The sequence below is a fragment of the Anabrus simplex genome, chromosome 1 (genome assembly GCF_040414725.1).
Source record: "Anabrus simplex isolate iqAnaSimp1 chromosome 1, ASM4041472v1, whole genome shotgun sequence".
In the NCBI taxonomy this organism is placed as follows: domain Eukaryota; kingdom Metazoa; phylum Arthropoda; class Insecta; order Orthoptera; family Tettigoniidae; genus Anabrus; species Anabrus simplex.
In genome coordinates this window covers 586098886-586342678 of record NC_090265.1, presented here as the reverse complement: position 1 = coordinate 586342678, position 243793 = coordinate 586098886, and the positions used below count along the sequence as shown (strand labels likewise).

Here is a 243793-nt window from a genome sequence, read left to right as displayed (position 1 = left end):
AATAATAATAATAATAATAATAATAATAATCAGAGCCTCCGTGGCTCAGACGGCAGCGCATCGGCCTCTCACCACTGGATACCGTGGTTCAAATCCCGGTTACTCCATGTGAGATTTGTGCTGGACAAAGCGGAGGCGGGACAGGTTTTTCTCCGGGTACTCCGGTTTTCCCTGTCATCTTTCATTCCAGCAACACTCTCCATTCTCATTTCATAGCATTTATCAGTCATTAATAAATCACTTTGGGAGTGGCGACCCCATCGTACTAATAGCCTATATCTGCTTCATTCATTACATCCCTGACCCGGTCAATGACTGGAAAACAGGTTGTAGGTTTTCATTTTCAATAATAATAATAATAATCCCATCTTTTTATTATTTCATTGATCTGTCTAAAGTCTGACAGTATGAAAGTGGCTGAGGTATGAGCGATGCTAGTAATGCCATTCCTTATGCAGCCAGTCCGTGCTATAAATGGTGTGAAAATGTTGCTTATAGGGTCGGTAGGTGTATGCATTTCAGTGGACTTGGCAGACTGGTATGTAATAGCAACTTCTGGCTCAGTGAGGATAGCAACAGAAAACTACCTTGCTCCTTATTTCTCTAGTATACCTCTTCAGTGATGCCTAGGCCATCTATGACAGCTGATGGTAGAGCTGTTTAGCGTCCAATCAGCCTTTGGGCTGAAAAAAAAAAAAATCCACACACACAGGTACCGGTTGATTCATTAATCTGAAACACTATTTTCATGACGCTTTTCTTTATTACATAAAACATTGAAACATCTTTGTTACAAAATACAATATCATCAATATCATGAATGCCATTTGTAAACATTGCTAGAAACTGTATAACTTTTATTTTAAATATCATGGTATTCATCATCCAAGTATTATTTTAATATATTTAAAATAACTATATTTACATTTATTTACATAAGGATATTTACCAGTACTCCTATGTCTGTATGGCCATTTGGAATCTGTGCTCAAGACAAACCCACATTATGCTATAGAATTCAGAAGTAGAACATTACTATGTTATTGTTTCCATACAAAATATTTACACATGGCCATACATAGCAAAAAAAAAAAAAAGATAATAGTATGAATATAAGAAAGTGTTTTATTACAGGAATTTGTAGATATTATTTAATTTCCAATATCACATTACTTTTCCAAATCTTTTTACTATGCTTTCATTTTATGAGATGCCATTTTTAACTGTAATAAGATGTATGCCATTTAGAAAAGAAAATGTCGTTTAGTAGAAAAAGTATTTAATTTTTACAGTGATAATATTGAAGGAAACACATGATCAGTAGAAAATCATAATACTGATTACTTTCCACCATTGGGACCTATTTTATAAAACTTCATTCCTGGTTGATATAATGCAAAATATACTGTATATAACTGTTCTACAGGTTATCTTGTAAATCAATATCCCTTGTATTCTGAAATTTTCACAAATCAAACAATAAAGAAACATATTTTCTTTACTTAAAATTATGTCACTCTTAGCTATTTGTATAGGTGAAAGACATATGAAGTGGTTTTAAAAGAAAGTAAGATACTGAAACAGTTTTTCAATTTAGATAATGAGAAATAACATACCGGTAATGCAATTTAAATACCAAAGTAATGTACTTGATTGAGTGAGAAAGATGCTCTAAATGAACTATGTTATGAATGACCAAATTAATTTTATAGAGATTAACATTTGCATATTTGTAATTGTAGGACCCTTTTAGAGTATCAAACATGAATGCTTTAAGAACTTCAAATACCACTATGCCCTAAAATCAGCAAGTAAGAGATTGGAAATATTAAAAGTATCTTCAAAGTATGTAAGCAATTTTAATGTTTAATATAGTAAACTAAGAAATTTGTATTTAATGGTTTTATAATGAACAAGTGGAAAATCTCAGAAATAAGTGGGATAAGCTGAAGTATTTTGCACCAAGTAGATTGGTCACATGTGTTAACACACTGTGGCTATGGAGGCAAGCTATGTATTCGGGAAACAAGTGGGTTCAAACTGCACTGTCAGTTGCCTTGAGAATGGTTTTCTTTCGCATTTCATTTCCAGGCAAATGTAGGACAGGTCCTATTCATCCATCATTTAATTATTCATTACTTCCTCAACTGTGTTTGGCATCAGGAAGGGCATCAAACTACAAAAACATGCCGTATGATTTCATCTCACCTCATCCCTGATTCCATATCAGGAAACGGGACTATGGGGATGACGTACATAATGAACAAATTGAAAATTTTCATAACCTTTATTCCTTCCCTTCCTCGTTCGTGTGTTTGTATGTATATATACTGTATATTACAGTGGAGGTATAATAAATTTATAATATCTAACTAAGGTTGGAGAACTACATTGGATGAATAATCTTCAGATTAGTATGGCAACGTGAAATGGCTGTACTTATGAAAAAAGAAAAATGTGTTTGGAATAATTATTCTCTCTCTTTTGTTTAATTCATGTAAGCCACTCCATAAAATCAACTTCAGATACTTGTGGTATAGTTATAACCTGCATATGATCATTCTTCATTTCATTACAATAATTTAATTGACTTTCTTATCATAAAACATACACTATTATAGCAGGAGTACCTGTATCATAGACTTTATAAAATAATACCAGTGTGAAACTCTGGTAGTTACGTTTAATTCAAAAGGTAAGTGACAACAGATAAGATATTAAACAATATTACAAGTATTCTTTTTCTTAAATGTGATTCATAGATTTTAATATGCGATTTCCAGGTAATAAAAACAATGAAAAATATTGACATTTTTACCTTTGTTCAGGGGAATCTCCTTTGTAATTACATTCCCTATTTATAATAATGTGAAATTAGAATTAGTAACTGTAAAATATCATTTTGTCTTTATTGTTGTTATTATTGTTAATTATAAATGACAAGCAAACACAATTTAGAGCAATAAATTTCTTCTAAAACACAAGGGCTGAAAATGTGCCTGACTTTTCAGGAAATCCCTCGATTTCCAGATAAGTGTTTTAGCCAGTACCCCTGGAGTCATTGGAAAACAAGTAAAGTACATTTAGCTCCTTAAAATGTTCTTTTCTTGAAACAACAAAAAGTGTTAAGTGATATATGTATATATAGGCCTACATATTATATGGCAAAGTCAACTTCTTTTAAAACATTTTTTGTGTGTGTGTGTGTGTGTGTGTGTGTGTGTGGAAATATACAGTGCTGTACTGTTATTACCTTTGTAAATAAAAGCTGTTCCATTTTTTTTTGTCAAATTAATCTTTAAAACTGAATTAACTGCAGTATTAATCTCTTACGACATATGAACCAGCCAAATCCCTACAATAGCTTTCAGATACACACTACAGAACAAAGTAAGGTGGATACAAAGTATAATTGTATGAGATACTGCACAAAGTTCTGTGCTTCTACACTTGAAGGAAAAAACTACCAAATTCATAAAGGTTGCATGTAACAAATATTTGTGGATGTAATCTGGACCTGGATTTGAAGAGAATGCTTATGTTAGATTTATGTGAGTCATGTTGTTTAATATTGCTTCATATTTTGAGGGTGAATTCACATCACAATGTCTTTATAATATATTTTTGCATTTTATCTCAGAAACAAAAACAGTTTTCCTTTTAATACAATAGTGCAAAAGAATGTCTGTGGACATTATTGCACATTTCTTTTGCTTTCAAGGGGTAATTAATTTAGCTTCATTTTATGGGTGTTAAAGTACCAAAATAATACATAGTTGAATGGTAGAATAGGTTTAAAAAAATCATTTTACCCTGTATTAGAACAGACCTTAAATATGTTTTTGTGATTATAATGTTATTTTTTACTACAGTATGATTTCCAAGTTAGAGTGAACTTGTTTCTCTTATTCTGAATGTGTTTCTCTTGGAAGACCCCTCGAAGAATGCGATTTACTCCTGAAATCGCTTATTAAAATTTTCTGAAATCTTTTTCAATATTGCTGAAACATTGTTATTCAAATTTAACCTACCGATACTTGAAACTCTGTCTCAGTGACAAGAGAAAGCACAAGTTGTGGTTTATACTGAATAACATCGTTAACATCGATATTTGTCATGAATGCATAAGTTGATATTTAAAAAAAGGAATAATGAAAACATTTTAGCTATACATTTTCTCCCATATGCTTGATAAGGAAAGTATCAGCACTGATGAACTCTTGATTTTATTAGAAATTCTTTCAACTCTGTGTTCCACTTGTATGTCTGCATAGGGCAGAATCTGATGTACTAGGCCAATAAGTTATTAATAAATTAATTCAGATGGACTGTTATACTTAATAAAAGAACATAATGATTTTTGACTACTTACAGTATATGTCCGCCTCTGTGGTGTAGTGGTTAGCGTGATTGGCTGCCACCCCCAGGTTCGATTCCCGGCTCTGCCACAAAATTTGAAAAGTGGTACGAGGAATGGAATGGGGTCCACTCAGTCTCGGGAGGTCAACTGAGTAGAGGTGGATTCGATTCCCACCTCAGCCATCCTGGAAGTTGTTTTCCGTGGTTTCCCACTTCTCCTCCAAGCGAATGCCGGGATGGTACCTAACTTAAGGCCACGGCTGCTTCCTTCCCTCTACCTTGCCTATCCCTTCCAATCTTCCCATCCCCCCCCCCGCAAGGCCCCTGTTCAGCATATTAGGTGAGGCCGCCTGGGCGAGGTACTGGTCATCCTCCCCAGTTGTATCCCGACCCAGAGTCTGAAGCTCCAGGACACTGCCCTTGAGGCAGTAGAGGTGGGATCCCTCGCTGAGTCCGAGGGAAAAACCAACCCTGGAAGGTAAACATATAAAGGAGAAGAAGAAGACTTAGATTATATGAAAGCCTTCTTTGCTAATGATATAATTATTAACAGTGAAAAACAAGTCATCCCAAACTTGAGGTATGGTGGCAGAGGCATCATCATGCAAAACTTCTGTAATTATCAGTAATGAAGTGGCATTCCAAACTATCATCTTATTACTAAAGCCTCACTGTTATCTTTAGGAATTTGCTCTAGTGTTAAAAGGGCACTGAATTTTATGTACTTCTCAATGAAAGAGAAGGTGCAATTCAACAGATTTAAATTCTGAGAATGCAATAATAATTCAACATGTATTCTGAAAATTCTATGTACATCATCAGCCAAGAGAATCAATGTGTATGACAGAGGATGTTTATATCAGATGGGTCCATGTTGACAGCTTTACTGGCATATAAATGAACCCTTTTAGAATAAAATGCAGTCATCTTGGAGTATGAAAACTGTTAGCAGCTCATGCAGAGTCAAAAACCTGTTATCAGCATCATCATCATCATCATCATGATGTCTACTGCCAAAACCTTTGCTCATTTGCTGCTTGAGAAACCCCATCAAGTAACAGCATTAAATATTTTAGTTTCACATGGAGGACATGAAAATGTTCTACGAGTTCAGAAACATAAGGTTTGTTCATAAATTGAAAAATGTTATAAATCACATTCTAATATCTAGAATTCTAATGTAATATTTTGATAACTAACAACAACTTAAGAATGAGAATTTTGGATGAAGAGAAAGTGATGCTTAGTATCTCTTTCCTTAGATATGTCATTAGATGACAAAACTCATTGCACTTTTTAAGTATAATTTATTATGTAGTGTCTTGCTACATACATATTGTCCTAAAACTCAAGTAACAATGTAACATCTAAACAAAATATTTTAGACAATAATATTGATTATTGTCTATGTCTTGGTAAACGTTCCCTCAGTCATAATTTATTTTGAATGACTGAATACTATGCCATAATTATTTCTTGCAGTAATCATACAAATTTGGTCCACTTTTGCTTTCATGACAAATTTACAAAATATACCAGTACATGACATTAAATAAACAATTGTTTACATGTAAAAGTACATGAATGAATTATCTGAATTATTATCTAATAAATTCTGATAGAGATACTAGCAGTAAATAAGTAAGATGCTTAGGCCATTTTCAAGAATATATCAAATGTTTGGATCTTCAAGTCAAAATGTTGATAATTATTAATATTTGATAAGACGTTGCATGTATCCCATGCACATGCTTCTTTTTAATTATGAAGTATGTAATGTTATTTTCATGTCAAATACAAATTATAAAATATATACTAGAATCTGAAGACCTAATGAATACATCATATTTAAATACTTCAGGATATGTCAGAAGTAAGTTTTGAACTGTATAGTATTAGAGAGCTTATCTGAACAACTAAATATCAGTATTTTGTATCATAATAAATAAATATTTATCCATTGGCCAACCAAACCATGTTTTTATCTGTATGATAAGTACAGTAGTAAGTATTGGCTTCTATCATAATGTTTACAAAATGTTGAAGAATTTCTCCTCCATAATGTAATTAAGAGTATTTTTCTGTTTAGTAAATAATTCATTTGATCTTTTGTGGTTTAAAAGTTATTTCTCTCAGTTAACACACGAACAATGTCTTTTACTGTATAGCACATTCCTGCAAATGCTACAGGTCCTGTCTTCATGTTAACTGCACCTCACCTTCCAACTTTCAGGAACACTTACTCATCACATATAAACTTCTTTTTCAGAGTGTTACTCATTTATCAAGTTTTTCAATAACTAATGGACCCATATCACAGTTTCACAATTATCAGCTGAGAACAAATGTATGGAATAAAATCTGCAAGGTGACTAGAGCAATCAAAGGCAGTCATGCACAGAAGAATACAATTTCCAGACTTATATCTGCATCATATGCATTTTGTAATTATATAGATACAAAACATTATCTATATGTAGTTAAAAATCTATTTATACATGTTAACATATACGTATATAGAACAGTTTCTAAATTCATTTTTAACATACGGTACACGAGTTCTTCTGACCATGACTGCAGCAACCCTGTCAGTACAAAGTCACCTTTGCTTGATAGATTCTTGTAGGTTATTCAAAATGAATAATGGAATGGTATATAGTGTTCAAAAGTTTGTATCATAATCTGATCGTCTGCGTCCATAACCACTTGCACTGCTGGCATTTCCGTTGCCATAGTAGGCATTGTAGTAATAGCCGTTCCACTCAGAACGCCAACTGTCGTACAAATTCGACATGCTGTTTTCTTGTAATGATGCAGAAGATCTCTGTTGAAGAAAAGCAGAAGTTAATAAAACGTTACATTCTCATATTTTAAACTTAGTACTCTTAGAGATGATAGTGATAATTCAATAGGAAGATGAAGATTCAGTTAATTATACACTGCTTCTTACAAATAAAAGGAGAACAAAAAAGTAAGTAGTAAGTGGATGTATATAACTCCCTTTTTTTTTTTTTCAAAATTCCTTTCCAATTGTTAGCTATATTTTTTGTTATTTGTTTTACATCACACCGACCCAAACAGGTCTTACAATAATGATGGGACAGAACAGGGCTAAAACTGGGTAGGAAGCAACCGTGACTTTATATTACAGCCCCACCATTTACCTGATGTGAAAATGGGAAATCACGGAAATCCATCTTCAGGGCTACCTTCAGTGTGGTTCAAACCCACCATCTCCCGAATGCAAGCTCACAGCTACGTGACTCAGTTGTTGGCAAATTTATTGTTTTAGATGTAAAGAAATGACCTAAATTAGTGTTTCTCAGTAATCAGACTACAGTCCAGTATCAGATTTAGGCAGCTTGAAAAAAAAAAAAATTAATTCATATTGAGCATATATTTCTCCTTTACAGTCCATTTCACTGACTTTCTTTTGTCAATATAGTCAATATCTGCAACTTCTGTCTCCTAGAGTGGGCTGCTTGAAGTGGAATTTGATGATAGGAGAGGCTTCAAGGAAGTAACTTGTTTACTTTAATCCATGTAGTGAAGAAGGTGGAATTATTATTATTATTATTATTATTATTATTATTATTATTATTATTATTATTATTATTATTATTATTATTATTATTATTATTATTATTATTATGATGAATGGACAACATCATTCAAGATTTATTTTACACAGAAATACAAGAATGAATTGTTTATGAAACTGAAAGCTTTGATCTTTAGGACAGGTTATAACAACTGCAAAGCAGTTTGGGTCATGTAGCTGTGAGCTTGCATTCAGGGGATAGTGGGTTTGAACTCCGCTGTCGGCAAATCTGAAGATGGTTTTCTGTGGTTTCCTATTTTCACGCCAAGCAAATGCTGGGGCTGTACCTTAATCAAGGCCGTGGTCACTTCCTTCCCTCTCCTAGCCCTTTCCTGTGCCATCATTGCCATAAAACCTATCTATGTTGGTGCAACATAAATACAATTGTAAAAAAGAGAAACTATAGAATTTCATACTGTGTCTTAGCAAAACTATTATGTGAAAAGGAAAGATTGCTGGCGATGGCATTTGGTGTAAGTGTCAACAATAACATATTTGTTTGTTTGTTTATTAATTATTTCATTTAATTGAGTATACATAGGCTATACTATGTGGTTGCAGGATTACACTTTTGTGGACCAAAAGTTCTCCACTTGAAGTGCATTTTGTGTTGCCTTGAGCAGGTCTTCCACTGTGCAACTGGCTTGGCATGTACCACATTGTAATAAGTGTGCAGTAGTCTGCTCTTCTCCACATTCACACGAAGTGGAATGCACATTGAAGCCTCCTTTGTTCAGGTTTGTCCTATATCTTCCGACACCTGAACACAAGTCTTGAGTCTGCCATGTGACCAGGAGGGAGATGTTCATCTGCCATCATCCATTCATTAATATGTTCACTTCTTGTCTGTCACTCTTTAATTCTTACTTGCCATGATGTATCTGTAAGTGCCACGCTAGAGCTTAAAAAGATCCTTCTTTGTCTAAGCTAGCTGATCTCCAAATAGAGGATAGGCCTGTGATGTCATTGCCTTATTCTTCTCTTTCCTGACATTATTTCTAGACTGATCTTGGGAGGTCCTATACAGGCAAGACAATGTAGCTTTTCCAGACAACCAGTGATAATTTGGTTATGTCTCTTTGAATGTCACATCTATATTAAAATGGAAACTGACTCTCAATGGGCTTGCCATAAAACACAATGTAGTTAAATTGTATGAGGGCTGTTTTATTTCAACCTTTGATGACTATAAAAAAAGACACATTGACATAACAAAATTATTTTATCACTAAAAGTATAGTAGTTTCATACTTATTTTTCCACATAATCGCAAAAACGATTTAGGCATTTCTTGTATTGTGACACCAGCTTCCTGATGCCCTCTGCAAAAAAGTCTGCCGCCACTGAGGTAATGTGCGTCTTGACAGACTCCTGAAGTTCTTCGTTTGTACGCCACAAGTGGAGGTTTACGATGAGTGAACTTTCTACAGCAATCCCAGATATTTCCAGGTCTTTTCTGTACACAATTGTGACTCAACACTTAGGATACTGGAAACTTTGTTCACACTGTGTCCCAATAATGTTGACTGACAATCACAAAACTCAGCGAATGGCGTCAGCCATAATGTTTCTCACACATTACCATAGTAAGGGAGAAGAGTTTCTAAAGTCTATCATTATTGGCAATGAAACTTGGGTCCTGTATGATACTCCAGAAACCAAAAAACCGTCTAAGCAGTGCATGCATCCTTCTTTTCCAAACAAGCCAAAAAAGCTTAAACTGACACTGAGGAACAGGAAAACAATGGCTATCATTTTTTGGGACCGTAAAAGTGTCTTGTTGATGGAGTTTATGGAGCAGGAGGCTGTCGAGATGCACATTACCTCACTGGCGGTAGACTTCTTTTCAGAGGGCATAAGAAAACTGGTGTCATGATACAACAAATGCTTAAATCATTTTGGTGATTGTATAAAAAAATAAGTAGGAAACTACTAATCATTTGTGATAAAATCATGTCTATTTTTTATAGCCCATCAGAGGATGAAATAAAACCAGCCTTCATATTAGTTAAATTGTATTACTGTGCAGAAAGGTGGTTTATCAGGAGAAGGAGTGACCCCCTTTTTACTGCCTTGACAATTATTGGCAGGAAGCTCTCCTTTAATTGGAACTTCCTCCAGATATAAGAAAGTACCAAAGAAGGGTAAAGTGATCATATACAAAATTTACTATGGACCCATATTGATTTATGCAGCTGAAACCTGGGCAATGACAAGTAGGGAGGAGAGTAAAATTCAAGCCAGCAAAATGAAATACCTAAGAAGTATGATGGGAAAGACAAGAGTGAGAAACAAAAATGTTAGAAAGGAAGTCGGAATAGAAAAGCTAAATGAGAGAATTGATAGGAATAAACTAACATGGTTTGAACATGTAAAGAGGATGGAAGAGGAAATAATACCAAAACAGGTGCTGGAGATGGTTTGAGGGAAAGAAAGCGAGAGGGAGATCTAGAACAATGTGGATTGATTCAATAAAGAGGAGTGCAAGGACAAAACTTGGACTGAGAGAAAATGATGGAAGAGGAATGTTGGAAGGATAAAAGAAGGTCACGGGAGAGAGGAAGGTGAAGCAAATGCCCTGACCCAGCAGGTGCAGGATAAAGAGAAAGGAGGAGAATGATGATAAACCATCAACCTTGATAGAAATCCTTTCACATCTGCTAAATAAATCAAACTGTGATTGATTTTGCCTGATTTTTGCTCCTTGAGGTATAAGGACATTGGCAAGTAAGCCAACTGCTTTCCAAGGCTCACATTTTGCGCTTGTTGTTTGTGCTTATTTCCAGCCATATGTTAGGTTGAAAATGAACACATGGTTCAACTGATCATTCCTGTTTTTAAAACACTGATATATGTCTAAAGCAGGTAACTTCCATTACTTGATGTAAGAGAGAACATTGCACGTGCATATGCTTAGTCACCAGGAATCTAAAAGGTAAGAGATATAGGCTAGTTTTGAGGACGGATTTTTGAAAAGCTAATACAGGCCTTTGTCTTCACAACTTATATTAAAGAATGTTCCAAAAGAATCCCAAGTAGCCTCATATTTCAGCTGTTGCTGTTCATTCATGTAAGAGGCTTGTGACATAATCAACAGCCTTGTGTATTATTTGCCAACTTTTGTAGTCTTAGTATATGCTCTGGCTGTGCGTAGGGGCGGTATCCCCTTCCTGTCATAAGAGACGACTGAAGAGGCCCGAATAGCTTTCATCCAAGGAGCATGGATTTGTAACCATGGCTCCTTTAACTGAATATAACATTCCTTCCACTAACTTGTGTCAGGCTCCTTTCATTTTACCTGTCAAACCTTCTTTGGTCAACTCTTGTTCTTTTATAACTCCTATAGGTTGCAAGGCCTAGGGAGTCTTTAAGGCCTTCATGGCCCTTTTCTTTCTTTTTCTGATACTTTCAATTCTTTTAATCACCAGACCTTTTCCATTTTCTCTCGTGGTTGCTCAGTTGTACTTTCTCTTAAAACTGTCACCACCACCATCATCACCATAATGTCTACACTAACATGATTGTATCATAATTGAGGCTGTACTTAGGGTGGAATTGAACATGGCCTATCCTTTGTCTGGACTTGAAGTGGGGGAAACTCTCAGAAAAACATTTCTACGACGGTAAGATTGAAACAGCCCAATTCTCTATTTATTTGAGCTTCTACATCTCAGTGCAACCCATTTCAGACATTCAAACCACTTTTAAACTTGTGGTAGAGCCAGGCAATACAACTGAGCCTAACAGACAGGAATTTGCCATACTGTTAATAATCCTTAATAATGTTATATAAGTGTTCAAGCTCTTTAGGACTTTTCAATAGTGAAATTACAAGTATTTTGCCCTAGTATGACATTGGGTTCATTAGTTGGATAGCCACACTCTCCAAGACACTGGCAGCTAGTTGGCCCTTGAGGGACAACCTACAAGCACATACAGTGACATTAATAATAATTTTGTGTGGCTATTTCTAGCCGGGTGCAGCCCTTGTAAAGCAGACCCTCCAATCAGGGTGGGCGGCATCTACCATGTGTAGGTGACTGCGTATTATTGTGGTGGAGGATAGTGTTATGTGTGGTGTGTGAGTTACAGGGATGTTGGAGACAGCACAAACACCCAGCCCCTGAGCCACCGCAATTAACCAATGAAGGTGAAAATCCCCGTCCCGGTCGGGAATCGAACCCGGGACCCTCTGAACCTAAGGCCAGTGCACTGACCATTCAGCCAACAAGTCGGACTACAGTGACATTGCACTAGATGAGATATATACCTCCACTTTGCTTCAAAGGAGGCTTGCAGTAGCGTGTCAATGGCACAATAATCGCTATTGTCTTGGACAGGTGTGGCAATTCAAATGATGAGCTTGATGCCACAATGGGGTGAAACGCTAATAATTTCACAGCTGAAAAAGACTAAAGCTTTCATACTTTTACAGATGTGCCATCTCCCCCATTTTAAGCAAGAGACTCCTTATTTTTGGTCTTTCCTGATCAGGAGACTTATCTTCCAATTTTGAGAACAGATTTAGTATTCTGAATTTTTTTGAAAATCCCAGGTTTTTCCTCATTAAGTAGCTGGAGAGAACTGATGTTCAGTGGGTACCGGCAAGACAGATGCAATCAGCTGGTGGTGTTCCTAATATGACAGAATCTGTAACATAATGCTTTTTATTTTATCATTCTCACATAGCAATGCTGTGAGACTATTTTTTGACATATTTACAAGGACCAAACTCATTTCAGATCATTCTCAAAAATGAATTCTGGAAAAAATTAAAACTTTAAAACCCGTTCATTAAGATCAGTGCTTTGAGCATAAATCTATAGCTCAAATTTGTGAAGAAACCTAAGGCAGTTACAGTGGAGAGTCATTTGTTCTAAACTCATATACGTGCAGTATTTCAATATTTATAAAATACATGCAACATTTCAGTATTTATAAATAAATTAATAAGAGAAATTACATAATCGAGTAGTATAATGTGTTAAATATTCTTCCAATGATGTGTCATGACATGTCGGGAAATGCCACACACACAAAAAAATAAATTGCAATCGCTCTCCTGAGAACTTAAGGTTTTGAAATTAACAATATTGTATTGGTTTTATGTCCTACTAATTACTTTTGCAATTTTTGGAGATGCCAAGGGGCTGAAATTTTGTACTGCATGTATTTAAGCATGTCAAATACCAGAGCTACCCAGCCTAGCTAAATCCTTAAAATTACTGTATATGAGCAGCAGTAAATTACATAATCAGTTTAATTCAAAAGTAATAATTGCCATGTTTCCTCCTTTAGCAAGCTTTAAACCTTTACCATTACTATACAAGAAATACAACATATCAACTCTGAAGAAATTTGACTCAGTGGAAATAAAAGAGCTCCAGATAACTGTCAAAATATCCTTTTTGTCACCAAGAATATTGTTCTTAGGTAATACTAGAAGCTTAGAAGACTGCACACCCAGGGAACATGATTATATATTTCTCTAACTAGTAGTGGTTGGTACATATTCTTCAAAGTTATGTCATCAATGATGTGTCATGATATGTCAGGGGGGAAGACCCTCCTAATTTTTTACTTTTGAAAGTTGGTACATCTGCTTGTATTATATTGGTACTTTTCTTTCAGTGAAATATACATACCTTTTTAGGTGGCTTGTCATATGGTTTTTCATTCCAGACATCTTCCATGTTATACAGATCCTCTGCTCCATAGTTGTCCAACCCACCCATGTGGTTCTTATTCAGTTCATTGAGCATATCTTCAGTTAATGGGACTGGCTGTTTCTTCTTGTTGTTCTTGTGGCGATTTACAAGCTAGGTAGGAAGAAAAAGAAAATATTGAAAAGGGGTTATGGATATCAACAAACATTCAGGAAGAGGTTTGCAATAATAAAAGATAGGGAAGGGATAAGAGTAGGAAAGTTTTGGCATGACCTTAATTAAGATGTAAATACAGAAAATAATAATAATAATAGTTTATTATTTTAGTAATGGAACATTTATTGCTGGATACCACTAAGTGAAGGTGTTTTGTACACATTATTGCACACATTTCTTGTATATGGGTATCACTGTAAGTATCTAGGTGTTAATACAAGGGAAAGATCTTCAGTGGGGCAATCACATAAACAGAATCATAATTTAAGGTTACAGATCTCATCATATAGTTATGAGGGTACTTAGGGGTTGTAGTAAGGATGTAACAGAGAGGGTGTCACTGGTAAGACAGCAATTAGAGTATGGGACCCTACCAGGATTAATTGCTTTGATAACTGGAAGAGATCCGAAGGAAAGCAGCACGATTTGTTCTGGTTGATTTCCAACGAAGGAGTATTGCGGACATTGGATTGGGAAGACATGGAAGTAAGGAGACTAACAGCTTGACTAAGCAAAATATTCTGAGCAGTCAGTGAAGAGATGGAATGACATTAGTAGACGAATAAGCTTGAGTGTAGTTTTTAAAAGAATTTAAGATGAAGTTGGAATTCAAGAGGAAAAATTGGGGCAAATATTCATTTATAGGAAGAGGAATTTGGGATTGGAATAATTTGCCAAGGGATATGTTTAATAATTTTCCAATTTCTTTGAAATCATTTAAGAAAAGACTAGGTACCGGTATGCAATTGACAGGGAATCTGCCATCTGGGCGACAGCTCTAAATACAGATCAGCGGTGATTGATTAAATTGATTCCAAAAGAGTACATTTTGATATTCTTAATATTATGAAATAATAATTAAAAAAATAATAGTTTCATACTTACAACAGTAACACCAAATATAATCACAAATAGAAGTGAAGCTAGTCCAATCACAATTCCAGCAATGGCCCACTGTGGTAGGAACACATTTTCATCTGCATATCCCACTGTTGGTTCTATGTGTTTGGGTATGACTGAAATGCAGACAATGGATTGTTACGATGCTGTATAATCAAAATGATTCTATATGAAGTGTAAACAATTGCATGTCATTAAATAATCTCAGTACCGTACCATAATTTATGAAATAAAAAAACTGATCAAAGGACACTATGCCAGATAAAGGCCATGGAGGAGTGGAAACTAAAGGTTTCCATTATGGTATTCATAATCTTGATAGTAAGAGGGATGTAGTGACTAGCTCTAAGCCCGGTTGCCTTTTACTCTTAGAAATTCACCCGGCACTCATTTGTAAGCTGAGTGACTCCAAGCCCATGAGGCTTTTCCAGAAGTCTTGTTTGTCAATTACTCAACTTCCTGATCTAGAAACAATGCATCTCCTCCCAAGTGGAATCAGTATATCTTTACTGCTTTGACTAGGTCTGTAAAACTGGAAAAAGGAGAGTGTCGCCAATATCTATGAGACACCATGTAGTTATTACACTTAAAAAGATTTTAATATTTCAAAATTATTTTGAGAATAATATTTAATTGAATACTGTATGGCTTCTGGAGAGGCCTGGTTCAGGTCTTTTGAGTTGACATCTAGAGGTGATCTGTACAACTGTGAGAATGTGACCCTAACTAGGTTGAATTCTAATGATGAAGACAGCAAATATTTCCTAATTTCGAGCCAGAGGAATTAACTAATGAAGGAATCAAACTCCTGACATTGTGAACCAAGGCCAACACACTAATAAGTTAGCTCCAGAGACAGATAATATTTAATGACAATAACAGAACAAAAATATTAATTGCCGGGCTGAGTGGCTCAGACGGTTAAGGCGCTGGCCTTCTGACCCCAACTTGGCAGGTTCGATCCTGGCTCAGTCCGGTGGTATTTGAAGGTGCTCAAATACGTCAGCCTCGTGTCGGTAGATTTACTGGCACGTAAAAGAACTCCTGCGGGACTAAATTCCGGCACCTCGGCGTCTCCGAAAACCGTAAAAGAGTAGTTAGTGGGACGTAAAACAAATAACATTATTATTATTATTATTAAAATATTAATTATTAATGACATGGAGAACTTTCTTTCCACTATGCAAATTAATAACTTTCACAGAATAACCAAATTTCATGAAAAATTTTGTGAAAAAAATAGTACCGTAGTTCATTTACTGCTTAATTGTTATCCGAATTCAAACAATAATATTTTGAAAAACATTCATTTCATTGGTAACTTAGGGAAAAATATTTTTATATAATATTAAATTCTTTTTCTGCTGATTAATGCAACTTAAAGGGTCTATTGGCAGCAGTTTAACAGAACCAAGTACCTGAATGTGTGTGGAATTAGTCTGGTAACCTGTTTTGTTGTAGATTTTGTGGAATTGTGTGCATCAGTAAATGTCAGACTTCTGAGGGTGAAATTGTCAAATTCAAAGCTAGTAAGTGCTGTCATTATGTTCACATACAGTCTAATAAATACTTAGTGCAGTAAATGTTTTTTCCAAGAAAGAATCACAGAGTTTAGTTCATCATTCTAACAGTTTGGAAACAAATTTTAATTTCTTACACTTTCATAGTGATTACGAAAGTTAGCAGGCTTGTAGGCCAGCATGCATATTGAAGAGTGCAGACTCTTGAAAACTGTATAAGGTAACACATATTTGGGTGATGTGTTTCAATCCTCATTGACCATGGTATAGAACCCTGGAAAACTTCTCCAATCAAATGTAGACTAAATTGTTGTAGTAACTGCTTTGGATCATGAATGAAAGTGACTTGTCCAATAATGACTTGGCATTATTTTCTTACGTGGACCAGTACAAACCAAAGCATGTCAGTCACTTTTGTGTATTGTTAGCTAGTAAGATGTGATAGTTATCTTGAAGTAGCTGTGTAAATTCACTGCCAATAATTCATTTACAACATTATAATGTCAACATTCACAATAACCACAGAAAATGTATTACACTTAAGACAAACTGACTTATCTGGTTGAAGCCACTTTTATTAATAACTAGCAGTTACCCATGGCTTCGCTCGTGTGGATTTAGTAAAATAATAAAAGTTAATCGTTCCTCTGTATTGTACTAAGACATTATCTGAAAATTCTTAAGTATAAACATTCACCGACAAATTGAGTTTCATTTACCCCGGAAACTCTTTGTAAAGCACGTTTGTGTTATTGCCTTTTGGAGCTAAGGTGACCATGTAACATAGAATTGTACATATGAAAAAGTCTTCTCTCAAATCGAAAAAAAAAAAGTTTATTTTTTAAGGAGATTCCTAATATCTATCTCCAAGTTGTATCATTTTCAGTTTTTGAGATAGGCTATAAGAATCCCCATAAAAAGAATTTAGTCCGTTTATCAGTCCTTCCCATTTTCCGAAAACAGCAAGAAATACATGTTCCTTTATTTTCAAAGGAGATTCTAAATACTAATTTTTGCATCTGTAACATCATCAGTTTGTGAGATATAAGCATCCTCATTAAAAATTATTCACTTCTTTTTCTCTTCTTTTCACCCCCCGTTAGCTGCCCTTTCCGAAAACAAAAAGTACATGTTCCTGTATTTTTGAAGGACTTTCCAAATACCATGTTTCATGTCTGTATACTGTAGATATACTGGTACTAATTTTAAAAATTCACCCACTTTTCAAATTCTTTTCAACCCCGCAAGTAGATTTTCCGAAAACAAGAAAAGTTTGTGTTTCTTTATTTTGAAAGTAGATTCAAAATACAGTACCAACTTTCATGTCTGTAACATCTTCAGTTTTTGAGATATAAGTATCCTCATAAAATGAATTGAACTTCCTTTTCCCTTTTTTCCATCCCCTCTCCCTTAAGTGGACTTTCTGAAAACAAAAAATGTGTTCCTTTATTTTTAAAGGAGATTCCAAATACCAAGTTTCACATCTGTAACATCTTTATCATATAGAGATATAAGGTTCCAGTATCCTCATACAAATAATTCAGCGAGTATTTCATTTCTTTCCCCCCCGTAAGTGGATTTCGAAATCAAAAGATGTGTTTCTTTATTTTTAAAGGAGATTCCAAATAACTTACCAATTTTTGAGTCTGTAACATCTTTTTTTTAGATATATGTATCCTCATAAAAAGAATTCAACTCCTTTTTCACCTCACTCCTGTTAAATTGATTCCCCCCAAAATGCGTGTTTCTTTATTTTTAAAAGAGATTCCAAACACCAATTTTCACGTCTGTAACCATCAGTTTTTGAGATATAACTATCCACATAAAAATAATTCAATTTTTTCACTTCCTTTCACCCTCCCTCCTTAAGTGAATTTTCCAAAAACAAAAAATACGTGTTTATTTATAAAGGAGCTTCTAAATACCAATTATCAGGACTGTAATATCTTCATTTTTCGAGATGTGTGTCCTCATATAAGGAATTCAATTCCTTTACACCCCCTCCCCCCAAGTTCATTTTCCCCCTAAAATGTGCGTTTTTATTTTAAAGGAGATTCCAAATACCACAGTTCATGTTTGTATCAACTTTAGTTTTCATAAGATATAAGTATCCCCATACAAATAATTCAATAAATTTTTAATTTCTTTCACCCCCCTTAATTGGATTTTCCAAAATCAAAGGAAAATGTATTACTTTACTTTTAAAGGGGATTCCAAACAACAATTTTCATCTCTGCAACATCTATAGTTTTTGAGATATAAGTAGACTCGTACAAATAATTTAATGAATTTTTCAACTTTTTCACCCCCGGCTAAGTGGATTTTCTGGAAACAAAAAATATGCATTTATTTATGAGATTCCAATCAATTTTTATGTCTGTAACATCGTCAGTTTTGGAGATATCAGTATCCTAATACAAAGAATTCAACCCACTTTTCAGTACTTTCTACCCACCCCCCTCCCCTCCACAAGTATTCTTTCAAAAACAAAAATACGTGTTTCTTATTTTTGAAAGGAATTAAAGATACCAATTTTCACTTCTGTAACATATTAAGTTCTTTAGATAAGCTGTAGCTATGCTCATTCTAAAAATTAACCCCCTTTTTGTTCCCCTTAAGTGGATTTTCCAAAATAATTATTTATGTATCTTCACTTTTACAGGAAATTCCAAGTATCAGTTTTCAAGTCTGTAACATGTTAGGTATCTGAAATATATTGTAGACCTGGATATTTTTTTTAAATTCCATCCCGGTTGTCACTCCAGTTCACCCCCTTTTCATTGGATTTTTCAAAAACAAAAAAATGCGTTTTTCTTTATTTTTAAAGGACATTCTGAATACCAATTTTCATATCTGTAACACCTTCAGTTTTTGAGATATAAGTGTCCTCATAAAAGGTAATCAACCAATTTTCCCCCTTTCTCGCCCCCCTTAATGGGATTTTGCGAAAACAAAAAAAACATGTGTTTCCTTATTTTTAAAGGAGATTCCAAATACCATGTTTCAAGTCTGTAAACTTTTAAGTTCTTGAGATACAGATGTCCTCATTTAGAAATTTCACCCCGCTTTTCACCCCCTTAGCAACAAAATATACGTGTTTCTTTATTTTTAAAGGAGATTCTAAATACCAGTTTTTACATCTGTAAACTTTTAAAGTTTTGAGATATAGATGCACTAATTTTAAAAATGTCTAAAATTTCAGCCCATTTCTCACTCCTGTTTAACCCCCATTAATTGGATTTTCCAAAAACAAAGTACGTGTTTCTTTATTGTATTCAAAATACCAATTTTCAGGTGTGTAATATCTTCAGTTTCTGAGATGTAAGTATCCTCATTAAAGGCATTCAACCACTTTTCACCCCTTTTCACCCCTCCTAGTGGGATTTTCCAAAAACAAAAACAAAATGATTTCCTTTATTTTTAAAGGAGATTATAAATACCAATTTTTTCATCTGTAAACTTTTAAAGTTTTGAGATATACACTCATTTTAAACATTCACTCCCCAATTCACCCCCTTAATGAAAGAATATCAAACAATCCTCCCTTAGCGAGCACCTACATTGTAATATGAATGTATCCCCAAAATTTAATTTCATTATGTCCAGTAGTTTTGGCTCTGCGATGATGAATCAGTCAGTCACTCAGTCAGTCAGTCAGTCAGTCAGGACAAGTTATTTTATATATATATAGATATTCAGAATATTAACTGGTTCTTACCAGTGTTTAGTATTCTTAAGTAATCTGGAAGTAAAATTTGGCTATTTCTTCAATATTTTGATGAAATAACTTATTTTGGTGGTGTCAAAGGATAGAAATCACTGTGACTTTAATAGTTTACTGCAAAAATTAAAAAGAAAAAAGAATGACTTATCTGGTTTTTCCCTGGGATGAGTGAATTGGGAATGAAAAACATTTTGGCGACTCTCTTATATATTCTGTAATACCTTCAGATACAACAAGTGTTTCCATGAGTTGGCTAGTTCTTACTAGCTAAGTCATATTTCAGCAGGTAATTGAAGAAACGCAGGCTACTTACCTATAAAGTCTGTGTACATTGGATCAACAATGAAACTGCCTAGTTTAAGCCGGCTATTTCCAACTTCATTACTAGACTTATAGCTGGCACTGGTACCAGTGTTAGTGTTGATGTTGGTGTCACTGTTACTCTGATCTTCGTCAGTTACAACCTCATCTTCACTGCTGCTTACAGAAGCTTGGGTAAGACTTTCATGGAACAGTCTCTTGAGTTCTGAAGTGTCAACTTTTTGCCCAAGTTCAGTGAGTTCCACAAAGTAGTCCACAAGCACACTGCCCTGGCTGAAAATTAAATAGAAGGAAATGAATAAATATCAGTATTTTATTTTGAATGCGTAATGATGACAGATAATGATAATACAAAAGCCATCGCGTCTGTTGACTAAAATGGGAGTTCAAACCCTAATGAAAGTAGTTTATATAAAAGTAATCAAGATGCATGTTGTTTATTCCATATTCTGAATGTTTTATATTATGAAGATTGTTTTAATTCCTCTTAACAGTTTATTAAGGAACATTTGTGGGTTCTGCTTCATTTACAAACTATAATTGTCTTACTAATGAAACGTTTAAATTGTGATGCTTTATAATATACTTTAATTATTTTATAACAATTCAAATGTCTACTAGGTTTCTGGATCATTTTGAGCTGCACCTTTGATATGCAAGGTCCTCAGATATTACTAATGTGTGGTAATTATTGAGAAAACAATTGTGGCATCAGAAATTAGAGAACCAACTACCGGTACTGTATTCCTACAGTACCGGTATATGACTCACTTAAAGATTTAATAGGCCACAAACTTAGAAGGCACCTCACCCTTGAAGCCTATAGAAATTCTATGCAGGAGTATGAAGCTGTAAAAACCAGCTCACTCTTCATCAGAACTATTGTAATGGCTGACAATACTACCATCCTTACAGATAGCCAGAAATTCCTTAGGTGCTGGAAGGAACACCACTGTATATGCTACTTTTAAACAAAAGCTCTACTGCTGCTGAGGACTGACATTGTGACGTGCCATAACAGCCTCCTCAATTCTGCTGACAAGCTGGGAATTCAGTAAAAGTCTCACCAGACTGAAACCCTGAAAGGTTCTTGGGTCAGATAACTTCCATCTGGAGCTTATTCAAAGATGAGGTTTAGCCTTAAAGACATGATATGACTTTTCAAACTCATGCTCTTAATTTGAAAAGTACCCCATGATCATAAAAAACGAAGAAAAGTGATTGTATGGTGATATCATGGTATATTGCTGCTATCCATAGCAGATACAGTTCTTGCAATAATTCTACTCAACTGCCTCCAAATTTTAGAGGATCCTACCTAAGCCTGAATGTGGTTTCTGATAAGATCTTTTGTGCAAGAAAACTTCAGGAAAACAAAAGAACAATATAAACCTCTCTTAACATGCGCACTTTTGCCGCACTTTTTAAATGTTTGTTAATAATTTCGTCGCTAGCCGCTGTAGGGCTTAGGGCGCTCGTTTCATCCCTCCCCTCCCTCTCCCCCACCTGAAGTTGATTATCGTTAATGTATTGCCTGCTGCATTCCAGAGTAGTTTAAGTTTATTTTCACTCTCGCATCTGCCGCGGCAAATTGCCTTCGAGCAACTCCTCGCGTAGTGTATTCTTACATGACTGCATTTCCAAGAAAGTTTCTTAAGTAAAGTTCATAAGGTTTATGGTGGCTTTCAGTGAAGCGTGGTGCTGTAGTTTTATCTTGAATTGTGACCAAATCATTCATTGAAATGTACAAATGCAAATGTTGAGGCAATTTGCTCATGCGCGACCTCTCGCGTTCTATAAAAATTCACATAATTTTACCAGATTTTGCAAAAACATTTCATTAATTTTTTACATTGAGAAAATATTGTTACTGGGTAATTATGTTAGTACTAGTTGAAAAGCAGTTAAACAGGGCACATATTTATATTTTTATCAGAGCATTCACTGCAAAAGGAAAATAGCAGCTCATTAGAATATAAAGCGTGAGCAATTTGCCTTCGTGCGACACCTCGCGTATTAATATAATTTTATGATATGAAAAGATTTTTGGTCTGTACCAAAAGTTACGGTACGGTATGTGGATAGTGCTGAGACACACTGGCCATCTAGGAGTTTTTTTTTTTGGCAAATTCAGTCCAGGCACCCCATAATGACATGTCTGGAGAGGTTCTCCATCACAGTAGCATCATCCTTGAAGGGTTTGTGATCTGATCAAGGGACAAATTTGTCAGAGACTAACTTCATAATTTTAAATACAATACTGAAATAGGTAGACAGACTATTTTTCATATCTTGAAAGCATTTTCCCCAAATGATGTAGGTGCGAAAAGCACATGGAGGTCAGACTGTGTTGGCATTTGGGTGCCTATTTGGAACATAACAAACGAATGACAGTTTTAATTCTGGAACATTGCCATTAAAGCTTCGTAAACTTACATCAGAAGGGAATCTTAGCCTTAATTGCTACGGTACTGTATTGTGACATTATAATGAACTTCTTGAAAGTGGTTTATTCGGGAAGTTGTATTGTGCTTTACACATTAAATGTATTGACTCCAAATATGTACTGTCAATTTATGGTTTGAGTCTATCACAAGTCAATAGAGCATGAGTCTTGCACCCTGCTGGATGGAGAAGAAGTGCTTGGTTTCATATCAACATGTTGGACATGTAGACTGCTCGCCAGCTACAATGGCATATACTGGTGTTAATACCATTGATATCAGCTGTGAGAAAGAACAACCTTACTGAAGGACAGCATGAAGTAGAAGAAGAAGAAGAAGAAGTGGTTTAGACCATTTTGGTGGTCACCTTTGTTTTTAAAACTTGAATATGTAATCAGTTGTGAACTCTTGTGTTTCTTTTTGCAGTGGGTGCTGTTATTTTAAAGCACCAGGAAATACGGTACTGCTTTTAGGTACTGGTATTTCTGTGTAAGGTATTTTCATACATGTGGAAAATTGTCATAGTAAAGCTTACTAAGAGATTTTTATTAATTCTAAATAGCCTTTTAAACCTGACTGTAATGATGTCACTAGTTAGTTAAGACCAAACATTGGTTTTATTCAACATATAAACAAGGTGCTATGGGTACATAAACAACTAAAGAATCGATTCATGCTATATGTTCCTCGTATGTTCACACAGAATTGATGATGTTAACTATAAATCAATTTTACTATTATACTCATTACATTCTTCCCCAGATCAATTTAATACATAGCCCTGTAAGTAACGTGGGGTTTTACTACTCTGCTAGAGCTGTGGGGTACATTATTCCCATCCAGTTTTCTCTCTCTTGTTTCGCAGTCCTCGTTCAGATTGGCATCATCACTTTCCATCATTTTTGAACTTCGATGTGGCTTAGGAGGAGTCATATCCTGGTTGATGTTATTTTCAATGTCTTTCACTTGAATTCCATCTTAGTCTTCTAAATTAGGCATCTGTCCATTCGGAACAGGGCATCGACTAGATACAGCTCTCTCTCTTCCATCAGATGTTCAAACATAAGAATAATTAGTATTTGCTTCTGTAAGTTGAACCTCCTCAGTCAATGGGTTGAATTTACTGGCATGAATGTTTCCTCTCATGAATACAGGGCCTGACATTATTAGCCATGTCAAAAAGATTGATCCATTCGCATTGCCTCTAGTGTGAGTAAACATACATTCATGAGGTGGTGTGTCAGAAGCTGAGCATAGAAGAGACCATATAGTATTCAAAGACTCCTGAAGAACAGTCTCCCATTGCATAACTGAAAATTCTCAACATTTTAAGGTCACAAACAATGCAAAAACCATTAACTGTCTTGTCAGTGAAGTAACTAATATTCTCTTGAAGTCTTTTTATTTTCTCACCAAATTTACAATGCTACCTATATTGTAATGTTCAATTAAAGAAATAGTTTCCTTCATGATCGGTGCAATAGACCTTAAAGTGAGGTAAAGAATACAGTTTCTAGTACCTATGCAAGCATGGACGCCCATATGACAGTTTCTAGAGGGGGGTCCAGACCTGGGGATACATAGTAATTTTAATATTTTGGAAGATAAAATGGCGATTTGTATTCTGCGGTAGAATAACCCACGGTATCCACTGCCTGTTGGTGGTGGACGGTGCTACCGCTTTTACGTAATACTGACTTTTAAATCATTTTCTTGAAATGAAAACACATGACTACACTAGATTTTTGCCTTTTCCTGAGAGCTAGAGGGGGGCCGCGGCCCCACCTTGCCCCCGGGTATGGGCGCCCTTGTATGCAAGTGTAAATGTAGAAACTGTGGAAGTTACAATGCCATATAATAATCTAAGTATCCTACCAATGAAAAAATAAAATACAGTATTATTTCCTGTTTCCTCCTAACCCAAAAATGGTACGAAGTAAATGTAAGCTACCAAACATCAACAGAACTATACTCAATGTAAAGTAAGTTTAAACAAAATCACGAATCTTCATTACTTCCAATACCAAACTCAAACTTTTTATTCCAGTAACTGGATCATTTGCTCACAATTTTTCTTTTGTGCTAAGTAATAACTTTATCACTATGAAAAGACAGAGTATCTTCAACAGCTGACTGTTCTTTACTACTACTTGTTCAACAAAATTCCAGCACCTCAGAGTCTCCAAAAACCATGAAAACCATAAAAGTAGTAGAAGATTTGTTACTATGTGCTGTAACATTGTGACATGGGTAAATTCGAGTTGGTGACGTGGAGTGGTAAGTGTTCTGTAGTGTTGATTTCATGAATCACAGGAACTGCCTTAACTTATCCTTGTTTATTTTTCTGATTTTTACTATTTGCTTCTGCTATATTCTTGTAGGCAGAATTTGTTTTGATACCTGATAGAGGATCAGTTCTTTATAACAACACTGTTTTATAATACAAATAAAATAAAATAATCACATTTCCTCCACAAGACATTATGAATAGATAGGACAAAGGAAGGAAGAAAAGTGTTTCTGGGAACAATACTTCCCTGAATGTCAGCAGGAATCACATTTTTCTTTTATGTTTGCTATAATATCTGGTGGATTTATCCGCAGATATCCACGAAGTTAGTGTCTTGACAAATGCAAACTGTATGGGAGTGCAGATAATTTTGCTGATAATTTCTAAGTAAGGAAGTTTATTGATTTTCACTCAGGTATACTCTTCTTTTTGTTTGTGGTAAGGTGACCCTTAACACTGGTATGGAGAATGGTGACATATAAAGAGCCTGGAGTCTGTAAAGCCGTAAACCTGACTTAAGCCTAACTGGTTTCTGCTTGCAATTAGTGGAAGGAAGAAACTAAGATTCCAAAAGGGAACCGTTCAATATATCGGGAGCTGCCACAAGAGGAAATCCCTCATAATAAACCTGTGATTGTAGGAGGTCTGGCCTGTTGTACTATTTTAACAGATCTATCCATTTCAATAACTTTCAATAACACAATGATGTATGTATATTGTAGTTAAATATTTACAATAGCCGCGGATAACCATTCACAGATGAGAGTGCAGATGAAGGAAGTGCGGATGCAGAGTGGATGTGGATAATATTTTGTATATCCACGCAGTCATTGACTGGATTGGTCGTGTCTGCTATATGAGCAATACCAGGTTTACTCACCAAATCATTTATAATACCAATATAGTTGGTCCTTTATGGACAGGTTTCCTATGGGAATCAACATCTATATAAAATAATTTGTGAACTTCTCTCCGACACAAGACCCCGAGAAGCCCCTTTAAGGTATTAATAAGGCCACCTCAAACCACAAGATGAAAAGCATGAACCTACAATTCTGTGATGCACTTGCTGAAGATTCTTACTTAGTAGTCAGGCTATGTCTATGACTATTGGTCTGTTGGAACAAAACACTGTAGGCAATGCAAAGCTGAATGAAAAACATAGAAGCTTTGACAAATTCAGCCATGTGGCCCTCCCATGTATCTAGTTCATTTTGTGGGAATATATATTTCAAGCACCACAAATAAACATTAAGTTGAGCCAAGCATGGAGATGACTGTCAGGAAAAGAACTGATATTATTCAGTAATGAGTAACAGCCACCTCTAATGATATAGCAATTAATTGGTTTACTAATAGCTTACTGGGGTTCTACAAGGTTTCTAAAGATGAGAAACACCGGATGCAATTGTTACTTGGTAGAGTGCCTGCATGCTGTCAGCTTGTTGGCTAAAGTGAGTAAGCTTTTTTCTTTTTTTTTCCAGAAGTAAACTAGTTCAGTTCCCTGTTCCATGATACTTTGATTTAACAGGACAACACTCATCAAGTTATGAACTTCCAATGACTGTATTTTGCACTAAGCCAAGCAACCCATGTACAGTATTCTGTGCACGTTCTTTCCAAAGTATTTTATTGGATTTTAAAGAATATCCTTATTACCTCATCTCTATTTGTAATTTTACATTTTCAAATGATTAGAAAACCACCAGATTTGAAGATTGCCACAACTACTGTATTTTATGTACCAGTAATCATTATGACTTACCTAAAGTCTTCAATCCGAACTTTCTTGTACCATCGGCTTAAAGTGTCTGATTTACTGTATACACTCTCCAACTGGAAGGAGAATCACATAACATAAATAATTAAGGTATTATAAAGTGAACATCTGCAGTTTATTCTAAGTTTATCATTATAAAGGGAATATATTAACTTTTATATAAATTAGTTTATGAAGCTTCTGTGATAAAACAAGCTTCTATCTGATACAGTATATGAATACAACATCAAATTGTAAAGATTCAACATAAGAAACATATATAGAAAATAAAAACACATACACAGAAATATACCATACATACTGTACTTTTAAAGATGGGATGCATTAAAGGAGAATAAGAACACATATGCAAGAAAAAATAAAGACCAGTGATAGGTCAGTGTGGATAGAGAGAGGGATAGTGAACAACAACAACAACAACAACGACAATGTTATTTGCTTTACATCCCACTAACTACTCTTACGGTTTTCGGAGATGAGAGAGGGATAGGAAAACAATGTAAAACATACATAAAATAAGACGAGGACAACCAACATATCCTCAATTACTGCCATCTTTATAGATGTAGGCTACTTTCTTCTCATCAATCTGAAATGTCTCTTTCTTTAATGTTTCTTTACTTAACACCATAGTTGTTCATGTACATTATCCAATTGATTAGAAGAATCATAGCAGCATCGTTTTTCAGATTTGATCCTTGGAAGACAATGAATTAGGGCATTTGACAATATGACATAAAACTAACTTTCTGTGGCTCAGGACATGAAACATATTTTCTCAGCATCTTTGTGAATCAAGAGTAGAAATACCTAATAATCTTCTTACAAAAATACTAAAAGATACTAAAAGTAGTACCTGAACTTGAACTTCATTGGCTAAATCTTGCCATTCCCTGGTGTTGTGATCCAGCAACTCTGGGACCCACTGCACTCCACCCACCAGTTTGATTGTTGCTGCAAGGTCACATTCACCACTGCATACTCCAGGTGTTGTAGGACGTGGAGTGGTTGTAGTAGTAGTGGTAGTGGTTGTAGTCGTCGTAGTTGTACTACTGGTTGTAGTTGTACTTGTCGTAGCAGTCTTTGCAGCTTCTAACAGTTTTTCAATAGAGATTGGTGTCGTCGATGGTGTAGGCCACCCAGTGAAGGCAGTTGTTGCTCTATAAAATGAAATACCTCCAATTAAATGAAAATTTAATACACGATTATTTAAATCTAGTAGTCTATTCATGCAATAATAATGGAAAATACAAGGGACGATAAGCCTGGATATTTTTATTGTTAGGCTGAAATCAATGGACTGAATTCAAGGGCACCCACAGGGGTAAGCAAATAGAAAATTTTATTGTTTCTTTTTGGTTTAATCTGTTTACTTTTTATGCATTCAAAATAAACACTCGGTAAATAAACGAATGAAAGATAATATATTGTGCGTAACTTGCTTTGGAGACATTACTTTCCACTGTCATTGCCCACGTTTCCCATTATAACCAAATGGGAAATGTGGATTTCATTTTTCCTAAGCAAGAATTTTAACCAGATTGTGCTTAGACAATGAAGAATCAGCACTGTAGAAAATGCAAAGACTTTATTAGGAATCCAAATTCAGAAACTGAACTTCATGAAGTGCACAAATTTCTGCCATGTGTCGTCATGAGTCTTCAAGAAGAGATGTTGTCCAATAAGACCCAGTGGAGTGTGGTGGAAGCGAAAACATGTTGGATGGATTTGCTAAAGACAAACTGAAACGAAGTTTATCAAAGTATCCAGACATTAACAAATAAAGTGTGTTGATTTAGAGTTAAGGAAAAAAACTTAATTTTCACTATTGATTTTAGTTGATGTTTATAAAGAGATTCTGGAATCAGAGAGGCAGAATCTGACTTTCAAACATACTGAACTGTTGAATGTGATCAAATACAACACTTTCCATTTGTTGTGGTAGTGACTTTTGTTTTGAGAGTAATTACAACTAGGAAAATGTATGACTGTATGAATGTGCTGAAGTCTGTTTTCAATTAAAATAGCATTCTTTTGAGGGAGTAAAATAGTCCTTTCCCAAGTCCCTTTTTTGTGCTTGTAAATTTTCCTTCTTTTGTCTTTTTTTTTTTTTTTTTTTCCCCTTTAAAATATGGGCTCTAGCGACATGTTGGAGGTTGGGTTCTGAAGGGACTGAGTGATGAATGAAAAGTACAAGAAGGAGCAGTAGCAGATGACAGTCCCATAACGTGCAATGTAGGGATGCAACACAAAAGTGATTTAGATATCCACTGATACTAGAAATTTCTTAAAACTCAAGTAAGGACAAACTGATGATTAAACCATTCTAAAAGTTCTGCTCAATCTCTGGAAGCCCGCAGAGAGTTACAATTTCGAAGGCAATGTTCCTACAGGGAAACAACCACTCATATTATTGGTTAGTATCCCATCCCTGGTTCAAATGCTGCACGTGGTGCACTCTGTGAATGATACATCCTTATCAAACCTCAATGGGGGTTAGCAAGGTGGTTATGTAAAAGAAAAAAATAACCCTCATATTCAAAGCATGCTTACTTTAATAAGGCAGATGCGAGGTATAATATAACGACAATAAAAGAAATAATTAATTTCTCGTGACAAAATTCTCAGGGAAAGTATATTATTGGTCTTTATCTTCAAAGGCTGTATGATAGATGGTGGATTCTACACTTTAAAGAGGTGGAAAACCTATGAGGCTAGAAGATTTCAGGAAAATGACTGAACATAAAAAATATTTTTAGCAACATTCTGGACAATATTGGTGAGGAATTCCAAACATAGTACAATACATTGCTATTCTTCAGTGTGGACAGTTCCATCCATTGAACAAGCTTTGACATTGGCCATCATTTTGCTCTGCACTATGTGCAGAGTTTAATGATCATTCAAGTATCCGATGAAAATAATGAAAATAAAAATAACAGACTGTTAGTATTACAAACAAAACTAGCAATCATACAGAATTAGAAGGTAAATTTCATATACAAATGCTCACAGGAGTTTTCTTCATAACTTTTTTATTTTGTTAATTTTTAGAACTTGCTTTATGTTGCACCAACACAGATAGGTCTTATGGCGATGATGGGATAGGAAGGGCCTGGGAGTGGCAAGAAAGCAGTCATGGCCTTAATTAAGGTACATCCCCAGCATTTGCCTGGTGTGAAAATAGGAAACCATGGAAAACCATCTTCAGGGCTGCTGACAGTGGGGTTCGAACCTACTATTTCCCGGATGCAAGCTCACACGACCTTAACCACATGGTCAACTTGGCCGGTTTCTTCATAACCAACAATTTGTCAGAAAATTGGGCATATTTACATTTTAGAAGAGCAATTTTAATAATAATGCTACTTGCTTAACGTTCCACTAACTACTTTTACGGTTTTCGGAGACGCCGAGGTGCCGGAATTTTGTCCCGCAGGAGTTCTTTTTACGTGCCAGTAAATCTACCGACACGAGGCTGACATATTTGAGCACCTTCAAATATCACCGGACTGATCCAGGATCGAACCTGCCAAGTTGGGGTCAGAAGGCCAGCGCCTCAAAAGAGCAATTTTCAGCATGTGGCTAAGGGCACTAAGTTCAAAAAATGGTGGGTAAATGCATAGACCAATGACATAAAAAATGTCCAAGATCTTATGAAAGGATCATCATCATCATCATCCACAGCTTCCAGCAACTGGCTGGGTCTGTTTAGAACATAAACCCATTCCCATTAACTCTGTGTCTTCAGTTTGGTCCAGTCCTTCCCTATTTTCTTCACCCATTCCTCCACTCCTTTCAGCAATCTGACCCTAGGTTGTCTTATTCATCTATCTGCCTTCTTCTCCATCTCTTGCATCTTCCTGGGTTTCTGTCCATACCATCTAAGCTTTGATTCCTCTAGTAAGGTATAGAACTGAATAAGAATCAATGATACTGTATATGCTACACTATGTACAGTATATTGCATCAGTTGGTCAAGAACAGTTTTAAGAAATCATGCATGTTTCTACAGCAGATTCAGCCTACTTCCATGTGGGTAAGAAGGTGAGATGAGATGAATATATGACCCCTCCTCCTTGTGCGGTGACAGACACCGAGTGAGGAAAAGTAACCTGCTACCACAAAGATCTAATTTGCTTGAATTTCTTTGAGTCTGGTCGAGGGATTGTCATGTGTCACTCCAGCCAGCTTCACTCATGCCAATAAGCTTCACATGCTGTTCACATGGAGTGCTGAAGCACTGTCACTGGGTGGTGTGAATAAAAATGAGCACATACTCTTTATTCACAAATTTAGGGCTGGCACTCATAATGAGGTGAAAAAAAACCACTGTTGGTAGCAGTCACTCACAGCAGACTTGTGACCTTGAGCACACACTCCAGTCGCTCAAGTAGTGGAATGGGCGCTCCAGATTTCTGGTGAATAAAGACAAAGCTGGCATTCATTCCAGTAAGCGCTGGCTCATGTTTCCTTGAGCTGATTCAGTAGGTGACTCCAAATGATAGTGTCAAGTTCAATAGCATGGCAGAGTTTATGATGGTTGTAAATTGGAAAAGAAAATGTTATAAATTTCACAGATAATCATCTCATCCGGATTACAAAGTGTTATATAGGTCCAATAAGGAACACAACTGAATGGTTAGCAGAGCGTTTCCTTTGGCACTCCGAAGAAACATGAGGTGGTGCACTAACAAATGAAGAAAAATTGAGAATCTTGTTGCGTTATGTTGGTAACCCTAGGTTTCAGAATGGAGATGATGAAGACATCTTGGAGCACTGTATCAGAAACATTTTCACAGGTTTCGACATGAATAGAAATTAAAGCAATTTATTAGATAAAATTCCAACAAATGTTGCTCAGATGCAGGAAGCACAGGTTAAGTGGAAAGAACGTTTTAGCTTCCCTTATGCTGTTGGAGCTGTAGACAGTACTCTTGTACAAATTAAGAAGCCACATGTTCATGGGAATGAGTACATTTACAGAAAAGATGTTGCTACCATTAATGTACCGGCGACTTGCAATGGAAAGGAAGAGTTCAACCAGTGTAGATATACTGTATCATGGCCTGAATCCGTCCATGACTCCCAAATTTGGAGGATGTGTGTCTACCTTTCAAACGACCGATGGTAGGGTTATTCTCCCCCTGCATCAGATTCGTCAGTTGCTTCTCCCATTATTTTAATGATATGGGTTTGTTTTCCAGTACACTATAAATCTACTTTATATTTCATTCTTGTTTTAATGTTTTGTAATTTTTTACCAAAAGTTGTTGGGCGGAAATATTTAAGTTAACTTTAGCAAGTAGTTCATACTGAACTACATTTATTGCACTTGTTTTCTTGTGCTTTTTATCTGGTAACTGTGACTTTGAAAAAAGAATTGTATGTTCCTTTAAAATGGAGATAAAAGCAGACTGGAATTCCACGTTGTCTTCTACCATGTTGAGCATTCAACTATCCGGAATTCATCAGAGTGTTATATACATGGCATGTGCACGAGCTTGATCAATAACACTGAGTGGCTGTTCCAGACACTCGAGTTTAAGCTGTGTTTCCACTATACATTTTTATTCACCACATATGCGGAGTGGAAGCTCATTGGCAGACAGCGAGCACATGCTCATGTGCTGAGACTTATTTTTATTCACACCATCCATTGTCTCATGAGAAAACAGGTGCAAGGTAACAATGACAAATTCAAACTGGGAAGAATTCTACATGCTCAAAGGTGCCAGTAAACACTAGTGCTCTTATAAATGAATTCAATCATAGAAAAGGTTTCATACATAATGCAATAAAATGCTATATAAGCCAAAATGGGGTAAACCAAAAATAATCTTGTTTCCCATCAACATCTTGGCAGTTTGTTTTTAAGTACACTGTATCTTCAAGCAAGGAAGCTTAAAGTTTTAAGTGACTTAATAATATTATCATAGCCATGGGCCCTCCAGTCCGGCTCTTTGGCTGAATGGTCATGGCCACCGCCTTCAGTTCAAAGGATTCTGGGTTCGATTTCCAGCCAGGCCAATGATTTTTGCTGCATTTGGTTAATACCTCTGGTTTGAGAACTGGGTATTTGTGTTTGTCTCAATACACACCTCTTAAAATGCAAAATACATACCACACTAGCGAACACCACTGAAACATTGAATACATCCCTCCACATAGGACTGGCTGTAAAACAAGCCGTCCACGTACAAGAGACTGTTCATACCTGCGACTCTACCACGGTGTGGAAAAAGAAGAAGAAGAAACCAATAGACCTCTAATTTTACACAGTATTTGAACCATAGGGAAGTAAAGTTTCATTTTAAAATGCCTACATGCTTAGGCTCGTGCACGATTGCCTAGGTGAGAAGCCAGTGGCAATGCTACTTGGTTACCACACTTGTATACTGTATCTTGCTAAGAAGATATAAAACTCTCATTCTGGGCAATCTATCAATCAAATGTTTGAGTATCAGAATTCTAATGTAGCATTTTAAATTTAAATTTCAAGTGTTGAAAAAGAAATCTGAATTAGTTGTGTTGGATGTGGTTATAAGTTTTCTACAGGGTAGGCTTTTTAATTTATTCAGGCACTTTCCTTCCAGAGTAGCTCCGTAATAAATACTATATATACTCTCTTACCATTGGCTCAAATATATTATCACGAATTTGCTGACTTCAGTTTGATAAATCATATATTCCAAACATTTTAGGCTGGGAATGAGGAGAAAAGAGGTGAAGGAGGTGAGAAAGGATATAAAGATGAAGGAGGAAATGGGGAAAAGGGAAAGGTGTGTTACAGAAGAATTCTACTGCTAATTCTGAAAAATTGTTTTTAGTAACTAAGCTATGAGAGATTTTCTTACCTGGTTGGAGCTCCATGCCGAATTTTTGGTAAGTTTGGGTCAGGACCAACGGCAGGCTTTGGAGTGTTTGGCCGGGGAGTAGTCTTCCGTGCAATACCTGGTTTGGTTGGGAACACTACTTTTGATCCTGATGCTGTTGTAGCTTCTGTTGAACTAGCAGAATTAAATCCAGGGGGAAGGAATGCAGAAATATCTTGTGTTTTGCTTAAAATTGAATCTATTGGAGAAGACGGTTTCTCTGTTGTGAAACCTGGAGGAAGGAATGCACTGATGTCTATAGGCTTTGCTTTACTTAATAAGCTTTCTATTCCACTTGATGGTTTTTCTGTTACATTTTCCTTAGCTGGAGGCTTGTAACCTGGAGGTAGGAATGCTGAAATATCCACAGGTTGAGCTTTACCGAAAAGATCTTTTGCTTTTTCTGTACTTGAAGATTCTTCCTTAGTTAGACCATGATAACCTTTTGGAAGAAGTGCACTGATGTCATCATGCTTAGCTTTATTGAACAAAGATTCTGTATGTTTTGGTTTGTCTTGAGTATTATTCTCATTCTTTGAAAGGTTGTATCCAGGAGGTAACAAAGAGCTTGGATCTTCTAATTTGATACTGCTCAGCAAATCTTTGATACTTACTGGTTTTGAGGTAATATTGCCCTCTTCTGGTGGCAGTTTATATCCTGGAGGAAGTAAGGAACTTACATCTTGAATTTTTACTTTATTTTGAGAACTGCTAATGCCAGATGATCTACCACTTGCAACTCTAGATGCATTTCTCAATTTTGTATCTGTAATTGGAAGCCTTCTTGGTTGATCTCCTTGAGGCTTATTTAAGAAGTCTTCAGCTGGTGACACTGTAGTAGTTCGTCGACCTGGAGCTCTAGGTTTAAAACCAGGTGGTAAAAGACCAGTAAGATCATCCTGTTGAATATTTTCAAACAATGTAGCTATCTTCTTAGGTCTTGGAGTCGTCCGTGCAGAATGTGGTGTAAATTTGCGAATGAACACAGGTGACTTATATGTTGTAGTGGAAGGTGTAGTGGAAGAGGTAGTAGTATTGAATAGCTTATCTGTAGGCATTTCTGGAACAACAGGAAATTGAACTGTCCCCCCTGACAAAAATCTAATGGAGAGATCAGACTGGACTCGATCCAGTTTATCTAAAATACTTTCAGTTGTTGCCTGTGGAGTTGTACTACTTGACTGAGTACTATTTTCTGAAGGAACTCCTGGATCAGCTGTGGTTTCCTCATCTTTATGCAACAGAACTGTTGGAAGAACTGGAGCATTTCCATCAGAACTTATAGCTGTCAATGATAAATTTCTTTCCTCTTGTCTGACAATATCAGAAGGCAAAAATCTAGCACCAGATACACTACGGCTAGTTTGTACTGATGCAACGATCACCCAATCTTCTGTTGAAGACATGAGATTGGTTTCTGGAGATTCTTGAGATGGGTTGGAAGGAGTCATTTCTTCTGTCATGTGACGGAAAGGAGGCCCTGTGACGATCATCGAGGTTCCATTTATGACACTCTTGGTAGTCACAACAGAGACAATTGCCTCTCCTAGAGGACGGTCTATCTCTTCTTCATCTTCACTTACTTCTGACTCTGGTGCCATGGTGCTAGATGGAGACTGTTTCATTGTGACTGTACTGTGTACTGAAACAGATACTGTGTCAGATTCATCAGAAGTATCAGCCAACACTGTTGGTACATGAGGTGATTCAGTTGCATCAATCAATACACTATCAACAAAACCTTTGAAATTATCCTGTTCAACAAGAGTGTGCTTGGGATTCATAGTTAGAACATCAAACGTTCTTGTATTATTTTCTTTATAAGTATCCTTTTCTATAAGAAATTCTTTCCCAGATGAAGTGTCTGTTTTATGATCTTCAGTGTTTGGAATACTTGATTCAGTATTTTTAATATGCAATGCAGTATTTAGATCTTCAAATTCAAGAGATTTGAAAGTTTCATTATCTGATGGCAGAATAGCTGGAGGATCTACCGGGTTGATAGTTAAATTATCAAGAGGGATAATAGTTTCTGTATCTGGCTGCTGATCCTCAGCAACTGTAATAGAGTCTTCCTTCTGTGTAGAAGTGATCATGGCTGATTGTAGATCAGTAGTGTGCACAACTTCTTGTTCTAACACAGTTGCGTTCTCACCAAACGTTGTTGGTTCTTTCCGAAGATCTGTTGTTGTTTCTTCTTTGGAATTGTCTGTAAATGTGGTAGTTTCATCATTTAAATCAGTTGAGATGTAGTTGTCAGTTCCAGGCTGATTAGTTAAATATTCATGTTCAGAATTTATTTCAGTAGCGTTTACTGCCACAGAAATGGTACCTTCCGTTGTATATTTAGCTGTAGAGCTAACGGGAATAGGTGAAGATTCTAATGAAGGATTTACTGAGCTTGCTTCGTTTGAAGCATTCTGTTGATCATAATTATCTTCATAAAGAAGGTCAACATACTCTACCAAAGGATCAGCCTCTGTTGTTGAAGTGCCAACAGGTCTCTTTGGTGCAAATGGAACTTTAGTGGGACGAATGTTGAATTGACGAGTCTTTCCAGGAGATTTTGTAGTTGGTGTAAATCTATTACTTCTTCGGGTTGGAGGAGGAGGGGGTGGTGTTGTAGATGTTGTACGATACCTACTATTACTTCGAGATCTATGCCTTGTTGTAGAAGTGGTAGAAGTTGTCTCATCATCATAATCAGATAAAGTTCGAGTAGGCTTATTTCGACGTGAATCGTTGGATTCTGGACGAGATCTCTGTGGTGATAAGAAATTATTCCGTGATCCTGGTTGTACTCTTGTTCCAGGTTTCTTTCTCAAAGTTGCATCCGATTTGTTACGATCCTTTTGACGGACAGGTGTTGGACGTGTATTTGGCTTTGGATTTGGAGTTGAAATATCATCCACTTCTAAATGCTGGTCAACATACGTGCTCAACTGAACAACATCCTCTGCTGATAATGGTGGAGAAAATGGTTGAGGTCTTCGAGATTCAGGTGCTGTTGATGCATCAAAGCCATTCTGTGGAGGCCGTCTTTGATTTAGAGAAGAAAACTGGTCAACTAAACCTTGTGGATGTTCAATAGTGGGGAAATTTTGAAGTAGTCTAAGATTGTTGGGATCTCGAGGTGGAGGTGATGCACCAGAAAAACCATTTGGACTGATGGTTATATGATCCAAGAATGACTGAGGATTTTGCAAACTAGCTTGTGCAGAGGAACCAGGTTGTGAGAAAGAATGTTCGTGTTTCACTTCTGAGAAAACTTGAGGCTGTGTCTGGCTTGGTTGGAACTGACCAAAAGAAGGTTGCTGAGGTGGCGTTCTCTGAAAGAAAGCATCAGGGTTTGTAGGTCTTTGTAGTTGTTGTTGGGTGACAGCCGGAGGTGGATTAATTGTTTGAAAAGTACTGTACTGAGCTGCTGCATTACTTGGAGGTAGTTGGAAAGGTGAAGGCTGCAATGCGGTAGGAACTGTCTGATATCGATACTGCTGCTCCTGAAATGATCCAGTTGATGCTGGGGTATGGAATGGAGCAAAAGATCCAGTAGAAGGTTGAAGCTGCTGAAAAAAGCTCTTGTACTGGTCCTGCTGAGATGGTTGTAAGGGAGGCTGAGGAAAACTGGGCACAAACTGCGTCTGAGGCTGCTGCTGGTTGCCACTGAAGAAGTACTGCTGACCTGAAAATATAAGAAGAAACAATTGTCAATACGGTTGTTGCCTTAGACAAAATTTACTTGTTATAGCTAAATACATAGGAATGCAGGTTGGCTAGATTGTACATTAAAATTTTGTTGAATAATGTTGTCAGTTTTAATTCACTCTAACTATTTTACAGTTTCAAAAACTTTCAAAGGAATTATGTTTTGCGTTATGACCTTCATTAATATCAGCTACTGGTACATGTACAAAGTCATTTGAGCTAGAAGTGAAATTCACAGTTTTTCTTGGAAAATGCAGCCCAAATCAAGATATACTACTACTACTACTACTACTACTACTACTACTACTACTACTACTACTACAATTGGGCCCATGAGAGTTGGAGTCTGACATTCGAGTGGCGAAAGCAGTAACTACGAAGTAAGCTGCATTGTCATAGTTACCTCCATCTGTGGCATATCACCACCCTTTCATACAGGCTGAGTATTTAATATAACATATAGGCCTAATGCAATTCAATAAACTTCGACCCATTCCGAAACTTGTGCTAATAATTCCAGTATTTAAGACAGAACATGCCATTTCCAATAAATATGAGAGTTCATAATCACTAACAGACTCGTCAGTTTCTGATAATAACCTCAACAAATGCACACGTTAAGTACAGAATAGAACTGTACAATTAAACACTGATTAAATTACAAAAAAATAAACTAACAACGAACATAATATTCATAAAACAAACATGTAAATACATAAAGCAGCGATAAGTAACACAGCTAACACAGTACCACTAAGAATAAAATCACGAAAGGGACTGAGAGCAAGCCAACCCACGTGATTAAAGCTTCCTTAAATGTGGCATCGCTCTTGTCATTGCCATAGCAACAGCCCATTTTTGAGCAACGTTAGTCAACTTTCTCTTGCCGGTGGTGCTAAACGGCAGACTCCAATTCTTGTGGGCTTTAGTATCATGTGTAACCTCCAGAGAAGCCTGGTGCAGGTCTTCCAAGATGACTCCTGTTGGCAACCTGTACATCTGCAAGGATGTGGCCAAACTATGATTAATTATAATGCTGAAGATGTGCATATAACCAGCTTCCGAGCCATCGGAATTAACCCATAAAGGTTAAACACTCTGACCCGGTCAGGAATTGAACCTGGAACCTCTTGGACCAAAAACCAACATTCTAACAATTTAGCCATGGAGGCGGAAATAACAATAACAATAATAATAAGCTGATACCTGGCGTGCGCTGCTATTCCTCAATAAATAAAAGCTGCTTTTTTTAAAATTCTACTTTATGCAATTTTTTATTAACATTTTTATTCATTAAGCTTGGTTGTTTTTATTTATGTTTTTCTTATTACATTTACTTGTAATTTCACTTACACAACAAAGAAATGATTACTGTAAATATGTTCGATTTTTTAAATTCCTATGTCTATAAATTTGATCAAACTATTTCTATGTGCTTACATAAATGGCAATTTATTTCCATGATGTTTATTGTAACGCAAGTGGATATGTGGCATTCTTTGTTTTTCCATCTGGCCTGGTGCGAAAATGAACAGATTCCTCGGCAATAAGTTACATACCGGTCGAGTTGGCCGTGCGGTTAGGGGCGCGCGGTTGTGAGCTTGCATCCGGGAGATAGTGGGTTCGAATCCCACTGTCGGCAGCCCTGAAGATGGTTTTCCGTGGTTTCCCATTTTCACACCAGGCAAATGCTGGGGCTGTTCCTTAATTAAGGCCACGGCTGCTTCCTTCCAACTCCTAGGCCTTTCCTATCCCATCGTCGCCATAAGACCTATCTGTGTCGGTGCGACGTAAAACCACTAGCAAAAACAAAAACAAAAAAACAACATGAAAGTATAAGTCGAACACGGTATGTTGGATTGCTATTTCCAAATAAAAGGCAATGAGTTGCCTAGTTACACGAACCTCTTAGCAAGAAAGGTACCTACTTCATAAAACATAGCGGTGTTTTCCCATCTCCTATATACAGCATTTCTTACCGTACTATCATGATACCGTTGCTTACGCTATTATACAAGGCTGAGAAATGAGCAATGAGAGGTAGAGTCACCGAATTTAGTTTTCAGTTCTCCCGCTGGTATCGCCTTTCTTAGACATAAGTTTTGAATATCTTCTTATGTTCAGCACGGAACTTGTGACAAGTGCTTGTGAAAATTCGCTGATGTATAGCTAATTATGATGCTTACGGAGAAACCACGTGTTTTGAATGTTGCTTATGATCCATTTTTGTTGTAGTGCAAATAATCATGCATATCATGGCCATGTTTGAAACATTTCAAGAACATTTACGGTTTCATTGAAGCTGTTCCTGTCACCGATTTCTTCTGGGCTTACTTTTTTCGAAACTTCTTAGAAGGTGCTGCTGCACACTGGCCGGACTCTCCTTAGGTCAGCAATAGTGCCTGTCGAGAATATATTGTTGTGATCTTACATTTTTAATATATGCTATATTAAAACTCAAAAATATAGGCCTGCTGGGATCTAATGATTGCTGAATTTCATGTACAAGTTCTGCCTCCTTTCCACACAAGGAGTGAATCATGACAGCATTCACTTGACAAATTGTCTGTCACAAATCGGACAACTTTGTGACGATGCTTGTTGTTTAGAGGGGCCTAAACATCTAGATCATCGGCCCCTAATGGTACGAAATGAGACGAAATGCAATGGCAATTTAAAAGTACAAAATTCATCCACTGACCAGAATTCAGAACGTGATGAAGAATGAAGGAATGGATATGAATTTAAAACAATCAGTGGATCCGACCCTCAATACCTCACCTGACCAGAGGGACTGTTTCCGAAGCACAGTCCTGAATCGATGATGCTTGTTGTCTAAAGGAGTTCAATATCCATGTCAACGGTTCCTCATAATGGCACTTATCGTTAGTAAAGGAGAACCATGGTATTTCTCAGGTTGCGGTATTAATCAAAGGCAACGCAAACTCGTAGTGTTCCTCACCTAGGTGTACTAAACACAGGCGCCGGTATTCCCGTATTGTTCCGCATATAGTGGGTACTAATCATAGGTAACGAAGACCCCCGGTGTTGATCATATTGTGTTACCACAGGCAACGTCCAGACCCGTGGTGTTTCTCACTTAATGGTACTAATCACGGGCGCCGGTATTCCCGTGTTGTTCCGCATTTAGTGGTACTAAACACAGGGACTGGAAACCCACAATGAACCCCGCTCTACTGCTATGAATCACAAAACTATTGCGTACCGGTACCTAACAGCATGGTACTAATCGCAAGTAAATGCGACCCATGGTGTTCCAGGCATGATGGTACTAATCACAAGTAGTTTCATGGTTCTGATGCAATCATCCTTTGGTCGCCCCTTTTAGTCTCCTCTTGCGACAGACAGGGGATACCGTGGGTGTATTCTTCGTCTGCGTCCCCCATCCACAGGGGTAGACAAAGATAAAAAAGGAGATAAAAGTAGGGATCCGTCACTTCGAAAAATGAAGTAACGGACGAAGAAAGTCAAGGGCCATGAAGGGCGTGAAAATGAAAGACTTTCTAGGCCTCGAATGCTCTAATACCGTCGGGGTCGGAAAAGAACAAGAGTTGACCAAGGGAGGTCGGACAGGACATGAAAGTTAGGAATCTGGCACAAGTAAGTGGAAGCAATGCCAGGTCTCAGCTAAGGACCCCGTGGTTGCCAACCCACGCTCCCAAGTTGAGAGCCCCTGGGGCGCCTTTTAGTCGCCTCTTACGACAGGCAGGGGATACAGTGGGTGTATTATTCATCTGCGTCCCCCACCCACAGGGGGCGGACAACTTGGAATCTAGTCTTCAACAACCTGTATGGCCTCGCATGTTACTTTGGACAGTTGATCTCCTGTCAGGCTGTGTGTAAAGTTAATATGACACACTAATCCTGTAATGTATGGAAAGACCTTTGAACAGAATGCAGAGCAATTTATTAGCAAGCTTGTCTTCAATACCTACAGCATCTCTCTCTACATCAGTCATTCCTAGATGCATATCCAAATTCCTGTCATAGACCAGCTTTGATTTTATTGCCATCTCATCTGTGATGACAGAACCTTCCTTTTCATTATCGTACTGTAAGGATTTCTTGTCTGCAATGAAACGTGCTCATACCAAGGAAGAAATTCCTGTCTCTCCTCTGGAATAGCCAATGTAAGTTTTATAAGATTTTTGGTGTTCTGGGTGCACAATATTAAGAGATCTTAGGAACCTGTAGTCTGTGGATGACCTGTTGGACAGTAATATGCAGACCTTTGCAGTATTCTCTTTGAATTTACACTTTTGTTTATAAAAAGATTAAATCTGCTCAATCAGGAAATTTGTTTTCAAATCACCTTGTTCAGCTAGTCCTGTAATTTCATTTTTGAGTTGATACATCCTTTCTTTTAAATTGGTAATAATATGTTTCTGCTTCATTACAAGTGCTATTTGTATCCTAAATTTTCTGACTATTTTTTTCAGTTTCAGACCTACTTTAGTGGAGTATAGTTTAAGTTTAATAAAACAATGTATGCCTGTGGTTTTATATAATGATTCACTAATAATTACAGGTGAAGGGTCATTCTCTTCACTGGCTGTAGATGTGGTTCGTTCCACATCAAGTTCAATTTTCTTGTAGGGTTTAGCTTCATTTCCCACTTCTGTAGCCTTCCTCTATGTGGTCTTCCTGTATGTGATGGTCTGTGTCCGGGAAAATCTTGAAATACGGATGGAATGACTTTCAGAAGTAGGATTTTTAGTGCTGTGTGTTTACAATATTATCTGAGTCCTTAATATTGTAGAGGGTCAATGTTCCCTCATAATGTTTACTCTGTGTTTGTGTACTCTTTGTATGATGCATTATTCTATGATAAAATGTAGATCAGCTGTGTGGCTATATAATATGTGTGTAGTTGGAGGAGCTCACTCCAGGGATGTTCGACGCCTACAAATGGCGGCGCTTTACCAGCACGGCCGCCACCCAGACGGACAGGAAGGATCGATGGATGAGGAATAAAGCGGTTAATACCGACTTAGTCCTCCCGTCCACGCCGAAGACCAGGGACGCCACCACGAAGGTGGAGCATGCCGCCCCCCTGGCGCCGTGACTGTGCGACCCAGGCTGAGCGGCTCGGCACTGCGAAGTGGACGCAGACCGCTCCTCCAAGGATCACCTTCACGAAGTGGTCGCAGACACAGGCCTACCAGGAAGGGTCTGTTACCCGGGCGCAATCCAGGAAAGCGCCCGCGAAGACGGACTGCAGCACAACAGTGGAGCAGGACGCCCCCTGGCGTTCTGAGGCTGCTGTCCAGGCCCAATCTGCGAGCATGTCTGTCGAGTTGCTGACCTCGATGTGCGCCCCACAGGACCGGGAACGCAGTCGAGTGTTAACACCGCCGCCAACCAGGAGAAGGAAAGAGACGGCGACGCAGCGGAGCCAGCAGCTACCCCGGGGTCACCAGGCCGCGAGGAGGGCCACCAGGACGAGGCCTCTTCTCCTGCCGAGAAGGAACCCCCGGGAAGAAGATGATGCCGGACCAGGAAAAAGAAGGCGACGCCGGCCCATCAGGAGAAAGCCGCCCAGCCGCAACCCAGGACTGCTCCTAGGACAGCAGTCCAGCGAGGAGCCAATCAGGAGAGGACCTCACCGGGTAGCGGCAGTCAGGTGAGATTTAAACGTCCACCTCAGCAACTCTTGCAGTGTTTCCGCTGTCTAAGGTGGGGCCACCGGCAGGAGAGGTGTGGACTCCAAGTAAGTGGATGCAGGAGGAGAACATTTCCAACATCTCCTGTCATAAGGTACGATTTTGTTAAATTTTTATTGTTATCTCGTGTCATGCACGGATAAAGTGAGCGAAGTGCTGTCCTTGTTGCTATGCCGCAGAGCGGTGAGAGATGTAGGGGGGGGGGGGGGGTGGAGATAAGCTGGGCACGTCTGCCCACGGTTTTCGTCGACGCCGAGGAGCCAGTACTGGTCTCGCCGTAGTTCTTTCCGAATTGATTTACTGGGACTTCTTAACACTGCGTCGCAGATTTCGTCCACTTTCCCCTCAGTTAAAACAGAAGGCCCACCACTACCTCCGGGAATTGTACATGAAACGTTGTTATAAGATCGCGCACCGTATCAAGATATGGACAATTGTGACAACGCTACTGAACGCACTTTTAGTGCCACGGCTCTATCGGCTTTTGCATTAGTAAGAAATCCTCCCTTACTCAGGGGGATTTTGTGTCGAAAATGCAATTTTTTGAAAACAGTGTTATTTAGTTAGATGAAATGAAGTCGCGTATGACTTTTAGTGCCGGGAGTTTCCGAGGACATGTTCGGCTCGCCATGTGCAGGTCTTCTGACTTGACTCCCGTAGGCTACGTCATGGTGAGGAATTTAGTTAGATACGTTGACAATATGACTTTGCTGGCAGGACCTAGTGTTTGCAGTGCACTATGTCTTCTGGCATAGGCTAGAGCAATTTTGTTACTTTCACAGATCTGTCTCTGTTTTATCCTTGGCTTTGACAATATGAAAGTGATTGAGGTATCAGCGATGCTAGTAATGCCAATCCTTATGCAGCCAGTCCCTGCTATGAATGGTGTGAAAATGTTGCTCATAGGGTCGGTTGGTGTGTGCATTTCAGTGGGCTTGGCAGACTGATATGTAATAGCAACTCTGGCTCGGTGAGGAAAGCAACGGGAAACTACCTCACTCCTCATTTCCCTAGTACGCCTCTTCAGTGATGCCTAGGCCATTATGACAGCTGATGGCAGAGCTGTTGAGGATCCCACCAGCGGAATCGCTGACCGACTGAACACACATACGTTGACAATATATTCCCAAAGTTTCGTGATGGTACTCAGTCTACAAGTGAGTCAAAAATAATATTTTGTTTCGACGTGCATAGGACAATGCCCCGCTCGTGGTAGTCATCATGATATAAAGTGAACTATTTTGTCTATTTGGACGGGCAAAGTTGAGCCTAGTCTTCCTGCACAGTCAAGAAGGATGTGAGAACTTCCGCTGTATGGCCGCGAGCGCACAGATCATTTCCGCTGTAGACAGAGGTGCAAATTGTTGTTGTTGCTGGGTTGATATAAACACATTCAGAAAAGGATGGGTGGTAGACTGCTGAAATTAAAGCATGACCTGAAAGGCAGAAAGCTTGAAGTTGGTAAACCACTTGGTGGGTTTACACAGGGTCACAGATAAAGAAATACAGTCTGCAGGTTTACTATGACAAGGCCATAAGAGACAATTTTGGAGATGTCAACGCTATGTAAAAAGCAGTGTGGGCAATATTTTTCCGCAAGCTCTCTGCTGATGAACATGCAATGCATACTCTTTGCAGCATAAACTGGTGTAAATATAAACAAGTACAGCCAGAAGGAAGATCATATAAACAAAAACACAGTCTTCCTGAAGCTGTGATGAATGCTACCAAGCCCACATTTCGGATTCTAGCACACCCCAACCTGTTAAAAAAAATGCACTCACCGCAAAACTTAAAACGCGAATGACAATGACAACCAATTAATATGGAAAAGGTGTCCAAAAACGACATTTGCTGCTTCTGATGTTAAGATTGCGGTATATGATGCATGTTTGGTGTTAAATGATGGAAATAACAGAAGAATCAAGGTCCTTGAAAGTTCTGAGAAAGATACGACGACCAACGCATTGCTACTTCAGAACTATCAGGGGAAATGCTCATCACAGAGTCCAGGAAAAAGAAACAGCTGAAAAGGAGACGTTTACGAGAGTCAAAAGAAGAAGAGGAATATGGTTATGGCCACCATTAGCTGTTTGTTTCTGGTAAATCACGTTTCAAATTTTCTTTCTTCATTTCCCGTAAATTACGTATTTCAATGTATACGGAACATTTTCTCCTAAACTACTAGGGCTATTCTATTGAAATTTGACACAGTTGTTTTAAATAACCAAGTCTACAATAGCCTTCGACAGTTTTTTCCTAAATAAATTTGGAAACCAATTATGCATTTATATATAGGCCTGACCATAAAAAGGTCAAACAAGCCATTGAGAGGGTGATTCTAATACAGACAGAAAGCAGTGAAAAATGGGCTGTTTTGATAACATTAGATGTAAAAAATGCTTTTAACACTGCTTCATGGCGCATTACTTCGAGAGAACTTCGTAGGAAGAACATTTCTCGGTATCTACAACAAAAAATTGCTAAGTACTTCAAATGACGAAGAATAAGTGCTGGCGTTCCACAGGGATCTGTCCTAGGATCCACCTTGTGGAACATTCTATATGATGGCGTCCTACGTCTGCAGCTGATGAAAGGGACAATATCTATCGGTTAAGCAGATGACCTTGCAATAGTGGTAATAGCAGAGAATGTAGATGAGCTGACCTTCCGAGTAAACGAATCATTGAGACGAGTTAACCTTTGGATGGTAAATAATAAATTGAGACTGGCACCACATAAGACAGACTGTAATTTTGAAAGGTTTCAGGAATTGGAAGAATGTCCGCTTCTTATTAAATGATACAGAGATTGTCCTGGGGAAGTCTGTACGATGCCTTGGGTTTCCTATTGACAGGAATTGCACATTTGGTGCACATGTGAAGGCACTAACTCAAAAGGCAGAGCAGAAGGCATCGGCATTAGCTAGACTTATGCCTAACATCGGGGGGACCAAGAACAGTTAAGAGCCGGATTATGTGTTCTGCAGTATATTCCATTTTACTCTATGCTGCACCTATCTGGCACAATGCACTCAGGAAGAAGATTCACCGAAGAGGTCTGGAAAGAGGACAGAGGAAAATTCTGCTCAGAGTTATCTGTGCTTATCCAATTGTTTCGACAGCAGCTCTACAAGTTGTAGCTGCCATTATTCCCATTGACCTGCTCGTGGTAGAGAGAAAACTTTGGCATGAAAGGGGTGCGGCTATATCTGCTGAAGAAATGAAAGCCTTGAGGAACCAGCTTTTACTAGAATGGCAAGACCGATGGGATGGCACAACCGATGTTGGCCAATGGGCAAAAAAAGCTAATACCCGACATAGGAGGCTAGCTTAAATGTAGACATCAGCAGGTAGATTATTTTTTGTCGCAGGTCCTGACAGGACATGGAAGATTGGCGTATACGCCATGAAGATGGGAAAGACGCAGGAAGATGGTTGTTGGTACTGTTCTGAAAGGGATACAGTAGAACACACTTTTTTCTACTGTGTTCGATGGGAAGAAGAACGAAGAAAAGCCTGCTAGCAACTTGGCCGACGTCTCACGCCAGAGAATCTGGTTCAGATCATGTTGGAGAGCCCGCTTGCCTGGAACACAGTAAAGCAATGGCGACATGCATTATGGAGACGAAGGAGAAAGAATAAAAAGGAAGAGCACAATAATATAAATCACTCCATTATGATGTCATGCCGTCAAGCAGTTCCAGAATGGGCTGAGTGAAGAGGGCAGAGGTTTTTAGTTGGTGGAAATCCAACTCCCACACAGAGTGGTGTCGGTGTCTTTGAAAGATTTTTCCCTGCCACAAAACTACTACTACTACTACTACTACTACTACTACTACTACTACTACTACTACTAGGCCTACTCCTTTTATTACCGAGCTCGATAGCTGTAGTCGCTTACGTGCGGCCAGTACCCAGTATTCAGGAGATAGTGGGTTCAAACCCCACTGTCAGCAGCCTTGAAGATGGTTTTCCGTGTTTTCCTTACTTTCACACCGGGCAAATGATGGAGTTGTACCTTAGTTTAGGCCACGGCCGTTTCCTTCCCACTCCTAGCCCCTCCCTGTCCTATCGTCTGTGTCGATGCGACGTAAAGCAACTTGTTAAAAAAACTCTTGTTATTGTTTGTTCATCTACATCATGGCATCTACAGCCCTTAGTCATTCTCAGTGTAGCTATGACGAAGTAAACACTGGGTATATAATTAGAATACGCAGTGTATACATTCGAGCATGTAAGCTTCATTATCCCTTCAGACGGTAGTGGGCGTCATTTACTGATGTGGGAGAGGTGCTTCATATATTACGTTGACATTCTCTACTGTATTCCAGTAAGAACCTGCATTCTGAGCAAGTCCAAGAGCAATTATGTATTACATATTGAGTTTGCCAACTTGGCTTGATCAGCTGACAACTCATTTCAGCTTTCATAGAGGCACGCTACTAATTACATGGCGTAATAACGTGAAGCTGTCTACACAGCGTTCTATATCACTGGTATTTCTGTTTACCAAGTTACAATCTACTATACGAAAGAGTGTTTTACAGTATTGGGTTCCGACAAATCTGACTAAATGGAGTATAGATCACGTTCGTACCCAGTAAAATAGAAGTAATTTCCCGGGCTGAGTATCTCAGGAGGCGTTGGCAGTGTTGCCGGGTTTCCCGAAATTTCAGGGTATCCCCCGATTCTTTTGCAATCCACCAGAAAATCTGAAAAAACAAAAATCTCCAGATATTTCTTCTAATCCATAGTTAAGGAAAGTGAATAATAATGATTAATGGTGCGTAATATATTTGTGCCGAAAAAAATCTTTCTTCGTCTCATTGCGTGACATTTTATCGATAATATCACTCGTTAGGCACTTCCCCGTATTTGTTTTAGGCTCGAACTACGTAATCTCTCCCCTCTTATTGTACTCAAAACTCACGCTTGACTGCATATTCGAAGGGAAATCCCCGACCTAAAAGGAAGTGTTTGTCTGTGTGTCTGTCTGCGCGCGATGCCCAGCAAAATCTACAGCACGCAGAGATCTGAAATTTTGAACATAGGTAGATTTAAGGGGGCCCGAATGCACATCGAAGCGGAAATTTTCATTTTCGCTTTCGTTGGTGAGTTATGAACGAAAAACCATCGGGAGACGTGTATTGGGATATGACAATCCAACGTACTGTCACTGTCGCTTGGCAACGTACATAAGGTAGGTGAAGAACACAATTCAAGGAGCCATTTTATGTCCATGGCGTAGGAAGCCGTTTTTGGTCATATATGGTATGAGGGCATATGACCCTGTCGGATGGGGACGTAAAGTCTAGAGCTATTCGAGAGGAGTGGGCTATGTGCCGGCGCCGGGTTTCATCCTCTTCATTCTTATATCATGCCATTCATTTCATCTCATTAACTCATCTGATTAGGTTGACGTCATGAAAGACATCCAGTCGTAAAAACTCGCTACGAAGATTCATCTCACTTCATACTCTAACCGCGTAGAGAAAGGGGACAAGGGTTGGACATATATACATTCAGAGGAAATATAGGACACAAGATAGACGATAAGAATAAACAAGGAATAATACATATATCAGTCAAGATGCCATTTCAAGTCCGTGGAATAGGAAGCCATTTGCCTTCGGTCCATGATATCTGTCTGTCTGTCTGTGCTTGTGTGCGATGCCCATCCAAATCTACGTCAAACAAAGATCTGAGATATTTGTCATAGGTGGGCACAGGTTTTCACCTAAGACGCACGGCTGTGTCTAAGAGCAATTCTTGCACCAAAACAAGAAGCTGTCAGCGCCATCAATAAGCAACACTCGCAAGAATTATCCGGTTACCATGTTTTCTTTCAACTAACTCAATCTCATGATTTATTATTTCATTTAAAGAAAACATAGGCTATAGTACAGAAGATTAGATTATAATAAACACGCACAGATCTGAAATTTTTAACATTCGTGGCCACAGCATTTCACCAATTACGCATGACTATGTCGAAGAGCAATTCTTGCTTCAAGAAGTGAAGCTGTCAACGTCATCAACAAGCAACTTTTACAAGAATTACCCGATATTCTACAAAGTTACAAGTCTATCGACTACACGGCAGAGCTTTTGAAAGATTTGGAGTCACCTGGAGTACCCTGGAACATCTTAGAGCGGACGATTGTGGCACCGATTTCCTTAAGAATAAGAATCCTGCCCTCTGCAATGAACACGACTAAAACTCATGACTAATATTATTGAAGCCATTCTCATGACTGGGCATGCCGCGAGCGAAGTAATATTCATTCCTCGGATTCGAAACATTTCTTCGGATATACAGTTTAAGTTTAGATGTATGCAGTTCTCCGTTTGTTTCAATTTCGCTATGAACATCAAACATGCACAAGAACAATATTTTAAAGTTGAATGATTCCATCTTTAAAAAGGCTGCTTCTCCCATTGTCAACTGTACGTGGTTTGTTCAAGAGTTGGAAAGGCAAACGCACTATATATCTTAGCTCCATTTGGAAGGACACTAATATATTTCAACCGGAAGCTCTATAAGAGAAAAATAGCTTTTTATTATATAAAACAGTTGAATTAATAAACGAGGGAAAAGCCGCGGGTACATGCTAGTAGAATATAAAATCTGAATCCTGCTACAACTTCAAAATTGGTACATAATTTCTACGCCTGCATCTATAGGAAAATTGGGGAAAAAGGGAAGGAGGAGAAGAAGCTTAGAGTGGCCACAGATTATGGGTGAGTGAAATTGTATATTTTTCTCATAATATCTTAACATGGCTATTGCATTCTTTAATTTTGTTATATTATAACATTTCGGTGCCGAAATTTTTACGTACAATCTACCGACAAGCTGACAAGCTGGCAGCACTGGACGGTGGAGTACTGGTCTTGTGAGCCCAACTTGGCAGGTTAGATCCTGACTCAGTCCGTTGGTACTTGAAGGGGCTCGGATATGTCAGTCTCGTATCGGTGTGTGTACTGGCACGTGAATGAACTCCTGGGAGGAAACATTCCGGCACCAAGGCGTCTCCGAAAACCATAAAAATTGGCGGTAGGCTGTCACTATTGTAACGGCCGCAGGGCTTTGAGGGTTTCATAGACTTACATTAGAAATAAAATAATAATATTATGTGGATAATACATTTTATACATAATACATTCGGAATGTGGGTCATAACTGTCTGTGTCCGACTCGTTGGCTGAATGGTCAGCGTACTGGCCTTCGGTTCAGAGGGTCCCGGGTTCGATTCCCGGCCGGGTCGGGGATTTTAACCTTCATTGGTTAATTCCAATGGCCCGGGGGCTGGGTGTTTGTGCTGTCCCCAACATCCCTGCAACTCACACACCACACATAACACTATCCTCCACCACAATAACACGCAGTTACCTACACATGGCAGATGCCGCCCACCCTCATCGGAGGGTCTGCCTTACAAGGGCTGCACTCGGCTAGAAATAGCCACACGAAATAAAATACTCTGTCTGTGATTTGAGAAGTAAGAGACATACCGTAATTAAAGAGTTCGGGAGTGCATCATTCGAAGGGAAATCCCCGACTCGCATATCTATAATAATAAAAGGAAGTATTTGTCTGTGTCTGTCTGTGCGCGATGCCCAGCACGCTGAGATCTGAAATTTTGAACATAGGTAGAATTAAGGGGGCCCGAATGCACCTCAAATGAAATAAATTAATTGTCCAATGTGTTGCAATAGTTGCTCGGCACAACATTCAAATTAAAGTGACGTTTGAGAAAATCAAATGCCTCTCCATTTCTTTGGATGTCTATATAAAGTCGGCCATCATGAAAGTTAGCATATCAACATCAGTATCAAACTTAATTCAGAGTAACGGATGAGTGCACTAAAGAAAAACATTTTCAAATCGCCAGACTTGATGGAAGGATGAATATATACGGAGGCTAATATACGTCGAGATCGTACGTACCTCCAACTGAGCGCGCGAGTCAACACAGCGCCATCTTATAACAGAATATGCGTGTGACGTGTCCGACTCGTTGGCTGAACGGTCAGCGTACTGGCCTTCGGTTCAGAGGGTCCCGGGTTCGATTCCCGGCCGGGTCGGGGATTTAAACCTTAATTGGTTAATTCCAATGACACGGGGACTGGGTGTATGTGTTGTCTTCATCATCATTTCATCTCATCACGACGCGCAGGTCGCCTACGGGAGTCAAATAGAAAGACCTGCACCTGGCGACCCGAACCCTTCCTGGGATATCCCGGCACTAAAAGCCATACGACATTTCATTTTTCGTGTGACGTCACTTATTTAGCACAAATTTTGCCTTACTTTGAAGCGCTGTTTCATGAAACTACATTTCAAATTTTCATTTTTCTTTGAAACAGGTAGCCACCTCTTTTATATATCAATATTGAGAAATTAAATACAATCCTAAGTTGAATACCGGTTCGCGTTCTACCCAAACAATAAAAGCGTCTTAAATTTTTCTAAGCGAGCTCGGTGGCTGCAATCGCTTAAGTGCGCCCACTATCCAGTATTCGGGAGACAGTGGGTTTGAGCCCCACTATCGGCAGCCCTGAAGATTGTTTTCCGTAGTTTTCCCATCTTCACACCAGACACCTTAATTACGGCCACGCCCGCTTCCTACCCATTCCTAGCCCTCTCCTATCCTATCCTATCGTCGCCATAAGACCTATCTGTGTCGGTGCGACGTAAGGCAACTTGTAAGAAACAAAAATTCTTTCCACGTACCTGTTGTCGGGGAACGTAAGTCTACGTTAACACCAACGGGCCCATTCGCATTCTTACCATCTCAGCCACTGAGCTCGGCTTAATAAATATACTCTTGAACTGGAACAGAATGATTTCTTGAAATTTTTGATAGAACAATTTGAAAGTGGTGACAGTTATAAACAGAATGTTCCAAAAGTTTTTTTTCTATTTAGAGCTCTTAATAGGCCCCAAGAAATTTCCAGGAATGTCTGTAATACCCTGTGTTTCGAACAACATGCGAATAAGGATGGTAAGTTTTCTCTGCCATCAGCGAAAAGTTCTGACAACTTTTACACTCCTTCGGGGGGAGTTGTATAATGTGCTCACTTGTCGTCTGGAGTGCTGCGGTCGTAACCAAGCAGAAGGAAAAGTTTTGAGAGGTGCTTCAAGGCAAGAGTGGTTTCCGTGGACAGGTCTGCGACGACATTTCATGCGAGCACACACTATGGTTAGAATCTCCGTCAAAAGTAGAGAACTGATATTTCATACACGAATAAGTAGACTATTTCATGAATCCTATAAAAAACACGGTCACTTGGACTTACTGCAGTAGAATAAATAAATAAATAAATAAATAAATAAATAAATAAATAAATAAATAAATAAATAAATAAATAAATAAATAAATAAATAAATAAATAAATAAATAAATAAATAAATAAATAATGTTGCTTCGTGTAAAGATCTTGTGACGTCTTAGTCAAGAGAGCTGTGCTCTTGCTAATGAGTGTGAAGTCTAACCTGAATAGCTATACTCTCGGTATGGGGGCGTGTCAGACGAGTGACGTCATCACTGTTTTTCATCAAGAGAGCTGCTGTTCGAATCCCAGCTGATGCAGGTGAAATGTGGAAACGAATAATCACGTTCCCGTGGTTGAATTTCACGCAGAACTGGAGGTCCTATGGCTATGGTCACAGTATCAACGGTCTCCTAGGCGAGAAATCAATGCCAATATGACTCGCCACGAGCACCTTGCACTCTGCTTTTGCACAGGCGCAACATTGTTCAATAACGTTCGATAAAGACTAAGAAACTCTAAAACAAAAACTAATTTTTTGATGTGACCGCACGTATGAGTGCGCTACGGCTATGAAGCTAAGCTCTGCATTTGCGAGACGCGTGGGGTTCGAAACCTCAGTGTTGGCTGTCCTGAGAGTAGTTTTCTGTGGGTTCCCATTTTCACTTCCAGGCAAACGCCGGTAGAGTTCCTATTCATAACCCATAGCCGATTCCTTCCGTTTCCTTACTCCCAATTTTATCCACCATCATTCATTTCACCTTCATTAGCTCCTGAACTGAGGTTGGCGTCAGGAAGGGCATCCGGTCGTGGTAAAGAGAAACGTGCCGTATAAATTAATCTCACCTCATCGCCGGCTCCGTACCAAGAAACTTGACTAACGGGGTATACATACATTCTGTATAGGATTATAACTGAATGTTACGTTTGAGTAACAATTTATGAATATCCTATGTTAAAGCTTAGGGGCTGACTTTCCGGGTCGACAAAGTCGTGCTTGATTCACCCAGGAGGGTATGGTTTCAGTCACTACTGATCGGCATTTAGGGCAGTCGCCCAGGTGGCAGATTCCCTCTCTTTGTTTTCCTAGCCTTTTCTTAAACGAGTGCAGGGAAATTTGAAATTTATTGAACATCTCCCTTGGTAAGTTATTCCATTGCCTAACTCCCCTTCCTATAAACTAATATTTGCCCCAATTTGTCCTCTTGAATTCAATATCTTCACATTGTGATCTTTACTACTTTTGAAGACACCACTCACGCTTATCCGTCCACTAATGTCATTACATGCCATCTCTCCAATGACAACTCGGGACATACCACTTTGTCGAGCAGCTCGTCTACTTTCTTCCAAGTCTTCCCCGCTCAAACTTTGCAACAATTTTGTAACGCTATTTTGTCAGAAATCACCCAGAACAAATCGAGCTGCTTTTACTCGGATTTTTACAGTTCTTAAATCAAGCAATCCTGGTGAGGATCCCATGCACTGGAACCATACTCTAGTTACGGTCCTACGAGAGACTTATATGCCCTCTCCTTTACATCCTTACTACAACCCCTTAATACCCTCATAACCATGCGCATAGATCTGTACCCTTTATTTAAAATCATATCTATGTGATTACTCCAATGCAGATCTTTCCTTATATTAACACATCTAGGTACTTACAATGATCCCCAAAATGAACTTTCACCCGATCAACTAGTGATTAAAACTGAGAGGAATTTTCGTATTAGTGAAACAACCTGACTTTTAACCCCGTTTATCATCATACCATTGACTGCTGTCCATCTCACAACATTATAGGGGTCATTTTGCAGTTGCTCACAATCTTGTAACTTATTTATTACTCTATACAGAATAACATCATCAGGCAACAAGCCTTATCTCTGATTCCACTTCTTTACTTATATCATTTATATATATAAGAAAGCAAAGGACCTATAATACTGCCTTGAGAAATTCCTCTCTTAATTATTACAGGGTCAGATAAAGCTTCGCCTACTATAATTCTCTGAGATCTATTTTCTAGAAATATAGTAACCCATTCAGTCACTCTTTTGTCAAGTCCAGTTGCACTCATTTTTGCCAGTAGTCTCCCACGATCTACCCTATCAAATGCCTTAGACAGGTCAATCGCGACACAGTCCATTTGACCTACTAAATCCAAGATATCTGCTATATCTTGCTGGAATCGTACAAGTTGAGCTTCAGTGGAATAACCTTTCCTTAAACCGAACTGCCTTCTATCGAACCAGTTATTAATTTCGCAAATATGTCTAATATAATCAGAAAGAATGCTTTCTCAAAGCTTACATGCAACGCATGTCAAACTTACTAGCCTGTAATTTTCAGCTTTATGTCCATCACCCTTTCCTTTATACACAGGGGATACTATAGCAACTCTTTATTCATTTGGTATAGCTTCTTCATGCAAACAATAATCGTATAAGTGCTTCAGATATGGTACTATATCCCAACCTATTGTCTTTAGTATATCCCCGAAACCTAATCTATTCTAGCTGCTTTTTTTTATTTTTCAACTTTTTTATTTTATTGTATATGTTATTATAGGTAAATTTTAATACTCCTTGAGTACTAGTCATCTCTTCTATCTGGACGTTAACCTTGTAACCAACAATCTTTACATACTGCTGACAATATTTCTGCCTCGTGAAGATCCTCGCATATATACTCCCCTTGTTCATTAATGATTCCTGGAATGTCCTTCTTGGAACCTGTTTCTGCCTTAAAGTACCTATACGTACCCTTCCGTTTCTCACTAAAATTTGTATGATTGCCAGTTATGCTTGCCATCTCATGCTATCTTTAGCTGACTTCTTTGCTAGATTCAATTTCCTAGCAATTTCCTTCAATTTCTCCTTACTTCCACAGCCATTTCTAAGTCTATTTCTTTCCAACCTGTACCTCCTTCTTAGTCTCTTTACTTCTCTATGATAATATAGTGGGTCTTTACCATTCCTTACCACCTTGAAAGGTACACACCTGTTTTCACATTCCTCAACAATTGTTTTAAACTCACCCTAGAGTCCGTTTAAATTTTTATTAACCGTTTTCCATCGATCATAGTTTTTGAAAACTCCCTCATGCCTGTTTTATCAGCCATATGATACTGCCTAATAATCCTACTTTTAAGACCTTCCTTTCTATCATATTTATTTTTAACTACGACAAAAACAAATTCATCATCATCATCATCATCATCATTATCTAAAAGCTTTGCCTTGTCGCTGCAACCACTGATCTCTTCTCTCTGCGATTCTTTCCATGTCTCCATAACATTGGCATCCCATCATATCAACTACCTCCTCAACGATCTTCTTCCGTGGTTTCCCTTTGCCTTTCTTTCCCTTCAAACAAGTTCTTTATGAGTTCATTATGCCGGAGAATGTGACCAAAAATAGCTTCGTGATCACTATACCATCTATTACTTCGGTTTCTCTATAGAGCTCATCTGGTTTTATCAGCACCACATCCAGAATATTCTTCCCTCTAGTTGGTTCCATCACTTTCTGAATCAGCTGTCCTTCCCATATTTATTTGCCATTTGTTGGTCATGCTTCCTGTCGTTCGCGTTACCTTCCCAATTGACATTTGGTAAATTGAGATCACCCGCTACAATCACATTCCTTTCCATATCGTTTCCCACTTAGCTGGTTATCTTCTCAAATAATTCTGAATCAGCGTCAGCGCTACCCTATCTCGGTCTGTACACTCCAAAGACATCAAGTTGCCTATTATCTTTACAGATGAGACTAATACTTAGAATTTCATGTTTGTCATCTGTAACTTTTTCGTAGCTTACAAATTCTTCTTTCACCAGAATGAATACTGCCTCTGCTATCATTCCTATCCTATCTCTGCGATACACACTCCAGTTCCGTGAGAACATTTCTGCATCCATTATATCATTTCTCAGCCATTATTCAACTCCTATTCCAATATCTGGTAAGTATTTGCCTATTAAATTAAATAATAATAATAATAATAATAATAATAATAATAATAATAATAATAATAATAATAATAATAATAATAATAATAATAATAATCGTATGGAAGCATGAGTGGTCAACGAAAACATTGGGAACAAGTGCCCATCATCTTGATCCCACAAAGAAGCCAAACGTTTTTGACCTACCGAGGAACCTCTGGTGCCGTATTAACAGGATAAGGACTGGACATGGTTGTTGCAATTATTTCAGGCACAAGTGGGGTTGGATCAGTTCACCAATGTGTGACCGTAACCTGGAAGAACAGACGATTGAGCACCTGGTTCATTCGTACCCTGGCACTCCTGATGATTTGTTTTCCCTCACACCCGGTTTATCTGAATGGCTGAGAAGGATGGACTTTAAAGTTTGATTTTGCCTGGTATATATATTGTATAAAATCACCATATGATTAGATAAATGTCCGACTCGTTGGCTGAACGGTCAGCATACTGGCCTTCGGTTCAGAGGGTCCCGGGTTCGATTCCCGGCCGCGTAGGGGATTTTAACCTTAATTGGTTAATTCCTACGTCAAGGAGGCTGGGTGTATGTGTTGTCTTCATCATCATTTCATCCTCATCACGACGCGCAGGTCGCCTACGGGAGTCAAATAGAAAGACTTGCACCTGGCGAGCCGAACCCGTCCTGGGATATCCCGGCACTAACAGCCATACGACATTTCATTTCATTTCATTAAATAAATAAAAAAAATTGACGCCATCTGCTCGTCAATTTCGACGTTCCGTTTCACTATAGGCCTACTAGATGGCAGACTGAGTAAACCGAAATTCTTAGGCGTCTATGGCCGAGATTTAATGAATTTTGTCAGGTAAACACCAAATGTGTGACCAGAGATCTTTTACATGCCGGCATCGTACGACATGATGTGTCGATTGGACTTTTTTTCCGCCCTTCAAAAATCCGACTACCTCTGCCGGGTTTGAACCCGCTATCTTAGGATCCGGAGGCCGACACTCTATCACTGTTCCACAGAGGCAGCTATTAAATTACTTAATTCTACTCCTTTCTTTACAATACTTTTACAGTTCAACACTAACATTTTTATGTCATCCCTAGTTGACTTTTAGATCCCTGTACCCTTATCACCGCTCCCTAGACCACTCCGTTTTCCTGAATGTACCTCCTTATAACCCTTCTAAACAAATTTCCTAACTTAAACGTGCCACTGCGGTTTAAGTGAAGGCCATCTGAGCGCAGATCCCTATGTCCTACCCACCCATTAGGCTCTAGAAATCTCACTCCCAGTTTACCACATACCCACTCCGTAGTCTCATTTAAATCTCCAATCACCTTCCAGTCAGTAACCCTCCTACACAGTACTCCACTGATAACAATCTCCGCTTCCTTAAACTTCACCTGTGCTGCATTTACCAGATCCCACACGTCCTCAACTATGTTGGTACTTATACCTGCTTGCCTTACGTTGTTGGTACCAACGTGAAACATTACCACCTTGTCCTTTCCCTTCTCCTTCTCCCCTACTTTCTTCAATATCTGCCTTTGATTCCCTGTCAGGACACTGAAAAATTTAGAATGAAATGTCCACTCCTGGAGTAGCACATGTCTCTGAGCTTAGACTAAAAAATGAGTACGAGGTTAAATCCTGGGGGCAAAGACGGCCAGGCATAGAGCTAACCACTGTATCCTACTTAGCGCTGATGATTTGTTCGCTCTCACACCCGGTTTATCTGAATGGCTGAGAAGGATGGACTTTAAAGTTTTAATCCGTTCCAGGATTGGGCAAGACAGCATTCCACGAGTGTGAAGTCGCGGGTAAAAGCTAGTATACGTAATAATTGGACGTTTCGTTTTCTAAATACAGTTTTGTACTATCTGAGTGGAAACGAATAGAAATGGCGTAATAATTGTAAATTAAAAAGATGAGGAGAATAAGAAATTAGTAATAGTAGTAGTAGTAGTAGTAGTAGTAGTAGCAGTAGTAGTAGTAGTAATAGCATGATGCTTTCTACTTCCTAGGATTTGAATTAAAAGAATGCGTGATTAATGTTATTATAAACATTCTACTTGAGAAGAAAGGCCACCAAATTGCCGACCAGGAGTTAACGTCATCCTGCAACACTACAGGTTTCCAGTTAGACCTAATGAGGTGTTGCGGTAAGTTAACTTTCTTTATTGTTCCACACTGAAAGAAACATACTTCAGTGACCTCCAGCTCCAGGGACGTCAAGTTCTTTTTACTGCTCCAGGCATGTAACGGGCGAGTCATAGTGAGGTGCGCCATTAGGAGTGAGATGGTAATTTGTGAATCCTAATAGGATATTTCGCACTTACTACATCTCTGTGGGAAAGCCGATATTGTCAGTAAAGATTGATAATACTGTGTAGTCAGACAATTTCCGACCTTCTATCTCAGACATTTAGACCCTTTTAAAATCTGGTTCTGTTTTACTCCTATTATTATTATTATTATTATTATTATTATTATTATTATTATTATTATTATTATTATTACAATACATGCCATATTGTAAGTGCTATTAAGATCTTATGCGACGATGTGTCATAATGCTAAAATTTAGACAAACTTCCTCCGTGGTAAAAACTGTATATTCTCGTCAAACAAAAGAAAACAGACGTTTTCCAAAGGTACTCGAAGTGGGGGGTGGGGGTGGAGGGGGGAATAGAGAAGTTTTGAGCTGTTTGAAAACGGAATTATTCTAAACTAAGCTCAGAATTGTTCATATATTTAGACCTTTGAGGTTCGTTTTCAGTGAACGTGTTCCAGAATAGTACGGTACGGAAAAAGCCTAATGGACTATAGATGAAAATCTTTCATGTTACTGATTACAATGGCTTTTTACAAGTTTTGAGTGACAGCAGATAAAGGCTCCCCATTTGAGTTTCAAAACTCTGAGTCTCTGAATTTTTTGTAGTAAATATTCAATAAAATTATGCTGACTTATGAAACATACATCAGTTACGCTTAGCCCTGGCAACCCAGTTCGTGTTGTTACACGACCAATACATCCTGAATTACATAACAAATTCCTTCTTAAACGAGACTAGTACTAGGTTTGAGTAAAATTTCTTCTTGGCATTTTCCCAAATTACTTCGAGCCGGCACAATATGTGCATTAAGCCTAGTTTTACGGCCAGATGCCCTTCCTGACAGCAACACTGTCAGGAGAAATTTACTCATTTTTTGTTATTTGCTTTACGTCGCACCGACACAGGTCTTATGACGACGATGGGGCAGGAAGGGGCTAGGAGTGGGAAGGAAGCCTTAATTAAGGTACAGTTCCAGCATTTGCCTGGTGTGAAAATGGGAAACCACGGAAAACCATCTTCAGGGCTGCCGACAGTGGGGTTCGAACCTACGATCTCCCGAATACTGGATACTGACCGCACTTAAGCGACTGTAGCTATCTTGCTCGGTGAAATTTATTCACTGCGTGTTTCTATGATGGATGATAGTGTGATGTGTCATATATACAAGGAGGTTTACATCTAGAGGAATTAACCATACACGGATAAAACCTGGTTCGGCCGGAAATCGAATTTGGTCCCTCTGAACCGAAGGCCACTATGCTGAACATTCAGCTAAAAGGCTCTAATCTGTGTTAAGATAGGATGGTTATTTCAATCACTTCCCCTTAAAAAAGAATAATAACTACCACCACAAACATCATGATATAACGGACGAGTAATACGCAAACAAACAAACAAACAAACAAACAAACAAACAAACAAACAAACAAACAAACAAACAAACAAACAGACAAATAACATCATCTTTGTGTGTGTGTGTGTGTGTGTGTGTGTGTGTGTGTGTGTGTGTGTGTGTGAAGTCAGACGGATATTTTGAGAGCTGGTGGGTGTGTGCTAGTGATTGCGTATTAGTTAGTAATAAATATGGACACTAATAAAAGCAGCTTGAGCAAACTTGAAGTACTCGTATTCCAAATGCGGTGTCTCCGGAGAATACTGTGGGTCTCTTTGCGTGACTGGCTTCATAACGAATCCATCAAACTGAAGTGTGGAAACCAACCTACGATCGAATAACTGATTCAAGACGGGAGATTGCGGTGGTCTGGTCACGTGTTGCGAATGTCTAAACTGCGTCTACCCCACCGATTACTTCGACGGCAGATACTTGCTCATTGGAAGATTCAAAGAATGGCTCCCGAGGAAATCTGGGCAAAGTAGATGGAGGATGATCTCAAAAACCGAACGATTGGTCTTTTAGACGCCGAACGCGAAGCTCTCGGTCAAGAGGACTGGAAAATGGTTTTTACGCAACGTTCATGATCCAGCGACACCCACAGCAGCGCAATGGCTTCGCTCGTCTAACCGCTGTAAGGGGAAGAAGAAGAAATATGGAGTATGAGAACACAGAAAGCAATGTATTGGAGTGTCCTTCGTCTGGGAAAGTTGGATTCCGTAGAATAGAATACTCCCATCCCCTAGTCCAGGATCGCCTGGAACTGAGGAGAGAGTAATCATTTATTGCAATTCATTTTATTTTGATCCACGAATGCTCTTCTTATTACATTTAAATTTACCTACTACTACCTAAAAATATACACTTACAGCTAATTACTACTTTCACCTAATTTCTAAATTGTAGTTTTTAAAAAAGATTTATTTTTGTCCTACACATTAACAGTGTTTTATTGCCTAGGACAACATGTATCTTACCCTTATTATTAATTGGTGCGAGTATTTGTTTTGTTGCGTGTCCAAACAGATTTCTCCTTAGCTTACAATAGACATTGTGAATTAACCGAATGACTGGACGATGACAACATGCTTGGATGATCCTGCTGATAAATTACTACTAGTCTTTCAGAGAATTAGATCGTCGCCTAGTTTTCGTCTCGCTGGTGCCGAATACTTCCAGTCCCAATCTTCGTGACAGAGTTGGAAGGATAACTTGGCCCAAACAGGAGGAAAGCTAGCTGTGCTATTGACCCATACTTCGGCAGCAGACTCAGTTACGTTGAAAACCTAGTTAGTGATGATGATGATGATGATGATGATGATGATGATGATGATGATGATGTCCTCAGGGTCTGTCAACTTGAAAACATGGAGTGACGATCACGGAACTCCTGTTCATTTTCATGTTTCTATCTAACCTGGTCAACTGTAATTCTCCTCCAACCTTGGCGTTATTAAGTTTGTGAGGACTATGGTGTCTTTCAAGCCAACCCCGTCGCGAAAGGGTAACGTGCGTGTCTCTTATTCTGAGGCCAAAGCTTCGATTTCTAATCAGGGCTCGAACGGGCTTCACTTAGCCTCGTGAGATCAACAGAGGAGTTGTCTGATATGAGAGGCAGAACACTCAGGCGAGAAAGCCACGCAATACGGCTGAGGATGATACCACACTGACCATGTGGAAATTCAGTATCTGCAGGACATCAGGCAGATAAGACCGTAATGGCTTGCTGCGCCACGATTTGTTTTTGGGAGTCTCATTTCGTTGCCATTCATCGCTCCACCTTCTCTTTTTTTATCGATACTTCCGCTCTTCGAATGCTTGGACAATATTTCACTTATAATCTGTGTTAATACAGGATGGTTATTTCATTTACTTCCCCTTAAAAAGAATAATAACCACCACCACAAACATCATGATATAACGAACGAGTAACGAGTTGTTTCCATCATAAAATCCCACTGGACACTGATTGATGACGTCTGTCCGACCACATTATTATTATTATTATTATTATTATTATTTGCTAGTTGCTTTACGTCGCACCGACACAGATAGGTCTTATGGCGACGATATTATTATTATTATTATTATTATTATTATTATTATTGTTATTTGCTCTTTAATTTCTAGATGCGAGAGTTGATTAAAGTGTGGTATTGTCCATTAATCACTTTTTTTTACAAGTTGCCTTATTGTCGCACCGACACAGATAGATCTTATGGTAATCATGGGACAGGAAAGGCCTAGGAGTGGGGAAAAGCGGCCGTGATCTCAACTGGAGCACAGCCGAGCATTTCCCTGGTGTCAAAATGGGAAACCACGGAAAACTATCTTCAGGACTGCCGGCAATGGGGTTCGAACCCAATACTTTCCGAATGCAAGCTCACAGCTTCACGACCCTAACCGGACGGCCAACTCGCTCAGTCCTAATAGTTCATAAATTTCTAACGACTTTCTCGCTTCGAGCTAAGCCAAGCCATCTCGTTACAGGCTATGGTGGCACTTGGTGGAGTGGAAGGTAAAGGCTTCCACAATCTGTTATCTGGGTGTTAAGAAGTGGGACACAGGGCGAGTTGGCCGTGCGGTTAGGGGCGCGCGGCTGTGAGCTTGCATCCGGGAGATAGTGGGTTCGAATCACACTGTCGGTAGCCCTAAAGATGGTTTTCCGTGGTTTCTCATTTTCATACCAGGCAAATGGTAGGGCTATACCTTAATTAAGGCCACGGCCGCTCTATTCCAACTCCTAGGCCTTTCCTATCTCATCGTCGCCATAAGACCTATCTGCATCGGTGTGACGTAAAGTAACTAGCAAAATAAATAAATAAATAAATAAATAAATAAATAAATAAATAAATAAATAAATAAATAAATAAATAAATAAATAAATAAATAAATAAAAAAGAAGTGGAGCAGAGCGTTCAGCTCTGTGCCCAGCCTTTTTTGTCTCCATTGCACTAATTTCTGGTGTACACTGAGTGAACTTCAGGGTTACAAGCCACTCCAGAAGTGGCAAACCCATTTGTAAATTTCTCAACTTTGTTTTTTAGAATATGCTTCTGTCGGCGCGACGTAAAGCCCCTAGCAAAAAAAAAAATGCTTTACGTCCCACCAATACAGATACTGTATATCTTATGGCGACGATGGGATAGGAATGGGAAGGAAGCGACTGTGGCCTTAAGATGCAGCCCCACGTCCTTTATTTCCTCGGCTAGAATAACATGTACAAGATACATTTCTCGTTGATTGCTATACTTTGTTTTATGTAGCAATAAAGCCTGGCATTAATAACAGGTAGTAATTCAGTTCATCTGATGAAAGTTAGTAGGGCACGCCTGTGTGCTAGTTATTGCATAAGTTTGCTTTGCTTGTTCGTCTCCTGTCGGTATTCTATTTCTATTTCTAGACTTGTGTCTCTAGATACAATCGTCTTTCCTCTTTTAAAATGAGGTTATTGAATGCTTTCGTCGTACGTGTTTCTCGAAATCATTTCTGTTTGAAAACTTTCATGTTTTGACATAAATATATCTTATGACTGGGTGATCATATGAAATCAGCAGCCGTTGATGGATGGCCATGATCGAGAAACATATTTAAGCTTATTTTCACAAAGGGAAAAGTGATTTCTTTTCTTTTTAACACTCACCGACCCAAGTACGGTTCCCAAACTGTAGACGTATTCTACGTGAAAAGTGCATAAATTACAAACAATGTCTTTGAAAGCTAACGATTAAGAAAAAGGGATATTTTCTGAAGAAATGTTTGAAGAGATTCTAGAGTACGTTGTTGATACTAGTTTTACAAGAATCTTACTAAAATATTACGGCAATTATTTACAGTTTTGTAATATTGATAGTGAAAAATATTCAACGTGCAAAAGATTATTACGCAAAATTGATAACAAAATGTATGTAATTACTAACATAAAAGATATATATAAATATTATTTCACGGATAGTAGCCTAATATACCATAAATGTCTATTGACCATGCACACTTTTATTTAGGTAGATTGTGTCATTGCTGAACTATTAAACATTGAGTTTTCCTGAATTTATGCTAACAATGAAGATGATTTTCCATGGTTTCTGATTTTAGCACCAGTCAAATGCTAGAGCCGTGCCTTAATCAAAGGCATGGCCATTTCCTTCCTAGTCCTAGCCCTTTCCTACTCCACCGTCACCGAAAACTTATACGAGTTTGTGTGACAAGGTATTAGAACAAATATTGCTTTTCGTCCCAAGAAGACCATGAGAAGGAGAAAAGTGTCTTATCAAACTAAACAGAATATAAGACGTAAACAGGAAGTTCAGATATAAGAGCTGGAACAACAACGTTGTTATACAGCGTAATATATTTCGTTCAATCAAATGCTAGTGTCTGCCCCACCTGTGGGTGGGGGCGGTAGAATAACACCCACGGTATCCCCTGCCTGTCGTAAGAGGCGACTAAAAGGGGCCCCAGGGGCTCTGAACTTTGGAGCGTGGGTTGGCGACCACGGGGCCCTCAGCTGAGTCCTGACATTGCTTCCACTTACTTGTGCCAGGCTCCTCACTTTCATCCATCCTATCCGACCTTCCTTGGTCAACTCTTGTTCTTCTTCCACCCCGACGCTATTAGGTTTGCGAGGGCCAGGGAGTCTTTCATTTTCACGCCCTTCGTGGCCCTTGTCTTTCTTCGTCCGATATCTTCATTTTTCGAAGTGTCGTTTCCCTTCCTTTTTTCCCTCTGATTAGTGTTATATAGAGGATGGTTGCCTAGTTGTACTTCCTCTCAAAACAAAAATCACCACCACCACCACCACCACTAGTGTCTGCTACAGTATTCTGGGTGGTCCATCGTTCGAACTACAAACTAATCGATACATAAGTTTAACGAGTTCCGTTCCTCTGTGTCTGATTAAAAGCTGGAAAATTTTGTTAAGGGGGAACAACCCTGACAAACTCCAGCTGGTGACCCTCCAACGTGCTAGCTCACGTAAGGGTAATTGAATTTTTTGATTTCACCCAACATGTCCAAGTCCGGCTCCATGGCTAAATGGTTAGCGTGATGGCCTTTGGTCATTAAGGGTCCAGGCTTCGATTCCCGGCAGGGTCGGTAATTTTAACCATAATTGGTTGATTCCGTTGGTACGGGGGCTGGGTGTATGTGTCGTCTTCATCATCATTTCATCCTCATCATGATGCGCAGGTCACCTACGGGAGTCAAATCAAAAGACCTGCATCTGGCGAGCCGAACTTGTCCTCGAACAATCCCGGCGCTAAAAGCCACACGCCATTTCATTTCATCTGTTCTTCTCTTTGGTCTCTGAATTTGATGAAATGGCGCGTGGCTTTTAGTGCCGGGATGTATCCGAGGACTGCGGCTCGTAAGGTGCAGTTCTTTTGATTTGACGTCCGTAGGCGACCTGCACGTCGTGATGAGGATGCAATGATGATGAAGACGACACATACAGCCAGTCCATGTGAGGGGAATTGACCAATTATGGTTAAAATTCCCGACCCTGCCGGGAATCGAACCCGGAACCCCTGTGACCAAAGGCCAGCACGCTAGCCATTTAGCCATGGAGCCGGACACGGAAAGATGACTCAACACTAATAGGTAGAAGGGATGGATAAAGGGAAAGAATCAAGGCGAATGGTAACGGTATATTCAGCCGAAATTTGAGCAAATCTCGTATTCCAGAACACTACAAAAATATAGCATCACAGTGTGTGTACTTCAACACATGAACCGTGCACAATAATGGTTTCACACTGATCAAATATTCCGTAGTGTGGGATACAGTTCAATAGTAATTAAAATGTTCATTGAACATGAATATAAATTAACTTTCTGATATGTGTATATTGTATATTTCTCAAATAGAAACGTCTGATCGCACTTGAGTATGACTATATGAATTCGGGAAACTAAACAAAAAGTTCTCACTTTCCGCGAGGCGGGTTTTGTAGTGCACAAAAGGTTTGTGAACATAGAGCACGGTGGTTGATGTATAATAAAACTGCGAGCACCTCTCCAGGTTAACTGAGAGCAAGTGCAGCTGACACTCAAACCGCGCTTCATGTCACCCCACGGTGGACAAAGCTGGTATTTGTTGTATAAAATTTCTCTTTCTCGGTAACACATGGAAAAGGATTGTAGTGGTCAGAGCCTTCAGCCTAGAGGTTTTATCTATTTTATTAAATTTCATTTTAAGTTCGAGTTGTTCGTTTGGCGTTCGACCATATATTTTCTTTCACTCGCTAAAGGACACAAAAAGTGAAACTGTGTGACTATGAGACTACAATTTAGACTGTTTATGTACCAGATTTATTTATAACAACAATTCACTCTCGTAGCCGAAATGATAGTCCACTTCATGGCAGGACTGGGAAGCTCTACCGTTCGGAGAATAGAGGTTCTAACCTCGACATTTACAGAGGATATCCTTGGCGTGGGTCTTTGCTAAATTTTTTACCATACTGGCTTCAGAAGGCTGCCTAGCCGAGACGATAAAGGCGTGTTCGGTTCACCCAGGAGGACGGGCATGCGATTCCCCGTTGTAGCCCTTTCCCAAAAATGTAAGATTCTTTAAGAATAGACTCCAACATTCGGTAAATTGTGTGTACATTTCTATGTGATGGTTTCGTATTTTAATGTAACGCTCCATCTACTGTAAATTTTAATATTTTAATATTTTAATTTGAATATTAAGGCATCTGAATTATATAAGGTATGTGCGAATTTGTATGTCTACTGTAAGTCGTAGTGTAAAATTTTGAATTACTTAAGGTACGTGTGAATTTTTATATGACGGTGTTGTAATGTTAAACTAGTAGTAAGCTCAACCTGTTGTATTGTAAGTCGTAGTGTGAGGCTCTGGAAATAATTACGTTGGTGTGTGAATTTATATACGATGATGCTGGATTTAGAATGTCAAACTAGTAGTATTTCTTGTAATATTTTCTTTCCATGGAACTGCTTGTTGTACTATTGCTGCAGTAGTAGTAGTAGTTGTAGTAGTAGTAGTAGTAGTAGTAGTAGTAGTAGTAGTAGTTATTGTGTAATTATGTTTTAAGTTTACTTCATCATCACACTACTGTAAGTGATCATTGCACCGGGATATTTCCCAATTCCGATGTATTTATTATTATTATTATTTAATAATATAGTCGGGAAATTTATAAACGATATTTCCACTTATGAAGAGACATATGGTTCAATCAGCCGACACACACAAAAGAAAAGCTTGTTGGGGATAGAGTTAATCACTCCATCCTACTTAGTGCTGAGGTTATGGGTAGTAGAAGCCTTTATTTTCCACTCCTCCAAGGGCCTTTGGAGGCCTATGCGGAGAAGGATTTGCTTTGATTTTACTCTCTCCAGGAAGATACTATGATAATATCTAAGTCGTGGGGGATCTGATCCCAGTCCTGCACCAAAGTAAGAACAGTTGCGCACGTACTACAGTATCTAAATTATTTTATTTCCTGGCCGTATATTGGTATACAGCGTATCTTCCAAATTTACTAGGGGTTGGTACGACAGTAGACATGAGGCCAGTTTTATAAGTACGTTATACTGTAGGAGTGTGTAAATAAGTCGTGCAAAAATACATTCCTAGAGTGTGGTACAGTAAGGTTCATTTTTCTTTACACGTAAACATAGGAAAGTGAACACTACGAATATTGTTCTAATGGACTAAATAAACATATCTGGCTGGGAAGCGTGACCAGTCTTAAGGTAAATAATAGACAGGAAGAGCATTGGGAGATAGGACCTTTAGCCCGAACAACAACAAAATATCGCGTCCCCAAACCAGAGGAATGAACCAAGCACAGAAATTCCCGACTCGTTAGTGAATCGAAGCCGGGAACCTCTGAATGTTTTCAACTGCTATAAATTTTAAGAGACACAAAGTGTCGGCATTTTGTCTCGCAGGACTTTAACGCACCGGAAGCCAACGACAGGAAGTTATCGAATTTAAACATCATCAAATGTTTGCCGGGATTGAACAGGCTGGAACAAATAACCGACTCTGCGGTCGGCTGTTATCTTGTGGCACAATATACTTTGACAGAAATGGAAACTCGTTTGAAGAAGATAATAGAAGCTTTATGGGTATTACAGAATAGGCGCCATACTAAGACCACTTTCACAAATAAAGAACAATCACAGTGAAGGAATAAGTATAGCAAGTACAGATGTGGTCCGCCTTTGTGGTGTAGTGGTTAATGTGATTAGATGCCACTCCCAGAGGCCCTGGTTCGATTACCGGCTCTGCCACGAAATTTGAAAAGTGGTACGAAGGCTGGTACGGGGTCCACTCAGGCTTGGGAGGTCAACTGAGTAGAGGGAGGTTCGATTTACATCTCAACCATCGTCGAAGTGGTTTTCTGTGGTATCCCACTTCTCCTCCAGGCAATTGCCGGGATGGTACCTAACCTAACGCCACGGCCACTTCCTTCCCTCTTCCTTACCTCTCCCTTCCAATCTTCCCATCTCCCATAAGGCCTCTTCAGCATAGCAGGTGAGGCCGCCTGGGCGAGGTAATTTTCTTCCTCTCCAAGATACTGCCCTTGAGGCAGTAGAGGTGGGATCTCTCGCCGAGTCCGAGGGAAAAACCAACCCTAGAGGGCAAACGAATCAAGAAAGAAAAGAAAAGAAAAGAAAAGAAAAGAAAAGAAAAGAAAAGAAAAGAAAAGAAAAGAAAATATATAGATGTGGTTTACGAACCAATGGTTGAAAACATACTCTGAATTCACTTTTTATATAATGGTCATTTTTAAATAATTTGTCTCCATATTTTAAATTGATTAATTTCGTAGACGCTGGTAATTTGTAAATAACTTATTTTATCATTAGAAGGCATTTATGAGCTTTTCGTTCTACTTCGTTACACGTAGAATCAATTCTATACCCAAGCAAATTCAAAAGAATTTGCTAGTTTACTTATTAGGGTGTACTTCAAGCTGTATGCTTAATAACCAATACTTTTTTTTTTACATAAATTACCTGTATATTTGCTCCAAACAGGATATTGATCTACCAAGTATGAGTCTTTTTTATTCTTTAAAGAGACCTTATTTTCTTCATTTAATTATTTACGAACAGCATCTACAGCTAAATGGTCAGCGTACTAGGTTTATTTTCAGGGAACCTCGGGTTCGATTGCCAGTCGAACCGAGGATTTTGTTTACGTATGGTTAAGATTCTGTCATGGTGTCTAGGTGTTTCTGTTCGTCTTAATACACTTCTCTTCATTTATATACAGTGCAACGTTCTGCCAACCACCACAGAAACAGGCTATAGTGAACACATCCCTTGACATAGGGTTGGCGTCAGAAAGGGCATCCAGCCGTAGAAATGAGCCAAGTACACATTAAGTGCCAACCGTAATAAATTGTAGGAAAGTACAATGAGAACAAGAAAATGAAGAAGTATTGATATACAATATTACCTGCTCAAGAACAAAAGATTATTCCTAAAAATATTTATTTACTGTTGTATGAATAACATATTTTGTTATACAATTTTCCTTGACGGATACAGTGAACAATATTTCGTTTAAAATCTAGGCGATGTATTTATAAAGAAAGAAGTTGCTTTAATGAATGCATGAGTGATATCTAGATCGAGATCCTTTTGCTGTTGCTGGCTTGGAGAAGTCAATTACGAGAGATAATTGTGAAACTTCGTATTTTGATTAGATAACTTCTATGGAAGAGTTTGGGAGGAAAAAAGAGTGAACTCCCAGTTGTTTGGAACTTCAGTCTTGGTTATCCGTCTTAAATAGTATACATTCAATTATTTTCTTCCGTACAAAAGTCTTCAAGAAGCCAACCTAGTGTATATTTTTTGTCTTGAGTACAGTTTAATCTCACAAAATGCACATACCAACCAACCAACCAACCAACCAACCAACCAACCAACCAACCAACCAAACAACCAAACCAATTAACTTACTTTCCATTCAGCTTCATTTGGAATAAGTTCGTACTTGATAATTTTTAGGTCGCAATTACTACGGCCAGGAATTTCGTGCAGTAATAGTTTTGACATACTATAGGGCACAACCTCCTACTATCCTTACTGTACCGGTATATACATAATCGTAGGGCAGTCGTTTGAATTGTAACTTATTATTGCATGAAATTCCTGGCCTTGCTAGAAACCATCCGCCTGCGACATATATGAATTCCGACCCGCAATGCTCATGTTTAAATGGTTGCCTACACCATGAAGAAGAAGAAACTATTTTCTACTGTCTTTCGCTTGGCTTTGGAAAAGGTTCTTTTTGAACATAAGAATTGAAGATAATTTCGGCAGTGTGGTGGTTGTTTTAAGAATAACTAAAACTGAGTCACGTCCTCATTTAACATTAAGTAGAGGAAAAATAAAGGAAGAGGTCTGACTCTTGGACATTTTTTTACAATTTGCTTTACGTCGCTTTAGGTCTTATGGCGATGGTTGGATAGAACAGGACTAGGAGTGGGAAGGAAGCGGCCGTGGCCTTAATAAGGTACAGCCCAAGCATTTGCCTGGTGTGAAAATGGGAAACCACTGAAAACCATCTTCAGGGCTGCCGACAATGGGATCGAACCCCCTATCTCCCGAATACTGGATACTGGCTGCACTTACGCGACTAAAGCTATCGAGTTAGGCTCGACAAAATTAAAACCATGACGAAAGAAACAGCATGAAGAAGAAAGACTTCCTAAGGCCTCGCAAACCAAATATCGTCGTGGTCATAAAATATCTCAAGAGTTCACCAAGGAGGTTGCGTAGGAAAGATGAAAGTGAGAATCCTGAGACTAGTCAGACTCAGCCAGAGGACACGTGGTCACTAACCCAGTCTACCAACATGATAGGTCCTGGAGTTCCCCTTGTAGTCGTTTCTTAAACCTGTCAGGAGACACCCTGGATATATTCTATGGCCTCACTCGCCGAATATTACGATTAGTGGAACCTTTAGACAATAATTTGGAGTGCTGCTCGTAATAATGACTGGAGAGTAAGTTATCCTGTAACTACTGACTGTATTAAGAGTTAGAGGACCCCAGGTTTTGGAATTTTGTCCCTCAGAAGTTAACAAAGAGCCAGTAAGTAGACGGTAATTCATACTTGAACGTTTAAGTAACTTCGAATGCGTTGTTTGCAACATCTAGGAATTAGTAAAAAGGATGAAAAAATGTAGTATTGGTGAAAAGCAGTTGAGATATATCTGAAGCAAAAGCAAATGGGCTTACGATGGTGAGATAATAATAATAATAATAATAATAATAATAATAATAATAATAATAATAATAATAATAATAATAATAATAATGTTATTTGTTTTACGTCCCACTAACTACTTTTACGGTCTTCGGAGACGCCGAGGTGCCGGAATTTAGTCCCGCAGGAGTTCTTTTACGTGCCAGTAAATCTACCGACACGAGGCTGTCGTATTTGAGCACCTTCAAATACCACCGGACTGAGCCAGGATCGAACCCGCCAAGTTGGGGTTAGAAGGCCAGCGCCTTAACCGTCTGAGCCACTCAGCCCGACCCGATGGTGAGAAATCATCCTGCTTGCTAGTCTCGAGTACAAATACTTTATGCTAACGATATTTGTTGGAGAATACGTTTTATAGCAGCACTTGTCTCATCTCTGTTGATAAATGCGAATATAAATATTATTTTATTTTAATCAGAATTAATTTCATCAGAGATATATCTTATCAGCACTTAAAGTTCATTAGAATGAAACATACTGCTGTTGTTTATGATAGGAGACTAGGGCACATTGAATTTAAAAAAACACACATTCTGTCTCAAATTTCCATCCATTGTACCACCGAATTAAAAATTCTTTAAATGACATTAACGTAACTTTAGCACCTTTAACAACCGCAAACTGATTCTCTTTTACTTTCTTTCTTTCTTTCTTTCTTTCTTTCTTTCTTTCTTAATCTGTTTACCCTCCAGGGTTGGTTTTTCCGTCGGACTCAGCGAGGGATCCCACCTCTACCGCCTTAAGGGCAATGTCCTGGAGTGTGAGGCTTTCGGTCGAGGATAAAACTGGGGAGGAGGGCCATTACCTCGCCCAGGTTGCCTCACCTGCTATGCTTAACAGGGGCCGTGTGGTGGGGGATAGGAAGATTCAGAGAGACAGACAAGGAAGAGAGAAGGATGCGGCTGTGGCCGTAAGTTAGGTACCACCCCGGCATTTGCCTGGAGGAGAAGTGGGAAACCACGGAAAACCACTTCCGAGGATGGCTGAGGAGGGAATCGAACGCCCCTATACTCAGTTGACCTCCCGAAGCTGCGTGGACCTCGTACCATTCCTCGTGCCACTTTTCAAATTTCGTGGCAGAGCCGGGAATCGAACCCAGGCCTCCGGGGATGGCAGCTAATCACACTAACAACTACATCGCAGAGGCGGACGATTATATTTTTCCTAGGTATTTTTCAGTCATACGGGCTTCACTGTTTTGCTGTACCCTCTCCATTTTTCTCTATTGCTGGTGTCATCAATATTCTAACAATTATCTTGTTTATCCTCCATTAAGTTATCTGTCCAGCACTTTACAGGACTTCCATGTGTCCGGTGTCTTCCTGGGTTTAAGTTGAGGAAATCTAATTTACGCTATAGATTTGGCACTTAAACGTCTAAGTCATCCCGCGGTAATTCCAAAATTCCAAAAGGTATACGATACCGAAATCTGACATTCCTTACAATTACATTTAAATTACTTTTGTTCTATAACAATTAATCGTACCCAATAACATTAGGGACTTGGACCTTCTGTTTCATGATTCTTATTAACCTTCAGTAAATTCGATGATTTTGAACTTACATATACCAAGAAAATATCCTTTATTTAGTACACTTTAGATATATAGATTTTTTTGAAATACATCCAAGCTATAAGTTGACAAACTGACAGAGACAGGTGGGAAAAAATTCGCACACTGGTCCTCTAAAACAGTGAAACACTTAAAAAAGATCGCAAAAGCGAAGTACACTGTCAAAAATTAGATACGCGTAGATTTTTATATATAGGCTATATAAATATACAAACGTTATATATCTAACTGATGTACATTGTTTAAACTGCTCATCCAGACGAAAGCAACTTTATTATTATTATTATTATTATTATTATTATTATTATTATTATTACTCAAAGAGACCTAACATCTAGGTAATCGGCCCCTAAAAAGAAATTTGACTAAGCTCGATAGCTGCAGTCGCTTAAGTGCGGCCAGTATCCAGTAATCGGGAGATAGTGGGTTCGAGCCCCACTGTCGGCAGCCCTGAAGATGGTTTTCCGTGGTTTCCCATTTTCACACCAGGCAAATGCCGGGGATGTACCTTAATTAAGGCCACGGCTGCTTCCTTCCACTTCCTAGGTCTTTCCTATCCCATCGCTGCCATAAGACATATCTGTGTCGGTGCGACGTAAAGCAAATAGAAAAAAAAATGAAACTATCACTTCTTGACTGATCAAAATGTTCAAGTTGTATTGTTAACTCTAACAAACCATGAAATCCAATACGTCAATTTACGAGTTTCATCACGAATGTCATCCGCAAAGTATAAATATAAAAGAATTGTGAGGACGATGTTAGTTTTGATATTGGTACTGCGTCATGCCCAACAAAACAGCGACCAAGAATACATTGCCTTTAGCGAGGAAACAAGCATGCAATACTGTGTATATTTTTGCGTTTCAAAATATTGTGATGAGATTGGATTGCATTTGGTTTTTGTTTATTCTACCGTAGAGAAATATCTATGACCTTACATTGTTTGCTCACTGTATTTTAAGAGCCAGCGGTGCTAGAGTTCAAGATGGAGAATGTCATTATATACGAGTATGTAAATCTGACGAGGAAAATATGGATTGTGTGTAAATGAAGCGAGATCGCTTGAAGTGAGAAATTAACTCGTGAGTACAAAAATAACGATACGTTTACTCTCAGCAGATACAGGGTATCACAGAATATACGTATATACAGTAATTTAAAACGGCAATACTTCTGATCATTTGTCACAACTACTAGAGTTATTATTATTATTATTATTATTATTACTATTATTATTATTATTATTATTATTATTAACATCGCACAAAAACGGTGACGCGAAGGTGTGAAAGGGCTGACTGCGTGGTTCGGGTCATGTAGCTGTGAGTTTGCTTTTAGGAGAGGGTTTTCCCCGATTGCCATTTTCAGAGAAGGCAAATAAGAAAACTAATAATACTTCGGTGGATTCTGTTTTTCTTCTTCTTCTTTCTCCTGGGGTGAGGTTAGTGAGGACATCACTGAATTATTACGCCCCAAATGGCATAATGACTTCCAGTCATGTCCACAGATCAAAAAGTTAACTTCCAGCAGTCTTGGATATATAGCAAAACAAAGCAGGATAATGACCATCGACATCCACTCCATGGTCACCAAGCAGCAAGGTCTCGCCTCAGCCATCGCGCAAGAGATTTCTTGCTAGGACTCTATCGTTGGAGGGAACACGAGAGAGAACTCGTCTTAACAGACGGAGGAGCTCACTGCCCACAGACATGTCACCAAAGGAAGGACTAGCTCCTGTGGTGTAGACCTACCTTACCTTGTATGGAGGTCCCTCAACCGCTTAAGAGTGGGTGTCACTCGATGCAAGATCAACCTGAAGAAATGGGGGATCCTTCCAGCAAACGCAGACACTTGGTGTGAATTTGGTGCTGAACAAGACCCAAGCCACCTAATTATTTGTCCTCTCCTGGACAACCCATGCAAATCACAAGATGTCTTTTAGAGGAAACAACAAAGCTATCGTAGTTGAAGTATTTTTGGAAATGCTGATCGGAGACGGAAATGAATGAATAATTGCAGATTATGAAACGAACTTTATTTCGATTCCAGTTCATGATTCTGTAGACTACAATGCTTTATCAATATACACAAAATATTTTTTTTTTGCTAGGGGTTTTACGTCGCACCGACACAGATAGGTCTTATGGCGACGATAGGATAGGAAAGGCCTAGGAGTTGGAAGGAAGCGGCCGTGGCCTTAATTAAGGTACAGCCCCAGCATTTGCCTGGTGTGAAAATGGGAAACCACGGAAAACCATCTTCAAGGCTGCCGATAGTGGGATTCGAACCTACTATCTCCCGGATGCAAGCTCACAGCCGCGCGCCTCTACGCGCACGGCCAACTCGCCCGGTACACAAAATATAACAGCAACACAATACTAAACGATATTACAAAACAGTATACACCACTGGACAAAGAGACTGACCGGCTGACCGACGGAGTTGGTCGTGCGGTTAGGGGCGCGCAGCTGTGTGCTTGCATTCGGGAGATAGCGGGTTCGAACCCCACTGTCGATAGTCCTGAAGATGGTTTTGGGCAGTTTCCCATTTTCACACCAGGCAACTGTTGGGACTAAACATTAAGTAAGACCACGGCCGCTTCTTCCTTCCAACTCCTAGCCTTTTGCTATCCCAGCGTCGCCACAATACCGATCTGTGCGATGCAGAGCAACTAAAAATTTATATAAAAAACTTATCGGCTGCTAAAATTTAGACTGTTATTTTCGTGAAATAGCCACCGTCAAAACTGGGAGGCATAGATTCCAGTCGTGTCTTCGAGGCCGTTCTTATTGAAATATATTCTAATTTGCACTGAACGTAAAAAGTTTAATATGTCGCGCGTTGTAAAAATCGTGTTGTTTACACCAACTCAGGGTGGTAAAGGGATTTACACGGAGGACCACGATGTTTAAATCAAAACATTGGTCGATATAGTTACGTGACTAAAACAAACAGTGTGTCACAGACACGAAACTGACTTATCTCAGTTTTCTATTCTTTCTAGAAAATGCCGATGCACATTAAATAAAGCATGAATGGTGTACTTGGAATATCACGACTTTTTTCTATGTACAATTGTGTTCATTGAACTTCGACAGAACACAGCTTCCTTCTCGGAACGTCTTTCAATTCGCATACGAACCCGAAGGTACATTAGTAAAGTATACAACTGACGTCATCTTACAGCTAACGTTCCTGGATTATGTAGGCACTTCTAGGTATTGTTTTGGTGTCAAGACTTCGTTCACTACTTATGTTGAATTTCACTTCTGAAGGCGCTATCACTCTTTTGAATCACACTATGTATGTAAACAACAATGGCAGGAACTAAAAGGGCCCCACAAATTTATTACGTTGAGCGTACATTTTTTTGTAATAAATATTTAACAATGAATGATTACACTTCCCAAAATGAAATCAAAAGCACTTTTAATTGCGGTACGTGCAAGTCACGTGCCATTAAGGGAGGTAGTAAATTGTGGAGATATTGAATAGATAAATGAAAAACTGATTTACTTCCTCTCCGTTAATATTACAACAACGAAGAGTCAATCCATGTGATCTAGACAACTTGTTAACAGATACGTCCAGTACGAGCTTGTACCTATATCACGCAGTTCTAGAAAATAACCGAGTCGTGAAATGAGCTGGTGGTAATAAGTGAAATGAAATGAAATGGCGTATGGTTTTCAGTGCCGGGAGTGTCCGAGGACATGTTCGGGTCGCCAGGTGCAGGTCTTTTGATTTGTCGCCCGTAGGTGACCAGCCCGTCGTGATGAGGACGAAATGACGATGAAGACGATACACCCTAAGCCCCCGTGCCAGCGGAATTAACCATGATGGTTAAAATTCTCGAAAGTGCCGGGCATCAAACCCGGGACCCCTGTGATCATTTAGTCATGGAGCTGGACGGTGGTAATAAGTAAGGTACGTGCATGTTCTTCCCTACTTAATTCCACTTATCAGAGCAGCTTCATCACCGCTTTCCCTCAAAACCGTTAGACAACACCTTAAATCATTGATACTGCCGTAGGATCAGTTGCTAGTTGGTGAAGATAGTCGAAATATGATCTAAAGTTGAGGTGCACAGTAAAGTAAAATGTATTCGTCTAAAAGGCATATCCACATTCTCCTCAAGTCGTGTGAAACAACTGGAATAAGTGAAAGAGAGTCATGTTACTGTACGATAACAACAAGCCACACTCTGGCAACCACAAACGTGACTTGACTTTTTTTTTTAAACAGTTGCTTTACGTCGCACTGACACAGATAGTTCTTATGGCGACGATGGGAAGGAAACGGCCCTGGCCTTAATTAAGATATAGCCCCGGTATTTGCCTGGTGTGAAAGTGGTAAACCAAGGAAAACCATTTTCACGGCTGCCGACAGTGGTGTTCGAACCCACTATCTCCAAAACAGGATACTGGCCGCACTTAAGCGACTGCAGCCATCGAGATCGGTACTTGCTATTGTGCTACCATTAGGAGCTACTTGAGCATTGTGTCTTCACTGGGAAACAACTGATTTCTCTCTGTCTAGAGCATTGATAAACAATCTATCGTACTGCCGGGTTCATGTCCCGCTCCGTGGCTAAATGGTTAGCGTGCTGGCCTTTGGTCCAGAGTGTCCCAGGTTCGATTCCAGGCCGAGACGCGGATTTTAACATTTATTGGTTAATTGCGATGGGTCGGGGGCTGAATGTATATGCGCGCCGTATTCATCGTTAGAATTGATCATAGGTAGGGCCCCATATTCGCAGACGTGCAGGCCGTCTATACGGTGTCAACTCGAAAGACCTGCACCAGGCCTCTTTGGAGGCAACACGCCATTATAATTATAATACTGGGTTCATGATCTCCAAGTGAATGAAGAGCTCTTTTCCTTGTTTGCTCGTGGATTTACGTCACACCTGCTTAGCCAGGTTCTTTGGAGACGATATGAAACAACAGCAACTACTACTACTACAACTAATATGTTTTCATTCTTCCCCTGAAGGGGGAGGCGGGCCTTTTAGACGGCGACGCCGTTTCTCAGGGCGGGAGATTTGTTTCGGTGAAGGAGATGCTCGGAGAAGGTGAATGGGTTTGTGGCCGTGGCCTATATTAGGAACTGTCCCGGAATTCGCCTTGGTGCAGGAGAATGGAAAACCACGGAAAATCATTCTCAGGACAGCTGACGATTGGGGCCAGCTGTGAGGTCCAGCCCTGTCCCGTCTCTCGTATGCAGAGGTTTAGAGCCACGGTAGAGCCGTGGCCACCCCTCCTCTGCTCGGTTGGCCGGTCAGAGTGCAGAGCTGTTGGACCACGGAACAGCCGTGGCCACTTAAGGGCTGAGACCCACTCTAGGAATGAAAAAAGCGACTGTGGTCTTAATTTAGGTGTGAAAATGGTAAACAACGGTAAACCATCCTTAACGGTGCCGATAATGGGGTTGAACATACCACAACATGAAAGCAATCTATACGACCCGAACTGAGCACCCTACTCGGAGTGAGGGAAGGTAAACGGGAAGGGGCGTGAGGCAGTTCATCTTTGACAGCTGTCACGTTTGGGTACCAAGTAACAACAAACGCAACAAGTGGTCAATTCCTGGCATACCTCTCAGCGATCAGGAGCTCAGCATCGGGCAGGTGATGAAAGATAATTAAGGACCGACAATAAAGTTCAACGAGTCATAAGGTCCTGATGTTCGGCGCTTGAACCTGATATTTTCTATTAAAAGTTAGATGAATTGATACAAAATAAAGGCGTTGACAGGTACAATAACTATCTTTAAAAAATCAGTAGCAAAGTTGCTGGTTAATATTCCAGATGAGATTTTGATGTTTACATTTTCACACACCATTTCCAAATAGTTTCCCTCTTTATTTCCATGTAGACCAACCTCACGGAATGTCAATAAAATCGATTTTCAGCACACTATAGCCTTCCGCTGCCAGTCCAGCCAGTTAAATGTCTCTGCTGTGCATTAGACGGGTAAACAGGAGGTGTACATTTATGCAATGACAGATCTTGTTTCTTCATTACTGAATAACCCTCGTATATTGGTTCATTTGTAACAATCAACAAGAGAAACAAAAGAAACTCGAAGCTCAGGCAAGAGACCAAACCCATGTTGTATATCTGTAACTTCAGATGGCCATGCGTTAAAGCTAATGAACTTACAAATGTCATGCTCATGAGTGGCCATGGGAAGTTACTGTACGTTGCACCATTGCAAACTTAAGGCTCGAGCTTTGTTTGAGTGTAGGTAATATTACAAATACTCTGGTGAATAAGAATTTGTTTCTCTGTAGATTTATAGTACAAGAAAACCATAGGCGTTTGTCTGCTTAAGTATGGCCTGTACTTAACAATTCAGCGTTAATCTTCAAAGGTCAAGATGTATGATACCACATTATATAGCATTCGTACAATACGTACAGTAGTTCTACGCTGGCTTAGATATACATTATATTAAAGAAATTGGCCAATTATGGACTGCTTAGAACCTATGACTATGGAACACTATTTTTCTTTTCTTCCCAGAACTTACGTCGCCTGATCGCCTGCCTCTGTTCGTCAGATAACACTCTCCGACGTTAACGTCGAGTTTGCAATAAGCGAAAAATCTCCAGAAGTGATCTGTCTCAGGAAGGTCACTCTTATTTATGATACCATCTGTGTTCTGTCTTCGTAAATCCCATCGTATCTCTTCCAGCCAACCGGTGGTGTGTTTTAATTTGGAGATGTATCAAATATCTTACTTAGCCTGTCGTTCATTATGTGAAGGTGACTATTAAATGGTAGTCTTCGTCTTTTAATTTTATCTGTATTTTTCTCTATATTGCGGTAGAAGTCTTCATTTTTCTTTTCATCCAAATATCTTTATTCTTTTGAAGTCCCAAGATTTTCTTAAGTATTTTCCTTTCTTTCTTTTCCAGTCCCTCCTGTTGACCCCTTTTGTTCAACGTTAAACATTCTTGTTTAATTACAGTTGTGTAGTGCCTGAGTTTTGCCTGGAACGATATCGATCGTTTGTTGTAACGGCATTGAGTGAGTTTATAAGCCGTCCGTCTTTTTCAATCTCTCTTAGCAGATTGATTATTATTATTATTACTTTGTATATTATTCATTCATGCATTCATTCATGACACCAATACGTGTATGCCAAAGGGCACAGAATATCTCACACGTTCTTTGAAAAAAAATAATTTAGTTGTTGGTTTCGAAAAGAAATATCGATGTACTGAAGAATATGAACATTCTTTTATGCTGTCAGGAGGAAATTATTCCACCGAGAATTTTATAATCGTGATAACAATTTTGTCTTGAATATTTCTGCCCAGTCTGTACGATTGCCACCATTCGACAAAATTTCTGGGGATGGTCCCTATAGCTCCCAGAAGAAGTCCTCTTACTCGTAAACTCCTGACGCTGTAGGCTTTCTGGAAGTAAGGTATTGTTGGCGCAAATATATCCTATTCTTCTTTGTATACGTCATCTGGCTGGGAAACAGTCTTCAAACCTTATTGTGGGCCCAATGATTCCTGCTTTGTTTTGTCTCCGATTGATGGCAATAATTATTATTATTATTATTATTATTATTATTATTATTATTATTATTATTATTATTATAGTTTGAGTTACATTTTATTTCCTGTGATCTTTATTTTCTTGAATAATTTAGAGCAGACGTCTTGTACATGACCTGAGTGTTAACGAGCCTCGTACAATGGAGCTAATGGAGTGACAGCTCCAAATGTTACTACGTGAACGTGATTCCCGTTACAATATGGGCTAATCTGAGCACCTTTCACCTCCAGAGCGGCTACAGTAGCACGGCGCCGTTATCAGCTTGTCACATCGGCAGTCAGACTTCATTGTAGAGGCTATGGCCGTAAGAACACGAAATTTGACGTGAAAAATTCGACAACATTTACACAAATGTTCAGAATTTCATAGACTGTTAAATTACATTGCTCATTAACATAGAATACTTTTTTTTGAGGAACTACTTAGCAAAAAGCAACACTTGGACGGAGTTATCAACCGCCTAATTCCGTGGTCGTAGTTACCATAAATTTGTAATGTTGAGCATAACTTTTAAGTGTGAAAAATAAGCCTGTATATTGCATTCTTCTGGCTACTTCACTGAATGGTCAGCGTAGTGACCTTCGGTTTGAAGGGATCTGGATTCGATTCCCGGCCGAGAAGGGGATTTAAACTGTACATCGTTAATTCCTATGATTAGGAGCATGGTTGTACATGCTTGTCTCAATACGCATTTTCATATAAATACAACACATCACACTACTAACCATCACAGAAAGACGCAATAATCATTACATTCCTTCACACAGGACTGGCGTCAGGAAGGGCACCCGTCCGTAAATCTGTCCAAATCCACACACGCACCAACCTCAGGAAATTGGGAAAAATCATTAATAATAATAATAATAATAATAATAATAATAATAATAATAATAATAATAATAAATGTCCGCCTCTATAGTGTAGTGGTTTGTGTGATTAGGCAAGGAAGAGAGAAGGAAGTGGAGGCCCGGGTTTAATTCCCGGCTTTGACACAAAACTTGAAAAGTGGTACGAGGACTGGACCGGGGTCCACTCAGCCTCGGGAGGTCAACTGAGTAGAGAGGGTTTGAATTACGCCTCAGCGATCCTCGAAGTGGTTTCCCACATCTTCATCCAAATGCCGGGATGGTACCTAAGTTAACGCCACAGCTGTATGTTACTGAACTGTGGTTGTCTCTAAATCCTATTCCTTCTTAGTCAGAAATACATCAATTCAATTATTATCACAGTATGACAGGTTTTGAGACTATTAAGACACGTTAAGTATGCTCGGTTGCAGACCACGATGTCCCAAGCTATTAAAACGTAACAATATATACACAAGAAATATATGAAGCTAATGATTTTGTTTTCTTTAATCTATTGAATAAAGCACGAAAGAAATGACATGACTTAATAACAAAGTTTTGGCTCCAACCAGCCAGGTGTCAAAACCACACGACTAACTCTAATACCTCGTTTCCACCCACCGCTCGACATGACTACGTTACACAGTGAGTGCGTCACATAGGCATGCTTATTCAAAATTGAATTAGCCTGTAATTACTACTACAGCCTCACATGTGCAACAGCACGCACCAAAACCAGTCGACACAGCTGCACACAGCTAGTTGTGTTTTGAAACTTGAAACTACAATGGACAAAATAAACAACTGCATCTGAAATGTTCAGAGAAAATAGCCTGCAGTCCTGAAATCTATCTATCCTAAGCTGCCAGACGCCGCTTCTAGCGGTCTTCGTGTAATTATCACTAGTATAGAATAAAGTGGGGTTTTGTGAACGTAATACGGACTTTATAGCCACCATTGAAATAAAGTAACATCCATTTAAATAAGGGAATTTAGAAACGATGTCAAGTTTGCTTCATTAGATAAGTGATCCGTATTGTACCAACTCTCTTGGTAGTCTACAGCAGGTGTAGGTGATTCAGTTTTATAATATTAACACCGATGTTTTCACGGCCCATACTTGCAGACATGATGTAGGCTTTTGGGCTTATGTCGTGTCAAGAGAACAGGGTGAAACTCTTAACGTTTCGCAGAGAACTTTGCTCCGCGTCTGCAGAAGAAAATCTCGACTGTTCACGAGGAAGACTTCTACAATAATGAGGTTTTGAATTTAAGCATGTTTTATCGCTGGCCACTGTAGTAGTGCGCTTATTCGTCACCAAGCGGCTCGCTGTATGCTGGCACAGCGCTCCAAGCGGGAGCTGACGACAACATTAAGCTCCAGTAGGATGTTATCATCACACACTGTGTGCGTAAAAGTAACCGAGAGGTCATCAGACGAATCAGGGACAAAAGTGGTAGAAGAAATAAATAAAAATAATAAAATAAAATCAAGTACCATGAAAGACATCCAAGATTACAATAGGACAGAACTGAAGAATGGAAAGAAAGTGTGTGTGTGTGTAGAAAACCAGAGGATGATACTAATGTGAGACGGTGTGGGAAGGGGAGGGGAATACCCGTTGTGCACAGTTTCCCGAATGAACCATCTAGTGATAAGGATCGTACGAATTTGTCTGATGTCTACAAGTGCGGGCCATGAAAACATCAATCTTATCGTCAAGGGGAGCTTATACTAATGACTTGAAATAACCGTTTTAACCATGGTGCCTTCTCCATCCGAGTACTGCGTTGAATAGCTCACATACACGAATGTTAGATGTCCAACTTAGCCAAACAATGCGGACTGTATCTGGTACACTCTTGTCAATTCTAGCCCAGCGGATGCCATTACTGAGCAGTATCACACCACTTCACATTAGAAGGCAACAAGCCCTTATCCGTTCGTGGTCCAGAGTATGCAACGATGCGGCTTTCCCTATTTTCCACAGCACCGAACAGCTTCCCTCAAGATTGATGTTCCACAGACCGGTTTGGAAAATAGCCAGGGAACAAATTTTCAGCTGCTTCAATATCAAAAACCTTTGGGAGAAGAGTGGTAGCCATGTCCCAATGGTATAGCAAATAACAAAGACCCTACAATCAAATCATCTTGTTTTCAATTTGCCTCTCCTAAGTTCATCAAAATCCGCTGTACATAAATGGGACTGGGTAGATTCTCTCGATGCCACTGTGGGGCTGACTCTCAGACCATCAGAAACATCATGGAGGAATCCCCATTGCGTTTGTTTCCTGGCTCTCTACAAGACTTTCATCAAGTCACTACCAGGCTCATTTCTTTGGGTGACTATATATATGCAGAAGCTATACACAATCGGAATAATTACAGTAGGACAATAAGGAATATTTCAGTAACGGTGGTGAAGTGTCACTATTACTTAGAATGCTTGTGTTTCTCCAGGTGTTCGGTATATAACAGCACGTCAAAATCTCAAAAACTGGGTTTAAAGATGTCTTCTCCAGAACAACCATTCCTTTACCTTTAGTTAATCTTTCTTACTCCTTATGAAAGGAACCATGAATACCTTGGATAGTTTAATAACAAAACACATTATTTGCTCGGAATAAACAACACTTCTACAAAAGTATATAATAATTCAATAGTTCACAAAGACATTTATTGAAATTACATTGTTTGTATTCTCCACATTTAACTTTTCACAAGCAGGGAAGAGTTCTAGAGAGCTCCAACGGAACTTTTCTACGTTTTCCATTGTCTACGACATGTTTACTTTCATGTATCATTAATAACGCCAAGAACGAGAACTAACGCGTTAAACCGAGAGGTTGAACTGGCTGTCTATTTCGATACAGTCACGGCATAGTCGTCGGTGTTCGCGTTCCGTGCGTCTCTAGCGGGCGCACTTGGATCGTACGCTCCGAAAGTGACAAAAACACCGTTAATATCTTGGAGAGAAGCATTAAACATTCAACTTTAAAATAAATAAATAAATAAATAAATAAATAAATAAATAAATAAATAAATAAATAAAATTAATAAGGACGTACGTACGTACAGTTCACGAGCGTAGCATATATCCATAAGCTTGTAAAGGTCTACATTTGCCCTTGACGCTTTCTGCGCTCAACATTTCTTTCTCTGAGTGATGACGTGATTTCTGAATTGTCACCTTCTCCCTTTCTCTCGCTCGACAATTCCAACCCAGTGTTACGAAGAAGTTAGTGACTTCCCAGAAACTCGACAACTCGATTAAAGCACAGTTTTCACTTCCTCTCGCAACTTCATTTCTTAATTACAAGTCACCACAAGTCAATCAAGTTCTCTTTGTGATTGCTACACTCGGTTTCTACATCTTGTGATGTCCTCACATCAGACTGATATAGTAGGTTTCATGTTTAATGAAGTGAAAATTGCATTTCTGACAGTTTCTCCTCCAGAAGAAGATTCTGACAATTTAAATTCAGCTCTGGAACATGAATTACTCAAGTGGAAGTCTTCTAGATGATCATACTCTCAGGAAAATAACAATATTAAAGATCCACTGCCATAGCTCAGATGGAATAGCGTGAAGAGACAGATCGTGAGATGCGATGTTTAAATCCCAGCGTTGAAGAAATACTCAGATGTAGTATTCCTACTAATTGTCCCCATGTTATCTCTGACAATATTGAATACTACTACAAACTGTAAAGAGTTCTTGAGCTATTCTAGTCCAATAATAATAATAATAATAATAATAATAATAATAATAATAATAATAATAATAATAATAATACCGAGTGAGTTGGCGGTGCGGTTAGGGTCACGTAGCTCTGAGGTATCGTTCGGGAGAAAGTGGGTTCTCCGTGGTTTCCTCATTTTCATAACAGGCAAATGCTGGGGCTGTATCTGTACATTAATTAAGGCCACTCCTAGCCCTTTCCTATCCCACCGTCACCATTAGACCTATCTGTGTCAGTGCGACGTATACACATTTATTGGCAAAGTGATTACTGGACTCAATTTTAAACCAACTAAAACTGGGAGGAAGTTATCCACTTCCTGAAACTGTAGTTCATTGGGAATATTGCACATTGTTTTCACCCATCGAAGATCGGATCACAATGACAGTGGACGCCCAATCTCATCCAAATGAACGCTTGGTAGGTCGACGGATTGATCGCGGAGCGGCCGAAGGTAACTCTTCCTGCACATGGCCGCCTTGTTCAATGGATCTCTTCCGGCGAAATTTTGTCAAGGGCAATGCTTCCACCTCTCCACTTTCAAGGACATTGCCGGAATTGAGAAAGCGCGTTGGCAGGGCCATCGATAATGTTAATCAAGAAATGCTTCAGAAGGTTTGGCGTGAATGTGAAAACCATTGTGTAAGATGTGGGGCACACCCAGAATGCACTTTAGGTAAAAAGTCATTATTGTTTCTAAGTCGCATTGACACGGATCTTATAGCGACGATGGGATAGGACGGGGCTAGGACTTTGAAGAATGCAGCCGCAGCCTTAATTATGGCACATCCCCAGTATTTGCCTGATGTGAAAATGGGAGATAACGGAAATCCATCTTCAGGGCTGCACACAGGGATGTTCGAACCTACCATCTCTTGAGCGCACGCTCACAGTATTTAAGGTAAAACATCACATGGTAATATAATTTCAGTTAAATATTAGATTAAATCATTACAAAAGACTAGAATTTAAAGAGACAAGAGTTAGGTCTTTAGGAAATATTATACCCGGGACGAGGTACACAAAATGTTGATACTGATCATCTGCACAGGAGTTCACTCAGTGTCATATCAGGACACGTACAATAAGGTGGTTCTTCTGTACGGAGTCGTCATCATAATACATACATACGTACATACATACTGAACCCAAGTGGTTCATGTCATCGGCATATAGATATAAGATAATGACAAAAGTAATATTAAGTGAAGTAGAGTTCATATTTGAAGCAGGATGTGTGTAGAAATCCGGCCTGCTAAATTATATCTTTAACGGCACACATGTAAAGGAGCAGCGGAAGTTGCATCAGAAAGAGGGTGGTCGAATTTTCCACTCTGAAGAGAGAGAAACTTGAGATCAATATGAGACAAAGATACTGGGATATGTTGGTAGAATTTTTGAATCAAGTAATCACGAGGTAGCGCGCGAAGGAGGAGCTGATGCAGTAGCAGGAATACTAATGTTAAAGCACTGCGAAATACGTCTAAATCCAGAAGAAATGATTACTAAAAGCAAATACAACTTTCATATATTTGTAAAAAAGTAACTAAGATATCCTGGGAAATTTCTGTGATTAGATATGTGGTTACCAGAGAAAGGACGTGATGTAATCGAGCCAGGGAATCCCTGAGATGTTTGGTCTACAAGGCACGATGACGCCAAGCTCTGAGGGGAAACATTCTAAGCTTCGGGGCCGAATGTGTCGGAAGCGTGTTGAGATCGTCGCAGAAAAACGTGATTACTGAGCATTTCTTGAGATAGGACCAATAACTTTCTTTTGATCCTGGTCTTAATCCGCAGGGATTTTTCCCGTAAAGTAATTAACAGTACTAAATCGTCACAGATTAGTAATTACAACGGTAAAGTGCCTAGAGACTTGTTCTTCAAGCAGTGTTAGAACTGGCTAATAATGAAGCTGCGGGGCACGCTGGATTGAATAGCAGATTCCGGTGGGAATAGGATACAGATCAAACTTGCGTGAATGGAGTGTTTTTGAGATGAATTATTTATTGTGTTTTGTAACTTGTATCATAATTGATTGTATGTTTTATGCTCAGTGAACCTCGCGATAGTGCGGGCACGAGTGTACCGATTGTGCCGTAAATAAAATTGTGTCGGGACCATGAACTTCAAGAGGAGAATTATGGAGGAGAGCCCTAAAGACGGTTGTATTTCCGTCCTGATGGAGTGAGCACCGCATCGATGGGCCTACCCGATGGCTAAGATGGTGCATTACTGAATCATAGACCGGAGCGGACAGAGAGGAGTACATCTGATTTTATTTAATTTCATAACATGCATGAATAGCTGCCTGTGTACATTTGTAAATAGTAACTTCTTGCATGTAACGTCTAAGATTTGTTTGATTTAAATAAGTAGCAAGGGTTAGGCAGATGCATATGGTTAATTTGTGGTACTAATGCGTAGGGGGTTTGTATTTGTGTATATAATCTTCTTGAGATAGTGTTAATTTGATCTTCAGAATCTATTCTTAAGCGTGTGTTATATAATCTTCGGAAATATCAGCGTGTGTTAATGTAATACTTATAAGATTAGATGACATTTAATACATTTAAAGTAGTTCGTGGGGCATGTTAGCAGTATAGCATGTTGCATACCTATTTTTCATTCTTCAAGAAGGATTCATCAACATTGTGCTACGGACTCGAACCAGTGACCATCAGTGAATGTTACAGTTTATATTTAGAGCCAGTGCTCATGGATAAATGATTTGATTTTTGTCAGGTTGACGATATGTGCTGAGTTAGTTCATATTTTTCAATATTTCGTTATCGAGTTTATTTTGTGTCTTGTTTGAGATATGATACTTTAACATTTAGAACGTTAGTGAGAGGAAGAGAACCACTGATGATGTGGAATAAAACATGACGAATTTGATAATTGCATATAAGAGATTATGTATTCTTTAGGAATAATTTTAGCGAATCCCGGCGAGGTTTGAAGCACAATGTTATAATTGAAGGCAAGGTATTGTGTATTCCTGAATGTGGATTGTGAGGAATATTTATTATGAGCCCGAAGGAGGCCATTTGGAGGGTATTTGGAAGAGACTGAATGAGATTGCCTTGTACGGAGGTAGTGCGGAGCGCTGACAGATATATTAAGCCAAGGTGTAAAGAAAACAGGTGTGTTTATTTTCAAGACATGCCTCTCCACGGCATGCGTTAGCATGTTCACCCCGTTGAGGTAGGGTCATTGAAAACTAATTACGATGTAATCTTATACAATTCTAATTGATCAGGTAGAACCACAGCACAAGGCTAGTTAAATATTTAACGTCATTTGAGTATCACTTTAGTTAAATATTAGGGAATTTCAGGTTACTGTAATTGAATGCCCTGAGGGACATCTCTTCGATTCTCGACCAAGTCAATGGACTTGGGATGCACTGATGACCATCATTTCTGGATTTATTTTGTTTTTATGTGTGAATTATATATTTTTTGTGTACTTGGAAACGCAAATCCTGTTTTGTGGTTGGTGTGATTTTATTGATTATGGATTCAGTTTCATATGGTTGCCATATTTGTGGCAGAGATCCCATTCCCACTACAGTAAAGCCAGTGTAGATGTACGATTTTGGGGATTTGTGTTTACATTACGTAGGGCCCTTCGCTACAGATATTTTAATTCAGTGTGATTATTCATGTGTAGTTTCCATATTGGTGGAACTTACTATTGAGGCAGCTGGTTGTGTGTGTGTGTGTGTGTGTGTGTGTGTGTGTGTGAAGTTGAACTTTTTCGAATCATTCTCGTGCACTAATCAGATCAGATGTACTTGTCAGTCCGCGTCCGTTTCGTGGTAGTTATTGTAGATGAGATTCAGTAAGCAAAGAAAGATGATGATTTAATGAACTGTAAATAGAGATTCAATGAAATTAATGAATTTAATAATTTGATATTTGATAATTCGATAATTTAATAATTTGATTTTGATTTCATAAAAAGGAGTTTAATGATTTCATGAATATAACTTAATTTTACTTGTCAGGTTAACTTTAGTTTTGGAATTGAGATTCAGCAATTTAATAATGGAACTCAATAAGGAATAATTAAAAATGAAATTAATTAATAATTGAAGTCTGTAAAAATTTGTTATAATAAGGCCGTAAATATAGATCCATCAAGCTATGTAAGGAAGTTTCAACCACTCAATATGTATTTTTCTTAGGAGTTTGAGATTAAGAAAGAGCGTTTTTTTCTGTCAGTGATTTAATGAGTGGAATTGAATTAAATTTTGAACAAGCCGACCTATTCAATTTAACAAATGATGCATGTGTAATTATTGGAAGATAATATTCGGAGGATATAACCGATTTTGTAACATTGATGGATAATTATGGGTTTCAGTTGACCTAGTGAGAGTTGAGTAACAATATTTATTCTTATAGTGTTGTCATTTTATTTTTCGTTATCGTTCTACCAGAGATTTTAAATAAATTTGTTTGCAAAAAGGTTCTCATTCATAATCTTTCATTATTATTTTTTTCTCTTTTATCCTTCCTGCTTATTAATTTTGTTTGCTAGTGGCTTTACGTCGCACCGACACATTTAGGTCTTATGGCGCTTATTAATTTAAGATTAGTTTATTTTATTTCGAAATATCACCCGTGTATGACCCTGGGATGATAGCCGGCGCCCAAAAGTGATAGGCTGATAGGGTAGAACACATACATACATACATACATACATACATAACCTCGGTAATTTTGAACATTTTCCTTTTCACCCCTTTTCATCCCCCATAGCGAAGGTGGTATCCCAAGTGTCACTATTCATTTCAGTGACGCCGAAAATGAAGGATTAAACAGTAATATAGGTCGATTTCGATTATTTTTACATGTCACCCTCTCCCCACTCCATCCGTAGGGATGCTAGGTTTATCTTACTTCAGATTGTACTAACTCACATGTGTACCTAGTTTGGTTGAAATTGCAGGTTTGCCTATAGTTGTCGTGATTTTGAATCCTATAATTTCGTTGACTAGCGTGTCAATTGAGGTCTCGTTTCCTACATTTTACTGTCTAGTGTGGCAGTTATTTTCCTTTAAAATTCACCATGAACCCCTCATTTGACTTCGTTTAGGTATTAGATTGCATCAAATCCTTACCTGTGCGCAACCCGCTAAGTACAGAATGTATTGCGGGCTAGGTCAAAACTTCGCCTACAGTTATTGGAGTGGTAATTTACTGATTTGATTTTCGGATTACTCAAAGATGACAGAAGTTAGAGACCTATCAATGCCTATGTGATCCACCGGCAGGTAATTCTGGAGATAATAAAACAAAAATGAAGCAAATCGTCTCCAGTAGAAAGGACGGACTTGCCGACATTGCTTTTAGTGAATTTTTGTTAATATATGGATGGCGTCAAACAACAATATACTCAAAACAAGTCCATAGGAATCGGTTTTCATTCAAAAGTCAGTATAATAATGAGGTCAGAACAAAAAGTGATTAAGGTTTCTTTGTTGAAACAGGTACTATAATTCGGTTTTCTAAAATGTCCTGTATTTGAGGCGCCAGGAAAGTGCGTATTATGCACCTGACAAACATCACGTCACACAATGGTCCTTTTGTCCTATCTGGCCGTGCAAACTGTAAACATTTAGTATAATATTTTTGTTAAAATTATACTTATTTGCACACCCACTGCGTTGCAAAAGACGTTAGAAGTGAGAGGTTTCTTATCGCATCCCCAGACGGAAGTGGAGCACATGATAACTGTAAATGAAGGGACGTATTTGTTGGGCAGTTCTCATCGGATTCTAATGGATAAGGCACATCCTAGTAATGTATGTACTCTGCTTGAGATATTTCGAAAGTAATTCAAAATTTGGCGTTTGCAATTGAAAATTTCTTTAAAATAGAGACATTTGTACCATTTGACATTCTATTTTTAAGAGTTTTTAGATTCGGAAGTTCAGGGATCACATTTATTGGCAATCTTTTTCCAGAAGGGCAAAGACATTATTATTATTATTATTATTATTATTATTATTATTATTATTATTATTTGCACAATGGGAAAACTAGCTGTAACTTTTTGAAACCTTTCCTTTTATTTCTCGCTTTTTTTTGCTAGTTGCTTTACGTCGCACCGACACAGGTAGATCTTATGGCGTTGATGGGACAGGGAAGGGCTAGGAGTGGGAAGGAAGCGGCCGTAGCCTTAATTAAGGTACAGCCCTAACATTTGCCTGGTGTGCAAATAGGAAACCACGGTAAACCATCTTCAGGGCTGCCGACAGTGGGGTTCGAACCTACTATCTCCCGAATACTGGATACTGGCCACACTTAAGCGACTGCAGCTATCGGGCTCGGTATTTCTCGCTTTAGTGCTATCTGGAAGAATATCACGGAACGCGCTTTTTTTGGTTTAGCGCCAAATGAAACTAGAAAAACTGTGGCTGATATTATTTTGTATTCTCTTGTGTAGTTATGCAGACTAAGTACAATAAGATTACGGAATTCCAATATCCGTATTTGAGGTATAATAGTCAGCCCAGATTGAGCTCGATTCTTGTCATTATGAATATGGAACATATTTAATATAGATTTAAATTGACCATTGCCCCAGAGGTGCGACAGGCTTCGTCAGCCGGCATATTTCCTATCGTTGCCGCTAGACGGGGCTTCATTCTTTCCATTCCTGAAACAGGCTGTGGTTTTCATCTATAAGAAGTGTTACTTCACTTCTGCGACACACTCTATACGTTTCACTCATGTCATAAAACAGAGTGTAAGGAGGACATTGATCTAAATCAAATTATATTAACTGTAATAATTTAAAGCAAACAGTGTTATTCATCTTTCTTTCTTTCTTTCTTTCTTTCTTTCTGCTCAGGTCAAGTACTTCTGTGTTTTCTGACAGATGATGTTTTAGTTGGAGTAGTAATGATCCAAGAAGGAGAAAAGCAATTAATTCAAGGGAGCTAGCCAGTCGCTGGAAACACAATCGCTCCAAGAACAGCGAAAGGATATTATCTTTCACTTTGGCGCCGGGAGAAACGATCATTCTAGACGCCTGAATGCCAGACGCGTCTTCTTCAATTACGCGAGCTCTGCTAGTGGCGTCGCTATCGCTAGTTTCTTTTGTTGTCTTAAATTATTGCCCTTCATTTACCAACCACCACTACTACAGATGATCTTATATACGGCAATATATGATAAACCCATGAATTTAGGAATATTATTACTCTAAACATTCTGAAGACAGCTTCCTATATCATTCTTGGACTTAAAGTTTGAAAACTGTCCTGTATAAATATCGCTTTGAGAGGTCTCTGGTTAGAATCAAAATTAGATGACAATTTACAATGTATGAAGTTCTCTCATGTATACGGTGATTATAAATCCATTGTTGGCTTATTTACCCAAGTGATGATAAGGATACGCTCCAAATTAGGATATGAAAAACTTGTTACTGAATTCGTTTCAATTAATTTATGAATGTTAAAAGTCAATGAAGGTGGAATAAAACACTATTTTATGCAAATATGCTGAAATCACGTCAAAATGTAAATAACAAAAACTGAATTTCTCGAACAAGAAAAGAATAAAGGATAGTTGCCTGAAGTAAGAGAAAATGACTATCGGAAGTAGGAATAAATTTAAAGAAAGCTTTAACAAGTGATTGTAGATATCGTGTTCATAGCACAGAATCTTCAGCTTTACGTAGGCTTTGAACCACGGACCATACGGCCACGAGCTTGCATTTCTGACACGGTAGGTTGAAATCCCGCTGTCAGTACCACTGAAGATGGTTTTTCGTGTGGTTTCCAATTTTCGCACTAGACAAATACTGGAGTTGAAACTGGGGGATACAAAATTTCACTTCGAAAACCCCCGATGCATTGGCCGGAATTGGAATCGTGGTCGTCCTGGTGAAAAGTCAGTGTCGATGTAACTGAGTTATCAATGCTCAAAAGGCATATTGATGTGGACTATTTGTATATTATTCGCTGAATTCAGATGTTCTTCCTGTCTCAATGCGCTGGTTTAATTGAAAATCTTCTCCAATTTTTTAGACTTCGAACCTGGGACATTCGAGTTAGATGGCAAGTAGCTTCTTCATTTTTCAGAGTGGTCCATTTATTGGTTATTATTATTATTATTATTATTATTATTATTATTATTATTATTATTATTATTATTATTATTATTAATAATAATATTAATACTAATAATAAAATGATCTAGAGTCTTCGATCAGTGTAAAGTTTCTATGCGCAAAACTGTACTGCTAACACGAAATGGTACAGTTCATTATATTGCATTGATCATAGGGTAAGAATATAATTTGCAAACATGACCAATAAATGGGTGCAAAAGAGATAGTAGAACAATACATTACGAAATAAAGCTATTTTTATGATTATGCCCGAATTCCTTGCAGCTTAGCGGGTGAATGCGTGGAATTACATTGTACGGTCAAGTCTATTAATCGCCTCACATGACCTCACCATCGAAGCTGTTTCATGCGCACACCTTCTGAGTATTCTCCTGCCATTGTTCTCACATGTTTGTACCAGCAGTCATTCCGACTACATTCATGTCGCTTACTTCCAGCCTATGAATAAAATATCTTTGAGTTCATCAGCTTTTACTCCCATACAGTGAAGTTGAACTGGAAACGGAGCAATCTAAAGACATTTTCCTCATAGATATAATTTCTTTCGTACATAATATTATTAACCGCAACTGCGAATTGACTGCATTGTCTTTGCTACATTTTGATTTGATTTTAGGTAGTATACTGTAATGCCATCCTGAGAGAATATATACTGAAGATATAATTAAATAATCATAATGAATCTTGAGTTTTCAGTCCAATGTAACATTCAATTTCCCTGTTACAAGTTGAGTACTCGAACACTTACCATATGTTTCACTTAAAAGCTATCACACGGATGATGGACGTCGGATACCTTTGGACATTCTGCGCTCTGCGAATGTCACATGACACACTGCAATTAATTAACAACGCCAAATGGGACGCTGACAAATGAACATGCAAATTAACGCACATCAAAGTGATTTCATATTAGCGCACTTAAAAGTAAAACTCGTGTTTGTGTGTATTTCCACCAGCAGAAAATAGGGCCAGAATTTTACTTCGAGATACAAAGGCCAGCGAGGTTTTGAAGATTATGTCATGTAATTAGGAGGGTCTTACAATTGGAAGATTTGTTTACGGTACTTTTTTATACTCAGAGCTTTGAACAAGATAGTGCATTTGAAAATGATAAATATCGTCATGGTACTCACATATTATTATTATTATTATTATTATTATTATTATTAGTATTATTATTATTATCTGTATTTTAAAAATGTTTACTACAGTTTTGTCCAGTCCATCTGTTCGTTCTACTGGGTCGATTTACTTCATTCTTTTTTTTTTTTAGTCTCTCCGGAATCACCTGCCGGTGAATCATCAGGCACTGGTAGGTCTCTAAATTCAGTAAACTTTGAGTAATCCTAAATTCGAAGCACTAGATAACCACTGCAATAATTGGTGGCGGAAACTCATCCCTAGCCCGCAATACATTCTGTACTTGGCGGGTTGCATACAGTTAAAGAGCAATATCCTTACGTGAAGATATTGGGCGAGCATCACCTTCTGCTCAGAACAGGAAGATGGACGCAAAGGGTACTGAACACGTGTTCACCATCTGTTCTCAACTACACAAGAACTTGTGTCTTCTGCCATGAGAATCCACTGTTTAAGAGTAAATTTCGGTCTGCCAACACTAGTTCTACGTAAGTGATCTCAATACAACCCAGTCCTTGTTGCAGCGAGTAGGAAGATCCTGGCATGGTTCTATCCAGCCTGAAAGACTTCAAGGAGAAATCTTTCTGTACCCCGCTGTTGGCAGCCCTGAAGATGTTTTCCGTGGTTTCCAAATTTTACATCAAGCAAATTCTGGGGCTGTACCTTAATTAATGCCACGGTGACTTCCTTCCCACTCCTAGCCCTTTCCTATTCCACCATCGCCATAAGACCTGTGTCAGTGCGACGTAAAGCTAGTTGTAGAAAAACTGTGTTCGACAGTTTGGGAAAAATATTTTTATTTACGTGTTGATTGTATGTGTCTAATATCGGTTGTACTCACTCAGAAATAATGGCATCTTAATCGGAGATGAGTGAGAAGTATTTCCAACGAAGACAGAATAAGTAGGAGAGCTATTACTGAAGAATGAAATATAGCGGATGTATAAGATGTAAAGAAATTAGGCTTAATTGTTGAAAGTGTTGCTTCTGTTCGAGTTTTATTCACTGTTGTGACCCAATTCATGACAGATGGACGATCTGGTGACCATAAAGATTATAAGACAAAAACAAATTTCTTCCAGTGATTTAACCAGGAATTCAAAGAAAGTGAACTTTTAAGTTTCATTTCCGTGAGGTAACGAGGACATTATCTACCGTGGAATGAATAGCTATGAGGGTGGTTCTGAAATAGGAGCAAAAGTTGTCTGTCAACTGCACGAAGTAAATACCAATTTATCTTTTTTCTCCAGACTAAATTAATAGACTTGTACTTTGAAATGTTCACATGATTTCGAACAAATTAATTAATCAAAACGAATTCAATTGTAAAGGGGTTTGATGATCAAGGAAGAACTGTTACAGCTCTGGTGTAATCTTGAGGATGGTTATTATCTAACGCATTACATTTCACAGTCATCTATGTTACGGTGTGAAGCTATTAGGTGCAGGATTCCTGTCTCGAAGGCAAATACGCTATGGCAGAATTTCATTACCTTCTTGCACGAAGGGAACGTAGCATCGCTAAGTTTGCTTCGAGTTACGTCGGCAATTTGGTTACAGAGAGATGCCATCACGATTCAATCTTCAGAACTTGCTTTATTGCAAATATCTTCAGAAGATTATAGTCGACGTCGCAACACTTTCAATCAAACGAACTTTTCTCAGCGGAGTTCTGAACTGTTTCTGCGGTTTATAAGGTTTTCTATGGATAAAATAATTTACAGTCGTCTTAAAAATCTACAGCCCCGATGGAACTTAATTCACCAGGCGACTGCTGCTCAACCTAAAGGCCTTCAGATTATGTGGTCATCGCGACGTATCTTCTCGGCCACTGTCCTTAACTTTCTAGACTAGAATCACTACCTAACCGTCAGATATCTAACCAATTGTTCTCACATAGGCCGAGTGGACCTCAAAACAGTACTCAAAAATACCGAAAAATCCCTAATATGTTCGGGAATCGAACTCGGGACCTAAGTATGAGGTACGCTCATTACCCCAAGACTGCGGGGATGGCACACGTCATACATTTTAGATAATAATAATAATAATAAAAATAATAATAATAATAATAATAATAATAATAATAATAATAATAATACACAAATACGATACTAGCCTACAGTATAGGAGGTTTAAATGTTGCCACCTAAATGGGCATGGAAAACATAAAATGGATCAATTTTACATAAACTTCGATCAACTTCCTGTGGGACAAATTCCCCCTAAAATCTGTAACATTTTAAAGCAGATGAGATTATTATTATTATTATTATTATTATTATTATTATTATTATTATTATGTTTCTTGTTTAACGTCGTACTAACACATCAAAGGTTTTCGGCGACGGAAGAATGGAACGGGGCTAGGATTGGGAAGGTAGCGGACGTGGCCTCGATTAAGGTACAGCCACAGCATTTGCCTGTTGTGGAAATGAGAAACACTGAAAACCATATTCAGAGCTGCCGATGTTGGGATTCGAACCCACTATCTCTCAAATGCAGGCTCACAGTTGCGCACACCTAACCGCACGGCCAACTCGCTCCGTATTATTATTATTATTATTATTATTATTATTATTATTATTATTATTATTATTGCCTTTGACTCTACTATGTCCATGTAAACTTACCTCCTAATGGCCTTAAGTTTTTATATTTCGTATCCGATGTGAACACACCGTTTTTAAATAATTGACAAGTTATTTATGATGTTTTAGAACAATCGATAGAGAAGCGTTCACTCACCTAAAGCATTGATGTTACATCACTGACTTACCAAGAGGCCTACTCACATTGGATGGCACTTTCTTACCTGTAAAAATAAGAAATACATGCATTGTAATGACGAAAGATTGATTATGTTCACAAAAGACACATATTTAAATATTTTAAATATATAAATTTAGTTTTGCAAATTATACAATTTATTCAATTCGATTAATATTTATTTTCTATATTATTTTGCCGTGAAGTTTCGATTGTTAGTGAATTTAATCGGGCTAATAAAAGAATAACTCGTATATGTACAACATTTGCTGCCGTCTTAACACAATCTCTCCAGTCAAAAGTAGTTAGGCCTTGATGTAACACTACTCCTTTTCCATTTGGGGAAAATCCACACCATTTCTTGTATTCACTTGTATTCACCAATTGGCAGTTCCTCACGAAATATTTCAACCTATGGGGGGGGGGGGGGTCCAATACCGGCTGAAGGTGCTCAAATACGCCACCCTCATCTCGGCAGATTTGCAGGGACGAAAAAATTACATGTGGGACAAAATTCCGGCAACTCTTCTCCGGCAACAATTTAACAGTTAGTGGGTCGTAAAACCAATACGAATAAAAAAATAATTTGGAACTTAAGGAATTTGGGGTTCGACTGCCTGTTGCAAATTACGAAAGCAGCTGGATATCTTATTCATGAGGGGCGTAGTGGAAATCATATGAGGATATCGTGTATGAAGTACTGTTTTACTGTTTTGCAATTATTAATACCGGTATGTTAGAAGTAGGATTCCCATGGCCAGTAACAACAACAACAACAACAACAACAACAACGTATCCCTTCAATTGCTGCAGATATTAAGAGGAGCTAGATTGTCGGAATTTTGCCTCGTAGAAGTTCCTTAACATTACAAAAAACAGCGACACAATGTCACTGAGCTCAAACGGGGTAGAACATGCTATTAAAAAAAAGCCAATGAATGACCAACTACGCCAATGAGGATGATTTCGGCACCCTGGCTTAGAACCACGATAATAATTTAACGTGCCTACTAACACGAACGAAACAAAAACAACCCTCATGGTCTTACAGCTCTGATAGGCCTTGGATACCAAGCGCACTGGTTAGCCCGAATGCCTGCAGATTAGGAAGTGATGCGTGTTCAGCGCGACGAATACTCTCGATGGTTATTCTTAACTTTCTAGACCAGGACCGCTATCTCATCGTCAGCTAGTTTCTCAACTGTTCTTAAGTAGACCAAGTGGATCTTTTTTCTTTGCTAGTGCTTTACGTCGCGCCGACACAGATATGTCTTATGGCGACGATGGGATAGGCAAGGCCTGGGTGTTATAAAGAAGCGGCCGTGGCCTTAATTAAGGTACAGCCCCAGCATTTGCCTGGTGTGAAAATGGGAAACCGCGGAAAACCATCTTCAGGGCTGCCGACAGTGGGGTTCGAACCCACTAACTCCCGCTTACTGGATACTGGCCGCGCTTAAGCGACTGCAGCTATCAAGCTCGGTCAAGTGGATCTTGAACAAGCCCTAATACCCATGAAAAAACGCTTAATTGACCGGGAATGAAACCTGGGACCTCCAGGTAAGAGGCAGGCACGCTGTCAGTAGACTGCATGACCAGACACTTATACGTCTGTATGGACTGTATTTATGTTTTCCGCTTTGTCCAGCACAAATCTCACTTGGAGTGACCGGGATTCGAACCACGAAACTAAGCGGTGAGAGGCCGGCGCGCTGCCACCTGAGCCACGGAGGCTCAATAATAATAATAATAATAATAATAATAATAATAATAATAATAATAATAATAATAATAATAATAATAATAATAATAATGTCTCAGCTGGCGGAATCCAAGTCTTTCAAGCTGATACCACCTGGACTATTTGCGTGTCAACTGCGACGTTCCAGTCTCCCAAACAGATTGCGCGTGTGTAATTAATCACAGTCAGGGCTCCGATCTGTGAAACTGAAACTCTACGTACACGGAGGTATGTTGAGGTAATTTAGCTTAATGAACCCCTGTTGTGTTCACCAAGGACTTTAACATGCCGACATGAACGACAACGTGAATTTGGATTTTCTCTCTTCAAAAATTCACAGACCTTGACCGCGATGGGATTTGTGAAATTGAGTACAAGAAGCTACAAGCTAACCACTTCACCACCGATTTTCGCTTCTTCAGTTAATGGCACAGAGATGTGAGCATTACCTCATATCCAGACTTCAGAATACCGAGCGAGTTGGCCGTGCGGTTAAGGTCACGTAGCTGTAAATGGGTTCGAACCCCACTGACGCCAGCCGTGAGGTTGGCTTTCCGTGCTTTTCCCATCTTCACACCAGGCAACTGCTGGGGCTGTGCCTTAATTAATGCCACGGTCGCTTCCTTCCCATTCCTACCCCTTTCCTATCCCATCGCTGGTGCGACGTAAAAGCAAAATTGTAAAAGGTAATTTAGAAAAGACATCAGAATGCCTTACATAGTAGCTAAGAACATATCGGATGTAAGGCTTTTCAGGTGTTTGCTCTATTAACCAGCGTTTCGTCTTAGGTCTGACACTAGACTCGTCAGAGTGGGATGTGTCAGACCCTACCCACTGACGCTGGGTGTATGCAGGTGAGCTTATCAGAAGCCTATATATGAGGCATAGTCTGATAACTGCATACGGAAGATAAATCTCTACAATGGAATTATTGCCCGCCTAGCAATTCCGAATGGAAAATTCTAAATTCCCATGGAGGGAATTAGATATTTTTCACCAATAGAGCATGTCAAAAACATATCAGATGTAAGGCTTTTCATGCGTTTGCTCTGTTAACCAGGCTTCTGATAAGCTCACCTGCATACACCCATCGTCAGTGGGTAGGGTCTGACACATCCCACTCTGACGAGTCTAGTGTCAGACCTAAGACGAAACGCTGGTTAATAGAGCAAACGCCTGAAAAGCCTTACATCTGATATGTTTTTGACATGCTCTATTGGTGAAAAATATCTAATTCCCTCCATGGGAATTTAGGATTTTCCATTAGTAGCTAAGAATTCAAAAGAATTTGTCCAGGGGCACCAATCCCCGACTTCACATTCCTGCCAGTGGGCCTTGGTCTCCAACTGCTGTCCTCACCTTATTGATATTCTGCAAGGGACAAAGATGCCAAGTTCTCACCGGACCGTGAAGTATCTGTCCTACATCTGGTATTCATCTAATCGCTCGCACGTTTTGTCTAACGTGGGGTAATTAATGACGGGAACGTATTAGACAATGGCTAATCTTAAAGTCACTTTGTAGCCTTGTAGAAAGTTACTAATGTCCCTTTACACCCTAGTGATATAGAGATTCAAAATTCAAAGTTGCTAGTACTGCTTTTTGTAGGGATCAATGGTAGAGTACCAGCCTCCGGATCCCAAGATCACGGGTTCAAACCCTGCATAGTTAGTCGGAATTTTTAAAGTGAAAAGAAAAGTACATTCGATATTCCATATCGTACAACATCAGCATGTAGAAGATATCTGGTTACAATTAATGTTTGACCGTCAAAATTAACTGAAATTGAGCCATTAGATTATAGATCATCCAAGAGAGTTCCAACCTACTCTGTCATCTGGTAGAGTGAAATGGAACGTCACTCGACGCCATTAAATGCCGATGGCATGGTTAGTGGAAGCCCTTACCTTTCGTTTTGGCAAGGACCTACACGGGCTGTATGAAGATGGCTTTGCTTTAATAACTATACTGGATAAGGATTTCAGAGAGATTTACAGGATTCTATACGCTAGTACTTTCAACCATCAGAGTTTAAGATAAAGCAGTTACATCGTGGTTAGACGATTGGAATACCAACGTATACATCGTCACTGTTCGGACAAAAGGTCATATCTCACAGTCCTCTCCCTATCCATTATTTTCGTCAAGACTGGTCACGCCTCCCAGCCACATAAGGATATGCAGTCCATCAGACCCATTTTCGTTGGGTTCATTTTCGTATGCTAACGCGTAAAGAAAAATGAACCTTAAGTACACTATACTACCGGAGTGCGTAAGTGAGTCATGCAAACATACAATCCTAGAGTGTGGGACGGTAAGCACAGAAAAAATGAACACCAGTCTCAAGGAAAGGAATGGATATGAACAGCATTGAAGATATGACCTTTTGCCTCAACAGTGACGATATATACTATGTCGTAAACTCCAAGTGAAGGTAGATTTCTCCTCAGGTTTGTGATGGACACTCGCCACAATGAAGTAATTTTTTTCCATTGCCTCTAAATATAAAAAAGAATTAAGCGAAGTATATTCTCACGAACTAGACTGTCTTAAGTGAACAGGATACTGCAATTAACGCGGTATGTGTTAAAGGCTCTATATAAGATGTGTCTGGAGAACGAAAACAACCGCAGTTATATGGGATGATAGCGAATAAGCGGGCGTTTCTTGCTGATGATTCTTGTTGTTTAAAGGGGCCTAACATCTAAGGTCATCGGCGCCGAGCGTTTCTTAATGGGGGTTCAGTGTGTATAACAATTGTTATACCATGGCGGTAGACCATCTACTTAATAAATAAATAAATAAATAAATAAATAAATAAATAAATAAATAAATAAATAAATAAATAAATAAATAAATAAATAAATAAATAAATAAATAAATAAATAAATAAATAAATAAATAAATAAATAACCAAATAAATAACCAAATAAATAAATAAATAAATAAATAAATAAATAAATAAATAAATAAATAAATAAATAAATAAATAAATAAATAAATAAATACATGCGAGAAAATAAAACAGCTTGGGTGGAAATAATGCAAAGCAGGACAGAGACAAGGATGTCAAAGACAGATTCTTGAAAGGATCCGGTGGGGGATGACAGAAGTAAAAGAGATGGGTATTGATCCTCGAACAAGGAAGTCAAGGAAGGAAATGAAACAGTTGACCAGAAATCACTGGGATTCTTTAAAAAACGAGACGAGTCCCGCTGTATAGGGGGAGTGTACCTGCCTCTTAGCAGAACGCCCCGGCTTCGATTACCACCTGAGTGCTGGTTCGAGCGAAAAGCTATCTGACGGTGAAATGGCGATCCCGGTTCAGAAAGCCAAGAATAACTGCTGAGAGAATTCTCCGTGCTGACCACACGATATCTCGTAATCTGCAATCCTTCAGGCTCAGCAACATCAACTAATCCGTCCATGTTCACACAATAGGCTATTACTTCATATTCAGAATTTTAAATAGCGATTCAATGGTGATCCTGAACACACGTGCAGGGATAACGTCTCTTAAACTTTAAGGGAAAGTTACTTCAAGTTAAGTACCGAGATGAAGATCTTAGAAATGTTTAATTAACACAAACTGTTATCAGAGATACATCCTTAGTTTTATTAGCTTGTGAGAATATATCGTACCGCTTTATTGCACCCGAAGCATTACGGAGTGATAATTTATCATTAACTTTAAGTACATACTACAACAACAACCACTACTGATCCTTGTACTAAATTTAATTAGATTTCTTAAAAATCATAAGACTCTTTCGTTCTGTTTTCCTTCTTCTTCTGCTTCATCCAATTTATCTTCGTCCAGTTTACTTGAGATCGGCAGTGCCTGTTGGTTAAGCCCAGTTTTGCGTTCAGATGCCCTTCCTGACGCCAACCCTGTATGACGTAATGTATTTATAGTCTGTTGTAGTTGGTAGTGTGCTGTGCAGTGTGCATATTAAGATATGTATTAAGACCAACAAAAACGCCCAGATCCTGAGCTGGAGGAATTAACCGTACGCGGATAAAATCCGGCCGGGAATCGAATTCATTGCTCTCTGAACCGAAGGTCACCATGCTGAACATTAAGCCAAGGGGCCGGTCACGTAGACCATTTAATTATTCTTGCGTATTCCTCTTTACAGTCTAGGAAACCATGTGCTTGTACTCATATCAAGTTTCTTATATTTTACTCCAGTCTTATTTTAGTAGTTTTATGGACAATTCTGAATATATTTATATTAAATATCATTTAATTGATTAATTTACGTATTGAACCCTTGAGCCACCAAAGGTCATGGGTTCAGTATAAATTTCTCTGTATTTAAGTTCATTAATATATTTGAAACCTAATAGTAAAATGCCTGGTTCCTTGGCAGGATGACCAGCGTACTAGCGTTAGGTTCAGAGGGCCCCGGGTTCGATTCTCGGCCGGTTCGGGAATTTTAACTGCGCATGGTTAATTGTTCTGGCTGAGGACTGGGTGTCTGCGTTCGTCTGAATACACTTCTCTTCATACACATACAACCCAGCACGCAAACACCACAGAAATACACAATAGTAAGTACATCCCTAGATACAGGATTGAAGTCAGGAGGGGCAATCGGCCGTTACACAAAAATTCATATCAACTGCCGACCGAAATAAATTGGGAAAAGGCAGTAATAATAATAATAATAATAATAATAATAATAATAATAATAATAATAATAATAATAATAATAATAATAATAATAATAATAATAATAATAATAATAATAATAATAATAATAATAACGGCTTTGCGTACCATTAACTCCTTTTGCGGTTTTCGGAGATATTGAGGTGCGGAACGTTTATTTGTACAGCAGGAGTTCCTTTACGTACCGTACTGGTAAATCTACCAACGCAAGGCTGGCGCATTTTTATACATAATGCTGGGCTGGAATTGACCCTAACAACTTGGGCTGAGAAGACCAGCGTTTCTACTATTTGAGCCGCTCAGCCCGGCGGCACATCTAGGCAACCATCTCCCCTGAACACTCTTCAGGGGAAGAAATGGAAGAGTTCAGACTCTTCAAAAAATGAGCGTATGAGGGAAAGAACGGAAAAGGCCACGAGGGCGTAAAAATTAAAGCCTCCCTATGCTTTATAAACCTAATACAGTTGAGGACGTAAGAGAAGAAGAACTGGCCAAGAGAGGGTTCGGAGAGGAAAGATGACAAGTGGAAACAATACTAAACTCAGCCAGGGGACCCATAGTTACCGAACTAGGCACCAAGTAGAGAATTCATTTGAATTTTGAAATGATCTTATCTACCGTTTCGAGGATATTTCGATTCGATGTCATTTAGGTTGCGTAAGTGTCAAATTTAACACTCCATTTCATTCTAGGCGCTGGTCTTCTGACCCCAACTTGGCAGGTACCATCCTGACTCAGTCCGGCGGTATTTGAAGGTGCATACATTCGTCAGCCTTGTGTCGGTAGATTTTCTGGCACGTAAAAGAACACTTGCGTGACAAAATTCCGGTACCTCCACGTCTCCGAAAACGTAGTTAGCGGGACGTAAATCCAATAACATTATTATTATTATTATTATTATTATTATTATTGTTAATTTATTCTACTTGGAGTTAATAATAATAATAATAATAATAATAATACCACCGATTGGGTGGCTGTATGGTTTGCATAGTTGTCAGCTTGCATTCGGGACATAGTGGGTCGGCAGCCCTGAAGATGTTTTTCCGTGGTTTCCCATTTTCAAACCAGCCTGTACCTTAATTAAGGTCACGGTCAGACTCTGTGTCGGTGCGATGTAAAGCAATTCGTAAAAAATAAAAAAATAAAAACCCTTACAGCTGAAGATCCGAGCTGACAACCAGCGCCATCAACCGATATTAATGAAAGCAGGTCTGTAACACTTGTCACGGTCAAGTAGTCTCCTGCCGGTAGTAACACGGTGACAATTGGGTTGAAATCCTTGCTCCCAATAGTGACAACTCATTGGTCTCCATTACTCTGAGTTGACATTGTCACGCTCTGTGATAAAGTATCTTGGACCTTTTGTAACCAACTCAGGTGATATTTCAGCGATACTTCACATATGAGAGAATGCAGCTGAGAGGCGGGTAATAATGCCGGCCAGTGTATCACGACTTCATTTGCCTACTCTATTGAACCGTAGTTACAATACAGCTAGGCCACTATAAAGGTAATACCAGTAGTCCACCACAGCACCGTTCAATCGGAACACCGTATTATTATTATTATTATTATTATTATTATTATTATTATTATTATTATTATTATTATTATCATCGCAGAAGACGTTTTCTCGGACGGCCTACTTTGTCAAAAGAGACACGCGAACTGCGTTATCAACAACCGTACAGCTCATAGGTGTATACTACTGTTGTTATAAATATCATAAACAAACCACTATTAACTATAACTTCAGAATATGAAGAAAGTCTATTTATGCATTCGAAGGTTCGTTTATCTTTCTGTGCGTTTCAATAATAATAATAATAATAATAATAATAATAATAATAATAATAATAATAATAATAATAATAATAATAATAATAATAATAATAATAATAATAATAATTTATTTTTCTTATTCTTCCGCTTTCCCCACACATGTGGGGTTACGGGTGCGAACTGCGTCGGATAAGTGGATTTGGCCCTGTTTTATGACCGGATGCCCTTTCTGACGCCAATCCTGTATGGACGGATGTAATCACTCTTGTCTGTTTCTGAGGTGGTTGGTAGTGTGGTGTGTTAGGACAAACATGAATAACACTCCGCACCCCGAGCCAGAAGAATGAATCAGACGAGATTAAAATCCCCGATCCGGCCTGAAATCGAACCCTGGACCCTCTGAACCGAAGGCCTCAACGTTGAATATTCAGCCAATGAGTCGCACAACACATATTCTCTATTAGAATAGTAGTAATGCTAATTATAAACACACTGTATATATTTAATATTAATAAAATAACGTCCGAGCTTAATCCCTTCGTATGAAGTTGATGACTGGATAAGCGAAATTTCATCTAAAGGGAGCGAGAATAGTCTGATAATAAAATATTATAAATAAAATTTTCATTTAAATACCTGGGTATTATTATTATTATTATTTTAAAGGTCTTGGAGCATCATTTTCTGTAGGTTCTGTGTACTTGAAAGTGGATACACAATTTTATGATTTGCATTATTATGACGTCTGTGGTCTTGGGTGTATACTGCGGGACTTGTAATGGGTACTCTTCCAATATTCACCCCAAATAGTGTGTACGAAGGGCATACTATATTGTTTTACACTATTTTTGTACGTCCGGGTATAGTCCACATTTCACTTTTGAAGGTGGTGACGTGTAACTAGTGTCTTGTTCCGCCGTTTGGCAGCAGCACACGCACGGAGCCAACGAATGCGCTCGTCATAGTCATTTCATAACAACACTGTCAGCGTAGGATGGTGGTGATGGTGGTGATTATTGTTTTAAGAGGAAGTACAACTAGGCAACCATCCTCTATAACACTAATCAGAGAGAAAAAATGGAAGGGGTCCGACACTTCGAAAAATGAAAATATCAGCCAAAGGAAGACAAGTGCCACGAAGGGCATGAAAATGAAAGACTCCCTAGCCCTCGCAAACCTAATAGCGTCGGGGTCGGAAAAGAACAAGAGTTGACCAAGGGAGGTCGGACAGGATAGATGAAAGTGAGGAGCCTGGCACAAGTAAGTGGAAGCAATGCCAGGACTCAGCTGAGGGCCCCGTGGTCGCCAACCCACGCTCCAAAGTTCAGAGCCCCTGGGTCTGTCAGCGTAGGAGCAGACAACATGGGAAGCAACCATCAGGGACAGCGCTATACGACTTGGTTCCTATGGAAAGAACGCGTGTCCACTGCAGAAATTTATCGGCGCTTGGTGGCAGTCTGTGGAGAGCAAGTGCCGTCACGGGAAACAATTTACAACTGGGTGGAAGGGTGGAAAACAGGACGCACAACGGTGGACAAGGGAACCAGTTCTGGAAGAAATGTGACAGTGTCAACACCAGCCAACATTGCCCGGGTCGAACAGGCCATCCAAGGAAAAAGGCACCCATGGGGATGACACCTTCCCTAACTGTAAATGGCCGTCCACGATCTGCTGCAGGGTGTTTCGGCTAATTCCCGTGGATGCCTCAATTTCCGTAAATATGTTGCATTTGTTTCCTTGGATGGCCTGTTCGACCCGGGCAATGTTGGCTGGTGTTGACAGTTACATTCCTTCCTTCCAGAACTGGTTCCCTTGTCCACCGATGTGCACCCTGTTCTCCAACCTTCCACCCAGTTGTAAATTGTTTCCCGTGACGGCACTTGTTCTCCACAGACTGCCACCAAGCGCCGATGAATTTCTGCAGTGGACACGCGTTCTTTCCATAGGAACCAAGTCGTATAGCGCTGTCCCTGATGGTTGCTTTCCATGTTGTCTGCTCCTACGCTGACAGTGTTGTTATGAAATGGCTACGACGTGTGCATTCGCTTGCCCCTGTGCGTGTGCTGCTACCAAACGGTGGAATAAGACAGTAGTTACACGTCACCATATTCAAAAGTGAAACGTGAACTATACCCGGACGTACAAAAAATAAAGTGTAAAACAATATAGTACGCCCCTCGTATAAGACTGGGTGGAAACCGCAATGAGGATAACTGCTGTCAGTACAAAGATTCGTACTACAAGTGACGAATACCTCTTAGTACGGATGCGGTAATTCCCATGAGGTTCCAGGGGCTCTCCCAAATATTTGTCCTGAATATTTTCGCCTAACTCCAACAGGATACTAGGGGTTTCTTGATGTGTTAAACGACGAGGTATACTAGAACCTACCACAACTGTTGCTCGCGGTTTGGATAAATGTAAGACAGTAAGGAACGGGTTAAGAGAAGTGGCCTTATGACCCAGACGTCCTGTTCTAGTACCCCGTTCAACGCAGCAACATCGCGCAGCTCGCCTTCTGTTTGCCCGTACCCACGTCAAATGGCAACTTCGCCAATGGAAACAGACGGGTCCAGATTTCCGCTGACACACCGTGATGGACGTCAACGTGTATGGGAACGCCGTGGTGAGCAGTACATGCCAAATGTTGTCCAGGAAGGTGACCAATTCGGACAAGGTTCTGTGATAGTGTGTGGTGGCATCAGTAATGATGGCCGTACGGATCTTGTCGTCCGTGGTAATCTTACCGCTGCGGGGTATATCGAGCAGATACTGCTACAGCATGTGTTGGTTGCTGCATACGGTGTTGATCCTGAATTCGTACTCATGCAGGACAAAAGCTGCGATAAATGCTCGTGGAGGACATACACCATACTGAAGCTCTCCAACTGTGATAACTGTGATGAAATCCGCCCTGGAGGACTGTTATAACTGCTTTCGCCCCTATTTGGGCATTTCCGTTTGTGTTCTGAAAATGAACGCGAATCCATCGATGTTCTTTTGTATACTTCAACGGTAAGGAATAAAGGTTTAGTTGGTAACATACCTGAGAGCCTCCGTGGCTCAGGAGGCAGCGCGCCGGCCTCTCACCGCTGGGTTCCGTGGTTCAAATCCCAGTCACTCCATGTGAGATTTGTGCTGACAAAGCGGAGGCGGGACAGGTTTTTCTCCGGGTACTCCGGTTTTCCCTGTCATGTTCCATTCCAGCAACACTCTCCAATATAATATCATTTCGTCTGTCACTCAATCATTCGCCCAGAGGAGTGCGACAGGCTTCGGCAGCCGGCACAATTCCCATCCTCACCCCTAGATGGGGGCTTCATTGATTCCATTCCTGACCCGGTCGAAAGACTGGAAACAGGTTGTGGATTTTCATTGCATACCTGGGTGTGAGGTATTGTTTTGTGGAGCATGGCATACGTACAAAAACACGTTCTCCTAATTTTTTAAACTGTGTATATATTTATGATATATTTCTCCGTGTTAGGACTGAATTTACACCATGTCATTTGATTTGACGAGCACAATTCTTGACTTAAAGTAGAATGCTGAAAGAACAGAAAAGGTGCCGTTTTTAATGCAGCGAATTCACTGCTGGCTTCTCGCTATATAAACGGTGATATGACTCCGATGACTATAGGTTGGAATATTTACCCGAAAAATCACGTCACACAAGGAAGGGTATAAGGTTAAGACGGAAAATGAACCATGTTGGCCTTAGTGACCATCAGTAATAAGAAATATAAGCTGAATATCTTTGTATAAAATCTTATAAAAATAGCCTGTCTACAACAAGAAATACTTCAAGGATAAGCGTATTTCTTTCTTTCTTTCTTTCTTTCTTTCTTTCTTTCTTTCTTTCTTTCTTTCTTAACTTTAAGCATGCGTATGTTGAGTCGTCTTCTGGCCCAGACAGTTGTGGTGCCGGTCTTCTGACCCCAGCTTAGCAAGTTCGATCCTGGCTCAGTTCGGTGGTATTTGAAGGTGTTCAAATTCGTCATCTTCGTATCGGTAGAGTTACTGGCACGTAAAATAACTCCCGAGGGACTAAATTGCGGCACCTCGGCGTCTCCGATAACCGCAAAAGTAGTTAGTGGAACGTAAAGCAAAGAACATTATTATTATGTTGAGTCTTCAGCCCGAAGGCCCTTTGGATCTCCATCATCAAGTGTATGCAAAACCTTACTGTCACTGAAGATTTGCACTAGGGGAATGAAAAGTGGAGTTTCCCATTGATATCTTCACTGAGCCGAAGTTGTTGTAATATATCAGTCTGCCAAGCCCGTCGAAACGTATTCACCAACTGACCCTGCAAGCCACACTTTCACACCATTAATCACGGGGATTGGCAGCATAAGGAATGGTGCTAGCAGCATCGCTCATACCCTAGTGACTTTCATATTGTCATAGCCACGGATGAAACTAATATATTGGATGGGAGTAACATTTTTTTCCTACCCCGTAACAGAAAACAAAATACACTGTAAACATTGTATCCTACCAGTGATGAATATGGGTATGTTTTTAAGCATGGGATTCGAAGATAGTATCAACGTTATGTATTTTTCTTCTTCCATATAGTAGTGTATTGTTATTATATTGTTTCTAAGGAAGTAAGCATGTTTTACAGTCATATTTTTGAAACTCGATGTATTCACTCACATTGACCGATGCAAATTAAAGGTAAATTTTAATTTTTATTACGTGGAATGTGTAATTGAAAAAAAGACACGTAAATGGTGGTATAACGAAAACTTAACAGTCTCTAATTTAATTGCCAGCCTTGGTCCTCAAATGGTAAGTATTCCTTACTTCCCTTACTATAGAAATAACTTTTTAAAAACTTAAAATCATGTTCTTCTTTCCTATTCTCCAGTTTCTTGACGTCAGCAATTGGGTGGATTTGTCCCAGTTTTACGGCTGGATGCCCTTCCTTACACCGAGCCTGTAAGGAGGGATGTTTTCGCTATCTCATGTTTCTGTGGTGGTTAATGGTGCGATATGTTGAATATAAATGGAGATGTGTATTAAGCAGAACTCAAATACCCAGTCCCTGAGCTGGAGGAATTGACCATAGGCACTTAAAACCCCTGAAAGTCCAAGAAATGAACACGGGGCCCTCTGATCTGAACATCACTATGCTGACCATTGAGCCAAGGAGCTGAAAATATAAGCAATCCTACTGCATTCTTGAGATTAGGCTTGGTAAGCTTCATATTACAAAAATATACGTGAAGTATAGCCTGTATAATGGGGTAAATAATTAATTAAAGGTAAGAAATTATCTTGTAAAAATACAAAGTGATTTAATTAAATAATGTAGGACATTCGGTATTGCTGTTTATTCATGCCACAGGACTGAGACGCCGATCTTAACACACTCCTGTACCAGTGTGTGGGAAGTATGCTTGATAACCTGTATGGACGTTGTGTCTGTACTGATGCGAGTGTATGTCCAAGTCCAAGAGGGAAAACACATTGAATCTTTTAGGAGACCAAGACTGGGATTTTAAACCACTTTACTCCTGAGCTGTTGTACCTGTGGATGATCTACTTCGTTCTGGTCCCATATTAATCTAACCCTTAAATCCATGGTGTAGAATAAGACACTGTAAAACTGGACAGTTATAGTTATACACTCAGAACACAACAACATATCCGTAAAAATGGACAGTCATAACTGTCCGGTTTTGACATTTTTTTGTGGTGTTCCATGTGTTACATTTCGTGTTTCGACAGAATGAAAATCTTATTAGAACTATTAACCGTGTCGACACTTGAAAAATGCTTACTTCTTAATAAATTGTTGGGAGAACATTTTTTATTGCTTAGAATATTAAGAATACATGTACACTATTTATTTAAAACGTATGGTGTGTGTCCCACCAGAATATGATGGACGCTTCAGAAGCAGTTGTGGCAGTAGAAATCCAAAGATCACGACATGTGTTAGTGAACTTAAAATGTTACACTAGTTCATTGCGATGACATCTACTTTTAAAGCTCATAACTGCGTTTACCGCAAGGAGTTGCTGATTTACAGATAGCCATCTTCTACTTGTTTACTACAAAATGTTTTCATTACGTACCCTGAAGGGGTGCGGTGGGCCTCTTAGAAGGTTAAGCCTTCCGTCAGGCCAAGGTGCAACATATCTGCAACAAGGTTTAACAAGTTAATTGGGTATCTCTGGAGGGAATTTCGTCAAATAATGTGCGATTTCCATGTGCTCCATGATGTTAACAGAATATCTTTGACATTAGTCGCTCAGTGGTTAGCTGCACTGTGAATTTACAGCGGTAAGTGGGAAGAGCTTACATCATGCTGCAGTGATTTAAAATTTGGAATTCGTTTTGCTTCTTTAGAACTCCGTTTTGAAAAGGATAAAAATCACTGATTACTAGCCTAATTGAAATACTCCTGGATGTAGCGAGTTCACACTTGTTTCTTGCACATTTTATTCGTTTTAATAAAGACGGGTTTCTGCCAGTAACCAAGAGTGATCACTCTGGTGTTTTTGGCCGTGATAATATAATGTCCGCCTCTGTGGTGTACTGGTTAGTGCGATTAGCTGCCATCCCCGGAGGCTCGGGTTCGATTCCCGGTTCTGACACGAAATTTTAAAAGTGGTATAAGGGCTGGAACGGAGTCCACTCAGCCTCGGGAGGTCAAATGAGTAGAGGTGTGTTCGATTCCCACCTCAGCCATCCTGGAAGTGGTTTTCCGTGGTTTCCCACTTCTCCAGGCAAATGCCGGGATGGTTCCTACCTTAAGGCCACGGCCGCTTCCTTCCCTCCTCCTTGTCTATCCCTTCCAATCTTCCTATCCCCCACCAAGGCCCCTGTTCAGCATAGCAGGTAAGGCCGCCTGGGCGAGGTACTTGTCATTCTCCCCAGTTGTATCTTCCGACCCAATGTCTCACGCTCCAGGACACTGCCCTTGAGGCGGTAGAGGTGAGATCTCTCTCTGAGTCTGGAGGGTAAGCAGATAAATAAATAAATAAATAAATAAATAAATAAATAAATAAATAAATAAATAAATAAATAAATAAATAAATAAATAAATAAATAAATAAAAATATAATACTGCTAACGGGAGAGAAAGTGAAACCAAGAAAGTAAGCTGAATCATGGGTTCATCACGTATGTAAATAATTTGTAGCAAATAACTGGAAAGAAACGGGAACACTTATATTGCACAGAGTAACATGACGATTGTAAAACCAATGTTCATCCATGATGCCCCGTATATGCGATATGCAAACAAATTCTGTTGGAACTACCGACACGGATTTTAAAAAAAATGTTTTTTCTTTGCTATAGCCAACAGCCGTGTTGAAACACCGGATCCCGTGACTTCTCCAAAGTTAAGCAATATTGGGCGTGGTCAAGATTTGGATGGTTTGCCACGCGCTGTTGGTGGGGGATAAGGGAATGGTGGAGCGGAAAGGAACTCGCCACCCTACCGTACGTAAACTCCGGCGCAGGCACATCTCTGCGGAGGTTCGGAACATCCTTCGGGCGGAATACACCCCGTTTTCTATAAAGCTTCCAGGAAATCCCCCCCTCCATAAAAATGACAAAAATATAACGCATGTATGGGCTAAATTAGGCTATATTTATTTTTTACTGTGAGTGTCTAGAAAAAAAGTAATTTTGAATATTTTGACCCGAAGGTTTTGTAGGAAAATTATGATATGAATGAAATGTGTAAACCAAGTTTCGTTGCTATAGTTGTGTGTATGTGCGTGTGTGTGTGTGAGAGAGAGAGAGAGAGAGATATGTTGATATTCTTTGAGCCCATACACAGTCTGCTTCTAGGTACTCACGAAAGGTGAAAGTGATTTCAGACATCCAGTATAAATTAGAGTTATATTTGTATCTTGTCGCAAAATGTTATGACTGTTACGTACACTGGAAAACAAAGGCAAATTACAATTTCCAGCAATGAGTAGAAACCTCACTTGGCTCGGAAGTAATACTGCTCCACCAGCAGTTTTCGCTACCTGTGGTTAGTCACGAAGCAGGACTCGGGAGTGCAGAAAGGCACGCTGACCTGCAAGGAGAAAGAGCCCAAGGTTGTTCATCTGCTGGCCGCCGCCCAAAGAGGGCCCCACCTGTTCCAAGTGGACCATCGCTGTCTGCCAACTCTGATGAAGATGTTGACAAAGAAGCGGATGTTAAGAGATATGCCAAGACACTGGCCACACATTTAGGTGGCCAAAACAACGAACTTGCACAATGGTTGAATCTCCCACGGTAACAGCACATGGTAACATTTCTGGGTAGCAATTCAATCTTTCTTAATTGGTGAATGCTAGCAATCATCTTGAAGCCGCTACATATTTGAGGTCCTCGTTTCGTCTGTACTCTAATATAGTGGACGGTGATAAAATCAACTAGTGAGGAATGGTATTTTTCTAACAAGTGGACTGTTACATTTATAATAATAATAATAATAATAATAATAATAATAATAATAACCTCCTCTGCGAACCTTGTGACCTTGCCGCGGTGGGGAGGCTTGCGTGTCCCAATGATGCAGATAGCCGAGCCGCAGGTGCAACCATATCGGATGGGTATCTGTTGAGAGACCAGACTAACGAATGGTTCATCGAAAGGGGGGTAGCAGCCTTTCGGTAGTTGCAAGGGCGGCAGTCTAGATGATAATAATATAATTATATAATAATAATGATGTAATAATACTCAACATGGTTTAGCTGTGTTGATACTGCTACACGGCTGAAAGCAACGGGAAACTACAGCCGTAACCACCTCCCGAGGACATGCAGCTCTCTCTGTATGAATGATGTACTGATGATGGCTTCCTCCCGGGTAAAATATTCCGGAGGTAAACTAGTCCCCCATTCGGATCTCCGGGTGGGGACTACACGAGAGGGGGCGATCATCAGGAAGAAGGATACTGACATTCTGCGAGTCGGAGCGTGGAATGTTAGAAATTTGAATCGTTGTGGTAGGTTAGAGAATCTGAAAAGGGAGATGGATAGGCTAAAGTTAGATGTAGTTGGTATAAGTGAAGTACGTTGGCAGGAAGAACAGGATTTTTGGTCAGGCGACTACCGAATTATCAACACGAAATCAAACAGGGGAAATGCAGGAGTTGGTTTAATAATGAATAAGAAAATAGGGCAGCGGATAAGCTACTACGACCAGCATAGTGAAAGAATTATTGTTGTCAAGATAGACACCAAACCAATGCCCACCACAATTGTGCAGGTCTATATGCCTACTAGTTCAGCGGATGATGAAGAAATCGAAAGAATATATGAGGAGATAGAAGATTTAATACAATATGTAAAAGGTGACGAGAATCTAATTGTGATGGGAGACTGGAATGCAGTGGTAAGTCAAGGAAGAGAAGGTAGTACAGTAGGAGAATTCGGATTGGGACAAAGGAACGAAAGAGGAAGTCGGCTGGTTGAATTCTGCACTGATCATAATTTAGTCCTTGCCAATACTTGGTTCAAACACCACAAACGGCGGCTTTATACGTGGACGAGACCTGGAGACACTGGAAGGTATCAAATAGACGTCATTATGATTAGGCAGAGATTCAGAAACCAGGTGTTGGATTGCAAAACTTTCCCAGGAGCAGACGTGGACTCTGACCATAACTTGTTGGTCATGAAATGCCATCTGAAGTTGAAGAAATTGGAAAAAGGAAAGAATGCAAAAAGATGGGATCTAGACAAGTTGAAAGAAAAGGGTGTGAGAGATTGTTTCAAGGAACATGTTGCACAAGGACTAAATGAAAAGGCTGAAGGAAACACAATAGAGGAAGAGTGGATAGTCATGAAAAATGAAGTCAGTAGGGCAGCTGAAGAAATGTTAGGAAGGAAGAAAAGATCAACTAAGAATCAGTGGATAACTCAGGAGATACTAGACCTGATTGATGAACGACGAAAATGCAAGAATGCTAGAAATGAAGAGGGCAGAAAAGAATACAGGCGATTAAAGAATGAAGTGGATAGAAAGTGCAAGGTAGCTAAGGAAGAATGGCTGAAGGAGAAGTGCAAGGATGTCGAAGACTGTATGGTCTTGGGTAAGGTAGATGCTGCATACAGGAAAATCAAGGAAACTTTTGGAGAAAGGAAATCTAGGTGCATGAATATTAAGAGCTCAGGTGGAAAGCCACTTCTAGGGAAAGAAGACAAAGCAGAAAGATGGCAGGAGCATATCCAACAGTTGTATCAAGGTAACGATGTAGATAATTTGGTTCTGGAACATGAAGAGGCTGTTAATGCTGATGAAAAGGGAGACCCAATTTTGAGGTCAGAGTTTGACAGAGCTGTGAGTGAGCTAAATAGGAACAAGGCACCTGGAATTGATGATATTCCCTCTGAACTACTGACTGCCTTAGGAGAAACCAGCATGGTAAGGTTATTTCATTTAGTGTGCAGGATGTATGAGACAGGAGAAGTCCCATCCGATTTTCGGCAGAATGTTGTTATACCTATTCCCAAGAAAGCCGGTGCTGACAGGTGTGAAAACTACCGCACCATTAGTTTAGTATCTCATGCCTGCAAAATTTTAACACGTATTATTTACAGAAGAATGGAAAAACAAGTTGAAGCTGAGTTGGGAGAAGATCAATTTGGCTTCAGGAGAAATGTAGGAACACGTGAAGCAATCCTGACTTTACGTCTGATCTTAGAGGATCGAATCAAGGACAAGCCCACGTACATGGCATTCGTAGATCTAGAAAAGGCATTCGATAATGTTGATTGGAACAAGCTATTTATGATTCTGAGGATGATGGGGATCAGATACCGAGAACGAAGAATTATCTACAACCTGTATAAAAATCAGTCTGCAGTGATAAGAATCGAGGGCTTTGAAAAAGAAGCAGCAATCCAGAAAGGAGTGAGGCAAGGCTGCAGTTTTTCCCCTCTCCTTTTCAATGTTTACATAGAACAGGCAGTAAAGGAAATCAAAGAGAAATTTGGAAAGGGAATCACAGTCCAAGGAGAGGAAATCAAAACCTTGAGATTTGCGGATGATATTGTTATTTTATCTGAGACTGCAGAAGATCTCGAGAAGTTGCTGAATGGTATGGATGAAGTCTTGGGTAAGGAGTACAAGATGAAAGTAAATAAGTCCAAAACAAAAGTAATGGAGTGCAGTCGAACGAAGGCAGGTGATGTAGGAAATATTAGATTAGGAAACGAAGTCTTAAAGGAAGTAGATGAATATTGTTACTTGGGTAGTAAAGTAACTAACGATGGCAGAAGTAAGGAGGACATAAAATGCAGACTAGCACAAGCAAGGAAGAGCTTTCTTAAGAAAAGAAATTTGCTCACTTCAAACATTGATATCGGAATTAGAAAGATGTTTTTGAAGACTTTTGTGTGGAGCGTGGCATTGTATGGAAGTGAAACATGGACGATAACTAGCTCAGAAAGAAAGAGAATAGAAGCTTTTGAAATGTGGTGTTACAGAAGAATGCTGAAGGTGAGATGGATAGATCGAATCACGAATAAAGAGATACTGAATCGAATTGGTGAGAGGAGATCGATTTGGCTAAATTTGACGAGAAGAAGAGATAGAATGATAGGACACATCTTAAGACACCCAGGACTTGTTCAGTTGGTTTTTGAAGGAAGTGTAGGTGGTAAGAACGGTAGGGGTAGACCAAGGTATGAATATGACAAACAGATTAGAGCAGATGTAGGATGCAATAGTTACGTAGAAATGAAAAGGTTAGCACAGGATAGGGTGGCATGGAGGGCTGCATCAAACCAGTCTATGGACTGATGACTCAAACAATAATAATAATAATAATAATAATAATAATAATATTATTAATTTTATTTCATTTAACGCCCCTCATTGTCTTTTTATTTTAAGATACACCGGAGTTTCAGAATTTAATCCTGCAGGAGTTCCTTAACGTGTAAACGACATGGAGTTGTACTATTTAAATACCTTCAAATACTTCAGCAGGGATCGAAACTGCAACTCATACATCACACACTATCCTTTGTCTCACTGATGCAGATGTTGGGATTAAAGACGACGACTAACTGACCGAGTCTAAAACAAAGTAAAGGGAGTTGAATTTATATCAGATAAATAAGATTTCGGCAGATGCTTCCAATGTTATTTTTGAGGCTGTTACGGGGTTACCCGTGGAGCAGAAAGAGGTTAAAGAAGGTGCTGGGGTGAATGGGTCTAACTACAATGTCAAAATTATTTAAAAGCTTAAACTGAAGGTTATATTTTCAGAACTCAGAATTTAACAATTTTTACGGGTACAAGTAGCAAACATTAAAGAAGTTTGGGAAAAAAATCCAAGATTCAGAACCTGAACACCCTGGGCTTTAAGCCCTTAGCTTTCTATTTCCTGAGCTACAAGCTCAAATTTACAAAGAGCACAAATTTACTCAAGGGCAGAAATCCCCTAATTCAAAGAGCACTTGCTCCCAACGTTTCATCTAGCCTTCAAGAGGCATTAATTAATCTTACAAAAACTTTGAAAAAGAGCCAACAGGCTCTCAGTTTTCCGAGCCTACTCACGGCAACATCAACTTAAAATTTCTGGCCTCTCAAGGCACAACTTACAATTGAAAAATTATTACACAGGGGTATTTAATACCCAACCTACTGGGCCTTCATGGAACAAGATTAACGGTTAAATAAATGACCCGAATACTTGCACTCCTAGATATGAACACTTAAAACCTAAAGGGAACTAGGCCGATGAAACAGGGGCTATTCCCAAACTATGGAGGTGACTCGTATAGGAATTACATTAACCAATTACAGAAGGAAAAATAGTTATGAAATGTAGTCAACTCAAACCAAGATGAAGGGGAGCTCGAGAGGGTACATCACTCTTTATCCCCGATTTACAGTTAAAGATTTATGAAGGTTTTTACATTAGCCGGCAGAAACTTACATTTTAGAAAAGAAGGTTACATAGTTAAATATTTGGACCTTTCCCTCGGATTAAACTGCGGAGTTATCAAGATAGAAAGATGTTATGTGGCCATTACCTTTTTGATGAACTGCCGACCGATGAAAGAGGCCGCCCGCCTCCTGCTTTGACACACACACACACACACACACACACACTCAGAAAGATGACGATCAATTGGCCAATAGACGTCAAAAGCCGCAGTTTATAAACCCTCAGGGAAGGTTCGAGATCATTCATGAATAATCAAGACACACCCACAGAATTATGGGTAGATTTCAAAAGTAACACTCAGAATCGAAGAAGAAGCCTGTGATTGGTAGAAAATTAATTACGGAAATTGGGAATTAGCTAGATTCAAAACTGGCGGATAGGAAACGAAAATATTGCCAACCCCAAAATAAATGAACATCAATTAGAAAAAGAAAACTTATGAATACAAAACATCTTTAAATCAAAAGTTCTTTCACTTCGCACCAGGGTGCACGATGATAGATTTTGTAGTGTCATCTGTGGGAAAATGCCCAAACTTCTTGATGTATAGTAAACAAAACTAGTAGAAATTCAGTCAGTTCAGGAATCTTCACAATAACAAAATTACATCTTATTTCTGTGGCGACATCTTCAGAGTAGAGTTCTAAGTTGGTGTACTTTCAGTTTCACTGTTTTGCCACTAGAGGAGTTCGTTTAGGCGCTGAATTTAAACGCGCGGCATTGGGGTGTACCTCCCGGTACAGAGGCTAAAACTGATTAAACAAATGGATGTAAAGAAAAAGCTTGTTGATGCAATTATTACCAAATTTTAATGTAACCGTCGCTTTATTCTTTAAAAACTTGTGTAAATATGGTGTAAATATGGGTTAGGAATGAGGAAAATATTCTACACGGTAGGTATTCACCAAGAGTTGAAGTGAGAAGCTACAGAAATCCAAGTCTATGATGGCCGTATATATTTCTGCACTTTATTATCTGTGGCTTAACGCATCCCGTCCCAGTCCATCAAACTACTCTTGAGAGGACCTGGACATGAAACCTGCATCTTTTCAGACCCATTTTATACGTTCATATCTAACAAATTATGAATTTGTTCCGAGACTACCTACCTCTTCTCATTTTTTAACATCATCTAGGACAAAGTACCAGCATAAGACGAATTTTGTTGATAAAAATGTTAAAAATACCTATGTGATGACATAAAAATTCTCAAATAATGTTTTAAAAACTAACAAAAACTGTCCTAAAATACGAACTGTTTATTGTTAGAAACTAAATTATATTCATTTCTAGGTATGCAATATTCATATAATTTTTGTAAAATTTGCATTACAATTTTGTTTTAGAATCTCTGTTTTCCTTAAAAACAAAATGTGAGAAGATCTTTGGGTCGTAATGGTTTTGACACTGTGAAGTCCGTCTAGAAAAATAATCTGAAAGGGAAAAGTATATAAAGTAATAAAAAAAGGCACCACAAAAATTTATCATTAGCACTAACAAAATCTCAAGGGTAAATGAATTCAAATACCTAGGTGAATGGATCACAGAAAATTGTAATGAAAGGAAATCTATAACTTTAAGAATTCAAAAGATGGAAACTGCTTTTCAACTGACAAGTACTGTTTTCAATAAACAGTGTCGTTCATGGAGCAATAATATACGACATTGCAATACAGTAGTTAAACAAGAAGCACTCTACGCTGCGGAAACTCTCGAGCTACAACAAAAGCGATTGAAGGAACAATTGGAAATTAAAGAACGAAAAATCATGAGAAAAATCTTAGGTCCAAGATTCATAAATGGAACTCGTTCCCCTAAACCTAACAGTGAAATATACAGTACAAGAGCATTTGCAAAATTACTGATGGAATTCGAATTCGACGAATTCAATTTGCAGGGAATTTGGAACGAATGAACCCTAACAGACTTTCACACCAAATTTACAAATTTCAGAGGGTCCCGGGTTCGATTCCCGGCCGGGTCGGGGATTTTAACCTTAATTGGTTAATTCCAATGGCACGGGGGGTGGGTGTATGTGTAGTCTTCATCATCATTTCATCCTCATCACGACGCGCAGGTCGCCTACGGGTGTCAAATAGAAAGACCTGCACCTGGCGAGCCGAACCCGTCCTGGGATATCCCGGCACTAAAAGCCATACGACATTTCATTTTTTCATACAAATTCCTACAAATCAAGGCCACTAGACCAAAGTGGTACAAATTATTAGAAAAAGACCTCACTGAATTAGGATCGCCAAATCTACAAGATCGAAAGGAAATACAAAGCATTATTCAGACACGGGAATTTGAGGAACAAGAAGGGAGACCCACACGATCGACATGTTTGGAGGACCCGAGACGTACACAATCATCGAAGATGAACTACTGGGCAAAAGAAGAAGGCCTGAGAATGTTGATTCCACGTTACTAAGGTAACCGCTATCTAAATTCCCGAAGATTAATATTCAACTTCCTATCATGTAGATTGAGGAACAGGTTGGATAAAGACTTAAAATCATCAATAAGAAAAAACAAGCAATTAAAATGACAAACCAAGTACACAAAAGACAAAAAATGACCTAGAAATAAAATACTTACAAACTTAAAATTAATAAATATGAGTTTCTGAAATGTAGGATTTATACAGGGTGGTTGGAAGCAATATGCTTTGGGATATAATTCAATATCTCGCACCGTTGTGATTTATATCAGCTGCTGAAGTTAGTCAATCAGATTGCTTCGTAGGGGAATTCAAATGGGCTTTGCGAGGCGTTGTTGTTACATTGACGCGTGACTTAGAAACAGCTTGAGAGCCATGCCCGGAAATCAGCATCAAACACAAACACACATGGTAGGTTTCAGGCGGTGTCCCCATAAGGTACTTACTATGGCGCGATCCTGTCAGTTGGAAGGTCCGTATTCAAGTCCCTCCCCTGGCGAAGTTGGTTCTTCGATTGGTGCTCTTAAGTAGGTTTTCGGACACGTGAAAATTTAGCAACAAAGTCTCGCAAATTCCATTTGCAATCGCCCGCGAATCAATCAATTTGACTAATTTCAGCAGCCAACAAAATGACAATGGAGCGAGATATCAAATTATTTTCAAATTATTTTTCAATATGGCAAATCCTCTGACGCTCATAAACCGGCTCACGTTGTTTCCAACCACCATGTGTGTACATTAGCAATGTGTATGATGCACCAATTAAAAGATGACACGCCATCAAAATTCGGGCTCTGATAATACGTATCGCGAAAATCTCGAGACCGATTATCCTGTGCTGCGATCTCTGCGACGTCCCAGAAACTTCTAGTGTAGGCTGAATAGTAAATCATACGATGTTATTCCATGAAATAACGTTCTCATATGGAGACGTGTGAGCCGATAAATTTTGTCAAAAGCCTGGAAATGTACTGCATGTTCAACTATGAACCCCGCAATATCATTAACGAAAGTAAAAACAAAATATCGGTATCTTAAACTGTTCTCGACGTATTTGAGGTGGACGTCTTAACTAAATAACCCTGTGTAACTTGCGAATAACTGTAAATAGGATGTGCAGCTGCCTGGATACTAGAGGTGTGCATTATTCGAACTTGACGGCGAAAGATGTGCTTTGCTACATACAGGTCCTACCAAAAGTTTAATGACACCTGCACATTTCAAAAACATGATTCCTGTTCTTGAAATGTTGGTTTCAGGCTCACGAGTCTGTTTTTTACAGGGAAGTAGTTCATATTTAGGGGATCCTTAACTGAAATTCTCATTATAATATCACACTTTGTTTTGAAGTTACTATGTTTTCAATGTGTAACTGTTGGAAAGAAAATAGCTATTTTTTAATACTTGAGGAGATCTGGACAGTACAACACAGGGATTGCATTAATAATCTTTGTTATGGAGAAACATAGATACCTAAACAATATTTATAATTGTAATAGGACAACTGAATATGTTTGTATTTAAAAATATCCCCCATTTAATAGCTGGCAAAGGACCACAGACAGTGGTAAAAGAACAAACATCTCTTGACCTTGGCTGGAGAGGAAGGCCCTGAAGCTACAGAGATCGTGTGTATGTTATGTTGTACTGTAGATATCCCGCTACAACGTAACACACAAATGATCTCTGTAGCTTGGGGGGTCTCCTGTCCATGCAAGGTCAAGTAATGTTTGTTTTTTTTACCACTTTTTGTAGTTCTGTTGAGAGGTTTAAAACGGGGAATATTCTTAAATGGAAATATATTCTGTTTCTCTATTACAATTATAAATATCTTATAGATATCTGTATTTCTTCACAACAAAAAGTATTACTATAATCCCCATACTGTACTGTCCAGATCTCCTCAAGTATTAAAAATACCTATTTACTTTCCAATTATTATAAACAAGTTCAATAACTTTAAAACAAAGAGCGATATTTTAATAAAAATTTCAGGAAGTGTTCCTCTAAATATGTTATAGTTCCCTGTAAACAATCGTATGCCTGAGACTAAAAGTTTAAGGACAGGAATAATGTTGATGAAATATGCAGGTGTCCTTAAATTTGGTAGGACCTGTATGCAACCACCATTACACATGAGTGGCACGTGTAATCTAAAATGCTCGAGTCTGCTCAAATTCTTTCGACAGGGGTGATGGGCAACGCTCTCGATACCGATTCTCCTGTACTGCGAGCTCTGAGACGTCCGAGTAACTACGAGTGGAAGCTTGATAGTATATCATCAGTTCTCATGTGGAAATGCGTGTGCCGATACATTTTGTCAAAAGCCTAGGAAAGCACAGCATGTTTAACTATGAGCTCCTTAATACCATTAACGAAAGTGAAAAGAGAATGTCAGTATCTTAAACGGTTCACGAGTTATTTCAGTTGGACGTATTTGCTGAATAACGTTTGTAATTCATCAATAACTGTAGATAGGGTGCACATCTACCTGGATACCTCGCAGTTGTCGACAAAGTAGCTTCTTGTGGTGCAGATCGGGCCGGAGATGTTATGTGACGATTCTCCTTCATTGATATTATGTGTTTTTAATTTCCAGATCATCCCAGAAGTATTTATGCCAACGTATTTTGATGATGATCATGATGTTTGTTGATTAAAGGGCCTAACATCTAGGACATCGGCCCCTAATGGTACAAAATGAGACGAAATGCAATGACAATTAAAAAAATAATCTAATGACCAGAATTCAAAACGTGATGATGAAGAATGAATGGATGTATATGAATTTAAAGCAATCAGTGGATCCGACCTGGAATGCCTCACCTTCCCAGAAACTATATTACTGACAAGGGACTGCTTTCAAAGCACAATCCTGAATCGATGATGCCTGTGAACGGTCCCTCATAATGGTACTTATCGCTAGTAAAGTAGAACCATGGTATTTCTCAAGTTGCGGTACTAATCAAAAGCAGTGAAAGCTCACGGTGTTCTAAAACATTACGGTACTACTCACAAGTATTGTACGTATCACAGGTAACGCAGACCTATGGTGTTTCTCACATAATGGCGCCATTCGTAGGTAACGCAAACCCATGGTGCACTCACATAGGTGTACTAATCACAGGGACTCGTACTGTCCCGTGGTGTTCCTCACACAGTGGGTACAAACCACAGGCAACGCAGACCAACGGTGTCGCTCATATAGTGGTACTAGCCATAGGCAACGCTGAGACCCGTGGTGCTTCTCACATAATTGCACAAATCATAGGCAACGTAAGCCCGTGATGTTCTGCATGAAGTGGTTCTAATCACAGGTACTGGAAACGCACAGTGAACCGCTCTCTGCTGCTACTAATCACAAACTTATTGTGTACCTAACATAGTGGTACTACTCGCAAGGAAAGGCGACCCATGATATTCTCCGTGTGATGGTACTAATCATCAGTAGTTTCATGGTACTAATTCAATCATCTCTTGGTTTCCCCTTGTAGTATACTCTTATGGTAGGCAGGGGATACCGTTAGTGTATTCTTCGTCTGCGTCCCTCACTCAGAGGAAGTGTTGACGTATTGTACTTCTTTTGAACGAACAATGCAGCGGGCTGTGCTATGTGGCATCTCTTCAAAATAACCGACATCACGACTTAACGTTGCGTTTCGGGCATCGTCTTAAAGTTGTCGCGTACAATTAGACACAATTACACATTGCACCGTCATATACCGAAGTACCTAGTTGTGAAGTGAATACTCTATAACATTGTAAGGAATTATTTCCTTCGTCAGCAAAATATCAGTAAACACAATCAGTGGTCATATGATATTGTATGTGGGGTCTGATAACGATGTACAACTACCTGTCGAAGTAAATGGAACAAACTCAGATATTTTTGATTACACGTTCAACTCATGCGTAATGATGCTTGGATATGCAGCAAGGCGCATGCTTTCCCGTCTCGAGTTCGAATAATGAACGCCTCTAGTATCCAGTCAGATGTACTTATAGTAGCCGTCAGCTTCTGTAATTAGCCTACTCATTGTACTTTTCGCTGCATACAATGCCAAAATGCTTATCCTTTATACTTATGTTATACTGCGTCAAAACACATGTCGGTAGAAATGAAAGAAATGAACGTCCTAGTCGCTTGTTGACACGTATTTACGGAGTGGAGAAATCTCGTGGTTGGCTATTCGTATGATAGACACGAACAACATTCAGCTCCGTCTACCTGTAGGCCTACGACGCGCTACTCGCCACACAATGTGGGGACACCGCTCTCGAGATCTCTCGAAATTTCTCACGAGAAATAGTGCCTGCGCTAATCTCGAGAAATTTCGGGACCTCGTCTCAGACCGCCCATCACTATTAGACATTACTTTATGAGTCAGAACGCCTCTTGTGGAAGTTAATAAATACTAGTATCTACAATAAAGACAAGTGTACCGTTGTGCGATATCAAAATATGTTCATTCGCCGTAGCTCTATAGCTCACACTGCTGTTAAGTCCTTATTCGGTGTCTTGCATCTGTAGAACGAAGGAAAGACACGCACATGCTTTGGTGGCTCTTCTGCACATGCAGTATGCAAAAAACGCAAATAGGACCCATGTCAGACTACGATGATACTGTGCGGCAACCTTCGTTGTACTCGCGCGATTACGTCATCGTGCGCATTATTTTATACATTTTACAGTACTTTTGCAAATGAGTGTTATTCATGTAGGTTGGACCGTGTCGTGGTCCTATGTAAATTATGTAAAACTGACGGTGTTTCGAATACATTCTTCAACAAGTCGAAGGATGTACCTTTACTCCATTCCGAGTGATCAATTGGATCAGGAATTTCACGCAGTGACACTGTAGGTTAGAATGCAAACGAGTATGAAGTATCATTCTCACGTCCTACGGTTGTTTAGGGAGTGTTGCATACATATGAGGGGTTATAACAGGCTGTACCCACAAATATCTAAAAAATCTCAATGTAAAACCGTCGTTCGTGCAAAAATATAGTTTAGAATGTAAGCAAATACAGATTATTAATCTATGAAGATCCTAGTCCGTTGCGATCATTCTCCTAAGGAAGAAAATTCAGCGTATTGCTGTGCATTCGAAACTTCAGGCAGCTGTGCATGATATACATAGAACAATGGCATGGACACACCCGTGCTAAGAACGTAGCTGCAGTTCGAAAGACTGGTGCCCTACACCGAAGGAATGTACTGTGGAATCCATTGCTGTTCCAGTTAAAAACTCATCAAGTAGCACAGTACTCCGCTGTAACATTGGGGTTGATAGGCGCATATAAATAGTAAGTAATTATATAGCCAACAGGGCTTCTATTAGTTTGGTTCGTGAAAATATCCAATCAGAGTGTTTTTATTCGCAGAGTACCCCATGGTTAACTGAGGGAGATCGGGATAAGGCACAACAAAAGGCAATGCTAATTGCTTCGGATTAATTAAACATAAAGCAACAAAAGATACAAAAGAATTTCCACAGACATAAAAGCGAGATTCCTCTGGTTCTAGCTGGACCGCTAACAAATTTGGTTCACCTACGGATTACCGTAGACATCGTAACTAAGTCCCGTGTACTTACTGTGTGTGTGCCTGAATCTGATCTGATTACATGTGTAAATGTGTTTATCGTGTCAATGCGACGGTAATAAGTGATTTAAAAATATTTATAGCTGCAGGAATGATAGCCAGTACAAACATGCGTGAAAAGCTATGTTCTGAATGAACACTGTGGTTGAAGATATACGGATGGTTCTATTTTGATCGTGAAATCATATGAGGCGCATAGGATGAGTTTAGTTAGCAGGGAAATGAAATATGCCGTAAAGGTTAGAAGAATCAGGGCGGTGGGAGTGGAGGTAATCAAGAAGTCAACGGTATGGTTCAATATTATTACTGATTTTAAGATAAAATAAAAGGTACATTGTATTGGAGGGACTACTTTGATATGCAAAATATGAGATTAATCATAGCTTCCAGAAATATATGAATCTGGAAACGTACTGTATACATAGAACAATAACATGGACAGTTTCCCACACATTTGTTTTTTCATGTCGTTACTAATCATCTCTCTGCAACATCATACATTTTGTGATATAATTATTGAAGGATGAGAGTTTGTTACGATAATTAACTCCAAAGGTCTACTGTAGTCCCTCTGAAGAATTTTGTAACATTTACTTGTAGCAAACAGACATGTAACCGGACGATCAAAGGTTATGAGTCTCGTTATCAACAATAATGAGCTGAGTGATATTTGGTGATTCATTAAGTTTTAATTGCGATATATTTGTTATATTCGCTGAAGAGGCAATTGCTCTTTTGGAACGAAGTTCTGTGCTACTTCATTAAATGGGCCTTGTTAGTATTTCAGTGTATAGATTTATTCTTCCATCATTAGAGCTGCAATGGGTTAGGTTCTACTATTTTGTTTTTGAGACGGTAGGCTATGGTCGCTGGAATCAAACGTTTTTGCAAAGCGAATACTATGTATATTATTTATCTTTCCTGCTGGGAGACTAATTATGTCCGGAGGGGCAATGAAGAGGAAAACAGTGTACTGTATATAAAAGGCTACGTTTTCGAACGTTAATGCTTCGGCTACTTCTAATAATTTTAAGAATTCTTATATAAATTGAAAGCTCTATATGAGTGAATTCCAAGCCTTGAAGTGGTAAATTTATTGGAATAACTGATTGAAAAGTGTGATATTTAATTAATTAGAGATATTGAATCGGGGCTTTAAAAATGTGATTAAGGGATCCAGGAAACTCCAGACCTTAGGTACCAAAACGTAAATTCCGAAAAAATAACCGTATATCATGAATTATCTTGAAGCGATAATGGCAGATTTGAAGGAAGCTACTAGCCCTCTGTTGCCAGCCGGTTGGTAGCGGAACCGAGCGTCATGCTATTTGGCCAGCATGAAAGGAATTTTAAATTGCAGCTATTTTATATAAATTTGATATCACGCCACTGGTTGCTGTCAAAATATGTGACTCTACGGTGTACTTTCATTCATATATATTATATATCAAGTGGGGTAACTAACATTCATTTCACCCAGGGAGTGGCCCGTGGTTTCGGGCTCGTAGCTGTCAGCTTGCATTCGGGAGATAGTGGGTACGAATCCCAATGTCAGAAGCCCTGAGGATGGTTTTTCCGTGGTTTCTCATTTGCATACCGGGCAAATGCAGGGGCGGCACCTTAATTAAGGCCAATGTTTCCGCTCCTAGCCCTTTCCTATACCATCGTCGCCGTAAGACCTATATGTGTCTGTGTGACGTAAAGCAAATTCTAGAAAAAAACCCCATTTTATTTCTCCTTATAGCAAGTGTAAAGAAAGTAAACAATTGTTTGTGAATGATTTGCGTTCAGATAGCCACCTATAATCATCATTACAACTTGATATTCGCGTATGAGTTCAATAAATAAAATTGTATTCGAGAATTTTAATTTCTTCCGTCTGGGAGAAGCATTCGAATACAGCTTGGGTAAATACTCGTATGATGCGCATTACTCTCTTCATCCCCTGAACCACCGAGCGAGTTGGCCATGCGCTTAGGAGCGTGCAGTTGTGAGCTTGCATCCGGGAGATAGTGGGTTCGAACCCCACTGTCGGCAGCCCTGAAATTTGGTTTCCCGCGGTTTCCCATTTTCACACCAGGCAAATGCTGGGGCTGTACCTTAATTAAGGCCACAGCTGATTCCTTCCCACTCTTAGGCCTCTCCTATCCCATCGTCGCCATAAGACTTATCTGTGTCGGTGTGACGTAAAACGAATTGTAAAAAAGTATCCCCTGAACCACCATTATGAAGACAGGGGTATTTCTCAGTTACGTCCAGAGATGGCGCTACAATCGTCACCGTTCTCGGATGTTACGTAAGTTGCTTATGTTGCGGAAGTATTCGAATACTTTTATCAGGATTCAAGATAACTCGAGAACGTATAAGTATCGAATTATACGACGTTTTGGTTTCGAATATTCCCATCACTATTTACAACCCCATTGTCAGCAGCCCTCAAGATGGTTTTCCGTGGTTTCCCATTTTTACAACAGGCAAATGCAGGGTCTTTACCTTAATCAAGACCACGGTATCTTCTTTATCGCTCCTAACCCTTTCCTATCCAATCGTTGCCATAAGACCTATCTGTGTTAATGCAGCCACTTGATCGGTAAAGTGAGACTAGTTTGATATTCTTAGAATATATTATTTCTTAGACCAACCCACAAAATGAGTCCTAAAACATTTAGGTTTCAAGTCCAGGAACCCTGAAATAAATTAATGCATTTACTAACTATTTGTGCATGTGAGAAGCTGATTTTATTTTCACATGCATGGATTTCGCAGTACTTCAAGATTAAATTAAATTTTGTATCACGTATTCGATGACCTATATTTCGTGTGTCGCCGGATAAGGAAGTATATAACTACCCTTCCTTGCTCAGCAAGTCCTCCTTAAATAAGAGCCTTTACTTCTAGTCAATAGTACGCTGTCTCATAATGATGTCAATGTAAATGACTTGAAAAGGATGAAGCAACCACTCAACCTAAATACCGATCCTCCCAAGGTTTCAATGCTATTTCAGAGTAATACTCATTGTCGAATGCATCTCACGAATATGTAATCAAATTAGCTGTTGTGCTTCCATTGACGGGTTGATATTTGTACAATAGTGCAGAAAACATGTTCATAATCCCTTCAGGAGCAATGTCTTAACGGAGATGAATGATAAGCAGAGACTTGAGCACAGTTCAAACGGACAGTGAGTGCAATGTGGGTTGCTGATTCTTAGGCAAATACTGATTACGGTTTATGTAGTTAGTAATAGAAATATTCGTCTTACCATAGTCTTATAGTTTGAGGATATATAACTAGAGGAAATAAAAAAATAAGACAAGTGCATTGTACATGTTATTGATGCATAATATTGTGGGTAGAAAACATACATACGTAATAAAAATATTGTTGTCTACAAGGAAAAATAAAATTCAAAAAACAAAATGTTTCATTTCACATCAAACAAGTATTCGTCTGCAATATCACTCACCTTGGGAAAAAACAAGGTAAGTCATTTTTTCCCCACATTTTAAAATTTTTATCTAAGTTTAATGCTCTTCAACTTTTGACACTAATATGGTAAGTCATTTCTTCATAATATTGAAGGTATAGCCAAATTTTACTTCCCGATAAGGACTCAAGAGTGTCCCCAGTAAGACCAGATAAAATGAGTTAACTTGACTGTCGTCAATAATATTGGCTTCAACCAGATCAATCAGTTTTTCTCGTGTGTACTGTTTTCTTGTTGCTATTGTGGACATGGACATCATTTTTAAAAGCATTTTTGGTAGTGAATTTACACAGCTGCCTTTATTAAAGAGAATTGTATATCTTACTAACAAAACCGTACACCAATGTGACTTAGACCACGTCGGTTTTGTCTGGTCCGCATTAGGAAAAAGTGCCTGGTCATTACAGAAGTAAGTTTCAGTCACAATCCAAAGCAGATAAGTAATTATTTTTGAAATTACACGCAATAAAATCCAAACCATTATTATAAAGTTAATTCGTACAACGAAGAAAGATTTAGCAACATTTTGTGACAATCAGTGATTTAGTACCGTTTTAAAAATAAAAAATGCTTCTCCTGAAAACTTGCATTTTTGACTTGTTACTTTCTGAGGTGATGGATATATAACACAAATTTTGAGGAGTCTTTAACATCTTCAATAGCTGGTCGGCTCTCTTTTACTCATTGTTATTTTCTTGCAGTCTTTTTGGCATTGATTTGACTAGGTTGGCAGTTATTTCTGCTGGTATCTTTCTCCATTCGTCCAATAATGCCTTCTTGAGATCGTTTTTTGTTTGAGACGTCGTGTTTTTATATTCATACTTCTAGAAAATGCCACAAGTTCTGAATAGGATTGATGTCCGGCGATTGCAGGAGTGTTACCTTCCGGTCTGATATGTTGTCAACCACTACAGCTTTGTGTTGAGGGCAGTATGTTTAGGATCGTTATCATAGGTGAAGATATAATCCATAGTTATTACCATATTTTGTACAATCCTGGGAAGGCTGGTTTTTAAAATATTAATGTAGTATTTGTGGCCAATGGTACCATCAATAAACCACAATTCACCTAGACCATTAGCACTCATAAAGCCTCCCCCCCCCATATACAAGTACGAATCCCCCACCGTGTTTAACTATACCCGTGAGTTTTTTCGCATCCAGTTCACAGTTCTTTTTCCGCGGAATTGTTACTAGTCCATCCGATTTGAAAATGTTGACCTTACTTTCATCTGTAAATATGTCCTTCTTCCAGAAATCATAGGCATCGTTTTGATGCTCCTTGACATAGGAAAGTCGCTTTCTTTCGTTAATCTTACTGATATACGGTTTTCTTCGGGCTGTTCGACCATTATATCCAATTTCATGAAGCATATTTCGTGTTGTTTGTGCCGTAACATGCTCGCCAATTTCACTTTCCACTTGGGACCTAATCTTTTGAGCACGTAACTTCTAATTCCTCTTCACTTTTCTGACTGTCTGTCGTTTGTCTGCAGGAGTCAGAATTGACGGCCGACCACTTCTTGCTTTGTTGTGATAAATTTAACTTTGATTGAACCTGTATATGATGCTCTTTATACTGTACTGATGAGTCTATTCATTATTTCTGCAATGTTTTTGAAGGATTCTCCATTTTGCAAGTAGTCTTTCTTCCTCAGTCGTTCCCTTATTTTAGCGTCCCATTGTATTTCAAGTCTGATACACGCTGTTTCAAACCTGAAAGAAACTGACTTTAGCAGCTGAAGTGTTGTGGGTATAGTCAGCTAGGATTCAGTCATGCCATTGTATTGATTAGACGAATACTTGTTTGACATCAAGGTCGACATGCCTTGTAAGGTTCGTGTTCTGACTGTAAACAAATTAATACTGTATTATTATATTGTAACGTTTCTTTTAGAAAAACAACTATAAATAATTATAAACAGCAAATATTTTACGTCAATTCTTCATTTTCAACACGATATTTGTAAGAATGTACGGTACTTTACATTAGAGTAGGCGAATCATAAATTACAATACAAGATTTTACTTTTAAATATATTTATTTTACATTTACAATTACTCAACTAAAATCTGATTATATTTCAGTTGAAGATATTTTTCAGTTGCGCCAACAGACGCTTGTGAGTCAAACGGGATCTGTATTTCGACGTGGCATAATTCATATGTGCACACTTGTCTCTCACAAATAAGTAGAGGGAAACAAAACCAATGTTTTATATGCAAATAAATGTATGTGCCATGACGACTTTCCAGCTTGAACTCCACTGCTGCCCGCCACTGATTGTTATTCAGGCTTACGATACGGAAATGTGACGGACTAATGGATACAGACCTCCCACAGTGCCATGTCTTGAAGCATGCGTGAAGGTAAACAAATTTGCGGTTCGTGAAGCAGTAAATGCCCATGTATGATCTAGACCTTTAGTATCATCACACTGTCATAAATATTTTTTCCTATACTGAAAAAAACATAACCACGTTATGAAATACCGTGATTCCTATCAAACCGTGCACTCTCTCTCTCTCTCTCTCTCTCTCTCTCTCTCTATGTATCAGTTGTTACCGTTAACAGCCCTATAAAGTTAGGTGCAACTTCAAAATCCAGTTCTCCTTTCGTCATGCCGGAATAGTCCGCTCACGATTACCGTTCTTACATAATGCAGAAGGAAGTGAGAGGGAGGGACTTTCACGACTCAATATGTTGCTTGGTTCGAGTCTTAGCAAGGGCAACAGGTTTACGAGAAAGGAATGTTGAAAGTGTAAAAGAGTCGTGGGACGAGTTTACATCAATGAAAAAGGCTTTGGAAGCGTGAGATGAAGGAAAGAAATATTGCTCACCAGCATAAATAAACCTATCTTTTAGTGTAAGCATATTTTCCTCGTCTACGTAAATAAAGATCCTGTGTTTTTTTTGTTATTTGCTTTACGTCGCACCGACACAGACAGGTCTTATGGCGACGATAGGAGAGAAAAGGATCAGGAATGGGAAGGAATCGGCCGTGGCCTTAATTAAGGTACATCCCCAGTATTTGTCTGGAGTGAAAATGGGAAGCCACGGAAAACCATCTTCAGGGCTGCCGACAGTGGGGTTCGAACCCGCTATCTGCTGGATGCAAGCTCACAGCTGCGAGCCCCTAACCACACGGCCAACTCGTCCGGTAGAAGAGCCTGTTAACTAGCTAATGCAATATTACGTTTCAACTACACTGATATTATTAGAAATCATTTAAGAACTGCGCATATTGCACCAATTTATTCCGTGGGCAGCGTTTTAGCCTGTGACAACATCAGGATTAAATACCGAAGAGCTCAAAGTTAATACACTCACTGTATACTTCAAGTACTGTAAATTTAATATAATGAGTTACCGAGGTTTACTCACATTTTATATAAACCATGCTGATGCTTTGATTGTATTGGATTATCCGAGTTTTGAATAAGATAATCTGTTTAACACAAATATAAAATGGAAGAATAAAGTTGCCTTATTTATTGTCCTAGTTACAACAAAGGTGAGGGAAAGGTACAACGGCATTAGTACGGTGTTTATTTTAAGTGGAATGTGCTTTGCTAAAATTATAGTAACTCTGAAAACCGTAAAAAGTAACATTATTATTAACTTTATAGTAAGAACTTTTGAATACAATTAATCATCATACATATCGAAATATTTTTTTTTTGCTAGTTGTTTTACGTCGCACCGACACAGATAGGTCTTACGGTGACGATGGGACAGGAAAGGGCTAGGAGTGGGAAGGAAGCGGCCGTGGCCTTAATTAAGGTACAGCCCCAGCATTTGCCTGGTGTGAAAATGGGAAATCACGGAAAACCATTTTCAGGGCTGCCGACAGTGAGGTTCGAACCTACTATCTCCCGAATACTGGATACTGGCCGCACTTAAGCGACTGCAGCTATCGAGCTCGGTAAATAATTTTCTACGTAGTATTAAAGGCTGCAGTTGTTGCATATTGGATTTGTCAGCAGCAAAATTAGGAAATATCAAACAGCGATGGCTTTGTTCACGATTTTAATTTTAATTAGTTTTATTATGGTGAATGGCTATGCTTTTAAAACCTTTTAGTAAGCAAGAGGAATTTAATAATAACAAAATGAATTACAGTACATTGGAGACAAATCATTAATGTAACATTGAATGACAAAATCGTCACTGGATTTGAGCAGCGAGTACATTATTATGGCACCTCCCGGTACACTTTATTTATACAGAGTGGGGAAATGAAGCGTCTCCTACGCAGATGCCAGTCTACATAATCAAATGGCTGCATGTTCACCCAGATTTTTCTTACTGAATTTCTAACTTAGACTTTCTCGCTGCGAGTATGTTTACTGCCTTAAGGTACCTCATGATTTCTCTCAGTTGTTGCTAATTGAGATACTGAATACCGAACAACATAGGTACCGATTTATCAGAGCTTTTCTTTTGGAAACAACATATGATTCAATTTCATTACCCTAATTAAACCACGATAATGGGTTTTTCAACTAGGTGCTGGAAAATATGCAAGTAGAGTAGAAAATTATTCACATAATGATATATTGCAGCAATGAAAAAGTTCATTGTATATGGAATTTAAGTGTAATGGACATTTTCAAGACGAGTTACATAAACAAGCTTTTCGATTTCTACACTTTCTGATACTAAAAGTGATCGGCTGAATATTTATAAGTATGAGAGGAAAGGAAGAAGCACATTATCAATGAGATTTCTTGGCTGATTTATACAGAGATTTATCTACATTTTGCGAACAACAGAGTCTTCGTCTGAGATTTTAGCAAGAGTTTAAATGATAACATTACCTAAACATTACGCCAGACCCTGTTTATCACTTTCCTTTGGCTTTGAGTGCCGGGAGCGTCCGAGGACATGTTCGGCTCGCCAGGTGCAGGTGTTTTGATTTGACTGCCGTAGGCGACCTGCGCGTCGTGATGAGGATGAAATGATGAAGACGACACATACACCCAGTCCCCGTGCCAGCGGAACTGACCAATGACGGTTAACATTTTCGACCCTGCCGGGAATCGAACCCGGCACCCCTGTGACCAATGGCCAGCACGTTAACCATTTGGCCATAGAGCCGGACTTTCCTTACAAGATATAAGCATATAAGTTTATTAAAAAGTTGTGTACTGGACAAATGTATGCTATGACAAGAAATATTTTATTATGAATGACCGTAGGACAGCTTGTATACAAAGTTTGACACCGATTCTTCTATACAAAATTCCACTTAGTTGTTGTATCATGAAGACCTCTAAAGCTAATTAACACGATTTATCTTCTCTAACAAGTATTTTAAATTTCATTTCACATTTTGAACCAATTGGAATCTTAATTTCAGGCGGTGAATTTCTTCTATTCTCGTTGTCTACGAAGGTTGGTGAAGGTGTATATGTTTATAGACTATCTAGATTATTATTATTATTATTATTATTATTATTATTATTATTATTATTATTCTATTAGTTTTACGTCCCACTAAGTACTTTTAAGGTTTTCGGAAACGCCGAGGTGCCGGAATTTAGTCCCGCAGTTCTTTTACGTGCCAGTAAATCTACCGACACGAAGCCGACGTATTTGAGCACCTTCAAATACCAGCGCACTGAGCCAGGATCGTACCTGCCAAGTTGGGGTCAGAAGGCCAGCGCCTCAAGCATCTGAGCCACGCAACCCGGCATTATTATTATTATTATTATTATTATTAATTTTATTTTAATTTCTTCTTAGGTAGTATATTATCGTACTTAGGAAGCAAAATGTTCAATTATTTTATATTGCTTAATATCATAGGTTTATTATGTAGTCCTGCATTCAGATAGCACAGTCATTTGTTTCAGTCTTTATTTTTTGTGTTCATTTTATGTGTCCTTAACTTTGCCAGTTAAAATAAACCATATCCATCTATTTATCTTTTTTTTGCTATTTGCTTTACGTCGCACCGACACAGATATGTCTTATGGCGACGATGGGATGGGAAAAGCCTAGGAAGTGGAAGGAAGCGGCCGTGGCCTTAATAAGGTACAGCCCCGGCATTTGCCTGGTGTGAAAATGGCAAACCACGGAAAACCATCTTCAGTGCTGACGACAGTGGGGCTCGAACCCACGATCTCCCGATTACTGGATACTGGCCGCACTTAAGCGACTGCAGCTATCGAGCTCGGTCATCTATTTATCCTAGCATTTACTTTAACTGAGTGAACAAAACTGAGGAAATAACACGAATGTCCAAGGTTGTAGAGATAATTATTTGAAGTGTGAACTTAATGCACTATTCGAGATAACCATTCAGGTGAGCGATGTTAGGAGGATGTGAGTCAGGACTGACATAGTTTATAAAGACATTGCATTGCTGCCAAATTATAAAAAAGGCCGGGCTAAGTGGCTCAGACAGTTGAGGCGCTGGTTTTCTGACCCCAACTTGGCAGGTTCGATCCCGGCTCAGTGCGCTGGTATTTGAAGGTGCTCAAATACGTCAGTAGATTTACTAACACACGAAGGAACTTTGCAGGACTAAATTCCGGCACCTCGGCGTCTCCGAAAACTGAAAAAGTGGTTAGTTGGACGTAAAGCAAATAAGATTTTTATTAAAAAGGGGAGAAGGTTAATAGTTTAGAATTAAAAAAATATACTTTATTTTGAGAATAGAGTTTCCGGGACTTTGAAAAGGGAAGACCGTATACAATGAAGAAGAAATGCAGATTACTGAATTCACTGAGCAAGTTGGCTGCATGCTACACTGTATGTATGTATGTATGTATGTATGTATGTATGTATAAAAATGAATACCGGAGATGGTGTGTTCTAACCTCACCCTATGTAACCCTATAGGCTGTATTCCGTGGTTTCTTATTTTTTCACCAAATTAATTCCGCGGATATAACTTAATTCAAATCACAGCTGGTACCTTCGTATTCGTATAATTACTTCCATTTCCGCCGTCGCCGAAAACCTATATGTATTAGTACAACGTTATAAACTGATAGTAACAAACAAAAAAATTAAAAGCAATGGCATGAGGATCGACCTCTAATATCCGTCGAGATATTGGGGTTGACTCGAAGTTTGTTACGGTTACTCCATGTATATGGAGGATTGCTAGGAACCCTGGAGTTCTAAATAATAGAGACTTCGATCACGAAAACTGATATTAATGGTTACGGCCGACTTCTGTCCTCACGCCCTGAACGAACATCCTCATGGTACGTCAACATGCCAATTAGCCATCGTAACGAAGAGAAATATAGAGCCACTAAATTTTCATGACTTTTTTTTATAGCATACAGTCGGTCTTCGAAAGGATTATTGTGTTACTAAGCGGTGACTAGATTGAGGAGACACTCCAATGAAGGCTATTTGGCTATTTGCTTTACGTCGCACCGACACAGATAGGTCTTATGGCGACGATGGAACAGGAAAGACCTAGAAATGGGAAGGAAGCGGCCGTGGCCTTAATTAAGGTACAGCCCCAGCATTTGCCTGGTGTGAAAATTGGAAAGCACGGAAAACCATCTTCAGGGCTGCCGACAGTGGGGTACGAACCCACTATCTTTCGGATGCGCTCCTAACCGCTCGGCCAATACCTCGCTTAGGTGAATACAACTTTTACAGTTCATATACGATATTTATACAATACTGATTTTTCTTTATCCTTCAATTGACTAATCCTCATTAAATACACGGTTTAGGATAGTGCGCCTACTTCGTATTCGGAGGCTCTGTGTTTGATTACCGGTTAGTCGAGGGATTCAAATTCTGAGCTCAGGGCTGTAACGGAGTTCACCGGGCCTCGTGAAATCAACTAAGGAGTCAACTGATACGAGAGGTAGCTGACACAGTCATGAAAGCAATATGTCTGAGGATATAGTTACGCTGGCTACCTGGATCTCCATTGTCTATAGGTCATCCGACTGGGAGCAGTAGTCTTGACAATCCAAAGCCCAAAATAGTCTATGTGCTACAGTATTTTATTTTCCACTTCATATAAACTAAACTCTTTTCACTTGTGGGTCGGGGCTGTAGAAAAACACCCCCGGTATACCTTGCTTGTCGTAAGAGGCGACTAAATGCAGTCCAGGGAATCCTAACTCTGGAGCGTGAAGTGGTACCTACGGGGCCCTTAGCTGAGTCCTGACATTGCTTCCACTTGTGTCAGACTGCTCACTTTCGTATAATCTATCACTCCTCTCTTGGCCAACTTTTTCTTTCCTTGATCTCATAAATAAAAATATTTGTGGTTACCTTCGTCGACTTCAAAAAAGCCTACGATTGTATACTGTAGATCGACGTATACTTTCCAAGTTCTAAATGAAATGGACTAAGACAACAAAACAAGAACAATTATCCAACAGACCCTAACCAACACAACCTCCAGAGTGAAATTCAGGGCATAGATTTCGGACATCTTCGAACCAAAACAGGTATTAGGCAGGGAGACAGATTATCGCCTCTACTCTTCAACTGAGTACTGTAGAAAATAATTCGCGAATGGCGCAACGAGATGTGCAAGGAAGAGGTCGAGACTTGACTTAGAAAAGGATACAAGAGAATTGATCTGATAATAGGTTGCCTAGCATTTGGAGATGATCTTGCAATATTCTTTTATTCCCTAGATAATGCAACTAACTTAAAAACCCAAGCAGCAAAAGCTTGCCTCCAGATCTCCTTTGAAAAAACCGAGTTTATAACTAATATCAAGTCGGCTCCTAGAGAGTTAATTGTGGAACAGGGAAACATCTAATGGGCAGAAAAGTTTAAGTACTTAATTGAGTGGATAGTATCTAACAACTCTGAGAAAGAAGCATCTACATCTAGCATCAACAAGATAGAAGTGGCATACCAGCTAACTAGAGATATTTACAACAAAATATCAGTGTCCATCAGCGCCAAGCTTAGACATTATTGTTTAGTAATTCGTCCAGAGGCCCTGTATGCAGTAGACTATCTTGCATTGAACAGGAAGGGTCTGAGTGGAAGGTAAGAAATGAAATTGCATATGGCTTTTAGCACCGAAAGGGTCCGAGGACAAGTTCGGCACGCCAGATGCAGGTCTTTTTATTTGACACCCGGATGCGACGCCCGCGTCGCGATGAAGACGCCACATACACACAGTCCTCGTGCCAGCGGAATGAACAAATTATTATTAAAATTCCCGACACCGCCGGGAATCGAACCCGGAACCCCTGTGACCAAAGGCCAACGCGCTAACCATATAGCTATGGAGCCGGATGATTGAAAGGTTAGAAGCCAAAAAAAGACAAATCCTGAGAAAGATCCTAGGACCAGTCAGAGAAAATAGTGAGTACTAGAGACAACATAACAATGAAGTGTATTCTGTATGTGGAAAGGATAACAGACACCATTCGGAAACTGAGAATTAACTTTTATGGCCACATAACACGTAAATAAGAAAACCAAGAGTCCCTGATTTACCGAAGGTTGAAAAAGACCTTCAGGAAATAGGGAGCACACATGAAGACATCCAGGAACGTGTTTCTCTCCAGAAGAAACTTCGAGAATACCAGAAATTCCAAGAAACGCCGAAGTTGAAAACAGACAAGAAGTGGGCTGATTAAAGAATCTCACAGAAAGTGAATGCGAGAATACAGGGGAAGAATTAATGCTCACGGATGCGAACTGTTGAAATAACGCTGTCCACAGAAGGCCGAAAGGTATAATAATAATAAATTAAAAAATGAAAATCCACAGCCTGTTTCCAGTCATTCGACCTGGTCAGGAATGGAATGAATGAAGCGAGGATACGAAATGAGCCGACTGTTGAAGCCTGTCACACTCCTCTTGGGCAATGATAAATGACTGACAGATGAAATGTTAATGATGATGATAATGATGATGCTTGTTGTTTAAAGGGTCCTATCATCGAAGTCATCGGCCCCTAATGGTACGAAATGAAATAACAAAAAGTTCAAATTCATCCACTGACCAAAATAAAATAAAAAATGTCATGAAGAATGAATGGATGGACATAAACCCAACAAACAAACAAACAAACAAACAAACAAACAAACAAACAAACAAACAAACAAACAAACAAACAAACAAACAGTGGATCAGACTATAAAAAAGATCGTAAATAATATTATTACTGACCAATGGATAGAAAGTGCAACCAGAGAACGAAGTGAAAAAGAAGACTGGAGCAACGTGGACAGAAGAACGAAAAAGGAACCACGGAGAAAGGATGAGAGCCGTTTGGCAACTCAGAAAACAGAATCGTTAGAGCTTTGCGTGATCCATTGGGTCCATACGCACATAATAATTACTGACCAAGGGACCACTTATAAAGCACAATGATGCTTGATGTCTAAAGGGGTGCAAAATCCATGATGTTTCTCACACAATGGCGCCACTCATAGCCAACGCAAGCCGATGAGGTTCCTCATCTAGGTGTACTAACCACAAGGACTCGCACTATACCGTGGTGTTCCTCACATAGTGGGCAACGCAGAACAATGGTGTAGCTCATATAGTGCTACAACTCACAGGCAACGCCGAGACCCGCGGTGTTGCTCACATGGGTACGACGCACGGGTACTGGGCCAGGCTCTTGGCTGCTACTAATCACAAACCTATTCCGTACCTAATATAGCGGTAATACTCGCAAGTACAGGCAACCTATGGTGTTCCCCGCGTGATGGTACGAATCAAAAGTAGTTTCATGGTTCTAATTCAATCATCCCTTGGTCGCCTCTTTTAGTCGCCTCTCACGACAGGCAGGGGATACCGTGGGTGTATTATTCGTCTGCGTCCACCACCCACAGGAGGTAAAGAGAGAGAGAAAAGAAGAAGGGATCCGTCACTTCGAAAGATGAAGTAACGGACGAAGAAATGCAAGGGCCGTGAAGGGCGTGAAAATGAAAGACTCTCTAGGCCTTGAATGCTCTAATACCGTCAGGGTCGGAAAAGAACAAGACTTGGCCAAGGGAGGTCGGACAGGTTAAACGAAAATGAGGAGCCTGGAACAATTAAGTGGAAGCAATGCCAGGACTCGGCTAAGGGCCCCGTGGTCGCCAATCCACACTCCCACGTTGAGAGCCCCTTGGGCCCCTTTTAGTCGTCTCTTACGACAGGCAGGGGATACCGTGCGTGTATTCTTCATCTGCGTCCCCCCACCCACAGGGGGGAAATGTTAATGGAGAGTGTTTCTGGAATGATAGATGACAGGGAAAACTGGAGTACCTGTAGAAAAACCTGTCCTGCCTCCGCTTTGTCCAGCACAAAACTCACATGGAGTGACAGAATTTGAACCACGGTATCCTGCGGTGAGAGGCCGGCGCGCTGCCGTAGTAATCATAATAATAATAATAATAATAATAATAATAATAATAATAATAATAATAATAATAATTTTTATTCAGTTGTGGTACACGATTCCTATCACATACCCATATATTTGGTCCGAATCCGTGAAATTTAGCCAAAAATTAAACACATCGACAAACGATCCCATCTTCCTCCGCCCCCAATCAATTTCTAAATACATATCCGCTCACAGTCCACGCATAGTCTGTAGTCAATTACAAGTGAGCTAAGTGAGCAGTTTAGTTTATCCTTGGATAGCCAGTTCATGTCGTCATCAGCACTGAGTGTGCAACCTGTTTACGTGGGTTGCACTTGAAGGAGGTACACCACATTTCATTTCCAGAATCTGTACTAGCTTCGACAGAGATTGGCAAACAAGAGAGATAACTTCTCTGGATCCGAAATTCTAATCAATAGCTTGTAATTTTATGCGACTGTGGATATCGTCATCATAGGTACGAAACCTCCATTTTTTTTTTGAAATCCGAAGCACAGGGACATGACTCTTATTTCTAAAATCCCTCTTGCGGTGGCCGGATTCAAACAGCCTTGATGTGAAACTAATAAACGACCTCGCTTGGCTAAATTGTCCTTAGAACTCATTTTATGATGTCATATGAGGAAATCTAGGGCTATATCCCTCTCCAGAAACTACGTCCTTCCGGTTGAACCGGGAACGCCTGTACCGGCACAGCTAGAAAAAATCCTTATTTATAATGAATAATTAATCATCATCATTTCAAGTACTTAAAAGCTCTAATGTTCTATTAATAAAGTCGGGCAATATTCACACAATGAACATGTGTCTGATTGTGATACTTCTACCTTTTAACATATGGTGTAGGACATCACGTACCCAGATCTGCATGTACATGATTCCGGCATCTTACTTACCATGGAATATTGACGTGTGTACAAAGTATCCCTATCCTTAATCGAATTTCCTTGCAGCCGATAGTTCGGAACGCGTACCGTTTCTCTCGTAGTATCCAAATAACTGGTACACTTTCACGCAAGAACAGAATAGATGCTTCACTGTTACAAGTTTCTCCATTTCATAATAATTAAAACTAGCTCGTGAAAGGGAGCATCCAGCGTCATTCATTATTAGAATGAATGAGCGAGTGATGAACATGGAGGATGTAATCAAGCTCTCACAGAGGGTTGACATTTAACTAACATTGTCCGCCCACATATCATTATAGAAGTATTCAAAATATTTCATAAAACACGAACAAATAGCGAACATTTAATATCTGATAGAATATTCCTAGTTTTTAGAACATAATGAAAGACATCAATTGCATTATTATTATTATTATTATTATTATTATTATTATTATTATTATTATTATTATTATTATGTCCGACTCGGTGGCTGAACGGTCAGCGTACTGGCCTTCGGTTCAGAGGGTCCCGGGTTCGATTCCCGGTCGGGTCGGGGATTTTAACCTTAATTGGTTAATTCCAATGGCACGGGGGATGGGTGTATGTGTTGTCTTCATCATCATTTCATCCTCATCACGACGCGCAGGTCGCCTACGGGTGTCACATAGAAAGACCTGCACCTGGCGAGCCGAACCCGTCCTGGGATATCCCGGCACTAAAAGCCATACGACATTTCATTTCATCATCATCATTATTATTATTATTATTATTATTATTATTATTATTATTATTATTATTATTACTACTACTGAATCCTCTGCGGCTCAGGCGGCAGCGCGCTGGCCTCTCACTGCTGGGTTCCGTGGTTCAAATCCCGGCCATTCCATGCGAGATTTGTGCTGGACAACGCGGAAGCGGGACAGGTTTTTCTCCCGGCACTCCGATTTTCTCTGTCATATTTCATTCCAGCAACACTTTCAAATCTCATTTCGTTTCGTCTGTCAGTCATTATCATTGCCCCAGAGGAGTGGGACAGGCTTCGGCATCCGGCGTAATTCCTATTCTCGCCGCTAGATAGGGGCTTCATTCATTCCATTCCTGACCCAGTTGAAACTGGAAACTGGCTATGGATTTTAATATTATTATTATTATTATTATTATTATTATTATTATTATTATTCCAGAATGTTTTGCCCAATTAAGGAGCGCGATTGAACTTATTTAGCAGATGAGTTTACTTTCTCCCTCCCCAGAATCTTTTCATCCTTTCGTTGTGATTTTTCTTCCGTTCTTCCGTCCATGCAGTGTTGGTTCTCATCTTCAGTTTTCCAGCACACTGATATTTTCATATTCCTGCAGTAGGTATTCTCGAGGGTTACGTCGGAAAAATACAAATTGTATGTTTAGTAGAAGAGAATAGTCACCCATCTTAATCTTATTTTTCATTCTTCTCACCCTTTGAGGTCATATTTAACATTTTTGTTTTCACGATTTTTAGTGTAATACAGGGCCTCTCAAACGCCCAAAATCTCACGCTTGCAAACAGCGGTGCAGATTTCCTGTGCATAGTGCATCGGTCCCACTCGGCTCGGCTCGTACCAACGCTTCGTCTCTGGGCTACTCGGCTAAGCTCGGCTCAACTCAGCTAGGATTTGGAGCACTACGGAGCTAGTGAGGAAGAGGGAGATAGGGGGAGCGAGGGAGACAGGCGCGGGGAAAGAGAGAGACAGCGCAATTGCTCCAAATCGATGAGTGGGGGGCCTGCACTCTGGTCAGCCAAGCGAAGTCGTCTTTTGCACCGTGCACGGTGCATGCACCAGGCGCATGCACCCTGAGAGACCCTGGTGTAATGTATCGTACGACAATCTCATCATTAGATAAAACCCATGCTACAATAGAGCACCTTATTTCTAACACCAGGCGGTATGCAAAACAGTCTTAATAAAACTGCTGAATATTGCAGAATATGGAATCTGAAAATAAATATTAAGGAAACAAAAGTAATGATATGTAAAAATTGAATCAAAGAAAAATGAAAGAGGCTGGAGATTAGAGGGTACAGAAATAGTTGTAAATAAAATAGAATATCTAGGAATTATGGCATCGAATGGGAAGTGGAATGAGCAAATACGACGTGCTAAAATGAAAGGGTTGGCCGCTTTATTCAACACAAGGTGTTTAGAGGGGAAGATGCCTGCCTAATACTGAATACAAGTTACATAAAATATTTTAAATGCACTGATGATTTTAAGAGCAGAAATGTAGGGCAATGAAGTAGAGAGAAAAGAATTAGATGTACTAAATAATAAATTCTGCAAAATAATTGAAGACATGGATGGAAGAAGGGCATAACTCAAAAAACACTCTTTTGAGATAAATGTGTTTACAGAATTACAACATCAAACACTTTTCTCAGAAATACAAAATTTTGGTATAATATACTTAACTACATTCTTGATTATTTCATAATATGTACATCAAAAATATTTATAAATTTTTTGGTTTGTTGTCAATTTTGTATTTTGGAGTTACGTCCTTATTCCATTTTCAAGAAACATTTTCATTGAAAATTAATGTTCTTTACATTGTTGGAAGCATGTAGACAAGTTTTACAGGTAAGAACATTTGACAGGCCACGACATATTATTAGGGGAGTCACTATATGGAGAATTTCCTATTCCCACAGATTCAGCTCCCCGGAAAATATTTTCAAACCATGCACGTGCACCTGCGCATAGAAAGCTTACTAAATCAAATCTTTAACAACTTTTAATTTCCTGGGTTCAATACCTACACGTGGGACTGGAAAGCTATCCAAAGTATCTTACAGACCATATATCCTTCAATAACTGAAACTTGTCATGAAACGTAATATTATAAGTCTGTCTTCCTGATACAGTTCCTTCAGGAGAGTGACATAATATGACATACTTTGGAATTGAAATCTTAAGTCCTTTTGTTTGTGGTGTTGCAAATGACACTGGGCTGAGAACGGCAGATCATTCTGATAGAAATGATTTAGTATCCGAATCATCTGAGGTTTCATTTGGTAAATATTCACTGTCATCTGCTGAAATAGATGTTTCTCCTCCTGACATTACTCCTGTGTCAGCTGTTTCGCTTCTGATGAGTGATGATTGCTGGCTCGCCCTAAGTCAGCATTGGAGCGTATTTTAAGTCGGACACGAGCAATATTTGGAAGAACGGCGCAACTCAATATAGCACATCACACGCCATCTATTGACACTACCGATAAGCCATTTAGGTAGTATCTAGAAGAGCCTCCAAGGAACGTATATATGCCATTTACCGAATAACGCCACAACCTGACTTACGCCCTTCTTCCATCCATGTCTTCAATTGTGGAACTTCCAGATTGCACGGCTAATTGCGGAGTTGGAAGACAATGTGAGGATATAAGTATGCAAGCAGGTATAGCCAGGAAAGCAATAAAATATTGGTTAAGATTAAGAAGGGGAGAAGGGAGGGAAATAGTGAATTTAGCATACCAGCAACAGATGGAACACTTAAAGGATAATTTTAGCTAACAAAAGTGAAAAGGATGCTCGACAGAATAGGAATGGGAAGCTACTGGCGTAAGAGATTCAGTGCAAATATAAGGAATTCACTAAGAAAGTAAAGGTTAGAGTGAAGGATAAAGAGAAACGGACGATTATGGCAGAATGTAGAACTAAAAGGACACTGCTAAAAGTTTGTAAAATTATACAAAGTATGGCAATTAGGAGAGAAAATCTTCGTAACAGAGAAGTAAGAGGAATGGTGTGGTAGCTAATGGGAATTATATATAGGGTCAGAGAGAGAAAGAGAGAGAAATAACTAAAATACCCGTGTTTTCTTTGTGGAGAAGAAATGGAAGAAGCGCATTTATTAGGAGTTTGTAGGGGAACCGAAGCGTTGAGAGTTAAATATCTGGGAAGTTAATATTTAAACAAAATGGAGAGAGAATTCTATACAATTGTTAAACTATTAAATAAAGAGTGGATTACATGGGGAAGAATAGCATTTTTTTTGTATTTTAGAAAGTATGTGGAAAAAGGGAGTTTAAAAAATCAAAAGAAATACGAACGAGAATAGTGAAGGATAAGATGGATAAAAGGCATGGTTGTCCTAGGATAATGAATATAATTACTAGTACGTTAAATAGAACATCAAATGTAGTAATGTATAAATTGTTGCATTGTCGTGTCGTTATCTTCTATTCTTAATTCAGCTGTTAAGTGTTGTTAATGGTAAGGTACTCCAAAAGGCTTTGTGGCACAGAGGCAAGCATTCAATAAGCTAAGAAAAGGGAAGATGCATGTTGTCGTAGACCTTAACAATTCTATAGAGGGACGGACGTCAAATAATTATAAGAGGAAAATATAATACATGCGAATTTAATGTATTGCAATAAAAGAGTGCTCTCTTTCCAGCTTCAGTACATCCGGAACTAGGGGATGCGAATTTTCTATTCTATAATAGAGCACCAACTTTCTTTTACTATAAAGAACAAGATTCCATTAAAAATCCTAATCCCATGACCTCACACGGCATTCTCGTTGCCAGAAGCAGAAATACACAAAGACAAAACAAAAAGTAACGGTAGAGGGTGACCGGAAGTACGTTCATACCACAAAAAGAGAAGAGTGTCTGTTGGGGACGTAGAAATGTTACACAAATGAAGTACAGTGAAAAGTTAAGAGTACAAAGGAAATAACTGCCAGAAGGGAGACAGCAAGAGAGAGATGGAAAAAATGGAATTACTGGAAACTGGGCGCACAATGTTTCAAAGAAGTTAATTAGAAGGAGAGTGCAGTGGTTAAAATGAACCTCCCATTAGTGTATTAGGTATAACACAAAAGGCAAATTAATTGCTTGCTCCAACACTTGTGCCTCTTCTATAGTTATAAGACGGTAGGTCTTACATCGAAAATTAATATGTTCTTATATAATCTTGTGATTCTGCTAGTGCCGCCTTAACTTCCTACTCTTATGAACAAGGGAATGACGAGTGACCAGATTAAAGATAAAATCTCTTGAAGAAAAGAGCCTCAAGTGTAAAGCAGAGAAAGAAAAAGTATGCTCCTTTACGTACAAAGTTAGACAAAGTAAGCGTGCTACGTCAGATGGAGAAGAGCAGCAGCGTAATCATCTTATGCCGCACTATTGATGCCGTGTAAGACGTGACAGTCGAGTGACATTGTCGTTGGCTTCTCAACAAGGTGGCTATGGTTCAAATCCCGGCCAATGCACGCGGAATTTTTGAACTGAAAGGTCACGTTCCGGAGGTTCGGATTCCATGTAAATCTGGAAGTCCCGTGACAATGTTGAATAGCAATGTTAAAACTATAAAATTTCACTTTCTTGAACGTGTTTAATATACGAGTCCGCCTCAGTGGTGTGATGTTTACTGTTATTAGCTGCCACCCCCGATGGCCCGGGTTCGATTACCGGCTCTACCACGAAATTTAAAAGGTGGTACGAGGACCGGAACGGGTCCACACAGCCTCGGGAAGTCAACTGAGTAGAAGGGGTTCGATTCTCACCCCACCCATCCTCGAAGTGGTTTTCAGTGGTTTTCCGTTTCTTTCCCAGGCAAATGCTAGCATGGTACCTAACTTAAGGCCACGGGCGCTTCCTTTCCTCTTCCTTGTCTATCCCTTCCGATATTCCCAGCCCCCACAAGACCTCTGTTCAACATAGCAGGGGAGGCTGCCTGGGCGAGGTATTGCTCCTTCTCCAAGTTGTATTCCCTGATCCAGGACACTGCCCTTGAGGCGGTAGAAGTGGGATCCCTCGCTGAGTCCGAAGGAAAAACCAACACTGGAGTGTAAACGGATTAAGAAAGAAAGAAAGTTTAATATATGAGGTACAAGCACGAAAAGAAACTCCAAAAAACATTGATGCAAATTCAATCTTAAACGTTACCCATCCGGCACTACTATGCTCTGTTGACATTTCTGCAAGCACTGTTGTGACCATCGCTTGAAACCTCCTGCCATATCCTCTGCGATAATGTTCTTACCTCATTTACGGATGTAAAATACATCCTTTTTGAAGTTTTTCAACTTTGGAAAGAGTTTGGATTCTCAGGGGCTAAGTTAGGGTATCAGAGAGATGTTGCAGGATAGAAGCTCCAAGTCAGACTAGATACTCAGACTTTTTAGGACCTCCAGGCACATGTCTTGGAAAAGGTTCCATTACTCACTTCATTACATCTCAGACCACTGACGACGGATGAACGCCCAAAAAAAAAAAAACGACATAATATATTCAATAATAAATCATGTTAATACTTTATTTACGTCCCACCAACTATGTTTATGGTTTCCGGAGACGCCAAGGTGCCGGAGTTTAGTACCGCAGGAGTTCTTTTACGTGCCAGTAGATCTATCCACATGAGGCTGACGTATTTGAGCATCTTCAAATACCACCGGACTAAGCCAAGATCGAACCTGCCAAGTTGGGGTCTGAAGGCTAGTGCCCCAACCGTCTGAGCCACTCAGCCCGGTGTAATACATTCAGGTATACCTCCTTCTTTACTATTTTTCTTATTTTCCAAACGTGGCCCGTTGCGCGGAAAAGGACCTAATGTCGGACTTTTTATTTTTGAGATTTTTGTGATCCTAAAATTAGCACAATATACTGTACATTTAAAAAAAGAGTTCATGCTTCTAGGTGCAATCATTCAGAAGACATTAATTATTGACTGTTTCTATTTTCAGGAAAACGCAATTACAACTTTCACTAATTTCCTTACCAATTGTACGAAGTTTTCATGACATCGAGTGGCAAAGACTTAAACTGCTACGTAACTTAGTTTGTTAAGAAGACCTACAGGTAGCGTAAGAAGTTAAAATATAGAAATTTAATTTTCACACCACAGACACTTTTGTTCAGCTCTGATGTAAACTTTCCATTGCCGACTTTGGGTCTTTAAACGCAACGGATCACAAATAGAGAATTCTCTGCAGTCATCAAAAATCAGCTACCGATTCTCGGACCTATTTAAAATATCTGAGACAATAGAACACTTTTCGCCTTGCCATCGTAGAGCCTGCCGTTAGCCTGGTAAATGTTTCCAAAGGTATTATTACCAAACGGTGACAAAATTTAATGTTTACATTCTGCTTTTGAAAATGCATGCTCCTTCCTTTGCAGCAGAAACACAAGAACAGTAGGAGTATATCTGTACGCCTGTTTCACTGTTCACAGGCAAAATCATCCTGATTGTGGAGGGAAGGATTGTAGGAATATTTCAAATACTTTTACTACATACTTGTGGCATTATCGGTGTTCAGTCTCTGAAGGTTTAGAGGTATTGTATTGTATTTCCTGGATCGTATATGCCAGACGTTTAACAACCAATACATATATAGAAGTAGACTAACTGTTGTCCGGCCCTACGGTGTAGGGGGAAAACGCGTCCGCCTATCACCTGGCCGTCCCGGGTTCGATTCCCGGCCCGGTCAATGAGTTTTTAATTGTAAATGATTAATATCCCTCGCCTAGGGACTGGGTGTTTGTGTCGTCCTTAATGTTCCTTTCAACAATTTACACTTCCGCTATTTCCAAATACACGCAGGTTCATAACATAGGGCGACCCCCCGAATGAATAGCATTAAAAAAATTCTGTTGGGGGTGATTGCTGTTTTAAACTTTAAATCTGCACAATTATCATACAATTTATTATTATTATTATTATTATTATTATTATTATTATTATTATTATTATTATTATTATTAAGTACAGGAATAGAAAGAAGAAGAAGACTGTTTCGATTCCTCGATGAACAAGAATATCGCATGAAGAAATGGAAGGACTCGACTCCCTATATCTCTTATACCGTGTAATATTACAATTCAACTTGCAGCTCATTTATCAGACTGACCAATGTACGAGCCCAGAATTCGTTAGGTGCAACTCCTAGATAGATTTTTTGTTTTTACAATTTGCAATTTACAAATTTTTGTTTTTACAATTTGCAATTTACAATTTACTTTACACCGCACCGACACAAATAGGTCTTGTGGCGACGATGGGATAGGAAAAGCCTAGGAGTGTGAAGGAAGCGGCCGTGGCCTTAAGGTACAGGTACAGCATTTCCCTAGTGTGAAAATGGGAAACCATCTTCAGGGCTGCCGACAGTGGGGTTCGAATCCACTCTCTCCCGGATGCAAGGTAACTGCGGCGCGGCCCTAACCGCACGACCAACTCGCGCGGTCCCTGGATAGACGCACCGACAATTTAGTTCTGTGCCCTCAGTCATTCCCCCAAAGGATACTTTATAAGAGATTCTTTCTCTCATCTATAAATTTCTTCTACGCTGTTCTCAGGCTTACCGTTTTCAGCGATGTTTCTAATCTGCAACTCTATATTCTATTTTTTTAACCCAGATATACATGATGAATCAGGATCGCTGGTAAAATTGAATACGCCACCCCCCTGTATTCTATTGTCCAGTAATACATTTTTTTACTATTCACCCTTCTGCATCGCTTAAACCAAGCAATGCGATGGATTTTTACAAATAGATTTATTTTCTATTCAGAATTCATTGGAGGTTTACTAATTCACCAAACATCCTTCACGCTGTACAGAACATTGAGGTATACAAATTCCTCTTCGGAAAGGTTACAACTTTGCAATCAATTTTCATACACTAGATCAGTTTCAAACAGTCCACGCATTCATTATATCACTTTATTTAAGCTGGAAGTATGTTTCGTAAATCACGCTTTATAGTAACATGCAAATGATATTCACTTACTGTACTCCACGTAAAGGGACAAAGCAAGTTATTGAACTTGTCACATATGTGGTCAAGTTTTCGATTAATGAATAATTGACGTCTCTCCAATGATTAATAGAATTTTCTCTGTGTGGCTGTCAGAGTGAAATCATAACCCAAGGATAGAAATCTAAATATTAATGAACACTGTAACAAAATTCGCGTACCGAGCTCGATGGCTGCAGTCGCTTAAGTGCGGCCAGTATCCAGTATTCGGGAGATAGTAGGTTCGAACCCCACTATCGGCAGCCCGAAAAATGGTTTTCCGTGGTTTCCCATTTTCATATCAGGATAATGCTGGGGCTGTACCTTAATTAAGGCCACGGCCGCTTCTTTCCCTCTCCTAGCCCTTTCTTGTCCCATCATCGCCGTAAGACCTATCTGTGTCGGTGAGACGTAAAACAACTAGCAAGAAAAAAATTCGCCACGAAATTCAATGGTAAAATGTCGTGAGATCATACACAGGTAGGCATTACAGCGTTTCAAAATGTACACGAAAATTCCATTATACAACTTCTTGGTGTTCACTTTTACCACATTCTGGTGGGATCGCGGGTATGATATATGTTGCGCATATGAACTTACTCTAGTTTTACGGCCGGATGCCATTCTTGGCGCTAGCCCTACATACAGCAATGTATTCATGTATTACGTTTTTTATGACGATTGTGTGTAAATGACGATGTGTGTACATAGACAAACATTCCTCGAGCTGCAGAAATTGACCAGACGTGACTACAATCCCTGGCTCGGTCAGCAATCGAACCCTGCACTCTCCTAGCCTATAAGCGGTATGTTGACCGCTTAGCCAAGAGGCCAAAGTAACAAGATTTTCTCAAGCTTATCCCAAGTATTTCTGCCGCCCTTCCTGACACGGTGTCATTTTTAAAGTGTATACCCCAATTCGAGATCGATCGGGATTCCAACTCTTCTATCATCCATCCTTACAGCACGTCCAGCATAGTTAAACCTTCTTTTCTTATTTATTCTACAATTTTCTTTATGTCGCACTGTCACAGATAGGTCTTAGAGCGACGATGGGATAGGGAAAGGCTAAGAGTGAGAAAGAAGCGACCGTGGTCTTAATTTACAGCCCCATCATTTGGCTGATGTGAAAATGAGAAACCACAGAAAATCATCTTCAGGGCTCCTCACAGTGGGGTTCGAGCCCACTATCTTGCAAATGCAAGCTCACAGGTGCGTGACCCTGACCGCGTGGCCAACTCGGTTGGTGCCTTATTTACTGAAACATAAGACCGGTACCATGGCTAAATGGTTAGCGTGCTGGCCTTTGGTCACAGGGGTCCCGGGTTCGATTCCCGAGAGGGTCGAGAAATTTAACTATCATTGGTTAATTTCGCTGGCACGGGGGGTTGGGTGTACTGTATGTGCTGTCTTAATCCTCATTTCATCCTCATTACGACGCGCAGGTCGCCTACAGAAGTCAAATAAAAAGACCTGCATCTGGCGAGCCGAACATGTCCTCGGACACCCCCGGCACTAAAAGGCATACGCCATTTAATTTCATTTTTATTGAAACATAATAAACCCACATAAATATGTTAATAAATCCACATTTATTCAAATTTACTACTAAAAATTATGACACAAAAGTTTATAAATTCCCCTAAAGAACTTCCCTTCCCACGCCATGAGTAAGTTTGGTGTTTTAGCCGTCTCTGATTCATAAATATCAATGTTGATTACTAACGTTACCATGTTCCTAATTGAAGATACATTAAATTGGAAGCAATAAATTAATATTTGAACAACGGATGGATTGTAAATTTAACGTCTAGTTTCTGTATCAAGAAGTGAGACGGGTTCATACGCAAATTGGAAACTGACTCAAGTTAATTAAAGCTACGTGTTGTTTCAGAAAGCAACTGCAAGCGACTAACAAGCACTATACTGAAGTGCATGTAATGCATATGGAGCATTCTCAGACTTTATTGTACGAGAAGTTTCTCTGGATAGTGGTTTAACTACTACTACTACGCTCCGAAAACCGTAAAAGTAGTCAGTGAGACGTAAAGCTATTATTATTATTATTATTATTATTATTATTATTATTATTATTATTACACCTGTGGGGTCACGGGTGAAAAACATGTTGCACATGTGGATTTGGCTCTGTTGTGTGAGAATGAAGAGGAGAGCGTTGGGACAAACACGAGCCTCCAGTCCATGAGCCAGAAGAATTAATCAGACGCGATTAAAATCCCCGATCAGGCCGGGAATCGAACCTGGGACCCTCTGAACCGAAGGCCTCAACGCTGACCACTCAGCCAAGGACTCTGACAGTGGTTTAACTCTGAAATTAAAACATCTTATGTGCAGTCGTTACCTCTGCTTCGAATTTAGTTGGTGTGCCGTGACGTGTTGTGGGTGGTGAGTGCACCTTTACCGTTTCGAAGAATGGACACATCAGTGAACCGACTGGAGTCTTTGAAATATGGTTGTACCAAAAAATATTCAAAATGCCGTGGGTAGACTCTCACTAACGATGAGTTTTCCGTCATGCTATGAAATCATGTGAAGTCTTAAACCCTGAAAAAGACAGGGCAACAGTCTGTTTGGTCACATTTTCCAAAATGGTAAATACAGTCTCATACCAGTGATCATAAAAAGCAAGATAGAAGGAAAACTGGCGGAGAAGGTTATCATTGAAGTGGAATCTTTAACACTGGTTCAACATCAACGATACGGCAATTCTGATACGGGAAACGAAAGTAGGAAAAATTATTTCTTGATGGCCGCCAATCCTCTGTGAGGATACATTAGAAGAAGTGGTTTAGCGATGAACAAGTTTTTGGCGAAAATGGGGTAGAAAAGTCCAGCGCCAGGAAAATGGTAGTCGATGCCCTACCTAAAATACAATCTCTGTATTTACATGATGAGAAAGTGGGAAACCAAGGAAAACTATCATCAGGGCTGCCGGCTGTGATGTTCCAACCCACCATCCCTAAGTGCACGTTCATATGTGTTAAAGTGGCTTGGTGAGTGTCTGAGAACACGACTTGTGTTCCTTTCCTGCTGGAATAATGTTTCGATAACCGAGGATTTTGTTGTGGAAGATCCGTATGGATGTTAACAAGAAAACTGTAAACCTGCGTAATATTTCTTTCAGAAGATTATGCAGGTGGAAAAGAGGAGGATGGTATTCTAATTCTCCTGTCCAGAGCAGGATTTTTTCTGATGACACTTTACTTCCACCCTTCTGTGTCAACTAATGAACACACGGAATTCTATCTATCCCATTCAACATAAGCTTGATTGTGCTGTTAATAATAATAATAATAATAATAGTAATAATAATAATAATAATAATAATAATAATAATAATAATAATCATCATCATCTGTTTACCCTCCAGGTTTGGTTTTTCCCTCGGACTCAGCGAGGGATCCCACCTCTATCGCCTCAAGGGCAGTGTCCTGGAGCTTCAGACTCTTGGTCGGGGGATACAACTGGGGAGAATGACCAGTACCTCGCCCAGGCGGCCTCACCTGCTATGCTGAACAGGGGCCTTGTGGAGGGATGGGAAGATTGGAAGGGATAGACAAGGAAGAGGGAAGGAAGCGGCCGTGGCCTTAACTTAGGTACCATCCCGGCATTCGCCTGGAGGAGAAGTGGGAAACCACGGAAAACCACTTCGAGGATGGCTGAGGTGGGAATCGAACCCACCTCTACTCAGTTGACCTCCCGAGGCTGAGTTGACCCCGTTTCAGCCCTCGTACCACTTTTCAAATTTTCGTGGCAGAGCCGGGAATCGAACCCGGACCTCCGGGGGTGGCAGCTAATCATGCTAACCACTACACCACAGAGGCGGACATAATAATAATAATAATAATAATAATAATAATAATTTAAAAATAACGTTATTGGTTTTACGTTCTCTGTGTATGGTACTGTATTTTGTCCCGCAGGATTTATTTAACGTGCTAGCAAATCTGCTGACTCGAGGTTGCTGTATTTCAGAACTTTCAAATTCCACTGCTGAGCCACTCAATAACTTCTCCACTTCATCTTCAGACAATAGGCCTATAATTCACAAACCTTGAAGTTCAGGCAATTCTCTGTGTTTTTCTTTACAGTATTTTCCTGCAAGTTATAAAAGGAGGGAAGGGAGAAAACTGCAACAGGACCTCACTCCTTTCTGGGTTGTTTCTTCTGTTCTACACTCTACGATTATTACGTTTGTAATTTTATTTATATAATACAGTAGATAACATTTATTTCTCTGTATATGATTCCAATAATATTCTGAACCGAAATCTTAATATTTTAATTTTTTCAAAAATCGGAACTATAGTATATTGCTGTCTTAACGCTGCTCCCATATTTAAACAAGGAAATATCTCCATGACAGAATCGGGAATGAAATCCGTTCGACCCGAATGGGAATTGACAATCGTACCCACAGAGCCACGACATGAATATAAGAGTTACTATCGCCGCTGTGACAGTCAGACAAATTCCTTGCAGTCTGTCCTCATCGCAAAATACTAAGAAACAGCAGGCATCATAAAGTACATTTGATTGCTGAAGCCCATTGAGTACCGAACAATTGGCTGAGTGGTTAGGGTCATGTTGCTATCAGCTTGCATTCGGGAGACAGTGGTTTCGAACCCTATTGTCGGCAACATAGGTGATTTTCCGTAGTTTTCGATTTTGTACCTAATTAAGGCCACAGTTGAACCCTAATTAAGGCCACGGTTGCTTCCTTTTCACTCCTAGTGCTCTCCTATCTGTGTCAGTGCGACGTAAAGCAGATTGTAAAAGGTTCATCAGAGCCAACATGTACAAGGTCTACGGAGAGCTACACGCTACACTGCATCTCCGACCCTGGGTCTCACAGAAGGTTAGATATATTCATTTTACCACGACAGCCTACAGCGATTCACCCCTCAGATGGGAAGTTAATGATAGCCAGGTAACTGAGTTCCACAAGGAGAAATGTCATGTAGGGTCCGGATTTTCATGCAGTAACAGGTTAGATTGCAAACTAATTTGGTTAGTAGGAAGTGTCGGCCACCCGCTCTTCCATAGTGTAGCAAGAGTAACATATATTGTAGGGGTTCTGATAAACCGTACCCCTAATGTTTATGCAAACCCCGTAGCATAATCGTTGTGAAGGTAGACTATATTTGCTACTCGCTTCAGTAAGTTTGCATTTTAACCTATCAATGCTTAAAAATCCGGGCTCTAGTCATAAGTTAGTTATGAACCGACCGTTCATTATTACTGTATAAAATATCGTCTGATATCCATCAGTGTTATTGGACTCATGATAAGAGTCCCAAGGTATTATCCCGAAACTTTTTCTGTTAAATTTTAAATTGAATAATGTCTTTATTAAGCAAGTGTTCATTTCTGTACTCAAAGAATCACTGCCTATCTAATAGAATAATTTGTGTGGCGTTCAAGAGTTTAAATATATCTTGTTTATATTCCAAATACTACAATCTATAATCAAATGTCCAACTCGTTGGCTGAACGGTCAGCGTACTGGCCTTCGGTTCAGAGGGTCCCGTGTTCGATTCCCGGCCGGGTCGGGGATTTTAACCTGAATTGGTTAATTCCAACGGCACGGGGGCTGCGTGTATGTGTTGTCTCCATCATAATTTCATCCTCATTATGACGCGCAGGTCGCCTACGGGTGTCAAATAGAAAGACCTGCACCTGGCGAGCCGAACCCGTCCTGGGATATCCCGGCACTAAAAGCCATACGACATTTGATTTCATTTTGTAATCAAATGATCACAATTTGTACTAAATTTATGTTAATGTTCTTACAGTGGATGGATAAAACTGTATACCATTCTTCTTCTACCGTATTTTCCACCCCTGTGGGGTCGCGAGTGCGATATAGTGTCACACATGTGGATCTGACTGTATTTTACGGCTGGACGCCCTTCCTACAGCCAACTCTATGTGGAGGGATGTGTGTTCCTGTGGTGGTTGCTGGTGTGGTTGGGACAACTACGAATACATTGTCCCCGAGCCAGAAGAATTAATCAGAAGCGATTAACATCTCCAACCCGACCAGGAACCGAACCCGCGGCCTTCTGAACAGAAGGCCTCAACGCTGACCATTCAACCAAGGAGACATACAGTTAAAATATGTATATCAATATTGTTTATTATTAATATGTAAAGCGTCAATATTAGCACAAGAGCATATTTAGTATGCTTTATATAAGGAAGAAGCATTTACAATCAATTCATCTTCACTATATCGGAAAACAAGCATGCGCCAAAATTGAAAGTGATAAATGGGAGAATCCAAAGAAAAACGAACAAAGATGATTCAGCTAAAACTTTCTGAAGTACAGACTTCGTTCCCTCGCACTTGAGAGCTGTGCAGTAACCTGGGGATGTCATGGCTGACCTTTCGTGACAGCTGTCACGATAAAACACTTGCTGTGGGATGCAACGAGGCACATATTATTTCCAAGCCAGTGCACCTATAGCGACGTCCCTAAGTGTCTTAACCTCTTTATCATGTGTCGGGTGCCGTGAGTTGCGGGTAGCCGAGTGTTAAGGCGTTGTCTGATACGCAGCATGAAATGTGCGGGAAGGGAAGGCACAACAGAAACTTGGGTCCTTCGCAAAGATAAATGGGATCTCAGCAAATCCAGAAACAATGGAGTGTATTTAACAGATTAGGGAGAACGTTAAAGGGCCAAAATACTGTCGAAACTAACTCGCGTAAAGTGTGTAAGATTGTGGACGTCAGGCACGAGGCGAAGAGATTATCTACAGGGTTGTGTGTTACCGCTACTTCCATATTAAAAAAGAAGAAATTTCCTGGGCGGAATCGGGCACTGGTACTACTTTATGTGACCGAGAAAGTTCTTACTATTTTAAGTAGTAAAGTAATGATATTATCAGGCCTTATAATATCAATCAGAGAAACTTTTCCGACTTCGTCAAAGAAAAGAAATTACGTCCATGAAAGTCAGGGAGAGGAGAAACATATCTTGTCAGTGATTTTATGTCATACTTTCGGCGACGCTGGTATGATACAGTCGAATATCCAGAAGGTAGTAGCCCAATAATTAATTAGTATACAGCCCCAGCATTTGCCTGATGTGAAAATTTTTATGCCGACGGTATGGTTTGACCCGCAGTCTGTCGAATGCAAGTCTACAGCTACGCAATCCGAAACACGTATTCAACCCGCTCGGCGATGAGAAACATCCTAGGTCTTTCGCCTAGCTTGGAAGGGAATAAGAGTTTACCAAAAGATACCAGATAGGAGAGGTGAAGTGGAGGACTGGGAATAACAAATGTAATCACTCAGCCTGGACTGCAGTGTAGGATTCGGTACATGACAACAGGTATATATTCCCCCAAGTAGGAAATCTTCGGTGAAGAGACCAAAGGGTAATAGAGATCCTAGCATTATGGGAACTGTTCTCGTTCTTTGAACTTCTACAGCGTGTCTGTCTAGTTTGATAACCTCACTAGTACTGCCTGGAATCTGAACTACAGCTACCTTACTTAGAAGCTTGTCAGAGTCATTCGGGTACCATCCGTGCTTTTTTTTTTACAAATTGCTTTACGTCGCACCGACATGGATATATCTTATGCAACGATGGGATAGCAAAGGGCTAGGAGATGGAAGAAAGCAGCCGGTGCCCTAGGTAAGGTACAGCCTGGTGTAAAAGTGGTAAACCACGGAAAACCATCTTCAGGACTGTCGACAGTGGGGTTCGAACCCACTATCTCCCTGATGCAAGCTCACAGCTGCGCGTCCCTATCCGCAAGGCCAACTCGCCAGGGCCAGTCTGGGAAAGGGATATGCAGGATGTAACAATAAGGTATGGCCGAACTTTCAAGACATATTCCTCACACGTAGAAGAACATACATTATATGGAGATGGATCTGGAAACTCTTTATTTCCACGCGAGAGCTCATTTTATACGACTATACATAGAACAGTGATTATGAGAATCACACAGAAAAATAACACTGATATGGCGAGCTGTAGATTATTCCATTTACAAAAATACATCGATATTCGCTGAGAACTAACAAGCGGTCTTGGACACACTCTTTTAGCTTGAACACCAACGTTGCTTTCCCTTCAGGCTGACAAATTGCGAATACGAAGCCGAGTGAACTTTATATGCGATTAGCGTATCTAAGACGATCTACCTTCTATTGTCTTCATTAGGGAGAGCACGGAGTTAATTATTTACATGTCATTGACCTAAATGTATCTCCTGCTGACTTCCTAATTCTTTGAGGGATCCTTCTGTTTCTTTAAACACATAACTAACTAACTAACTAACTAACTAACTAACTAACTAACTAACTAACTAACTAACTAACTAACTGCACGAGTGAATAGTTTATAACGTGGACCATAAACTCGAGAGAAGTATGAGTTCGAAATTCACCATTTTCGTTCCTTGAAATACTTTCTTTTTTCCTATTTTCCACTCCAGATGAACGCCAAGAAAATATACGCACATAATATTCTCTCCTTTCTTTTCGCATTCCCATCTCCTATAAAGACTCAGCTAAAAATTACCTGGGTAGTTGATCAAATACTTGCTACCAGTCGTATTCCACATTAATAAATGTTCAGAATATTCTACTCACTGTCTGATAGGGTGGTAGAGAAAGATTCCTTTACCTCGCGAATAGCCGTGCGGTTAGGGGCGCGCAGCTGGGAGCTTACATCCGGGAGATAGGGGGTTGGAAACACTGTCGGCAGCCCCGAAGATGGTTTTCCGTGCTTTACCACTTTCACACCAGGCAAATGGGGCTCTACTTTAATTAAGGCCACAGCCGCTTCTTTTCCACTCCTAGGCCTTTCCTATCCCATCGTCACCATAAGACCTTTCTGTGTCGGTGCGACGTAAAGCAAATTGTAAAAAGAAAAAAAAACGCATGTTAGAGGATGGTATAAAAGAAATCTCATTACGTTTGAGAAGTACGGCTAATAAATAAGCGATCCCGGAGTAAGAGTTCTTAAATATTTAAAATGAGCTAACTTGTGTTAACTTGCTCACGGAAGACAGAACAATGGTGCCAATCGTGAAATATGAATGTTACTCCAATTAATGTGAAGCAAGTAGCCGACAAGCGCATCGTCTCGTTACCATGGAGACTGTTCATGCAGATTAGGTAACGGACGAATCCTACGCAGCCGTATAAGTAATTTTACCAAACCGAAACAATTTAAGTGTACTAGCTGTTGCTATCTATTATACACCATAGTTCATCACTGTAACCTCTACGTTTGCTTGGAAATCAGAAGATCGGCGCCACCTTGTTCCCGAAGCATGCAGTAAGTTTTTGTAACCACTCAGCGACCTTCAATCTTTCTTCTTCTACTTCATCCAAATGTCGACATATATGGTTTCGATGGCCGCCTCGTCTGTCAAATTGTGTGATTGAATCCTGATTCAGTCGGCCACTTACGAGGTATTTTTATTGGCGTTTTAATGTGAGACACCTGCAACAGTAAATTTATCTTTCAAAATTCTAGCTCATTATTAAGTAAACCATAAACTAATAATAATAATAATAATAATAATAATAATAATAATAATAATAATAATAATAATAATATAATAAACGCTGTGTCTACAATGTGCCTTCAAATTCTATAGATTTTAAGAGATGTCAATCCCAATTCGTTGAAAACCGGTAATCGCACCTAGGAGTGGAGGAATTTATGTTCGCAATTAATATTGTCACGAAGAATGACAAGGAGATTATTCTCTAGAAAATCTGAAGAAGAATGTACACCATCTTGCCGAGGTTTTACTGTATCAGAAAGTTTGAGACCACTTTACTTAATATTTTATATTTAAGATGATTTAGGAACACGTTGCTTGGAAATATTACGTACCAGTATAACGGAATTGCATGCCACTAAATTGTTGTTTGCCTAAATTTTGCTCTTAACCGAACATTCTATATTTGAAATCATATTTTGGACAACACGCTAAGAATGTATGTTTGCAGGACTTATTTACGCACTCCTACGGTATAATGTACTTAAGGGTTCGTTTTTCTTTACACATAAGCATATGAAAATGAACACAACGAAAATTGTTCTGATGGATGGCGTATGATATCCATATGTGGCTGGGAGGCATGACCAGTCTTTAGGGAAATAAAGGATAGGAAGAGTATTGTGAGATATGGCCTTTTGACCGAACAGCGACGATATATGTTTTAAGAATACTTAATTGAAAGTACCATCAAGATGCATTACAATAGGCCTAGTTAAACAGTTCCCTTAAGAGGACCACGATGACGACGACCGGAGTTACACTTTGTCCTGAACGTGTTTTTAACAAATACACACTCCAGGAAAGACTCCACAATCACCAAGTTATCAGACGGCCTCAGTCACACTATGTACACGGGACTGATGGTCAGGATAGTCCCAAGCCCCTCCCCCTCCACGTCTTCACTTAACACAAACATACAGCAGCATACAATGATCTGTCTCACACGATGAACTCTTTACTGTGATCCAAGTGGAAGCATTCAACATCCTGGTCCATCTTTGTTACGTGTCTTGGGCCACATAACATTCCTCTGTAAACTACCAAGCGGTTAACGTGTAGTTAGAAGTCAGTATTACTTGCACAAGAGTGTACAGTCGGTCTGAAGTACCGCTGCCACAACAACTTTCAGTTAAAACTTTCACTCACAAGTAAGTCGACTGTCTGGTTTAAGTAAAACCCGTTCCTCTCAATGAGACGTTGCCCACTTGAGCATATTGTAAACGTTATTGGGCTGCGAGGTACGTGTGCCCCCGAGAGTGAAATTATGGCCAGTGCCAATACTACTATTACTACTACTACTACTACTACTAATAATAATAATATTCACAATTTTGCTTCACGGTTTTGTTCACAGATAGGTCATACAGAAAAGAAGGGGTAGGAAAGGGCTAGGAGTGGAAAGGAAGTGGCCGTGGCCATAATTAAGGCACAACCGCAGCATTTTTCTGGTGTGAAAATGGAAAACCACGGAAAACCATCTTCAGGGCTGCTGATAGTGGAGTTTGAACGCATTATCTCCGGAATAGCAACTCACAGCTGTGCGACTCTAACCGCACGACCAAATCGCTCGGTAAACATCATCATCATCATCATCATCATCATGATGTCCGCCTCTGTAGCGTAACGGTTAGTGTGATTAGCTGCCGTCCTCGGGGGCCCGGGTTCGATTCCCGGTACTGCCAGAAATTTAAGAGTGGCAGGAGGGCTGGTATGTGATTGAAATGGTACATGCAGCTCACCTCCAATGGGGTGTACCTGAAAAGAGCTGCACCACCTCGGGATGAGGACACGAGTTTTTTTATCATCATGATATGTGAGGCCGCGATATGATTTCACCATTAATTATCTGTGTGTTGGACTGTTATTGAAATATATCTCATCAGATTATTTGCAAATTTCTTGTTTCTTTTTTTCTACGTGGATGGAGTAGGCTATTGTTTTCCGAAGTATTACGTTTCACCTAGTTTTCTCTGTATTATTAATAATATTGTTATTATTCAATTACGAATTTATTTCGAAGACTATTTTACTCAAAAATGGAGAAGATATAGTTTGATCTTTACTGACCTAATCCATGCTTTCCTTTGTTCATGGGATTATTTTTATAATTAGCACATGTACCCGTAATCCGCTACGGTATTTTACATTGTATACGGATTTCTCCGTAAATTACTGTAAAGGAAGTGAGTAAGATTATATTAAATTGCACGTTTCTCAGTGCTATATGAGAAACAAAACAGGGAGGACACCAATCTTTGTTTCCGATGTAAGGGAGGCAATGGGGAAGTTCTGTTGATAATAGCGGGTCACATTTCCTACTGCCAATCACAATCGAGTTCGGGAGTTTCTACTATAACGGCAGGCTCATTTGGCAACTGCCATTCACAGTAGAGATGGAGAGTTTTCATAATAAAGACAGGCCCCTTTTCCTAATCCATTGACAATCTAGCTAGAGAGCTTTGATTTCAATCGAGAAATGCAGCGCAATCTAACGTATTAACAATCGGGACACGACAATCCCATTAAGTCATAGGACCAAAGTTGTAGATCTCTCCAAATTGAAAGGCGATTGTGCTATCTGTTTTACAATACGACTTATCGTTTAGCCACCAACAACCACAAAACAAAGGTCTGCGCTGTCATTAAAATGCATTCATATTTTGATATTATTCGGGGCCAAAAGTTGTACATTTGAACAGCTTGGAATTTTCCCTCAAAGAAAAGTGTGTCTAGGTTTCGGGATTAGCACTCGCATATATACGGAGTAATTAAGGAAGAAAGTAATACAGTTGAGGAAGTTGAAATTAGTAGAAAATAGGAATATAACTGAGGACAGCCGTATAGGAGAACTATGTAAATATAGCCTAAAGTGGATGTATTTGAAAATAAAATGCCCCTCAATAAATTGTGATGGTATGAGTCACGGATGTAAGAAGTCGATAACAGAGGAGAAATTTAGGTGCAGGGATTCTTAGGTAAACAGATAAGAAGATGACTCGTGATATAATTAATCCTCAAGAGGCAAGGCAGAGGCAAGAAATTGAGGCGGAAAACAGTAGAATAGAAATACAGTAAAAATTATAGTAAATTCCAGAAAACACTTTACGGTGTGAAATAATGGACTACACTCCGCGGTACTGTTCAAATATTAACAACGCCCCTTAGTGCTATTCGAGGGCGATTCTAACTTCCAAGGATATTCCGCCGATATCCCTCAGAATAGCCGATTGACGTCTCTCTTGCTTTCTACCTAAGGAACAACCACGAGTTTACAGGAATGATGACGAAAATAGTAATACGTTACTTCCCTGCTGGCAAGTTGTCAGAGACGTTGCCATGGTAACCTGTAGCTTCATTGTCGTTTTGTCGGTAACTCAATGCAGAGTATGAGACCCGCAGGAAATACAGTAGTAATTTTCTTCGTCATTAAAGAGTAAGTGAAATTATGTACATAACGAGAGTTTATTATAATAAAGGGACGTTTCACATACAGTCAACGGATTTTACAGAAAATCAATAGTAGCCTATAAGAGAATATGGAAGAAAACTGTTCTGGTGTTCTTATAAACCCCACGTATATTCATAGATTTTTAAATGATATGCATATCAAAACCTTCCCTGGGTTGAACGAAAAATATGAAGTTTGGTCGCTATCTATCCTGCTGTTTCGCCGTGATGGTGGAACAAACAAACAGACACGAAAAATATACGTATAAAACCACTGATACGGTCTTGAGTTGACCTAAAACGGATAAATATCTGAAAATTTCGCAAAACAAACAAAATTACAGACAGCTGACCCCCTACAGTTTTATTTATATAGATAATAGAAACTACTGATGTAATTAAATACAAGTTCCATTAGTACGGCTGCCACAACAGTTAATTTAAACAAATTATGAAACCATTAAAAACTCAGATGAGAGCAGAATTATCAGCAACTCTATCCATGACCTTTGAATGCATTACGTTGTTAGTATGAATAACAATTTTTTACCTTACTGGTGTATATGCTATTATTTCTGTGGCAAGTAATGATGATGCGCACACCGAGGTCAGGCTCATAACTGTAATTATTATCAATCAGACCGCGAGCGTCAAAAATACATTAATCGCTAACTAGGATACAGGTAGCTAGCTGCTGAGTTTATATGAGGAGAATACATGCTCCTGGTGTGATCCTATACATAAATCATAAATGATTGAACTAAATTTTGAAGACTTAGATTTTTCTCGTGACTATATCGTCAAGCCCTGAGGCACTTTCACTCCCGTAAAGCCCACCTCTGCTGTAGCAATAATAATAATAATAATAATAATAATAATAATAATAATAATAATAATAATAATAATAATAATAATACCGAGCTCGATAGCTGCAGTCGCTTAAGTGCGGCCAGTATCCAGTATTCGGGAGATAGTAGGTTCGAACCCCACTGTCGGCAGCCCTGAAAATGGTTTTCCGTGGTTTCCCATTTTCACACCAGGCAAATGCTGGGGCTGTACCTTAGTTAAGGCCACGGCCGCTTCCTTCCCACTCCTAGCCCTTTCCTATCCCATCGTCGCCATAAGACCTATCTGTGTCGGTGCGACGTAAAGCAAGTAGCAAAAAAAAAAAAAATAATAATCTCAACACCCTGTCAACAAACAGAGTTTTGGAGACATCAGAATCTGGAAGGTCGCTTTTTAAAGTATCAGTAAAACTATTGACATTGTTCTTACAAATTTCAATACTCTTAAATAGCAACCAGCTGTGTCAGGATTTGAATCCATAGTTTAGAATAGAGAAGGTGAAGCAACTATCCAGTAATGCTTCTCAGTCCTTCACAAATTCTCGCTTCACTGATTTGACTTTATTAACTTCTTAGTTATTTGAGACCTAGTTTCATTAAGATTACCTTATGGACAGCTACATTTAATTTACACACACACGGCTTCTGAATGATCCTATACATCATGCAGACATCCATAATATACAGCGTGGCTCCAACCAACGCTATATTACGTTACCGTGAGGTCAGGCCGTATTTAACAATTTTTCCACTCTCATTCAACCGCAGCAAGTCATTGATTTATCAAATATCGTGAATTAGAAAGGGATGAAACCGAGAATAAATATCATATAGGCCTAGGTGAAAATAAGTATGCAGTAATATACTGATGTGGAAAAATTAAGAGTAATGGAGTGCATTGATGGATACACCGTTTGTATTAAAGCAGTATTGTATTTTCATCTCAACCTGGTTGTACAAGTGTTATGCCTATTGCTCACGGTAAAATGTTTCGTAAAATTTGTTGTACAATTAATTTTATAAAAATTTGGTGAAAACAAGTTGTGTTGCTCACGGTAAAATTATTTTATAAAACCCGTGGAAACATCAGGACGGCCATCTATATACTTCTGAACTAAGATATGTATGTGCTGCCATCTATCGATAAACTTTTAAACCAAGAATCAGCTGTTCAACTTACAATGTTTTTGAGTGTATGGCTCCAACAAACAAAGCAAAACTTGCTGCTTTAGCTGCAATTATATGTTGTACAGTGGTAAAAAGGAAGAAAAGAAATGCCAGGAAATGCTGGACCCGGGATTGGATCAAAAGAAGAGAAGAAGGTCCTTGGTCGAAAATTAGTTGAGGTTAGAAGACCAGTATTCATATAGGAATTCGCCGATTGTGTTTTTTGCCCCTCTTCTTGCATTTCTGCTGTGGTCAAGTGGCGTTTTAACTTCGTACAAACAAGGCTATTTCTGGTATTCATCAGTAAAACACTAACAGCTTCCTTAGTCCACCCGGATCCTGCCATTTTAGAAGAAAGTGTTTGTTTACAATCGAGCTTCACAATCTTCTCACGACGTAGCGCCAGCATCACCATGATGTCAGCTTCGCTGATTGGTTCGTTTCGTAAAATTAATTTTACGGAATAGAACATGTCCTATTTTATGAAAAGTTTTATCAAAGGTTTTATAAAACTTGAACTTGACCGTGAGCAACAGAAATTTTGTAAAATTTAATTATTGTACAATAAATTTGACAGAAAATTTTACCGTGAGCAACAGGCATAATCTCTGAGAAAACAAACTGAGTAGTTCAACTCAAGTTGGTGATTTCGATCCCGGCTCAGTCCGGTGGTATTTGAAGGTGCTCGAAGACACCAGCCTTGTGTTGGTCGATTTAGCGGCACTTGAAAGAACTTTTGTAGGACAAATTTCTGGCACCACGGTGTCTCCGAAACCATTAGACATATTCTGTAGGGTGTAAAGCCACTAACTTTTTTTTCTTTTGGTTTTACGTTCTGCCCCCCCAGACAGGTCTTACGGCGACACGGCCTAAGGCAGGGACAGGACTAGGAGGGAAATTATCGTGGCCTTAATTGTGGTACAACCCCAGCATTTGCCTGGATTGAAACTGGAAACCACGATAAAACATCTCCAGGGCTGCTGGCGTGACGGTGGCATTTGAATCCACAATCTCCCGAATGCAAACTCACAGCTACGGAACCACAACGGCGCGGTCAACTCCCTCAGTGCATGCATTGATTACTATGCATCCTTAATAGGTTAGGAGCAAGGTAGCCACCAGCTCATCATCTGATGAGTGTGTAGGTTGTTTAATTTTAGCTGCGTAGTGTTGTCTTTCCACGGGCTGCCTAGCTGAGGCTCGATTCACCCGGAAGGGCATGGGGTCGAAGAATTTAGAAACGGTATTTCCACTTATGGTGAGGTACATTGGCCTGAGGTTCACTCAACCTACACCGTTCATTCCGGAGTGTAAAAGCGGCCGGGTATAGAGGTACACGAGTGAGCACCAATATCTACAGACATTAGTAATGATTTCAATTATTCGGGGGTGTTTACGTAGCTTTTTGACAAAAGTTCGCGCTGAATTTTTTAAGTTTTATTTTGTTGATATTATGGGAGATAAATGACATCTACACAGTGAAATTGAACAAATTGCTTAATGTACTGGGAAGTCCTGTGGAGTTATGCCATGCGGTAACAGACAAACTGGCTAAATTCCTGACGAAGCAATTAATACAACTTTATTCATCAATAGGGCAATAATTTGTTCTGAGGACACGGAAAGAAACTTATTTGTAGAAAGTTTAAATAAATAAATAAATAAATAAATAAATAAATAAATAAATAAATAAATAAATAAATAAATTGTTCCTTCAGGCTGAGTAGCTCAAGGTGGTGAAGCGCTGGTCTTCTGAACTGAAGTTCGCTCAGTCCGGTGGTACTTAATGAGCTCAAATACGACAGCCTCGTATCGGTTGATTTACTGACACGAAAACGATCTCTCGTGGGACAAAATTCTGGCACCTTTCCGTTTCCGAAAACCTTTAAAAAGTTTGTAGAATGTAAATCCAATAACACTACACATTAGAAATATTTCGTGTGAAGGAAAAAAATACGGATTGTGTTTGAAAGGAAACTAGTTTCTCAAAGGCGATACATTTTTTAAACTTATCGCATTAAGTCCCACCGAGTACTGGTGGTATAACTCGCCAGCTGCTGAACAGTGCGACGAGTGGCGATAAGAATACTAGTAATCTGCTCACAAAAGTAGTTGACTATAGTTGGTCTTATTCCTACAAGTGTGCGGGAGAGAAATAACTGAGGAGCTCGTCTCACTCACCACCGGGATTGATGTGGAATCGAGAGTCAAAAACTTGCTCTCTGGACTACCTGCCCATAGACTGGCAGCTTCTTACCTGAAAAGAAGAGAAGAGCATTAGTAAGCATTAGTTGAAGTTTGGAAGTGTTTTTCATTTTCATAAAACAAACAAACAAACAAACAAACAAACAAACAAACAAACAAACAAACAAACAAACAAACAAACAAACAAACAAACAAACAAACAAACAAACAAACAAACAAAGACAAATGTATGGAACTAATATAAAATATGGTACACTTTCCAGACTTGAACCGAAGGCCTGCATTTCTCATTTTCATTAACTGCAAACCACATACATAAAAATCGTATCTTCTTAAAAGCCCACCTCCATCTGTACTCCACGTATTTAATTCAGTTCCACCAAGCGCCACAGTCTACCTTATGTCCCATATTTTCAATCAAATGATGCATTAACAACTTGGATCGTATCTTTAATTCCAGAGCCTTAAATCCTAACATGAGCTCATCATTTCATGATACTATGGTCCAAATGTGTGTAGCCTGATTTTATAGAGTTTTTAAGTTAACATTACTTTTTTTAAGAAAAGTGGGCATGTGGCCTTTTCCATATGAGCGATTCAGTTGTGGGGGTATCATTTAGATGGGAAATTCATATCTGTTAAGTTGAAGAATAGTACAGTAGAAGTTAAGGACCATGATGGTGTTTAGATTGGCAACATTTTGTCCACTGGCCCTCCCCCAGATGGCAAAACATTTTACAAATCAAAAATGTAGTGAATTAACTCATTTCCAGTACAAATACTAGTTGATGAGATAAATAACTGTCCATATATACTATACATCATGAATACAAAATTATTAGCAACTCTTTCGAACGACTTATGGAATTGCTAAGCAAATATAGCAGAAGTTTTTATGAAAATAATTTGATTTCTAAGATACAGATATATATTTTATCATAGTGCGCTATCGTTATAAGAGTTTCTTAGCTGGGAAACCAACTGTGAAAACACAAAAGGAGAATATTATTATACTAATGTCCACTAACATTGTGATGAAAAACGTCACAATGAAACATTACATTCTACGTCCGACTCCATGGCTAAATGGTTAGCGTGCTGGCCTTGGTCACACTGGTCCCAGGTTCGATTCCTGGCAGGGTCGGGAAGTTTAACCATCCTTGGTTAATTTCGCTGGCACGGGGGTTGGGTGTATGTGTTGTCTTCATCCTCATTTCATCCTCATTACGACGCGCAGGTCACCTACTGGAGTCAAATCAAAAGACCTGCACCTGGCGAGCCGAACTTGGCCTTGGACACTCCTGGCACTAAAAGCCATACGCCATTTCATTTCCATTTCATTACATTCTACAGCCTAAACGATGTTGATCTGAGTTTTCCCCCCTTAGAATACGACGTAAATAGCTCTTTTCTGCACAGGACGGCGTGTCTTGGTCAAGTTAATAATAATTCGCGAAAAATACGAAAACGTGTAAAATGTAACTTAGTTCCTTTCTCTACCAACCGATGCACCAGTATCTCAATACTGGAATAATATCTGCCCCCTGAGCTATAATAGACGACTGCCGGAGTAATACGGAATCGAGTTTTAAACTTTACAGCACGATCTTGTTCTTTGTCACATGCCAAAGGTAGTGTGAGACTTCATTACAAGGAATGGGTTTCAGTACATGGAATGGCTTTGGAAGTAAGCTGATTTTAGATTGAGAGGGGATGTTTGGGGGATGACAAAGAAGTGGACTGTGCTATAGAGAAAAAAATGATTTATCGTATTACTACTGAGGTTTCATGATACTGAGAACTAATTTTTGAATGGCCCTAAAGGGCGCTGCTACTAGAGTAAGAAATAGACACCTAAATTAAATGTATTGAGAATAGAGTTTTAAATGTTCTGTTCACAATAATGTGTATAAGAAACCTAAGAAGATTGAATGTCCGGTCAGGGAAACTAAACTTGTGTATATTGTCCTAACGTAGTAGTGTACTAGGTTAAATTGAATCACGATGTAGGAAAGCTAATGCAGTAAGCTAACAGTTGCGGACAGCGGTATTCTATAAGAAATAAGTCTCCTTTTGGACGAAACTTTCTCTACATAGGCCTTTTTTAGACAGACTTTGATGTACATGAGTTAAATCTGAGTGGACTCAGGATATTTTGCTCATAATCTGGAAGTAGCAAACATAAAATTAACGAGAATAATTACCAATTCAAGCAGATGGAAACAATGGCAGGAAGAAACTGGCAATGAAGATATGAAGTCTAGGTTGGGAATGAAAACGATGGATGAATCTGTACATATACGCCGGCTTTTCTGATGGACTCTCGTGAGGCGAATGGAAAAGGAAATGTCAGCTAGGAGAATATTGGACTCAGCCATGGAGGGTAAGAACAACAGTGGGAGACGTAGGCCCTATAATTAGACTGTTTTGAATGATTTAGTGAGGAACTCGATGAAGCCATATATTTAGTTGCAAAGAGAGGATTATGAAGTCACTTAGTTAATTTACACAGGATTGCAGACTGAATTCTGAAAGACATAACAGTTATGTATGTATGTATGTATGAATATATATGTATTTTGTACAAGATGTGAGATGAATGGCTCACTTTCATTATAATGGCACTGTATGATTCCATACCTGGTCTCTAATACCTCTATAAAATATTCCCCTCATGGTAATCAGCACGTAATATGTAGACATAACACAGACGGATAGACATATGTCTATTTTGGTGGGAATAAATCTACGCTGCCTAATGGTAATGATTGTTATGACCAAACACACATTGTCTGCTGGTAACACAGCGAAAGCCATTTCCATTTCCATTTTTGTTGGTTGAAAATGTTAAATAAGGATATTGTTAGATGACTCAGTAGTGAATTCTCAAGTTCTTCATCAGAATTCCACCCAAAACCAATATCAACCACAGGATCATGTTTTACTATTCTCCAAGAGATATCAGCTTAATTTATTTTTAGTTTAGTTAATTGCCTTTCTTATTTGGCAGGGCTCAGGCTATGAAGTGTGCTATTATGCCAAACCATATTATGCAAACACCGTTATACAATTTATAGAATAATGTAACTTGTATGCATATAGTATAATCATCGCATATAAAACATCGCATTTCTAACTATCACTACAATTAATTTACTTAACCTCTATAATTTTGCATCCTTATTGATAATTAAGAACTAAATATTAGTTTTGGAATTCGCAGTAACTAAACAAAATGTTTGTGTTGCCTGAATTACCTGGGGGCATTGCCATGAGGTCCAATTTCTTGATATCCATTTTCACTTATATCACTGTTATCACTAAAATTATTTTCATTGCTAAACATTAGTTTTGTTACGTTAGTGAGATCTACTTTCTACAGGTTTGAGCACTGTGAAGGTGAGAAACAGCGTGGTATTTACGCCGTTCGGTCATCTTAGCTATGACAGCTGAGAGAGGAAAGGGCTGATATGAGTTTGGTCTGGGATATTTAAAACGAATCGAGTACAAGTATCGTAGACTCGCTGTAGTCTACATAAGTGTTTTGCTCATACTATTATAAACTAAAACTCCTTAGTCAAATATTGGGAATATTAGACTCTGAACTAATAAATTTCCTGGAAGGAAGTCTCTCATCAATTCTAGAGAATGTAATGAAAAGAAGAATACTCTTTGACAAATTTTTTGTGACATGTTCCGACATACTTAAATATTTATCAAATACTACTCCGAGGTTCTTTACATAATCACTAAATAATATTTGTACTCCATTGAACGTAGCGCTGGGTATATAAGTGTTTTGTAGTTTAGCGTATAATTTATAAGTACCAATTATGATGGCCTGTGATTTTGATTGTTTCACTTTCAGGACGTGTCTTTTAGTCCAGTCTTTAACAGCTTATGCATTATAGCTGAACGCAGGGCTCCTGTGGAGGTACAAAATTGCATATTGGACAAACCGTCAGAAATTTCGAAACAAGGTTCGCGAAACACATCAGAGCAATTAAATATAATACAAATTCCACAAAAATGAACTACTTGCTAGATATAGGACATTAATGCTGATACACAAGTACAAATATTCATTTTCCCAGTTCAATTTATAGACTGATATGGAAATCACACAGCTTTGAATTAGATACGTTAATTAACTGAAATTTGCCATGCACGTCAGAATGAAGGACGCTTTCCCAGCAGGTGGAAAAGATTGCTCGCCCCAACTGCCCTCGCCAACAGCTCGCTAATGATGAGGGCTCGCCGCACTATGAAAACAAAACCTTTTATTCTCGTCTACTTCATGTCATCTGAAGAATGGAGACGCGGTAATCATTAAACGAGTGATGAATTATGTGTATAATACATCGCTCATTTCATGCTAGTTACTAAAAGAGATGATTAACTGTGCAGATATTAAGGGATTCAAAACTACGGTGATTGATTATAGCCGTTAATACGTAGTATAACTTATCAAACAATTAATATTAGAGTATTCATGAATATCACTCCCCACAAATTCCCGTTATACGAACAATGTAACACTAGTTTTTTAATTCTACTTTACGTCACACCAAAACAAATAGGTCTTATGGCGACGATAGGATAGGAAAGGAATAGAAATGGGAAGGAAGCGGCCGTGGCCTTAGTTAAGGTACAGCCCCAGTATTTGCCTGGTATGAACACTAGTTCAGCAGTCTTCCTGATATTATTATTATTATTATTATTATTATTATTATTATTATTATTATTTACAATCTGTCCGACTCATTGGGCGAATGCTCAGCGTTGAGACCTTCGGTTCAGAGGGTAGCGGGTTCAATTCCCGGCCGGGTCGGGGATTTTAATCGCCTTTGACTAATTCTTCTGACTCAGGGACTGGGTGTTTGTGTTTGTCCCAACACTTTCCTCTTCATATTCAGACAACACACTACATCACCAACCACCACAGAAACACGCAATAGTGGTTACATCCCTCCATATAGGGTTAGCATAAGGCATCCTGCCGTAAAACAAGGCAAAATCCACATGTGCGACACATTTCGCACCCGCGACCCCACAGGTGTGGGAAAAGCGGTAGAAAAAGAAGATTATTTACAAGCAACTTTACGTCGCACCAGCACAGAAAGGTCTCGAGGCGACAATGGGATAGGAAAGGGCTAGGAGTGTGAAGGAAGCGCCGTAGTCTTAAGGAACAGCCCGAGCATTTTCCTTGTGTGTAAATGGGAAACCATGGAAAACCATGGAAAGCCATCTTCAAGGCTGTTGACAGAGGTGCTCGAACCCACTCTCTACCGAACGTTAGCTCACAGCTACGTGTCCCTAACCACACGGCCAACTCGCTTTATACTTGTTATTCAGATTGGAGATAAGTTTTGAGTTGTTATTTACTCATGCCCTTAAAACTTTTCTGAAATTAGTGGCTTGATAGTGGAAATTATAGTTATTATCAGGCAAACGATATACAAGTCACAACTACACGTGTTATTAAAACTCCTTAAAATGCAAATGGATTGTTCTATGCAAGCGGATTAGAATTCCTGCAGAATCAATTTGACGAAATTAAATTACAAATTCATATGGTAACGTGGCTGACAAAGACATTTCAATTAAAACCAAATTACACAATTCATAATCCTTAATCATTAATTTTTATTCCTTGAAAGGCTTAGTCTATTATAATTTTAGGGTTTCATTAAATGAAAAAAGTAAAAGAAAAAACTACAAACTGTTGACGGAAATTTGTTATCACATGCGATAGGTCACTCAGGTCATTCGTCGCTACCTTCGACTGCTGAAATATCAGTATGTTTATTTTGTATGTTCTTTAGTCAAGTATGTCTGAAGACCAAACAAGTAATTTCGTCAATACCGCCAACATTTAAATATTTCATGAGAATCTTCCTTTCTTAACGTACAATATGTTTTTTCGGAGGAGTTACTTGGTGAAAAGCGACACAGTGTTATTAATAGCTGTATAGCACGTGCGGGTACTCAGCCGACGTCATGGTTACCGTATAAGTCCAGAATGTGAAAAAGAAGCCTATTTATATACATGTTCCGCCATTCTATGCTGTGATCCTCCTACACGGCGATGGCGTGTCTCAGGTGAGGCGTCCCAACCTTAACCGGAGTACCGGCGGACTTGAGCGAAATAAAATAGCTATCGCAGCTTTGGCTTTTAACAACTAGATACTCAACTTCTCAAATGATACCGGAAAAAATCAAGGAGGTTCAGCACTTCGAAGAATCAAGATATCGGTAAACGGAAAGGAGGGTTAATCAAGGGTGGTCAGAATGAAAGACGTCCTAGACCAGAGTTTCTCACTGGGCGAGTTGGCCGTGCGGTTATGGTCACGTACCTGTCAGCTTGCATCTGGGAGATAGTGGGTTCGAACCACACAGTCGGCAGCCGTGAAGATGGTTTTCTGTGGTTTCCTGTGGTTTCCCATTTTCACACCAGGAAATGTTGGGGCTGTACCTTGATTAAGACCACGGCCGTTCCCCGTTCCTTCCCACTTCTAGGCCTCTCCTATCCCATCGTCGCCATACGACCTATCTGTGTCGGTGCGACATAAAGCAAATAGGCTAATAATAATAATAATAATAATAATAATAATAATAATAATAATAATAATAATAATAATAATAATAATAATAATAATAATAAAAAGAGTTTCTCAACCGCCGCACCATGAGATATTCTTCTGGAATTTGACATTTTATGTTTCTATATTTTTTTTTACGAATACATATTTTATAGGGAAATGTTTTAAGAGAATAAGTTTTGTGACTATATCGAAAAGCTCAGACCAAGGCTTTCTCGATGATGATGATGATGATGATGATGATGCTTGTTTTAAGGAGCCTAACATCTAGGTCATCGGTCCCTGATGGTACGAAGCGAGACGAAATGCAATGACAAAATAAAAATCCAAAATCCTACAATGACCAGAATTCAAAGCGTGAGGACGGAGAATGAACGGATGGATATGAAGTTAAAACAATCAGTGGAGCCGTCCCGCAATGCCTCAGTCTCAGAAACTGACGGAAAAAAATAGTAATACTGACCAAGGGACTGCTTCTATACATCAATACTGAATCGATGATGCTTGAAGCTAAAGGGGTCCAAAATATAGGTCATCGGCCTCTCATAATGGTACTTATCGCTTGGAAAGTAGAACGATGGTATTTGTCATGGCGCGGCACCAATCAAAAGTATCGTAGACTCGCGGTATTCCACACATTATGGTACTACTCACAGGTAATGAAATTCGCACATGTAATACAAACCTATGGTGTTTCGCACATAGCGGCGCCATTTACAGGCAACGCAAACCTATGATTTTCATCACATAAGTGTACTAACCATAGGGACTCATACTATCCCGGGGTGTTCCTTATATAGTGGGTACTAGTCATAGGCAAGCCAGAACCCTGGTGTCGCTCATATAGTACTACCAATCACAGGTACCGTAAAAGCCTGACCGCGCGGTGCTCCTGCGTGCTACTAATCACAAACCTATTTGGTACCTAACATAGTGGCACTACGCGCAAGTAATAGCGACCCTTGGTGTTCCCCGCGTGGTGGTACTAATCACAAGTAGTTTCATGGTTCTAATCCAATCATCCCTTGGTCGCCCCTTTTAGTCGCCTCTTACGACAGGCAGAGGATACCGTGGGTGTATTCTTCGTCTGCGTCCCCCACCCACAGGGGGTCAAAGCTGTCTCAAAACACCAAAATGTCACTAAGTAACATCTACGTAGCAAATATCAGTGAACAAGCCACTTATTTTTAAATGATCGGGGATTTTCAGGCGTAGACATCTTTCAACTTTCGGGAAAGGGAATATCACTGCTCATGACCGATCATAAGAGTTGGCTACGAGACGATTACAACAATAGGTGGCAAATCCTCTGTTATCAAGTCATTAACAGTGAATTTGATTTAGTTTGTGAAATTCATACACACTGGACACGGCAGAGAACTACGCTGTAATTACTCAATCACTCAGTTCAATTTGGTATAAAAACAATATTCACTCATATTAGAATATAATAATCTACCACGCGATATAAACTCTAAAATTGGCCCATTTCGTGATAACTTTAGTATGATAATAATATATTTTCCAACAAGTTTTATTACTTTTAGATTTGAATGCATTTAATCATAAAATTGTTTTTGTTTGTCAGTATCCATTATGATAAGTTTTGCTATCTCCGTGTATATTTACAACTATAATCTTTTACGGTCATGGAGGCACATAATTCCGTTAGGTCAGAATATTCTTACTCTATAGGATTGCCGTTTGCTTATGCACCTTATATTATTTCTTGCCTGTATTGTCTTATTTAACATAATATCATTATCCACAATGTTTGATTTTATTCGTTAGTTTTGCTACTTTCTTGTATACTACATTGTAATCTGCATGTAATTTAAATCGATGTAAGTATAAACATTGTAGATAAAGGCAGTCTGTATGAGATTCTCAATGGAAACATGGATTGTTGCTGTCAGGCCCTCGTCAGAAGACTTGAGAATAAGGAGACGAGCAGCTCGAGCAAGTGGCATGTTCCGGTTTGTTACTGGAGAGATGGCATGGAATGATATTAGTAGACTAATAAGATTGAATTGAGTTTTATAAAAGTAGGAAAGATCATAATATGAAGATAAAGTTGGAATTCCATAAGGTAAATTGGGGCAAATATTCATTTACAGGAAGAAAAATTAGGAATCTTTATAACTTACTAAGGGAGATTTTCGATAGATTTCAAACTTCTTTGAAATCCAAGAGGGAATCTTCCACTTGGACTACAGTTCTAAATGCAGGTCAGTGTTTACTGGCTGATTGATTGATTGATTGATTGATTGATTGATTGAAACTGAATTTACCGGGCCGCGGTCTTTCGAAGGTTGAGAACCACTGCTGTCGACCTCGTAGACCTAATATTGTCGGAGTGAAAATAGAACAAGAGTTGACTATGGGTGGCCGGATGGTAGCGAGGAACCAGGCACAGGCGAGTAGAAGCAATGTCGGACTAGGCTAGATATATGTTGTAGAATATATTTTACTCACAGTTGTTTCTACATTTGGAATTGCTGCGCTACTTGGCTACTGTATAATCAGAACCTACATGTATTTAGAGGGTGGACAATCCCCAATATCCATGGTAAATATGGGAGTTACACTTCCAACCTCCTAACTCCATCCCTTCACCCGTTTAGTTTTGACATATGGTATGGGCAGCCGTAAGCAGTATTAAACAACACGTTAATGAATTCGTTTGAGCCAGTATTGGAAAATATATTTACTATGTGTATTCAGATGGCTCGTTTCCAATCCTCCTGGCCTCCAGATATGTATATCCACAATCCCCAAGAGGCGTGGAATTCACTGGAATAATTTGCTGACTTTGAAGTATAAATACACACACTAATACTAAATATTGGTGTAGTCAACATCAATTCAGAACAAAGGCAGTGCATATATGTAACATGAGTGATCAGTGGACTTGATTCATGCCTGCAAAACCACGAGGTATATGGCCTTGTGGTGTCTAACAGATTTCAGGGCAAAGCTTTGGCATTTCATTTAAATTATTATTCAGTATAAAAAAGCCTGTCCCTAGCTCACACGGTTATGTATCGGCCAATCACGGTTGCATGCAGAGTTCAAACAGCTCATTGTTAAAAAAAATAACTGAAAATATTTCATAACATATTGCACTGGTATCACTGACTACACAAGAAATACCACAAAGGATCGTTACATTATAAAATATAATGAATTTAATGGAGGATGGCGTATCCTATCTAAGAAGTATATACGGAAAGTAAAGATACAAAAGGCCAATATAAATACATACTATGTTTAATTGACTATCAAACCAAAACAAGCATAGTCATCTCCGTACAGGCCGTGAAGGCCCTTGGAGGGATGGAAGGTAAAGGTTTCCACTATCCGTAACCTCGGCCTTAGTTGGATGGAGCTTTACGCCCGGCCGACTTTGCCTCCAGGAATTAATCTGGTACTTATTTTTGGTGTAGGCTGAGTGAACCTCGAGGCCATGTGCAATTCCTGTAGTGGAAATCTCGTTTCTTAAATTTTTCGACTTCCTGACCTACTCCTTCCGGGTGAACCGAGCACGCTTTTACCGCTTCGGCCAGGCAGCCCCTATTGGCGAAGCTAAACGATTAGACATGACGGCGACTGCAGGCAAACCTGTCATTTCAACCAAACTTGGTACACATAAGATGTAACACTCTCAGGAGGGAAATACTGTGTGAGTAAGACACACCTAGCACCTCTAGAGGAGGAGTGCGGAATGAGCGACATGTGAAACTAATCGGAAATGAATCCATAGTTTCCATTGTCGCTGAGAAAAATAGTGACACTCCGGATGTCACAATTGCCATGGGAGGCGGAAAGAGGTGGGAAAGAAAATGAGTACCAGGTTAATTCCTGGGGCCAAAGGTGGCCGGGCGTAGAGCTAACCACTCTACCCCATCAAGTGCAGAGATTACGGTGGGTGGAAGCCTTTACCTTTCACAAGGGCCTTCATAGCCGGTATGGAGATGACTGATTTTTTGCTTTGCCAATAGTTTTACATAAATATATTGCTCCTTATCTATAAGCAACCAGCTTATGTATTGTAGGTTAGGGTAAGTTTTCGCCTGCAATTATTGGAGTGGTCATTTAGTGATTTGATTTTAGCATTGCTGAACTTAGAGATTTATCAATGCCTGATGACTCACCGGTAGGTAATTCCGGAGAGAAGAAAACAAAAATAAAGCTAATCGGTCCAGTAGAACGGACGGACGGTCAAAGCTGTTTTTAGTAAACTTTTTAAATATATAGATAGATACAGTTTTTAAAAAATGTACCAAAGAAAATAAAATGCATGTAAAAATGGATTACTAATGTTATTTGCTTTACGTTCTACAGACTACTTTTACGGTTTTCCGGAACACCGAGGTGCCGGAATTCAGTCCCGCAGGAGTTTTTACGTGCCAGTAAATCTACCGATACTAGGCTGACATATTTAAGCACCTTCAAATACAACCTGACTGAGCCAGGATTGAACCTGCCAAGTTGCGGTCAGAAGGCCAGCGCCTCAACCACTCATCCCAACCAAAAATGGATTGGAGTAAATAAATGCTTTCTCCCCAGTTTCTGGTGATCCGAAACTATGGGATGAGAGTATTCTATATGCTCTTGAATGAGTTTTCCATTAGTTTGAAGGCATTTATTGTCCGTACGTTGTGACGTTAAAGGTAAGGGAATTCTTCACACCACAATTTTCTGAAGTATTTAGTATCTGATTTGTTTTCTCCGGATATTTTCATAACTCACCGAGATGAATCAAACAAAACCTCATACAGCATGTTGCCTTGCCGGATTCCATAGCTATACTGGCTTATTGAGTCCATACCATGTCGGTTTCGACAAGTAGTTCAAGCCGATGGATACTGGAGAAGGTATAAAGTCATGTCTAAAACAGCCCTTTTCAGGTCTAACATAATTAAAAGCACAATGCCAGATTTCGAAATGAACAGAGATACACACGTATATGGTCTACGCAACACTAAACAAATGTCGGTAGGCTGTCACTATTGTAACGGCTGAAGAGTTTTGAGGGTTTCGTAGACGTACTTATTAGAAATGTGCGCGCGAGTCAACACAGCGCCATCTTATAACAGAGTACGCGTGTGACGTCACATATTAAAATAAAATTTGCCTTATTTTCAAGCGCTATTTCATGAAAACTACAGTTCATATATATACTGCAGCAGGTAGCCTCCTATTTTATCTGTCAATTGAGATATTAGAGATAATTGAAAGTGAAATACACTCGCCGATATACGCGTTATACTCAAACACTAGAAGCGTCTTAAAATATTTATTTCAATGTATCCACTGTCGAGGAGCGTAAGTCTGCGTTGAAAGTAATTCATAAAGTAGGACTTAAAATCTGGTTCTCACCTTGGCAGGCGGGTGCGCTTCCTCGGAGCTAACTAGCAGTCAGATGAACACGCGTAATATTGTGAGACTATTCCCCAATGTGCATAGCACATAGCATTATCAAACCTCTGTAACAGCACTTCGAGGGGCCAGTGATGATAAAATACGCACTCATCGCAAGCGCAAAAAAAGAAAAAGAAAAAAAGAACCTGTTAGTACTAAGAAATTCGACGGGTACAAATCATGTAGTCTTGTTAACTTTCCGATTGCTCTGTACATTTAGTTTCATTTCTTTCGTCTTGGGCAGACTTTGTCACGTTCAGAACACCCACCGCCTTGTAGAAGACACAATCTACGCGAATATTTTAAAATTAGATTTGAAGTTTCCTTGATTCCAAGTCTCTCTTGCGAAACAAAGCTTACCAAATATATATATATATATATATATATAAATAAGTATGGCTTGATTCACAGGATATACAACAAGTAAACTGCTGAATTTCTATGGCATTCTGAAGAATTTAAAGGTTATTACGTAAAGCGGAAATTGATTCTTTAAAGGGCTTTGGAAGTGGAAGACACTCAAGGTTCCACATACAGAGTCCCTCCGAGGTCGGAAGAAAAAAATGTCCAAGGATTTACCGAGGGAGTTTATTACGCGATAGGGGTCGTTTAGTAGTAAGCTTACATTTGTAAGATAACCTGTAGTTTATTTTCAAACCTGTCAATGCGCATGATTTCTACCTTCACGCTTGACCATCTCCTTTCATACCGTCATCCAATACACAGAGGATTGGGAGATGTTAAACAAGTAACAAATCCTAGAAATATGAGCTACGCATTTTAAGTACATAAAATATAAAAAGTATGAGATTGCATTATTTATTTATTCCTAAAAATTACCACCCTTATCTCAATCATCGTTATCCGGTCGATTATATGAGCGGTTTGCCTTTTTCTACCACTACGAGCGCTAATGTGAGTCAATGCAAAGTTTCACTTAAACCCTTATAACTACATTCGGTGTGGACATTTATCTATTTTTTTTTTTTTTGCTATTTTGTTTTACGTCGCACCGACACAGATATGTCTTATGGCGACGATGGGACGGGAAAGGCCTAGTACGTGGAATGAAGTGGCCGTGGCCTTAATTAAGGTACAGCCCTGGCATTTGCCTGGTGTGAAAATGGGAAACCACGGAAAACCATCTTCAGGGCTGCCGACAGTGGGGCTCGAATCCACTATCTCCTGATTACTGGATACTGGCCCCACTTAAGCGACTGCAGCTATCGAGCTCGGTGGACATTTATCAAAAAATACCTGAGGTTATTGAACCGAGGAATACATTACAGAAAAAAATTATCTAAATAAGTTAATTTGGATAGGATTTGAATAAAAAAGAAAATGAGTACAGAAACAAGCGATTTTAGGCTTTTTTATGGGAGTGCATTTAGACCGGAAGTGATTTTCGAAATGTTTTTTTTTTAGTTTGATAGATATCCAAGAATCACAATTTAAAACCCTTCCGCGCCCTTTAACCCTTCAAATTTTGGCACAATTGAGAAAATTGCTTAATTTTACGTTTTTCGTAGTATGAAGACCCCTGTTTTGTCTACTAAGAAATGTTTTCAATATTAAAGTGATGGCCGAAAAAAGGTCTAGGAAGGTTAAGGGAGAGTAAACCGCTATAAGATGAAAGAACGTCAGGGCGCATTATCACCATGGATAATGAGATACAGGAGAAGGAAAGGAAACTTCGGTAGACTTCGAATAGCATATAACCTACGGTATCAGACGAGAACAAAAGAAGGGCTGGACGGGAACGATTGAAGATCTTCGGAAAACTGTAAAATTATAGGACCCAGCCCGGAAGACCTTTCATAATGTTTTCTGGGAGTGGTTTAACATCGTACTAATTATTTAGATAGGTTTTCGGCGACGATGGGATAGAAAAGGAATAATATTGGAGAGGAAGCAGCCATGATCTTAACGTACACTCCCGCATTTGCTTACGTGAAAATGGGAGACCACGGTACACTATGTCCAGGGCTACTGATGATGGGGTTCGAAACTACTGTACCTTGTCCGGAACGCAAGATTACTGCTATATACGGCACGCTCGGTCGCATAACGTGAGTGAGCTGGACTTTACCAGGAATGAGTCGTCGACTGTTCTGCCTGATTACCATTATAACATCAAGGGATGAACTTGAGAGAGGAGAGAACTTCCCTGTGGAGGTTGTTTGCTCAGCTAATTGCAGCAGTTGCCGAGGTTCACGGTGAGAACTCCTGCTTGTGCCCTCAAACATTTACACGTTTCCCACAGATGTAATTTTTACAGAACTCTCAACAGTACCTTTTTTTGCTTTTAGGGATTGAAGTACAGAATAGCTCCGAGAGTTTAAAGGTATTAAACTAGAGTACTGTAACTTTGTTCGGGGAAATATGTTACGATAACATGGAAAATAAAACATAAGGTTTAATATGCTGTCTATTGAATTCAAGGGAAGAATATTGCACAAAATCGTTACATAAATATACATACAAACAATCTACTTCAGTACTTCAATAAATTATAGCCTTTTAGTAACACGACTACTACGCGTTACATTCAGAAAGTTAAAGCTTGCTCTGCGCAGGAATTAGTATCTTGAAATATTTACGTTTATAGATAAAAGCGTGTAAGGAATATGTAGAGCGGACTTATGGTCTGTTAAGGCAGGTGGAACTTTCACCCTTTTATAGCGCTTCCTCTCCGAACCTAGCTGGTACCTTGGATATAAGCAGTCTGGGATATTTTGACGTATCTTAGTGTTTGAAACGGTATCATATGGTTTGTAATGCATTAGCTCAGTGGCTTAACTGCTGGCTTCCCAACCAGAAGGCTGAGGTTCGAGTCCTAGGCACAGGGAAGTGCATCCGGCATTGAACACATGCCAAAAATCAAAATATATCCTGATGGCTCCAGCGACCTCAGAAGTAAAGATTACTGCATATTGCCGAGAGTCTGGTTCGAATCCACTATCTCCCGAATGCAAGGAGACTGATACGTGACCCAAATTGTGCAACCACTCGCTCGGTCATATAATATACGCACATTATATAGAACAATTCATTTTTGTAATAATGTTTTATTGGGTAATCATATTTTATGTTTATTTACATCTACTAGGGCGCTGTGTACAGTAATATGCTGCAGGTGTTTTCTATTTACAATTCATTCCATATTGGCAACAACTGTCCATGAAACCACCAATCTCGCGCATTAGTAGAGGTTCTCCACAGTGAGAGATGCTGCTGGGCTTGATAACCTTTAAAGCCAAAAGCTTCCACAGATGTACTGGAAGGAAGACCAAACATGGAGAGCACTTTCATCATCTTTATGTGGAGACACTGATATACTTACTGAGAGAATTTGCTGTGAAACTCCTGCAAAGCAGAGTTGCTATATTTAAGCCTGGCATTGCACTGTAAGTGTACAATCTCTTCACCTGACAGAAAAACGTACAAGAAATAAAAGATAACTTTACTTGAGTTCTGTAAGGTAAATAATCCGCGCGAGAAATTCCTCTTTTAAAAAGATTGGCGTTTCTGTGTTTTCGATTAAAATGGCGTTCCAGGAAGTGTTTAAAAAAATTTAAATTAAGGTCGAAAATACATTCATTTAGAGTTTCCGCAGTGTGGTATGAATGGATAAGTTACCTCCCACCCCTCTTTGAAGATCGACGACTCTCCGCTTCTCCGTTTCTTTCCAAAACTGACAATTGTTGAAACACTGCCGCCGAGCATACACACTTCATCCTATCGCAAGCGGTGAGTGAATGCCAGGTAAACAAGGGAGATAGTTATACAGACCTGTGCAACTCTTCGGCGCCGGCGTACTGCCCGGAGCTTGGACATGTCTATTTTACACCCACTCCTCTCATCCAAGTGAAGCCTGAGACCAGCACAAGGCAGGACAAGAAGCGCCACTGATCAGTCTAAAACAGTGCTATTCAAACAATTTGGTTGGCGTACCCCAAAATTCCAATTGTTTTACCTTCGTACCCCCGAAGGACGAGCATACTGCCATTATTCCAGAATTAACAAATAATTGTCGCTGGATGCAAAATAATCATCATCAATGATGATGATCATCATCTTCCCAGCTTATCCCGCTTACTCAGGGTGCCTGCACGCACTGAGGCATGAAAGAGCTGTGGCCGGCGATTTAAGGTCGCATGCCCTTCCTGACACCACGGTATTTCAACTGAAAATCTCACTCAAGTAACACCAGGAATCAAATCAAGATTGCCGGGATGACAAGCAAGCAGCTAAGCCGCTTCATCATCACCCTGTTCCCCAATGGTAACAATAATGTATTTTACATGTATATCGTAGCCTCCGCGGCTCAGGCGGCAGCGCCTCGGCCTGTCACCACTGGGTTCCGTGGTTCAAATCCCGGTCACTCCATGTGCGATTTGTGCTGGACAAAGCGGAGGCGGGACAGGCTTTTCGCCGGGTACTCCGGTTTTCCCTGTCATATTTCATTCTAGAAACACTCTCCACTATCATTTTATTTCATCTGTCAGTCATTAATCATCGCCCCATAGGCGTGCGACAGGCTTCGGCAGCCGGTACAATTCCTATCCTCGCCGCAAGATGGGGGCTTCATTCATTCCATTCCTGACCCGGACACCGACTGGAAAACAGGTTATAGGTTTTGTTCGCATACATATTGTCGCTGGGCAAGGGAAACCTCATAACTCCTTCGGAGTAAACTTTGTACAAGTAGTCCAAAACTGAGACCGTTTCTCGCATTTTCATTGCTTAATGATAGGCCAATTATTCGATCATTGGAGCCTTCTGTTCCCTTCTCAGGCAACGCGGGAAGCCTTCACAAGACAGATGGAGAAATGTGGTTTTGTCTGGAATGGAATTACGAAGTTTTCATTGCCTAGCAACGATAGATATACAAGAGTATTAGCAATACAACAATTACGATTGTACTATATACACTGTTAATAAACCCACCAACCGAGATCGATAGCTGCAGTCACCTAAGTGCGGTCAGTATCCAGTATTCGGGAGATAGTGGGTTCGAACCCCACTGTCGGCAGCCCTGAAGATGGTTTTCCGTGGTTCCCCATTTTCACACCAGGCAAATGCTGGGGCTGTACCTTAATTAAGACCACGGCCGCTTCCTTCCCACTCCTAGCCCTTCCCAGTCCTATCTGTGTCCATGCGACGCAGAAGAACTAGCAAAAAAATAAAACAAATAAAAAAATAAACCCACCCAATAAAAACAAGATTTTATTGAAAATTTGGAGGCTCAACTCTTTTCTGGATGTTCACTAAAAACAGTTAGAAGCTACGATAAATGTACGTAACCCTTCAGACGACCTCGTACCATACTTTTAACCCTTATGCTTTCAAGATACCGATCTACCGGGGTTCCTGCGAAAACTCACATAACGAACCAGCGTTACTGGCCTTTGTTGTTATTATTTCGTTACTTACATGCCAGGTAGCAGCATTTTGCACAGAATAAGAAGAGCACAGTTTCAACTCGCTATACTCCGCGGGAATTTCAGACTATTCGTATTTATCAATATTCTTAGAGTTTAAAACATGTGCTCACTGGAGTTCGGTGTCTTGTTTACGTCGTGGTTGGTGGCAAACATACGAGCATTTCTCTGTGGTTTTGTTGATCATAGTGATTATATAGTGAAATTAAGCGGTATCATATGCATTATATTTGGTTTACTTGATAGTTCATTAACTGAATAGTTTTCTTAATTAGGTGCATATTGTAAGCGAAGTGTTAAATATAGCCTAGTCGGATATAATTCATTTAGGTTAGGCCTGGTTATTTATCGCGTGCGACATGGCGAAGAGCGTTCATTTAGCTGACGATATCACTGAATATCTTGACAATTATTCAAATGATGATGTTTCTTTGTCCGAATTAGAAAGTATAGATGACGATGATGATAATCCAGCACCTCTAGTAAGAAATGTGTATTTTACACAAAATGGCCGACTTTTTTCAGTTATGCATCACTTTACACAATTTAATCTATTCTTGGATCTAATGCGCATAGATTATTAATATTTATCATGTTAGTAAACAATAATATGACCTTTCTACTAACATCAATCACATATTTGTGCATTGAACACCATTTCTCAGAATTACTTCAAAACGTTCACAATCTGGAACTTGTAACTTTGTTTCGCAATTGTTATTTTTTTAAAAATTGAACCCTTCTGGTTTAGGGACATGAATTACATGCAGTGATAATAAATGATATATACTCTAAGTTTACAAATGTTCATGCTGATATTTTTATAGATGTGCCTTCCATGTAATTTTAAAGAAATTTGTGCATAGTGGGGTAAATATGGCTGTCAGTTTTCACGCATACATCAGCTGAGAGCTTGAAAGCGAAATGGTTTATACCACTTGTCTAAGAAACAAACTAAACTACGCTACTGATAATGCAGACTAAAATGTTTATGGTATTATCGAAGCTCTGCCTCCTGTTGAGTTTTTCCCTAGTGTCCATGAACTCAATATTTCTGCCACCCACCAGTCGTTCAGAAAGACTGGATTGCTTTGCCACACATTTTGGTGAAAACTCCTTAAACATTATAAATTCGGCACGAAACAACATTCAGTTTTAGATATTAATCTTATTGGCTGGCGATCTGGGCAACCTGTCCGTCCTTGTATTGAAGACCGTACGGCTTTTCTCCACGTGACGCATAGCACACGTTCAAGCCAATAAATAAAGCGTAGAGCTAATCTGTAACGGCACGCGCCAGAGGGAGCAAGTGATGTGTTACCTGGAGGGTGATAACACACAGCGACACCTGCAGTTTTATCGCGGTACTAACTCAAGCCACGCTGTGAGCAATGGCCTCTCCGTACTCGTGTGACGTCGTGTTATTACAGGAGAGAGATACAATGTATAGCCTACCTCATTTTTCAGGACTTTCAAACTTTGACTTTGCTTATCACTTTTAATATGCAAACAATCACTCGGTTTCCTTCAAAGTCACACTTATTATGAAAAATAATACATAATCAATAAAGGCCGTTGCATGAAGAAAACTGCCCCTAGGAAAAATGTCTCTATAGTATGTTCAACTGGAATCCAAAATGCGCAAATGGTTGTAGATTTTCCTAATATAGAAATACTTGTATATTTCACTTCGGGTTCTTTTCACATTTTAACCGAATTGCATGGTGTTCATGATCTTTCTGGTCTTATTGTTTCTTACCTCTTTCAACTGAAATGCACACAAGTCTTTCCTCCTCTACGTAAGCTTATACCTCAAATCATACTGACCTATATTGACTGAATAATGCTCTTACTGAGCGAGTTGGCCATGAGGTTAGGGGCGTGCAGCTTTCATTCGGGAAGATAATGGGTTCCAAGCCTACTGTCGGCAGCCCTGAAGATGGTTTCCCGTGGTTTCCTATTTTCACACCAGGCAAATGCTGGGCCTGTCAAGGATCACGAATGCTTCCTTCCTACTCGTAGCTCTTTCCTTATCTTATCGTCGCCACAACACCTATCTGTGTCGAAGAGACGTAAAACAAACTGGAAAGTAATAATAATAATAATAATAATAATAATAATAATAATAATAATAATAATAATAATAATATAAATGTCCACCTCCGTAATGTAACAGCGCTATTAGCTGCTGTCTTCGGTGACCCGGTTCTATTTCCGGTACTGCCAGAGGTTTAAGAATGTAATGAGGGCTTGTATGTGGTTAAAATGGTACTCTCAGTTCACCTCCATTGGGGGTGTGCCTACAAAGAACTGCAGCTATCTTTTCAAGTTGACATTTCACGTATTATGTTCAATAATACTCAGAAAATAACGGTTGTATACAAATTTAAATATCTTGCGGTGAGATTATGACTTAGAATGCTAACGAAAAAGCATCCATAGATAGTAGAGCTCAAAAATTGAAACGAGTACAACAAATTACCTGGCCGAGTTACAAAAAACAATCTCTCTCAATTAATGCTAAATTTCGACATTACTCCGTCGTTAAGCCAGAAGCAACATATGAAAGTGAAACATTATTTAAACTGAATGTCCTATCAACAACAGACAAACTGCAGAAAGCTGATAGAAGAATCCTTCGGACAATTATTGATAAAAAAAAAGCACCAGATTGATGGCCAGTGGAGACTTTTGCCTTATTCAGTACTCTACAAGGAAAGTGAATCGATCATTGGCACGATGCGAAAACGGGGGATTGCATTCTTTGGACACACATACCGCTTATCAAATACCAGACTCCTGAAACAACTTTTTGATTTCTTTCGGAATAGTAAATCAAGCAACACATGGTTTAAAGAAATACAAATGGATTTAGATGAATTTAAAATTACTAAAGGTCAAATTGAAAATAGAGAAGAGAAACGGATTCTAAATAACAAGTACACAAGACTATCACTAAAAATTTCGCAGCGTAAGCAGTATGTTATATTTGCAAAAGAACGGGCCGCAAGATCATCCAGAATGAAGACGTTTTAGGAAAGGAAAAGTTGTCAAGTGTTAAAAGCTGAACTTATTCTTTGAAGACTTTGTTGTATAAGGTTTGATTTTGGTGCTCCAATGTGGGCGTAAACAGTGTAAATAAATAAATAGTAGTAACTGAAACACAAGCACTTTATGCAAATTGAACTGTTATATTTGGTGGTAAATCTCGAATAAAGATGACCGAAAAACGAGAAAAAACAATTCTCAGGAAAATGTTAGAACCAAAATGCGAAAATGGAATTTGAACGAAAAAGAAATCACATGAAGTCTATCAAGTTACAGAAAATATCATAGATAAAATCAGTAAACGGCGATTACAATTTTGGCTCACAAAGAACATTTTAAACTTAGCCTTATCAATAAAAAAATACAATGAATGACTAAATGAAATCAGTGAAGACCTAAATGAAATTGGTATTAATGAAAAATCCATTCAAGATAGAATAAAATTCTGAACTTTAATTCACAAACGTATAAAGCCCATCCGACTAAATACAAGATGGACTGAACAACATAAAAAGGGAAAGGAACACAGTGAGAGAATGAAGAGATAACGGGAAGAGAGAAAAAGAAAAACAAAAAATGTGCTAATAAGTTCAAACGCGCTCCTTAGCTGTGTATAACGAATCAATAATAATAATAATAATAATAATAATAATAATAATAATAATGAAAATCTACAGCCTGTTTCCAGTCATTCGACCGGGTCAGGAATGGAATGAATGAAACCCTCATTTTGCGGTGAGGATAGAAATTATGCCGGCTGCCTTTGGGGAAATGATTCATTACTGACAGATGAAATGAAATTATATTGGAGAGTGTTGCTGGAATGACAGATGACAGGGAAAATCGAAATACCCCGAGAGAAGCCTATCCCGCTTCTACTTTTTCCGGCACAAATCTCACATGGAATGACCGAGATTTGAACCACGGAATCCAGCGCTGAGATGCCGACGCACTGCCCTTGATCCAAGGAGGCCCCTATATTAATAATAATAATAATAATAATAATAATAATAATAATAATAATAATAATAATAATATACAGCAAAAAATTATCAAGCTCACGGAAAAAGTATTCTTGACAACATTCAACAAAAATGAAAATGTTTAAGAGGTTGGAGGTTTTCCTAAAAAGAAAACGTGCGGATCTCATTTCAAGCATTTTCAATTTCATATTTTTATGACTATTTTGGTGTTTGAAAACTGCACGTTTTTCAAAGGACAGCGAAAACTATAATGACTGATTAATGCTGCTAATACCGCATGTTATGTCTCAGTAAGCTAGTATTATTTTACAAATATCTGATATTTGGTCTCTTGACATGGCCTTCGTGTTGCTCCGTTCCACTTACAACTGACAACAGCAAGGACGCTTGTAGTGGCTTTCTTCAAATCAGCCATTCAGACAAGTTTACGGTACTTAAGTTTTGGCACAAAGTATCTATGATTTTCTGGGTTGGAGCGAATAAAGTAAGTCTTAACTCTGCATCTTTGACGGTTCTACAGCTATACGTTTTCAACTTTAACAGTGGGTTTTTACAAAATCCCACCCGTCTTTGAGACGAGTTATGGAATCAACTCAGCCAAAGATTTCGAATGAAATAACAATTGTTAAATTCCGCTGGGTAGATCCCTAGAAATAAGCGTTAAGGTTTGAAGCCTTAGTCTTTTATATACAGCATAATCCATTGATGATGATTAAACTTTGACGTATAGCCTTGTAAGATAAGATAATAACCGTCTCCCATAATCTAGAAAACCACAAATCCGGGAGAGGGTATTGTTTATTGTAATATTTTCTTACCTTTGATACATGCAGTATACACATGTTTATGTCGTAAAAACAGAAAGAAAGCACAAATAAAGAAGTGTCGGGAAGACATCATAAACCAGTTTTAACACTTAAAATGTTTTATGAATTGAACAGAGAAAGAATGGCCTGAAATGAATGTCAGAAACATCATTATGTTAATAAATGGAAATTAAAAAACACGCGAATTCTCGGGCATGCTATAGAGGTTTATCGGATACCCCATGACCGTGACCCTCAACGCGATGGTCACCACAGTAGTCATCCTCAGTGCGTTCATACCACGTCCGACGACACCTCAAATGAATATTATATTATCAAAACATGCAATTTAAATAGAATATATGATGTTTCACTATTGACATCTATAGTGTTGTAGAGGTGATGGTGATAATTTTTTCTAAGAGGAAGTACATCTGGGCAAGCGTCATCTATTAACACTAATCAGAAGGAAAATGGAAGAGGTCCGAGAAGGCATCGGCGTAAGAAAGTCAAGGGCCAAGAAGAGCGTGAAAATAACTCCCTCTGCCTCGAAAACCCAATATCGTTGTGTATGAATAAAAAGCAACAGTCGAGCAATTGAGATCGGATATGAGTGGTGGAAGTGAGGGGTTTGGAACAAGTAATTGGAGCCTCTAAGTTCCCATTTTACTCGCCTCTTATGACAGGAAGTAGACACTGTGGATGATATCCTATCGCCCCCACCCAATATCCACTAGGCCGAGTCAAGTGACGATCCAATAGAAGAACCCGTGACACATACAGCCCAGTCAGATGGTCAGCAAATAATGGAGTACCACGTGGCCAGCATGATGAGATGACATCAAGAACCCATTGCTTTACTTGTGTGACCGAGTCCGCTTCCTTTCGAATCAGATTACTCCTCAGTTGTTCTGAGGAGGCTGATCGAATCCAGTTTGAGTCCTCAATCCAGAATTAAATTCCCTGCACTGTACGGGCCCGCTGGCGGGGCTCAAGGTAAGAGGCAAGCCCACTTTGTTCTACATTACGCAACTGGTGACAACCAAACAATACTACTACTACTACTACTACTACTACTACTACTACTACTACTACTACTACTACTAATACATATTTTACGCCCGATTAACTATTGACTATTACGATTTTCAGAGATGCCTAAGTACCGGAATAAATGCTTTGCCGAAGCATTATTCATATAAATCTCATTATCTGAGATGCTTTCGTATAATTGTGAATGTATATGATACATTTTGGGGGGCACAAATTTCTTATAGCTGGGGTCATCTAGAAACTTGTTTTATGGAAGTTAGCGTCACAAACTATACGACGGAAGTGCAATCCTAGCAATCATGCTGGCTGTGATGTAAGATATGGAGGGATGGCCAGACAATGTTTCCTAGCAACCGTGCAGGTCGTCTTGTTGTTGGTGGTCATCCGAAATTATCAGCCGTCGATGGATGGCAAGGAGAAAAGTGGTTTCTTTTGTGGATGCAGCCCTTGTAGGGCAAACCCTCCGACGAGCGTGGGCGCCATCTCCTGTGTATAGGAAACTGTACTCTTTTTGTGGTCGTGTATGAATTGCAAGAATGTTGGGAATAGCACAAACACCCAGTCTCCGCTCCAAGGGAATGGACCATTTAAGATGAAAATTCCCTGACCCAGCAGGAATCTAACTCGGATCCCTCTGAATGGAAGGAAAATACGCCGACCATTATACAATAATGCTTCTGTTAACAACTGTTTTTGTAAGCAGTTAAAGTGAATGCTTTCCTGTGAAAAATATTAAATTAATTCTGTTCTAAAATTCACTGAAGATACACGAATTTTAATTTGTCTCACCTGCTGTAAAACACTGTTTTATAGAATAGAACAGAACACTCCCATCCCCCAATTTCGGATCATCTGGAATTAAGGAGGCATTAATCATTTATTGTAATCCAAAATGTGTTTTGATACATGCATTCTTTTCACCATTACTTTTTATTTATTACTACATTAAACATTACAATTAAAATGAATTATTCAATCCAATTTCTAAATTTTAGTTTTTATTTTCTTTAAAGTTTAAGTATTTATTTTGTCGTAGACGTTAATAGAGTTATATAGTTTATAGTTGTATTAACACTGTTTTATACTTAGAATTACTGAAATCTATATAAATAAAATTGTTCGTGTCTGTTTGTTTGTCTGTCTGTTTGTTCCACCATCACGTCGAAACGGCCGGATAGATCTCAACCAAACTTCATATTTAGAGCATACTCATCCCGGGGAAGGTTTCGATATGCATATCATTTTAAAATCTTTGAATACACGGGGGGTTTATAGGAAAACCAGAATGGTTTTTCCACCATCACGTCGAAACGGCTGGATAGATCTCAACCAAACTTCATATTTAGAGTATACTCATTCCGGGGAAGGTTTAGATATGCACATCATTTTAAAATCTTTGAATACACGGGGGGTTTATAGGAAAACCAGAATAGTTTTTCCACCATCACGTCGAAACGCCTGGATAGATCTCAACCAAATTTCATATTTAGAGTATACTCATCCCGGGGAAGGTTTCGATATGCATATCATTTTAAAATCTTTGAATAGACGGGGGTTTATAGCAAGATCAGAATGGTTTTTCCACCATCACGTCGAAACGGCTAGATAGATCTCAACTAAACTTCATATTTAGAGTATACTCCTCCCGGGGAAGGTTTCGATATGCATATCATTTTAAAATCTTTGAATAGACGGGGGTTTATAGGAAAACCAGAATGGTTTTTCCACCATCACGTCGAAACGGCTGGATAGATCTCAACCAAACTTCATATTTAGAGTATACTCCTCCCGGGGAAGGTTTCGATATGCATATCATTTTAAAATCTTGGAATACACAGGGGGTTTATAGGAAAACCAGAATGGTTTTTCCACCTTCACGTCGAAACGGCTGGATAGATCTCAACCAAATTTCATATTTAGAGTATACTCATCCCGGGGAAGGTTTCGATATGCATATCATTTTAAAATCTTTGAATAGACGGGGGTTTATAGGAAAACCAGAATGGTTTTTCCACCATCACGTCGAAACGGCTGGATAGATCTCAACTAAACTTCATATTTAGAGTATACTCCTCCCGGGGAAGGTTTCGATATGCATATCATTTTAAAATCTTTGAATACACGGGGGGTTTATAGGAAAACCAGAATGGTTTTTCCACCAACACGTCGAAACGGCTGGATAGATCTCAACCAAACTTCATATTTAGAGTATACTCCTCCTGGGGAAGGTTTCGATATGCATATCATTTTAAAATCTTTGAATACACGGGGGTTTATAGGAAAACCAGAATGGTTTTTCCACCATCACGTCGAAACGGCTGGATAGATCTCAACCAAATTTCATATTTAGAGTATACTCATCCCGGGAAAGGTTTCGATATGCATATCATTTTAAAATCTTTGAATAGACGGGGGTTTATAGGAAAACCAGAATGGTTTTTCCACCATCACGTCGAAACGTCTCGATAGATCTCAACTAAACTTCATATTTAGAGTATACTCATCCCGGGGAAGGTTTCAATATGCATATCATTTTAGAATCTTTGAATAGAGGGGGGGTTTATAGGAAAACCAGAATGGTTTTCCTCCATTTTCTCTTATACTATTGATTTTCTGTAAACTTCGTTTACCGTACGTGAAACGTCTCTTCATTATAAACAACTTTCGTTATGTTCATAATTTACCTTACTCTTTACATGACGGAGAAATTTACAATTTTCTGCTGGTACCATGCTCTGCATTGAGTGACCGACAGACAGACAACGAACCTACAGGTTACCATGGCAACGTCTCCGACTGCATGCCAGCAGGGAAGTAAAGTATTGCCATTTTCCTCATCATGCTTTTAAATTCGTGGTTGTTCCTTGGGTAGAAGGCAAGAGAGGCGTCAATCGGCCTATCTGCGGGATATTGGCGGAATATCGTTGGATGTTATAACCGCCTTCGAATAGATTAAGTAATAACACCATTAGTCATCTTCTTATTATTTGTTTACCTAGGAATCAATGGACCTAAATTTCTCCTCTGTTACCGCTTTATTATATCCATAACTCACACTAGCATAATTTATTGAGGGGCATTTGATTTTCCAATACATTAACTTGGCATTTACATATTTGTCGTTATCCGGCTGTCCTCAGTTATAATCCATTTTCTATTACTTTCAACTTTCTTAACTGTATTATTTTCTTCCTTAATTACGCCGTATGTACGCGAGTGCTACAAACTACTGGATGTATTTCCACCAATACTCATATTTAGAATACACCTGTCCTTGATAGGTTTTAGGGCAAATATTGTTTCTAAATCCCTGAACTGACTGGGGGTTTATACGAAACCGAAACAGTGATTTTGCACTTCCACAAAATATACACAACCAACGTTAATTTAAATCTACCTGCCTTGGTAGAAATTAATTTCTAAACCTTTTTTCTCATGTGCATCATTTCGATACGAGGATTAATAAGGGAGATATCATTAACGGACCGTTTTTTTGTACAAGTCCCATCGGACTTAACTCACGAGCGGGTGCGTGTAAAGCGTATTCCTTACAACTTGAAAACTACTGAAGACATTCGAACCAAAATTCATATTTAGCATCCACCTGTCCAAAGGTAGGTTTTAAACGTAAATAACATTTCATGTTCCGGAATGGTCTGGCGGTTTATAGGGAACCGAAATGGTGATTTTACTCTTCCTCAATATATACAGAACAAGACCAACCTGACTGGAAATCGACCAAACGTGATGGAATTCCACCTCTAAACCTTGTTTTCATGTGCATTTTTTCGTCAGGAGGATTAATAAGGGAGATACCATGAATGGTCAGTTTTGCAGGTTAAGTCCAGCGGACATAGCCAAAAAGGTGTTTTACATGGAGCAGATTCCTTATCTATATAAATCAAATCGTAACGACTGTGTGTGCCTCTACACTGACTATTTTGGCGAAATTTTCGTACAGCTTTCCGTTTAAGGGGTAATAATGACCATCTGCATAATTTTTGGTTTAGTTTCCTGAAAGTCCTAATTTTTACCCGCCTCGCCCAAATTCCAGATTGCGGCATAATCTGCCAGAAGAAAAAGAAGATAATTGAAATTTGACAAAATTATACGTTTTAGCCTGTAACGAACGGAAAACACCCAAGATCATTAAATTTTTCACTTTTTATCCCCGAAGAATATCGAAATATGCAGGCAATTTTAATGATGGTGCAGACCTTCGGAAATTCCTATCACATAACAGATTGCACAATCTCCGTTCAATTTGGAATGATCTACAACCTTGGTCTTATGACTTTTTGCCGTATCTGTATCCCTTTTACGTTTGATTTTTCTCTATTAATGGATGTTAAGTCAATTTGGAATTTTCACATGCATAATTCATACCTTCGTTTACTTATATGAAATACAGAATCATCAAACTCTTCACGAAAATTGGCCCACCCAGTAGCCATATATGAGCCAAATGCTATTTATGTAGCTGTCACATAATTATCCGAAAAGTAATGTAATGTGAGATAATCTTACAAGAACGTTACCCCGTTCCACGTTTCTAACTCAATCTGACCCAAGAATAGATGACATATCATAGGACCAGCCATTTAGGCCACTAAATCCGGCGTGTCTTATGGTATAATCCTTTGTCGATATGACGTACGTTTAGTAGCAGTTAATCTGTAAATGAAGGTCTTCAATATTGTAAACACGCATATACTTTCGTATATCGATCTATATATATTCACTGATGTCGATTTGTAGCGATCGAGAAAGGGTGGGTCTGCTATTGTAATCAGTACTCCCCACACCGACTTTGACTGGCAGTATGAAAGGGTTCCTTCTCCAACTCCTGTGTAACTGTCATTAGTAAGGAAGGTCTACAATTGTAATGAATAGTTCACTTCTCGATTTGACTTGCAGAAGGCAAGTGAGCATGTAGTTTTGTTTAAAACTCCTCTACCCGATTGTGTTTGGCAGTAGGCAAGGGTGCCAGCCATTATAAAGAAAGGTCCTCATCTAAAATGTGACTGGCATTAGGCATAGTGGCCTGCTATTTTGATGGAAACTCACCAACTTTGTGTGACTGGCAGTAAGCTGGCTGGAAGTAGGAAAATGGGCCTGGCATTATAATGATAACTGCAAAACTCAATTTCGAGTGATAGTAGGGTAATTGCCTGCCATTATAATAAAAACTGTAATCTGTCTGGAATTGGGAAAGGGGGGCTGCCATTTTAACGAAAACTCCCCAAATCGATTCTGTCTCCATAGTAGGCAATGGGGCCTGCAATTATAATGTAAACTTCCCAACTCGATTGCGAACGGCAGTAGGCAAGTGAGCCTGCCGTTATATCACAAATCCGTAACAACAACTTTACATTGGAAACAACGTACGGGGACCTCTCCATGCTCTTTCTCGGATAACACTAAGAGACATGCAATTTTAAAACAATCTTATTTACTGCATGCACACTATTTACTTCGATATTCGAATACAATGTAGAATACCGTAGCGAAGCACGGGTACATTCGCTAGTAAACAATAAATTACTACCGGAAGAGGTGCTTCTATTACATTCTAACGGAAAGAGCTTAGCATTTTTTTAGAACGTAACAAAACACAGACATAGACGGAGTCTTATAATGTTCACTCTTTATAAAATCGAACATACGCCTGTGCGCATAGTATGATACTCTGTGTACAGTAGTCCGTGGCTTGTACGGAATAAATCATGGCCATAGCTTGTTTTCCGCACCGTGGGCTGCGTGTCTGTTTGCAGTATGTGTTTGCTGACGAGGCTCGGTTTGTAGAAGAGTGCCTGGTTTATGAACAAAGTATTCAGTTTCACTCGACTGGAAAATACGACCATAAAGTACACTAGGGTTAGGTGGTGTTTTACTTGGAATTATATCGCTCATCACCGATGAAATAATGCATGGTGATAGGAACATCCTCTACACTTCCGAATTTACTAATTTATTTGAATTTTTCAACGGAGTTATTTTATGTATAATATAACTATTTATAATAGTTTATTTAAATCCGGCCTGATCAATACACTCATTAAATGAAAGAAACATTAATTAAACCATACATGTTTCGGGAAATCTCAACCATTCCCTTCATCAGTGGTTAGATCAAAGAATAACACAATATGACACAATCTTTTGTTTTACAATTTGAAGGAGTATTGCGTCCCAATACATCATATCAAAGAGTAAAGAGAACTTATGAAATATTATAAAAATGATCAATACATTCAATTTTGGTTGAACTGAATGAGAACACTATACAAATTTAGGATCTTCAAGTTTTTCTTATTTTCTTCTTTTTGTTCCTTAAATGATTATATGCTAGCCTAAACAGTGGGTTATCTTCTGCACTTTTCTCATTTAAACTTGATTCAGAATTACATTTTTGTGTAAGGTAAATTTCTAAATTTTCCAAAACATTCATCAGTTTTCCCTTTTCGGCTGAATGTAATAACTTCATGTCATTGGAAATGTCTGTAAATTTATGATTCATTTCAACCATACAGTATGTTCTCCCATTGCCGAATATCTTTTATGTTTGACCGCATTAACGTGTTCTTTGTATCTTATAGCCAAACTTCTTCCGGACTGTCCTATGTATCGTTGTTTACATGTTTGGCATGTTAATTTGTAAATTCCTGATTTATTAAATATACATTTATTCTCTATTTTATCTGAATTGAAAATTATCTTATTAGTATTATTATCCGTTTTGTATGTGACATTGATGTTCTTTTTCCTGAAAATTTTAGCCAGTTGATAAGAGTGCTTATTTCGAAAAGTTAGAACTACGAACATTTTACAGTTTAATTAATAGAGATATGAACATACCTATGTCTAAGAAGAATCATAACAGAGAGATAAATATAATCCATCAAATCGCTCGTAGCAACGGATATTCCAACAGATTTATTAATAGAATGATAAATAAAGTGAAAAATGAACCTAAAACAACTTTAAATAAAGAGCGAAAAGAGAAAAAGAAATTCGTAGTTCTAACTTTTCGAAATAAGCACTCTTATCAACTGGCTAAAATTTTCAGGAAAAAGAACATCAATGTCACATACAAAACGGATAATAATACTATTAAGATAATTTTCAATTCAGATAAAATAGAGAATAAATGTATATTCAATAAATCAGGAATTTACAAATTAACATGCCAAACATGTAAACAACGATACATAGGACAGTCCGGAAGAAGTTTGGCTATAAGATACAAAGAACACGTTAATGCGGTCAAACATAAAAGATATTCGGCAATGGGAGAACATACTGTATGGTTGAAATGAATCATAAATTTACAGACATTTCCAATGACATGAAATTATTACATTCGACCAGAAAGGGAAAACTGATGAATGTTTTGGAAAATTTAGAAATTTACCTTACACAAAAATGTAATTCTTAATCAAGTTTAAATGAGAAAAGTGCAGAAGATAACCCACTGTTTAGGCTAGCATATAATCATTTAAGGAACAAAAAGAAGAAGAAAAGAAGAAAAACTTGAAGATCCTAAATTTGTATAGTGTTCTCATTCAGTTCAACCAAAATTGAATGTATTGATCATTTTTATAATATTTCATAAGTTCTCTTTACTATTTGATATGATGTATTGGGACACAATACTCCTTCAAATTGTAAAACAAAATATTGTGTCATATTGTGTTATTCTTTGATCTAACCACTGATGAAGAGAATGGTTGAGATTTCCCGAAACATGTATGGTTTAATTAATGTTTCTTTCATTTAATGAGTGTATTGATCAGGGCGGATTTAAATAAACTATTATAAAGAGTTATATTATACATTGAGACCAGTCAATACGGACCAAACACAATATTAACCTATCATGGTTAAGTTTATTAACAGGAGTTATTTTATGTCAGTTAAAATTTACTTGAGCCTAACGGTAGGCAAGATCATGATATTTAGAAATGATATCTTCCGTGATGATTGTCTGACTATATTTCCAATTAATTCAATTAATACTTTATTTTGAAAACATCACTTCAGTAATTGAAGAAAAATCAACAGTTCTAGTCCTTCAGACAAGCAACTCAATATTGAAAATATCCTAGGGAAATGAGCTACGAATTTTAGGTAAATAAAACATAATCAAGTACGAGAAAATATTATTGATTTATTCCTAAATATTACAATCCTTTTCTTAATCATCGTCAACCGGTCGATGAGATTATCAGTTTCCTTTTTTCTACCATTACGAGCGCTAATGTGAGTCATGCATTGTTTCACTTAAGCACCACTACGAGCGCTAATGTGCGTCAATGCAGAGTTTCACTTAAGCCCTTATAACTACATTCGGTATAGCCTTTTTTTCAAAAAATAAGAAAAACAGCCTGAGGGTACTGAACCAAAATTACAGAAAAAATATGTAAACAAGTTAATTTGACTAGGACTTCAATAAAAGAGAAACGAGTAAATAAGAGATTAAGGGTGTTTTTCCGGAACTGCATTTAGGCAGAAAGTGGTTTTCGAAATTTGTTCTTTTAGTTTGATAGAGTTGTCCATAACTCACAATTTGAAACCTTTCTCGCCCTTTAGCGTTTCAACTTTCGGCACAATTGAGGAAATTGCTTACTTTTACATTTTTCGAGGTAAAGGGGCCCCTACTTTGTCTGCTAAGGAATGTTTTCAACATTAAAAATATCACGGTATTAATTATTGAATTTATCAATTAACTGTGCAGTCTTGGCTCTTTTCAAAAAAGGGACCTGGGTTCGATTTCCGGCTGGATCGCGGATTTTGCTCGCATCGGATTATTTTCTCTGACTCGAGGACTGTGAGGTTCATTGTTTGTCTCAATATACGTCTGTTCATATACACACAACAGACCAGAATGCCGAAATTCTTAAATCGTAAAATTTTAAAATTTATATTGTAAATTAGGTGCTCATTTATATACATGAAGTAGTTAAGTCTAAGAGAGGGCCAGGAGCCCTAACTTCGCTTTAATAAAATCTCTTCAGCTTATCCCAGGTATTTATGGGGTCACTGAAGCTACCCAGGCTCATTTTGGTTGTGGCTAGAAGTTTCAAGACCGGATGCCCTTTCTGACGCCACGTGAATTTTGTGATGAATATCTCACCAGGATTGACCAGGATTCCAATCTCTGCCTTCTGGGTGGGAAGCCAGCAGCTAAGCTACTGAGCTAATCACGCCCCATATAATAATAATAATAATAATAATAATAATAATAATAATAATAATAATAATAATAATAATAATAATAACAATAACTGAGTGGCTCAAACGGTTCAGGCCCTGGCCTTTTGACCCCAACTTGACAGGTTCAATCCTGGCCCAGTCCGGTGGTATTTTAAGGTGCTCAAATACGTCTGCCTCGTGTCAGTAAATTTACTGGCACGTAAAATAACCTCTGTGGGATTGAATTCCGGCACATCGGCGTGTCCGCAAACCTCAAAAGTTGTTAGTGGGACGTAAAACAAATAATAATAATAATAATAATAATAATAATAATAATAATAATAATAATAATAATAATAATAATAATAATAATAATAATAATAATAATAATAATATTGGTCTGTATAAAGTGAAATGTAATAGTGCTAGTTTAGCTGAAAATGTCTATCGGTAATAAGTAAAGTATCCACATTTTATTCTTCAACTCATCAACAAGTAGGGATATTTTAAAAAAATATCTTACTGTACTATCCACATATTCAACGTGGTAGTTTCTGTTACTGACGGTCTATACAGAACGTATAGAATCTCTATTGACAGTGAGTTTCTGTTTCACTCGAAATGCCTTAGCAGATCAATTTTCATAGAGAAATGTTATATGCAAGTAGGAATATTACGGAGGGGTTTAGCAACGGGGCAATATAGCATGCGGATGAATACCCTGTGTGTATGTAACATACTGTCTTGACAAATTGTACTCTGTAAGTCACACAGTTCAACATCTGTTCAGGAACTTTTTAGCTCATTAAAGCCCAGTGTCCTATTTCGAATTATTTTGATTTTACTTTTTATTTAGTGTTATTGCATTGTGAACAGTAAGATGTTTACCGAGTGAGTTAGCCGTGCGGTTAGGGTCGCGCAGCTATGAGTTTACATTCGGAAGTGAAAGGGTTCGAACCTCACTGTCGGCAGCCCTGAAAATGGTTTTCGTGGTTTTCCATTTTCACACCATGCTGTACCTTAATTAAGACCACGGTTGCTTCCCTCCACTCCTAGCCCTTTCCTATGCCGTCGTCATTGCCGTAAGACCGATCTGTGTCTGTGCGACGCAAAGCAAATTTTAAAAAAAGGTGAGCTGTTTTAGTGACAGTTTAGTTAGAAATGTGCTCATCAGTAAAACACACGGAATTAAAATTTATTCGACACCTCATCAATAGGTTGGCACATTTACACTATCCCGATATATTTTCCATATTTTCAGCAGTAAAATTAAGTTGTTTTCACGTATACTTGGTAGTTTTCCATTCGATCCCATTAGTCTCCGAAGTACAGAACCGAACTGGTATGCTGCAAGGCACTCAGTTAACCTGTTGAGTTTCTATATAGACAAACGGTGGCTGTATGATTTTGATTACTTCTGTTGACTAGACCATTTTTGCGCTCCGCAAAACTAACTAACTCACTCACTCACTCACTCACTCACTCACTCACTCACTCACTCACTCACTCACTCACTCACTCACTCACTCACTCACTCACTCACTCACTCACTCACTCACTCACTCACTCACTCACTCACTCACTCACTCACTCACTCACTCACTCACTCACTCACTCACTCACTCACTCACTCACTCACTCACTCACTCACTCACTCACTCACTCACTCACTCACTCACTCACTCACTCACTCACTCACTCACTCACTCACTCACTCACTCACTCACTCACTCACTCACTCACTCACTCACTCACTCACTCACTCACTCACTCACTCACTCACTCACTCACTCACTCACTCACTCACTCACTCACTCACTCACTCACTCACTCACTCACTCACTCACTCACTCACTCACTCACTCACTCACTCACTCACTCACTCACTCACTCACTCACTCACTCACTCACTCACTCACTCACTCACTCACTCACTCACTCACTCACTCACTCACTCACTCACTCACTCACTCACTCACTCACTCACTCACTCACTCACTCACTCACTCACTCACTCACTCACTCACTCACTCACTCACTCACTCACTCACTCACTCACTCACTCACTCACTCACTCACTCACTCACTCACTCACTCACTCACTCACTCACTCACTCACTCACTCACTCACTCACTCACTCACTCACTCACTCACTCACTCACTCACTCACTCACTCACTCACTCACTCACTCACTCACTCACTCACTCACTCACTCACTCACTCACTCACTCACTCACTCACTCACTCACTCACTCACTCACTCACTCACTCACTCACTCACTCACTCACTCACTCACTCACTCACTCACTCACTCACTCACTCACTCACTCACTCACTCACTCACTCACTCACTCACTCACTCACTCACTCACTCACTCACTCACTCACTCACTCACTCACTCACTCACTCACTCACTCACTCACTCACTCACTCACTCACTCACTCACTCACTCACTCACTCACTCACTCACTCACTCACTCACTCACTCACTCACTCACTCACTCACTCACTCACTCACTCACTCACTCACTCACTCACTCACTCACTCACTCACTCACTCACTCACTCACTCACTCACTCACTCACTCACTCACTCACTCACTCACTCACTCACTCACTCACTCACTCACTCACTCACTCACTCACTCACTCACTCACTCACTCACTCACTCACTCACTCACTCACTCACTCACTCACTCACTCACTCACTCACTCACTCACTCACTCACTCACTCACTCACTCACTCACTCACTCACTCACTCACTCACTCACTCACTCACTCACTCACTCACTCACTCACTCACTCACTCACTCACTCACTCACTCACTCACTCACTCACTCACTCACTCACTCACTCACTCACTCACTCACTCACTCACTCACTCACTCACTCACTCACTCACTCACTCACTCACTCACTCACTCACTCACTCACTCACTCACTCACTCACTCACTCACTCACTCACTCACTCACTCACTCACTCACTCACTCACTCACTCACTCACTCACTCACTCACTCACTCACTCACTCACTCACTCACTCACTCACTCACTCACTCACTCACTCACTCACTCACTCACTCACTCACTCACCTCACTCACCTCACTCACTCACTCACTCACTCACCTCACTCACTCACTCACTCACTCACTCACCTCACTCACCTCACTCACCTCACTCACCTCACTCACTCACTCACTCACTCACTCACTCACTCACCTCACTCACCTCACTCACCTCACTCACCTCACTCCACTCACTCACCTCACTCCACTCACTCCACTCACTCCACTCACTCCACTCACTCCACTCACTCCACTCACTCCACTCACTCCACTCACTCACCTCACTCACCTCACTCCACTCACTCACCTCACTCCACTCACTCACCTCACTCCACTCACTCACCTCACTCCACTCACTCCCTCCACTCACTCACTCCACTCACTCACTCACTCACTCCACTCACTCCACTCACTCACTCACTCACTCACTGGCAACATCACAACAGCACGCATGCGGATGACAGTTGAGAGAGAAAGGATTCAGAAAGTGGAGAATGTCAAACCTGTCAGAAAGAGAGGAACTGTTATCGAGAATCAACAATATGACATATAAACTAACTATGAACACTTACAACAAGAATATCTCGATCTTTGCGAAACTCAAACACTACCAGACAGTGATCCTCCTGGAGGCTTTATATGCAGCTGAATGTTTGAACCTGATAAAGACAGGACTGGTCAAAAAGGTGGAACTAGTGGAGAGAAGGATTCTGAGTAAGATACTGGGACCCCAGAGAACAGAAGATGGATCATACAGAAAGAAGGGAAACCATGAATTATATCTGAAGATGGAAAAGATCTCACATACCACCCGGAAGAGGAGAGCCATGTTCTTCGGACATATCTACAGATTGAATCCGGGAAGACTGACCAATAATATTTAAGATCAATAAAACTACGATGCGCTACTATAAGGAGGTGAAGAAGGATCTGAAAGAAATGGGAGTACAAGGAACGGAAATCAGCAACAGGGATGCTTAAAAGTCGAGGATGAAGGCTACGAAGGGGTTTCAAGGAAAAGATAGATCCCGTACGCAAGCGTCATGGACAGAAGGAAGGAGGAGACAGCAGAGTGAAAGGATGAAGGAGTACTGGACGAGGATTAAAACCCAGAAACAGACGAAGCTTACTTCGAATTAATGTGGTCCATGGTCGACCGAAATGAAAGAAGAAGAAATACATAAAATATACTTTGATCTATTTAGCTAGCCGGCCCCGTGGTGTAGGGGTAGAGTGCCTGCCTCTCACCCGGAGGCCCCGGATTCGATTCCCGACCAGGTCAGGGATTTTTACCTGAACCTGAGGGCTGGTTCGAGGTCCACTCAGCCTACGTGATTAGAATTGAGGAGCTATCTGACGGTGAGATAGCGGCCGCGGTCTAGAAAGCCAAGAATAACGGCCGAGAGGATTCGTCGTGCTGACCACACGACACCTCGCAATATGCAGGCCTTCGGGCTGAGCAGCGGTCGCTTGGTAGGTCAAGGCCCTTCAAGGGCTGTAGTGCCATGGGGTTTGGTTTGGTTTGGTTCTATTTAGCTACCAAGAGCTACCCTGATGATAATGTTGTTAGGTCATCAGCCCAGAGGATGGTTGATTCCTCATATAGCACCAACAAATGCTATGCGGTTATAGCGAAATAGCAAAAAAACAATGGCAGAACAAAAATGGGGCGTACTAGGCAAGATTAAGAATGAGGTAATTTGCCATTGCTTTCCTCAGTGAGGCAGGAAGTGCTATTGTAGCATGACAACATCGTTCATAACACTCAGACGCACTGGTTGTGCTCCGAATGCCATTACTCTGCACCACCCATACCCCAGCAGCTTCCATATTGTCACAGCCATGGATGAGACTGGGACTTTGGTGGAAGCTACAGATTGCTTTGGACTGTGCCAAGAGTTTGATGCAAAAGTACTGTATCCATAAAGAAATAAGAAATGGCAACAGGCGGATCCTGATGTTAAACCAAGAACTGGTAACACCAATCTCAAAATTTTCGATTGTGAGGGTTAGACTGTGTTATACTTCGAGTTTGCCTGCATGTTTAGCAGCAAATCCCCGGGTTCACGTTGTGTACACTGGCTACTGCAGTGTGTGTGTAGCGAGGCCCACTTCAGTAATCCATTACGGACGTGTCAGCAGCAGAATGCTACGGTTAGCTCATATATTACATTATTTCCTGCATAAACTAAAGTGAACGGTGTTATTTTTGTAGCTGCAAGGTGTGAGTGTTTTACACGTTTAAAAGCCCTCTCACGGCCACCGGATATGTCTAGGGAAATGACTGTTCAACTTAGAAACTCATAATCGCTGGAAGGGACCTGTAGTGGAAGTATTGCAACATATCCTGAAAATATACATAACGTAATATCTTAGGAGATTTCTGTGAATATTTCATGTCTTGCTGAGTGGCTCAGACGATAAAGCGCAGAGTTTCTGAACTTTAGGGGGTGGATTCGATCGCAGCTCAATCCGATGGTGTTTGCAGATGCTGAAATAGGATAGGCAGATGTACTAGCACGTAAAAGAACTCCTATAGCACAACATTCCAGTACTTCGGCATCTCTAAAATATGTAAAAATAGTCTGTGAGACGTATAATAATAATAATAATAATAATAATAATAATAATAATAATAATAATAATAATAATAATAATAATAATAATAATAATAATAATTGTTACGGGGTTACCCGTGGAAGGCAGAGGTGAAAGAAGGTGCGGGCTGGAATGGGTCTAACTACAAGGCCGAAAGATGAATTAAAATTTCAATAAAGGTTATATTTTCAATAGACAACAAGATTTAACAAATTTTCACTAGGTTAAATAACAATAAAAACACAGGTACAATGATAACTTTACAAACGAAAGCACAAGTTCAGGGGTCTTTCAAAATTCTGGGCTTCGAGCCCCAATTTCACAATCCTTGAGCAACTAGCCTAACTTTACCAAATCACACATTCGATCAAAGGGCAGAAAACCCCTTCATTCGAGGAGCATTAGCTCCAAAAATCATATCTGGCCTCCTAGAGGCTCTTTACCAGACCAGAGAGCTGACCTGCTCTCAATGTTCCAAGCTTATTAAAGGCAATGCCAGGCTTTTACACATGATTGCCATCAAGGCACAACTTACAATGAAACAGGGGTATCTAGTACCCAGCCTACTGGGCCTCAAGAGAAAAATAACAGGTTAACTTAAATGGCCCTAAACGCAAAAAGAATGGAGGCGTGTATCAGCACTCTCAAATACACATTTTAAAACCTAAGAGGCACTAGGCCGACGACACAGGGGATATTCCCAAACTAGGGAGGTGACTCGTATAAAAAAAAAAAAAAAACACATTAAGAAGATAAGAAAATCGGTTATGAAAACGTAGTCACCTCAAATAAAAAATGAAGGGGAGCTCGAGAGGGTAAAGCACTCTCTATCCCCGATTTACAGTTAAAGTAATAAGAAAATTTTACATAAGCCGGCACTACGTTACATTTTTGGACAGGTAGGTTACATTGAAAAGGGTTCGGACCTTCCCCGAGGGTTAAACGGCTGAGCTAGCAATAAATAAGGATGTTAAACGGCCATTACCTTGTTGAAGAGCTGCTGCCCGAAGGAAGAGGCGCTACCCGCCCCCTGCTACACGTCCATACACTAAGCTAGAGTTTGGCGAGGAGCCGTGAAAATCAGCAGTTTATAAACACTCAGGGAAGATTCGAGACCTTTCATGAATAATTAAGACACACCCACTTCATTTTATTGGTCGCTTAAAGTTACACATCAAAATCGAAGAAGAAACCTAGGATTGGTTGGAAACTAATTGCAGAAATTACTGATTGGCTAAGTTCAAAACTGGCGGAAAGAAAGATTAATTTTGTCAACCCACAAATAAAAGAACACAATTTAGTAAAGACAAAAACTTCTGAATACAAAATTTCTTCAAGAAAGTTCATTCACTTCGCACCAGGGTGCATGGTCATAGTTTTTTATAGAGACATCTATCAGAGAATGTCCACACTTCTTGATCAATAGAAAACAAAACAAGTTGAACTCTACACAGTACTGACAACTTCGTAAACACAAAATGTCTGGTAGTGACATCTTCTGAGAAACTTATAAATTGTTACACTAGTTAAAGTTCAGAGTTTCTCCTGTAGAGGAGTACTTTAAGGCGGAAAATTCAAATGTGCGGCGTAGAGGGGTACCGACCGGTACAACAACAACAACAACAACAACAACAACAACAACAATAATAATAATAATAATAATAATTAGTATTAGTATTTATTAATGAACAAAACAGGCGTTCAGCCCCGAATACACGTTCACAATAATAATAAATAAATAAATAAATAACTAATAATAAACGCAGTCCAACCCAAGCCACCACCCTTCACCACATACAAAATAAAATGAAATGAACACCTCATCAGCCTGTTCTATGTTTACAATCTGCTGCTGGTGTTGCAACTTGCTGCTTGTTATCACTCACACGTACCCACTCATCACGCGACCTTCTTGCTTCAGCAATTCCATCACCTCTATTGTTCCCTGACCTACTCCAAAATAAGCTACACCAGCAACATTACACTATTGCATACCAAACCAGCCATGACACTAACATTGCATTCAATCTTTCAGATTCCACCTCCTATAGTACAAGTCTAAATAATAACAACAATATTCCGTCATAACATTCCAATCCATCATACCACAGCTTTTACCAATCAGCGTTAACATTGCTTCATATCATTTCAATCCGCCATAACACTCCATAATAAAATTACCTCTCCATCTCCCAAAAATTTCGACCATGCATAACAAATACCAATCACGCCTATACCAACACCTCTCCAACATCATACTCCTTCCTCCTCTCCATACAAACAAACCACAATTTACAAAATTGTAATAAAATCACCTCCCTCCAGCTCCAAAAATTCAATACTCATACCAGACACCAATACAATAATACTCTCTCCCAACTTCCACGAATTCGGCCGTAAATAAACCATCTCAATACCATACCATACATCACCCAATCATACATACTAAGCCTCCAATGCTTCCGACACCATATCTCAGCAATACAACACATACCAACACCTCTCCAACATCATATTTCTTCCTCCTCTCCATACAAACAAACCAAAATTTACAAAATGTAATAATAATAATGATAATAATAATAATCCTCGTAACCTCCATGGCTCAGACGGCAGCGCGTTAGCCTCTCATCGCTGGGTTTCGTGGTTCAAATCCAGGTCACTCCATGTGAGATTTGTGCTGGACAAAGCGGAGGCGGCACAGGGTTTTCTCCGGGTACTCCGGTTTTCGCTGTCATCTTTCATTCCAGCAACACTCTCCAATATAATTTCATTTCATTTGCCAGTCATTAAACAATGCCCCAGAGGAGTGCGACAGGCTTCGGCAGCCGGCACATTTCCTCTCCTCGCCGCTAAATGGGGGCTTCATTCCATTACTGATCCGGTCGAATGACTGGAATCGGGCGAGTTGGCCGTGCGGTTAAGAGCGCGCAGCTGTGAGCTCACATCCGGGAGAGAGTGGGTTCGAACGCCACTGTCGGCAGCCCTGAAGATGGTTTTGCGTGGTTTCCCATTTTCACACAAGGAAAATGCTGGAACTACCTTAATTAAGGCCACGGCTGCTTCCTTCCCCTTCCTAGGCCTTTCGTGTCCCACGTCGCCGTGAGACCTATCTGTGTCTTTGCGAAGTAAAGCGAATAGCGAATGACTGGCAAGAGGCTGTAGATTTTCATTTTCATCAATGGGAACTGTAGTGAAGTGACTTTTCATTTCATAAACTTCACATTCATTGCCTGGAATTTAAACCACACCCATCATGGTGAGAGGCCAGATACAGTATCACTTATCCCTCACGTCCCCTTCTTAGGCATTAGGATAATAGAACACAGTGTCTAAATCCGTGTCATCTCCACCCTTCACATTTCTTCCTTCACCCATAGTGATAATAATAATAATAATAATAATAATAATAATAATAATAATAATAATAATAATAATAATAATAATGCGCGGCTGTGAGCTTGCATCCGGGAGATAGTAGGTTCGAATCCCACTATCGGCAGCCCTGAAAATGGTTTTCCGTGGTTTCCCATTTTCACACCAGGCAAATGCTGGGGCTGTACCTTAATTAAGGCCACGGCCGCTTCCTTCCAACTCCTAGGCCTTTCCTATCCCATCGTCGCCATAAGACCTATCTGTGTCGGTGCGACGTAAAGCCCCTAGCAAAAATAATAATAATAATAATAATAATAATAATAATAATAATAATCTAATGCTATATGCGTTGCGTCCCATTAACTACTTTTACGGTTTTCGGAATTTTTTTACGTGCCAGTAAATCTACCAACACGAAGATGACTTATTTGAGCACTTTCAAATACCACCGCACTGAGCCAGGATCGAACTTGTCAAGTTGGGGCCAGAAGGCTAACGCCTCAACCGTCTGAGCCATTCAGCCCGGCCCTATAGTGATATTTCCTTTTAAGAGCTGTATTCTGTGGCACGCAGGGAATATGCTTCTCCTCCTTGTAATTTTACAACCTGATCCTCAGCTACTAGGGTACAGTGAAGGTTTACCACGGCCAGCAACTCTCTCACCACTATTCATGTGGCATGCATATACTGCACACAAGTACACAATTAGCAATGGTGATACCGTTTTTGTTCTGGTGTTCAGTTTGACATTTGTATTCCCAAAGCAAGCATTTTCAATAATTCAGTTGATTTTTAATTACTTTTATTTCTTTGATTTATTTCCTACAATTGAAGCCTCAGCTGAAATAAAACCCCATTCCATTCCCCAGGGTCGAATTGATTGCAGAGAAGTACAAATATATACTACTGTTGCTACTGTTTTGTTACCTGCATTAACACAGAATGTACGGGAAGTTGGGGTTCCTAATATCGCTCTGCCTGTTTCATGAATAAAATTATAACAGTTTACAACGCATTGTATGAGCGAATTTAGATTTATTGCTAGGTTATTACAGTATAATAATAATAATAATAATAATAATAATAATAATAATAATAATAATAGCATAAAAACATATGACTTAGTTGACCGGGCAGTGTTGTTCGATATATTGACAGAATTTGGAGTGGACATCAAGGAAACTGAAATCATGAAATAAACCATAACAAGCATTCACTCACCGAGCTCCATAGCTGCAGTCACTTAAGTGCGACCAGTATCCAGTAATCGGGAGATAGTGGGTTCGAGCCCCATTGTCGGCAGCCCTGAAGATGGTTTTCCGTGGTTTCCCATTTTCACACCAGGTAAATGCCGGGGCTGTACCTTAATTAAGGCCAAGGTCGCTTCCTTCCAATTCCTATGCCTTTCCTCTCCCATCGTCGCCATAAGACCTATCTGTGTCGGTGTGACGTAAAGCAAAAAAAGCATTCACTCAAAAGTTAAATTCATGGGAGAACTCTCTAAGGAGATTGAAACTGAAGTCAGACAGGTGCATAGACTGTCACTTTTTCTTGTCAAGCGTGTATTGGAGAAGTTTATACGTGAATGGGATAGGGAACTTTCCAGGAAAGGTTTACTGAACCAAAACATATATGAAGATCAAAGAACCGTGTTTTTTCTTTGTTGACAACTTGGCCATCTTATCAAGAAACACACACACAACTGTTTAACCGATAAATATACTAAAGAAACAATATGAACGAGCTGGTCTCCACATTTACTTTGAGTAAACTAAGTATTTGAACGTGACAAACATTAATACTGCTCCCTCCGTCACCTGAGTATGGACGGATATCAGTAGATTCACTTCCTTACCTGGACATCTCATGAGAAGAGATAACATCTTCTGCGCTTGATTTTAAGCTTTTTGCTCTCTAGTAAAGGCTTTTATATACAGTCTTAGTAACTTAGTAACAGCTTTAAGTACCTCGGTGGGATTGTCTAGATCAGGTCTTTCCAACTCGAGTACTTAGTGCTGGGGCGCACCAGCGCTGCACTCAGCAGCACCGTTCCCCTCCTTTCCCATCTTCCATACGCAGTGGTCGGTGCATGTGTGCGTAAGAGACAGTACATTCATTGTCATTCTGTGTGTGTGTGTGTGTGTGTGTGTGTGTGTGTGTGTGTGTGTGTCATTCTCAGTAGAATATATTCGATAGAACAGACAGGGGAGCAGTTGGTTTCTTTTTCGTTAAAAATGTCGTTTAATCCTTCATGGGTGGATTCATATTTTGTTGTCAATACCGAAGGGAAAGCTCAATGTTTAATTTGCCATGTCATTTTAAGTTTAAAGTCTTCAACATTTCGACAACTCTACCACAATAAACATGCTTCAACCTACGATGACAATGTTGGCGCAGCAAGAACCGAACGAATTGCTAAGTTAAAATAAGAATTGCCAAATCATTCAGAGGTAAGTAATAACTTACTCATTAAGAATTGTTTTACATGTAATTTCGGGATGTGTTTTCGTTCTGCGGTTTGCATTATTAAGAACTGTTTAGAATTAGATTTAAATGTGCTGCTAACAAAACAAGAAAATAATTATTTCATCCCCCTGTCCCACAGATACTTGAACCCAAGACTTCAGAAGGCGCTGTTCGAACAAGTTATATTGTTGCTCTGAAAATTGAAAAAGTGGGCGACCCTTTACTGACGGTGAATTTGTAAAAGAATGTTTAATAGAGTCCTAGGAAGTATTGTGTCCACGTGCTGTGGCCCACTTTGAGGCGATAAGCTTGTCAAAACAAACCATCTTTCGTCGTGTACAGCAACTTGGTGCCGACCTGAAAGAACAATTGCGGCACTTTCGAGAAGTACTCGACTGCTCTCGATGAGACTACTGACAAAAGTGACATGGCACAGTTATCTATTTTCGTCAGGGGAGTCGAGAAAGATTGCACTATAACTGAGGAACTACTGGACACCATTCTCCTCAAAGATACTACCACCGGCGCAGATATATTTGCAGCTGTTGAAGACGCAATGGACTATATGGGCTTATCACTAAAAAATATGTGTAGTGTCGCTACGGATGGAGCACCAGCAATGTCGTCGGGTGAACAAGGTTTTGCTGGCCGCATCAAAAGGAAGGTGCGCGATGCTGGGTTACCTCCAATATTACCGGTACATTGTGTTTTACACCGAGAACAATTATGTGCAAAAAAACTTTCGCAACTTTAAATATGTTACGGATACTGTGTCAAAATGTGTAAATATCTGCAAAAAGCAAGGTTTAAACCCTCGGCAGTTCAAAGAATTTTTAAAAGATCTCGAGGCAGAATGTAGCGATATTCCTTTTTATTGTATTGTGCGCTGGTTAAGTTGCTCGAAAGTGCTAGCAACCCTCTTTACAATAATTGAAGAAATTTTTCTGTTCATGGAGATGGAAAGTTCTCCATTTAAATATTTCATTACAAGGGAGAAAGAAACTGATTAGCAGCATGTGTGATAAAATTAAGGCTTTCAAAATTCAGACTTTGTCATTGAAAAGTCAGCTTCAAGCAGGAAATTTTGACAATTTTCCTTCATTAAAATCATTACATTTGTCTACTTATCAAAATCTTGGAGATTAACAGACGTCGTTACAGACTTTGCACGATGAATTCAATGCCCTATACAAAGAATTGAATGATATGGCACCTCATCCTGAAATATTTATGACCCCATTTTCAGCGCGTCCTGAAAAATCACAATCATATTTCCAAACAGAGCTGATAAAACTACAGTGCGAAGCGGTGATTTAACTTCCTTTTACAAAGGTGTTTATCCACAAGAATTTCCCAGTCTTCATGCAGTTGCTTTCATATTATTAATACGAACATATGTTTTCAATTCTGAATTTTAGTAAATGTAGAACTATGACTTCTCTGTCTGATGCTGTCTTGGAGGCTGTACTAAGAATTTCTACTGCCAAATCGATTGTACCCAATATTGTTAAATTAGTTGCCGCAAAGCGATATCATCAATCGACTTAAACGCTAAATATACTTTAAAGGCAAACGCAATGTATGTGCAGAATAAATTGTGTGTTTATGTGTTCAAAGAATTGTCATAAATAATATTGTTTTCGTAAGCTGCCCGCTGACTTGACGACCTGTGGTTCTGTCTCTACCACTTCCCTTCTTTCTCCCACCAGCTCACCGGTGCTACAGCACAGCGCCGGGGCCGGCCGGGGTCGTGAGAGCACCTCAGTTGGAATCGTTTGGTCTAGATAAAAACTAGTGGAAGGGGAACCAATGACTGCAAGCAAGAGAAGATGGACACTGCTTTCCTTAGAACACACCGCCTCTAGAAGGTAAAGGCAATCTCAAGACAAGTAAAGCAAATACAGTAATTAAAACTGTCTTTACGCAAGTGAATGTCTGCGAATGAATGAAAAGACTGGGCTTAAAGAAGCCAAGAAATTTGAGAGAAAGGTCCTTTGCAAGATAATGGGTCGGAAGGTGGTAGCTGGACAATTTACGTTACATATTACCGTGTCTCAGTTCATACCTTATTGTTGATTAAAGGGTCAAGAAAGATTTACTACTAAAATGCGACACTAGCATTATGACCATACGTAAGTGTAATAATTTAGTTAATATAAAATACTTTACTTATCTTTCAACAGCCGCTTGTATAGTGAGAAGTCAGATATGGCTAAGTAATAATAATAATAATAATAATAATAATAATAATAATAATAATAATAATAATAATAATAATAATAATAATTATCTAAACGGAAAATTATCGGCAGCGAAGAAAGACTCTAAGGAAAAATGTACCTACGAAATAATATTCGGAAGAAATTAAACTCTTACCTAACGTATTAACTATAATCTTCGATATACAGTACACGGTGATTTTTATTATGACTATACTAATATTATTATCATCTAGCTAAAGGTACTTTGCCACTCTTATGAATTTCAAATGAATATAGGATGTTTTAAGTTACACGCGAATATTGTAAAACTGAATGGATAATTCTTATGTCCACACCATTATTAAATAGGAAGTGCGGCTGGGCAAGGGTCAGATCTACTTACAAACACGCAGCTCGCACATACGCTAGAGCAGGGGATTAGGACCGGCCGGACTCGCCCCATTAGTTTCTTTGAAACATTTATAAACCCACTCACGAAAACATTTATTTTATCAGCCTCACATGCTAAACCAACACCTTCCAAATACAACGACACGGAGTTGTCACGTTTAAACATTCCTAAATGGCAACGATTTCAGCCCGTACCGAACCCACTTACGAGGAAAAAGATGGCTAACAACTATTCGATGTGAGAATAGAATAAAGAGCCAGAGCCCTCTAATAACAGAACCAACTGTCTCATTAAAGTAAAGGTGCGGTTCTAGTTAAAAATCATACATCAGCCGGATCATCGTCCAGAAATCGCGAAGGGATACAGTATCTTCCAGTGAATGGTGTGAAGCAAGATGACAGCCAATGTCTCTTATCCATTGCTGATAGGATTCGCTGTCAATTTGGTCCGTAATACAGTTGTCCAGGTGTGTCAGTTTAGTCTGGAATGGTGCGTCAGTTTAGTCCCATACCTTGTTTACCTGTCCTTATTCTTGGCATTTTTAATAAGCTGGACTGCCTCACTTGTATTTTGCAAACATAAATAAACTCTTCGACTGCAGTGTTGTTCACATTGTTATGCGATCTAACGGCATAGAATATAATTGTTAAGACATCTGAATGCTAACATCTCCATACACTCTCGCCTGTAAATTGTAGTGTACTGCAGCACTGATTTCCTTTGCTATAACTGATGAAAGGCATAACACTCTATAATGATAATGTATGCAATGTATAACGGATGACTTCAGTCTGGAGTGGACGTGTATAGTGTAGTGTAGTGCTGTGGGACGATGGCCCGGTATTCCAGTCGGTAGCAGCCCGACATGATTTTTACATACGGACATAGGCGGGAGACTACACTGCTGTACCAGACAAAGTATCTCTACCAACAGCGTTCTAGCGGCGCTGTTCGGGCTGTGTAACTGTTAACGTGCATTCTGAAGATGACTGATTCGAATCCCACTATCGATAAGAGCAGTGAAGCGGATGCCTAATGTTACTGGCTTAAACGTATCACAGACTACACCATGGAACTACGAGAAAACACTGTACGTTATCGACGGATTCAAATTTCGTTATCACAAAATTCTCGCCTACGATGAATATGCTGTACTGTGCTACAAATTGTCCTTCATAATACAGGAGACTATCTGAGGGGACAAGGTTTGCTATTTGCTTTACGTCGCACTGACACAGATAGGTCTTATGGCGACGATGGGGCAGGAAAAGGCATAGGAATAGGAAGGAAGCGGCCGTGGCCTTAATTATGGTACAGCCCTGGCATTTGCCTGGTGTGAAAATGGGAAACCACGGAAAACCATCTTCAAGGCTGCCGACAGTGGGACTCGAACCCACTATCTCCCGATTACTGGATACTGGCCGCACTTAAGCGACTGCAGCTATCGAGCTCGGTGAGGGGATAAGGAATACAGAAGATCCAGTGGGCATACGTCCGGGAGTGCCAATTTTCTTCACTAGAAGGCGGTACTGTTTTCCAGAGGGCAGCGCAATCACTCACGGTTTTCTGAGGTTACCCATTTTTATACGAGGCTAATCATGGGGATAAGAGCTATGGGGGGGTAAGAAAAACAACACCCTCGCAACTAGTATACGAGCTGATGAGAGAAACCTACTTTGTTGAGGATTTCAGAGCACACCACCATCCATCGTCCACAAGGCCATACCAAGAGCTTGCAAATATATGAAACGGAAAAAAAAGGGAAGAGAATTCTACAGCACGTCTGCCATGCTAGAGAGGACCTGGACAGACAGTGCCAAGGACAAAGACATGTGACTACCTGACTGACCATACACGGTTTTCACCATAAAATCTGTGTAAACACAAGATACCACAAACACGACAAACACTGTGTTTGTGTGCTGTGCGGGAAGAGCTGTGAAACGTACCACATAACGAAGTGCAAAAATAGACTAAAATCAGTAACTGAATATAGCAAGGAATAACTTATGTACAAATGCTTACTTGAGTACACCTTTCTCATTTATTATTAAATCATGGGGATATACCTGGACATTAATTCCACGATGACTTCCTTCCCGATCCTAGCCTTTTCCTGACCCATCGTCAAAAAGACCTGCCTGACTTGGTACGATCATACCACTATTTTCTCTGAAATTGACGAGATAATCAAGGGACAATCTTAGTAAGTACGAATGTGGATGGCTGGAACCAGGAAGAATGGCAGTGAATACAACGTCAGAAATTTGTGACACTGCAAGTCAGTGTACAGTCGTAGATTTTTTTTGTTTTTTTTTGCTATTTGCTTTACGTCGCACCGATACAGATAGGTCTTATGGCGACGACGGGACAGGGAAAGGCATAGGAATAGGAAGGAAGCGGCCGTGGCCTTAATTAAGGTATAGCCCCAGCATTTGCCTGGTGTGAAAATGGGAAACCACGGAAAACCATCTTCAGGGCTGCCGACAGTGGAATTCGAACCCACTATTCCCCGGATGCGAGCTCACAGCTGCGCGCTCCTAACCGCACGGCTAACTCGCCCGGTAGTCGTAGAAATAACCTCTCTTATGACACACTAATATGGCGTCAGAAACAATCTGATGAGGTCCATCTCGACCTCCGGGATGACGAACAGATCAATGCAGAATTACAGCACATTTACAAGCCACTTCTGCTACCTGCATGCTCAATGAATTAGAGAGGGACAAGTTGGGTATGGAGTGGAATGTCTGTAGTGAAGGTTTATAACACAATATTTCAATATGAAACAATAATATAATATCTCACATCAGTGAGCTGGATTTATTTCAAATATGTTACATAGGTACAGATAATGGTTTATTGTTATTGAAAAGCTGGCGGTTGTATCCGCGGATGCGTAAATCCAGTGCTAAATGAGTTAGCGAGTGGTGAATCCCTTTCAATTGAACACGTAACCATCGAAATTGAAAGAGAAAAAAAGGAATAGAAGAGAATAGCTTGAATATGACGTCACCTGCTTATCACCCACCGTTGTGCAGGGACCGAACTCGCTGTGACGTTGTACCGGGTTCAGATGAATAATGAAACGGGATAAGCCATTGTGTACATGTACTGGTGCTAGTCCAGCCGTGGTGCAGTGGCGTCCTGTGGGTTGCCTATACAACTGGCTGCAATTCATTACTGGACGTAGAGAATAGAGCAGATTAACACGTCACGTACGGAAGCTGTGGTACTTATCGCAAGAGGACTTGTCACCAATTTTGAACGGGGCATACAAGGTACGAAGGGGAAGGTTAAATAGGTATAAAGCCTAGCTGAAATACAACAACAACAACAACAACAACAACAACAACAACACCAAGGAACAGGTAGCATTTTTAGTATTTTTTAATACGTTTATTCCTAAACGAGGAAGATACGGATGGGGAAAGCCACGGGACTGAATATCGAATCTTTCTGTTTTTTTTTACAATTGGATTCACGTTGCACCGACACAGATAGGTCTTATGGCAACGATGGGACAGGAAAGGGCCAGGAGTGGGAAGGAATCGGCCGTGGCCTCCTTAATTAAGGTACATCCCCAGCATTTGACTGGTGTGAAAATGAGAAACCACGGGAAACCATCTTCAGGGCTGCCAACAGTGCGGTTCCATTCCACTATCTCTCGAATACTGTATACAGACCGCACTTAAGCGACTGCAGCTATCGAGCTTGGTCTTTCTAATTTCTAGATGGACATTTTTTCCAACGGCAGCTACAGGTAGGGCCTGCACGATGAAATGTCATTGTTAACAACGCTTTACAAGATATAATAAATGATTTTCTTGTCTGTGTTATATCCAATGTCGCAGCAAGGCTATGCATATTAGAGGGAAATGGACAGTTATTCCCAAATTTCCAAATTATATACGGTAATATACTAGAAAAAATATTTAATTTTATTTATTTATTTAATTTAATATTGACCTGGACAGAAGAAAGTTGGAGATTGCAGAGTGAAAGGGTGAAGGAGTACAGAACGAGGATTAAACCGCAGGAACAGGTGAAGCTGAATTCAAATGAACGTGGTCCACAGTCGGCCAGAACGAAAGGAGAAAAAGAAGAAGACGAATAACAAGAAGAATATATTGGCCAGTCCCGTGAGTTGATTATGTGTGTAAGTACAGAAGATATGAATAGAATTTTCTAAATAATATGAATTTATAAAGGGCTAGCAAGATATCCGTGCTTCACTAAGTTTTTAAACTGAAAGTTATTATCCAAAGTTTCACATTTTGGAGAGCTTACTGTCAGCCGAGTCTGTAAAATATGCCCTCAGTTCGTACTTCAAAGCGTTTTGGGGAATGATTATTTATTTTCTGATCTAACACTAATTTGAACCCCATAGGAAGAATTTTAATGTTTTGAACCCTATCTTATTTAACATCTAGGATGCAAAAGCGACCAACCTGTGAAATGTTGATTTTGTACGTCGAATAATAATGGAAGAATGAATGCATTTTTAAGGGGTGAATTTTTTTTTGCTATGGGCTTTACTTCGCACCGACACAGATAGGTCTTATGGCGACGATGGGATAGGAAAGGCCTAGGAGTTGGAAGGAAGCGGCCGTGGCCTTAATTAAGGTACAGCACCAGCATTTGCCTGGTGTGAAAATGGGAAACCACGGAAAACCATTTTCAGGGCTGCCGACAGTGGGATTCGAACATACTATCTCCCGGATGCAAGCTCACAGCCGCGCGCCTCTACGCGCACGGCGAACTCGCCCGGTGGTGAATGTTTTAAAATATTTATTAACATCTAGGATATAGAAGACCTCTCTTCATGAAAAAAGAAAGTTCGTGTCCGAAACGGTTTCGAAAGAATGGATGTTGTGTTTTTGAGAGTCAACCACCATCTAAATCCCTTAGGGGAGAAATATCTTGACATAATTTATACGATATTTTACACCTAGGACATAAAAAGAAGACCCTTCTCGTAAAACTACAACTTTGTACATCAAACGGTTTTGGAGGGATGAATACTTTCGTTTACAGAGCTAACCTCATTTAACACTCTAGGGGTGGAAAATTAAAAATATTTCGTGTTTAACACCTAGAATTAAAAATATTACTGCTATTTGGAATTTTGTCTTCGTATGTTAAACCGTTTCGGAGGAAGGAAGGAATCAATTTGTTTTCGGATCATAACCCCCATTTAACTGTCTGAGTGGTTAAATTTGTTTCAAACCTTCTGTTATTTAACAGCTAGGATATAATTTGAAATTTTAACTCCATAATTCAAATGTTTTCATGTAAATGCATGTTTTTGTCATCATTCCTCACCCCCCCAGTCAAAACCCCCTTGAGGGTGTATGGTTTTAAGCCCAATTTTTATTTTTATCCTCATAAAAAGAATTCAACTCATTTTACACCCTCTTAAGTTGATTCTAACCCTTCCCTCGCAACCAAATATGCGTGTCTTTCTTTTTATAGAAATTCCAAATACCAATTTTCTCTTCTGTAACATCCTTCGTTTTCGAGATATAAGTATCGTCAAACAAATAATTCAACTCAATTTTCAATTCATTTATCCCCCCCTTAATTGGATTTTCCGAAAACAAACGAATACGTGTTTCTTTATTTTTAAAGGAGATTCCAAATACAAATTTTCATATCTGTAACATCTTCAATTTTTGAGATATGAGTGTCTACATAAAAATAATTCAACCCCTTTTTAAGTCCTTTTTACAACGTGTTACTTTTTTAAAAAGAGATTAAAATACCGGTACCAATTTTCACGATTTTAATATATTACCTTTTTAAGATATACTGTATATATGCTCATTTTGAAATTCACTTCCTTATACACTTCTCCATAAGTGGATTTTCAGAAAAAAAAATAATGCGCGTTCCTTTACTTTAACAGGAGATACCAAATATCAATTTTCTCGACTGTAAAATCTTCAGTATTTGAAATGTAAGTATCTTCATGAAAATAATTCATCACTTTCTTCACTTTTTTCACCCACCCGACCCCATAAGTGGATTTTCCTAAAAAAAAATACGTTTTTCTTTATTCTGAAAGGAGATTCCGAATACAGATTTTCATGTCTGTAACACCTTAAGTTTTTGAGATATAAGTATTCTCTTAAAAATATTTCAGCTCCATTTTCAGTGAAATTTCTGAAAACAATTTATTTTTATTTTTAAAGGGGATTCCAAATACCAAATTTTATGACTAACATATTCCGTTTTTGAGATATAAGTATCCTCATAAAAGGTATTCAACTCCTTTATCACCCATTTCCACCCCGTTAAGAGGATTTTCCGAAAACAAAAACTACGTGTTTCAGGGCGAGTTGTCCGTGTGGTTAGGGGCGCACAGTTGTGTGCTTGCATCCGGGAGATAGCGAGTTCGCACCCCACTGTCAGCAGCCTTGAAGATGGTTTTCCATGGTTTCCCATTTTCACACTAGGCAAAGGCTGTACGTTAATTAAGGCCACGATCACTTCTTTCCCACTCCTAGCCCTTTCCTATCCCTTCGTCGCCATAAGAACTGTGTCGGCGCGACGTAAAGCAAAACAGCAAAAAGCATATATAGGGCTAGTTCATTAGCTTGCCTTCCCGTTGACCCGAGCGGAGAATTTTAGTCTTGGTATGAGTGTTTAATAGTATATATTCAGTCTCACAGTAAAGATTATGAAGCGAAATGATTTTCCCAGTTCATGTCCGAAGAAAGCTGCTATGATAACCTCAAATACACCGCCCCCTTCAAAATGCTGGCCCCATTTACAGAAATATACGCACTGGAGAACCTTCTACACATGTGCCCTTGACATATGCATAACCATACGGCGATGATCAGCACGCTGTTCTGCAATGACAGCAAATACCAACCTGCCCGGATAACAGCACGATGCTCCGTCTTCATCTCTACTTTGGTTAAATTATTCTCTCTGAAAGGCCCAGGTATTTTATATCACCGTAAATAACATAAGGGGAAAGCAAGGCACGAAGAATTAATGACTAGCTTATGCTGCAACTGCACCACAGTAATACTTGATAATAAGCTTTTGGATTTTAACCTTCCGAGCTCCAATTAAGATTTTCTCGTTCCATCGCATGTGCGTGCGAAGCAGACAACAAAGTCATCAGACGAATCAGGGACGAATACGGAGAAATAAAAATAAAATAAAATGGTTCTTTTCATGTTATTTTTATTTTTTCTACCGCATTTGGAAGGCTAGCGCAAGTGAGCCATCTAGTGACCAACGGCAAAGCATTCTTCGTTAAGTCTTGCTCGTGAAGAGTCGAGATTTTCTTCTGAAGATCCGGAGCAAAGTTCTTTGCGAAACATTTCACCTTGTTTCCTTGACACGGCATAAGTCTTAAAGCTTATTATCATATATACAATCTAAATACACCACAGTGGTGCTAATGTTAGGTGACATCCTAGTAAATAAATAACTGCATACGTAAACAAGTTTACTTCTCAACCTGCAAGTTTGTAGTAATGAAAGAAGTGTCCTTAGAACCAATACGACAAGAGACTTCACTGTCAGGCAGGTATGGTCGACGAATGGTATCTAATAGACACTACACCTCTCCCCAACATGGATATTCCGAACTTGTAAATAGAACCGAAATAACTTCTCCGTGCGGCATTCAGCAATGCGAGTTTATTTGCATGTCCAGTGTAACACAATTCCAATGTGGGGGAGATTTGGCAGGAGAGTTATTTCCTGTGGACGGAAATGAGAGTGATAGCCCCTGGTCCTATTTTCTGCCGCCAGTATTTGGCCAGGAATGAACTAACAACAAGCGGTACGAATTAAAATTTTATTTCTTGAAATAAAAGTGGTGGATGTAATAAAAAAAAAGCACCGAGTAACCTGACCAGGAACTGAAGCTGCCGTTCACGGATCAAATTCATCTTACTCGTTAAAAAAATCATTCTGCTATTCATTTCTGCTCCCGTCTCATTTTGTGACCTGAGCCATCATGGTCAACAGTTGCGTGCGCACTTAACGGTGACGGGATCCATCTTATAAACTGTATTAATTGAAAGATGAGGTACGTAATTAATGGCTCTTATTTATTGCATTTCAAGTTTTAAGACAGCTCCCTCTGAGGAGCAGTGGTGGGGTGTCAGCCAGTGGATTCCAATATTCCGGGTTAAAACCGGCAGTGGTAGTCGGACTTCTGAATGTAATGGGCCATTCGGCATTCGATATTGTGCGGAGTGGGCATATGATAGATCTCTCGCTCAACAGTCCCGAACGGCCATGGCCTACCAAGCGAACGCTACTCAGCCCGAAGCACAGCAGATTACGAGGTCTCGTGTGGTCAGCACGATGAATCCTCTCGGCAGATATTCTTTGGCTTCCTAGACCGGGGCCGCCATCTCACTGTCAGACAGCTCCTCAATTTAATATCGTAGGCTGAATGGACTTCATACCAGCCCTCAGATCAGGGTAAAAAAATCACTGACTGAATTCGTCTGGACTTAGCACAGATATAACGCTGGAGTTAAGTGGCCAGATGGCTGTCTGCCTCCATCCATTTAAGAAAAGGCTGGGAAAACAACTGATAGGGAATCTGCCACCTGGGTGACTGCCATAAGTGCAGATCAGTAGTGAGTGATTGATTGATAACAATCGAAGTTTAGCAAAGACGATGTTCTTTATAACTCATGCTCAACATGTCGACCGTCATTCATCAACAATACCTGTAATCGAGAGACAATGTTGTGAACAGCTCTGTACAGCATATCCATAGATAAGGTGAGAAATTGCCGTGGGAAGTTGTCTTTGAGCAACCCTAATGAGGTTGGATGATCATGGTAGACTTAAGACTTCTTGTGAACTTTGTTTTGGTGTCAACAAAACGCCATGCCATGCCAATTCTTCTTATTTATTCGTTTCCTACCGCTTTTTCTCACACCTATGGGGTCGCAGGTGCGAAATGCATTACAGAGGTAGATTTGGCCCTGTTTTACGGCCGGATGCCCTTCCTGACGCCAACCCGATATGGAGGGATGTAAGCACCACTGCGTGTTTATGTGGTGGTTGGTAGTGTGGTATGTTGTCTGAATATGATTAAGAGAGTTTTGGGACGGACACACACACCCAGTCCCCGAGCCAAAAGATTTTCTTTTGCTAGTGGCTTTACGTCGCACTGACACAGAGGTCTTATGGCCACGATGGGATAGGAAAGGCCTAGGAGTTGAAAGGAAGCGGCCGTCGCCTTAATGTACACGTGTGAAAATGGGAAACCACGGAAAAACCATCTTCAGGGCTGCCGATAGAGGGATTCGAACCCACTATCTCCCGGATGCAAGCCCACAGCCGCGAGCCCCTAACCCCACGGCCAGCTCGTCCGGTGCCAGAAGAATTAATTGGAAGCGATTAAAATCCCCGACCCGGCAGTGAATTGAACCCGGGACCCTCTGAACCGACGGCCAGTACGCTGACCATTCAGACAACGAGTCTCCATGCCATGCCAATCATGTGTGCCAATTATTACCCTTCGACCTCCAATGTTCCGCGAAGTATTGCCTCGTCAAATATTAACGGACTCTAGGGTTATCCTGTATATTCCAGCGGGATTATTGAAATGGTAGGGTTTTTTTTTTTTTTTTACAAGTTGCTTTACGTCGCACCGACACAGATCGGTCTTATGGCGACGATGCGAAGGAAACGGCCCTGGCTTTAATTAAGGTACAGCCCCAGCATTTGCCTGGTGTGAAAATGGGAAACCACGAAAGACTATCTTCAGGGCTGCCGACAGTGGAGTTCGAACCTACTGTCTGCGGGTTCTGGATAATGGCCGCACTTAAGCGACTGCAGCTATCGAGCTCGGTAAATGGTAGTTCGAAAGAACTCCGAAGCCAATAATGTCTGACACATGAGATAAAGTGGCGTATGCTTTTTCTATATTATATACTGTGCCCCCACCCTTTAAATCTGACATTTAGAGCTTTAGAAATGTTGTTACGACAAACGTGATAACAGGATTTGAAAGAGGAAAAAGGGATTTGTAAGGTTAAAATTGGAAATTCGAATTTTTGTTCAAACATCGCAACATTCCCGTTATAACTCCCATTGAAGGGTTATACTAAACCACTCATGCCAGTGTGAATTTAACTTTACCTTCCTCATTATAGATTGTTCCAGCAGTGAAATACTGAACTGTTTGAGGGTATCACTGTGAATGACCAGCCCCACCCATCACGATCTGGTCGGCACGAACACGAACACAACTCCGAGTGTGAGTGTTATCGAGGTCGGTATATGCTGCAGGGATAACTAAAGTGTAACATATTGTGGTAGCAGCGACGTGATTCTGGGAGTAGCACGTGACCGAAGAGCGGTATCTCCCAATACTGAATAGCGCTGCAAAATATCGAAACTGTTTCATGGATGATACATTTACTCACGTTTAATTTACAGCAAGGCAAAGCCATCTTCATTATAAATCATGAAGGTCCTTGGACGAATGGAAGGTAGATGCTTACACTATTCGTTAGCTACGGCAGTAAGTGGTATAGTGTGGTTTGCTCTATGCCAACAGCTCTTTCTCCTCTATCCCCTCAAGAATTAACTGGTATACTTAGGGGCAAAATACGACAACCTCGACTCACACCAATACTCTCCAGTGGCAGCTCGGTGTCTATTGGTGGCTTATAGGAATTACAACGTATTCGGTAGCCGGAGTTGCCAAATCGTCTACCGCACTCGACACGAAAAAAGGGTAAGACTGAAGAGAGTGTGGATGAAAGTGGTTTGGCAACCTTTCCACACCAAACAAGGATCACTTAGAACTCGTTCACTCAGCAGGGTGCAGCGTATGATTGACTGCTGGCTCCCAGGAAGTGAGACCGTCATATTTGCTTCCCAAGTATATCCATTTTTGGCGTACACTGAGGGGGAACTCAGGGTCATGTGCCTATCAACGAATGGGAATATTTCTGAATTTTAATGTGGGAACGTCTTCAAATTCGGTCCCATACTAGGTGTAGTGCGCAAAAATATGATGTAATGGATTTTAAGTAACATTTTAAACGAATAGAAAAATAATTACGTTGCACGTAGAGACAATTTAATGGCATATTTGCAAAGGTGAAGAACTAGAGGTACCAAACAAAATCGCCAAGTTGTATTGTTGACCTCATCACACAATGGCTGTCAAGATGACATGATACGAAAGTCATTGTAGAGTCGGAACAGGATGGGATAGGATCGTTTGGAAGGTGTGGATTTATAGATAATGGACCAATAAACAAAGATTGTTGATGATCATGAAGATATATTACAGCATAACGAAACGCTTAAGAAGACTAAAAAGTGGAGAAATGATGAATTTTGGTGAGTTGGTGGCAAAACGTTTTAGTATATGCAAGACCATCTGGAACAAAATAACAACCCAGCTGAGAACTCAGGAGTGGATGAGAAATCATAAAAGCCAAATTACATCAACCGAGCAAGTACTTAAGGTATAGAAAGCGCCACAAAACTGAGGGGGTGCGTGCCGGAACGTGTGGGTGATTCTCCCGTTATGGAGATAGACTTCGTTGAGAGAGACTATAGGACAGCCAGAGAATCAATGCTTCAGATGAACCTTACGTTTTATACTTCTCTTACCATATCCTTGTATTCAACAAGGTACTGATCATTATCTTCATCTTAGTCTTATTTTCCCACATATGAGGGTTTGCGGGTGCGAACTGTGTCCCACATGTGGATTTGGGCATGTTTCACGGTCAGATGCCCTTCCTGATGCCAACCTTGTATGGAGGGATGTAACCACTATTGCGTGTTTCTGACGTGGTTGGTAGTGTAGTGTGTTGTCTGAATATGAAGAGGAAAGTGTTAGGACAAACAAACACGAATACCCAGTCCCCGAGCCAGAATAATTAATCAGACGCGATTAAAATCCCCGAACCGGCCGGGAATCGAACCGGGACACACTGAACCGAAAGCCTCAACGCTGAACAGTCAGTCAATGAGTCGGACAAAACGGAATTGAGACATGTTTCACAGCGATCACCCACGCACTGACCACGCCCAAAGTTTCTTAACTGTGGTAATCGGACGAGAACAGAGTATTCAACATGGTACGGCCGTTGGCACAACAAGGTACTAATGTTATGGACAAATGAATGAAATAGAAACAAATTAACTCTTTTTCTTCCACCTCCATTACAGATTCACTTTGTCCTCTCAACTATGAAGGTTGATTAAGTAATAGTGGAAGGACAGTAAAGTATGAAAGAGAAAGCTAATGAATCACTGGTAAATCTAATTGTGGTTACCTCACTGACTGTGGTCTAGTGATTATATTATATTAGCTCTTTGGCCGTTTGTCCTGATTTCTACTCCTCGTTCTGCTATGGAGAATGAATTCCTGTTTTTAAAGTTGGAAAGAGGTACACTCAAGATTTACGTGGACAAAAGGTAAACCATACTTGCAGTTTTACCTGAATGCAGACTATAGGGATATCACTTTACATTTCAAGAATCACATATATCTTGTTAGGGATTCCGGATTATATCAGTGAGATCTGGTTGAAAAGAATGAGTTCTATATCGGTATCTAGCAGCTGAGCCGCTGTATATAAATGGTCGGCAACATAAGACAAATGATTTTCTATATTCAGCATTGAAAACGAAATACAAGTGGTCTAGGCAGAGTACACGAATGATGAACTCATTATCCTTTAGTTAGAAGTTAGAGAACTTCAAAATTTTCCCTACATACGGTAAAACAGTACGCCCCGGTAACATTAATGAAAAAAAAACATACCACTGTTAATTTTGTTCAAAGTATTGTGAATAATTGTTTTCCACAGATCATTAATTAGTTTGTATCCTTCTTGTTTTTCCATCTAGTCATGTGGCAGTTGTTGGTGTTGTACAAAATTCTCTCTGATAGAAATAGACTATGAGCGGTTACAATATAATTAAATGTATTATGATACAACAGCAACAACACTAAAACAAAGATACAGGTGTTTCTAAAAACACACACATAGAGTATGCACTGATGCGGGCTGCCATTCGTCGTAACAGTTTTGTAAGGCGTGTTTCGGACCACAAGGGGCCGACATATGAGACGAACCAAACAGTAGTTAAACACATTTTTTCTTTTACTGTTTCTGATGTCTGTCTTCCATCATCCTTGTGATTAACTTCAAGGGTGTAAATTATACGAATTTATTATAAACACATAATGAAGAGAGCTATGAATACTAAACCAGTTTGAAACATTTCAATACGCCTCTATACCAGGGCCTTTCAAACGCCCAAAATCTCACGCGTGCAAATCGAGGCGCAAGAGCTCCGTGTACTGTGCATCGGTCCCGCTCGGCTCGGCTCGGCTCGGCTCGACTCGACTCGACCAACGCTTCGTCTCTGGGCTAATCTGATAAGCTCGGCTCAACTCGGCTCGGATTTGGAGCGCTACGGAGCAAGTGAGGAAAAGGGAGACAGGGGGAGCGAGCGAGACAGGCATGGGGAAAGAGAGAGACAGTGCTATTGCTCCAAATCGAGGAGTGGGGGTCTGCACTCTGGTCAACCAAGCGAAGTCGTCTTTTGCACCGTGCACAGTGCATGCACCCTGAGAGGCCCTCTTCTAGTCCATACAAAGTGTTGGTCCACTTGAGATTTTCACCTCTGATATCCTCTAACTAACTGAAAATAGCGACAGGCAGTTTCCACCTAGGTAAACAACAATAAGGGGCGCATAAAGTAACTTTTAATGTATGTCCCATGTATTAAAAAGCACCGATACAGTGATACCAAGGCCTTAAAAATGAAATTATAACAATTTCCTTCGTATACATAGCCGGTCGTAGACAGCCACATTGAGCGATGTATTTCCCCAGTCAAACATATAGAACTGGCGAAAAGGAATATTGAAGTGTAAAAGTTCTCAAATTTGGCTTCGTCTGGAGTTTGTAGCTTGCACGTCAAGGAGACCAAGTTTATGTATGACCCATACCTCGGATATCCGAGGAGAGTGAACATACAAACGGTCTATAACGCGTCCCCCTCACTATGCCTTCAATGTTCGGAATGTCAGCACCACATTTTCAAAACGGGCTCACTTCAATAATTCTTTTTCCATTTAAGAAAAGCAACTTTGTATCGTTGCCTCGGTACTTATTAGACCACGGGAAACACATCGCACGTTCATGTGTACCTTTCTGTTATTTACCACGGAGAAAACCACCTATAGTTTTTTTCGATTAGTCAGAAGATATTTAACGTGCAAAACGTAGGCAGACCACCCCGTCTTACGATCATTAACGGTACATATATAGTGCTGTACTTTTCCGTGCTTCATTAACAATACGTAAAGAGAAAGCTACTTCTATTAAGCTGCGGTCTCGAGCAGGTGGCTTCTTTTGTTCTTTAAAGAGAGCAGATAAAGCTTGTTGTTTACTTATCTCACAGCTTAACCAGTTAGCAGCTCCCTGAGGGCGTGTATCCTCTTACCTGCAACACACAAGAAAAAAATCTGCAGTTAAAGAAAAAGTAATTCCTCAAATTACTACAGGCTTAAAGAGCTTTTGTTTATAAATAAAATAAAATAAAATAAAATAAAATAAAATAAAATAAAATAAAAAATAATAAATAAATAAATAAATAAAATAAAATCAAGAACAGGCATAAGAACAAAACAAAATATAAAAAATTTCAAGTCTGACTATAATGCGGGGAATAGCGTAATTTATGATGACTAATGCGAGGGTTCATAGGCATTAAAATACCCGAAGTAGGCAGGCAAATAGGCACTTATAATAGTAAAAAAGGCACTAAAAGGGCAAAAATGGGCACTGAAAACCAACCCGAATGTACCATCACCTTAGCATTTAAAAAGTACTCAGCAAATGTGAATCATGCCACTTCGTTCTCTGCTAAAGGAACAAGTGGTCACCAAAATCAGGAAAAGGTAATGCTTCCTACAAGTTGCTTTACGTCGCATCAATGAAAATGGGAAACCACGGAAAACCATCTTCAGGGTTGCCGACAATGGGGTTCGAACCAGCTATCTCCCGGATGCAAGCTCACGGCTACGCGCCCCTAACCGCACGGCCAACTCGCCCGGTAATGCAATTTTTGTCTAAGGCTAAATATCAGTAACTTACTCGTGGTTTTAAAACGGAATTTTCGGAATCCCAGTAGAATGGAAACGTGACATGAGGTCCAATTAGGCACACGTGATTTACAGGACTGTGTGGTATTGGTAGCCGTTAGTTTACATTCTAACTGGCATATTTATTATACTTTTTACAAAGTGTGATCGATCGATTGAAACTTTGATATTTTTTTTGGATTCAGAGATGAATAATGGATGAAGCTAATTTCTAATTATTGTGGTCTAATGAAAATCATTTCAATCCTCTAAATAGCTGCCTCTGTGAATCACTGGAAGTGTGTGACTCAGGATTCTAAAGAGTTCGCGGGTTCTCTCCCGACTGATGTAGTCTTTTTTTTTTAATCTGCTTTACGTCGCACCAACACAGATAGGTCTTACGGCGACGATGGGATAGGAGATGACTTGGGGTAGGAAGGAAGCGGCCGTGGCCTTAATTACGGTAAACCACAGAAAACCATCTTCAAGGCTTTCGACAGTGGGGTTCGAACCCACTATCTCGCGAAAGCAAGCTCACAGCTGCGCGACCTAACCACACAGCCAACTCGCTCGGTTAATCTGTTTTTGAAGGACTGTCGAAAATATTAGCAATACATGCTATTGTTGTTATGCTGAAGTTTTCTGGTGGGACATTCAGTGCTACCCGACAAAATCAAATTAAATCAGCCACAGGAACAGTAGAATATGGCTTTCGATGCTAGATAGCAGCACTTCCAATGGTCTGCACCACGGTAGCTGAGGCAATGCGATTGTCATCATAATTATCATTTTTAAATCCAAAAATTGATGTTAGGTTAGTATTAATTTTGTATATAAAACATGAATAAATCGCAAATATGTGAAAAATTTTCCTACTCCTTGGCTGAATGGTCAGCGTTGAGGCCTTCGGTACAGAGGGTCCCGGGTTCGATTCACGGCCAGGTAGGAGATTTTAATCGTGTGTGATTAATGCTTCTGGTTCAGGGACTGGTTGTTTGTGTTTGTCGGAATATTTTTCTTTTCATATTCAGACAGCACATTACACTACCAATCTCCACAGAAACACGCAATAGTGGTTACATCCCTCCATATAGGGTTGGCGTCAGGAAAGGTATCCATCCGGTCGTAAAAGAGGGACAAATCCACATGTGTGACACAGTTCGCACTCGTGACCCTACAAGGTGTAGGAAAAGCGGTAGAAGAAGAATTCAACATGCCAATTACTGGCATATAAAAAAATAAAACGTATTTCGAGAAAAATGATTGAGAATTCAGACGCTCATCTTTGATCCTGGACTACTCAAATCCCAGTTGGTCTCACAAGGCTAGGACAACCCCATTCCATACCTCGCTCCTGAATTATTGGACGAGCCGAGATTTGAAACTAGAGACTTCGAGTAAAAAAAAAATACGTTTTTTCTTTACTCTACGGGATTAATTTGTAAAAGAAAGTAGCCTTTCATTTAAATGTACAATGTAACAACAACATTCTTGGCCGTGTTCTAATACTTCTCTTCTCATTGGCATCTTACACCGGACGATTTCGAATTACAACATATTAGTATGCAAGTCCAGGATTCGAACTAACGGCCCCATTCCAATTAAGTCTCTCACCTTCTAAGAACGCTAGGAATATAGGTTTCATTAACTACAACGATCCCCTTGTTAACTGCCTCTATATTTCTCACGAATCCTTGACAGGCTTGCCTCCTATTGGCTTTCTCTGTGGGATGTGGGATATCTGCCTCTCGACTGACAAGAGAACGGTCTTAAATGAAGAACTGAATAAGTAATGGTATTGTTTTTACTATTGTTTATAGTTCCCACTCAGTACTTCAGAGTTTTCAAAGACGTCCAGCTACCGGACATTTTGTCCTGCAGGTTTTCCTTTAAGTGCCGGTAAATCTAGCAATATTAAGATGGTGTTACCAAGCATCTCAAAATATTATTAGACTGAGCGGGGATCGAACTCGCCAATTTGTGCTCAGAAAGCCAGCGCTCTACCAACTGTGCTACTCAGCTTGAATAAGGTCTTAAGAAACAGTGCTACTCTTCAGTATGTTGGCACAGACAATATTTCATCCATTTACCTACAATGGGGAACACTAATACCCCAATCGAACCAAATATTACAGCTGTTTATCACCGACTCCTTCCAAAAGTACTACCTGATTTATACTTAAGTCTACTTACAGCATTTAGATCTTTTTTGCTGGTGGTTTAACGTCCTATCTCGGATTTTCGGCGACGATGTAATAGGAAAGAGATAGGAATGGGAAGTGGCATTGGCTTTCATTAAGGTACAGCCCCAACATTTGCCTGGATAAATATTGTTCATATGCGCAGTGTTCTTTAGAAGTAACCCACCTAGACTATACCACTGGAATTTTTAGAGATACGTATTTTTATAAGTCTCCAAAAACCGTCAGAAGTATTTATTGGGACGTAAAGGCAATAACGTTATTACTGTTTTAAAGTAGTAGCATAAGTGTTTCAAATGGTATTTGTTCAATGTACTTGCTTACAGATCTAAAGAAGCAACAGTGTAACATGCGCATTTCACAAACAAACAAACAAACAAACAAACAAACAAACAAACAAACAAACAAACAAACAAACATACGGAGAGGGAAAATCTCATTATTTCTAAGCTCTACCTCTTTTTTCGATGAGTACCTGTTTTTACTCTTGTCAGTTTACAGAACACGTTGTTCTCGTACACAATTAATACGGGCAGGGTCTCTCAAGGGCGACTTGAACCTCCTTAAGAAACTTTTCTAGGAAGCAGTTGTTTTATAATACCGTTCCTAAGATTCTCATTCCCTGCGAACAAGTGTCAGAACACATTTCAGATCTGTCCTAAGAGCGAATTCTTTTCAGTATCAAAGAAACTATACTGTACGTTGGAAGAAATAATACGCGAACGGAGAAAATATCCAAACACCGAGAAGGGGTTGTGCTAGATTAACGAACGTTGGCAGACGTGTTTATACACTTGAAAGATAACGTTGATTCAAATTTCCCGCAAATCGCATTAGCGTGGCGGTAGTAGTGGCCCCATGACTTTGAACATCAGGTTTGACTTAAATACGGGCTGTACTGTGCGAATGCGCTAGTTACCTGTGCGATTGGACGGAGTGACTGAGTGGGTCAAGAATGCATTTACGACAAAGAAGGGGCCAGTATCAACAGCTCACTGCGGTTGAACGAGGCCGTATAATAGGGCTACATGAAGGTGGATTTTCCTTCCGCGCTATTGCAGAACGACTTGGCAAGAATGTCTCCAATGTGCATGCGTGCTGACAGCAATGGTCACGAGAAGGTACGTTCGCAAGAAGACCGGGTTCCGGAGGTCCCCGTGGCACCATCGAGAGGGAGGACCGCCGTATTCGGCGTATGCCTGTGACGCAGCGGACTGCGTCTGCAGCAGCAATTCGAACAGCAGTTGGCACCACAGTGACGCAATGAACTGTTCGAAGTCGGTTACTTGAAGTACAGCTTCGAGCCAGACGACCTGCGGCGTGCATTCCACTTACCCCAAAACCACCGCCGTCTGCGACTTCAGTGGTGTCAATCAAGAGCTCATTGGAGGATGGAGTGAAGATCCGTTGTGTTTTCCGATGAAAGCCGGTTCTGCCTCGGTGCGAGTGATGGTCGTGTGTTGGCTAGAAGGAGGCCAGGCGAGTGCCTGCATTCCACCTGTCTGCGGCGTCGACACACTGGACCTACACTTGGAACAATTTCCTATGACAGCAGGAATACTCTCGTGGTTATACAACGCACCTTGACTGAGGATGTGTCCGTCCGTCTGGTGATTCGACCTATTGTGCAGCCATTCATGAAGGGCATTCTCGGGGGTGCTTTCCAATAGGATAGTGTACACTCCCATGCCGCTATTGTAACAGCGTATCGACATGTTGCTTTGACCTGCTCGATCTCCCGATCTGTCCCCAGTCGAGCACGTATGGGACATCATTGGACGACAACTCCAGCGTCATCCACAACCAGCATTAACCGTCCCTGTATTGACCGACCAAGTGCAACAAGCATAGAACTCCATCCCACAAGCTGACATCCGGCACCTGTATTACACAATACATGCAAGTTTGCATGCCTGCATTCAACAGTCAGGCGAATACACCGGTTATTAATGGACCATCATGGCACATTTGCGATGTTTTTTTTCTCGCGCAGATATAACCTGTATTCTTGCAACTTTAATTAAAGATGTTACCTCAACAAATATATTGCCAACATTTCCGTATTCTACATTCCTTATTTTATGGTGTTTGGATATTTTTACGCCTGTGTAATAATAATAATAATAATAATAATAATAATAATAATAATAATAATAATAATAATAATAATAATAATAATAATAATAATAATAATAATAATAATAATAATAATAATTTCTGTAACGCCATCTTCCTATGCTAATGTCGATGAATCTCTCAGGCTCAGTTAAGTGTCTTGAAGGCGAGATGGCATTCTTGTCACCAAGTGCTAGTCTTTGTAAAAATCAAACGGAAAGTGACATGTAACATCATGTTTTTACAGTATTTCAATATTATAATGTCAGCAGTTTCCTGGTCAATGCCATTGTTTTCCCTATAGCCAATTACGGCTGCGAAATATGAAATCTGATTAAAACTGACAGGAGAAGGATGGATGCATTTGGGCTGTGGCGTTTGTGGCGTTTGCTGAGAATATCACGGACTGCCAGAATTTTAATAGGAAAATCTTGCACCAGGTCGTGTCAAAATTCTTTTGTCCCCACAGAGAGTCTTCGACTGGCAGTCTTTACCTTGACCGGCGACCATCCATAATCTCGATTGACAGTTATCAAATTTCAGTTAGCTGCGAACGCACTACAGTTACTTTACACAGCAGTTCCATGTAGTCAGATCTCAAAACACGTCCATTGGCTGTCACGACGGTTGTACACTTAGCTCGACTCCAGACAAGACCGGTAACTCTCAAAATCGACTCACGTGACCACTCCATACAGGGAGCTTTCAGCTCACGACGCGTGACTGCCTACTCAACACTTCACACAAAACAACACAGTACCAACTAAGTTACGCTTGTTCGGGGCGAGTCTGCTTTCATATACCTGGTTACGAAGGGGTGCGCGGCCTTCCAGAAAATTCACGGAGATACAAATTAGATGCGAGTATTGCGAGGAAAAATCTATCCAACTTAGGACATATAATAAGAAGTATACCTCCCTGGAATGACTCTCCTGGTCGGGATGTTGGGTGGTTATAGAGTAACGGGAAGGCCAAGATCAAGTTAGATGGCATCGAAGGATATACTGCCAAGATGATCGCTGAACTTAAGAAAGCTACCCGGAATAGAACTTAATGGAGCCACATGTTCCATAGAATGACTGGATGGATGAAGAGGGAGAGTTAACTACTTTCGAACACAAATAATGAAGTATTTGAGAGTGGATATGGAAAAGACAACTCTGCCGTTATGAGATCAACTGATAATAGAAGACTGAGAAACTTCTCTCTTCAGAAACCATTTCTGGAGATAGGTTTCGCAAGGAGCTGCTGATTAATATCCTGTACTTTTAGAAGTTAATATTAATGTAAGGACTCTGTATTGGCAGCACGGCGCAGAATATCGTCTTACCAAGGATAATCAATACTCTGGGGTTTATTAAAATTTCCTCTAATCCTCCTGTAATTGCTTTCTTCTCCGCCATTCAGAACGAGACGAATGAGACCAAGGTTTCCATTAGAGCTCTCAGTATCAATAAACGAGCTGCTAATTAAAGGTTTAAATAGCCCCAGCATGAAATTGAATATTCAATAGACATTTCCGTGCTTTGTATATGAATTTTAAAGAAAAAGGATACATTACGTTTCTGTGGCATCTTAAACTTTTAGAGTTCCATATTAGTGATATTAGGTGCTTTATTCGCATACGATTTTTTTACGACGGATCTGTTAGCCGTATTTGTTCCTCCTACAAATCCGCCGCATGCTATCAAACGTATCTCCTCCCCGTCAGTCGCGGAAGACGATGGGCATGGACGGCGAGCTTGACAGATCGACGAGCCAGTGTTTGCCTCCCGCATTCGTTCGCTATATACGACTTACCGTAACTACCTATCCGATATGTCTCTTAATTCACACAAACGCGCAGTCTATTTTCGATGTCAGAATGCCTCGCCTTTGGGCCACGAAACGCCTGACGATTATAGTTTTTTCTTGAAATAAAGTCTTACTTTTTCGCCAGTCCGAAACTCAAATTTTACTGATAGCGTACTTCATCTCTGCTGCGTGGTTTCTAATATTCTCTGTATCTTCAACAAAACTCTTCTTTACCCGTGAACTAGCAAAACCAAAAAATTGTTACGCATGAATCCTTACTTAACACGCCATTCGCTCCTCTTTTTCTCCACAAGGTAACTGACTATATGCATGCACTATGCTGAAGTATTACGAGGGCAGCAACCACCTTAATTTTTATTTTTATTTCATTTTATATTTTAATGTAAGGCATACAACAGAGACCATGTCTCCAATTACAGTATACCGGTAGCTGTGAAGGCCCTTCAGGAACTCTGAAAAGTGGTGGCATAAGGGGTATTGGTTAAGACGCGGCAGATCGTTATGCTACTTAGTTTCCAAAATGGGTAATAAATAAATAAATAAATAAATAAATAAATAAATGCAATATAAATTTTAATCTTACACCAGTTTTATAGTATTTTTTGAAGTAATTCCAGATACTGTATATGAGTTGACTATGTTTGTAAGTATAGGAGATATAAGTAGAATTTTGTAAACGATATAAATTTATTAAGGATGAGCTGTGTGTTTAGTAGAAAAATTGTTAGCGTAAATTGTATATTATTGTATTCTAGAAGCATTTTCTTCTTCTCTTGTTAATTTAAAATTTAGTGCTTGACAATAATGTATTTTAGTGTACCATTTGTCACCAAGGTAGACATCTCATTTGCAAATAAAGAGATTTTGATTTTATTTGAATTGTTTTGACTTTACAAATTTAAAATATAGCAGTATTTTTTATTTTAATTTCATGAAATACTTTCTCTCGTGCAGAGGCTTCCTTGCGACACAGTATACTTTAACAGCAATTTTTAGAAGGGAAATCAGATACACTTGAGAAATTTTAGATAGTAACCTAATTGTAACAATGATTTCTTATAATTATTAATGAACCCATTAAGGCTATGATGGCAATTTGACCTAACGTTGAAAATGGCAGACACATCTGTTTCCAAAAATTGTATTAATGATGATCATGATTATGAGATAGGGTTGATGATAGTGAGAAATGAAGAAATGAACGTAATGATGGCAGGGATGGTAACAACAACTATAATAATAATAATAATAATAATAATAATAATAATAATAATAATAATAATAATAATAATTACTAAATTACTATATGATCGATCAAATTTGAAAAGTTTTTAGTGCCCAAATCATGAGCCTGAGCCGATAGAGAAAAGTTTGCTTGTTGCAGCCGAAATCTAGCTCCATATTGTTTACCACCATTCTCTTATACTCGTGTTATCGCCTGTAGGACACTGAATTTTAATAACCAAAAAAATACGAATTATCAAGGGTGCTATTTACAACTTTGTACATAAATATCATATTGCATACATCTTTAAGTGATTTAAGAGTTTTGAAATGGGCATCTATGAGGAGATACTCGTAGCTTACATTCAAAGGAAATTCACCACATTTTTCCTAATGCGTGCACCTGCAATTTTCGATGCCAACCCTTTCGAAAAACACATGTGCGGAGTATTCCCGTATGCAGATACTCTACCTTGAGTCTTCAGTTAATTTACGAGTTTACAGAGGATACGTTTGAGCTCAGCAACATTTCTTTCTATTTCTGCACCACACCCTGGCACGGTTGTGGGTACAATGTTTGTCGCACGCGTGTGCCTTGATCAGGTTAGGGTTCGGACGCCCTTCCTGATGCCAAATCGATATGGAGGGATGTGTACACCATTGAATGTTGGTAGCGTGATGTGTTGTGTATTACGGCAGACACAAATGCAGAGCACCCAAGCCGGAGACATTGTTAAGGCACGGCTAAAAGCATCTAACCTGCCCAGGAATCGACCCTGGGATCGTCTGAATTGAGGGCTTCAATGCTCAACAATCGGCCAAGGAGCCCGGTGTGAGGAAGACTGATGATGATGATGATGATGATTGTTGTTTAAAGGGCCTAACATCGAGGTCATCGGCCCCTAATGGTACGAAATGAGACGAAATGGAATGATAAATTAAAAGTCCAAAATTCTCCACTGACCAGAATTCAAAGCGTGAGAACGAAAATGATTGGATGTAAATGCATTTAAAACAATCAGAGGATGCTACCCGCATTGCCTTACATTCACACAAACTGACGTAAAAGAATAGTATTACCGACCAAGGGACTGCTGCTATAGCGTAACATTGAAACGACGATGCTTGCAGTCTAAAGGGGGTCCAAAATCCAAGTTATCGACCCCTCATAACGGTACTGATCGCTAGGAATGTAGAACCATGGTATTTGTTCTATTGCGGTACTAATCAAAAGTAGCAGAGACTTGCGGTATTCCACACATTATGGTACTACTCACAGGTTATGAAATTCTACATATAATGCAGACCTATGTTTTTCTCACTTTGCGGCGCCATTTACAGGCAACGCAAACCAATGGTGTTCATTACATAAGAGTACTAACCACAGGGACCTTCCCCTATCCCGTGGTGTTCCTCATATAGTGGGTACTAATCACAGGCAAGGCAGAACCATGGTAGCTATCATCCTATGGTCCTGCTCATATGGTGGTACTAATCACAGGTACTGCAAAAGCCGACCGCACGGTGCTCCTATGTGCTACTAATCACAAACCTATTTGGTACCTAATATAGTGGTACTGCACGCAAGTAAAAGCGACCCATGATGCTCTCCGCGTGGTGGTACTAATCACAAGTAGTTTCATGGTTCCAAGACAATCAACCCTTGGTCGCCCCTTTTAGTCGCCTCTTACGACAGGCAGGCGATACCGTGGGTGTATTCTTCGTCGGCGTCCCCCACCCACAGGGCGTTGTGTGTTTGGTCCGCGAGAGGTATTTTATTTCCCTCAAGTCCGCCGGCAAGCCGGTTAGGGCCCCCCTATCCGCCACCTGGGACGCGCCACGTGGGAGTATCACCTCTCCCCCTGATACGCCAGCGTAGTAGGTTCGTGGTGAGGAAGACTTTTAAAATAATTATTATACAGGATGTTCTCGTGGGAAGTGACCAGAAGGTAGACAGTACACTCCAAAACAACACAAAAAGTCTCCAAGAAAATACACCCTATCGCCGATCGTTTACGAGTACAGTACTCGGCACGTAAGGCAAATATCGCCGCCCTATTCTCTCTCTTTTTTTAATGGTTCATCACTGCTGCATTCGTGGATTTAGAAAAAGCTTTTGATAATGTGAACTGGAATATGTTAATGAAAATTATGACTAGTGTTGGTCTAGATTTTAGAGATAGACGAATAGTATATGAACTCCATAACAACCAAAGATGCATCATAAACGTAAATGGTGAAGTATGGGAGGCTTATATAAAGAAAGGAGTATGACAGGGATGTAATTTGTCAACAGTGCTGTTCAACCTGTATATTGAGAAAGGCATTGAGGAATGTAAAGAGGATGTCTGTCTGTTAGGTCATCAGCCCAGAGGCTGGTTGGGTCCTCAAATAGCACCACCAAAGGTTATGCGGTTATAAGGAAACCGCAAAAACCAATGGCAGCACCAAAATGAGGCATACTAGGCAAGACGAGGAGTGAGGTAGTTTGCCATTGCTTTCCTCACTGGGTCAGAAAGTGCTATTGCAGCACGACTGACCCTATGAGCAACACCTTCCATAACACTCAGATGCACTAGTCGTGCTCTGAATGCCATTACTCAGCACCACCCATACCCCAGCAGCTTCCATATTGTCACAGCCATGGATGAGACTGGGACTTCGGTGAAAGCTACACTTTACTCTGGCCCGTGTCAAGAGATGGATACAAAAGTACTGTATCCATCAAGAAATGGCAGCAGGTAAAGAGTATATGGAAGGGATAAAGGTAAATTGAGTAGAAATCAAAATGATAAGATTTGCTGATGACAAAGCTGTCATAGAGGAGAGCGAAGAGAAAATACAAAGTGCATTAATAAGAATGAATAAGATATTGAGAGATAAGTATAAAATGAAAATTAATACAAAAAACCCGAGATTATGGTATGCAACCGCGAACATATTGCAGTCGATATCAGAATTAGTGATATACCACTAAGGCAAGTAAATGTCTTTATCTACTTAGGAAGTAAAATCACTCCAGATGGCAAAAGTTCAGTCGACATAAAGAGCAGAATTGCCCAAGCAAAGATTGCTTATTAAAAGAAAAAGATAGGCCTAATACTTACAACAAATGTGGAGACTAAGAAGAGATTTATTTATTGCTACGTCTGGAGTGTGGCCTTGTATGGCTCAGAAACTTGGACTATTAGTGCATGTGATAAGAAACGTCTGGAAGCATTTGAGATGTGGTGCTGGAGGAGGATGGAAAAGATCTCATGGACAGCAAAACTCACAAATGAAGAAATTCTTCGATGAATAGGTGAAAAAATATCCTTTTTAGCAACAATAAGAAAGAGAAGAGACCAATTAATTGGCCATCTCTATGGGCACAATGGTTTCATAGTTAATGTCATGGAAGGAATGATTCAAGGTAAAAGAGGAAGAGGAAGACCTAGACTGCAATATTCAAGACAGATCAGAGATGAAGTAGGAACAGGATCATAGGTGGAAATGAAGAGATTAGCGGATTACAGAGAAGAGTGGAGAAGACGAATTGCTGCCAACCAATCTTAGGATTGAGAATTAAGAAGAAGACTGCTGCCGTCTTGACTAGTTACATATTGAAATCACGAGATATAACCATTAACAAACTAACCTCAATGTAAGTATCAATTATGGAGGTTAGTTGCCCCAGTAAATGATATTCATAATTAAGTCAGTTTTCAAGCACAATGAGGTATTAAGGAAATAAACATTATCACTCACGACGCATCACGCTAATACGAGCTATCATGTCGCTATCCCGAAATATACTTATTTTTCCTTCGCTCAGAGTTCCGATTTAACTATAAAATGGCCATACGCGCGCGTTACTCACTACCATCTAACTTTTTTTTTTTAATTTATAATTTTCGGCCTTTGGCAATACACCATTTGGCCAGCTGGTAGTGATAATCTTATTGAACTGACTTGATGAATTGAACTTATGCATTTAAGACGTACACAAACACCCAGTCCCTGAGCCAGAGAAATTAACCAGACAAAGTTAAAATCCCTGACCCGGCCGGGAATCGAACCCGGGGTCCCGCGAACCGAAGGCCACTACGCTGACTACCATCTAATCTTAAAAGCTACTTGATTGTAGACTGTTTGGACCCTCCTCTTTTCAAGCAAGTTCTTATATTTTTAATAGTTTTGTCATTTCGAAATTCTTGAAAAAAGTCCGGCGAAGACATTTATTTTGCGGGGAGGGGAGGGGGGTTTGAGAAGTCTGTGACTAAGTCGCTCGTTTATCATACTTCGGTTCTTCCTGTTTATCTTTCTTATTTATTTATTTATTTATTTATTTATGTATTTATTTATTTATGTATTTATTTATTTATTTATTTATTTATTTATTTATTTATTTATTTATTTATTTATTTATTTATTTATTTATTCGATAATCGGCCTACTAGGGACCACGATAAGTTTCATTATACATTCTGGCGTTTACAGAGTTTTGGACTGATCCAGTAGGTTTACATTAACTCGCTGTGTCGATCACCGAGTTCATTCGACCACTTCGCACCAGTTGTCCACTTCACATCCCGGTAAGTCCCAAAAGTCACGATGCTTGTTCTGAAAAGGTCTCCTCTGTGCGCGTCATCTGGTCGTAGGCCCGTTTCTGCGAGGTCTTTCTTGACGTTAACATACCAGGGGATTTTTGTTTTTTGTTTTGAGTAAAAATTGTTTTGCCCGTCGAGAATCATCCGTCTGTCATAGGTGACCATAGAAGCGAGCCTTGAGTTTGCGCATTGTGACCGTCATCTTAAGTGTCTGGATTTTCTTACGTACAGTACATCCTGTTTTTGTAGTTCGGGCCAAGTATGTTGTGGAGAATCTTTCTCTCATTTTGCTCTAACTTAGCAAGCGCACATTTCTGAGAGAAGATAAGACATTCTAACGCATAGAGAGATACTGGCTTGACAGTCTTATAATGATGCATTTTGGTATGTACAGAAAAGCACCTTTTGTTATATATGTTCCGGGTAGTTTGGAAATGTACCTCCATTTGTTTTATGTTCTGGACGGCAAAATCTCTGCACCTAGTCCGTTTGATTGAATCCACTCACAAATGTATTTAAACTTATGCACACTGTTTGTTGTTCCATATTTAGTATTGTCGACGACGATTATTATTATTATTATTATTATTATTATTATTATTATTATTATTATTCTTGCGTTCCGGCCTTCTAAGGACCACGTTACAATTTCAATTCTTCCTCCTTAGTTGTTCTTTCCTATTTTTCCAGTATTCTTTCATTGTTTCACTGTGCTTCTTTTTCCTGTCTTCAGTCCACTTTGTGCCTGTTTTCTTTTCCTTCCTCCCTTGGAATCCTTTCATTTGTAAGACTTTCTTCCTAAAAATCTTTCTTTCCAATAATTCTTCTTCACGTATGTTGTTCCTTTCCAGGTCTTTCTTGAATTCTTGAATCCAGGTGGTAGTTTATTTCTTTTCCCAAAGGTACTTGAAGATTCGTTTAGTTAGTCTAAACCGTGTCACTTGAGCTGCTAAGATCTGGATTTCATGTCTATTTAAGAACATTTCCAGTTTTTTTCTGTTTGCCGGTTTTTAGCAATGAATTTACATTAAGAGTGCCCGCAAAGAATTTCATCTTAAATGTAAGTCTGAAAGGATTCCAAGGATGCTCCGACTCACCCTTATTGCCGATGTTGGGACACCCCAGAACTCTAGGTCCCGATGCATTGCATAACGCAATGGTGGATTTCTCTTCCGAGCTACCACCTGGGGTAGTGCTTTCATTCAGCGGACTTTCCATTCTGCAATTGAAATTGTACATTGTACAAGGTAAGAAATTTATTATTATTATTATTATTATTATTATTATTATTGTTATTATTTGTTTTGGGGGTATGATTACAGCCAAGATAAAACAATGCACCACTAATTTGTGAACAAGCAGAAGGCCAGATGACTATCTTTGTTGAATCTCGGAATGGAGACACGGGTTGTTTACCGGATGCTAGAGAAATGTCACCTGAAGGCTGCGTGAAGGAAGGTCGACGGGTGTTACATCACACCACTGTGTCATCATCACATCTCTCAAACGGAACTCTGTGTTTACGGTTAGACACGATAATAAAGGAGGGCCGTTAGCCGCCAAGGGTATTAACACCTGTCTTGTGTCATGACATCCCTCGCTACACTGGGAGTTGTAATACATGCTTATGTTTTATTCAGGTTCCCGGCAGGCGATAAGTAGTTGTGGTCCTCATTTACGAGTAATTACAATGCAGAGCTCTTCTCTTATAATTGGTAAACAAGACCAAGGAGTGGGTTTTGATTTTGTGAGATTTTTCTCCGAATCCTGAGAGTGTCCAAAGATTTCATATTGAGCACGCATTAAACCGAGATGACATCTATAACTGAACACATGATAGCATTACGTTTTGAAAATAAAGATCTCTAGAATATTTTGTGTGCATTCTAGCTAATTTGAAACTTCCGTGGCTCAGGCGGCAGCACGTCGGCCTCTCACCACTGGATACCGTGGTTCAAATCCCGTCACTCCATGTGAGATTTGTGCTGGACAATACGGAGGCGGGATAGGTTTC

General features: G+C 39.5%; 1 protein-coding gene across 1 annotated transcript; it reads right to left on the bottom strand.

The window, feature by feature from the left end:
• Positions 1-3203: 3203 nt before the first annotated feature.
• LOC136880930 (uncharacterized) lies at positions 3204-171328 on the bottom strand. The gene is made up of 9 exons (XM_068229012.1): positions 171289-171328; positions 33679-37378; positions 27678-27981; positions 26807-26877; positions 20462-20580; positions 20300-20362; positions 14728-14858; positions 13606-13779; positions 3204-7183 (listed from the first exon to the last, which is right to left on the bottom strand). Exons 1-9 carry the CDS (start codon positions 171326-171328, stop codon positions 7022-7024), a joined length of 4764 nt encoding a protein of 1587 aa, XP_068085113.1. The 3' UTR covers positions 3204-7021.
• Between the last annotated feature and the right edge of the window lie 72465 nt (positions 171329-243793).

Excerpts from the sequence above, each read along its gene's own strand:
- LOC136880930 (XM_068229012.1), bottom strand. The coding sequence starts at position 171,328 with ATGGATATCAAGAAATTGGACCTCATGGCAATGCCCCCAG. Across the intron at positions 26,878-27,677 it reads CCAATGAAGTTCAAGTTCAG|TTGGAGAGTGTATACAGTAA; the intron begins GTACTACTTTTA and ends TTCTCCTTCCAG. Across the intron at positions 7,184-13,605 it reads ATGACAAGCCACCTAAAAAG|AGATCTTCTGCATCATTACA; the intron begins GTATGTATATTT and ends TTTCTTCAACAG.